This window comes from Daucus carota, chromosome 4 (assembly GCF_001625215.2).
Source record: "Daucus carota subsp. sativus chromosome 4, DH1 v3.0, whole genome shotgun sequence".
Lineage (NCBI taxonomy): Eukaryota > Viridiplantae > Streptophyta > Magnoliopsida > Apiales > Apiaceae > Daucus > Daucus carota.
In genome coordinates this window covers 49,198,555-49,482,607 of record NC_030384.2, presented here as the reverse complement: position 1 = coordinate 49,482,607, position 284,053 = coordinate 49,198,555, and the positions used below count along the sequence as shown (strand labels likewise).

General features: G+C 34.2%; 39 protein-coding genes, 3 long non-coding RNA genes and 2 other non-coding genes across 59 annotated transcripts; 22 read left to right on the top strand and 22 right to left on the bottom strand.

Moving 5' to 3' along the window:
* Positions 1-1,402: 1,402 nt before the first annotated feature.
* On the top strand, positions 1,403-3,593 carry LOC108216895 (GDSL esterase/lipase At2g04570). Its single transcript, XM_017389754.2, has 3 exons — positions 1,403-1,825; positions 2,079-2,568; positions 3,214-3,593. Exons 1-3 carry the CDS (start codon positions 1,448-1,450, stop codon positions 3,405-3,407), a joined length of 1,062 nt encoding a protein of 353 aa, XP_017245243.1. The 5' UTR covers positions 1,403-1,447; the 3' UTR covers positions 3,408-3,593.
* A 1,432-nt stretch (positions 3,594-5,025) lies between these two features.
* Positions 5,026-11,786, top strand: LOC108219197 (centromere/kinetochore protein zw10 homolog). The gene is made up of 14 exons (XM_017392511.2): positions 5,026-5,680; positions 6,183-6,320; positions 6,560-6,733; positions 7,862-8,023; positions 8,216-8,449; positions 8,522-8,668; positions 9,080-9,172; positions 9,363-9,458; positions 10,361-10,489; positions 10,585-10,662; positions 10,763-10,918; positions 10,992-11,142; positions 11,241-11,323; positions 11,448-11,786. Exons 1-14 carry the CDS (start codon positions 5,117-5,119, stop codon positions 11,532-11,534), a joined length of 2,292 nt encoding a protein of 763 aa, XP_017248000.1. The 5' UTR covers positions 5,026-5,116; the 3' UTR covers positions 11,535-11,786.
* A 598-nt stretch (positions 11,787-12,384) lies between these two features.
* On the bottom strand, positions 12,385-16,583 carry LOC108216185 (zinc finger CCCH domain-containing protein 3). Its single transcript, XM_017388877.2, has 7 exons — positions 16,383-16,583; positions 15,838-16,031; positions 15,618-15,671; positions 15,173-15,289; positions 14,672-14,920; positions 13,124-13,363; positions 12,385-13,010 (listed from the first exon to the last, which is right to left on the bottom strand). Exons 1-7 carry the CDS (start codon positions 16,450-16,452, stop codon positions 12,675-12,677), a joined length of 1,260 nt encoding a protein of 419 aa, XP_017244366.1. The 5' UTR covers positions 16,453-16,583; the 3' UTR covers positions 12,385-12,674.
* Positions 16,584-22,264: 5,681 nt separating this feature from the next.
* LOC108219209 (E3 ubiquitin-protein ligase COP1) lies at positions 22,265-31,748 on the bottom strand. Its single transcript, XM_017392528.2, has 13 exons — positions 31,359-31,748; positions 29,833-29,910; positions 28,342-28,497; positions 27,770-28,126; positions 27,376-27,533; positions 27,229-27,294; positions 25,323-25,401; positions 24,657-24,812; positions 24,422-24,520; positions 23,915-24,019; positions 22,957-23,136; positions 22,724-22,834; positions 22,265-22,639 (listed from the first exon to the last, which is right to left on the bottom strand). The coding sequence occupies exons 1-13, from the start codon at positions 31,653-31,655 to the stop codon at positions 22,469-22,471; spliced, it is 2,013 nt and encodes a 670-aa protein (XP_017248017.1). The 5' UTR covers positions 31,656-31,748; the 3' UTR covers positions 22,265-22,468.
* Positions 31,749-35,430: 3,682 nt separating this feature from the next.
* On the top strand, positions 35,431-41,449 carry LOC108219469 (uncharacterized). 2 transcript variants are annotated; one of them, XR_001806588.2, is made up of 4 exons: positions 35,431-37,212; positions 37,708-37,787; positions 40,893-41,087; positions 41,220-41,449. XR_001806588.2 is itself a non-coding variant. In XM_017392939.2 (2 exons), exon 1 carries the CDS (start codon positions 35,492-35,494, stop codon positions 37,175-37,177), a length of 1,686 nt encoding a protein of 561 aa, XP_017248428.1. In that variant the 5' UTR covers positions 35,431-35,491; the 3' UTR covers positions 37,178-37,212; positions 37,708-38,053. The 2 variants fall into 2 exon arrangements, 1 of the variants encoding a protein (XP_017248428.1); XM_017392939.2 differs by lacking the exons at positions 40,893-41,087; positions 41,220-41,449 and having other exon boundaries at positions 37,708-38,053.
* Positions 40,789-42,942, bottom strand: LOC108217532 (clathrin coat assembly protein AP180). Its single transcript, XM_017390359.2, has one exon. The coding sequence runs from the start codon at positions 42,940-42,942 to the stop codon at positions 40,789-40,791; it is 2,154 nt and encodes a 717-aa protein (XP_017245848.1).
* Positions 42,943-51,661: 8,719 nt separating this feature from the next.
* Positions 51,662-54,217, bottom strand: LOC108215584 (glucan endo-1,3-beta-glucosidase 12). The gene is made up of 3 exons (XM_017388086.2): positions 53,990-54,217; positions 52,585-53,898; positions 51,662-51,937 (listed from the first exon to the last, which is right to left on the bottom strand). The coding sequence occupies exons 1-3, from the start codon at positions 54,048-54,050 to the stop codon at positions 51,903-51,905; spliced, it is 1,410 nt and encodes a 469-aa protein (XP_017243575.1). The 5' UTR covers positions 54,051-54,217; the 3' UTR covers positions 51,662-51,902.
* Positions 54,218-57,528: 3,311 nt separating this feature from the next.
* Positions 57,529-65,889, bottom strand: LOC108217531 (retrovirus-related Pol polyprotein from transposon TNT 1-94). Its single transcript, XM_064092317.1, has 9 exons — positions 65,441-65,889; positions 64,627-64,768; positions 64,238-64,534; positions 63,998-64,145; positions 62,573-63,514; positions 62,216-62,451; positions 62,060-62,133; positions 61,119-61,226; positions 57,529-60,076 (listed from the first exon to the last, which is right to left on the bottom strand). Exons 1-9 carry the CDS (start codon positions 65,497-65,499, stop codon positions 57,544-57,546), a joined length of 4,539 nt encoding a protein of 1,512 aa, XP_063948387.1. The 5' UTR covers positions 65,500-65,889; the 3' UTR covers positions 57,529-57,543.
* Positions 65,890-70,024: 4,135 nt separating this feature from the next.
* Positions 70,025-70,108, bottom strand: TRNAL-CAA (transfer RNA leucine (anticodon CAA)). The gene has a single exon. It is a non-coding gene; the product is annotated as a tRNA-Leu (tRNA).
* Positions 70,109-72,520: 2,412 nt separating this feature from the next.
* LOC108216630 (uncharacterized) lies at positions 72,521-74,276 on the bottom strand. Its single transcript, XR_010291609.1, has 3 exons — positions 74,150-74,276; positions 72,924-73,130; positions 72,521-72,840 (listed from the first exon to the last, which is right to left on the bottom strand). It is a non-coding gene; the product is annotated as an uncharacterized LOC108216630 (transcript).
* Positions 74,277-79,559: 5,283 nt separating this feature from the next.
* Positions 79,560-85,001, bottom strand: LOC135152324 (uncharacterized). The gene has a single exon (XM_064092231.1). It carries the CDS (start codon positions 84,999-85,001, stop codon positions 79,560-79,562), a length of 5,442 nt encoding a protein of 1,813 aa, XP_063948301.1.
* A 2,296-nt stretch (positions 85,002-87,297) lies between these two features.
* LOC108215748 (pyrophosphate--fructose 6-phosphate 1-phosphotransferase subunit beta) lies at positions 87,298-92,764 on the top strand. Its single transcript, XM_017388309.2, has 16 exons — positions 87,298-87,640; positions 87,881-88,039; positions 88,142-88,263; positions 88,482-88,535; positions 88,677-88,783; positions 88,872-88,977; positions 89,445-89,508; positions 90,012-90,100; positions 90,368-90,499; positions 90,600-90,770; positions 90,868-90,983; positions 91,076-91,187; positions 91,333-91,417; positions 91,948-91,992; positions 92,179-92,247; positions 92,326-92,764. The coding sequence occupies exons 1-16, from the start codon at positions 87,436-87,438 to the stop codon at positions 92,400-92,402; spliced, it is 1,713 nt and encodes a 570-aa protein (XP_017243798.1). The 5' UTR covers positions 87,298-87,435; the 3' UTR covers positions 92,403-92,764.
* Positions 92,765-93,380: 616 nt separating this feature from the next.
* LOC108217530 (putative F-box protein At3g16210) lies at positions 93,381-94,430 on the bottom strand. Its single transcript, XM_017390357.1, has one exon. The coding sequence runs from the start codon at positions 94,428-94,430 to the stop codon at positions 93,381-93,383; it is 1,050 nt and encodes a 349-aa protein (XP_017245846.1).
* Positions 94,431-95,288: 858 nt separating this feature from the next.
* LOC108217738 (glycine-rich RNA-binding protein 4, mitochondrial) lies at positions 95,289-97,282 on the top strand. 2 transcript variants are annotated; one of them, XM_064091068.1, is made up of 5 exons: positions 95,289-95,501; positions 95,593-95,661; positions 96,179-96,285; positions 96,704-96,839; positions 97,043-97,282. In XM_064091068.1, the coding sequence occupies exons 1-4, from the start codon at positions 95,354-95,356 to the stop codon at positions 96,815-96,817; spliced, it is 438 nt and encodes a 145-aa protein (XP_063947138.1). In that variant the 5' UTR covers positions 95,289-95,353; the 3' UTR covers positions 96,818-96,839; positions 97,043-97,282. The 2 variants fall into 2 exon arrangements, with proteins under 2 accessions (XP_063947138.1, XP_017246107.2); XM_017390618.2 differs by having other exon boundaries at positions 95,291-95,501; positions 97,033-97,282.
* A 126-nt stretch (positions 97,283-97,408) lies between these two features.
* On the bottom strand, positions 97,409-97,956 carry LOC108218291 (uncharacterized). Its single transcript, XR_001806346.2, has 2 exons — positions 97,853-97,956; positions 97,409-97,716 (listed from the first exon to the last, which is right to left on the bottom strand). It is a non-coding gene; the product is annotated as an uncharacterized LOC108218291 (long non-coding RNA).
* A 682-nt stretch (positions 97,957-98,638) lies between these two features.
* On the top strand, positions 98,639-103,087 carry LOC108219548 (chromatin remodeling protein EBS-like). Of its 2 annotated transcripts, none has more exons than XM_017393048.2 (5): positions 98,639-98,842; positions 99,024-99,366; positions 99,449-99,517; positions 100,332-100,467; positions 102,739-103,087. In XM_017393048.2, the coding sequence occupies exons 1-5, from the start codon at positions 98,770-98,772 to the stop codon at positions 102,763-102,765; spliced, it is 648 nt and encodes a 215-aa protein (XP_017248537.1). In that variant the 5' UTR covers positions 98,639-98,769; the 3' UTR covers positions 102,766-103,087. The 2 variants fall into 2 exon arrangements, with proteins under 2 accessions (XP_017248537.1, XP_063948013.1); XM_064091943.1 differs by having other exon boundaries at positions 98,655-98,842; positions 100,332-100,456; positions 102,739-103,027.
* A 796-nt stretch (positions 103,088-103,883) lies between these two features.
* LOC108215545 (serine/threonine protein phosphatase 2A 59 kDa regulatory subunit B' gamma isoform) lies at positions 103,884-107,421 on the top strand. Its single transcript, XM_017388028.2, has 2 exons — positions 103,884-105,552; positions 106,547-107,421. Exons 1-2 carry the CDS (start codon positions 104,311-104,313, stop codon positions 106,931-106,933), a joined length of 1,629 nt encoding a protein of 542 aa, XP_017243517.1. The 5' UTR covers positions 103,884-104,310; the 3' UTR covers positions 106,934-107,421.
* Positions 107,422-107,586: 165 nt separating this feature from the next.
* Positions 107,587-110,289, bottom strand: LOC108216264 (uncharacterized). Its single transcript, XM_017388976.2, has 5 exons — positions 109,813-110,289; positions 109,227-109,348; positions 108,815-108,906; positions 108,035-108,121; positions 107,587-107,934 (listed from the first exon to the last, which is right to left on the bottom strand). Exons 1-5 carry the CDS (start codon positions 110,169-110,171, stop codon positions 107,827-107,829), a joined length of 768 nt encoding a protein of 255 aa, XP_017244465.1. The 5' UTR covers positions 110,172-110,289; the 3' UTR covers positions 107,587-107,826.
* Positions 110,290-111,238: 949 nt separating this feature from the next.
* Positions 111,239-112,360, top strand: LOC108217528 (F-box/LRR-repeat/kelch-repeat protein At2g27520). Its single transcript, XM_017390356.1, has one exon. It carries the CDS (start codon positions 111,239-111,241, stop codon positions 112,358-112,360), a length of 1,122 nt encoding a protein of 373 aa, XP_017245845.1.
* Positions 112,361-119,089: 6,729 nt separating this feature from the next.
* LOC108219038 (chitin elicitor receptor kinase 1) lies at positions 119,090-125,228 on the top strand. Its single transcript, XM_064091719.1, has 11 exons — positions 119,090-119,254; positions 119,519-119,552; positions 119,804-119,947; positions 120,833-121,026; positions 121,593-121,682; positions 122,595-122,688; positions 122,792-122,943; positions 123,144-123,235; positions 124,212-124,350; positions 124,520-124,618; positions 124,713-125,228. The coding sequence occupies exons 1-11, from the start codon at positions 119,240-119,242 to the stop codon at positions 124,875-124,877; spliced, it is 1,218 nt and encodes a 405-aa protein (XP_063947789.1). The 5' UTR covers positions 119,090-119,239; the 3' UTR covers positions 124,878-125,228.
* A 1,848-nt stretch (positions 125,229-127,076) lies between these two features.
* On the top strand, positions 127,077-130,206 carry LOC108215932 (ribonuclease 3-like protein 3). The gene is made up of 4 exons (XM_017388565.2): positions 127,077-127,263; positions 127,616-128,028; positions 128,841-128,987; positions 129,629-130,206. Exons 1-4 carry the CDS (start codon positions 127,092-127,094, stop codon positions 129,902-129,904), a joined length of 1,008 nt encoding a protein of 335 aa, XP_017244054.1. The 5' UTR covers positions 127,077-127,091; the 3' UTR covers positions 129,905-130,206.
* Positions 130,207-131,224: 1,018 nt separating this feature from the next.
* Positions 131,225-138,303, top strand: LOC108216159 (glycosyltransferase BC10). Its single transcript, XM_017388845.2, has 10 exons — positions 131,225-132,062; positions 132,181-132,297; positions 132,417-132,517; positions 133,469-133,540; positions 133,649-133,730; positions 133,876-133,956; positions 134,119-134,166; positions 134,307-134,366; positions 134,512-134,658; positions 137,716-138,303. Exons 1-10 carry the CDS (start codon positions 131,835-131,837, stop codon positions 137,896-137,898), a joined length of 1,119 nt encoding a protein of 372 aa, XP_017244334.1. The 5' UTR covers positions 131,225-131,834; the 3' UTR covers positions 137,899-138,303.
* A 1,326-nt stretch (positions 138,304-139,629) lies between these two features.
* LOC108217632 (fatty acid hydroperoxide lyase, chloroplastic) lies at positions 139,630-141,827 on the top strand. Its single transcript, XM_017390481.2, has 2 exons — positions 139,630-140,207; positions 140,486-141,827. Exons 1-2 carry the CDS (start codon positions 139,818-139,820, stop codon positions 141,533-141,535), a joined length of 1,440 nt encoding a protein of 479 aa, XP_017245970.1. The 5' UTR covers positions 139,630-139,817; the 3' UTR covers positions 141,536-141,827.
* Positions 141,828-142,526: 699 nt separating this feature from the next.
* On the bottom strand, positions 142,527-147,345 carry LOC108216584 (putative pentatricopeptide repeat-containing protein At1g10330). Of its 10 annotated transcripts, XR_010290821.1 has the most exons (6): positions 145,907-147,345; positions 145,548-145,616; positions 144,586-144,738; positions 144,321-144,431; positions 143,772-144,014; positions 142,527-143,046 (listed from the first exon to the last, which is right to left on the bottom strand). XR_010290821.1 is itself a non-coding variant. In XM_017389383.2 (5 exons), exons 1-4 carry the CDS (start codon positions 147,275-147,277, stop codon positions 144,349-144,351), a joined length of 1,632 nt encoding a protein of 543 aa, XP_017244872.1. In that variant the 5' UTR covers positions 147,278-147,343; the 3' UTR covers positions 143,443-144,014; positions 144,321-144,348. The 10 variants fall into 10 exon arrangements, 7 of the variants coding, with proteins under 7 accessions (XP_017244872.1, XP_017244871.1, XP_017244869.1 ...); XM_017389383.2 differs by lacking the exon at positions 142,527-143,046 and having other exon boundaries at positions 143,443-144,014; positions 144,321-144,387; positions 145,907-147,343; XM_017389382.2 differs by lacking the exon at positions 142,527-143,046 and having other exon boundaries at positions 143,443-144,009; positions 144,321-144,387; positions 145,907-147,343.
* Positions 147,346-153,175: 5,830 nt separating this feature from the next.
* LOC108218048 (mitogen-activated protein kinase kinase kinase 18) lies at positions 153,176-154,593 on the top strand. Its single transcript, XM_017390968.2, has one exon. The coding sequence runs from the start codon at positions 153,199-153,201 to the stop codon at positions 154,405-154,407; it is 1,209 nt and encodes a 402-aa protein (XP_017246457.1). The 5' UTR covers positions 153,176-153,198; the 3' UTR covers positions 154,408-154,593.
* On the bottom strand, positions 154,152-159,158 carry LOC108217527 (S-type anion channel SLAH1). Of its 3 annotated transcripts, none has more exons than XM_064091032.1 (3): positions 158,109-159,158; positions 157,138-157,459; positions 154,152-154,280 (listed from the first exon to the last, which is right to left on the bottom strand). In XM_064091032.1, exons 1-2 carry the CDS (start codon positions 158,973-158,975, stop codon positions 157,142-157,144), a joined length of 1,185 nt encoding a protein of 394 aa, XP_063947102.1. In that variant the 5' UTR covers positions 158,976-159,158; the 3' UTR covers positions 154,152-154,280; positions 157,138-157,141. The 3 variants fall into 3 exon arrangements, with proteins under 3 accessions (XP_063947102.1, XP_063947101.1, XP_017245844.1); XM_064091031.1 differs by lacking the exon at positions 154,152-154,280 and adding an exon at positions 155,888-156,100; XM_017390355.2 differs by lacking the exon at positions 154,152-154,280 and having other exon boundaries at positions 156,946-157,459.
* A 3,861-nt stretch (positions 159,159-163,019) lies between these two features.
* LOC108217825 (S-type anion channel SLAH4) lies at positions 163,020-165,060 on the bottom strand. The gene is made up of 2 exons (XM_017390714.2): positions 164,058-165,060; positions 163,020-163,454 (listed from the first exon to the last, which is right to left on the bottom strand). The coding sequence occupies exons 1-2, from the start codon at positions 164,955-164,957 to the stop codon at positions 163,161-163,163; spliced, it is 1,194 nt and encodes a 397-aa protein (XP_017246203.2). The 5' UTR covers positions 164,958-165,060; the 3' UTR covers positions 163,020-163,160.
* Positions 165,061-167,776: 2,716 nt separating this feature from the next.
* Positions 167,777-168,904, bottom strand: LOC108216847 (glycine-rich cell wall structural protein 1). Its single transcript, XM_064092230.1, has one exon. The coding sequence runs from the start codon at positions 168,902-168,904 to the stop codon at positions 167,777-167,779; it is 1,128 nt and encodes a 375-aa protein (XP_063948300.1).
* Positions 168,905-172,689: 3,785 nt separating this feature from the next.
* LOC108215640 (probable membrane metalloprotease ARASP2, chloroplastic) lies at positions 172,690-174,450 on the top strand. The gene has a single exon (XM_017388167.2). The coding sequence runs from the start codon at positions 172,861-172,863 to the stop codon at positions 174,172-174,174; it is 1,314 nt and encodes a 437-aa protein (XP_017243656.1). The 5' UTR covers positions 172,690-172,860; the 3' UTR covers positions 174,175-174,450.
* A 1,588-nt stretch (positions 174,451-176,038) lies between these two features.
* Positions 176,039-178,065, top strand: LOC108217866 (transcription factor MYB97). Its single transcript, XM_017390760.2, has 3 exons — positions 176,039-176,628; positions 176,712-177,543; positions 177,649-178,065. Exons 1-3 carry the CDS (start codon positions 176,308-176,310, stop codon positions 177,903-177,905), a joined length of 1,410 nt encoding a protein of 469 aa, XP_017246249.1. The 5' UTR covers positions 176,039-176,307; the 3' UTR covers positions 177,906-178,065.
* Positions 178,066-184,685: 6,620 nt separating this feature from the next.
* On the top strand, positions 184,686-185,660 carry LOC108218177 (uncharacterized). Its single transcript, XR_010291496.1, has 2 exons — positions 184,686-185,143; positions 185,357-185,660. It is a non-coding gene; the product is annotated as an uncharacterized LOC108218177 (long non-coding RNA).
* A 1,230-nt stretch (positions 185,661-186,890) lies between these two features.
* LOC108219583 (probable beta-1,3-galactosyltransferase 2) lies at positions 186,891-191,431 on the bottom strand. Its single transcript, XM_017393095.2, has 11 exons — positions 191,006-191,431; positions 190,095-190,191; positions 189,905-189,984; positions 189,605-189,819; positions 189,432-189,495; positions 188,993-189,065; positions 188,775-188,895; positions 188,441-188,528; positions 188,096-188,221; positions 187,874-187,983; positions 186,891-187,315 (listed from the first exon to the last, which is right to left on the bottom strand). Exons 1-11 carry the CDS (start codon positions 191,110-191,112, stop codon positions 187,167-187,169), a joined length of 1,230 nt encoding a protein of 409 aa, XP_017248584.1. The 5' UTR covers positions 191,113-191,431; the 3' UTR covers positions 186,891-187,166.
* Positions 191,432-192,394: 963 nt separating this feature from the next.
* LOC108218911 (uncharacterized) lies at positions 192,395-203,619 on the top strand. The gene is made up of 6 exons (XR_001806521.2): positions 192,395-193,337; positions 194,749-195,007; positions 196,066-198,948; positions 200,360-200,618; positions 201,677-201,768; positions 203,137-203,619. It is a non-coding gene; the product is annotated as an uncharacterized LOC108218911 (long non-coding RNA).
* An 11,411-nt stretch (positions 203,620-215,030) lies between these two features.
* LOC108218929 (glutamate receptor 3.4) lies at positions 215,031-225,866 on the top strand. The gene is made up of 14 exons (XM_017392104.2): positions 215,031-215,178; positions 215,272-215,336; positions 215,442-215,555; positions 216,146-216,259; positions 216,450-216,628; positions 217,007-217,097; positions 217,275-217,340; positions 217,481-217,576; positions 221,159-221,477; positions 222,096-223,435; positions 224,029-224,306; positions 224,399-224,430; positions 224,559-224,968; positions 225,116-225,866. The coding sequence occupies exons 2-14, from the start codon at positions 215,283-215,285 to the stop codon at positions 225,569-225,571; spliced, it is 3,549 nt and encodes a 1,182-aa protein (XP_017247593.2). The 5' UTR covers positions 215,031-215,178; positions 215,272-215,282; the 3' UTR covers positions 225,572-225,866.
* A 1,322-nt stretch (positions 225,867-227,188) lies between these two features.
* On the top strand, positions 227,189-229,135 carry LOC108216546 (uncharacterized). Its single transcript, XM_017389337.2, has 2 exons — positions 227,189-227,634; positions 228,804-229,135. The coding sequence occupies exons 1-2, from the start codon at positions 227,311-227,313 to the stop codon at positions 228,978-228,980; spliced, it is 501 nt and encodes a 166-aa protein (XP_017244826.1). The 5' UTR covers positions 227,189-227,310; the 3' UTR covers positions 228,981-229,135.
* A 9,965-nt stretch (positions 229,136-239,100) lies between these two features.
* LOC108216176 (syntaxin-132) lies at positions 239,101-245,393 on the top strand. Of its 2 annotated transcripts, none has more exons than XM_017388866.2 (13): positions 239,101-239,279; positions 240,966-241,082; positions 241,359-241,415; positions 242,990-243,038; positions 243,320-243,408; positions 243,480-243,553; positions 243,646-243,688; positions 243,782-243,842; positions 244,000-244,025; positions 244,112-244,189; positions 244,572-244,652; positions 244,742-244,807; positions 244,906-245,393. In XM_017388866.2, exons 1-13 carry the CDS (start codon positions 239,262-239,264, stop codon positions 245,074-245,076), a joined length of 930 nt encoding a protein of 309 aa, XP_017244355.1. In that variant the 5' UTR covers positions 239,101-239,261; the 3' UTR covers positions 245,077-245,393. The 2 variants fall into 2 exon arrangements, with proteins under 2 accessions (XP_017244355.1, XP_017244356.1); XM_017388867.2 differs by lacking the exon at positions 239,101-239,279 and adding an exon at positions 240,360-240,486.
* A 263-nt stretch (positions 245,394-245,656) lies between these two features.
* Positions 245,657-247,971, bottom strand: LOC108215541 (isocitrate lyase). The gene is made up of 3 exons (XM_017388022.2): positions 247,823-247,971; positions 246,059-247,661; positions 245,657-245,979 (listed from the first exon to the last, which is right to left on the bottom strand). The coding sequence occupies exons 1-3, from the start codon at positions 247,850-247,852 to the stop codon at positions 245,885-245,887; spliced, it is 1,728 nt and encodes a 575-aa protein (XP_017243511.1). The 5' UTR covers positions 247,853-247,971; the 3' UTR covers positions 245,657-245,884.
* A 2,527-nt stretch (positions 247,972-250,498) lies between these two features.
* On the bottom strand, positions 250,499-252,799 carry LOC108215543 (peroxidase 27). The gene is made up of 4 exons (XM_017388024.2): positions 252,534-252,799; positions 252,010-252,198; positions 251,755-251,926; positions 250,499-251,024 (listed from the first exon to the last, which is right to left on the bottom strand). Exons 1-4 carry the CDS (start codon positions 252,759-252,761, stop codon positions 250,618-250,620), a joined length of 996 nt encoding a protein of 331 aa, XP_017243513.1. The 5' UTR covers positions 252,762-252,799; the 3' UTR covers positions 250,499-250,617.
* A 1,872-nt stretch (positions 252,800-254,671) lies between these two features.
* LOC108215542 (peroxidase 27) lies at positions 254,672-256,042 on the top strand. The gene is made up of 4 exons (XM_017388023.2): positions 254,672-254,926; positions 255,011-255,199; positions 255,282-255,453; positions 255,547-256,042. The coding sequence occupies exons 1-4, from the start codon at positions 254,699-254,701 to the stop codon at positions 255,957-255,959; spliced, it is 1,002 nt and encodes a 333-aa protein (XP_017243512.1). The 5' UTR covers positions 254,672-254,698; the 3' UTR covers positions 255,960-256,042.
* Positions 256,043-261,996: 5,954 nt separating this feature from the next.
* On the bottom strand, positions 261,997-262,797 carry LOC108217526 (U1 small nuclear ribonucleoprotein C-like). The gene has a single exon (XM_017390354.1). It carries the CDS (start codon positions 262,795-262,797, stop codon positions 261,997-261,999), a length of 801 nt encoding a protein of 266 aa, XP_017245843.1.
* A 1,464-nt stretch (positions 262,798-264,261) lies between these two features.
* On the top strand, positions 264,262-265,339 carry LOC108217771 (peroxidase 27). Its single transcript, XM_064092229.1, is given in 5 exon segments — positions 264,262-264,360; positions 264,451-264,659; positions 264,739-264,830; positions 264,932-265,289; positions 265,291-265,339. Coding segments are annotated over 5 exon segments (807 nt in total).
* Positions 265,340-268,336: 2,997 nt separating this feature from the next.
* On the bottom strand, positions 268,337-268,906 carry LOC135152323 (actin cytoskeleton-regulatory complex protein PAN1-like). The gene has a single exon (XM_064092228.1). The coding sequence runs from the start codon at positions 268,904-268,906 to the stop codon at positions 268,337-268,339; it is 570 nt and encodes a 189-aa protein (XP_063948298.1).
* A 10,926-nt stretch (positions 268,907-279,832) lies between these two features.
* LOC108217525 (zinc finger protein STAMENLESS 1-like) lies at positions 279,833-280,393 on the bottom strand. The gene has a single exon (XM_017390353.1). The coding sequence runs from the start codon at positions 280,391-280,393 to the stop codon at positions 279,833-279,835; it is 561 nt and encodes a 186-aa protein (XP_017245842.1).
* A 1,662-nt stretch (positions 280,394-282,055) lies between these two features.
* On the bottom strand, positions 282,056-282,871 carry LOC108217524 (U1 small nuclear ribonucleoprotein C-like). Its single transcript, XM_017390352.2, has one exon. The coding sequence runs from the start codon at positions 282,869-282,871 to the stop codon at positions 282,056-282,058; it is 816 nt and encodes a 271-aa protein (XP_017245841.2).
* Between the last annotated feature and the right edge of the window lie 1,182 nt (positions 282,872-284,053).

Below are 284,053 nucleotides of genomic sequence, written 5' to 3'. Positions count from 1 at the left end.
AAGCTCAGATCTGAAAATAAGGGGTTGGAAATTGAGAGAAAAGAGCCTCCATTTTAATGGCTCAACAAGTTCGATATTGAAAAACGATATGCACCTTAATTATCATCTTCATGGATCCATATTACTATGGAGCATGGACCATGTCTTTTTGGCCCATTTCGTTTTTCTAACTACCTCAAACAAGAAGTCACAAAAAGTGTTGCCAGTCGTGTGTGGTTCAGAAGACTTATTTCACGGGGCTCTCTGGCTTGTTTTATTCCCAACATTGTTAAGAACATAGATCCTGTTATACTATGTTGTTCCACTTCAAATGTCCTAATCTGCACAGTTAATACTATGTGCTAATTAGCTCCCGTTTTGTGTGTGTTTCATACTTTTGTTCTACCATATATCAAGCTGAAAAGGAATATTAAGACACCGTCACACCAAATAATCGGTTTGATGATTAGTTGATAGTTCAGTGATGTGCTACCTTTTGCTCCATCCGAGAAGTTTTAATGGTTCAAAATACTCAAACCCAATCCCGACCAGTATTACTCACAGATATCCCGAACCCAACCTACTTATAACAATTGATTAATAATTATATCTTTTTAAAATAATAAATAAATAAGTGTTATTTCAATCATAATAAATTAATTTTATTATATCGAAGGAAAAATATTTATTAAATTTAATAATAGATAATACAAAAATACTATATATAATATTTTTGTAGCATATATACATAATTTTGGATAACCCGAATTCGACTCGAAACTTTTTTACCCGATTTTTCACGTTGATTTTGGATTAATTCGAACCCAAAAACCTCCTACCCAAATTCGTATTTTATGGTCGAATTCTTGTCAAGACATCGGGATATCGCCACCACCCCGGCTGATATTTAATATTTACTGAAATGAAAGCTCTTAAATCATATTTCAACCCATTGTCTTTCACATTCCTGGTTCCGTGCTCAGTCTCCTGTACTAGCCTACAAATTAAGCATATAATTATCCAAGATGTAGCAAGCCCTTGGAATAGTAAAGAATCACCTAACTTGAAGTTTAGGCCGCTGAATCAATCACTATTCAGGTAAAAGATCGTGAGAGCTTGTTAGCAAAGTAAGAACAGAGCACAGAAAACTATATTCAACTACCAAAACACAAAAGCATCATCGATTAGTTGCTACTCTTAAAAGATTGTAGCAAGGGGTATTAATTTCTCAAAGGCATGCACGTTCATAATGTAATGCACCACTCAGTAGACAGTCGAGCTAGCTAACCATATCTTAAACTATTGTCACCAGCACAAGCACTGGATTTTGGTTGCTATTTATTAGAACTCCCCACAAACAATTATTATTACGTACTAACAAATTAATTTTATCAGACTTAATAGTATCTATATATATGTGCAGAGCCAGTTTGCGAACATAGTTTCGTGGTTCATCCTTAAGAAGAAAATGGTATTCATACATAGAACATGGGTGCTTATGATATTAGCTGAATTTGTTATAATGCTAATGAGTAGAACTACTGAAGCCAAAGTTCCTGCAGTTATAGTATTCGGGGACTCATCCGTTGATGCTGGAAACAACAATCAGATTCCCACAGTTGCGAGAAGCAATTTTGTGCCTTATGGCCGCGACTTCCCTGGTGGAGTACCAACAGGGAGATTCTCAAATGGCAGGGTTCCGACTGATTTCATCTCTGAAGCTTTCGGCCTCAGGCCAATTGTGCCCGCGTACCTTGATCCTATGTACAATATATCGGATTTTGCTGTTGGAGTCACTTTTGCTTCTGCAGGAAGTGGTTATGACAATGCAACTTCTGATGTCCTGGTAAGCTCCTCATGCATGTTATAAATATCGATATTTTTTTGCCCAGTCATAGTAAATGCACATACTAAAACAGGGGCGGATCTAGTAAGAGGCACGGGGACACGTGTCCTCCTGCAATTTTGTTTGGCATTTTTTCACCATTCTAAATTATGAAAATGCCCCCACAAATCTAAAAATAGATAGATATTTTCTGAAAATTTACTTGGTGACCCTCCGAGGATCAGCCCCTGTACTAAAGCACTATTTTCCGCAGTCTGTGATTTCTTTGTCTAGGGAACTTGACTACTACAAGGAGTACCAGAGGAAACTGAAGGCCTATCTCGGTGAAGCCAAGGCAAAGATAGTAATAAAAGAAGCATTGTACCTGATGAGCTTAGGCACAAACGATTTCCTGGAGAACTACTACACAATGCCTGACCGGAGAAATCAATTCACTGTGGATCAATATCAGGTATTTCTAATTGGAATCGCTAGAAAATTCGTTACAGACCTGTACAAGCTGGGAGCTCGTAAAGTATCAGTCGGAGGTCTACCCCCAATGGGATGCATGCCACTAGAAAGAACAACAAATCTGTTTAATGGATATGAATGCATGGAGGAATACAACATGGTGGCTTTAAGTTTCAACAATAAGTTGAGTGGTCTGGTGAATAGGCTGAACAAGGAACTTAAAGGGATCCAAGTGGTGTTTTCAAATCCTTATCAAGTTTTCCTCGGATTGCTTAAGAAACCTTCCTCATATGGTAAACACTCCATTCTTTGCTCATTTGATCACTAATAATTTTTGTTCTGTTTTTTTGCTCGGCGGTAATAACAGAGAAAGTTTATTAAAACGGTGAATATAAACATTATTAGCTGATTATAAAGCTCCGAGGTCTAGTCATTTGATCAACGTCCATGCAGAGAAATGGTCCCCTTAACGTTAATGTAAAGTTGGCACACTCTCATGTAGAATACAGGATACAGCAATCATGGCCTTTTCATTTAACGTAACCACTCTGAATGAATGTGGCCGTGCAGGAAGCCAGGAATGACTTGTGATTTATTAGCTCAAACATTATTAAGATTAGCCGCCCCCAGCCAACCACATTTGATAATACACACACATCTCTCTCCCTCTCTCTTTCCCTCTCCCTCCCCCCCCCCCCCCCCCCCCCTCTCTCTCTCTCTCGATCTCTCCCTGTCTCTCTCATCTCTCTCTCTCCCCTCCTCCCTAGCTCTCTCTCTTCCTCCCTCTCTCTGTCTCTCTCTCTCTCTCCCTCTCTCCCCCCCCCCCCCCCTCTCTGGCTCTCTCAAATATCTCTCACACACACAGTGACACAGTACTTATAACAACTGCATGTGGAGGCCTGACAAAATACGCTATCATGTTGACACAAATATTACAGGTTTTGTAGAAGCCGAGACAGCATGTTGTGCCACAGGAATGTTTGAGATGGGATACGCATGTTCGAGACTCAGAGCACTATCGTGTGAAGATGCGGACAAATATATCTTCTGGGATGCCTTTCACCCTACTCAAAGAACAAGCCGCATCATCTCCGATCATCTCGTTAAGACCGTTCTCCACAAGTTTCTTTAGAACTCACCATGCATAGTATTTATTGATTTACCATTTTTCCGGGCCCAAAGTACCAGCTGCGGCTTGTCTGATTTTCAATGATTTTGTCAATGTATTTTCCATTATCTTCTTCATTTTGTCTAGTATTGTGTGACGAATTTCGGTGTACTTAATTTACAAGGGATAATATGTTATATTCCTAAATAATCTGCCTCTCCGCTTTATTTCCCTGTAATACCTTATTTCCTACACCAATAAGGTAGGGACACCGCAGTCTTGAGCGAAAATAAAATGACCTTATGTGCAATTTAATTCCTGACACAGCAGTTTTCTAATTTTTTTAATCTTCAAGAGAAATTTATAACCGCTTAATAATCAATGTTCTAAAAATTCGTGATTTAAAATATTAATTCTCGATTAATCTTCTGTAATGTTGCCGACCGATTCGATTTTTGAAATTCGATTATAAGAAAAAGTTTTTTTGATCTAAATATATATATAATAATTTATCAAAATTAAAATACTATATCTTTAAATATGAACAATTATAAAATTTATGATAGAGTAAATATATATTTGTTACTAAATAATTAATATAAAAATAATTAAATATTAAATAATATCTTAGTATTATAAAAATATCTGATTTTCACGCCGATTAATATTTCCGATTAATCGTTATTCCTAAATCGATAGCTTAGTCAGTCCACAGGACTGACTATGACACTTATAAGTTGCGAGGGATTCTGTTATATTTAGTTCGGGGAGAATTGATTGTATGTTTATTTCACAAATATTTAGTTAGGGGAAGAATTGATTATATACTGTATTTAGTTTGAGGGAAAATTGATTATATATTTATTTCATAAATAGGACGATTTTTTCTATACATCACATCGGAATGACTAATAAGTAATAACCACATTTGAAATTTGAGTATAAATTCGAAAAAACGGTCCAAATTCTTAACATTATTTCACTTATAATAGAATCAAATATATTGATCATTTGATTAACTTTATTTTTTAATTTATATTTTTAAAAAAATGCATACACTATTTGTGGACAAAATTTCTTTCAAATTTAAAGATTTATGTATATATAAATATACGTGTGTGTTCTAAAAGTCGGTGATTAATCACCGATTAATCCTTATTTCGTAGCTCGCCGAACTGATTAAATCTCCGATTAATCACCGATCAATCCGATTAATCTCTGATCAATTTAATTAATCCCCGATTAATCCTTGTTCCGTAATTTCACCGATTAAGTACGATTCCCGCTTTTTACAACACTTATTATATATATATATATATATATGTATATATATATATATATAATTTTTAGATATAAATATTAAGGAGGTGATTTTTATTTATTATTTAGCAAAAAGTTAAGAATTTCTTTTTTTTCCTGATAAGCACAACAAGAAATTTCCTTATCTTTTCAATTCTTTTTATAAACTCTTATTTTAAAAAAATAAAATTAGTCAAATAGCCATATAAAATTATATCTACTATGAATCAACAACCATATGATTATATATTTGTTTATTTTATTTATATATATGTTGCATGTTTGCTTATTATTGAATTATTATCTTTTCAGAATAATTATTTAGTCTTGCCCTAAATAAATAATTACTTTCACTCCTCTTATTATAATTTTCACTTCATCACAACTCCCTTGCGAAGTAGCCTCAGCCGTACGCTACCGCGTCGCCGGCGAGAATGGACGCTCCGTTCAAGTCAATCGACGTCCGAGATCTCCTCCCCTCTCACGATCTCGACGACTCATCTCCTCTCTCCGCGCCCGATCTCCGTCTCCTAATTGATCATCTCCAAGTCCGATCTCTCCACATCAAGTCCAAAGTCCAGAAATACATCCTTTCTCACCGCTCCGACTTTCTCGCGCTCTTCTCCCAGTGCTCCGCCGCTTTTTCCGGCGCCGAGCACCTCACCGGCGAGGTCTCCGATCTTATCGGACTGATTTCGGAGTCTCCGATTGATGTGGAGATTAAGGATGTGGTTGATCAAGTGAGTGAGAAGCGGAGGGAGGTGAGAGAGAAGAGGAAGGTGTTGGAGCTGGTGAGTGTGGTTGTGGAGGTGACTGAGAAGTTGAGGTTTGTTAAGGAGGAGATGCGTGGAGGGAGAGTTGTCGAGGCTGCAGAGGCGGTGAGGGAGTTAGAGAAGGCCTTAGGGATACGAGATGGAGATGGCGAGGCGGAAGGAGAGGAGGGAGAGCCTGTGGTTTACGGATTGTTGAGGAGTGAGTGGATGGATTGCTTTCAGGAGGTTTGTGCCATTTTTTATCAGAAACTACGTTGATAATGTCGATAATGTAGTTGTGATTTTGATAATTTGTGAAGTAATGCTGTTTTGGTAGAATTTGTGAAATGACAATTGCTTTGATTTAGTGGAATAATTAGACATATTTTCGCGTTTTAGATAATTTATTATTTGGATTTTAGTAACAAACTAGCGATACCTGATTGATTAGGTGTGATTATGTTTACAATGATATATTTGCCTTATTATGTACTGTGAGTTTCTGGTTTTGTTTATTATGTAATTTTGTTTGCAAGTGTAAATGCATTGTGAATTTTGGTAATCTATCAGAATTAGAGCTTGTGATTGTGTGGGTGTTGGTTTACTAAATGTGCTTAGAATTATACTGTTTGATTGCTTCGAGTATTCCTGTGATCATGTTTTACTTGATTTTATTTTGTTTCAGTAATTATATTGTGATTTTGGTTGAGTTTGATTGTTTTTTGAAGAATTGGACATCTGTTTGTAGATACAAGAGATACTTGCAAAGTTTATGGAGACAGCTGTGAGTTTTGACCAGCAAAATAATGCTCTTCGTGTGAAGTATCGCTCCTCTATAAACGAAAACAGCAGTGTTGAGCTCCATACAGTTCTGACGGCAATGGATGTGAGTTTAAGTTACATCTTTATTTTTCTGGTTTTTTTGGACTTTGGGTTGTGAAAAGAATATTGTGATACAATTATTTTTTCTTGTTTCTAGTTCAGTCTAGGACCTATATATGAAGACTTTAAACTCTTTTATATTAAATAACGAAGAGATTTTCTAAAATGAAATTGAGGTTGTGCCCATTAAATAAATAACCTTTTTTTAAATGTCAGTTTATGTAATTCTTTATCTTTCCTCAGGTTGTTGGCGTTATGGATTTTGGACTTGGAAAAATAGCGGACCTTATAATTAAATATGTCATCACTCAGGCTGTGAATCCTGAATCACATATTTCCTTTTCTGAAGAAATAAATCAAGACTCTGGACATATTGATGAGGTGGTTTTGAAGATGATCCCGTCTTTTGACCCTGAGGTAAATATCGTACATGACATGATCATTTTTCTTACTTTTTGTAATTTTGATGCATGTGCTTTCTTCTAGCATTATCAATTTAAATGATGTCATATTGTCATTAGTTGATGCTTTTTTTAAAACTGGTTAAGTGTATTGGGGGAGTGTATTTATATACAGTATATTTATTTTTAGTGTGGAGACATATGATGTGTTGAAGCTGGTAACCTTAAATATGGATATGGATTTGTAAATTTGTACCATCTATATTTTTGTAATGTTATTAATTTGTACCAGATGACTACAACACTAGTACATACAATTCCAAGTGACCAACTTAATGTTTAATCAGGTTTGGTGCAGAAGTGTGCCCTAACATGTGTTAATTGTGAACTAGCTAAAAATTAATGAATCATTTCTTTCTTATAGCACCCTTCACTCGGAAGGCCTTCTCTTTGTTTCTGGATTTACAAACTGTGTCTCTTATGACTGGGATACATTGGTTGATTGTTTTGCCATAAAATGTTGGATCTGACATGCACAAGTAAATTCTGAATTTTGGTTCCCAATATTGTCATATCATGTTTGGAAAAATGGAAGCGTTGTTTATGATTTGCCTCTCCATTCTTGAAATTCGGATCCAATGCTGTAAACATAATTAAACTTTGTATGCACATCAATCATAAATTTTGTAAAAGCAGCACTGAGACCCCTTTTTAAATCCTACTTAATATGTATCCTGATGAAAAATATTGTATGTTTGGTGAATGCCTGTGCTCTGCAGTTAGTACTACTATAGCAACAACAAAAACACCCAAAAGATTGTATAGTTTGGTAATATCTTTAGCTTCAGGATTATCTAGCTTGTTCCTCCTTAAAGGTATCCAAACACTAACTTTTGGACAAAGAAATTACTGTCATGATTGAGTCAGACACATAATCTAAGTGATTCACATCTTAGTGCTGTCATATTTCTGATGATTTAGTTTACCTATTAATCATATCTTAACAGTGTATTCCTGTACATTCAAGATATAAAGTTACAACTAACTACGAGAATTTGTACCGAGTAAAAGGTTTTTCTGTTTCAAGTGTAGTTTCTTTATATTTCAATCAAAAATTAACTAGCGATACCTATTCTATATGCAGTTAAAAGGCATTGATGGTCAGGCTATCTTTACAGGTAGTGTTCAGGTTGTAAAGTTTATCAGCAACTCCTTTTGCTTTAAAAACAGACATTGGATGCGGTGTTTTGGAAGATTGACTTGGCCAAGGATGTCAGAGTTAATTATATCAAATTTCTTGTCCAAGGTTTGTCTAGAATTTTTTTGCCATTTTTATACTAACTAGAAACATAAATGCTATTGAGATATTTAATTAATATAATCTATTTGTAATGGAAATTACTTTATTAGGTCTCATTTGAACAAGTAATATTTGATCTGTTTATTATTTTAAAAAATAAATGGTCATCCTAACATATATCTTTGTAATCGTTCATAGGTTGTTCCTGATGACCCATCCAAACTTGCAGACTTCCAGAATATCATACAACTCACAACTCAATTTGAGACTGACTTAAAGGATTTAATGTTCATCTCTTCATCTGATAACAAGGACGAAAGATTAAGTGAGTTTGCTGACAATGTTGAGGTTCATTTTGCATCTAGGAAGAAGGTTGAGATCTTAGCTAAAGCTAGAAGCTTACTTCTGCAGTCAGATTTCGTCCTTCCTCCGGTAAGCTTGCTACACTGTACTCTATATTTATAATAAAATGCATTAGTAACTGGAATATTATTTTCTGTACAGGGTTTTACCAGAGAGGCCACTTTATTGAAGAATGAACAAACTGATGAGAATTCCATTCGTTATGCTGATTTGCTTTTCTCGTCAGAGAGGTGCGTTGTATCTGGAGGAGCTGCTAAGCTGATGGCTTTAGTACATCAAACACTTAAGGTGAGCATACGTGTAAAATGTTTTTCTGTAAAGCATTATAAAAAATTATTTTTTAGATGCTGCTTAATAGCTACTACATATTTACATGTCATATTATGTATTGCAACATTGATTTTCAGAAATATAAATACTATATATACAAATTGAACGCCTACATGCAGTTGTATATAATAATCCTTTTGCTGTAATATTTGGCTATGAGTGTATTATCCCTTTCGGTTCTGTAACAAAACTGTACATGTTAACTGTATTAAGCAAATTTGTTGAAATGAACTTTTGCTGCACTCAAGTTCGACTACCGAGTGACGTTATCATCTTTCCACAAATTTTTTTTGTCACTTAACTTTATATAAGCAACCATTTTCCAGTGTTATGCTTTGAATATATATTTTTTAAATAGAAATCTTGCAGGATGTCTGCCTTTCATCCACGAGAGTGGGTTTGGAGTTCTACTATGCTGCTCGGGATGCTTTACTTCTTTATGAGGCTGTTATACCAGCTAAGGTTGGTTCGATACTAGTTTTCACATTTTAATGCAATAAACCACATCATATGTCGTTATTGATCACAAGAGTATTTCTACGTAGAACGTATCTTAGAAATATCTTCATCTGCAGAAGATATTTCATTCACCTAATCGTTTAATGTTTACTTACCATTGCAACCTTAATAATTTATATTTTGCGCTATGAAGCTAGGAAGGCAGCTTGATAGCATCAACCAGGCTGCTGTCCTCATACACAATGACTGTCTTTACTTGTCACGAGAAATTCTTGGACTTGCATACGAGGTATGTATGGCTATGCTCATATATTTAACTTCTGATAGTTTTTCAATCAAAAAATTTCGACATCAATTTTTGCGTCATAATTTATTTTGCATGCTATTAGTCAACATATTGTTAAGATCAATAGGGTGTAAAACTAATATTATAAAGCTGATTAACAGTTGCTGTTACTTTCCAATTAGAAGCACCATTTGACTTTTTGAAGTTAATTATCAAGCTCCTTGAATCAAAAAACAATGTGATGTGACTTGGGAGCATTTATCATGCAATTACTTGTACTTCATAAGTAATGCATTTAAGATTATTTAATAATAATATAGAGTCTTTTAGTTTGTGCATTGACTATAAACAAGCAAGCATGGGCCATTTTTTAAGGTTGTACAAAGCATTCATCACACTGTAAGAAAATTATTACTTCCTAATAAAGTATATGCAATTATGACATGTGTTTACTCATTTTAGTGAACCTCTAGCTTGAATCCCTTTATATCTTGACATACTAGATCTGGAACAAGTGTATAAATTTATGAAATCATTCCAGGGTTCTGTCTTCTGTTGCAAAAATTAGTGACCTCTATGATTGGCTGCCTTTTTATTAAAGAGGAAATCAAGTTAAGAGGGAGGAGTGACAAGGAAGAAGTTTCACTATCTGCCTCAATATTTTACATTCTTAAGAATAAAATTCTGGGAGAAATTGGTGAATAACTCTCCTTTTATGCCCTGAAAAACATATTAGCTATACTGTTCATTCTCTCTTTCTACCTCTTGTTTTATGAAACAGACCTTTAATGTGTATGTCCTAGTACTTTTTAATCTTTTTACAGATGAGGGGTGTTTAATGGACTTTCTTCTGCAATTTATTTGCATGCATCTCTTGCTCATACAAATTAATACTTATGTCTCAGTATCGATCGGGCTTCCCAAGCTTGCTCAAAGAACTCATTGTATTTGTTGATCTGGCCCCAAGATTCCAGCTGATGGCAGAAGATATACTGCATAGACAAGTTGAGCTTGTCATCAAAAACTTAAAAGAGGTACTCATAATAAGCATACGGAACATGATTTTATAAAGTTTTGAACCAGACATTGATGACCATCCATGAAAAATGAAATGTATTGGTTTATTTAGGCTGTTGATGGTGCTGACGGATTTCAAAATACCCACCAAATGAAAGAGTTCGAATCTGCAAAGTTCAGTATAGATCAGGTAGCTTCGAACCTTCGAGCTTGAATGTCATCATATATATATATATATATGTGCACTTATGGCTCATACCCACTGATGAGACTCGTGACCTTTTTTTCAGGTTGTTTTTATTCTTGAAAAAGTACATATAATTTGGGAGCCGCTGCTGCCGTTGACGTATAAGAGGTGCATGGCAATGGTCATGGAGGCAGGTCTTTCAAGAATTACAAAAGACATACTCCTTTTAGATGATATGGCAGCTGAAGAAACTTTACAAGTACATCTGATGAAACTTCTTGCTTGTAGTTGGAAATTATAGTCTTAAGCTAACATTTTTAATATCTTTCCAGCTTCAAAGGCTAATTTACTTACTTCTGGAGAGCCTTTCTTCTTTATTGGAGTCCTTGAATGCTATTACCGATACAAGGAAATTACCAGAAGGCTCAGTGCAATCAATCAATGAGCTTGTTCCTTCTCTACGTAAAATACGAAAACTTGCAGGTATATGCCCTTTTTGTTACCCTGGAAAGTGGAAGGTACATAATTCCTCCACATTACCCAGACAACTAATTTATCATTTCCTTATTACATTCTCATAGAATTACTGGACATGCCTTTGAGATCCATTACATCAGCCTGGGAATGTGGGGAGCTGTTCTTTTGTGGTTTTGTATCATCGGAGGTATAATTGATCCACCTTGTATATTTTACTTTTTTAAGTTGTCTGTGAAGCACCTTATTGCAATTTCCGATATACTCATATTATTATGTCTTCAATGGTACATTCCCATTTAAATCTTGTGCAGGTAATGGATTTCATCAAAGCAATATTCACCGATTCTCCTCTTAGAAAAGACTGCCTATGGAGAATAGAAAGTGCTGATTTTATGTAGTTTGAAGTTGCGAAATTAATTTGTAAGAGTGCAACCAACCAAAGAACATGTTGTAGTTTTAGTGATCAAGCCTTATTGGTTTTGTTTTTACTCGCCGTGTAACATATTATTCTGTATTAGTATTACTAGTAGTAGGGATTTTTTTTTCAGGTGTAACATATTGCCTATACTCGCTTTTGTGCGGAATTTCAAAGATGAAGCAACAAAAAGGGAAACAATTAAATTAATATTATTGTTTGATTATTCATTTAAGTTGGTAATGTCTCTCAATGCCATTTTGTTGGATACTTTGGTGTATTCATTTTATTCATTTAAGTTGGTAATGTCTCTCAATGCCATTTTGTTGGATACTTTGGTGTATTCATTTTCAACTTTCAAGGATAAAAGTACCCTATATATTTGTAGTACTCTCTGGAAGAAGGGATGCAGATCTAATTATGTAAAGAAAAAGTAAGAAAGAGTATCGAAGCATTAAAAAGTAGTTTTAAAAAGTTGATTATCATCAGATTAATCAATCGTTTTTGTAATTTCTCCTAAAAGTAGTTTTAGAAAGTTGATTATTATCAGATTAATCATCTTTGTAATTTCTCCTAAATTATTACTTCATTAGGTTAATATCCAGCTTAATATCAAAGATTGGTTATAATTCTTGCAAGTCGTGAATCATAATTAAACCACCCCATCCGCCCAAAAAAAAAAAAGAATTAAAAGCAATTTACCTATTTGACTAGATATTTAACAATATAAATTTCAAATATAGAAGTGACAACTATATGTAGTCGTTACAGGAACCCTGCTTTCCCTCCTAAATGAATTTAACTTTTAAAATTTACCACTAAAACAATTAATCTATTAAACTTACTACTAGTATATATGATCTTCAAAGGAAGAGGAATAACATTGTTGAAATTTAAATCAAAGTAAACATAATTTAAAAGCAACAGTACTTTTGAGTGTTATTCACTACATAGAAAAGCATCCGAAATCCCCTAGTTTTGATCCTTTGCAAGTAACTCCTAGTAACAATTACGCCCCCAAATAATTAATCAGGTAAAAGGGGGTACCGCGTATACCAAACTTCCGTTCACATACAAGTAACAGCTCAGTGTCGAACAAAAAAGTGGGGGTGGGGGGAGATTCTCAGTTTAAGGGAGCTTCTGGAACCTCTGCCTTCGCTGAGGGAGACCCGGCTTTCTCTGGAGAATCTTCACGGGTGTTAGCATTAGAGTTATTGTTGTTTGCAGCTTCTTGTTTACCTGACCAGTCGGGATGTTTTGGAGACTTCGAGGGAGATGACTCCAATGAATGAACCGTTGACGTATTTTTTTGGTAAGGAAAGTTCGTTGGATGTATAGACAAGGTAGGGAGGTTCATCCCATAATTATATGAATATCCCACCAAAGGATGATCAAATTTACAGGTCGGACCAAACTTGCAAAGTCCATACCTACTGTAATATAAGCATACAGCTTGCCCCTACAAAACAAAGGATATTAACAAGTGTTCCCAAATTAAAAAGATAATGATAATCTGGGACTAATTCTCACAGCAGCAAGACTAATTATGGAATATGTGTGAGTTTAACTTACAGGTCTTAAAGGAAGGCCAAGTGGGCCTAAAGAACTAGCTGTTAGTTGTGCAATCTTTTCTCTCGGGTGGTTGTACTTGCAATCCGATCCATATTTGCAGCTTCCCGTATTCATGAAGTATCGGCATTCTGGCTGATCAGGTCTCTCAGGCAGGCTAGAAACTCCTGCTGATGAAAGAGGTACGGCTCCACGGAATCCTGACTCGCCATAAAAATTGGATGGTGCAGGGCTCAAATTACTCTGATACACATAGAAGAAAATTACATTATAACAGCACGGGAAGGATTATAGTAGCTCTTTAAAACCATCACCCTGATGCAACACTCTACAACTAATTTGCAGAAAAAAGTTGATGTGCAGGACTCAAGCATCTCTCTAAACAACTGACAAATTTTATTTGTAAGTATCTAAACGATGAAATTAGTAATACATCGAAGCTAATTGATGTGCAGGACACATGCCTCTCTATTCATTAGCTGCCTCCAGAACACCAGACTAACAAGTAAAAACAAGATGAAAGATATAACATTTGTATAGTCGGGGAATATGTTGATGACTGCAACTCTTAAATCTGACCACATCATTGCAGCACATTTTGTGTAAATATAATCAATAAGTCAAACTAATTGTAAGTAAATCATTATTATATTAGCTGAAAATACATAATATTCTAGAGTTACTATTTTGCAAAGAAAACGATACTTTGGTACAACCTATTCAGGACAAATAGACAAGCAGGTCCTGTAGGATAATTATGTAAACTACTAAAGACACGACGTCACGATTCAGAAAAGCACCAGCAATGCAGTTTTCTGTTTACAGCATATGATAGTCATAGAGCATTAAATAGATCCAGATAATGTGACAAGTAAGTTGTGTAATTTGATAAACTAGCAACTTTATATTTTAGCTTTGTCCCCCTTGTCTATAAATCATATATAACCTATGTTACTTGGACTCTTCATTTTGTCTCGAGTACCCGTGTCGGACACTCGTCACTCGGACATGGGTATGGACACTCCGACACTTATTTTAAGCCAAAAACATGTAAAATTTCTAATTATTGCCGAGTCCGACACTCCGACACATATCCATGTTGGACACTTTTACCCGAGTCCAGGTAACTAAGTATATAACTTCTAAAGTTTACCAAATGGAGTGCAGCAGATAATAACCCCTTCATCACAAATCCATTTGCATAAACTGTAGACAAAAGAAGTGAAGGCTGATACTGAAGCTTATTCGAACAGCAGCCAAATAACCACAGATAGACAAGAAACGAATAATTTTATGTAAGTTAAACTTTAAGCTAAAAAGTACAAGGTGTTGTATATCTTACACCAGATCACAAAGAAGTTGAGCACAAAGACGATCAATCAAACAAGATAAATATCACCACCATTCGACTTACACAATTAGCCTAGAGAAGCTTTCTTTGAAAAACTCAGATAAACTTAAATGCCAAAAATTGCTAAGGGATAGCTAGTCATAGTAAAAAATAACAAAATCAAATTACCCTGTTAGTCAATACAAGTAACTCTTACTAACCATATAAGTATTCCATTCTGGTGCAGATGCCATGCTTTGAGAGGGTGGATATATGACTGGCATGTAGGTCTGGGACCCTGATCGAGGAGCAGATATGTATGTTGATTTCGGTGACGACCAGGAAGCAGTAGATCCATACACAGCAGGTCCAGTAGGTACTGCAGAATCAGGCTGAGGATGATGGAATTTACACCCGATTCCAAACTTGCAAGCTCCATTACGCATGTAATAGGGGCATGGATTCTCGTCCTGGACGATTCCAACAAGATATTTAGTATACAAAACTTCAGCTACAAAATTTACTGAGCAAGAGACTTTCTGTCCAGATACAAAATTTAAGAAGTCTCAGTTATGCTGCTGCTTTAAAAGTAGTTATTCACACTACAGCACTACTATTCTCATTAGTCAGGTAACTGGTTAAAATGGCTTCAAATATAACATTGCAAATAGAACAAAAACTAATAGTGATCAATTCTTAGTAAGAAATTTAGTGATAATCACCTGACGCATAGGAAGCCCCAAAGTATTCAGTACAAGTGGTCCTGCACCATGCCTATCCCGTGGATGATGATACTTGCATGATGCTCCATATTTGCAGGTACCTGTCTTCAGAAAGTACTGCAATGCACGGGAATAAATTAAACAATGGCAAAAAAAATTGCTCCTCTCAGCGAACAACATATGATACTGTATTAGCAAAGCCATAGTATGTTCTTAATTAATCTAATTTGATAACTTTATTATCGTAAACATCTGGAGTGAACTCTGCTGTAAAACCAATAGCTAATCATCTTAAAACTAAAATCTTTTTTAATCCCCTCCACTCTTTTTTTCCTGCGTTAAAAAAGAACCCACCCAAAAAGATAAAGAGAAATGAAAAGGGTATTGCATTTAATATTATAATAATATAATAAGACACCAGTCTCAGAGGGCCAAGATATATTACCCCACAATCAGGTTGTCCAACTCTCTGTGGCAGTTCAGTTCCATACTGACCAATCTGTAAATTAAATTGCATCACTAACAATAAAAATAGTAGACATAGAGAATCTTCTAAAACTGATAATGGACCACCAACATACTGCAAACTAAAATACAATTTTACACAATCTTTACTCTTCTACCTCTGCAGTCAAACTAAACATCTAATAAAAAAAGACCAATACCTGCAACCCTAAATTCGAAGGATGATTGAATCGACAATCAGCCCCGTAACCACACATTCCAGTTCTCAGGTAATATATGCAATCGGGTTCCCCCGGACGATCCGGATACATACTTGTATCATTACCACCACCACCACCACCACCTCCACCATCATCTTTCTCATCAGGCTGTATTCTCAGCCTCCTTAAACCCTCTGCAGTTACACACACAATATCACACACACACACATATATCAGAAAATCTCAGATACCCACATAACAAATTAGCTTCTTTGTGCAAGCAAAAGTTAAGCAACAACATAAATAGACTAAAACAGATTAAAAAAAACAAGAAAACAACAATCAAAAAAATAGTTGATCACATTCTAAAGATCACTGCTTTATATTCAAGCAGTTCTTGAACCCATCAAAAACTGATCTTTTCAGCTCTGATCACACACACACACACACATAAACACAAAAAACACAGACACATAAACACAGAAACACACACACATAAACACAAACCCACAAACATAAATATGTTGATAAGTATGAAAAACTACCTTGAATATGAGAGGGATTGGCAGAATTGGAGACACCAACATTCCTCTTAACCTGGCGATTATCAGGCATCGAAGCCCACCAAGAACCCAAAAATTAACTTCTTTTATGTGTGTGTTTTTAGTGCGTGTAAATAAAAAAAAAGAGGGGAGAAAAAGAGGTGAATATGGGTATATAATAATAATATAATAGAGAGAATTCAACCACCAAAGGAAACAGTAGAGAAATTTCTGGATTTATGTCCAAGAAAGTGAAAAAAATAAATCAAAAATCCAACAGTAAATAAAGAAGGATCTATCAAATCATAAGTATGGGGTTGTAAAAAAGGTGTTTATGATATTACCATAACTGAACTATTCTTCATCATCGTTTCATTAAACTACAGCAGCCCCTGTTTGTGTTTGTGTGTGTGTTTTGTGGGTGTTTTTGTGTGTGTAACAAGAATTGAGAACGAGAACATAAAATTTGTGATCGTGAACATGGAGATTAAAATTTATGTATTTATTTATTTTACGTCGTGCAGTTGAGGTTTGGATCTTCCGATCGTATATTTCCATGTTTTGTATATTTTGAGGCGAAAATTATATTAGACCCGTTAAGATTTGTGTATATTCTGAATCCATATTGGTTTCGAAATGTTAGTTTTTGTATATCTTTAATGATTATAGTTATAATTTAATTATAATAAATTTGAAATTTTATATTTTTATATATTATTTAATAAAATATATATTTAAGTTTTAAAATTTTATATATAATTGTGTACATATTTGTACACACAGATACTATATATGTAAATATGTATTTTTCATATAAAAATTTATTTAAAAATATATTTATTTCACGTATATGGAAAGAATTTATCGGATACTAAGTTGATTATGTATATTCGTGTTTGTTTTTTAAATTTTAAAATTAAAATACTAATTTTTCCTATCATCTTCTTTTTTTTTCTTTTTTTTGAAATTAACGGATCTATCCGAACTGAAAAAGTGAAGTTAGTACTGCTGTATTGATTTAACGTTTAATTGTTTGATTAATGTTATATTAAAAAATATGTCCCACTCGTGTACGAATAATTTAATTTCGTGTCGGAGGCTGTTGACAGAAATATCCTCACTTTGGCTTTTGGTGACGACTGACTTACCATGGTGATTTCATCATCTTGAATTCTTGATCAACTCCCTTGATAATAACATCTTGACCTATACGAGTTCCTTTGATTTTAGGTATTATATATTATATTTGCTATTGTTTTTATTAGTTACATATTTTTATATTTAATATAAATACAATAAAAAAAATTTGAGAAAAAATAGTAATTTTTTATTTCTAGTTGGTGGTCGTTCGAATGAATTTTTAGACTTGCGGATTTATCGACATTAGGCTCATAATATTTTCTGAGTATTTTATGAGTATGAGAGGTGATCCATACATTACATTAACTATTTTATGCTGATTATATTAAACGATATGTTTATTTCATTAGGTATGCAAACTAACATAAGTCGGAGGCGGCTTCTTCAATTTCACGGATGAAATTAAAGACATGGTACATCTTATACTAGATCTGTTTGTTTGTTTGTTTTATTTTTACTCTTTTTAAATGGTTAATTTTATTTTTTATTTTTGAATGGAGTATCAAATTTCAAGTACATTATCATTTTGTTAATTAAATAATTAAATAAAGATTGAACTTCAGTCGAGTGACTTTTAAGGACAAAAATTCACTCTGCAGGGCAAAAACAGTAAAAAGCCCAAATTTTTAAGGATTTCTCAAATAATTGACTGGACTGGTGTGTTCAAATTGACAAAAGTTTTTATTTCACAAATCTTGTCTGGGCTTTGGCCCACCTCAGTCCAGCTGCAAGTCCGCCCAGACAAAGCATGCTTCTGTTGCTGGGAGTTATGGGCCTTGCATGCATATATGCTAAAACTAAGAAAATAATGGATTTTTAATACCTACTACTTGGTTTTTCTAGAATCATCCTGGGCTAGCCCAGGCAGACGGGGTCCTTCTTTGAGTATTTAGGTTCGATAGGAAGTGAACATTTTTGGCCCAAAATACAATTTAGAATTTGGTCCAACTACATAATATTTGAATCAACAAGTATAGCTTTTGAAATTTAAAAAGCTAACTGCAAGTGGACGTGTTAAATTATTAATAATATTATATACAATTTATATTTATGATCCATCTTCAGTGATTTATATTCTAATATATATTTTTAAATTCTGAATTTATAACATGCATTTTACATATTAATGAGTTTTTTTATTAAATAAGTTAATAGTTGATATACAATTTATAAATTTAAATTATGATATAGTATAAATATTTTTTAATAATTTACATGTTGAATTTTTTTTATCACTTATAATACATTTTTCTAATATATATTTTCAAGTTACGCAAAAGTTAGGTGAGTACAAAATGTGTAATTCAAATGATTCTATCAAATAACTATATATTGTCAGTTCATTTGGTACTATCCGTAAATATGTTATTAATATCTTTTTTGGATATGTGTTATTCCAATATTCAGTTGATAGAAAATTCCGAATATTCAGTTATAAATAAATGATGTTTATTTGTTAATTAATTATAATAATGTGATAGTTGTAAATTGAATTGTTTGATATGTCATTATAATGCTTTTTAGATTACAATTTTGAATATTTCATGTGTTACAAAACGTTGGTTCGTCTTTGATTTTATAATCAAATTGTAATTGACAAGGGTTTGTCTCGGCCAAGTTCCAATACTTATTTTGTTAAATGTTTTGTCTTACTAAAACTATTTATTTGTCAAAAAATTATAAATAAAAATATTATATCAAAATTAATTATCAAATTAAGAGATAAATAATAAAACCTGAACAGAAGGGCAAAAATGGCTGACTTCCTTTTTCTGCTGGAGTTATGTAGTTAACATTCATAGAGTTAAAGAAGTGCATATGCATTATATTTGTATGAGAATGCAGGTGGTCCTCTGAAAGGAGAAATTTTAATGTGAATGACGTGGCATGACGTAGAACGACGATCCTTTTCATCATTACTTGAGAGTGGAGACTGAAGCACTGGCCACTGAATTTTGCACAGACGAAGGAGAATTTCAACTTGTAAAAATCAAATAATATTATACTAACCATGTTTGGCTGGTTCTTGTGGTGTTAGTATATCTTTCTTGAGTGGTGTGAGTGAGTTTGTCTGTGTATAGTTGTTCCAAATTGTTAGTCAACACAAATTAGCATTAGCACAAGAATTTAGGAGCTCAATTGTGCGAGTACTGCTGGTAAACATATATTAATGGTAAGTTATGATGCCTAAGCCTAACCTGAAAAAGGACCGATGAATATGGACAGTTATATCTGATTTAGACCTCACATGGGACTGCTGCCTTCTCCATATCTATACAAAAATACTTACATGCATGCATGTATTCCCCTCTCTCTCCCACTCTCTCTCTGCATCTCTCTCCTTCTCTCCCACAGTCCCACTCTCTCTCTTTCTCTCCCACACTCTCTCTCTGTCTCTCTCTCCCTCTCTCCCACTCTCTCTTTTTCTCTCCCACACTCTCTCTCTGTCTCTCTCCCTCTCCCACTCTCTCTATGCCTCTCTCCCTCTTTCCCTCCCTCTCTCTCTCTCTCTCCCACTCTCTCTCCTATTCTCCGTCTCTCCCACTCTCTCTGTATCAGGAGTACAATATATGATGATACTTGTTTGAAATGAAGTAAAATCCAGAGGAATAAGACATGGGCAATAAATGATGAGTTGAACTAGTAGCTAGGAAAGAGCAGGGGGTGGGGGAGCAGGCTGATTATTATGAATAATATGGTGTGTGTTGTATGTATGGAAAAGGAATAGCAGGGAGGGACAAAAGGAGTTGTCATATAAAGTGGAAGCTCTGAAACATCCATCCCATTTTAGCTAACTTCTGGGGTTTTGTTCTCTTCTTTCCCTTTCTTATTTATTGCCCTCCCTCCACCTTCACTGTTACTCTCTTTAACTCTATCAATTACTAGTACTCAGCTACTCGAGGAATCAGACCAAAGGGAGCTCCAACTTGAACCGAACATAAATTTATACTTAATATATTAGATAAATAAAAATTTCATGAGCGCGATTGGATAGTAAAGAGCGAGTTTATTCTCTGTTACATTCGGGTGAGCGAGAGTCGAACAATAGAAAGTACCAGAACAATGTTAAGCTGAAATCGGTTTTCTAATAATTTCTGATTTATTAAAAAAATTCCAATAAATTCTAAAAAAAATATTTTATCAATTTATTGATTATATTATGATTTGACTATAATACCCGATTCGTTGAGAATCTTTGATTAATTCTCAATAAATCATGAAATTAGGTTAATCAATTAGTTTCAATTTTCGATTTTTACGACCATACCCAAAACTAATCACTTTTAGAAGGAATATTGAGCAGGGAAAAGACAAAAAATGAAGTTGGGTCAATAAATATTTTCTTAATAAAACTGGTCAAGGGGGCTCAGTGCTTCCCTTTGGGCTTTGACAAGTAGCTAGTGGGAAGAAATTAATAAAGGGCAGAGCATATTTAAGTAGTACAAACTGCATCAATACAAAAGGGACCACTCCTGGACTGTTATTATACTCCTCTCTGCCCTAATAATGCATCAAACTTAAGAGCATCTCCAAGAGACTTTTTATTTAGGCTCCTAACTTGAGATTTGAGGAAGGAGAGGAAAAATGTTGCTCCAAGAGACTCTTAAGTGGCTCTTAAATCTTAAGAGCCTCTTATTTCTCTCTCCTCTCTCCTCAAAGTTAGCCACCACATGGCTCCTAACTTATTTTTTTACAATAAAAAAATCTTTCCCTCCAATTCATCTCCATCTTTCACTCTCTTTTGTTGTAGTGGAGCCCAATATATGAATAAAATATTAAATAGAGATGAGATGTAGAGAGTATTGTTGGAGTGTACACTCTTAACTTTGTTCTAAATTACTAAGAGTCATATTTTTTATATTATATTTAGGAGCCAACAAGGAGACTCTTGGAGATGCTCTAACCTCCAGTATTTTTGTCTCCATTTTTTCAATGCACCAAATGATAAAAGGAGTCTATTATTTTGTCTCCTTTTCCTCCCCGTGATCTTCTCTTTTTCTCAACAAACGATCATGGCCGTTGATCATAATGTTTTTTATATTCTTCCCACACAAAAAACATTCACAAAACATCAGTTTTCGAGTAGCCACTCCCTCTATTTATTTGACTCTTATTACACATCTCTCCCCAGAGACAACGACGCATCAGTGCATGTTTTCACTATAAATACGTGCACCCTCTTCGTCAATTTATCTCTGTATCAAATATGAAGCCGCTACTGTATCAGAAGCTTTGGTCAACCCTTGAAGACCTTTTTCCTGGAGCATGGCTAGCCATGGCTCTCCTTGTCATGCAACACGGGAAAATGTGATGCGGCCGTGGCGATATCTCTCCTGAGCTTTTTCTTCTTACATCTGTTCTTTCTTTCTGGTAACTTCACTGTGTGTGTTTGTGTTTTCTTGACCTTGCAAGTCCTCGTGCTGACTTTCCGGTTTCAAGATGATACATCTGACGATGGCCAGTGGAGCTTCTTCCTCATCTCTAACTTCTAGCGTTCTTCTTGATACTAGATTCTTAACCATTTGATGTATTAAAGATGATTTTACAAATTTGTAACTTTCATAGAAATAAATCGAAAGGAAATGTTGGTATAGATAGTAAATTTGTGTTTCTTGTAAAACTACATTTTCCTGCTCTACATTTTCATCATCTGCATTTCGACATGCACTTCGTTTCTCCTGTCTGTATGATTGTGTTTACACTTTTAGTCTAATCCACAAACCACTCAACATTAAACATGCATATACAGGGAGAGAAAATGTTAACAATTCTCATAAATTATTAAAATCACCTCGGCCTCACGGCCCTCAGTTCACTTTGCCTGCTCTTGTATATTTATGTACAATTCCATAGTGACTCAACCAAATGCTACAACAGAAAAGTGTTTATTCTCCAGTGTCTCTAAAAAATGATTTTACAAACAAATAAATAAAGAAAAAATTGTTGTTTCATTCTGCAAGAACGAGAACTTTGATTGTTCCTTGGCTATTGGCAGCTAGCAGTGTAGGACTGTCACTCTTCCAGCAGACTGAACTAATGAAGCATGATCCTGATTCTTCATCTGTATCGTCTATATCGGGTGAACCAAATCTGTGCCATGTCATAGGTCGAGAAATTGCCTGTAAATTTTAAGTTAAGTATGAGGTTTTAGATTATCCCTGTAAATTAGAACCACTTGCGCATGAATATCAAATATTGCTAACCTTGTGGTAAGCAAACACTTCATTAGTTTCACTCCCACAAGCTATGAATTCTTTATTTACAGAGAGGCCGACAAAATTCTTCTCATTTGTGTGGCCTTTGAAGGTACGGACCTAAAAAGTCAACCAATCAAGATGAAGATCTAGTTATAGAGAGAACATAAAGGCAGTATTATATATTATAATAGTACCTAAATATGAAATTAAGATAAATGGTAATAACTAAATTATCTTACAGGCAAATTCTCCTTCACATCCCAGATTCTTAAGGTGCTGTCAGTTGATGCAGAAGCAACCTCACTGGTGGACAAGAACTTAACATATGAAACAGTTTTCCTGTGCCCGTTGAACATATGAATCGGTTGGCTGGTGTTTCTAAGGTCATAATAATGGAGGTTATGGTCAGCAGATCCAACCTGCATTCCAGAAAAGGTATCAGAAAGAAGATGCTGTAAAGAACTAATGAAGATCCAAGGCTGAAAATTTGTTTGTGCAAATACTAATCAGACTGTATTGCCAACCAATGTGCTGGATGAGTATTCTAATGTGGATTTAAAAGCTAAGAGACCAAAAAAATGAAATATTCTTCAGAGTGCTTGCCTTATTCAAGAAAGCGCAAGAGATACTAGATAACAAGAATGTTAATACATGCAGCAACATGAACAGTATTACATCTGGTAATATTTTACTGTATAAATCTCTGATCAACACCAAGCTTGTAAAGCAGATATTATAAAGTCGAAAGTTTGCAGGCCTGCTAAATTATGGAGTGTGGTGGCACTTCGCATATGGGTCTCCAAAGCAAGCATGAAAGGAATTTCATTTGCAGAGGAAATGTTGAAACTTCACACTTTATTCAGCTCAAAAATTGAAATTTTCAATTGCACGGCAGTTGCTATGCAGTATAGTGACCCACAAGAATTTTTTTGACTTCTAAATACAAACAGGTTAGGACATACAAACATAAAAAGCATTACCCCACCTGGACCCGCCACTTCCTGCCCCATTCTTTATTCAAATCAACAGAAAGAAAATCCAAAAAACTAAATTTATTCTACTATGGATGTGAAATAAGAAATGGTGCAAAAAAAAAGGATGATGGTAACATGAAAGCTAAATTCAGATCTATATACACTTAGGTTAGACTAACATTAATATGAAATGAGAAATAAAGCAAAGATACAAATGAATTACCGCAACGTGAATGCTAGATCCAGGATTATACTTGACACAACATATGTTTGCCTTCATATCAATGTTGAGAACACTACTTTCCTGCTTTGTGCACCAAACTTTGACCTGTAATTGTTCAAAGTAATTATATGCAAAAGGTAGTGAGCAACTAGAAGATATATATGGAACCTCTAACCCAGGTGTCAAGTTTGGACTTGCAGCAAAAAAAATATCAGTATTTCAGTAATCAATTTCCAGTAGAAGGATAAATAGATTTTTTGATTTATTAAAGTGTGCAATTAGGCCAATAAAAACCCAAATAACAGTTGTGTGTATGAATTTGCATTTAATACTCTGCAAAATAATATAATTATAATTAGTTTAGATATAGCTAATAGAAAAATTTTAAGCGATGATTATATTTCAAGCTTAAAAGTAAATTCAGCTGCGCTTTGTATATCGATAAAACCTGTTGCACGCTGCTTAAAAAAGAAGGTAAAATTTTATTAGATGCGTGACAGTTTTTACCTTGCAATCATCACCCCCGGATACAAGCATTGATGGTTCTGTGCTAGAAAAATCAACACTCCATGCTCGTTTCTCATGCTCCTCATACTCTATCACACTCTGGACATTCCAATTTTTTATATACACAAAATAAACTTGTTAAAACTTATTAAAAGAAGAAAACTTTAAATCAACCAGAATAATAGACATAGCATTTAATATCAGAAGGTGGAATTATTATTGATCTTCAAAATACCTGTCTGGTGGCCATATCCCATACAGTTACTATTCCCTCATAATCACTACTAGCTAAATGGTTCTTCATACATTTGTTCCAACTTAAACAACTAAGTTTGAATTGTGTTGACATTTCTGCAACAGGTAAATGAACATCTGCAGGTTCATTTACAACCTGAAAAAGAAAAATCAGGTTCAACAATTAGACGTTTAGTTAAAGTGCCCCTTCCCCCTCTCTCTCCTTCATGAATATTTTAAAAATAAGGTTATATTTGTAATCTCTAAATTGTAAAATAGGCAGAAGTTTTTAGCCAACCAGATAGTCAATAAGGTGGCACCTATAGCCCTTGCAGCAAGACTTTTCTATCCACTTTAGCTTAAGACTAAATTTATGACTAATTACCACATAAAGAGATATATGGTATCATGGTGTATTTAATTTAGGGGATGATCATTCTTTATGTTTCTCGGGTATATATGGAGAACACGTTCAAATTTCATTCTTTCTTATATATTATTTATTATTAATTTGAAAACATATCGTGCATCAACTGGTGCCAATATCTTAACAAGCCTTTTACAAAGCATCTTTCACATGACACATCATTATGCAAACTCCTCATGATCAATGGCTAGATATAACATCTATGACAAATGCAAAAATAGATTGAGATCAAAAGCTCACCGAAGCAAAGTCGAAGACCTTTATAGACCTCGAGACTCCAGCAGTGGCAAACAGTTCATCATCGCGATCAAATTCTATACTGTGTTAACATCACATATATTATTAAAGTTCGACAAATCAATTGTTATTAAGGGAAAATTACATGCACATGTTGGCAAAACTAGTGACAGACAAAATCTGTAGTTTAGAAAACAATAATTCTAGTGTATGCTAGTTCCTCTGATACCAAATTACAAGAAAAAAATATTGCAGTGTATCATAAATATATACAATCACAGAAACAGGACAACAAACAAAGCATACCAGAATAGATAATATCAACTCCAGCAAAAAAGAAAGATCCAATTCACCCCTACAGTGGCATTTAATTATACAAGCCTGGCAAACAAACATATTTCAATCATATCCAATCTATGCAACTCAAGTCCAGTAGTAAAAGATTAAAATGTTTGACTAATATTTTGTCATAATCACCTTAAATAATGAGCTCGTTTGAGTGAGTTTAATATAATGACTATAGTGACTTAATGTGATAAGTGCGCAACTTAAATTGTCTGTTTGGATAATTTTATATTATAGGTGACTTGTGATTTATAATTTTATATTAAAGGTGACTTACGATTTATTAAAAATATATATGATAGGTTATTTATTTGAGTGATGAAATTGACTTCTATTAAAACTAATTATAAAAGTAAAATAAGTTGTTCGAAAAAGACATCCTACCAAATCCTGATTGTCAGTTTCTGGCTTATTTAACTTTAAGCCAATTTCTGTCTTATTACACAAACAAACATTATTTGGCCTAAAGTCGAAAATGGCTTAAAACCCGGACTTTAAGCTTGGCCAAACAGGCTCATTATATACAGATGATAGATATTAAGGGTTTAACAATGAATATCGAGTAACAAGTATAATACTTGAATTTTTTTTATATGTTTCATTGGCATACATGCTAGAAAGTAGAAAGCAGGGATACTTCATCTGGGTGAAGAACTGTGTAAGGGATACTTGGGGGTGCGGCGGGATACGCACGGGATAAGCCACGTGGCGTATCATTGGAGGCAGCGATGGGGATACGCGGGGGTGCGGGGATGGGGGTGCGGGAGTGGCACGAATCATAATTTACAGCAACTGTTTTTTTCAAAAAAAAAAAACACTTAAAATTAGTTGGTCAAAAGAAAGAAAAGAAAGGTCAAAACCTAATTAGACTAATTGAGTACTTGCACGAGATGGAAGTTATGATTATGCTCGATTGAATCACTTAAATTGCAATAGTTATTTATGTATTTCAATTGTCAAGACTTAAGGATGATTAATTTAGTTATTCCACTATTTTGTTCTACTTAAATACATCTTATGAATTATTTATATATGTGTGTGTGTGTGTGTGTGTGTGTGTGTGTAACATTTTTAATATTTTAATATTTGTCGTATCCCCCGCACCCGTATCCCCATATTTTGGAATTTGACGAATTCCCGTATCCACGTACCGCGCGCCCTCACCCCCGCACTCATGCTTCCTAGCATACATGCAAGTTCCTTTTAAACTTAATTTGGATCGCAAGAGAAAAAATTCTCACACATTTAATTTGTTAAAAACTATGTTCCATCTTAACATAATTGATAATCCAAAAAAAATGGAAAAAAAAAACGTAAGATTAAAACATGTTAGTTAATGGTTTCTTGCATCCTTTACAAGGTAACCTAATATGATAACTTCCTTCAAAGAAGAAAAGCTTTGATCTACAAGAGTTGATCACTACATCAATAAAAGGATGTCAGATATATTCCGGTGCAAGAAAACGTGCAACTATCAGTTACCAAAAAAGATGTTCAACTAACAAGGGCTAAATAGATAACAATGAAGCAGCTGGCGGGTAGACAAGGAAAATAATATACTCACCTCGAAACTATGTTGGCAGTGTGCATAAGGTCTCCATGTCTAAGTTCAGCAATCACTCTCATACGACTGTTTTGCAGTAAATTTAGTTATAAGTAAAAAGGATGGTACTAGCAGAAAAAACCAGAACTCTATAATTCATTATCGCACCTGTATCGTGTGAAGGTTGACAGAACAGACTGGAAATCTGAAAGACCGTCACTAAACCCCTCCCTCTGCATGACAGATGATTGACTTTCAACCTGGTCATCTACTTTGTCCACCAATTGGCGACGCTTTTGTAAGTAGCACTCTTGTAGTTCATTAAACTGCATTCAAGAATCAGAATTATGGTCAGTATGAATTTCAGCACCTTATTCAGCAAGCCTTTTACAACTCACTCCTAATCATGCAAAATACTACAACATAAACTAGTACCAACTTTACCCTTACTATTTCAACTAACCACATCACCCCCCCTCCCCTAAAAAAATAAAATAATAATAATAATAAATTAAATCATTATAGACTCATTGCTTAATAGCATTGTTTTGAGTAAAAAAACCTGCGACTGCACCCGCTTTTTTCGAACAACAGAGAGACCCGATGAACTCGTATGTTGTGGATTCGATATATTCATATTATCCTTTTTATGAGGTCCAAGCTTAACAGCTTGAGTTTTTCCAGCCACATTCTTGGACAGAAAATTCCATGTAGACATTCTTCCACGTGAATTTTGAGGGCTGGAGATGGAAGTACTAGTGTTCTTCTCAACTGATGAAGACCAAGATCTGACCATTGTATAATCATCAGTCAACATGTGTACTTCCGGTAAAGACCTGTTCCTTGTCCGGCATGAATTGATTCTTTCTCTCTCCACCACATTTATGTCCTCTTTTACAAACTGCATATCTTTTTGTATCTGGAAAGGAAAAAAAATAAATCATCTATATGAATGTTAACACAGATGGTTTTATCATAAAGGGATTTATTCCAGTAAGATATCAATAGGAGGAACTAACTGGAGATCAGCTACGCACCAAAAGATAACTTTTTCAAAAAAAACAATACATTAAAAACCATAAGGTCTAAATTTATTGCTAAACTTCCAGAAAAGTGTGCTGAATATCTACGAACCTCCTTGAGCTCATCCACTCTTTGTTTCCTCAAATATTGCAGCAAGTCCAGTAGTATTTGCATATTTCTCTCCGCTTCTTCTTGCTCCAGTATTCTCTTTCTCTCTGCAAGGAGCGATAACAGTGCATCTAGTTCCTTCACTGACACCTCACAACCCTGTCTAACAATCAGAAAAAAATTGTAATATATGACTCTTCCAAGAAAGTTAAATATTTGCTTTTGTGCAGTTAATCTGTATCTACAGAGTAAAAAGAACAAGAGCATAAATGACGAGCAAGAAGCAACATTTCTGTTATACAAACAGCAGTGCTTAACAATCTTCGATTGCATACATATTGTATGTCAGTACTCACTATAACTGCTTAAGTTGGGCAATGATTATAAAAAATAACAGCTTTGAGAAAACAAAACAAATTCACTCGATAAAATCGCCTTAATGCCCTTCACCATAACAATATAATGGCAGATACATTCCATAGTCACTTTTATTTACCATAAAATCCCAACACAAAACCTTTTGACTTCACTCTTAATTTCCTTGAGCCTCAGCCACCCTCACTTAGTCACTTGTTTACCCAAACAAATCATTTCTGTAATCCTAATTTGATTATAAAATCTAATTTAAGACCAGTTTGCGTATTATATGGTTTAAAATTTATTTGATCAAATAAATCATATCTGTAATCCTAATTTGATTATGAAATCTGATTTAAGACCAGTTTGCGTATTATATGGCTTAAAATTAATTACTTTCTCTATTCAACAATTCAAATGAGGATTTCATTTTTTTACCCAAAATGCATAGTCAAAACGTCTGATATGGAACAAATACAAACATACATGTTAGAGCATGACTGAAGATAAATTAAACACTTTCTTCATAACATAATATACAAAGAGAACATGTGACATCTAATATTACTACATTTCCAAATATGACTCTACATACCACAATATATGTTTCTCTACCATTATAAGTTTACCTTTGTCATAAACCATAACCACACAAGCATACATGAAGTTTATATCTAGCTGATAGTTCAAAAAAAAGACTTCAGTCTTTCTATTTCTTAATGTTAAGTTTTAAATGGACTGCTATGATACTCGATTGAAATTATGTTAGCTGGCCAAAAGAAACCATGAACCAGAATAGAAGAGCTTTCCCCACCCGTAAGTAAACTTTTCATAGTAGCCCTCATTAGACTTCACATCTAAAAATAGGAAGCATTACAACAACAATGGAATAACTGGGACTGGGAAAGACTGATAACGAAATTTAAAAAATCAAGTTTCATACTATTATACATGGTGCATAAGGATTGAAATAATACATCATATTAATAAGCATTATCTGAGATAATGCTTCATATATTTTAATGTAATAAATTACAGGGTTCATATTATTCGGAACAAAGGGAGTAAGAGCATCAGAAAGGAGCAGGTTTTGATAGAGAACTAGATATTTTACTGTGCTAAGAGAAGGAAACACACCTTCTGTAATGCCTGACGAAATTGTGCAGCAGAGGAGACAGTTTTTGAGATTTGACGAGTGGAAGCCTTCTTCAATAGCTACAATGTTGTACATATAAAAAATCTTACAACAAGTTTAAGGCAGGAATTTTGTTGAGGTTACAATATCACCTTTACTTAGTAATGTAAATCTTGTAACTATCTCAAGAGAACAGGTCAAGTCATAGGTTAAATATAGGAAAACTATAACTTGATCAAATTTAGCAATCAATATACATACATGAGTAAACAAATATATTAAGCTAAATCATATGGTAATAGTATATTTTGACTCAGTGGGTCCCAACCCTAAGACTTGTTTCAAGCTGTAGAGGGAGTTCCTTAAATAATCTTGTTTTACTTGTTAAAACCTTACATTTACTACCAAACTTTTGCTACGTCTCCAAATCAACACTCACAAGATCATCAAAATTAATTGTCTAAACTAGTAATGAGTAATCAGAAAAAGCACTAGCCAAAGCAAACATGTAACAAATTAAGGATGTACAACAAACAATGCCCTCATCTCAGCACAAAGAGATGTGAAATGCAAGGTTCATTAAGATAACGCAGCAAAATTAGTTTTGCTGCATAATTATAAGGTAAGGTTAATAAACAAATAATACCAATGAACTATCTTTTGTTAGTATGTCACACATCCCCCCCCCCCCCCCACACACACACACACAAAATAGCTACACCCTCGGCCTAATAAAACCTCTATCAAAATGAGATCCAAAAGTGAGCTCACTAAACTTGAGTGAGTTGCAGCAACTAGTAATGTCAATTTATTGTGTCCTGTCATATTTGTTTTACAAACTTTTCTTAAAATCAAGTATAAACTATTCATGGCATGAGCAAAGGTTGCTCATGGCCATAAGTCACGTACCCATCATCTTGTACAAGAAGTGACTCATAAATGTAGCTTCTCACGACATTAAGCTTTCCACAGACCGCATACTTAAAATACTTCCCATTCAAACTCAAAAATATTTCCAAATCAGTTTAGAATTTAACAATTTACTTGGTTTATTAGGTAAGTAACTAATCGTTAAACTTACCTAGCTCCAATACGCTTGTCTATACAATCAGAATTTACTTGGCAACAATTCAATTCATCAATCAACCTTCTCATTCATCGCTACACCATTATTCACATTTTGTTCTATTGTAACTTAAAACTTCCAATTAAACTCAATAATCTATTGCACAATAATACAGCACCTTTAAATATAAAATACCTAATTTCGACATATAACTTCTTAAACAGAATCACGTCTCCGAATTGTTACATCTACAACTCTACCTACAGTTCTCCAACATCAATCACTTCTTCCAGCTATTATATCTCAATCAGATTTCTCCATTCCTTATATTAATTATAATCTTAATCGCGCCAATCACAAACTACAATATATATATATACTTAATTCAACTGAATTCACTCATATAATTAACTCAATCAAACTGAAATTAATTGCGCAATTACTAAACAAAACAAAGCGAACCTTATCGAGCACGAAATTAGGAAAGAGCTGATTAGCAGAAAGGAAGTTGCCGCAAGAAGGACAATCATGCTTGTTCTCTAGATGCGTGACAATACAAGTATAACAGAAGCTGTGACCGCACGCGGTGACGAACGCGCCTTTCATCATCTGCATACATATCGGACATAGCAGCTCTTTATCCACTTCCACCGGAGATGCGTCGCCGTCGGCGGAATCTCCGGCAACCTCGGGGACGAAATCGGAGGTAGAGACGTTTAGCTCCGACTTTGTCGCCAGCGCCATATCCGATGTATACATACAGACTGATATGTACTGTACCTGGGCGGCTGTTTACTTTTGACAGATAAGCCGGTAGTTTTTCTCATACAAGTAACGGTCTGATAATTTAATATCGAATTTCACGGAGAGAAAAAAAGGGAATTTCAACATAAGGGCTCGGGTCGGGGCCTCGGCCCAATAATTACTAAATAATCATTTATTATAAAAACAAGAATCAGATAAATTATTAAATTTGTTTCATAAAAAGATAAATTATTAAATAAAAATTAATTAAATTATTATTTAAATAATCAGAAATTTAATCAGACCGCATTCAATTGAAGTTCGTGATCAAATTACGAACACAGACAAGCCTCTTTTATTTTAGTTGGAGTCAATGACTCAATGTGCATGAGTCTATGCTTTCGCAGTAAAAAACTTTACACTGTGTTTGTTATTGGTTATTCGAGTTTCAAAACTAATATTTGAGATGAGTAAAATCAAATATATAAATCTAGAGGAACAATACTCGAATCCAACCAGAAGGGATATCATGAAAAAGTCGAGAAAATTGAATCAAATTATAATAATTTTGTATTGAAACAAAATTATTCAATCCTTGGATTTAACTACCTACTGATCTTGTTCCATTCAAGCATATAATCCAGATACACCTCATCAGTGTTGTAGTCATTAATATTGAGGTAAACCCGAATTAAAAGACATATCAGAATGTGCACCAACATACAACGCATATTTACTCAAAAAAGAAAACATATAACGCAACTTTTTTAAGAAGGGCGCAATAAAATTTAAAATATTTAATATTATATATTTTGAATTTCATCCTAAACTTTTTTATCTTAAATAATATGACAAACAAACCACTAATTTTAGTTAAATAATTTATGTATATATAAGACATTTTTGTTAATTAATATGAGTTGAAATGTGGAATCAAATATTTTTAATTAAAATTTGAGGAAAAAAATACCTAACATCTTGAATTTAAAAATTATAGTAGATTATAAATTGTAAATATTAATTTTCATTCTTCATAAAAATTTGATCACCCAAATTATTGTCCCAACACCAATAAACACCTCAGTCCGGTGGCTCACTATAACCACAAATTCGATCAATATTATACTAGCTTATAACCCGTGCAAAGCACGGGCGGGGTTATAATATTTTCAGTTTTATCGTATATATTTTAACTTAAACAAATATTATTGTGAGAATAAAATTATAATTGAATAATATGATTAAATAAATTTTTTATTTTACAGATGATAAATTCTTAATAGTTAATTTCGTCAAATGACTAATTAAAAATTAGGTCGAACATATATATTTTACTGAGAATGTTAAAATACATTTTTTTTCATGTTATAATTTAAGGGGATCTATAAAATCAGATATAAATCAATTGATCAATCTTTTAATATTTCGTTATTGATAATTAATAATATAGTATGTAACATATTAACTTAAAAAGACACGTAAAACCAAATAACGACCCATCATACTAACCTTAATGTTTTGGTTTAATAGATAATAAAAAATATATTATCACATGTTATAAATTAAGGAGGTTCGTGCTGACTAACTGAACTTTTAATGTTTCGGATTTGATAGTATAATAGTACATTATAGATTTATAATATTACTTTTAATTAAAGTGAGTCATTAGTGTATTTGAAAATAATGTTAATGTATTTTGCTTGAAAAATATCACAGGTTATTTATTAAATTATATATAATAATATTATATTTTTTATATATGTAGCTTTTGTTAATTGTAAAAGATCCGTTTTTTAGATAGAAAATATAAAAAAAGATAACATATTATAATTCAAAAGAATAATTGGTATATAGATAGGCCCGAATTTTGGCCCAAGTACCAACTGACCAAACTTTCACTGTTTCGGTTTTAATAGTATAATATATAGATATATAATATCTTTTTTATATTAATGTTGCATGTGTTTTTTCTGGAAAATCGATTTTTTAGTTAAGATTCTAAAAAATATAATGTGTTTTAGTGCAGAAGAGTAGTTGCTAACTTGCTATATTGTCCAATATTATTTTTGGAAAATTGAGTTTTTTTAGTTAGAACATACAAAAAAAGATAATAGATCTAGTTAAAAAGATAATTAATTATATAAGGAGGCCTATAATTTGCCCAAGTACCGATCGACCAAACTTTTAATGTTTCGGCTTTAATAGTATAGTAAACTAATATTTTGGTGAGAATAAAATTATAATATATGTAGCCCGTATTAATTGTAGAAGATCCGGTTTTTTTGTTAGAATATATAAAAAAGATAATGTATTTTAGTTAAAAAGGTAATTATTATGTTTTTCGATGTTGTTTTAAATAATGGAGTTTTTTTAGTTAGAAAATATAAAAAAAGATAACATATTTTAGTTAAAAAGAATATTGGTATATATAGATAGGCACGTATTCTGGCTCAGGTACCGACTGACCAAACTTTTAATATTTAGGATTTTAATATTTCGGATTTAATAGTATAGTAAGTATAGATGCGTATATTTTTTTTGAGGTTTGACTTTAATTTTTGGTATAGTCAAATAGGTCTTGTGTCTGTTTTACGTTTTGATCTTATATTTGTTTTATGTTTTGATTTGTTTATATTTTTTTTTTTGAAACCCACTAATTTTGTTTGAAACCCGCTAATTATAAAAGTCCGTATAAAAGTCCGCGTACCGACCGATCAAATTTTTAATGTTTCGGCTTTAATAGTATAGTATTTTTTAAGGTTTGACTTTAGTTTTGGTATAGTCAAATAGGTTTTATATTTGTTTTATGTTTTGATCGTAGATTTGTTTTATATTTTGATTTGTTTATATTTTGTTTGAAGCCCACTAATTTTGTTTGAAACCCGCTAATTATAAAAGTCCGTATAAAAGCCCGCGTACTGACTGACCAAACTTTTAATGTTTCGGCTTTAATAGTACTAGCGTTTAATCCCGTGCAAAGCACGGGCGGGTATATGATTCATAATTTATTAATTATAATTTAATTCTTTACACCATTTTATTAGTATTTTAGTATTAATGAATTGGATTTTAGTTAAATTATATTAACCAACTCGTTATATCTTCTAACGGAAATTTAACTTTCACAATTTATTATCTATCTATAAATATTTTTCTATATTAATATGTGACAGTTTATTATTCAATTTAAATCAAAATTTTCATATTTCATATATCTTCATATGTTACGTAATGGTTCGTGTTTGTAATGAAATAGAATACGTAAGTGTTAAATTTCGAGTAGACGTTATAATTAAAAAGTAGCGTCTTTAATTATTTATATGTATTTTAGACAAAAGATATTCAAAATTGTATATTTATAATTAGTTATACGTTTATCTATAAGTAATTTTTAATATTAATATATGTTATTAACAGTAGTTTCATCTTTTTTTTTAACTAATTATAAATTATATTTAAAAAGATATTAATATACATAAGGAGTGTTTTTAGTATATGAAACTGTTTAATAGATATCTACTTGTAGACTTTTAGTTTTAGAGGAGAGTACCAAACCAAAATTTTGTACGACTACAAATTATACATATGTTGGTTTTTTATAGTATAGTATAGATTATGTAAAAATTAATTCGCAGTATTAATCTATTTACAGATTAAACATGATCGAAAACCCAGAACTCATAAAATATTTTAATAATATTAAATTTTGCTTTCAAAAAAAAATAATATTAAATTTTATATTTTAAATCAAATATCAGTGCTCTGTATAAAAACACACAAATCTAAACTTTCCCGTGACTCAACCCCAAAATTTGGCGCCTCTAAACAGTTCCTCTACCCTCTCCCACCAAATGCATTCCGCCGCCGCCTCACCGCCGACATTCTCGCCGGCCGAAACCCTAACGGAAATAACAACGCTCCTCTCTCCCCTCCTCACCTCATCTCTCTCCACAAAGCACTTCACATCTCGCTGGCAAGTCATCCGAACAAATCTCTCCTCTCTCTCCTCTCATCTCTCTCATCTCTCTAATCTCTCCCATAACTCTCTCCTCGACTCTCTCCTCTCCAACGTCCTCTCCACTCTCCGCCTCATCGAGACTCTCGCCACAAAGTGTACGGACGACGTGTTGACTGCTGGGAAGTTACTGACGCAGAGTGACCTCGATATCGCTATCGGTTCGATATCGAAGCATGTTGATGACCTGGACTTGTTAGTTAGGTCCGGTATGCTGCAACAATCGTCTGCAATTGTGTTAATTGAACCCGGAATTGGTGCCGGATTGGTAGAGCTAGGGTTTTATGTTCGCGACGTTTTCGCGAGGTTACAAATTGGGGGAATTGAGTTCAAAGATAAGGCTATGGACTCGTTGATTCAGGTTTTGAAAAAGGATGAGAAGGCGGGGAGTGTGGTTGCAAAAGAGGGGAATGTAAGGTATTTAGTTTGTTTGCTTGATTATAATGTGGATGATAGTTTACGCGAAAAGGTGGTTTTGGCTGTGGCGTTACTGGCGTCTGCTTGTGAAGAGTCGAGGAAATGTGTGTTTGAGGAAGGAGCTTTAGGTCCTTTGTTGAGGATTATTGAATCGAATTCGGTTTTGTTGAGTGAAAGAGCGGTGATGGCTGTTGAGGCAATTACTGTTGATCCGGATAATGCTTGGGCGGTTTTGGCTTATGGTGGTGTGTCAGTTTTGATTGATGTGTGTAGATATGGGTCTATTGTTGCACAGTCGCACGCTTTGGGGGCGATTACGAATGTTGCATTAATTGAGGAGATAAGGATTTGTTTGAGGGAAGAAGGTGGAGTGGGTTGCATAGTTACTTTGTTAAGTTCGGTGCCAGCAAAAGCTGCGAATTGTATATCAGTTTTGGCATCGGTGGATGAGGATTGTCGTGATTTGATATTGCAAGAGAAGGGGCTACAAGCTCTTTTGCATTTGCTAGATGAATTGTCTGATTTGGTTGTGTTAGAACATGTTTTACGCGCAATTTATTCTCTTTCATCTATGGATACCGTCAGGCTGTTATCGTTATCAAGTAGTTTTGTGATTCATCTGTCAGAATTTATAAAGAATGGGAATTTGGTTTTACAGCACCTTGCTGTTTCCTTATTGGCTGATTTGTCGATGATGAGTGAAAGGAATAAGCAAAATATTGCCGGATGTATGTGTTATTTGGTGAAATTTATGGAGACAGTAAAGCCGGGTGGATTGCAGGAGGTGGCGACACAGTCACTTGTTTTGCTGTTGACTGTGAAATCGAATCGAAAGTATTTGATCGGTGATGACGAGAGTGTGATGAGATTGGTTCAGATGTTGGATCCCAAGACTGAGTCAGTACCCAAGAAGTTTCCAGTGGCAGTGATATCGGCCATTATGGCCGGAGGGAGTAATGGTTGTAGAAAGAAGCTTGTGGCTTCCGGTGCTTGCAGATATCTACAAAATTTGGCAGAAATGGAGGTGGCCGGAGCCAAAAAACTATTGCAAAAATTATCTGGAAATAGGCTCAAGAGTATACTAAGCAGTACTTGGAGGGAATAGAATGCAAAATCACTAATCCCACTATTCCAAGAAAGGTAAAAAAAATTCGGATAATAGGATATAACAACAAAGCAAACTGTCTATAGGGAATTATTGGATCATAGAAGGCCATGCCTTAATGTTTAGGCTCTCTGTTGTAAATAAATCACACCGTGTTCAGTTGTTGCACATTTCCAACTGTTTTTTAGTTACTATGTAGTGCATTATCAGCTGAAGGAAAAAGATTTATTTCCTTTCGTCATTGTAAGTCATTTGCTGCAAGCAGCTTTAATCTGAAAACTTGTGGTAAGGTCTTCACTAGCAGAAATGACAAAGTAATTATGCTGCGATGAATGTTATGATATTGGACTGCCATGATCTCATATTTAAAGCTGCTTAACCTTATTACTTGGTTGTTGGTGCCTTAGCCTAACTGAAGTAATTTACTGATCTGAAAATTTGTGGAATCATAGTAATTATTTACTTTATGAATATATTCATAGTTGTTTGTCCTAATAGCCATGCCACTGAACTGCCTTTCCTTTTTGTAGGAATTCTCTTGGATTTTTCTTACTGTCAAGGAAGCTACTTTCCAAATGCAAGCAGCAAACTGCAAATAGACACACATGTGGTATACCCCATATTTACCTTTATACTAACTTGTGTAAATAGTATTCATCGTAAAAACAAAACAAAGACTTGTAGTCTGTTTTAATTGTTCAAAAGTTGGTAGGAAACGACATGGATGCGGTTTTTCGGGAGTATCCTTGGTTTTTTTGATAGGTTTTGTCAACCCGGAGTTGGTTGAATTTATTAATATGTAAGAAGGGTCTGATTTTGTTCTCGTTTTGTTTTAGTTTTTATCCTAATAAAATTAGGCCTTGTTTTACGGCAGTGTAAAAGCTGTGGTCGTTGCTACTGCTACCATATGCAGAAATATTGAATATTAACTTATTCCTGTTCTGGAGAAATTATTATACCTCTCTATTATTCCATTCAAGGTTCTGCACACACACAGTTTGTATTTCCTCTATTTATGGGCATAGAATATCAATATGGTATCTATCAAATGTATGAGAGAGATTTATATATAAATCTTTGAATGGCATACCCTGAGATATTGCAAGTTATAGGACACCTACAAGGAACTTGTCATCTACCAATATACTATAGGAGCTTATCTTTTCCGTTACTTAATTTTTGTTTTATTTCACTATTATCGAGAATTAGTGCCTGCAAACATCAGGTAAAGAGAATAGATACCAATTAATAGAACTCTTCGAATAATAGATTGGTGTATATTACTATATTAGAGAATTTGGAGACTGTCCTTGGGTCATGTCCCTTGGTGCTGGTAACAATCGAGTTGAATATTTTTTGATAAATCATGTTCATCTGTAAGATGACAGGCATGAGTCCCTTAATTACCTTAATAATACATGTTTGATATTCTTATGAATTATGCTACCATCTTTATACACCGAAGCAGTATTTTCATAAAAAGGGGAATGGTTTCAAGAAAAGATTTTATTATATAAAAATAGGGGGGAGTAGATCAAGAAGTAAGTGTAGTAGTAGAATATTGACTTGTAAGTTTTGAGTTTCGGGAACCTAAAGTTAGGGCCCTCGTGTTGTTTGCAACTCACAAGGATACTCTGTTAGAAAGGCATACACGAAACATATACGCAGATTTAGTGTAGTGGTGTTACTAGACTCTAAAGTATAGGGGTGTGACATTATAATAAAGATTGGGGAATGGGTTAGTTCCAAAATTCTGAACAGATGCTGGTTTGCAGCCAGCATTACTATGGGGAAGAGTGAAGATCAAAAGATGGCTCACACAAGTTCTGTGTTCACATTTGTGTGTGTATGAAGAACTATCTACGAAAGTCAGATATTATTAGTTACTACGAGTTTATGGTTTCGGAATTTGGTATGGAATAGGGCAGGGGACTTGTGGTGGTGTGTACTGGGTAGCAGATTGTGGAACTTTGAGAGCTCCTTGAATCTTAAAGTTATTTTTTTTTTCTTTGAAATGAATGTTCTTAAAATATCAGATTTTGTTGGAAATGAGTTAAACATACATACCAAGTTGATTTTTATTATCGATTTTTCTATGGTGTGCCCATGAGCACATGCTAAGCGCGGAAAATTTTGTGTTTAGATCATTTTGATTGGCTCCTCTCTCTTGATAATGGTGGACCCTCCTGCAAATACACCAACCACACCAATCAAAATCACCCAAATACAAAAATTTCCGCGCTTAGCATGTGCCCATGGGCACATACTAGACAAACCATTTTATTATTATATTTTTGTTGTATTTTCATCCATGTGTAGATTGGCAAATCCATAATTTCCTACCCCCACAGTCTTTTTCCTTACCTTGTAAAATACACCAAATAATGCCTACTTCATAGGTAACTGCAAATCCAAGCTTTAAAGTAAAAAAAATGCATCTCCCTTATACATCATGTTAACTTCATAGTTACATTTGCCACACTTGCTCCATCTTTCCTACCAACTTCATACTTCCTGCTCCAAACAACATAAATAGTTATAACAAGTTACTGTCTCTGTGCCTCATTGACCAACTTGGGTTCCAATTTCCAAGTAGTAATTTTATTATACTCTTGAATTGTTTATACTGCAGTATTGGTACGTGAAGCTATAGTTGAGATTGGTAGAGGACCCACACGGGACTCCTTCACATGCATTAGATTATCAGTTGATAGTTTATGGCCTATTTCACATGCAAAATAATCTTATCTTATCATCTGGACTATATCAATCCTGGTCTTGGATGATACATAGTAATTTCTTTGCATAATCATACATTCTAATCATAGAATTCAGGAACTTGTTAAATAATAGACTCAGCTCAGACTTGTTTCATATTTCAAAATTCTACTCGCACATGCTCTGATTTGCACTTTTAAAGAAAGAATCAATTCTACTTATTAATCTTATTCCTAGTTTTCCAGGCAAACAAACTGCTGGTTGCCTGGTTGCAAGTCCTCTGTTCATTTTTTTAATATCGTATTTTCGTAAATTATTTTAAACTTTCAGAAATCCTTGTCAAAGAAGGGAAGTCTGAGAAAAGAAAGCTTTAGAAGCTCCACGGTCATCGTATAATAGTTCTTATAATATTTTGCGTAGCTATATGCAACCTAAATTAGCAATTACATATATTAACTGTAGAATCTTATGAACAAGGCCGGAGACTAAATCAAATTAAAATATTTTGAACTCATGGTCTTGGTCAGTAAGCTAACAGATTCCAGTTTCCAATCTGAAGCAACGTTTATGAGGATGTTTAAAAATTTGAAATAAAGAAGAAGGTTCATTAGGAAGAGTTTTAAGTTAATATATGATTAATTTGATCTCAAAACCAATAATTGCTCCACTGCAACGTTCTTCCTTCTTATATTTGTCACTGAAATCAGAGGAGAATTAATCAAGTTTAAGAGAAAATGAGATAATGTAGAACGAAAACATATAGAAGAAAGGATTCTAGCAATTTAAGAACTAACCTAATAGAAACTAATATCAATGTTAAACTAGACCATAGATTATAGCATTAACAGAGGAAAAAAGTTAAAATTTTAAAATGTATCTCTATTGTTCGAAATCTAAGCCATGTGTTTTGCTATGATCTCATTTTGTTGCTGCAACCACGACTGTTGTTCATGCAACAAATTTTGTTGGTTAATGGACGCGTTGAACATTTGTTCAGTGGGCAGATCAGAGAAAGGGTCATTCTCATTTGGATTCTGAGCTGAAAATGTCGGGGCTGCTGCTTGAAATGTAGGCAGTGCATATGCTGGAGTTGTTTCTTGGAACATAGGCGCTGCTGAAATTGCATCATTGGTCTGAAAACCTGGCTCGAAATTTTCTAGACCAGCATCCGTAGTTGGATCTGCAATACTAGGTACAGTATCTAATCCGCTCAAGTCTTCCAGAAATGGATTGTAAGTAACTGTTGAAGTTGTTTCTGTTTGATTAGACATATTGTCTTCTGATGAAATGAAATCTGGCTGTTGCTGCGATTGTTGTGTTGCAGTGTCTGCTAGCACCTGCTGCCAACCCTGTCCTGAACTCGTATCTTGCCCGTTTATATGTTCGGGTTCTGTAAAGGGATCAAAATTGTTTGGTTTGTCAGGCTCTAAGTGTAATGTTGTCTGATTTTCTGGGTTGTTTGCATATTCTGGTGGGAATACTGCTGACTGATTATACAAATTATCCAGTGAAAAGTTAATATTTGGCATTTGTTGTATCGGTTGTGAGCTGGTTTCTGCTAGCACAAGCTCCCAGTTATCTGCTGAGCTTGTCTCTTGTTCTTTTTGTTCTTGTTGAGGAAATGCATTTCTATTTGATTCCTCGGGATCCAGCTGATGTAATGGTTGTTTCATGGCTTCTGCAAGCACGAGATCCCAACCGGAAGCTGAACTCTGATGTTGCTCGGATTCTGTTTTGTGTGTTTGCTCGGGCCAATCATCTAAACATAGGAAATCCGCCATTGCGTTTAATTCAGGTAATGAATGAGTTGAACCTGCATCGCTTGTTCTTAGTGTCTCGTCTTGTTGATTGTGATTATCAAATTGTCCAGTATTATAAGTCTCCAGGTCTATGGAAATCCCCTGTCTTGTTACTGTATCTGTGACATTCATCAGTTCCTCTAATGATGTACACTGTGATCCGAAATCAGAAACTCCCCCGGAATATCTACTCGTGGAGAATTCAGAGAGCTCAGACTCTCCACCATAGCTATCACAAGTTTCATGTCTCGAGGAGTTTGGCGTTGGAGGTGCTGGGAGAGCTAGCATTTCCGGAGTTTTCTCAACTGCTGGAAAAGCCGATTGGTCTTTCAAGAACTGCTGTAATGTTTCTATCAGCTCCTGAGATATTGTTTCAACGCTGGGGTATTCAGAAGTTCTGCCTACCCCTAAACTCTGACAATACGAATAGTATTCGATAAGCTCTTCATATTGTCTTGAGGCCTTAACACAAGCTTCGAAAGCATTGACACATAAATTGTACTGCAACTGAAAGAAGCCTTCGAGAAGAAGAGTGAGTCCATCAGAGATGTCTCTGTAAAGATCAAAACTCTCCTGCACAATCGCGTAAAGAGCTATCAAGACCAACCGGTGAGTCCTGGCTGCACCAGTCGGACTCGTAGCAATCGCTCTGTCAAGCAATCGCTGCCAGAATACGATCCTGTCAAGCAGCATTGGTGGCTTCATATCCCGGATAGCCTCATTCTGTCTCTGGTGTCTCCTATGCCCCCCATTCTCCGTATCCTTAAACGTGTATCGCCTCTGAAGCTTCCCGGTAAGGAAGCAGTCCAGCCTCTCGTCCAGATACAGAGCAAAAGCCTTCACAAATGCAGTATAATCTTTCGGGCTTGAGTTAGACTCATCGCGAAAGTTAGCAAGGCTAAGAATCTTCCCCCCTCGTCTCGTCGCATGGAGGACTTCTCTAGGAAAATAAGGATCGCCGTCTTGAAATATTCGGAGAACAAGCATCAATGATTTCAGCGCAACAATCCAATTCCTGGTGCGCCCGATCCTCTTGCCAATGGCTCTGGCACATGATTTCGCGTAACTTTTATCCGAAGAAACGAGATCAACAACTTCAACTACGTAACGTTCTTCCGTTGGGATATTCTCATGCGTCGTAGCTTTTAATATCGAAACCTCAAGGTTCGTGCTGCTAGCAACCTTTGCAAGACTAATGCTGGTCTGATCCTTTACTGCCCCAATAGCCTTTTTAAGCTTGCTCGGCATCACAGCAAATACTAGAATAATCGCGTATTGCAACGGAATTTATTAACGGGATTTTTTGTTGCAGCATGCGAAAATTGTTGGAGTGATGGTTAGAAGTTGGATTCGGTTATGATCGTGTTGGCTGCCAAAAGTTTCTATTTTGGGAAGAATATTTACAGTTATGATGATTGCAGAAAGTGCAGTTGGAGAATGAGGAAGAATTTTTTAGTTTTTGACGAAAAATGAGATTAAGGGCTTCTCCTTGAGTCTCTCGTTACCTCACAGAGGTGATGAAGACTCGCACCATTCTTTTAGCTAGTCCTTTAGTTTGGAAATTTTACTGTTTCTTCTTGTTCCTGTTTTATTATGTACGAGAAATTAAGATTATGGGCCTTGACAAAAGAAATTGGGCCAAAATCCGACCGTTAGCTAGTCCACCTCTTTGCAAACTATGCCAAATTTTTCCTCTTCTTTTCCCTGTTTCGTGCACAAAAATATGATATTGGGCTTCTAGAATAGAATATTTGGACTTAGAATAAATCTACTATCGTTCTAAAAGTTAATAAATAATAACTGGATTAATTGTGACTGTGGGTTGTTAAAAATTTTTTGCGATCACTTAACAAATGTTTTAAAACATGTATAATATATAGTTGCATAAGTTATTATTAAAATATTTTCTGAAAAAAATTGAACATTAAATTTTTATTTCAAAAAATGTTAAAATAATTAATATAAATCAATATACTTATATAAAGTAGAAGCGAGGGGCGTGTAGGTGGCGCCTCTCACATCGTTCCGTTCTATTTTTCTAATTTTTTGAAATTTTTAGATGAAAAAAATCAAAAATTAGAACTATCTTTTTTAGTTTCGGGTATATTTGAAGCAACTTTCGGAATCTGATTTTGTTTCAAATTATTTATGAAATATAGTAGCTTGAAAGTTTTAATCTGATTTTGTTTCAGATTATTTAATTATGGAAAAGACAGATTATTTATGGAATATAGTAGCTTGAAAATTTTAATCTGATTTTGTTCAGATTATTTAATTATGGGAAAGAGTAGCAAACAAGTCTCTCTGCACCTATAAATACCCGTATAGATCGTAGGGTTTTGGATCATCTAAACACAAACTCCTCTCTCAATACCACAAACCTACCTCTTTTTCATTCTATATTTCTAATTTTCTGGAATTTTTGGATGAAAAATATTAAAAATTAGAACTACCTTTTTTAGTTTCGGATATATTAGAAGCAAGTTTCAGAATCTGATTTTGTTTCAGATTATTTATGGAATATAGTAGCTTGAGAGTTTTAATCTGATTTTTTTCAAATTATTTAATTATGGGAAAGAGTAGCACACAAGTCTTTGTGCACCTATAAAGACCCCTATAGGTTGTAAGGTTTTGGATCATCTAAACACAACCTCCTCTCTCTCAATACCACAATCCCGCATTTCTCTGGTGATAGTTCTCTTTCTCGATTTTTAACTCGGTGGTGTCGTTCTTCTGCAACGATAAGTGAAGGCTGTTTATACGGTATTAAAAAAATAATGGTTGTTGCAAGCAAAGGTAGTTATAGACCGCTATGTGGGAGTCGACAAATCCAAACACGGGAGAAGAATATGATCTTAACATGATATTGATGGATGATATCGATAAATTAACTATTAGTGATGTATGTTTGTTGGTTATTCTTTTATAATATTTGTTTTGTTTATCGCACATGTTTGTTGTTGTTAATTTTTATATGATTTACTTTGTATGCAGAAAAATATTATTCATGCATTATAGACCGTTATAAAGGAAAATACTTATATGAAGGAGAAGCGAGTGGTGTGTAGATGGCGCCTCTCACATCGCTCTGTTCTATTTTTCTAATTTTCTGGAATTTTTGGATGAAAAATATCAAAAATTGCTCCAAGTGAAGGCTGTTTATATATATAGTATTAAAAAATAAAGGTTGTTACAAGTAAGGGTAGTTATACACCGCTATCTCACGGATTTAAGTTAGATATTTTTGTGCACAATCAATCCAAAAAAAAATTGGAGGAATGTGACAATGTAAGAACATGATTACTTTTCAAAAATAAAAACACAAATAAAATTAAGATTCGTCATTCTTTAAATTGTTAATTACGTGTAGAAATTTATTTTCATTTTTTTCACAATGAATTATAGTCCATTTTTGCAATTTTATATATTAGTCTTGGTATTATATCAATATTTTTATAATATAAACTTTATTTTATCCTATAAATATTAATTTTTAATCATTAATATACTTTTTATAGACATCCACGAAATTATTGCATTCTACAAATATTAATATTGAATCATTAATATAATCAATATACTTATATAAAGGAGAAGCGAGGGGCGTGTAGGTGGCGCCTCTCAGATAACTCCGTCCTGTTTTTCTAATTTTCTGGAATTTTTGGATGAAAAATATTAAAAATAAAATATTTTTTTGTTTCAAATTAGTTGATATGGTATATATCTTGACAATATACTTATATGGCGCCTCTCAGATAACTCCGTCCTGTTTTTCTAATTTTCTGGAATTTTTGGATGAAAAATATTAAAAATAAAATATTTTTTTGTTTCAAATTAGTTGATATGGTATATATCCTGACAATATACTTATATAAAGGAGAAGCGAGGGGCGTGTAGGTGGCGCCTCTCAGATAACTCCGTCCTGTTTTTCTAATTTTCTGGAATTTTTGGATGAAAAATATTAAAAATAAAATATTTTTTTGTTTCAAATTAGTTGATATGATATATATCTTGACATAAATTAATCTGATTCTGTTTCAAATTATTTATGGAATATAATAGCTCGCAAGTTTTTTAATCTGATTATGTTTCAGATTATTGGAATTTCTGGATGAAAAATATAGTAACTTGCAAGTTTTTTAATCTGATTTCGGATTATTTAATCATGGAAAAGAATAGCAAACAGGTCTCTCTGCACATGTAAATACCCATCGGTGGTGGTGCCAATGGCGATAAAGATGATTGATTGACAAGAGTAAGAGTTTGTCGGATGTGGGAGTCGACTGCTATCTCATGAATTTAAATTGATGTTTTTGTAAATAACCAATCCAAAGAAATTGGAGGAAGGATTTATTAATATACACTTGCATGGATTAGAATTCATACGTCCCGACATGATTAATGTTCGTATAATCTCCCATCGCTTCGTTTTATTTTTTTAATTTTTTGAAATTTTTGGATGAAAAATATTAAAAATTAGAATTACTTTTTTTAGTTTCAAATATATTAGAAGCAAGTTTCAGAATCTGATTTTGTTTCAGATTATTTATGAAATATAGTAGCTTGCAAGTTTTAATATGATTTTGTTTCTATATAAAGAAGAAGCAATAGAACTACCTTTTTTTAGTTTCGGATATATTAGAAGCAAGTTTCAGAATTTGATTTTGTATTATTTATAGAATATATTAGCTTGAAAGTTTTAATCTGATTTTGTTTCTATATAAAGAAGAAGCGATGGAACTGCTTTTTTTTAGTTTTTGATATATTAGAAGCAAGTTTCAGAATTTGATTTTGTTTCGGTGAAATAAAGTAGCTTGAAAGTTTTAATCTGATTTTGTTTCTATATAGAGGAGAAGCGAGGGGCGTGTAGGTGGCGCCTCTTACATCGCTCCGTTATATTTTTCTAATTTTCTGGAATTTTCGAATGAAAATTATCAAAAATTAGAACTACCTTTTTTAGTTTCAGATATTTCAGAATCTGATTTTGTTTCAGATCATCTATGGAATATAGCAGTTTGAAAGTTTTAATCTGATTTTGTTTCAGATTATTTAATTATAGGAAAGAGTAGCACACAAGTCTCCCTGCACCTATAAATACTCTTATAGGTTGTAGGGTTTTGGATTATCTAAACACAACCTAATCTCCGTCAATACCACAATCCTATCTCTCTCTGGTGATAGTTCTCTTGCTCGATTTCTAACTCGATGGTGCCGTTCTTCTACAACGATAAGTGAAGGCTGTTTATACGGTATTAAAAAAGAATTAAAGGTTGTTGCAAGCAAAGGCAGTTATAGACCGCTATGTGGGAGTCGACAAATCCAAACACGGGAGAAAATTATAGTCTTGACATGATATTGATGGATGATATCAATAAACTAACTATTACTGATGTATGTTTGTTGGTTATTCTTTTATAATATTTGTTTTGTTCATCGGACATGTTTGTTGTTGTTAATTTTTTTGCGATTTACTTTGCATACAGGAAAATATTATTCATGCATTATCTGTTTGTTCCATTCAAACAACTTTTAAGTGAAGGATGTTTATACAGTATTAAAAAATAAAGGTTGTTATACGTAACGGTAGTTATAGACCGCTATGTCACGGATTTATGTTAGATTTTTTTGTGCACAATCAATCCAAAAAAAATTGGAGGAAGGTGACAATGCAAGAACATAATTACTTTTAAAAAAAGAAACACAAATAAAATTAAGATTCGTCGTGCTTTAAATTGTTAATTACGTGTAATTTATTTTTTTTAGTTTTTCACCATGAATTATAGTCCAAATTTTGCAATTTTATACTAAAAAAATTAGTTTTTAATCACTAATACATTTTTTATAAACAACCACAAAATTATTGTACTCTACAAATATTAATATATAATGTTTACACCTATTAAAACTGGGGATGGTTTCGGAGTTGCATCTCAATATCTTTTTGACTTTTACGCACTTATGTTTTTGCAAGTTTACTGTATGTTTTATTGGTCAATCAATAAGTATATGACTAGATGTCATCAATCAGTTCTGTTAAAGAGCCGCATGCTTTTTACATGCAAGGCATGGTGTATATGTGTATGAAGTAGTGTTTGGAAATTAATGACAATGTTAGTGAAAAACATGATTACTTTTAAAAAAACACAACTAAAATTAAGATTCGTCATGCTTTAAATCGTTAATTATATGTAGAAATATATTTTCATTTTTCCACTCATGAATTATAGTCCAATTTTGTAATTTTATATATTAATATTAGTATTGCATCGAGATGTTTATAATATAAAATTTATTTTATTCTACAAATATTAATTTTAAATCATTAATATAACTTTTATAGACTGCCACACATTTATTTTATCTTACAAATATTAATTTTGAATCATTAATATAATTTTTTATAGGCCGCCGCAACGCGCGTTTTCTCAACTAGTTATATTTTAAAGGAATCTTAAATTTTTTGTCGAACCATCTCTAAAAAACGTTAGAAATTCAAAGAGACGAACTTAAAATAATAGATCTAACAAATGGAATATTATAATACTATTTTAAACATATACCATTAATATTTTGATTAATTTTTTAATTCTCGACTAGGCAATTAATTTGTAGATGCTGTATTTCTGAGTTATTTGATTCCCGTTTTTTACTGCCGAGATTAAACATATTAAACATGAATGCAAGGTTGCATCGTCTAAGATTACGAATGAGCCAGTAGGATGCAGCTTCCAAAGCCGACAAAGGTAAATGAGAGGGGAAAAACAAGGGGGTAGTAGCTAGAAACATGTGAAAAAGAAGAGGACAAATAAGTGATAGATGAATAATACAAGAGTGTGTCAGGCCTGCATGTGATTCAGTACATGAACAAAGTGGGAAGCACACAGAATCTCTTCTCTTCTCACCTCTCTTTCACATGCACGTATATTTCGTCTCTAATGGAGTATAGTTTTGATGAGCCCGTGTGTACGTGGTTTACATATGCGCATCTTGCCGTGTGTGTGTAAGAATTTGTGTCTGCATGCATGGGTGTGGACAAGATCCAGGTCGAGCTGAGTCTCTTGCTCCGTAAGATTTGTAGATTTGTAAAAAAATGTGTTTAGTACTGAATAGAGGGGTAAAAGAGTGTCAGAGTTGAATTGTATAATATTAAAACTGAAAAGTGAGTAATGCAGATATAAATATGGAAGTCATGTTACACGTACAGAATGAGAATGGTGGAAGATAAAAGGGTATGTCGTGTTCATAATGTAATGCTGCAGGAGGACTTGTTTTCAACCGGGGAGGAGTTAGAATGTATGTGATTCACAGTAGTAAACTAATAATAGTACTGGCTGCAAAATGTTTTTGACAAATCGGGGACAAATTTTGAGTTTTTTTAAAATATTGGATCAAGTCCTAAATTTCAAATTCAAAAATAAATTGAAATATAGGGACTCAGGGTCCTTTTCAAAAATTAGATCAAGTCCCCAACTTCAAACTTAATATACTGATTCATACATGTAAACCCCCAAAATATCGTGATTTATTGATGTAATTGATAACTCATGAACTAAAATCTCCGTACTACTCGGAAGTAAAGTTTTACAACTAACCTTGCATCCGAATTCTGTACCAATTCCATGAACATAGTGGTAGTATCATTATTTTTTTTTTCTTTCTTTCCCGTTGTCTAAGAATTTCTCAAGTATATGTGCCGAACAAGACCTATTCGAGTTATCGAAATTTCTCAGAATCATCCACTCTTCTTCTTATTTTTTGAAGTGTGACTCCTCCTTGTTTGGAAGTGAATGGTAAATGTAAGGAGCTGACACAGGTCAAACAAGTCTGATATACCAGAATTGCAAAACAACAGAAGAGACAGTACATGCACAGCTTGTCCTGATGCAAATGTAGATTGTGGTAAAAACTAAAAACCCAGAAAATGCCACACAACTCATTAATAATGCACTGCCATGCAGATGCAGCATCTTTTGATTTACTCCGTCACAGAATTAATAGTGAGAAACATACAGAATCTCTTCTGCTACGCACTTGCTGTGGCTCGGGGGTCCATCCACACACAGACATGAACATTTGAATACATGGTCCATCATCCATGTGTCCTTTAGTACTCATTCTAATTTGAAACTAGAGTAAATAAACGTAATGAACATTTTTGTAAGAAACCAGACTGAAGAACAGGGAATGAATATTTTTATTTTTAAAATTTAGAAAATTTGATATCTGGTGCTTCCTACAATGGACTAATTTAATCCAGGACAAATGTTGGAATGTCAGTAAATATGACATGATTCATTATTCATGCCAGTTTCTTACTAATCACATGGTTCATTGTATATTAATCTGAGTTATCAATAATAAAAAATTTAGCATGCATGTAATGTTTAAGCAGTGTAGTGGTTTTATAAGTTTTATTTTTATATAGTGGGAGCCTGGGAGGTGCAGTTAAATGCATGTGCATGGGCGGTCCTGGAAGGAACATGGGTGGTCTTTACCTTGATTATCACTCCCATTTCTTTGTACTTAAAATTAATCTATTATGACAGTTTTTAATTAAAAAATGAAAGACCATGCATGGGATATAAAAATTACTCTCCCGTCCCAGATTTTTTATGTTTTCTTTTGACACGTATTTTGAAACTCTTATAAAGTACAGTTTCAAAATGTTTTTTTTAAATCCTGAAAAAAAATTTGATATTTAAACTTTTATTCAAAAAAAATATATTAAAAAAATTATTATTGAACTATACTTTATAAGAGTCTCAAAATACGTGCAAACAGTGAACGTAAACATTTTAGGAGGACGGAAGGATTACTAATCAACTACTGGCAGGTGGTAGTAAGATATTGCAGAGTCCAAATAATTTAGGTGATTATCGTTGCGTACAAGGCATTTGTACTCTGTAAGATCCTGAGATGTCATCATATATAGCTTTGCCATGATGTTTTCTTTGACTGTAATAACATTTTACTATCATTATTCTGAATCAGGCTTTGCGTCGGTGACACTGAAAAGGTAGTAAATTTCACGATTACGTCTATTATTACAGCTCATTGAAGCGCAATTTCTGCAAACATTATTAAGCAGGAGTATCTGTATTAATTTACAACCCGATTTTACTGGTAGGTCCTTAGAGCAACTCCAAGGGAACACCTCCCTTACCTATAATGAGCCTTCGTGGACGAAAATAGGGGTTAGAAGTAAAAATTCTTCACTCCAACCATCCTCTCCTTACCTAAAATTTTTAGGTGAGAGAAAACAAAACCCCTTCTTTTGGGATAGAAAAGTGAGCCCCTATTTCTTCCAACTCATCTCTTCCTCTCTCATTTTCTTTATTTTTTATTTTCCCTCCTTTTTTTATCTACCCCACCATAGTATAAATTTTAATAAAATATTTTTTTTTCAAATATAAGGATGATTATAGGGAATACCATTGGAGTAAAACAAGTTTTTGCTTACTTATATTTTAGGTAATCATTATTTTATTATATTTTAGGGGTCGAAAATAAGTAACACCATTGGGGTTGCTCTTAGAAACATTTGTTAATTACTGGACTCCACTTTTACTGAGTGGAGTTGAATCCCAACAGGAGACTAGGAAAACATGGCTCATAATCCGTGCTAAAAAGATCAAGTGGATGCAGCAGCCTAGACTGCAGGCTCCGCCGCAGAATTTAATGTCCAACAATCTTAGGCACCTATGTAGTGCTTTTAAATGTTTTTGACTTTTTTATGAATATTTTAATGAATTAAAATATTGTATTTATTTTTTATAAAAATTATATATCAAATAGAATCTTAGAATTAGAATTGAAATTTTGTGTTGAGTATGACTTGATTTTTTTTATAATTTCGTACGTGTCAAAAATCAAACATAGCTGAAATGAAACGATAAAAGCGTTTATAACCTTCATATTAAAAGCATGATCATAAACAAAACAAAAAAAAGGCATGATCATAAACAAATTTTACAGAAACAGATCAACATATATATCAAATCTAGCCAGCTACTACATAGTGCTGCAACATAATACTTGAGGCTGCAGATGAGTTATGCACATTAAGTCATTAAGCTAATACATCTGACATTAAGCTAATACATCTGATTTCCTCCTAATCTATAAATCTAATCACCCCAAAAATTGACAACTATCATGATAATTAGTCTAACCATTCTTCCTCTTCATTCTTCTGAATAGTCAGTGACTCAGTATCCAGTCGGAAATTCACACTTTCCAAACCCTGCAAAACAAACCATAACAAATTTCACTTAGAATAATAATTTAATAAATCACAAAGACAAAACATATTTGCATATTATCACCAAGTGGTCTTATATTGGGAAGCCCAATAAGTCTAGGCCCTATGTTTACATGTCCCCATATATCACATGCTGCCCATCCCCATACTCAAAACAATTTTCCACCCTCCACTTTTAACACCTTTTCTTGTGGGACCCAACTCCAGTAATATCCCATTGGATTCCCGCGTAATTTTATCTCATTCTTTGCATTATTACACAACATGCACAGAATCCAAGATGTATTGAAACAACAGTGCAATCTCCCTACATTAGTCAATATCCCCTCACTCTGCCCTAGATCTGCTGCTCCACCCACAAGGCCACAATTATAAAATACTCCTATATTTTTCACTGGTTTAAGGCTTAATTTATGGCTCATAGTAGAAGTATAGAACATGTATCACATAAAATGAGAATCGAAACTATTTGATTGTACAACGAATTTAATTAAAATATCTTGAGAATATATTGAGATTTATTTTGATTTTTAAATAAATTAGTAAAAAAAATTAAATAAATATTTGATATATAAAACATTGAGAATTAAATACTACGAAAAACTAAAGAGTAAAAATGAGCTACTTACTGGGAGGTTGAGTGACAACATAGCCAGCACCACCAAAAAAGCACGTGCCACCCACGCGCCCTTTCTTCTGATAATAACTGTTAAACGCAAACGACGCATGCGCCTCCAGCGTGTTAGGATCGTAACACGTGGACCCCGGCTGAATCGGATGGCAATCAGCCCCGCCCTCACCACAAGCGTAATCTAGACCTCCCTGCAGCTTATCTTTCCCCGCGTCCTTATTCGCCACACACCACGTCTGCCCATTCACACTCACCGTCATGTTCCCCACCGGCGTCGACACTCTCCGGCCACCCGTCACCGGCGCCCGTCCGTCGCGGTAACTTTTTAGCCCCTCCACGGTAAAAGGCACGTCGTAAACTTTTTTTTCATCCGGGTAAAAAAGGCCGTAGTTCCTCTCGGATGTGGGCCCGAACTTTTGGTTCTCGTTAAATAAAGCGAACAGATAAACGGTTAGATCTGCTTTGGGCCTCAAGGGGGTCCCACCGCCCGTTAGTACACGTCGGACTAAGTTGCCGTTATAACTCGCGGCGTTCTCGACGCTCGCGCCGATTTCGCTGACGTCACCTTTCGACGGCCATCCCGTCTCCGTGACAATGATGTTGACGTCGTCGTATTTCAACGCCGACATTGCCGCGAAAACGGCGTCGATTTGGGCGTCGAAGAGGCTGAAGTAACGGAGGCCGTTTCCGGCGTCGACCATGCCGGGGTTTGGCCGGAAAAGCGCGTAGTCAAGGGGAATGACGTCGGAGTTCGCCTCGTAGGCGAAAAACGGGTAGGCATTGACCATAAGATCCGACCCGGTTTGTCGGAGAAAATCCAGCATGGGTCGGATAACCGACCCGATTAGTTCGGGTTTGAACGACCCGGATGAGGCCGGGTACGAGTTCTGCAAAGCGGAGAGAGCTATGGGAGAGGAGACTTTGATGACCCTGTGGAGATTAAATTTAACGAGGGCATTATGGACATTTTGCATGGCGGGTACTAAAAACCGGGTCGTTTTCTTCGGGTCAACAAAGACCTCATTTCCGACGGCGATGGCCTCGATTTGGGTAGACGGGTGGTAAGCGACGACGTTTTGTCTGACCCATGACGTGGCAAAGGCCTGAGACTTGGCTGCGGAAACGAGAAGCTCGTTGGGGAGGTCAATGGTGACTTTAATGTCGGTGTTGGAGAGTGACTTGAGCACAGTCGGGTCGGAGTCATAGACTTTGACCCGGGTGAGCCCGTGGGTTTTGAGGAGATTGGTTACTTTGGTTGCGGAGGGGAGGTTGTTTGCTATGCGCCCGTAGTTCACTCCTACTGATCCACCATCTGTAATAAAAAAAAATCGATTAAATCGAGAAAATTAATTTATTTACGTGAATATGATAATGTGTGCGTGAACATGTAATGCAAGATGTACCTGAGAATGTGGCTAGGGAGATGAGGAATGTGATGAAGATGGAGAAGATGGTGTGTTTCATGGTGAGTGTTGGGAGAGAGTGACCTGGGGAGACAGTAGTGGTTGTGGGGAGGGGGTGAGTTTTTTATATACGGAGAGAGAGAGAGAGAGAGAGATGAGTTTAGAGTAACGGGCCAGAAATTAAGTAGACTAATCCACGATACCTGAACAACTCAACTCAAGTGAGATGGAGTCGAGCCAAGGTCAAATGTTCACAACGGTTCATTCTGCGAGGTCCTGCGGCCTGCGGGCTTATTACGATTTTAAATTAAAAATCGCTTGTTAAAAATAAATTCGAAATTGATTTAAATTAGTTGGATATTTTTAAATAATTATTTTATGTTTAAAAATCAGTCAAATAAATAATTCATTCAATTAATTTTTAATAATTCAAAATATCATCTATAATATCTTACATAAAAATTTATTTAAAATCCCGCATTTAGAGCAAGTCCAACGGCTGCCTTATTTAGTGTCCTAAGTCATAATATAGGGCATTTGATGAAAAAACTTGATCCAACAATATCCTAGTGATGCCTTATATCACTAGGACAACTCATTCAAGCCCTATTTTTGAGGCACTCTCTCTCCTTGTCCTATCCCATATTTTATAATAAATTTTTTACCAACACTCTCTTTCTTTCTATTTTATATTATGTTTTAATGATGAAAGTGAACTTTTAATAATAAAATATTAAACATATAGTGAAAATAAGACACATTGTTGGAGTTGAAGTTAGTAGAACATGATCCGCATGTTACCCTTTTAAATTTCTCCAGATAAGCTCGAGATTGCCTTGTCCATTGTATTTCAATTCTCGACTGCGGTTGATTGATTACTGAGATCGTTATAAATTAGGATTAGTGAAGATGCAGTGAGGTCGGTAGACGCATTAGATAGTGAACAATGACAACAATAACGCGTACTCGAAATAATACATGTTCCAGAAAAACTCATCTACCGACTCGTAAATGTGAATTAATTTTTGATGATACGTTTCATCAATTGTCCACAGTCCACACCCTATGGCAAAATAATAATAATAATAATAATAAAAATTGTCCACACCCAGGCGGCCAGACCCAGTTAGGCAGTCACAATTTTCTCACAATAATAAACTCTGCTTTTTATTTGAAATTTTACAAATTTACAATTTGTCAACATTTTCCGCAATCAGTAATGTATCTATTCTAATTTCTACAGAAAATGATTTCAGAAAAGCTAACTACGAGGCAACAATATCTATTCAACTACAGCAACAAGATGTAGCCAAGTAGAGTATCTCGTTAATTTGCATTATAAACTTAACTTTGCCAAGGAAAAAACTATTTACAAGTTACAGATAAGAAATTTACAGGGAAACAAAAAATGAAAAAGGAAACTATATATAAATAAAAAGGATCGGAGCCTATAAAAGAGCTTACTACCTTACAGTTGAGAGTCTTTGTGTCAAAACAGTGCTTCAACTTGTGCAGTTATCTACTAATCTTGTGCTCTTGGGTCAAAAATGTGCCTCTGGTGATGCACTTCTCTTGTAAATGTGTTGTAAAACTTGTTCTATAGTCAGCATTTGAAGCCATGACAAATTGTGATAAAAAGTACTCACGTGCCTCTGCAGATGATTTCCATATCACCTCTGCTTCATATGGTGTGTGCTTCTTCCTTTACCTTTCTCACTAAAGGGAAAAAAAACATAAATTAGCTTTGCACCGAGTTCGATTGCTATGCAACATCATTGTCCAGACATATAAGTGCTAGTATTTGCTAAAGGATATGATCCAATAGTGTTTCAAAGAAAAATATAATATAGGAAATATGCTAGACTGTTGCATGCAGATACATCCTAAATTCTTGCTAGAAACTCAAGTACTTCGACTTATTTAAACAAAAAAATTAATACTCGCGATCCTTCGTTTTAAATGTGCACTCACAATAGAAGCAACTCCCTTCCACGATAGAGCAAATAGCACTCACAGTTATTATTACAACAAATATTATGTAGCAATATTTCTTTGGTGTGTGAAACCCTGCCACACGTACTCCAGAGTCCAGAAGTTTGAGTACCGTAACTCTGTAAGGATGTGAAAGAAGATTGAACACCCCACCACCGATGAATATAAATGTAAACCAGATAAATATATGTATATTGCTTTAGGACTCCAAGAAGATTGTATACTGTATTTTGTTATGTTCTTCTGAAGCTTGCGCATCAGCTATTTATTGAGGCTATTCACAACCTTCTTTCCGTCCTTTCAGCAACCGCCTCATCACGTTAGCCACTTATCCACTTATCACATAATGCTATCTATTTGTTTCAACGTAAACCTATTTTATAGGTTAATTCAAAATGCATGGCTTAGTCAAAGCCACAAACTAACATCTCCCACTTGGCTACTTAGCCAAGATTTTGAAATGTTTACACACATCATATTATACTCCCACTTTTCGTGCGATCTATCTCAAGTATTTCTTAACCCCATCAAACTAACATGTTTGATAAATGTCTCGGCTGGAATTGCTTTTGTCAAAGAATCCGCAAGCAGTAGTAGGAATATAAGTCACTTTGACCTCTTCCTTTTCCACTACTATATCATAAATATAATGATATTGTATTTCTATATGTTGTCCTTTCGAACTGTTTGCACCACTATAAATCAAATCAATTGCTGATGTATTATCACAATAAATCTCAATGGGCCCGTTCATTAAATTGAGATTTAAATCCAATAAGAAACGTCTTATCCAGACAGCATGAGTAGCAGCCATACTACAAGCTATATACTCAGCTTCTTGTGTGTATCTTGCAACACACCCTTGTTTCTTACTGCCCCAACATACAGCAGCTCCACCTAAAATAAACAGGTGACCAGAAGTCGACTTTCCATCATCTTTATCTCCTCCTAAATCAGCATCGGAGTAACCAATAATATCAAGCGCGTCCGCTCTATAAACCAACTTGTGATGCAATGTACCTTTCAAGTACTTCATAATCCTCTTAACAGCTTCCCAATGAGCTTGACTAGGATTACTTTGGTACCTGCTAACTAGACTAACCGGATATGCCAAATCAGGTCTTGTGCACAACATAGCATACATTAAGCTTCCAACTGCTTCTGCATATGGTTTGTCTAGTAATTCTTGTCCCTCTTCGAGATCCTTATTCTTTGTTAATCGTTTCCCCATTACTAATGGAGTTGGCGCCGGACTGCAATTCTGCATCCCAAGACGATTAAGCACTTTACGAAGATACCTTTCTTGATTTAGGCTCAATGTTCTATTTTTTCTATCTTTTATGATTTCAATTCCTAGAACATATGACGCCTCACCCATGTCTTTCATCTCAAATTCACTACCAAGTTCCAACTTGATTTTATTCAACATCTCTATGTCATTTCCAGCCAATAATATGTCATCCACATACAATGACAATATCGCAAATGAGCTCCCACTTTTCAAAGTGTAAACACATCTATCTAATTTGTTAGATATGAAACCAAGTTGAATCATAGTATTATTAAATTACATTATTCTTTTCAATTGAATCAAGTTCATCTCTCATGGCATTCAACCATAATGTGGATTCTGGTGATTTCATTGCTTCAGTAAATGTTTTAGGATCTATCGGGTCACCAATTTCCATGTCTACTGAGAAACAAGACGCCTCAATATTGTACACATAATAGTCATCCATCCATGCAGGCGGTTCTCTTGTTCTCTTAACACCAATGATACTATTTGGCTCATTTTCACCAATCGTGTTATCACGAGGCAACTCTTTTGTATCATGATCATCATCTATTATTGACAAAGGATTTTGTTCTTCTATAATATCCTCTTGTTCTTCAGAATTTTCCAAGAAAGTAGCATCTCTACTTTCTATCATTCCTTTTTCCTTGTTATAGAATACATAACCTTTAGATGGTTCCGAATAACCAATGAAGTTACACTTCAAAGTTCTGAAATCCAACTTGTCTCTATTTTGATAAGGGATCATTACATGTGCAATGCATCCCCATTTTCTCATTTCACTTAGATCTGGTTTTCTTCCAGTCCATATTTCATAAGGGGTTGACTCAACAGATTTTGTGGGAATTCTATTTAATGTATAATTTGTAGTAAGCAATGCATCTCCCCAAAATCTTTTTGTTAGTCCCGAATGAGACAACAAACATCTCACAACATTTAATAATGTTCTATTTTTTCTTTCTGCCACCCCATTTTGTTGTGGTGTAAATGACATAGTCTTATGTCTTATTATTCCGTGTTCTTGACAATAGTTGTCAAATTCTGTAGAATTGTATTCTCCCCCTCTATCAGTTCTTAAAACTTTAATGTCTTTTCCAAGTTGTTTTTCGACTTCTGTCTTATATCTCTTAAAGCATTCAAAAGCTTCAGATTTTCTCGATATAAGATACACATAACAATATTTTGAATAATCATCAATGAATGTTATATAATATTCTTTATTAGCATGAGTTTTGTAACTCAATGGACCACAAATGTCTGAATGTATCAGACCCAAGAGTTCTGTAGCTCTTTGTCCTTCTTTAAAAGGTTTTCTTGTTATTTTTCCTTTTATGCAATGTTCACAAGGTGATTTATTCACTTCCATTCTTGATAACAAATTTTCTTTTATTATTTGTTCCATTTTATTTATTCCTGGATGTCCCAATCTATAATGCCACATGTCATACATGCATATATTATAAGACAAAGAGTAATCGGAAATAGCATTCTTATTCATTTCATTATCGATTACAACTGGAAGCTTGAACAATTCATGATCAGGTTCAAGCCTTCCCATAGCAAACACATTCTTGTCCCTACCAATAGAAACTCTACCATTATAGAATCGGACCTCCAAGCCATTCTTTGTCAGTGCATGAACTGAAATCAAGTTTCTTCTCATTCCCGGAGCATACAACACATTCTTGAGTACCATGATACTGTTCCCGACATCCAATTTATAGGTGCCAATTCCAACCACTTCAAGATAAGTGTTGTTGCCCATGAAAACTCTCTTTTCCCCTTTTTTCAATTCAGTGAATTCAGTGAGCCCATCTTTGGTTTTGGAAATATGGTGGGTAGCACCAGAGTCAATCCACCAACCACTAACGTCGGTAGCAACATGTGCGGCGTTGCATTCAATCACTCCCACAAACTCATATTTTTGTGGGCCACCTTTTTCTGGGCGTTTGTCACCACCCTTGTTTCCTTGCTTTTGGGTACAATTAGCCTTAAAATGGCCATACTTCCCACAAGTGTAGCAAGCATCTTGTGGAACCTTCTTCTGCCACTTTTGTGGCTTGAAGTTCTTCCCTTTTGAGGGACCAATTCTGTTTTGATTTTTGTGGTGATTTTTTGGATACCCACGAGCAATGTTAGATTCATCTTCTTGCACAATATTCAGCTCTGGCTCTTTTCTGCTATTCACCAAATCTTGCTCCACGGCAAGTGCACTTGGAAGATCATCAACCTTATTAATTTTCCCACTGTGCCTTAGAGTTGTTGCAACCATGTCCAAAGAGCGAGGCAAACTGTTTAATATCCCATCAATCTGCATATTTTCTGAAAGTTCATTACCAGCAGCTGCCAAGTCCTTGGCCATCACAATCATTTTGTTGCAGTGATCAATAACATTTTCATTTTCCTTCATTTTGCAAGTGTTGTACCTGTGCAGAAGGAGCTGCACATTCACCTCAGAAGTGGTGTCATACTTTTCTTTGATTGCATCCCACATATCTTTTGCAGTAGTGTAGACCTCAAAAACTTTAATGAGATTATCATCCATAAACATCAGCATGAGGCTTTTGGCTTTCTTGTCACACAGCTTCCATGTGTCAAATTCTTTCTTTTCAGCATCAGTAGCTTCTTTTCCCAATTTTGGTGCAGCCTCTTCAATTGCACTCTCTAGATTGTCATGGATTAATCCATATCGAATTTTCCGGCTCCACATATCATAGTTGGTGCCATTGAGCCTCTCTGTTTTGGCCAGTTCCGATGCAATCAATTTGCTCGCCATTTCTTTGTATCTTAAAACCCTAGCTCTGATACCAATGAAAGAAGATTGAACACCCCACCACCGATGAATATAAATGTAAACCAGATAAATATATGTATATTGCTTTAGGACTCCAAGAAGATTGTATACTGTATTTTGTTATGTTCTTCTGAAGCTTGCGCATCAGCTATTTATTGAGGCTATTCACAACCTTCTTTCCGTCCTTTCAGCAACCGCCTCATCACGTTAGCCACTTATCCACTTATCACATAAAGCTATCTATTTGTTTCAACGTAAACCTATTTTATAGGTTAATTCAAAATGCATGGCTAAGTCAAAGCCACAAAACCAACTCATAAATTAGATTTCCTTTTAGTAATTCTATTGCCCTCTTCTAACAAGTTCATAGCTGATGACTGACGAGAGCACCAACAACTAAGACAGCATGGGAACTTAGATGAGGGAAGATATTGCATTTTAAAAGAGCTACTTTCATTAGAGAAACTATCTACTGTGGCTGCTGCTTAGAAGAGAGAACAAGCAACTCAAAAACTATCTAGTGTGGCTGCTGCTTAGAAGTAGTGCTATAAAAGAACTGCCCTTCCACGGAGCAATATTTAAATCCAACAGTTTTTTCATTGTTGTAAGTTTCCTAAATGTCTTTTATTATCTTTCACAAACTCTTGATATTCTCAACTTCAACTAGATTGCAACATACCAACTGACAGACTTGCTATGAGAAACGTAAATAATGTAACATAAATAATCATTTATGACTGCATATCCGCAACCAGATACATAACTGAAAATAGTTACAAAGTGTAAAACTTACGTAAAAGCAACATAATATATAAGGTTATCTTGCGATATAAAATCAAACAGTAAAAACTTACTTGAGAACTTACATAATTTTATAAAATTAAGTTTTTATAGCAAATTAAAATGTAAGAACTTCTTTTAAGGTAGAAGCAACAATATTCTACTGAGACACACAACTAAAACCAATTCCTTAAAGTGCGGAATGAGCAACATAAATAAAGCACCCTTTATCCATTAACTTTATATTACTGGGAAATACGATAACTTACAAATTCGGGGATTCCGATTCTTGTCCTCTCTGCCCAGAATCAGTTGGTTGAAATCTATGTGGCCGTTGAGCTAGTCTCTGAATTAACTCGAGCACATGATTATAGATACTGCAAAGAATTGATTTGCTACACATGTCAAATTGTGGAATCTATAACAACTCACATTATATTGAGAAGAAATAGACAAACAGATGCGAAGATAAATGACAAACTCCTATGAAATATAAGGGTATGCTTGTGGGCATCAGAACCTAGTGGTGTGGAAGCTTTCTGCACCGGGTGTATGGCCCTTTAAACTCTTATACATTAAGACCCATTTCTCGGATTATTTTCTGCCCAAATTAACTGCTGTTCCCACAATGCAAATATTCTCCTACAAACCACTTTATTGTAGAACTAAACCTTATTAAGCAACCAAGTTATGTGCTAATTGATTCTTATAATCAAGCAACATTAATGATTTCCATGCATCAGTTGACTATATCCAGCAGCAATCCAAGACATTAGACATATTATTGTAGGTGCTTCACACATTGACTTCTGGACATAGTGCATATATCAACTACATGCCAGGACAGATCTCCCCGTAGTCATGTAAGCAGGAGCCGAATAGTCAAATGAACTTGAGGAAACTTTTGACTTTTAATTGGAAATGACCATCTACAATAAACTGAACTTACTCAATGGTAGCATGTTTCACAGCTCAATATGGGAAACTCCGAATCTTGTAAATTTTGTATGAGTGGAAAACATACAGCTACCACATAGACATAATCAAAACTAGAGTATTTAAGAAAATAAACAGTTGATACTAACAAAAAGTCACAAAAATGTAATTAGAAACAAAAATGGAACACAAAAATTGGTCAAGAATGCTAGCTACATATGTATAGACATAATAAATGGTTTACGAAAGTTATGAATGCCACTGCTCTACCTACCTTAGTCGGTGACGATTGCAGGCTGCGAAGAATGCAACAAAACCGTTTAAGATGCTCCGAACAGCTCGAAAGATCTAGAACAGAAACAATTTTGATGCAATTAGAACCATTTTATTAAATGCTCACAATAAATAACAAAAAGGTAAAGACTATAACCTGAGAAAAAAGGTCATTCCATAAAGTGCGCCACAAGGAAACCTCTGCGTTCACCGTAGCATCAGCAGTTGAAGCTAGCTGGAAGATGCTACTGATAAAGAACCATATATCTCCAATCATAGCATATACATTGCTAAATATATATACAATAAGATTGCATATCCCGAGAACAAGGCGAAGAGGAGCGTATAATATTTCCCAAAGAATCCAGAATATAGGGTACAAAAAGGAAGCCACTGCAATTCATTCAAATCAGTTAATAATTATTCTTTTCAGTAAATAATTTCATAAAATCCTTAAACTGAAACATTCAGATATGAATAAAGTGTTTATAAGTATACTGGCAGAATTACGCACCAATATTCCATAAAAGTGACAGTATAAACCACAGAGGCAACAATACAGTCTCAGCAAGGCTCTCCAGTAAACCAAAAGAAGACTCCGCTGTAACCCATATAAGCGTGCAGAAGCTCTCTGCTACCTGTGCAAACGTATCCAAAAAAGGAACAAGAAACTCCCACAACACCACAATAGGTCCAGCCACTGGCTGCGTGAGAACACGGAAGAAAGATCTAATGGTTCGCGAAGTCTTCAACAACCACTCAATAGCCTTCTGTGAATTTTGCAAAAATAACATTGTACCCAAGTACTTGATTCTTGATACCATCTCCCACGTATCAATCCAATCTAAGAGAGGCCCACAAAAATGTGATGCCATGGCCTTGAGAACAGGGACATTTTTATATAGATCATAGAAACCAATCAGAACGGTGACAATAGATATGAGCACGTACAGAGCTCTTACTAGAGGACACATCCATGGACGATAAAACTTGCAAAATACTGGGTAAGACTGAAAAAAGATAACCCATGAAGGAAGACCTGACTCTAACAACGTAAGTAGTCGCAAATCAGAAGTGATTATCTCCTTCAATTTAAATGGAAGGTCATGGTCATTAAACCGAAATAATATTAGAACATCCCTGTACTGGGTATCCTCAATAGCTTCTTCACAATCACTTGCATAACGGACATGGGAAGGTATTGGTGATGAAAAATTTTCATCATCTTCTTCCGAATATGTATCCACTCTAGATCCAGAACCAAAGGAGCTCATGACCTTTCGTCTTTTGTAAGGCCCGTCCTCAGGAGGTGGTGTGCGCGGTGTAAAACCTGATCTCTCCACAGTTGTTGGATATACACTAAAACTGCTACAAGGTGAGCATGGTGTTTCATCCACCTCATCATCTACATTGGTGGTCTCTGCGAAAAAATCTTGAGCGTCGTAGAAGACATCTCCTGTGAAAATTTCAAACAGCTATATGTATTAGACGATCAACCAGAAGTGTAAATATCTACAGAAAATTATTCCTTTGAGACCATGACAATAAATGAAATCTTATAACATATGAAGTACATATACGTCTTCTATACAGATCATTTTAGACTACAAACTCTCGAACCATTGGAGAAATCAACGCAAACTGCCTATCAAACCACAAAAATCATGCATCTTCCACGACCCGGGCAGGTTGGAAAATTTTAATAAGCAAAAGTCAGAAGGAATATATATATATATATATATATATATATATTTTATTTACTTTACTTTTAATTACAAAGTGCAGTCATAAAAAATATACACAAATAGAACCATGACATTTTCACATTTTTTCTAGTTAAGAGTGTCTTCATAAACATCAGATGGCATTCTAAGACCATGAACCAATGAGTTTTTTACTTTCTAATTTCTACAATAAGGAAAAAAAATGAAAATACTACCTATCGCACACTCTAGATGCTCCTTCAAACAAGCCCTCTCAGTAGGAGTCCCTGAGAACCATGCAGATATGCATTTAGCAGCTTGCCCTATACTCTCGAATTCCCATCTTGACATGAACTTGGCCTCGATAGCCAAAGATGTATCTGTCTGCAAATTGCATGAAAATGTATAATGATAGGAAGTGGCAGAGGCAGATTATCCATGGGAAAAAAAAATGCATAAGCAATTTGATTAGTTACCTGAAGTTCATTTAGGTAGTTGATACCGCGAACATCAGACCATGCAACTTCAAAGACAATAAAACCATACAAGGTCCCATGCAACTTACTATTTAAAATTAATGAGGTCCTCAGTTTTTCCACAGGCAACAAGGCTCTTTTCTTAGATAAGGAAGCAGCGTCAATTACTGAGAACCACTTTTTTAAGTTTATGGATTTGCTGGTATTTATTTTAGATGTACCCTTCCCTTCAAACAAACCTCCAATATCTCTTCTCTCCTTCTTTTTCCTAGTGTTCGCAAAGGGGGACAACCTAGACTGGTGATACACAGAAGACTTACATAAGTACGCAAACATCAGAACAAATATATATATGAAAAAAAAATAGGGCGACTTTCTATGCTAACAACCTTTGTGACCATCAGTTGCCATATGTGCGCAGGACGGGAGACGAGGTCTTCCAACCAAGGGCGGTTGTCCACCAAGACATAGAATTTTTTACTTTCAGGAGCCAGGAAAAGGTTAAGATGTGAAAGATAGGACTGCAAGTCCCTGCAATCAACAATAGTTCGATTTCAGTGAAGTCCGCACTCAAAAAAAATAAATAAATTATGAAATCAAGATTCCCTCTGCATTTTCCCTCAGCAATGCAACCACTATTGTCAAAGATCTTAATCAAGAATATAGATACTGTAAAAGTGTATTCAAGTCATCATTGTTGAATACGAAAAGATACAGTGTCATATGCTGCCTCAGGACGTTACTGGTCTCATGGCAATCATCAAAAATCGAATTCAGTTAGTTAATTTGCATCTACAATCGATTGCACATTCGACCAAATTAATCAAATCACATCCTTAACAATATTTTTGATTTATATTTAAACATACAGATCATGCAGCATACTATACTATGGTGGCCACTGGCCTCTCTCATCTCACAAACAATCAGCTTCTTAATTTGCAAATTAAAGTATTTACAAACTCAATACATGATAGCTACTATTCACATATAAAATGAAAACAGAGGGAATTAATTTGAAAATTTCGAAGCAAAAGTCAAAGGCTACCCAATTTCAAACAATTGATATAGAGATTTCAAGCGAGAGAGAGGGAGGGAGAGGGAGAGGGAGAGGGAGAGGGAGAGGGAGAGGGGGAGGGAGAGGAGAGAGAGAGAGAGAGAGAGAGAGAGAGAGGGAGGGAGATAGAGAGGGAGGGAGGGTACCCAATTTGAAGAGTTGTCAAGGGAGAAACAGAGCAGCTGCTGCACTTTCCCGTAGACATATATGATATATGTATGTAAGTATAGTAATTGAGAGGAATGGATGGAGAAGAGATCACCGGCGAACTTCATAACAGTTGAGAAGGAGAGGAGAGAGAGAAGGCGGTGGCGGGGAGACACGTGGACGGCGGAGATGTGAAGAGAGAGAAAGAGATCAACGGACAGGAACAGCGGAAGACACGCGGATCGAAGCGAAACCTAAATACGGGCGCAGAAACAGAAGAGGAGTCATTAAGAAGACAGATAGAAGTAATAACTACACTTCAATCTCTTTCAATCTCTCTCTCTCTCTCAAATCTCTCTCGACCTCTCTATCTACAACTCGGCATTATATAGCTACGTGCGCGTTAGTAACGTGTGTTTATAGCATGACTTTCTCTCTCTTGCTTAAGCTGGAAGCTAATGAGAGCATCTCCAAGATACTCTTCATTTAGACTCTTAACTTGAGATTTGAGGAGGGAGAACCAAAATGTTGCTCCAAGAGACTCTTAAGTGGCTCTTAAATCTTAAGAGCCTCTTGTTTCTCTCTCCTCTCTCTTCAAAGTTAAGAGCCACCACATGGCTCCTAACTTATTTTTTCACAATAAAAAAATCCTTCCCTCCAATCAACCTCCATCTTTCTCTCTCTTTTGTTATAATGAAGCTCAATACATGAATAAAATATGAAATAGAGAAGAAATGTAGAGAGTATTGTTGGAGTTTACACTCTTAACTTTGTCTTAAATTACTAAGAGCCACATTTTTTATATTATATTTAGGAGTCAACAAGGAAGCTCTTGAGATGCTCTGAGTTCGAGTCTTTGAAAAGCACTCGTCAGCGTTTGTATTTCTTTCTGGATAGATCAACTCTGTTTTCTTCTCTTGTCTCTACTCCCTTTCGTAAAATCTCGATAGATTAATATTTAAATACTCTTATTATCAAATAAATATTACTGATAATAACTAATAAATATTGTTTATCACTAATAGTACTATTTAATATGATAAATTGATATACTTTTATACTTTTTATCCCAGATGAAGTCATTGATTTTATTCATACAAATTACAATTTAAACTACATTGATCCATAATCATCTAATTTTTTTAAATAAAATAACACGCAATTTTTGTTTAAAAAATAACGAAATATAGATCTAGTTTATCTAATTAGATACGAGTTTGGTTGAAAATGTTCATTTATTCAAGTATCCAAGTATGAGAAAGAATTAAACGGAGACATAATGAGAACTTATTGAGGATTATCACCAGTAATTAAATTCATAATTGAATTCATAATCTAGAAATTATAGGCGTTTCGAGACAATATAGGTTAGTGAAAGAAAAAATCTACCAGACTTTAAGATGCAGTAAAGTCTTATGGTATTATTATTAATGTCCATTAATGTTTGATGAAAGGTAATGGGGCATATGCTTTTTGGATGCGGAATAGTAATTTTATGTAATTAATAAATTTGATTTTTGTTTTAAGTCTATGAAATAAATTGTAGTCAGATCAGATGTTGTTGGTCGTCCAGAATAATAAAATTATATTTAATTCATATTCCTAAATTGAAATATGAGTATAAAATTATCATTTTTTGTTGAATCCAATTTTAAAATTTGGCTTTATAAAAATATATATTTAATGATAGTTATAAATTTATTACTAATATAATATCTAATAAATTGTAAATAACTTATAAATTCAGCTCAGCAGATAGAATAATATTTCAATTATATATAATATATAATTTTTTTTAACTTAAAGCAAGCTACTGTATTATATGAAGAACTCAAGTATAAGCTTAATTCACGTCGTTCATGAAAAATTTCTTAAAATGATACAGAAAAGTACTGTACAGATTACTAGATTGAGATTGCTAAATTAGATGCTCGTATAATTTGTTGCTCACTTGTCACGTAATAACTTAATTAAAATAGCAGAAGGATTTTGCATGTGAGAAAAGTTTGATTCTATTTGTAACAAATAAAATAAAGGGGTTAATTATCAAGTTGGTCATTGAAATTAGTTTAATGTATCAAGTTGGTCACTGAACTCAAAACGATATCAAAATAGTCACTGAAGTGATCATAAATATCGAACAAGTATCTTGAAATATATGTTCAAGCACTAAAAATATTATTTATAAAGTTTTACACATTATTTTTAAATGTTACCACAACCAACTAAAAGGTTATGACTTCTAGTATTTAAAATAATATATTTATATTTTATCAAGTTTATTTATTATTTATATTCTATTATATAGTTATTTCTTTGTTTTAATTAAAAATAAATAATAAATAAACTTGATAAAATCTAAATATATTATTATAAATATTAGAAGTCATGACCTTTTACTTGGTTTTGGTAACATTCAAAAATAATGTGTAAAACTTTATAAATAATATTTTTACTACTTGAACTAATATTTCAAGGTAGTTGTGTGATATTTATGGCCACTTCAGTGACCATTTTGATACCGTTTTAAATTCAGTGATCAACTTGATACATTAAGCCACTTCAGTAACTAATTTGATAATTAACCCTTTTAGGTATTGAAAAAAAAAGTTCGCATACGTTATGGGGAAGTATAATTTCTTCTTTTCACAGAAATTCTAATCTCAAATTAGTTGTTTCTAACTTTCTACGCGTGTTTTACATAAATAATTTAATTATTTAATTTTAAAATTTTATTCTGAATAATAATTTTTATTTAGAAAAGAAAATTTTGACAATTAATTAATGTGACGGTCTTTATTATGTATTTGAAATATATATAAAAAGAGAGTTTACTATTTAATTGAGATGTGAGAAAATAAATCTAGTGTGTGAATTTTTTTAAATTCTTGTTGCTAGCTGCTACACCGGACTAAAGCATACAGCGCTCCAATGTGTCAGTTGTGTAGTAAAAGTTAGTTAACGTCAAATTTAAAGTCGATTGTCGTGACATTAGCGTGTCCTGCATCAAGTGGGAAATGCATCTATTCCAATTTCCAAGGAACAATACTTTTCACACGTTCAATAAAACAAGTGCTATTTTTAAAATATTTTAAGATCATACGGTTTATTTGATGAAATAAATATAAATTCTAATTTATTTGAGTTTTGTTATCATTTCTTTAGTATGCTTTTATATATATTTTGATGTGATTTAATGTTGTAATTTTTAAAATTTGATTTAATGATAATGGAGTGTACAATATAGTAATCATGATTTTTATCTGCAAATATAAGATTAATCAGTGATACGATTGTTTCATATGTGTTCGACTTGATTATTCTTTTGAATACTGTATTATTTTTCATCATTTGATTTTTTTTTCAAGAAGAACAATTGTAGCTATTTACGCATACTAAAGCTTGTGATAAACGTCCACAAATTTCTCACAAAATTTATATGAACGATAATGAAATGACCGACTCAGTATTTCCACTCCTGATAAATAAATTTTTAGCTTAAATATATAACAAATCGACATAAATATTTCGATTTGTGAAAAACCGATCAAAGGGAACAAGATCCGCGTTGTTATCATAGAAGAAGATAAAAAGAAGACGACAGAAGAAAGTGGTTACACTTTCTTTCAACGAACTACAACACATGAGCACTGCCCTTGTGCTTCCATTTGCAGATAAAGTGGAAGGAGATTTGGACTTATCTCAACACTCAATCCAACCGGTCGTTGTTTTATCATCATGGGTAGGTCCCTGTTAATTTTGTAATCGGGGAATATTTTATTTTGGCATAGTCGAAAACCGTTACTGAAATTATTAGAAAATATATTAAAATAATGAAAACCGAAATGGAGAAGAATGGCACAGCGAATTAGTCTAGCTGGCCCGTGGATATGAAATCAGTTGAACATGGTGTCAGAAATCTACGTCAATTATTGTTTGATTGTTTTTGATTTTCTTCATTTGGCTTTGGATTTGCTATAAAAAATAAAAAAAAACATAACCTAACCCTTGTTAATTTTTCATTTTTCAAAATTAAGTCTAAAAATACTTACTTCGAGAAAAAAAGTCTAAAAATACTTATTAATATGTTCTTATGAAAGTCGAAATATGAGATAATCTCATCCAAGATCTTAGAAACAAAAATATATATATATATATCCTCGATCCCCTTGCCACTGTCTATTTTTTTTTGAGAAAAATAATACTCTCTCTGTCCCTTTCATTTTTTTACGTTATTTTTTAGTACGTTTTTCCATCCTCATTTCAAATATACTTCCATAATACGCTCATTTTAAGATAAGTCTCAAAATGCATGCAAACAATGTCCGTAAACTATTGAGAAGAACGGAGGGAGTAGCATTCTTGTCATTGAATCTCAACTCTTATTTATATTGGAGTGTTTGATTTATCTTATTTTTATTAAATAACTGAGTATACACTATTTTTTTTAATGTCTAATTAAAAAAATATCACACATTGACTCTTTGTAAAAGATGTTATGAAGATAATTAGAGGAGTAGTTTCAATACAAGGACCAGCGAAAGAGCATGAATATGTATAAAGCGTAATTAAAAATGTAAAATTGTCAGAAGTGGGATTTGAACCCACGCCCTCTCTCGAAGACCAGAACTTGAGTCTGGCGCCTTAGACCACTCGGCCATCCTGACTGATGAATAAATTCTTGTACTTTTTGTTTTTAACACTTGCTACTTGCTAGAATCTGACCAAAAAACAGAAATGCTAGTAATCATTTCGGTAGTTTGTGAATTATTTTGATCCGGTCTTTGTTCTATAATTTCAATTTTGAAATGTTTTCTGATCTCAAGCTTTCTGCTGTAGTTTGGGAGAACACGGCTTTATATAATTTGTTCCAAAAATAAATTAGGAAAAAAGAGTCACCATCACATAACAAGATTAGAATCGAATATCACAATGGCTCAAAGCAGAAGACCTTAACCAACCACCTTTTACATCTGAACAGAATGCTCAATTTTGCAAAGCACTATCAAACTAATACGGCGACAAACCAGAAAGAATCAAAATCATAGACCACCGGATATGTAAAAAAGAATGGAATATTTAGCTACATTTTTAACAAGGTGTCCCTGATTTCGGCATCTAATACCAGGATCAGATGTCGCCTTTGGGGTTCTTTTCCAATTTCCATCTAGATACCGACAGAGCACATACATTGTGCATGAAGTACGTGTAGGAAACTAGTCCATATCATCTGTTTCAGCACCATCAAACAGGAAAAAAAAATGGCAGTACAGACATCAACCAGACCCGAAGCAGCCTGTTGCTTCATAAGCCATTGGAATACGTTGTAAATAATATGTATAAATCCCGTCATTTTCTACTAAAAACCGACTCACTCAAGTTCTTGCAAATTTCAAAGAGTAATAGATACATAAATTGCCAGGAGGAAATGTTGCTAAAGAGGACTCTTTCACTCTAGTTAAATTTTTAGATGACTACATACCAGGTTTGAATGACAACAAAAACATGTAGTGGTATCTTGTTCCAAATATCCCACATAGCGCACTACAGGGTGACATTGATTGCTTCACTGGGAGAAATGGATGCACACAAGGGTACAATGATTTGTACACAGCTTAATGGACCAAATATGACATTTCACCCAGATGTAGTTCTATACTTTTGCTTCTGATTTTGCAGTCAGAAACAAAGATATGATAAAGCATGATATAATAGTCAGATACTAAGGAATGGTTTAAGTTTCTGTAACAGGCACTAACAGCCTCATATCTCACTATGCCGCAGCAACACATGCATCTGTACAATACTTTAAGGGAGAGGATTATCAACGGGGAAAATGGTGAATTGCGGCTATTTTAACAACAGGAAGAAGAGGATTATTGCTTTTCTTTTAACTATTATCAACAGAACAATGTTCTTGGCTTAGAAAAAGAGGTTTCTGGTTTTCCTTCACAAGCCACTTTCTTGAATAACTGTAATTGTGTAACTGTCTCACAGACACAACTATACGACTTTAAACTTAGTATAAACAGGATCAGTAACCTAATGGATTCACTGCAATAGGGTAAAGTAACTAAAAATGATAATTTAATTTTTAATACAAAAGATAATACGAACTTATTATACATCTTGTGTGATTTGTCACTACAGATTAGTTCATGTGCGTGTGGGTGTGAGGGAAGGAAGATGAAGAGGAAGGGCGAGGGAGCGAAGAGATGAGAGCTTAGTATAAGAATTTGTCCCCTATCATAACTCTACTTCTGAGTGGGATGTACTAGAAACATTTTGTTTGATTTGTACCACAATTGGATATGGATTTTTTGAGAATACTAATGTCTGGTCTGGTCAACAAAAACTGTAATATATTCCTTCATGGCTTTATATACAAGCCAATTATTCTATATTAGTACATATAAATATATACTATTTGCATATAAATATGTTTTATGTATTATTCTCACTAATCTCTAATTTTACAAGGGCAGTGCCATCTCCAATTTACAACCCCCTATTCTGGAGGTCTCTTCCTTTATTTATAGGTCTTCTCCCTGTGCCTTGCAAGTGGTCTTCTCTTGGGCCTTCGAGCTAATGGGCTTTACTTGAACTTTTGTTCCTCTTGGGCTTGTCCTTCGTTAAGTGGCCTTTTCCTAGGTTGGGGCCCAACAATACCAATAACTAATATTCTTAAAAGTACTTGTGCAACTAATTATCAGCAATAGGCAATAACATATGATTAGGTAGCAAGTCAAAAGCAATTCAAAAATGTAAAATCATACAATTAGCTATATAAATGTTTATTCATCCCCCACTTAGTTGCTAGGGATCCCAAGCCTTGTCTAAGTGACTATCTTCAGGTATGATTGTAAGGGTCTGATATCTGTACTTTAGACTTTCAACTTGTCAAGAACATGTAAACATACTGATCTCATTTGTTCATAACATTAGTACATAGTTTTATCATAATGTACCGGGTTTTTTCTCCACCCACACATTCCAAAAACAAAAAAGAAGTCGGCAATGATCAAGGCTTAATTCTCTGAACAATTTCAAAAACAAATTATTTTGAGAAAGTGCAAGAATGAGATAAAGAAATAACATTATGAATTATTTCAACCACGTGTCTTAGAACTAATAAGAAGCTACAAGAAAGTTTTTAGAACAAAGACAGCACCCAAGCAACACAAGAACTCTCTTTGCTCGATTTGATCAACAAAAGCCCTTCTAATCAGGTAACAAGGCACTTACTTCATATGAATTACATGGATTGCTGGGAAGAACCACTTGCGGAGATAGGGATATGATTTACAACAAGTGGTGCTCGTATAGCACTATGGTCTGCATCCTTTTGTTTCCGAGCTTTATACATTTCCTCTGTCTCAATCACAACCAATCTCTTAACCTAAGTGGAAATTAGAGTAACCATTGAGTTAATAAGTGTTCAGAAAAATTGTTTCAATCATGTATTATTAGAACTGAACAAACCTGTTGAAGCATTCCTCTAACAGTAGGAGTGTTCCATCGCATGACAGTGCGATTGCACTTCCTTAAACGTAATGCTTCCAAAGTACGTCTATGAAGCCGCCTGGTTCCAGGTATTCCCCTGACCAGAGTTATGTATAGGTTCGGACTCCATGCAATCGGAACACAAGCTTTATAAGCCTTGAAAGCATTCAGCATGTTTTCTAAAACCTAAAAATGACAGGAAATGTTTAAGAAGAATTTCCGTGTTAAAAAACCTTTACTAACCCCCTACACTCTTATTTGACCTCACAATAAAAAAAAAAAATCACAGTAAATTTTTTTTGACTAAGTGTGCTGGTATGGACCTTTGGGCTATCAAGGGTGAAGAATATCTAGAGCCATATCGATAATAGAGGCAGTGTTAAAAGTTGATTTCGCAGATATACACATCTGATTACTAGGGGTCAGTAAGTTCAAATAAAATATCAGGGAGCTGGCATAATAATTTTAAACTTAATAATCAAAAAAAATGTATGAGCCATTCATTCCACAAAACTCAAACAAGTATTCTAAGTAGGCGTCAGTGTCTAACAAGACTAAAAACCCAGCTTGGTTTTCACAAGAACCGGCTTGATTGTGCCCAAAATTATCTGTCTTGATAAAATTCTATTCCATTATGTTTACATACTAATATTCATTGAATTTCAGTAAATGTCAAAATGCCACATAGTCGACCGAGCACACTAGCACATCCCAAATTCACCACCCCGTGTGCAACACATCATACCCTCTACAAAAAAAAAGCGCTTAACTATCTTAGCATTTGTAAGAAAAAGCTTCCCCCCACAATAACTCACGTTGCCATATATATATAATCATTCAGAACAAAAACAGACCGAATCGAAATACGGAAGCACAGCTCTCTTCGACACCAACTTGGAACAGCTACCGCCACTTATTAAATCGATTATCGAAATACAGCAGCTTAACACGACTAATAAACCTTAAACACGAATACTACACAAACGGTATAGCACAATTACACAACCAAAACATCAATACAGTAAAACAACAACTATTATAAAATATCGGTTCTAAAATCTCAAAATACAGATAATAAATTTGCATTTTATACTAATTTCACTTTAATATTGATGCTCGAGTAATCAGACTTAAACACAGTTAATAACTATAGGCAGTAAATATATAGAATTAGATTTTTGAAGAGAGGTTGAGAAATTGCTTACAGAGAGATGGAGGATTCGAGCAGTTTGAAAATGGCGACGAGGGTTTTAGAAGACTAACGATGAAGACGACACTAGCTTGATCCAATTGAGGCCCAGATTTGTGAAAAGCGGTGTTGCTGTATGGCCCATTTAACATATCCCACTTGTTGGCCCAGTAATGCAACAGATCTAGCGGATCCTAAGATGGAGCCCAATAGGAAATTGAGCGAAACATTATTTTCAGGTAATATATTTAGATATTTGGACTCTATACTTTTCTTATATTTTATAAAATGTATAGTATTAATATTTTTATTCAAAAATAGATTAGAGATATAAATTTTATATATACAGTCAAAACTCTTAACTTACATATAGACAGTCGAAAAATATTTTAACAGTCATGTTTGACTACAATGAATGCTAATTTATAAATTATTCAAAAAAAAATATAATTCGTCCAAAAACTGAATAATTAGTTCAAATTCTCATTCTATCGACCTAAGCCTAGATAGCCTTGAATAATTAGGCTTTGTCTGTGGTTGAAAAACTTTTGTAGTTCAGATACCTTTTTCAAAAGTAGCATGTAATTACGAATAAGCTATATATTATATTAAATGGGTAAAATAATGCGGCACTGGCGGAAATATATAAATATTTGTCAAATAAAGGCATTACGAAACGACTCACGCCCCTGGTTTTGAAGACCAACTTAAAAAAAAAATATTAGAGCTATTTGCATTGTCTACTTCAGTTGCGTCAACATATTCAGGTGGCTGCCGAGGAACATGAAGCCTTTGGAATATACTTTTGTTCTGTCTTTTCGTCTCATGAATTTCATTGTTAAGGCTTATGTTTTCATAAAAAGATTTTTTTAAAAATAATGTCAGAACAATGTCTAGTATTTTTGACTCGCAAGAATTATTATTATTTTTTTTTTTGAAATTAACTGATTCATTTCATTCAAAACGAAATATCATAAGAAAGGGTAGGGCTGTAATTCGAGTCGAGCCGGGCGAGTTTCGAGCCGAGCCTAATTCGAGCCAACTTTAATCGAGCCGTCTCGATTAACTAATCGAGCCTAAATCTTTGGCCGAACTCGACTCGGTTAATTTCACGAGTCGAGTCGAGCCGGCTCATTTAGCTAAACGAGCCGGTTTTAACGAGCCGAGCGAGCCAGCTCGTATAATTTTACACTTAATCGAGCCCAAACCTCTACCCGAACTCGTCTCGTTTAATTTCACGAGTCGAGTCGAGCCGACTCGTTTAATTAAACGAGTCGAAACCTTTACCCGAACTCGGCTCGTTTAACGAGTCGAGCCGAGCCGAGCCCACTTAAACGAGTTCGAGCCGGGCGAGCTCGCGAGCCGCTCGACTCGAATTACAGCCCTAAGAAAGGGCCTCCAACAAACACGTAGGAGGAGACGTGAAAACATTATAGGAATTTGCTAAACAAGGGATTTTAGCCACGTCATGTGCTACCCTGTTTGCATTTTTCCGGATAAAACTAACTGAAATCTTAGGCAAACTCGTGAGAAGCTGCCGACAACTCTCAACAATATCACCAATCTCTAAATAATTCAGACTATGGCCTTGAATAGCTTTGATCGCAAGTTGAGAATCCGATTCCACTATGACTTCATCATTGTGGCAGTGCATATCTTTGAGCCATGACAGAGCTTCACGCACGCCTACCACTTCTGCTTCACTAACAGGAACCTCCCCCCAGAATCTACAGTTCTTCGCTTCTATAAAAGTACCTGTTGGAGCCAAAGTTCTGCCGGATGCCGAAGCCTGAGAGTGACCTGAAATAGAGAAGAATGCGAGGGATTGTCCCCCGATTCACCTCCGGCGTGAGAATAAGTTAGTGGCTCAAGGAAGGGGTTTTGTAGAACTGCAAGCGAGTATGTAAAAGTGTGTAAAGTTGTGAATGTCTATTACCCTCGATTTACCTTCTTTATATAGGGGGGAGATGAACCTGAGTTTTGTAACGTTCCCGCCCGATGCGGGAGGGAAGTTATGGCGAGTAAAGGAGGCGGGATTCTCTCGCCCCGACCGTTGCAATAGTAACGTTTAAGTTCAATGGGCCGGACCTGCTTTTGGGCCTTGACGAAATGGGCCAAGGCTTATAATCCAACATGTCCCCAGGCTTCGGTCGGGTTGTAAGCGTGGCCGAAGCCTAAATTGTCTTCGACCGACCGACAGGGGGAGGCTGTAGTGGGAGCTGATCAGTCGCTTCGGTCTGATTTCAAAATGCTCGGGCCGATGGACGCGTGGTGTCGTTTGGGGCGCCGGATGGCGTGACCTCGAGATACGCGCTAAATCTGGGCCGTGCATTCCAAGGGGTGCCATTAATAGGGCGCGCCTTTTCACAATTCGTTTATAAATACAAATCATTACCACCCGTTTCTTTTCATATTTCCAATACCCTCTTGTTCTCTTCTTAACTCTCCATTCTCTTCAAGCTTTTTGCTCTCAGGCGCTAGTTGTTAACCGGCGGTGGTTCTTTCTCCGGCTCCTTTCACCCGTTTTCTCCGCATCTCCTCTACAACAAGTAAGTTGTTCTCTCTTCTTTGTCAGTTATCATCCTTTATGTTTAGGAGGCTAGATGTTAGTGTACTGTGTTTTGTAACTTTTGTTGCTTTGCGCATTTTCTTTCCTGGTAGAAGTTGTCCCGCCGGCTTGCTGATTTTGGGAATCTTTTTTGTTTTTGTCATGTGCTTGCATTGTTCTGGTAGTCGTAGATCAGGATCGTAATAGGGGTTTTCCGGCGGTTTCTGAGTTTATAACCGGTGACTTGTCGCCGTCGTTTCCTCCACTCATTGTGTTATTTGTGCTTTAACTCTTTGTTGAACGTTTGAAGCCTGAGTTGGCTTTCTAGGGTTAGGTTAGTCGAGTCCTGTTGGCCCGACCCGATTCGGCCCTCTGTACTCGGGCTTCCCTCTTTTTCTTCTTTTTTCTTTCTTTCCGAGTACATGGCTCATATTTGCCTTCTCTCGTTTGCAGGCAAATGGATCGGTCGGACAACATAGTCGGGACTTCTTATTCGGCTGCGGATCACTTCAGTGATGCACTGAAGTTTCCTATGGCCAACTTTCCTTCCTTACTGACCGAAGCGGATCTAAAGTCGTTTCGGATAAAGTACCAGATACATCGGTCGTGGGATATTTACCCGGCCGTAGAGAGCGATTGCATCTACCAAACACCTGAGTCGGAAGAAGGACACAGGTGTGTCGGTATCTCCGAAAACGCCTTCAAGTGCGGCTTTCGGCTCCCGATGCTTCCCCTGCTGAAGAAACTTCTGAAGCAGACGGGGATCGCCTTAGGCCAATTGGACCCGAACGGATTTACGTACATAAATGTATTCCAGCATCGGTGTCTAATGGCTGGCGTGTCTCCTCGGCCAGCTCTCTTCTGGAATCATCATGATTTCAAGAAAAACGCCAAGAGCAATGGCTTTTATACCATCGGCCGCAAGACCGGCCGACCGAATTGGTGCGAAACCAACTCGAGCAACAAGGGTACCCACGAACGGTGGTTCTACTTGGGGGGTCACTCGATCCACAAGTTCTCTGTGTGGAGGGAGGTAGACCCTTCTATCATCACCACTCCCCCTTTGGCCGGTAAGGACCTGGAGGACTTTGAGAAATTGAACAAAGTCCAGGAGCCGAACCGGATTCTGCTGTCGACCAGTCGGGAGAAAGAGTGGCTCTTTACTCTTTGGGGTAGTGACGGTAGTCCTTCTATTTCTTCTATGCTTTTCCCTTGATTACTTGATTTATACCGGTTTATCGTTTTAACAATGTCTTTCTTGTGCAGTGTCTTCCCGAACCGAAGCCCTGAAGAGGAAGACGGCGAAGGCCATGGCGGCCAAGAAGGAGGCCGAGGCAAAGGCCCGGGGCGAAACAACAGTTGGTGCCATAGTCCAGGCGGATGTGGCTAAGGAGAAGAGTCCAGAGGTTGGTCGGGCGGATGGGACGACCGAGAAATCCTCCGAGGTCGTGGAGGTTCCGGCCCCCGAGGCTCCCAGGAAGAGGAATAGGCCGGACGGTTCGTCTGAGGTTCGGCCTTATGTTCCTGAATGGTCGGTCTTGTCGACCGATTCGATAGCGATCCTGGCTCCCGACCGGATCAAGGACGTTTCTGGAGATTTCTGCAGGTCCCAGATTCTTCCGGCCGATAGGGGAACCTACGAGTCGGCCACGGCGCTGCAAGCTTGTGAGCAGCTCATGTGCTTCCTTTCGTTGGTAAGTATATTGTTATTCTCTCCCCCTTTATTTTATAGGCTTCGGACGTGATTTTAACTTGTCTAGTTTTGTGCAGGCTTCTCCCTGGGCGGCGGCGGTGACTGATAAAGTCCAGGACATGCAGAAGCAGATGGCCGGGGTCAATGCCCTCACTATCAGGGCCAATCTTGCTGAAGACACCCTGGCGGCTTTAAAGACCGAGCTGGATGCCGCCCACCAGGATATAAAAGACCTTCGGGAATCGGAAGGTCGACTGAAGGGTCAGGTTGATACTCTGACAAGGAGGGTCCAGCGTCGGAACCTGGCCCTGAAAGCTGCTCGTCGAAGGGAGAAGAAGACGAAGAAGATTCTGGAGAAGACCGAGGATCGGTTCCTCGAGATCGGGTACGACGAGGCGGTTCGTCGGGCTCATAAGGAAGGCCTGGATCACAAGCTTCTTCTGGATGAAGGTGCTTCGGATCCGGTCGGCCGTGATGATCCGGACGAGCCTCTCGTCGTTTCTTCTGATCCCGAGACTGATTACTCGGAGTAGTTTTCGGTAGTTTGCTTGCCTTCGGGCTTTTATTTTGTAAAAACGTTCTGCCTTCGGGCTTTGTACAAATATTTCGCCTTCGGGCTTTTAATTAATTTTGCCTTCGGGCTTGCTTTCGATGCTTGGTTTATCTCCATACATGTATCTTTTTCCGATGTATGTTTTCGATAATGTTTAGATAATGCCGATGTATGTCTTTGACTTAAATCGTCTCCATACATGTTTTTATGTACGTCTCTGACCGAAGAGTCTCGATACATGTTTATTTTAAATGTTATGTATGTCTCCGACCGAAGGGTCTCGATACATGTTTATCATAATTTTCAAGTTGTATATCTTTAGCCTAGATGTCGGCTTCAGCACGATGCCTCTGGATTCCCCCAGTATTTGGAGATTGTTACTATGTTTAAGTTAGGAATTCGATCGGCCCCATTACAGATAGAAACAATCGTGCAAATATTAAGTCGAACCAAGGCCAACTCCTACGGTCCCGTAATTTTGATCAGGTTGCCCCGAGTTACGGGATCGGTTGGAGTGTTTAGCAAGTTGAAATTACTCAAAAAATTTGAAGTAGGAGCTTTTATTCATTGGAAGGGAAACAATTACATAATTGTAATGTAGTACTGAAAGTAAAATGTTCGGACGGGAAGCCTTACTGATAATATTTCCGGAGTTGGGAAGCATGCCAAGTGTTCTTAATGGGGCTTCCATCCGGAGTGGCAAGTTTGTACGTTCCCGGCCGAACTATCTCAACAACAGTGTATGGGCCCTCCCAGTTCGGCATAAGCTTGCCTTGCTTTGTTGGCATAGAAGTTGCCAGATCCCGGAGAACCATGTCCCCCACTCTGAAGGATCGCTTTCGGATTCCCGAATCATAATACTGAGATGCTTGCTGTTGATATCGGACGTTCCTCTGATGGGCGGCTTCTCTTTCTTCTTCTAGGAGATCCAGGTTTCCTCGGAGTCCATATTCATTAGTATCGGGGTTGAAGACCTGGGTTCGGTAAGATTCCAGGCCAACCTCAACCGGGACAAGCGAGTCGGTCCCGTAAGCTAACCGAAACGGGGTTTCTCCTGTCGAAGAGCGAGGAGTGGTTCGGTATGCCCACAGGACCCAAGGGAGCTCTTCGGCCCACAGTCCCTTAGCTTCTCCAAGGCGCTTCTTGATCCCGTGGAAGATGATCTTGTTTGCTGCCTCGATCGCCCCGTTTCCTTGGGGATGACCGACCGAGCTAAACCTCTGTTGAATGCCGAAGCTGGCCAAGAATTCCTTGAACTTTTTCCCGACAAACTGGGTGCCGTTATCGGACACACACACCATCGGTATTCCGAACCTCACGATTATCTGCTCCAGGAAGAATTTCTTGGCAGCCTGCTCGGTGATAGCTGAAAGTGGTCGGGCTTCGACCCACTTTGTCATGTAATCAATGGCCACTATGCAATATTTGGCTTGCCTGGTGCTGGTCGGTAGAATTCCGACTATGTCGATGGCCCACATGGAGAAAGGTATTGGGCTGAGGACCGAAGTCATTTCTTCCGGGGGTTGCTTTGGAACATTGCTGTGGATTTGACACTGTCGGCATTTCTTGGAATAGTTGGCTGCATCTTCTCTGAGGGTTGGCCAAAAGAATCCCTGTCGGAGTATCTTTAGGGCTAGGGATCGGCCGGCCAGGTGTTCGCCACAGATTCCTTCATGAACCGTCTCCAGGGCTAAAAGCTGTTCCTCTGGATTCAAGCATCGGAGCAGGGGCTGAGAGACTGATCGCCTAAAGAGTCGGCCCCCGATCAGTGTGTAGCTAGCTGCTCGGTACTTTATCTTTTGGGCTTCCTTCTTCTCTAAGGGCAAGAACCCCTTTTCTAAGTATGTTCTGATGGGGGTCATCCAATTTATGCCTTGATGAATTTCTAGGCAAGCTTTCTTGTCGACCGAAGGCGTTTTTACCTCCGTCAAGTATATGGACCCCGTCAAATTCTGTGTTTCGGCCGAGGCTAAGCGAGAGAGAGCATCGGCGCGTCCATTGTCCTCCCGACCGATGGCGCTTAATTCAAATGTTTCGAAAAACTGAGTTTGTTCCCGTACTTTAGCGGCGTAAGCCTTCGTTCGGGGCTCCTTCTGTTCATATTCCCCAGAAAAGTGCTTGACAACCAGCATGGAGTCGCTGAAAGCCCTCAAGTGCCTTACCTCTAGATTTTTGGCTAGACCCATTCCTGCCAAGAGGGCCTCGTACTCGGCCTCATTGTTGGTCAAAGGGAAAGTGAACCGGATGGCTTGACAAATCTCAAATCCATCGGGGCTAGAAAGGATCAATCCGGCCCCACATTTTGACCTGGCCACCGACCCATCCACAAACAACTTCCACTTTCCTGGAGTCCGAATGAGCTGTTCCTTCGGCTCCAAGTCCTTCGGTCCGGAAAAACGGCACTCCACCATGAAGTCAACCAAGGCTTGGGCTTTAATGGCTGTTCGGGGAACATACTCTAGGTCGTATTCCCCCAATTCTACAGACCAGGCGACGACTCTGCCCGAAGCCTCCGGTCGGCTGAGAATTTTCTTCAAAGGTTGGTCGGTGACCACTTGTATCGTTCGTCCTTGGAAATAGTGTCGCAATTTTCGGGAGGCCATGACCAGCCCATATGCGAACTTTTCGGCATTCGGGTATCGGGTTTCGGCGTCCCTCAGCATATGAGACACATAGAAGACCGGATGTTGGTTCTTCTCGTGCTCCTTCACTAAGACCGCCCCAAGGGTTCGGTCACTTACTGCCAAGTACAGCTGGAGGGTCTCCTTCGGATCGGGCCTCAGCAACAGAGGGGCTTTAACCAAATATTCCTTTATTTCTTCGAAGGCCTTTATGCAGTTCGGCCCCCACTCAAAATTCTTGGCTCCCTTCAAAACTTCGAAGAAGGGGAGCGCTTTTTCTGCCGACCGAGAGATGAACCTTCGGAGGGCTGCCAGTCGCCCCGTTAGCTTCTGAATGTCCCGAATGGTCTTCGGGGCTTCCATTTCTACCACTGCCTTTATCTTCTCGGGATTCGCCTCGATCCCCCTTGCGCTGACCATGTACCCTAGGAACTTGCCACTACAAACCCCGAAGGTGCACTTGGCGGGGTTGATCTTCATGTTGTTCCGTCTTAGAGTCTCGAAGCATTCCTTGAGGTCATCGGCGTGATCCTGAAACAAGGACTTCACTATCATATCGTCTACGTAACATTCCATGTTTCGGCCTATCTGATCGGCGAAGACTTTGTTCACCATCCTTTGGAAAGTGGCCCCCGCATTTTTCAGACCGAAGGGCATCTTGACGTAAGCATAGGTTCCCTTCGGGGTAATGAATGCTGTCTTAGGAATATCCTCGGCATCCATGGCGATCTGATGATACCCTGAGAATGCATCCAAAAAGCTGAGTATTTGATAGCCAGAGGTGGCATCTATCAGCTGATCGATGTTCGGCAAGGGGTAGTGATCCTTCGGGCAATTCTTGTTGAGGTCGGTATAATCGACACACATTCTCCACTTGTTGTTTGACTTTTTGACCACCACCACATTTGCCAACCATTCTGGATACTCGATTTCTTCGATGAACTTGGCCTCCAGTAATTTCTCAACTTCGGCCTCAATCACCTTCTGCCTCTCCACAGCGAAGTTCCTCTTCTTTTGCTTAACGGGCACAGCCTGTGGATGAACATTCAGCCTGTGCCGAGCGATCGACTCATCCAACCCAGGCATATCCTCGGGCCCCCAGGCAAAAACATCATGGTAGCGACGGACCATATCAATCACTTTTTCCTTCAACCCTGATTCCATATCTTTACCGATCCGAACCATTTTTCCCGAGCATCCTGCATATAATTCCACCTCTTCGGTTTCAGTGCCAGGTTCGGCTATCGGGTTTGAGAGATCATTTCCAAACTTCTCCAACTCAATGTGTAGGGCTTGGCCGCTGCCCCCAGGGCCATCTTCGGTTCGGCGCCGTTTGTTTCCTTCGGCGCCACCTAGATCCTTATCTTTCTCCAAGTCTTCCAGCATAATGATCCTAGCTGCCTTCTGATCACCTCTCATCTCGCCCACCCCCTTTTCGGTCGGGAACTTCAACTTAAGGTGGGGAATAGAGGCAATGGCTTCGAAAGCAGTGAGAACAGGCCTTCCCAAGATGGCATTGAAGGGACTCTCGACTCGGACCACATAGAACTTGACCTGTTTTTCCACAGTATAAGGGGATTTACCGAGCAATAAGGGCAAGTGGATCGTACCTTCAATCGGGACCGGCTGGTTGCCGAAACCATAGAGGGGTGCCTCGTAGCAGGTATCGATCTGCTTGCCTTCCAGGTTCATCTTCTGGTAGGTGTTGTAGTAGAGGACGTTAACAGAACTTCCCCCGTCCACCAGAACCTTCCAGATCTTGTTCTGGCCGATCACAGGATTTATGACCAGCGGATCCTCGTGTGGCAGCATAACATCTTCATAATCTTCTTGTGAAAACATTATAGGATACGACTGTTTGGTGGAGTTGATGCTATAGAGATTGTAGACTTGTCGGGCGTACTTCTTCTTAGCTGTTTTGCTACTTCGGTCCAGAATTGTTCCCCCGAAAATTGTTCGGACCTCACCTCTATACCTCTCACCTTCTTCGGGCGCCTTCCCTTTATCTTCTCTGGGACCCAACCGATCCCTCAGATCCTTAACATACTGGTTTAAATCGCCAGCCTTGACCATCCTTTCTATCAACTTCTTCAAGTGGTAGCATTCATCGGTATTATGCCCGTTGTCCCGATGATAGTCGCAATACTTATCAGAGTTCTTCTTGTAATCCGGGATCTTCATCTTCGGCGGTCGAACGAATCCTGGCTTCCCTTTAATTTCGTTAAGAATCTTGGAGACAGATGTATTCAGAGGAGTGAACACAGTGCTGTCTCTATCTCTCCTTCGTTCGGCCCCCCTATCCAGCTTTTCATCCCTTTCATCTCTCCTGCTTCGGCGGCCGTCATTTCTCTTTCCCCTGCCGTCCGAACGGGAACTGTACCGATCATCTTTCCGGTCGCCCTTGTGTCCCCCGATGGATTCCATCTTCCTTCTGATGCTTTCTCCCCGCAAATAGATGTCATTCAGCGATTTGGGGGGTATATCGTACAAAGATGATCGGAGCTTCTTACCCTTAACCGGATCCAGACCAGCCGTCAGGAACCCCGCAGCCTTCACCTTATCCAGATTAGTGACCATCCCAGCTTCTTCCTTGAACCTGGCCAAGTAATCGCCCAACTCCTCATTGGGCCTCTGTCGGCAATGAATAAGGGCTTCTGTATCCTTCTCTCTTCGGCACAAGTGGGAGTAGTGCCTCAAAAACTTGCGTTTCAATTGATCATAAGAACTGACCGACCTTGGTCGTAGGGATCGGTACCACATCGTAGCGGATCCCTTCAGGTAGGTCTTGAACATCTTGCATAGCATGATGTCACAATGCCCCATTCCAGTCATCAGGGACTCGTACTTGTCGCAGTGATCGATCGGGTCGCCCTTCCCGTTAAATTCATTCATCTTCGGGAACTGTCTACCCGGGGGCGGCCGATATTGCTCGATCTCCTCGACTATCACTGGCTCATGGGTCAACGTCTTGTCCCCAAACATGGCCTTCTCCATTCGGCGAAGTCGGTCCCTAACGTGGGGACCTTCCTCTCCTTCGGTATCCGAAGGTGTGACATGCCTGTGACGAGGCCCCCGGGAATGTGACTCGGAGTCCGAAGACCCGTCTTGGTCTTCCCGATTCCTCTTCTTATTTCCTTCGCCTTCCGGCACTCGATCTGCTTCGGCCTCCAAGGCCTCTCGGAGGGCTCTCTCTTGGAGCTCAATCTCTTCCCTTTGTAGCTGGAGGGCCTTCAGCCGGAGTTCGTCGGCTTCCCTCTTCTTGGCTAGTCGGGCAGCTTCTTGCTCTTTGGTCTTGGAAGACTGGGCTTTAGCAGCCTGCTCTTCTCGCCATTTCAACAGCATCTGCTGTTGTTCTTCGGGGGTGGGCAACAGCCCTTCGGGACTATTGCCAAAGTCGAAACCTGGGTTTGGGTTGGAGGTATTTCCAGTGGTCTGTTCGGTGGTGTTTGTCATGGTGTTGATTTATGAGAAATTCTACTTGCAGTTCCCACAGACGGCGCCAATGTTGGAGCCAAAGTTCTGCCGGATGCCGAAGCCTGAGAGTGACCTGAAATAGAGAAGAATGCGAGGGATTGTCCCCCGATTCACCTCCGGCGTGAGAATAAGTTAGTGGCTCAAGGAAGGGGTTTTGTAGAACTGCAAGCGAGTATGTAAAAGTGTGTAAAGTTGTGAATGTCTATTACCCTCGATTTACCTTCTTTATATAGGGGGGAGATGAACCTGAGTTTTGTAACGTTCCCGCCCGATGCGGGAGGGAAGTTATGGCGAGTAAAGGAGGCGGGATTCTCTCGCCCCGACCGTTGCAATAGTAACGTTTAAGTTCAATGGGCCGGACCTGCTTTTGGGCCTTGACGAAATGGGCCAAGGCTTATAATCCAACAGTACCTGTACTATCTCTCAGAACCATTCCAACCGCAAAGGTCTTCGTGCCTGGATAAACAGAGGCATCAACATTCACTTTAAATACTCCAGCTGCACGTAACTTCCACCTTGAAATCGTTGTTCGACTTGCATGTGTAACAGTTGCATTCTCTTGGGTACTACTCTCCTGTTTCTTCCTCGCTCGATTCCATTCCGAGAGCATACGAAAGCTGCTGTCCATAGCAAAACTCGGAGTAACTACCTTTCCCTCCCATACCTTCTTGTTCCTCTAGTGCCATATACCCCATAACACCACACATATTTTCACCTTTTCTTCATTTGTTGTCGTGCTAAGTTTCTGAATCAACCACTCTGGAGCAAACTCCGTTTGAGACCAGTCATACGTTAAGCCAATATGATTCCAACAGCCAACAGCAAAACTGCAATCATAAAATAGATGTAGCATATGTTCAATGTCAGTGGTACACATAGGACAAGTAATGGGAATTCTCACTCCTTTAGAACTCAGTCGTCTTCGAACTGGAACTGCATTTCGACAAAAACGCCATACAAAGACTTTAACTTTGGGGGGTAATTTAAGATGCCAGATATTTTTCCATCCTGTACAGTAAGGCACTGTCGTACTACCAAAGTGGGAATTATACCATAAGTGGTATGCATGTTTCGCAGTGTACAGACCATTTGTCGAATTTGCCCGCACCACTCTATCAGTCATCATACGTTGGGGAACAGGAACTTTTAGTATCTCATTTGCATCTTCTTTGAGAAAATTTCTTTGGATCAACTCTATATTCCATTTTTTCTTTGGATCAAATGTAAGTGATGAGTGACTAAATAATACAGATAAATTTTATATTATTTAGCACTCCTTCTGATTATGATTGAATAAATATTTAAATTAAACGAATGAGAGGAGATTTTGAATTCCAAACTCTTACTTAAATTGAACAATGATTTCAAAGTAATAAACAGATTCGAGATCTAATAAGTATCTACTTCCGCACAAATGATTCAGCGAAACTAGAAGAAAAACTTCTGCTCGAGTTCATGCACCGGATTACTTAACAATTGTTAGTAATTTATGTATTAGATTGTGACTTGTGAGTGATGTGAAACTGCACAATCAACATATTCTGGAAAAAGTAAAATCAAATTAAACAACATACGACGTCAATGATGAGATGACTGCAATGCCCTAATTATTTTTAATTACACTAATCAAATCATATATAGTGATCATGTGATCCCCATCCCCTATATAATAGTAATAACTCTATTTATTATATAAAATTCATGCATCATGGAGTGCTCCACCGAATTCCTTACCGGGTCTTTACTCTTTCATACTGTGGTCCTGTTTCTTTCTACTTAAATAAATGTGAACTTTTTTTTTTTGTTTATACACAAAATCATGACAGTAATTGGGATTATTGGATTTTAGACTCCTTTAAATGAAATTAATTTATTTTTCTATCAGACAAAACTGACATACTCCCTCTGTCCCATTTAATTGTATACGTTTCTTTTCAACCGCTCGACACGCATTTCAATACTCTTATAAAATATAGTTCTGTAACTTATTTTTGAGATTTTCTTTTTCTGAATAAAAATATAACATCGAAACTTTAATTCAGAAAAAAAAATTTAAAAAATAAATTACACAACTACATTTTACAGAAGCATTAAAGTCCGTGCCGCGTCCTCGCTCCCCAATGTATACTACTCAGGGGACGGAAGGAGTAGTTATTCTAGAATCATCTAGTTAAGTAATTGACAAACTATGTTCTAGATTAGTACTTGTACTACTGTGAACTCTGTGTGTCTTAATACAAAACCTGAACAGAAATTGGTTTCGGAAAGTGCCCGCCAGGTGCGGGCTCTGAAATTACCACACTACCCTTTCATCTTAACGAACTCTCCTTTTTAAAAGCACTTTGATCAAACGATCAAATGTTCTCACATTTTTTACACATTCAAACTTCACTGTCGCGTTCTTCTCAAGCTGATGACTTCGAACGGAAATGTCCACGCCGCCCTCGCCGCCGGAAAATTATTCTCCGCCGCTCCCACGCCGTCCCCCTGGCGCGGTGTCTCCGGCTTTAGTGAAGTACAAAGTAGTAGGCTCAAGTTATCTCTTCCGCTTCCTTCTGTACTCAAAGATCATTTTAGAGTTGTTGATGGTCCGCCTAGCTCTGCCGCTGGAAATCCAGGTTTAAATAATTATAACTCGTACGATGCACGGATTATACAAGATTTATTTTGACTCGCAATTTATTTAGACAAGAGAAAAAAAATACTTATAAAGAATCGTAAATTATGTGACAAAAAGACAAACGCGTCTCCAAATTGTAGTTACTTGAGCGCGAGCCTAATTGTGAAACAGAAATGAAATTCAGGTTTTAAATGCAACTAATAAAGTGGATCATAATTTGGTTAGTGTGATATTGCAGATGAAATTAAAAACCTTTTTCCAAATTTGTTTGGCCAATCGTCGGTAATGCTCTTACCTGGAGGAAGTTCAAGTGAAGACAACAAGAGTTTGAGGATTGGTGTTGTTCTCTCGGGAGGACAAGCACCGGGTGGACACACTGTGATTTCCGGAATTTTTGGTAATTTAAATGCTCAAATTTTGCTATTTTTCCTGTTTGTCTACACTAACATGCTCTAGCTTATGTCAATTTTATTTGTTTTTGGTTGTTGTCGTTTGTAAGATTATTTACAGGAACGCGCTAAGGGTAGCAAAATGTACGGTTTCAAGGGTGGTCCGGCTGGGATAATGAAGTTTAAATATGTTGAACTGACTTCAGATGTTATTAATACTTATAGAAATCAGGTGAGGCTTTGTGAATTGTTTATTTCAAACATATCTGCATCGTATATTTCTTTCAAGTCGTTATTCTTCTTGTTCTTAGGTTCTTAGAGGACAATTAAAAAAACTTCAAATTGTGTTGTGAATATGAAAAGGCGTTGATAACAGTGAGATCATTGTTTAATTACAGGGCTCCTTTGATAAGTGATGTTTGTAATTGACAATTAGTCCTTTGTTGGCAGGGAGGCTTTGATATGATCTGCAGTGGCAGGGATAAGATCGAAACTCCAGAACAGGTTCTACTTCTTGCATTACTGAGGACCATAGTGTTATCATATGACTGATAAATATTATACTGTCCTGTCAGCATATTATATATCAAATTTAATATTAGAATTCTGATTTAGCAACTAAGATTATACGTAATTGTGTTTTAGCTTAAGCAAGCTGCAGACACAGTTCAAAAACTTGATCTGGATGGTCTTGTAGTTATAGGTGGGGATGATTCAAATACAAATGCTTGCATTCTTGCTGAATATTTTAGGTAAACATTGCTTTTGAAATATGTTATTTGTCTCAAATAATCTAATTGTTGAACTAATAGTTGATTTATAATCTAAATAATTGACAAGGGTTCAAAATCTTAAAACTCGAGTCATCGGATGCCCCAAGACAATTGATGGTGACTTAAAGTGCAAAGAAGTTCCAATAAGTTTTGGATTTGATACTGCAACCAAGGTGACTACTTTCTTCTAAGATGGGCCATATTTCACTGATATTGATTGGGCATCTCCAATTACTACTTCAAACTTTATATTTCTTCACTTCCAGTTTTATAAATGAAGTAATCATCTCCACTCATCCATTACTTTATCTTTATATATATTATATATAGTAGTTTACTGTACTGCTCTATATATGAAGTTGTATTGTACATATAAAGCAGAAGTTTGTACTGTAATCAAAGTTTATATCTCCAGAGTAGTATATAAAGTAGCATTTGAAGTAATGGTTGGAGATGGAATCAAGATATAAAATGAAAAAGGTGAAAAATGAAGATGAAGTTGTTTTATATATAAAATTGTGATTGGAGATGGCCTGGAACATATCAGATACTAGTAGGCAGTATAAGAACTTCATATATGTCATACTAATTAAGCAAGTGTGATATTAACTACAAACATTGATTGTCTCTGCCCGTGCAGATATATGCAGAACTGATTGGAAATATTATGGTAGATGCTCGCTCAACTGGAAAATACTATCATTGTAAGCTCCCCTGTGTTTTTTTTGGATTTAGTTCTAAAATATATGCTATGGTTTTGTTTGCCCACTTCTAATTATCTCTCAACAGCTAAGAAAGTGATTATACACAAAAGTCATTGATTAGGCCTAGATTCTAGAAAGAGTTCTATTTAGACTAAGATGCATCACTCTCAATTTTATCATGATCTGTATGAGAGAACGTTAAAGAATCGCCAGGCTCTATAATTGCAAAATTGTCTTGAAAAGAATAAAAGGACCGTGTCAACTTAGATTCAGTATGTAATTTACCTTTTTCTGTCTCTCGTATGTAACATGTAGCAAGTCAGACTATTTACAAAACCACTGACCCCCCATTTGAACCTAACTGTTTTTGCTGACACCTCTTCTAAATTAAATCAAACATGTGTGTAATGTTCCACTTTATTATATTGATGTCCAATACATTTTGGACATACGACTACTCCGTGTTTCTATAGCTCGCTGATTAAGCTGTGGTCTCCTGGCAGTTGTGAGACTTATGGGCCGTGCAGCTTCTCATATTACGTTGGAATGTGCATTGCAGACTCATCCAAATATTACAATTATTGGAGAAGAGGTACAATTTGCTTCAATATGTAACTTTATGTTGTCATTAATTATACCTATATAAGGAATTGAAGGAAATCATCTGTGTTATAACTTATATTTGTTTGAAACATTGGATTAGTAATATGTTGGCAAATTTCTCCTGATGCATTTAAAGTTTCTCATCATTCACAATAGAATTCCGTCTTAGCTGCTTTTTTTAAGAAATGCCACTAGCAAAACTCCAGTTTACTTCAACCTGTTGCAGACTACTGACATGTTTTTTTATCTGCTGCAGGTTGCTGCCCAGAATCTTACATTAAAAAATGTCATGGGTTATATTACCGACATAATCTGTAAACGTGCAGAACTTGGTTATAATTATGGTGTCATACTTATACCTGAAGGTCTTATTGATTTCATTCCAGAGGTATCAAATTGACTCGTCTCTTTCATTGCGTGAATGGTCTTTCATCTGGGCGTTATTTGGATGTGAAAAGGAAGTTCTGGTCCATTTCTCAACTTTGTAGGTTCAACAACTTATTTCAGAGCTTAATGAAATCCTAGCCCGTGATACCGTGGATAAAGAAGGTGTTTGGAAAAAGAAACTTAGAAGCCAATCTTGCCAGCTGTTTGAAATTTTGCCTCAAGACATTCAGAACCAACTACTCCTCAAGAGAGATCCACATGGAAATGTACAGGTATAAATTCTGTTTGTTTATTGTATATTTTGCATTTGATTATCAGCGAGAGTCTAACCTTCATCATCTACATTTCATGTATCCTTACATTCTATAGGTTTCCAAGATTGAAACAGAAAAGATGCTCATCCAAATGATAGAGACTGAACTGGAGAAGAGACGGCAAGAAGGTTTATACAACAAAACTTTTATAGGCCAACCTCACTTTTTCGGGTATTGACATGTCCTCCAGTGGCTAATTGAGATTTTATCTATATTGCAACCCTTTTTTTGTCATGTTAATTATTTATAACTTCCGGTTGCAGTTATGAGGGTAGATGTGGGTTGCCTTCCAATTTTGATTCTAATTACTGTTATGCATTGGGTTATGGTGCTGCAGCTCTTCTTCAGTTTGGGAAGACTGGATTGATTTCCTCGGTAGTTATTCCTACTCTCTTCACATATACTAGTATTTACAATTTACCTATGTGACTCTCTTCACATATATTATTAAGCTTTAAATATAGGCAATTTTTAATGTCAGACACCCATGTGACTTTCTGACAAATAAAATGTCCTCTAGGTTGCTAATCTGGGTGCTCCAGTGGAGAAGTGGACTGTAGGTGGGACGGCATTGACATCTCTTATGGATGTGGAAAGAAGACACGGTATTAATCTTTTCTTTCTTACACTGTGGTAACCAAGATGCAATATCTTGCTATCATGAAACATATCTTGATCCACTTATGCAACGATTTTACACTTGGGACTCCGTGGATATTTGAATATGGCATGAAACTAGTATTCTTCAATCTTCACTGCTATTCCATGTTTACTTGTCACTCGTAGCTTTAAGGACTTGACAAACAAAATAAAATTGTAACTAATTAAAGGGCCAGTGATAATGTCCTGCTGCTAGCTGTGTTGTATGACTGAATCAGTTAACCAAACTCAAGTCTTTTAGCATATTTTATACTAGAAATGCTACAATTCCGCAATGAATCTTAAGTCACATCCCCAAGAACAGCTTATTGTTGGTGCTTTCTTTAGAAAGTTTGCCGATACATAGGAAAATGAAAAGTGTTAAACTGGGAGTAGATTAGTCGAACATTCCAGGTCAAACGTTTACTCTTTTTGATCAGACACCTCTTTGTGTTCTTACTCTACAACAAGCTTATACCTTCTGGCTTCTTTGCAGGAAAGTTCAAGCCCGTTATTAAGAAGGCAATGGTAGAACTCGAAGGTAAAATACAAGTATATGTTTTAGTCTATGAAATGTAGGTGCAGAATGTTTTGGAACTTTAGGTTTCTGCAGGCATGCAGCAGTACTAGTAGTACATGAACAAACCATACAGCACACACAAGCACGTACACGTTTTTGTCAATTGACAAATCAAAACCTCAGCCTCACTATCTGATGTCATACTAGGAGCTCCTTTCAAGAAACTTGCATCCATGCGAGATATATTGGCTCTGACAAACAGATATATCAGTCCAGGTATCTTCTGAAATGGCCAATTGTTCGCTTGCACATGACACTATCGACTTCCCTTAACTAAATTTACAATGCTGACAGGTCCTATTCAGTTTGTTGGTCCAACATCAAATATCCTCAATGAAACACTGACACTGGAGCTCGGAGCTCAGGCCTAATAGCTGCTTTTAGAGAAAATCGCAATTTATTGGGAATAATGCTGATCAACGATCAAGAAGAAGCCAACTACAACAAATGCAAATAAGTCCAGGATTTCTTCCCATTGTAATATAATAATAGCTAAAAATAATGAGGGCGCAGCTAAGAATTAAGATCCCTCCCTTGTATATAGAATTATAGATCACGAGAGCTCTTCTAGTTTTGTTTTTGTACCGACAAAATCTAGTAAGCTTGTATCGTGCCTGTTTGGTTAGCAGAAGCTAGAGCTGCTTCTCTATGAGCCCTTCTGCTTTTCCTGATCAGATTGTGTAAATAAGTAAGAAGCTTTTTTTCGAAACAGAGAATGCTAACTTTTCTCTCAGGATTTCTGCTTCTTTTCCAAACATTTTATTAACTTATTTATTTCTCACTTCGATTCTTTTCCAAACATTTTATTAACTTATTTATTTCTCACTTCGATTCCACTTCTTTAATTTAAGTAACAAGTCACTTCTTTTAAGTTTACCCAAATGGCCTCGTAAAAGAGCTTCTTTTCTTCTTCTTTTTTTTGTAAATTAAATTAACATAGTCACGAAAATTTCATTTTGTCAGAAGAAACTGCTAATTCTTTTTCCAAATTATCCGATATGTATTAACATACAGTTAATAAAAATCGATAATAAATCTCGAAATGAACATAAATGAAACTTACACGTGAGTTTTCACACTTCTAAAGCATAATACATATCAATACCCTTCGTTCGTTAATAAGCGATACTCGGTGGAATATCAAAAATGTTTTATTAAAAATTTTAATATAATTTATTAAATTATATTTTATAAGAATCTTGAAATACAACCCTTTTTCCAACACCACAGAATCCAACTAAAATAAAGATACAGATTTTTCGTAATTGATTATTATAATTTGAATGAATCGAATATTTGAAGGTGCAAAAAAGAAGGAAAACACTAAATCCCAAGCATACACAAGAAATCTATTCAATACTACCACCAGAGTATGTAGGTGACGAGAGGTCAAATTCAGAAGAATGCCTCGATCGTCTGTGTTTCCACGGTAGCCGCATGCACCAAACAGATCTGAGTTTGCGATGCTCATCTCTCAAATGCCTAGTTGATGTTTTCATCCCCTCCAAGATGATCAGGCTAGGTGTGTAACTATAGCGATGCAGCCGTTCGTGACACCCACTAAATACAATCTCGCCGCTATAGTTAAAACACTTGGGGATCGTCAAAATAAAAGTAGTTCTGACATCAATCGTGTACATCTTACTCCAAACACCACGTCCCTCGTTGAATTGGTACAGGTCCAGGCTATTTCCTCCGGGGAGTGAATACTCTATTCGGGTGAGGCAATCATTCAAACTGCAGAGACTGTAACGTTTGCCAGCAAGGCATGTAACTCCAAGCCACGTAAACTTGTTAGTTCTGGCCTCGAATTTGAGTATTCCAGGGCTCCCGAAAAACTCCGTCCAGTAAGGAATGCCCTTCACAATGACCGCGGGAAACTCATGTGTTGGGTAAGGAATTTGGTAGGATCCTACGTCGATCCAACGATTTGTTTTAGTCGAATAGACAAGAGCTGACGAAGAATGAAAGTTAGCTACTAATTTAAAATTTTCTGTAGCTGAGTCCCAACAAAAGCCAAAAAAGCTAAACCTGCTATGTTTCGGGAGTGGAATTTGCTTGTAGACATGCAAAATCGGGTTCCATAATATGAAGTGATTGCGCGACTGAGAGATACCGCAGACTAAGCCAGTGACGGATCCAACCAAGCCATCGAAAGATGCGGGGACATCTTCGATGTGCGATTCGGTTAAAGTAGTGCCCGAGAGGATCCCTATACCACCGGGACACGTTCGAATGAGATAATCTTCCTTGCGATAAATATGAGATTTGACGAAATTGGGGTGAGAAATATGAGCCAACCATGATTTACAGACGAATCTAAATCGTGCAAGTGATGCAGCGGGTAGTCGAGTCAATATCTCTTGGAGGATTATGTGTTCGGGAAGAGCAGGAGACATGGTTAATTGCTAAGGAAAAATCAAACGCAGGGTTTTTGCAATATGCCGCACGTCAGAGCAGAGACAGTGATTTCTATACAGTGGAATTACTGGAGGATCTATATAGGCCTTGTTTGTTTCCACGACTTTGTAGTTACACAAGTTACTGCCTACTGGAACCAGGTTACGATGTTAGGGTTCATGTATAAATAGAAAAGGGTTTTTTATATTTAACTGCATCAAAATATTCTTACTCAATAAAAAAATTTTTAACTTTTATTTGATATAAATTTTATAAAAAATGATTATGTTTACATATGATTTTTTTAACATATTGACATATAATATTATTAAACAGTTTCAAATATTAAAAACACTCATGAATCATGATAATACATCATCTTATAATATTTCATAAAAAAATTTATAAAGATGTTACAAAAAAATTTGTAAATATATAATTTTGAATGTGTTTTTTAACAAGAACCTTCCTATAACTCTTTTTAAATCTAACGAATCATTACGAAGCCTTTTCTAACTCTAATTTGTTACTACATGAATAATATCTTTTTTCATACACATGAAGACATACGAAATATGAAAATTTTGATTTAAAATTAATTGAATAATAAATTATCACATATTAATAACAGAATAATATTTATAAATAGATAACAAATTATAAAAGCTAAATTTTCATGAGAAAATGTAATCCGTTTGTTAATATAATTTAATTAAAACTCAATTCGTTAATATTAAAATACTAAAATATGATGTTAAAAAGTTAAATTATAAATAATAAATTACGAAGTTTCACTGTTCAAGACCAGCAGAGTACCAGTAAAAAACTTAAAACGGATAAAATGGGAGGGAGCTCTGTTTTTTTAATTTCGACGGAGCAACAGCAACCTACAGAAACTGAGAAACACATCAGTAAACTTGAGATGAATAACACTATAATGTTAATGGGCAGAAGAATAAGAGCAATGGCAGCAGTTCAAAATAAACCCCAGTATTTATTTTCAACTAGCTTCTGCCGATCTTTTTCATCTTCTTCATCCCCTCCACCCACCAACAAGCTTTTTGTTGCTGGTCGGCTCTTTATTCCTTTCCTCTGTATGTTTAAATTATATATATTTATCAATTTTAATTATTTTTGTGTGTGTTCTGGTTGGTTTATTAGGCTTGTCATGGTCTGTGGATGAGAAATCACTGAAGGACGCCTTTTCTTCTTTCGGTGAGGTTACTGAAGGTATGAATTCTTTTGTTAAATCACTTTTTACTAATCGGGTCTCCATGTGTTTGATCAAATGTCTGACTCATGTTTTTTGTGGAGTCGGTATTAATGGGAGTATGGGACTCATATTTGGTGAAAATTATTTAGAAGTGTATTGAACTGAATACCTTAATTTTGGTAAATGTGATCAATAATATTATTTTTGTTTTTACTTGGGTAGTTGCTACAGTTTTCTTATGAACAAGGAAGGTTAGTTGGGGATTCGATGTGTTTGTTTTTGGATGTCATAGGTTTTTTTTTGTTTATGTTAGTAGTTCCCATATTCTTTTTCTGGTACAAGAGAGTTTAGTCGGGATTCAAACCTATGACCTTGTTATGGTAATGGAGGGAAAGGGGCTTGGTGTCACTAGACTATCTATGAGTATACTTATTGTCTTTGTTTTTCAATGTTATAGTTGAAGGATTATGAGCTGAATTTGATTTTCTCAGACATTTATATTGTTGTTCTGTATTCTGTTGATGAGTTTTATAGTAAGGATAATGTATGATAAAGATACTGGAAGGTCGAGAGGTTTTGGTTTTGTATATTTCTCGAATGGAGATGAAGCTGGATCTGCAAAAGATGCAATGGATGGAAAGGTTAGTAAGGAGCTTATTCTAGCTTGTAATTTTGGTTGTACGATACACTGTTAGGTTGTGTTCACTTGGAGTGAATGGAATTGAGGGAGAATGAAATGAATTTTGTACTCTAAAATGGTGTTGATAAAAAAAATGTATATAATTTTCATTCCTTCAATCATTCCAACCTTATTATTTTAACTATAACTCTAACCCACATGTTTTGGAAGGAATGCTCATTCCATTTCAACATCATGTTTCTTCACAATCTTTCTCACAAAAAAATTAACTACATTTATGTTTTGTCACAATTATCTCATACTTTCTTCTTTCTTTTTAAAACTTCTATATAATTTTTCATTCCATTCTCCCCTCATTCCATTCCATGAAGTGAACACACCCTTAGTGTATGTTATATATCTGAAAAAGATGCTTGCAGGCATATTTAGGACGACCTTTAAGGATCAGCTATGCGCTTGAAAAGGTTCGTGGTGGACCTGTGGTAGTACCGCGCCTTGCTAACAGTGGAATTGCTAATGCTGGGAAGAACTGATTCACGTACTGTTAATTATGAGGTGACCAAATTTGAGTTTGCAAGATTATTTGTATTGGACTATTGGTCGAATATGTTCTTAAGTATCGGATTAAAGTTATATTGGCATCATAAAAACTAGTTGAAATGCCGCTTTATTAAAAGCTAGTGATTTGCAACCTTAACAATGATCAAATCTTTTGGCTTATGGAACTGAGCTTCCCTGATGGTTTCAGCAAATCCCAGCTTAATTTGCGTGGCAGCTTTGTTTGGAGAAGGAAGCATATTTGGCATTGCTGTTGTGCATCATTGAAGGCTCGAAGCTTTCTGCTGTGACAGATACCCAGCAAGTATGCCTTTCAACTTGGATATAGGAAGTTTATTACGCCGGCTTGATACTCTCGTAAATTATACGAAAACCTTTTTCCTTGTAAGACAAAGTTGTTGGGAAATTTAATTGGTATTATGACTAATTTTATGATATCATGGGTTTGTAAATTGAAATCAATTCCATTATTCATGTTGGCATCTCTAGTGATAAATCAAACACCGAGAGTCTAATACTGAGAGGAATGAAATTGTCCGAAAGTGGAACTAACAAAAGAGCATGTATCAGCAAAGATTTCTCCCAATAAACAGAAAACCTTTATCTGTGCCAACGAATACAAGAGGCTCACTCAGAAGATTATTAGAATTCTTGTCATCCCCGGGTGATGTGATCCAGGGGGAACCTCTTATCTATCGCTGCTATACTGCATTAATCTTCATATGTCTGAGCTTTTCTTAGCATCCTAATTCCTAAGTGAAGTGACTTGTACTTGGATAATTACTTTGTTTTTTGAATTCTCCGCATATGTTACTGCCTTGAACTTGTCCACCAATGTTCGACCCTTCAAATCCATGAGACTCCTGATCTTTACCTTAAAACACCACACCATTAGCAAAATCCACACAAACCGGGCATTAACCATCAAATTATGAAAACAATATCACAATACAAACATAGAAACAAATTAAATAGAGTAACAGGATGATCAAGTTTAACGAATTCGATACCGAAACTCGACAGATAAATCATCATCGCCGTCAACTAGATGATGTTCGCAGTAATCAATATCCTTGCTCAGAGTATTCCGAGTAATACCAGAAAATCACATGATTTTGAATGTTTTTACAGTTTATAAAAAGGTTCAACAAACATAGTCTATATCATGAGATTGATTAAAAATTTTAGATAACAATAAAGTCTCATTGGTGTTGAATATTTTACATATTATTTTTATTTTTAATAATATCAGATATGAATTATAATTTAAGATAAATAAATATCTAGGGTTGAGAATGTATTAGGAGAAATATTGGACAAATTTAAAAATACAGATAATAAAAAAATGATAACTTTTTGATTAAAAGAATAGTAATTTTGATGAAACAAACATGGAAACTACAAATTAAATGTGACAGCTGTGAGTGATCAGTTTTCATTCAATCCATTAACTATCTTAGATCAGTTCAATTACTCCCTCCGTCCCATTTTAACTGTTTTTGACTTTTTTGCACGTATTTTTAGATGCTAAAAAAGTCACATCTAAACATAATAATTTTTTATAAAATTTATATCAAATAAAAGTTTAGAACTTAAACTTTTATTTGATATAAGAATTGAATTATTTTATTAAGTGTAGATATTGTTTTTTTACATGTCAATATACGTGCTAGAAAGTCAAACATCAGTTAAAATGGGACAGAGGGAGTAATATTTACAGAATTAATGTATGTATAATCCAATACCGTTTACGGCGTTTAACTAGTTTGATTAATCGGAAATATTATTGTGACCTTTACGTGGGCCTTCATCATGTGCGCGACTCTCCACTCCAATAAAACTGTACCCTCTCCCCCAATTATTTAGGGTTTCACTCCAGAGTCCAGTCCAGCTCCACCATTTTCAATCTCTCTCCCTCTCTCAACTGATGGCAAAGACAAAACCAGGCAAAAAAGACCTCGACACGTACGCAATCAAAGGCACCAACAAAGTCGTCCGACGTAAGCACCACGACCTCCCTCTCCCTCCCTCTCCCTCCTTCCCTCTCCCTCTCCCTCCCGCTCCCTCTCCCCCCCTCCCCCCCCCCCTCTCTCTCTCTCTCTCTCCCTCTCCCTCTCTCTTCCTTTTATTTTTCAATTCAATTAATGTTCAATTATGCAATTATGTCATATCTTCTCGCAGCTGGAGACTGCGTGTTGCTCCGCCCCTCAGATTCCGACAAGGCTCCCTATGTGGCGCGAGTAGAGAAGCTGGAGGCCGATCACCGCAGCAACGTCAAAGTCAGGGTTCGTTGGTACTACCGCCCCGAGGAATCTCAAGGCGGTCGCCGTCAATTCCATGGAGCAAAAGAGCTGTTTTTATCGGACCACTACGATGTGCAAAGTGCGCATACGATAGAAGGGAAGTGCATTGTGCATTCTTTCAAGAATTATACTAAGCTTGAGAATGTAGGGACTGAGGATTACTTTTGTCGGTTTGAATACAAGGCTTCTACTGGGGGTTTTATTCCCGATCGTGTTGCTGTGTGAGTTGATTTGCTCCAAATAAGTTTATGTTATGCGACATTGAATTGTGGGAATGTTAATAATCGTTGATTTGTTTTGTAGGTATTGCAAGTGTGAAATGCCATACAATCCGGATGATCTCATGGTACAATGCGAAGGCTGCAAAGACTGGTATACACTTCCATTTTACTTATAGTCTGATGTTATCTGTAATGCAGTAAACTTGTATATCTGTGTGAAAGGATACTAAGGGAAATGAACAAGATTAAAATTCCCCACCATTTTGTTGGTATATTTATACTTGAAGATCATTGCAATTATTAGCACACTGCGCATAGTACACTTTCCGTTTTTATTTACTGACTTTATATACCTGAAGTACACTTTCCGCTTTTAGTTATTGACTTTATATACCTGATATAGAACAAGACTATATTACTTTTCATCATAGACTTGAGCATGGTTGCAGCCGATAAAATTTTGGTGATAGGCATCTTGCAATGAAAGCGCTACATAATGACTTACAAATGCATGCGAGGAAAATTTTCGTATTGGCCCTTCCTCTGGTCCATAGCTTGACTAATTTGTGGATGGCTAAACTACTTCTTTAGCTCTGGGAAGTCGATTTGTTATGATGTATATATTCAATGCGATCTAATTTGATCCTATTCTGATCTTTATATGAACGTCAGAACACGGCCAGAGGTTATTTACCTCATATGCTAGTTACTGTTAGTTGCTACATTAGAAATAATAATGACGGGAGTAAATGATCATGTGTTCGTATGCACACAAGTATGAATTGCTCACAATGCCAGCATGCCTACTAGCTCCATTTACACAACACAACGCTACATAACTACATTAACATACTATAACTACATTATACATACTTATATAGATAGCTTAAGGCATAAGTTCTATCAATACTGTTAATACTTGATAGTTGTGTTTCAAGAAATTGCTGATCTACCTCAGTTTTCAGGTTCCATCCTTCTTGTATGGGCATGACCATTGAAGAAGCAAGAAAGTTGGAACAATTCATTTGTGCGGATTGTGCATCTGAAGAGGATTCCAAAAGATCCTTGAACTCATTGCCACTATCAAATGGTGAGGCTAAGGTGAGGATGTCTTAAAATCTCATTGTTCGATTAAATATATCAGCGTTGCAGGATTGTGATAAAAAATATATGCGGAGATACCTATGAAGTATTTATCACATATTGATCGGTGGATTTAGCTCCTCGGTTTTCAGCAAGGAAAAGTAGAATCTAATAAGAAAAAATTGAATATATTATATAAATCTCTCTTCTTAACATTAGGTATTTACATCCTGTCATTTTTGTGCACGAAATATGGTGATTACTCTCTTAGGGTATACATTCGAGAAACTTAACAAAATTGTTTTTTGGCAATAAACTTTTAAAAGCCCGCAATTATATTTATGTGAAGAGAGTTGCATATATGATCTTAAAAGCATAACTTGAAATAGAGGAAGTTCATCTAACCATCATGGGTGCAGGGGGTAGGGCTGTCAAAAAAATCCGAAAAATCCGATATCCATCCGAAAAATCTGTTACCGTATCCGGGAAAAAGCGGATACGGATATGGATATAGGCGTATCCGTATCCGAATATATATATATATAATATATATATATATATATAAAATATATATAACATTTATAAATAATTATTATATATTTTTTTTTTTTTTGTGTATAAATTTTGAACAGAAATTAATATTTAGAATAAAAAAGAAATATTACCTTAAAAACAAAAAGAAAATAAAAGAAACATTACCGTAAAAACAAAAAGCAAATAGAAGGATGTACATACACGATACACACGGTCGAGGGTCGACTTGTTCTAAAATACCTAACCTGATCTTAACCCGCCGCAGCCATGCTCTTCTTTTGTTCTAACCCTAAATCCTTCTCTCAGATCTTACAATCGATTCGATTAGTTCTTATAAGTTCTTACGAGGTATATGATTATTTATTTTCCTAATCTGATTTCATTCTTGTTTCTTAATCTAACAATCCATGATTTGTGTCTTGTTTGATTGGGTTGCAGATTTGATCTAACTGTAGTCGAGTTTTTCAAATCATTCACCTTAGTTAAATAGTTAAATAATGGAACAAGGTGTTGTATTTCATGTGTCCAGATTTCAGCCAAGCATTGTTAGGGATCTGCTCACTTGTTCTGTTTGTAACTTTGTTTGCATATCAGGTCGCAGTCATAAGTAAAGTGAAACTATAGTTGAGAATGTGTATTTGATTTTTGGTAGTATTTGAAAAAACAGATCCGGATATTATCCGTATCCGAATAATATCTGGCGGATACGGAGACGGATATTTTTATTCTAAAATTCGAGGATACGGATACGGATTCGGATACGGTTTTTAGTTGGCGGATTCAGATACGGATATGGATACATCCGTATCCGTTTTATCCGTTTGACACCCCTAGTAGGGGGTTAGCCAGGTGGGAAGTACTTTAATTACTTAAACTCAAACACCATAGAGCACCCTATTTACATTGAACTTGTACTTAACGTCAAAATAAGATACCATAACTTGTATAAAAATAAATCAGAATAGAGTCATACAAGTTTCTAAGAGATCCATTTTTTCATAAAAAAGCAAATCGGCATGGGTTGGATAAGTTGATGAGAATTATTAGCCGTTACATGCCGTACAATGCAGAGCTTAAGCAAACTGACCTCATCATTACAGTTGCAAAGAATGTTGTACACTTCAGTTCTATCAAAAAAATCTCCATTACAGTTTTTTTTGGCTGATTCAAATTTCGGTCAAATTCTCAAATTATAATAAATATATAGTAGATGATCAAGTACTTGCTAGTCTGCTACACTTTGTTTGTCACTAGTACTACTATACTAGTCAATGGTGCAGTACAGTCCAGGGTTATCACCTCTTGTATGCTCCTAAGCCCTTGCTTATCTGGTATGCCTAATTGCTAGATATGTATGGCATGTCTTTGTACATGCTCACATCATAATTCATATCATACTTCTGCTGTCAACATTTACTCGGCTCCTCTGATTATCTTGCAGAATCGGTTAATTTATTTTTTATGCTTGTGTACTCTAATGTGATTATTACTTATTAGAATGCTCATATAATGTTAAGTATTCGAATGAATACAATGGTTGATACGCCATATCAGTAGTTTACATGCATCCGAATTTCCTCGTGGAAATTGCAAATGCACATTTTTTTGTATTGTAAAGGTATCTTCGCCACCCAAGTAATTTTGGTCCCAAATATCAGTACTCGAAGTTGTTGCAAATTTGCAATTATATATTGTTGAAATTTCAACAGTACAATGCCACCCTCTGATGTTGCCTTCCATTTGACAAAATCTTAGGTGGAACCCAAGCGCAGGAAGAGATGACTGAGTGTGATACTTAATCTGAAGTCTCATTTCCTAGCTGCATTAGCTCCATTGCTGCTGTTGTGTAGTTGATTTGTATAGCGCAGAGAAGAGGTAGCATGCTGGACTGGGACATGACACTAAATTTCACTTAGACTGAAACTATCTGTGTACCAATTGGAGATTTTCCTTTCCTGTGGTAGTAGTTATGTGTTATTATTTTTTTTAAAAAAATTCCTTCTCTAAATTAAGGGAAAAGAGTAAACAAGCAGTTGCGGAACCACCTGATTGCCATAGCTGGATGCTTGAAAATTTGAATCATTATGTCAGTTTCTTTGTCTAACATTTCAATTTCGTATCAGCGGGTGACAATAAGGATAGAACTACCATAAAAAAATATTATAAACAACATTAACAAACAATTTTTCTCAAAAAAAACATTAACAAACATTTTAACAACATCTATATTATTTTGGCCTAGTATAATTTTATTTTATTTTTTTGACAGAAGGCCTAGTATAAATTATAAACAGCTCTTTCAGATAAAAGTTGTGCAAATCTGGTTAATAATCTTTATAGATTACCTGGTACTACTTTTCAAAAAAAGAATTGTCACGTATAAAATATGATATAAATCAAAATTCTTGTCGCATTAAGAAATTAACAAAAAAAACAATGTCTTGTGTAATACAATAAAAAATTTTGTCCTATTAAGAAATTAGCGGGTTGATTAGTTCTCGAAAAGAGTTTTATCAAAGCATTATCATATTTATTTACCTTAGTGTTCTAAAATTCTTTGATATATTAAAAAGTTCTGATTAATTCTTATAAAAAAAATTCACCAATTACATTATTTTTTAATTAAAAATATCAAATTTATTTAAATATAATTCCAAAAATCTCTTATAAATAATCAGAAGGTCAAACGGATAAGTTTCGATTTCTGATTTTACGATCACATAAATACCTCGATTTTCGATTTCGCAAATGCGTAGTGTGTGACTGTATGTCACGCTACTGTAAAAGTGATATTTTTAATCACTTTATTCATCTGAAAGTAAGTATATCATGTATAGTGTATACAGTGTCCAACGCCTGCTAAATTAATTTACTTGTTACCAATTCAAATACACCACTTTGTTCTTTTTCTTTTTCATTAATTAAAATAAATTTATTTCATGTTCTTACAAGATTGCATCCCAACCTAAGTAGGGTTTCTTTAAAATCATTCTTTCTGCTTTCCCCAAAAAATCATTGTTTCTCATCACTTTTCTCTTTCAGATCTTCGTGACGTCATCAATGTAAGTTCTTCTATTCTTTACTCAAGATCAATCCATACTTTGGTTGGTGAAAATTTGAAGTTTTGAGGCTTAAATCAACCAATTTGAGATTCTTGATACTGGGTTTAGTATTGTGTTTTTTTTATCAAGATTTTGGTGTTTTTGATCAAGATTTGTGTGTATAATTGGAGGGTTGTCTTGTTTTGGCTTGAAAATGTGTAAAATTTGATTTACATGTTAAAGGTGGAAGCTTTTTGTTGTATAGAATTTGGGTTTCTTAGCTGATATGTTTAAGCAGATATTAGGTAAACTTCCTCGGAAGACATCGTCAAAATCTTCGCGTAGTAATTTGAGCAATGAGGGTGTGTTTAATTCTGTGAGCTTGGCTGGTGGTGTTAGTAATAGTTCTCAGAGTAATTCTGGTTCTAGGAAGGCGGTTAATTCGGGGTCGGGAGGTTCTCGTCCTAGTAATGGAACACATGTTCAAGAACCAATGAGTACTAGTGTTAAATCAGAGCAAGGAAAGAAGGTAGGTCTGATGGGTTCACAAGCTGATCAAAGGAGGGAAAATGTGGTTTATGAAGCTTTGCCTAGCTTTAAGGATGTTCCGAACTCTGAAAAGCACAATCTTTTTGTAAAGAAGTTGAGTATGTGCTGTATTGTGTTTGATTTTACTGATCCCTCGAAAAATCTAAAAGAAAAGGATATTAAGCGACAAACTTTGCTTGAGCTTGTTGACTACATTTCATCAGTGACGTCTAAGTTCAATGAGATTACAATGCAGGAAATCACAAAAATGATTGCTGTGAATTTGTTTCGAGCCTTGCCAAATCATGACAATAAAGTACTGGATGTGTATGACCCAGAGGATGACGAACCGACTTTGGAGCCGTCATGGCCTCATCTCCAAATTGTGTACGAATTTCTTTTGAGATTTATTGCTTCCCCGGAGACTGATGCAAAACTGGCTAAAAGATACATTGACCAATCTTTTATTTTGAGAATACTTGACCTCTTTGACTCAGACGATCAAAGAGAGAGGGAATACTTAAAGACAATCCTTCACCGCATATATGGAAAGTTCATGGTGCATCGTCCATTTATTAGGAAATCCATTAATAATGTATTCTTTAATTTTATATTTGAGACAGGCCACCATAATGGTATCGCTGAATTGCTTGAAATCTTGGGTAGTATTATTAATGGTTTTGCATTGCCTTTGAAGGAAGAACACAAGCTATTCCTTGTCCGTGCACTGATTCCCCTTCACAAACCCAAAAGTATATCAGTGTATCACCAACAACTTTCGTATTGCATTGCCCAATTTGTTGAGAAAGACTGTAAGCTGGCTGATCCAGTGATCCGAGGTCTGTTGAAGTATTGGCCAATAACTAATAGTTCAAAAGAGGTTATGTTCCTTGGCGAGCTAGAAGAAGTTCTCGAAGCTACCCAAGCTGCCGAATTTCAAAAGGTCATGGTTCCATTGTTACGTCAGATTGGTCGTTGCCTCAACAGCTCACACTTTCAGGTAATTTCGGCAAATAAATATGTGCTAATTTGATGCTACAGGGAACTACTGGTTCATCACTTCTTTAATTGACCAATGGTGATGTTTAAATGTGCAAGCTATTCTACCAGACTTATGTCTAAGCCACTCAAATATGTACCATGTACTACATATAAGACATACTGGAGAGTTCTTCTGACTATTATTATGGAGAATAGCGGTCATGTCTAAATGTGATATAGGCTAAGTTTCAAAAATTAGCTTCTGATTTTTTGGCAATCTTGAATTGTTGTACAGTCATTAATTTTTTTTTTATGGTACAAAAGGAGATCTGGCACTATACTTAAACTAGGTAACAATGAATGAACAGTGCCATATTTGTGCCTGAGGTTATTGTATCCTGTCAAACATAGGCACTGTAAATCAACTTGCTATGTGTTTGGGAGATGTATAATTGATGATTATCTTATTCCTTGAGAGTCTTGCATACCATGAATCAGAGGTAGAATGATGCGAGACAAATTCAAGAAAAGACTGAAATTAATGATCGATATAAAAGTTTAGAAGGACATCAAAGCCCCATTTAGATTCTGGAGTTGGTTATTTTGTTTTCTAATTATATTTCTCTTTTGTTTGGAGCAGTTAAACATATTTAGGTATCAGATCCATTTTTGGAATTATTACGGCATATTTCCTTAGAAGTAGCATTCATATTTTATAAACTATGTAAGGAGAGAATTGTTGGAATAGTTTAAATGTGATCATGAAGCATGGATTTGTTTGAGCTTGGCATTTAAACTATGAATCTGATCTAATAATCTTACAAGCAGAAGGATTGGAAACAGACTATCGACACGGTTAATTTGTGGTCTTTTCTTTCCCTTTATTAAGAGTTCACTTATGATCTTTATTTTTAGTATAGTTTATTCTGAGCAATAAGTGGTGTTTTCCTCTTTGCTTGTACTTTATTATAAATTTCATAGTGATTGTCTAACATCTCATTTACTTGTTGCAGGTAGCTGAGCGTGCATTATTCCTATGGAATAATGATCATATACGGACTCTGATTACCCAGAATCGGAGGGTTATACTACCCATAATCATCCCGGCCTTGGAAAGCAACACCAGGAGTCACTGGAATCAAGCTGTTCAAAGCTTAACCCTTAATGTGAAGAAAGTCTTTTCAGATGCAGATCAGGCTCTTTTTGATGACTGCCTATCCAAGTTCGAAGAATATCAAATCAAGGAAAAAGAAACATTAAGCAAAAGGTTATCCACCTGGAAGCGGCTGGAAGATGTCGCCGCATCCAAGGCTGGGAGCAACGGGGGTTTGCTCGACTCAAGTTTTGCTTCTGTCGCAATATCTGCTAGCACAAATTGTCAGACTGCCGCAGGTAGTTGAAGATGACTTTCATGAGCACTCAAGTTGTCATCATCATCAACCTGTTGATGATCGTACAAAAGGCGACATGTCACGCCCACTTTCCTAAAAAATCTGGTCTCCGCTCTGCTGGCTATAGATGACAGATGGTGGGATTCTGCGGATATTAAGGTTATGTCCATTTCTTGTTCTTTGCGCTGGGTCTCGGGTATTCCCTCGACTGTTGTCAGCCATGGAGGTGTGTGTATCAAGCGTCAATTGATTCTCGGAGATGGTATTTTGAAATTTGTCTCCTCAGTGTTATTTGTGTGGATGAAGCATGGGAGGGTTACTCCGTACTAGCATTGTTGATCATGTTTTTCCTTTCTACTGCAAAATTCATGTTTAATTTAACCAATATATGCAGCATTATTAGCTGCTAATTGATCGGTTGTAACCCGTAAGTGTAAGACACAACTTTGCCGGAGTAATGCTATCGAATAATAACATCAAAACATATTTCATTTTCAGTTTGAGTTGTAGTTTGTCCGATGGAGAAGTAGATGTAATATTTCAACAATGTCGGGAAAATGATCTTTAATATCACATTTAGAACATTAGTTGTCAGGGAAATGATCTTTAATATCACATTTAGAATATTAGGAATTGCTACGAGATGATATTTGAGGCCTGAATGCAAAAACAAGACTGATTAATAATTCAATTATCATACAAGTGCTTGAACAACAACAAATCTTACAGAGCAAGATAGAGATTTCACCAATCGATACCAGATCCGTTCTGACAGATTTTAACAGTGAATCAGTTTCCATTATTACTCTTCAACTCACAGCCATCTGACTCCACAGCTGTTTATATACATAGATTTCAGTATTTTACATACAATACCACAATTACTGCTTAATCCGAAGATTTTAGCTTGAGGATTTTGCGCCCATTTGTTTTGAGAGCTCCTTTAGTAGAGGATTGTTTTTTACGTCTTGTTCCTTCTCAAAATGCCATTTTTTTGACATGCCTTCCGCCTGAAATCAAAAGTTTAAATGCTTTTAAGTCTAACAAGTATACATGGAAGTTGAGCAAATTTAAAATATAAACAGGAACTGAAATTATGATTTCACACACCCAAGTTCGTAATGGGATTACTCGCTCCTTGATCATTTCAAATCTTGGATTCACAAGTTCTCTTCCTTTTATCCGAAGGTCATCACTCTGTAATCATTTAATATGTCACATAACAATTTTCGGCAAACAAAATGTCACAAAACAATACAGTACATCTCATCAAATCCAAGTACTAAATTTCATTAACACTATCTTACTATGGCAATGTAAATTTAGTGTCCAGACTGTAGCAGATGTAATGACGGAATCAGAGTGGAGAAATATACCCTAAATGCAGGAGTCAATTCTAAAGCCAATAAAAACAACTCAATGATTCAAGGCAATTGTTTCGCTCAAGGCATTTTCATCTTCAAAGTTTTGAAGGCATGCGTTGAAAGCTTCATTCCACTGCATTAGCCTAATTTTACACTGAGATTCAGAACCTAAGGACCAAGACAGAAGTAATTTATGAAAATACACTCTGCAGGTTTGAATATTGATTTTGCGGCTAAATCCTAGCCAACATGCTAAGTATCAAGCTGAGTATATTTATAGAAAATATGTTATTAAATAACTAAATCTTGGATAAACTTCCTCTTCTCACTATGGACACTTAAGAAATACATCAGGGATTCAGGGTGGTAGTGTCGTCATGTGTGTACATGCTGATGAGTCATATACTGATTTATATAATTATATCCACTTTCATGTGCGCAGAAAATTGTAACAGAACAGAGCCTCTTTATAATAAAGAGAGATACTTAATACTAATTAATAAAAGCAAAACTAATTAACACTTACACCACGCAGTTCAAGCTTGGAGGCTGCGAGTCCAAACATTAAAGTGGCACCACCAAACACGATAGCTGTAGCAGCAGCAAATGCCTTTGCAACTATATGTAATTACATAAAAATAACCTGATGTTAGGTCGCTCAAAAATTCACAATAAAACATTTAATTGAAACTCACTTCAGTGGATATAGATATATAACGAATTACCCTCTTCACTTTCCCCGAGTCAAGACCAGACATTTTAATTTGATTAAATCTCCATATGACTACTGAGCAAACACCATCAGTAATGGGCACTGATAGTCTTATGCATACCTAACTAACTAACAATTCACATAAACCAGATACCTAATCAACCAAAATATTCATATTAACCGATCAAATTGTACTAATATCTAACAGAATAATGTCGACACCTACTTTCTGAAAATCCTGCAGCGGCAGCCTTCAACTTCTCAGGGTTAACGGGAACATACTTATCTTGACGAGAATCATTTGCAGTGGAGGCTACAAAGGAGTTCTCTGCATTGGGCAACTGCCACCTGCATATAATACCCTATCAAAACATGAATAATCAATCAAGCTAAAACAATCAAACAAAATTTCACGTTAACATCACCTATCATTTTATTTGCAATGAAATTCTGCGGTGCTAAACCAGTTAACCACATCAGAAAAAATAACAGTAACAATCAACAAGCAATTAGTTTAGTACAACCGAAGCCTCATCTTCTACAGAAGAAACATCTGATGGAAGCAGCAAAATTCCAATCCTAAAATTCTATTTTATAGTCAATAGTTTTATTGTTTATATTTATTGTAATCATACATAGTTATTCTAATATTCATCAAACACACACACACACAGAGGGGGGGGGGAGAGGGAGAGAGAGGGGAGAGAGAGAGAGAAGGGGAGGGAGGGAGAGAGAGAGAGAGAGAGAGAGAAGGGGGAGGGAGAGAGAGAGAGAGAGAGAGAGAGAGAGAGAGAGAGAGAGAGAGAGAGAACCTTTTAGGGCCAAAAGTGACTTGGGGCAGAGAAACATAAGATTTAAGGGGATTAATCGCATCACGGGACACAGAGTTAAAACTCTTTGGATCATAAGGAAGAGCCCACTTGGTAGCTGAGAGAGAATCAGAAGAAGATTCAGTCGGTGGCCGGAACAATTTAGACGGCAAAGAATGCCTAAGAATCTCCGGCAAAATATCAGCCGACTCCGACGATTCTACTTGTAATTCCTTAACAAATGAATCATACGAGGTAATCTTCTTGTTCTTGTCAACTAAACGGCTCACAGCTTGTTTGGATTCTTGAAAAAAATAAGCAGCTTCTTTGCCCGCTAATCTCCCCCCTGCCAGGAAACTCATGTCTTTCACAGTTCGCAAGTTAAAACTCTTGTAGTACTATGTTGTTTATAATAGTTCGGTCTACCGATATTTTTTTACTGTATAAATTTTGTTTAGAGTCTCGCCGAAGAAAAAATATGACTTTTAACTTTTTTGCTAAATAGTAAAAAATATGACTTTAGGTGTAACTTGTGAATAAAGATTGGACAACCTTAAAATATAGAAGAATATTTAAAGTACTCGTAGGATAATATATTTTACGACCAGAGTCATTGACTACACGAAATAATCAAATCTACGCTGATAGAATCTGTTTACAGAGCCTTAGCTAAAAAGGAAAATATCAAAAGTATCATTCACTTATTTAAATTGTTTTAAAATCATCATTAAACATGAACATGATTCAAATGAGTCATTCATTTAAAAAATTTGTATTAAAAATATCATTCGATCGTTAGTTGAAATTCTGAAAATATTATATATTGAGTTTCGCATATTTTTTATGAATGATTTACATCCAAATATTAAATTTTGAGTTCTAGTATTTCAGACAATATTTTTAGATTTTTAAAAATTTATTTACAATTTATTTTTATTTACGTTCATAATGCAGACACTATATATAGATCCTCCGCTAGTCCGGTAATACAATGCACTCTTCAGTCTTTGACGTGCGAAAGTGATTTGAACATCAACATCATTCTCGATTTATTAGAAAAATTTTAATTAATTTAAAAAAAGTACCGATTATATTTTTATTTGACGAAAAAAAAATTGATCTATCCAAAAAAATTCCCATATATTCCTATGACTTGAATCGATAACTCTATCCATTCACGCCGATGCAGTCAATGACGGGATACATGGTAGAAAAAGTCTAAAAGATTTTCTTGAACAGTCACGCTGGAGAGTAATTTTGGTAATAATCATATTCTAGGCAGCAAAAAGCGTGTATATATTATCGACATGCTAAACTAATTTTGGTAATGGTGATAATTTAGACACTATATATAGATCCTCCAGTAATTCCACAGTATACAAATCACTTTGTCTCTGCTCTGCGTTTGATTTTTCTTTAGCAATTAACTATGTCTCCTTCTCTTCCCGAACACATAATCCTCGAAGAGATATTGACTCGACTACCCGCTGCATCACTTGCACGATTTAAATTCGTCTCTAAATCATGGATGGCTCTTTTTTCTCACCCCAATTTCGTCAAATCTCATATTAATCGCAAGGAAGATTATCTCATTCGAACATGTCCCGGTGGTATAGGGATCCTCTCGCGCACTACTTTAACCGAATCGCACATCGAAGATGTCCCCGCATCTTTCGATGGCTTGGTTGGATCCGTCACTGGCTTAGTCTGCGGCGTCTCTGAGTCGCGCAATTGCTTCATATTATGGAACCCGATTTTGCATGTCTACAAGCAAATTCCACTCCCGAAACATAGCAAGTATAGCTTGTTTGGCTTTTGTTGGGACTCCGCGACAGAAGATTTTAAATTAGTAGCCAAGAAATTTGATTCTTCGTCGGCTGTTGTCTATTCGACTAAAACAAATCGTTGGATCAACATCAGAGCCTTCCGAATTCCTTATGCAGGAGATGAGTTTCCCGCGGTCATTGTGAAGGGCAATCCTTATTGGACGGGGTATTTCAGGAGCCCCGGAATACTCAAATTCGAGGCCAGAACTAACAGGTTTACGTGCCTTGGACTTACATGCGTTGCTGGTAAGCGTTACAGTCTCTGCAGTGTGAATGATTGCCTCGCCCGAATAGAGTATTCACTCACCCGGGGAAATTGCCTGGAGCTGTACCAATTCAACGACGGACGTGGTGTTTGGAGTAAGATGTACACGATAAATATCAAAACTACGTATATTTTTACGATCCCCAAGTGTTTTAACTATAGCGGCGAGATTGTATTCAGTGGATGTCACGAATGGTGTGATACCAAGTTAAATGAGGTTGAGAGTCTTGAATATGAGTTCGGGTATGAGTTGGGACCTTCTCGGCTGCATCGCTATAGTTACACACCTAGCCTGATCATCCTGGACGGGATGAAAACATCAACTAGGCATTTGAGAGATAAGCATCGGAAACTCAGATCTGTATGGTGCATGCGGCTACCGAGGAAATACAGACGATCGAGGCATTTTTCTGTATATGACATCTCGTTACCTACATACTGTGGTGGTAATGTTGAATAGATTTCTTGTGTGTGCTAGAAATTCGTTACCTATATACTAATGTAAATAAATTACGAAATTACTTTCTCTCAACCAATTTTTTATATTTTATTTTTGAAATTTCTGATCTAATATTTTATATTTCAAAATATATCAAATATAAAAAAATTAATATAAGAATAGACTGCCGTGACTATTTTTCTCGATTACACTCGCTTTACATATTAAGCGGTCTCACTGTTATCCTAACTTTTTTTTTGTTGCTTAATATACTACTCCCTCTCTGTCCCATTTAATTCCATACGTTTCTTTTTCACTGCTCGACACGCACTTCAATGATCTTGTAAAACATAGTTCTATAACTTAATTTTAAAATTTTTCTTTTCTGAATAAAAAATAACATTCAAACTTTTATACAGAAAAGAAAAATTTTAAAAATAAGTTATAGAACTATACTTTACGAGAGCATTAAAGTCCGTGTCGCGTCCCCGTCCCCCAAGCGGACGGAGGGAGTACTATTACAGTAATAGAGACCAACTGGATACCGTAATTCATAAGAACTTGAAAGCATCACAAGCTTACAACCAAACCAAGTACTCAGACATGGAAGAATGATATTATTAATTCAGAATAATCAAATAATCATACATCTAAGTATATTCATCTTCTATACAAAATCTTCATGACCCTACAATCAAGTAACTAACGTGTGCAACTCAGCATTATGAAAGAAAAACAATAATAATAAAAAATAAAAAAAACAACCCAACATGATAGTTGAAGCAGCTAGATGTATATCCATATCATATGGCTTTGCTAAGCTATCATCGCTTGTTGTGCAACGGATTGGGTCCGGTGGGAACCTTTCTCTTCTCCGCCTCAAAAGTACCTGCAGCGATCGGAGCTTTCACATTAGGCCGAAACACATGTTTCTCCGCTGCAGTTCTCCTGCTGACACGGGAGTCTTGTGCAATAGGGACAGTAACACGTTCCCCTCTGGTAGCCGGGCTCGGAAACGGCTGCCCGAGCCTGATGCCGGAAACTCTAGTTGATGCAGTACATAAGAGAACGAAAACGAAGAGAGACAAGTGAAACCTATTCATATCTTTTTGGCTTTGTTCTTGAGTATTCGAATGTGGCGAGACGGAGTTATGTTGTAAGAAAGTCGTGACAGGTATATATAATGGGATGGCTGGTTGGTCCATGATCTAAATTTTGTCAAATATAGAAATGGTCAATGCTTGCGTGAGAGTTGAATTTCGGTAATCATAATTAAATAGAAATATAGGATGTTGATTATTCAATTCGGGAAAATATGTAGTTGGTTAAACGTGTGATAAGTAGGGTACGATTACGGTTGTGGAATTTATGGGACGGTGACCTTGCCTAAGCTTATAACTAAAGCTTCCATACTTGCGTTTCTGAATCACTCGTAATTGCATATTTCATTGCTTTCACACTTATGTTGTGTTTCGTTGGGATGAATGAAATGGAATGGAATGCGTAAAAATAAATGAAAATAATAGAATGTAGGAGAAATAACTTTGAAGAAAATGGAATACAAATTTTATATGATAAGATTTGGGTAGAAAATAGATATGATAAAGAATGAAGCATTCCTTCACAAAATGGAGGATTTGAGCTCTAAATAAGGATGATTGGAATAGAATGGTAGAAGGAATGAAATTACTATACATTCAACTAGATTATAATCCAAATCTCATTCCATTCCTTCTATTTTCATCCCAACCAAACACAACATTAATATTCGTATGTGAAATCATAACATAATTAATGGCCGACGTGGTGTAGTTTTCGATATTGCGAAGAATTTTCTGAGTTTATAATGATTAGATTTTTGAATATAAATAAGTGCAAATACAGAGAACTAGATGTATAAGTTTTACTCGCTAGCTGTAAACTGGAAGCACACCTTCAGAGTCCAGACTCAACGCTCTATTCCGTACATTTAAACATAAAGTATTCTATTTTCTGTGCAGTAACGTCACTAGATAGCCATGCGGCCCATGCCACACAATAATAAGAGAAATAAACTGAATCTTGTGGTGCAAGTGTGTATAGTAAACTCATAATACTACTCGTAAACACAGAAAGAAAAGTCAAAGTTACAGTCGTACACGATAATACCATGTTACTGATGAACTGTACAATCACCAGAATAGGGTAATGTATCTTAAATCTGTTTGTCCCATATTTAAGCCGCAACATAAAATCAGAATTCGGTTTATAATCAAAAATAAGTCAAAATCTGATTTAAAGTCAGTTTGAGACATTTTTTTCATTACTTATTTGACTCTTCGCCCTTTTATAAAGTAAGAACTGTGATATAAAAGTTACAAAAATTTCTTTCCGTTTTAAAATATACATCATTTAACTTTTTGACATATACTTTTAAGTTATCTTCATTATTATAATTATTATCTTTAAATAATTTCTTTTCTAAAATATGATTAATATTATATTTCGGAAACAAAGATAAATATAATAATTTTAGTTATGTGATAAAAAAAATTTAAATATGTGTGAAAAAAATTAAACGACCTACATTGTGAAACAAATATTCATTATCAGTGTGGGTGAAACCAATTTTAGAGAAAAAAATGAGTTCACTTTTTTTTGAGTATGTAGTTCTTTTTCAAGTTACATAATTATTTATAAGCCATGTCATAAGAATGGGAACAGAATAAGTTCTAACTTCCGACATGTTTGTTACTCCTAAGAGAGATCACAGATGGAGATGAAGACCTTAATTTAAGTTTTGAGCCACACCCAAACCATGTGTTTCCTTTCTCATTTATATTAGATACGAGATCTGGATATTTCACTTAACATTGTTTCCCTTATGTTTGGGCCTCTACCATCGCACTACATGAATCAAAGGTGCTCCCGTCGTATAAACTATAAAGTCGTCTTGCAAGTTACAACTAATATAAAAGTCGTCTTGACTTTCCCCTTCGCGCCTAACATCAACTCAACTCCATTACCCATGAGCCATGATGCATTCATGTCTACACAAGGCACCGATAATTGCGAGTCTTCCACTGGTCAATGTAAATTACATCTGATTTTTGGCAGATTAATTCAAGATAATTCGTCTTCCATTTAATTTTATGATTTACGTCAGCATGATATCTTATACCAACAGATAGTATACATTTGGTGTAGACACGGAGACCAAAAAAAATGTAAAAAATGAGTAAATTTGGATGAAAAGTTGGTAAAGTGGCGGGACCCATTTGTATTTAATTATAGATTTGTGATAGTGGAGGAAAGTAGTAGCTGTAATAGTGTTTATATTATTATAAAATGAAGATAGTGGAAGAAAGTAGTTGGTGTAATAGTGTTTTACATTATTAAAGTTGCTATTTTATGAATGTATAAAAAAGATGGGACATCTCAAAAAGGAAACTGTATAGAAATGACCGGGACGGAAGGAGTAGAAATTGTTTACTCTCTTTGTCTTGAAATATAAGTCGTTTGACTTTTTGACACATGCTTTTAGGTCTTTTGACCGCATAGTTAAAATCATTATTTTTGATTTTTTTTTTGAATATAAATATATGATTAATATTATAATTCAAAAAAAAATTAATAATAATAATTTTAACTACGACTTAGAATTGTGTGCCAAAAAGTCAAGCGATCTATATTTCAAAACGGAATAAGTAAATATCAACAAAATTAAAACCTTGTATAGTTGTATTAGAGTAATATATGAAACAGGACATGTTTAGCGCGTCTTATTTGGTGAAAAAACAAGAATTTGTCAGTACGAGACTCTAAATTAATTGAATTTAATTAGCTGAATAGTTGAAAGTAAATAAGAATGTTCGAGGATAACCGGAAAGAAGAAGAATGTTCGATGAACTTTTCAACAAATCAAACTTTTCTGACACTCTGTACAGTTTAAATAGAAGTTTGGCTGTGTGACAAATATTGTCCCTCTCATTTTTTTTACGGTTATTATTTTGGAATGTCCCTCTCATTTCTTTACGTTATTACTTATTATAAATAATAAGTTTTTCTCATCATTACACCCACTATCTTCCGCTACTATCTCATATTTAACAATAAAAACTACTCCTATTACACCCATTACTTTCCTCCACTATCTCAAATCTATTATTAAATATTAGTAGACCATTACTTTATCCATTTTTCATCTAACTTTACTTATTTTTCATACATTGTTTTTGTCTCCGTATCCTCCACTATCTCAAATCTATTATTAAATATTAGTAGGCCATTATTTTACCCATTTTTCATCTAACTTTACTTATTTTTCATACATTGTTTTTGTCTCCGTATCCCCTTTCAATGTAAACAATTGAAGGGGACGGAGGGGTAAACAACGAAACAGAAGTTGGCTCCGAACGTATAATAGACGTTGTTCAACATCGTAAGTACGGGCCTACTGGGCCTCTAGGGATTGAACAACTAAACATGACTGGTTGGATTCCAGCAGTATCGATGGGCTGAAATGAAACGAGAAGCATTAATGAGACAATTACCCGAAAATGAAGGCTCCATATAATACTAATTTTTATAATTAATATAAAAAATCATCAGAATATATGGCTCGGATATGATTTATTAATGTTGAATAATTTCCTGTTTGAATTTTGGAAGAAAAATCTATAATTACATTATATTTGGGTCTGAATTTTTTATAAAATGAAGTGTAGATTTTAACATGTTAAATAATGTTTTTTTTATCAAAAAAAACGTTCGAAAATGAAAGCTAGATAAATATCCTCCAAAAAATTAGACGCCGTGTTGTTAGAAAGTGAATACCCTGGAAAACGGTCGACTTTCTGCCACTCACCGCGTCACTGACAGGTAAGCGCTAGATACATCCGTGTCTACTTAATCCCATGATTTCTGGTGCGACACGCTAAAGGCTAAACCAAGTAAATTCCACGAACACGTTTCTGAAAAGTAAAACTCTCTGATCAAGAATTAAATTTTTACACGAGATTCACTAAAATTATTCACATGCTCATCCCTTACCATTATAAATGTTTTTTCTTAAAAAAAATATCTATATATTAAGAAAAAAGATTGGCTAGATATAATTTCATCTTGTATATCATTAATTAATATATTGAGAAATGAGAATAAAGGAGATTTTCAGAAAAATCACATTAAATACATGGATTTAGTGTATTGAGAAGTAAGAATGAAATGGAGTTTCAAAAAAGTCAAAATATAAAAATAAATTTATGTTGGAAGAAGAGAGTAACATATACTTAATTTAAATATTTTCCATAAAAAGAACATGTATATCGAGACGGAGGATCAATACCGAGACGAAGGGAGTATAATAAAAGAATACTCCCTCCGTCCCGATGAATAATATACATTGAGATTTGACACGGAGACCAAGAAAAAGTGTAAGAAATGAGTAAAGTTAGATGGAAAGTGGGTGAAGTGGTGGGTCCCACTTATTTTTAATAATAGATTTGAGATAGTGGAGGAAAGCAGTGGGTGTAATAGTATTTTTATTATTATAGAATGAAGATAGTGGAAGAAGGTAGTGGGTGTAATAGTATTTTATATTATAAAAAGTTGCTATTTTGGGAATGTATAGAAATGATGGGACATCCAAAAAAGGAAACGGAATACAATTGACTGGGACGGAGGGAGTACATCACTAGACTAATATTTTTATGATAATTAATATTAAAGTTGATTATGAGGGAAAAATATTTTACATATAAACTTTTTTACGTTAAAAAAATCTAAAATTATGATGCATTTCAAAATCATCAAAAAAGTAGTATTTCTGTTTCAAATCATATACTACTATCTAATTTTGATTTTTCTCTGATCAAACTACCCACATTTTAACTAAAGTTCGCATTTATTATATAATAAAAAATTATAAATATATTGTTAAAATGTAAATTATTTGTTTTAGAATATATATTTTCAGATTTTCAGAAATTTATTAAATAATTCAGATAACAAAGTAAAATTATGAAAAATTAATTTGGAACAGAGTCCAGTAGTTTGACAGAGTATAAAAAGACTGCGCCAGCTACGAAACAAACAACACGCCAACTAAACTTACCGTTTAATTAAGTCATTTAAATATTTAATACAGTACCTTAACCGCCACCGCCTCCATTATTACACAACTCAGTTTAACAAACCCCCAAACCTGCGAACCAGTCAACGCTTCAAACCTCCAAGTCAACTCTCATATCTCTCGAACTCCCCCAATCTCACCATTCCCAATGCAACCTAGGGTTTAATCCTCCACCATGTTCTTCAACCTCAAGCTCTGCTTCTTGATACTCGCTTCACTATACAGTCACGCATACTCGCAGTGCGCAACAGGCTGTGACTTAGCTCTGGGCTCTTACTATGTCTGGGACCAGAACAATCTCACCTTCATATCAGAAATCTCGAGCAAATCAATAGACGAAATTATAAGCTACAACAAGGAGGAGATTCCGAACAAGGATAGTATTAAATCTACGATACGAATTGATTTACCTTTCAGTTGTGAGTGTATTGATAAGCAATTTTTAGGCCATGTTTTTCGATATAAGGTTCGGAGTGGTGATACTTATGATAAAATTGCGAAAACTTATTATTCGAATTTGACTGATAGTAATTGGGTGCAGAAGTTTAATTCGTTTAATCCGAATAATATTCCGGATACTAGTTCTGTTAATGTTACCGTTAATTGCTCTTGTGGGGATAGTAAGGTTTCGAAAGAGTATGGATTGTTTGTGACGTATCCGCTCCGTCCTGAGGATAGTTTGGAGTCTATTGTGAGGGACTTGAATTTTAGTGCGGGGACGGATGGTGCGGATTTGTTGAGGAGGTATAATCCGGGTGCTGATTTTAGTGCGGGGACTGGAATCGTGTATGTTCCTGGCAGAGGTGAGTTTTCTGTTTCCATAAGCTTGAATTTCGTCGTAGATAGAATTGAGTATTTGACATCACTTAGATATGTAGTGTATGTACTAAAAAGTCATTTGGTTGTAATTAGTTTATATGGATGCTATTTGATTCCTTAGAAGTTGGTATTCTAATCTTTGTAAATACTGATAGTTATATGGATATATTGTAAGTGCAGCTTAATTAATTTTACATTTGCTTAGTTCTGCTACAGCATGTCTTTCTAAAGTTGCCCTTCTTTTGCAGATAAAGATGGGAATTTCGTACCCTTCAAATCCAGGTAGCATATCTATGCTTCTGATTTCAGAGTGCTAATGCCTAATAAATTGTAACTTGATTTAGCACGGTAAATTTTCTTTGTTAATTAACATCTGACTCTGATTCTGTTTTGTTCGTTTTTCTTTTTGCAGTAAAGGAGGTCTAACATTTTAAGCTGGCTGATTTAACTTTGTTCATTCATGTGTGAGATTTAAGAAAATAGCATGGAGTCTTAATTATGTTTGAGCTTATGTTTTGATTTTACGGAACCAGGGCTTTCAACTGGAGGCATAGCTGGAATTGCTGTAGCGGTTGTAGCAGGATTGCTTTTACTAGTGGGTTATTTTGGATTTTACAGAAAGAAGAAGGTTGAGAAATTCAGACTCTCGACAGCAAGTGAAGATCCTTCTAGTCGTGGTATTCTCAAAATTTTCTGTTATTTTTTCTTCCACTTGTGTTTGTATATTGACCTAAAAAACGGCTGCTTAATGAATATGACACTGGAAGTCTGGAATTTACCCGATATATAGTATTGTTGTAAGAATTTAGACAATCAAGATAATGAACTGGTAATTTTAGAGAAGAAGAGTTCTTGGGCAGACAGGGGCTCGGTATATTAGGAATCACTAGGTTCCGGTGACCACCTTGTAATATTTTTTGCAAGAGGAACAATTTCAGTAAGTTGGGTCACATCAATTACAATGTCTCTAGTAACATTTAGGTTGCAGTATACAGTTAGGTATTTATCAATTTGTCACTACATAAATGAGAGGTCTTGGAGACGCCAGGTGGCTTTGTTGTGGAAGGTATTTTTCTGCAAAATTTCTGAGGATCTTACATTCCTGATTTTTCAGGTGGATTCCAAATTTAGTGAGAAGTCTGTACAGTTTCACTTATAAATTGGATTGGCATATGATTACCCCCCCCACCCCCACCCCAAAGTTATTATCAACTTTCTCTGTATACATATGATGCTTTTCTGCATTATAGACTACGTTCATAGCAAGCATATGGCTTGATTTTTTTTTGCACGCAGGTATATGGCTTGATTGTATATGTTCATCTCGCTAGTAGCAAGTGTATTAGTGTATCAATGGCTATTTTGACCAATATTTTTTACTTTGCTCAAGTCCTCGTGTCTGTATATGATAGTTTAACTTCTTGCCAATTCTTTTCACATCCCAATCAGTTTTCTGTAATGCAGGTTTAGCATTTTATTTGTGTGTTTATATCCTTGTAAGTGCAACTTGTCCAGTAATTTACAAGCAGCTGTAGTCTGATTTTACCTTCTGCTGATTGTAGACCATGGTGGCACTTTGCTTAAAGATGAAGAGTCCTCAGTCGTGGCTACTCCACGCCTGACGGGCATAACTGTAGATAAATCTGTGGAGTTCTCGTTGGATGAGCTAGCTAAGGCTACAAATGACTTCAATATTAGCTTTAAGATTGGACAAGGTGGCTTTGGCGCCGTTTACTACGCTGAACTAAGGGGCGAGGTTTGTAACCTGCAGCTGTAGTTTATATATCATTAAGACCTGCCACTTATTTAGACTCCATTGGAACTTATCATTGGTCATAGTTAAGTGCTACTCACATGAGCTATATTTGTCTTCCAAAATGATCTGCTACTTTATTGTTGTTATTACCTTAAAAAGTTTTTTAATTGGTATTTTATATATATATATATATATTCTGACTTTAAATGATGTAAATATAAGTTTTCTCTGCATAGGCCACTTGTACTCGGAGTTTAAACCTGTAGGGTCAGATTTAAGGGGGGTGCTGATGTTGATATTGGAAAGGTGCCATGCTCTATAATTATATATTTATGCATAATGGTGTGATTTATGTATCTATCGCTAAAATCTATAGACAAGTGTGTTCATCTTGAGCTTGAGAAGGCTGCTTAGGAGCTCAAGTGGGTTGATCTTGTGTTCGATGCCTTGTTTTCGTTAAGCTGATATATTGGAAGATTTGCAATTGCAAGTAGATCTTTTTTTTGGTAGGTATATATATTCAATTCTAGTTTTTATTTGGAACGCTAATAGTGGTATTAGTGCAGAAAGCCGCAATTAAGAAGATGGATATGCAAGCATCCAAAGAATTTCTTGCTGAATTAAAGGTTTTAACGAATGTTCATCATCTTAACTTGGTAATGTCCCTCTTCATATTTTTCCTTGTAGCTTCTGATTTTTGTGTTTCCTCTGTAGCTATATATGCTGTGCTGCCTTTGTATATATCTACTGCAGCAAAACACATGTAATATCCTTTATTTCTAGAGACACAATTTATTGGACTGACATAAATAAATGTGTGCAAGTTTGGCAATGTGTGATCTGAATGAAGGATACATTGCTGTGGGCATATTCCTGAAGAACATTTTTGGCCAACTCAAAAGTTACAAGACCAGAAACTTATTAGCAAAAAAATGATTCAGACCGGTCATTATTGTAGTATAATTAGTTATAGATCATCTCGATGTCTTTGGAGTACTTTTATTTCCTTTTACTTCTATTATAACAGACCACTTCATTATGAATTTATGATATATGAAATGATAGATGTAATTGATGTTGTAAACGATTGAAGTTTAGTGCATTGACATGACTGTAAGTCTGTAATTGAATCAACATATAGCACACTTAACCTTAAGGGGAGGACAACTGGTCTTGTGAATTTTACACACTGAGGTTATTGATTTAAACCAATTCTTATGCCCAGGGCCCTAAACGATCAAAAGGAATTATGTCAAATAATCTTAATTTCTTGTAATTGTTTACATATTAAATCTTGGCTCCGATTTCTCACTATTAATTCACAGTAGATAGTTACATCACCCTCTTCGTCTTACCTTTTATCTCTGTAAATTGTACTATTTAAGCTTGACATAATCTTAATTTATTGTAATTGTTTACAGATTACATCTTGGCTCCCGATTTCTCACTATTAATTGACAGTAGATAGTTACATCACCCTCTTCGTCCTACCTTTTATCTCTGTTAATTGTACTATTAAAGCAGCAGCGTATAGTTCTTTGACACCCGTATAACGATATATTACGCAGGTTCGCTTAATCGGCTACTGTGTCGAAGATTCCCTTTTCCTAGTCTATGAATACATCGAGAATGGAAATTTAAGTGAACATTTGAGAGGCTCAGGTAATGAAATGTCTACAGAATGTAGTTCGTGTACTATTATTACCTCCAGATATATGTTATATGCATCCAACTCTTCTCTTTCCCACCTTCTCCAAAATTTCAGGAAGACCTCCACTTTCATGGTCTACCAGGGTGCAAGTTGCTCTAGATTCAGCTAGAGGACTAGAATATATCCATGAACATACCGTTCCTGTTTATATCCATCGGGACATCAAATCAGCAAATATTCTGATAGATAAAAACTATCGTGGAAAGGTTGGAACAGTGCTTGTGTTTGCTTTCTTTATTATGAATATGAACAGATTGTAAATTAAAATCTTTAAAGCTCACATAAATAATTGATGCCCATCAATTTCGTATCAACCATCTAAACTCTTTACGCTATTCTGCTACTTCTCATCTCAGTGTCATGGCAAAATGTGTGATGTTCATGGTAGTGAAATACTTACTTGCAGGTGGCAGATTTTGGATTGACGAAACTAACGGAAGTTGGGAGTACATCATTGCCCACACGTCTTGTTGGTACATTTGGATACATGCCACCAGAGTAATATGTTTTTCTTTTTTCTACTGATTCTGCATAAATTAATGTTAGTAGGATTGCTGGTGAAAGTATTCGTTTGCAAGTATTTATCAGTTGAGAGATTTCAGGAAATATGTTATGCTGATATTTGCAATGAAACCTCTTTTTCAAAACCAAGAAACTTTGATATAGAACTAGAACTGGTAGAACCGACCTCACTATATCTATCATATTATTTTTGGCCTGGCCTGGCAATTAGCTGAAATCATACAGTAAACATAGTTAGAATGGGCAAATGATAGAATTTATATCTATCATATTATTTCTCTTTTATATTTATGTTTGTTGGATACGTTTAGTCACTTGGTAAAATTTATGCGCACAACTATAGTTCCGATTCTCTTTTTGATGAATATGACTTCCTTAAATAAAAATTCTCTGATATTTTGTTAAGACTTGGAAGTGCAATTATGGAGGTTTCATTGATAGCCTAGTGGCAATGTTCCCCTTCGGATCTAAGGTCATGGGTTTGAATTCCCACTATTGGTTTTAATGCATATAGAAAGTACAACATTGCTGTGAAGTGGGCCAGGTCCTCAATAAATCTTCCCTTTACGTTAGACCGTTGTTTGATTTGCTATCAGAAGAATCGTTTTTGTTTTTATGTTGCTTCATACTTTTAGTTTACTTCGGAAAAACTGGCCCATATCAAGCCCTATTACTCACCAGCTCATTGTTTTATCTGGATTTCTCTCTTTTCTGCTTTTGCCTCGTTACTTTGCTCCTTCCAAATTTTCTCAACAAAGTAAGATTTGTCAGGGTTAAGGAAATAGTGACATTATTTTTTATTGTTTTTGGTTCATTTCGATAAAGTTCTTAGTCAGAAACAGTTTGAAAATTTGAATTTTGAAGTTTAAGTTTGTAGTATAAGATCTTTTTCTAGCTTTAACTCCTTACTGATATTGATTAATAATTAATACCTGACATTTCATGAGCGCAGATATGCCCAGTACGGTGATGTCTCTCCTAAAGTTGATGTCTATGCTTTTGGGGTTGTTCTTTATGAACTTATTTCAGCCAAAGATGCGATAGTTAGAGTAAATAATTCTGCTGCTGAGTCGAAAGGGCTTGTTGGAATGGCAAGTTTTTTCCTTCTATTTAGCTTCATATAGAGTCATTGTATGAGGGTCCTGGACAAAAACTTTTCTGGAGCAATTTAAGAGGACAAACTTGCTGTCTGGACCTAGTTATGTCATTAGCTGCCGGTAGTTTATAAGCTAATATTAATTTGCTTCCAATACTTTTCAGTTTGAGGAAGCTTTTAATGAGCCGGATCCAGTAGAAGGCCTCAGCAAACTGGTGGACCCTAGACTTGGAGATGACCATCCTATAGACTCTGTGCGCAAGGTAAGCAGAATGATTTGTATAACAGCCTTTTATCCCATTTCTTCTTGATCTCTTTGCAGTCTTATTAATTCGTGTCTGTCCTTTTGGTTGGCAGTTGGCTCAGCTAGCACGAGCTTGCACACTTGAAAATCCCCAGTTGCGGCCAAGCATGAGATCTATTGTTGTAGCTCTGATGACCCTCTCGTCCTCGACAGGGGACTGGGATGTTGGTTCATTTTTCGAAAACCATGATATGGTCAACCTAATGTCTGGAAGGTGATTCTTTAAAGTGACTCACTGCTGATCAAATTGGAGCCTTCTCCTCAAACTTTGAGGCACCAGGCATGGAGTTGCTCAGATTCTTCATGTATTATTGTTTGTAAATTGTTGTATACACAATTATTAGATACGATTTGAGTGTGCATTTTCACTAGTCACCTCTCCATATCTTTGTTAGTCATTTTTTATTTTTTTTATTAGGAGGTGGAAAGAGAAGACTATATTCAAAAGCTGCATTAGAGTAGGAAATTCTCGTAGCAAGAGGATTCAAAATAATCAAATAGGCAATTTTACTAGTGGGTGTACAAACTGTTTGAAGAGTGGTGTTATACATGATGGTTTTTTTTATAAACAGGACTGTTTATAATTTGTCATTAATTAATAGTCATTGATTTTTATTAAACAACTGAGAAGTTTAACCCTCTGTAATAATTCGTGTCTAACCAAAATTTGCATAGATTTTATTTGGTTAAATATATTTTTTTGTAGATTATATTATTTAACATATTTCGGGCTTAGATATTTTGTAAGATTTTTTTAATCTTATATTTATTTTATGATTTTATGTGTCTTTTCAAGTACTTTTGGATATCAAGTTTAGAGTTATTATTTTCATTTTATCATTTAAATGTGCAGGATGTATGATGAATTTTCTTGGACGAAATAAATCTTTATGCAAAATATACTTTTATACGTGAGTACAAAAGAAATAAAAAATTCATATAGACACATATAAACTCAAGTCTTTAATTGAATTGTGCCATTTTTATACATATCTTTTTTATCATAACAAATGAATATTTTTATTCATTTATCTGTTACAATTCACAATATATATAACAAATAGTACTGTACTATAAACCGAGTAAAGCCGGTGTTCTAAAAATCCCCGATTTAACCGATAAATCCCCGATTAATCCCCTGCAAGGTCGGCTACCGATCCGATTTTTGAAATCCGATTAATCCTTATATATATTTCATAATCGAAGTATATGTGATAAATTATTAAAATTAAAATACTATATTACTTTAAATATGAATAATTATATAGTTTATAAATATAGTAAACATATTAGTTACTCCATCCATCCCATTTTAAGTGTCCACTTTGCCAAAAAAAAGATTCCCAAAATATGTGTCATGCTCTTTAACCCATGCAATTTTTTACCAGTTCCAATATAGTATTAAATACAACTAACTAGTTCCAATGAAGAAAGGTCAAATACACACTAGGAGTGGTGCTATACGTAATTAATATTTATAAAAACCAAGGTGAATAGGTGTGTGAAGACGATGATAAAAACATTACATTAATTGTTTCTTAAGATGTGTGAAATTTGCAAAGTGGACACTTAAAATGGGATGGCAGGAGTACTAAATAACTAATATAATAATAACTAAATATTAAATAATATTTTAATATTAAAATAAACCCGATTTTAACTCCGATTAATCCTTCCGATTAATCCCCGATTTCCGATTAATCCTTGAATCGGTAGCTCAACCGTCCGATTCCCGATTTCTGTAACACTGAGTAAAGCTGTGAAATAAACAGATCAGAAATATAAAGAAGTTGATACGCAGAGGTAGGGGTGCCCGCGGGTCGGGTTGGGCGGATTATAGGTTAAACCCTAACCCAACCCATTTAGTTCGGTTTTTTTAATTTTTAACCCAACTAAAGTTCGGTTTAAATTTCATCGGGTTGGGTCGGTTAGGATTTATTTCGGTTTGGGTCGGTTTGGGTTGGGTAGAATAGGTTACTAGAAAATAAGTGTGAGGTAAGGTCACTTAGTTTTGTAATTTCACAATTTTTTCGAGACAAGTTGAGCTCATTATCGAGTTTGTTTGCCAATAGCTTAGCTCTTATTAAGCGGAACTCATGATTCGTTCAAAATAGAAATTGTTTCACGCATTTATTATAAATTTAAGTAATATGTGATATATTTTTAGTTTAGATTGAAAGACACCTAAAATTATTTTAGTAAAAACAAATAAAATATATGAAAATTAAATAAAATATGCGGGTCGGGTTAGAATGGGCGGGTTATAAGCAAAACCCTAACCCAACCCATTTAAATCGGTTTTAATAATTTTCAACCCAATCAAAATTCGGGTTAAATATTTTCGGGTTAGTTTAGGGTCGGGTTGGGTCGGTTTGATCGGTTTGGGTGGGTTTTGATAACCCATGGGCACCCCTACGCAGAGGCAGACAGAGATGAAATATTGCATAGGAGAAAGAAATTATTTACCCCAATATAATAATAAAATAATAGGTGGCAGACTATCTCATCGCAGTGCAAAGGCGGCGATGGCGTCGTCGCCGTCGTGGTTACAATCGTTCGTCTCTCCCGGTCTAATAGCCCTCTCTAAACGCCTCCGCATTCACGGTATATATTTATTTCCTACTTTTGTCACTTCAATTATACTCAATTTTAGCCCCCGATTTTTTCGCTTCAATTTGATTTAACCTAGCTGTTCAATATGTATACATACAATACAATTGATGCTCACAAGTAGAAACTCAATAAATTAATAATCTGGATTAATGAATAATATTCTCCCGTGCTAAAGTATTTATTTATCGAGATTTAAGTGTATATATGTAGACGTTGTAGTTTGTGGAAAATTGAAGATCTGTAGGTTTAAGAGCTAGCTATGATTTGTATTGTTTTTCGATAGCATCGGATAATTTAATCGCTCAATGCTAGACTATTGAATTGTTGATGTCTGTTTATGTAGGTTTACCATTGGTTAATGTATTCAATGACATGATTAGTAAAGATGATTTGAGAAGTCCGATAGTGGTGGAGGACGATGATGCCAGTTGTAGTATGGAGTCGTTACCGAGTCTTGAAGAAGTGGAAAAGATTATAGGGTATAGTTTTAAGAACCAAAGCTTATTGCAGCAAGCCTTTACACACCAGTCGTATCAACATAAGTGTGAATCGTATGAGCGGCTTGAGTTTGTTGGTGACTCTGTGCTTAACCTTTTGATCACTCGACAGCAGTTTAACATGTATCCAAATCTTCCTCCGGGGATGTTGTCTCCACTTCGTTCTGCTAATGTTGACACAGAGAAGCTAGCACGTGTGGCAATTAAGTATGATTTACTTAAGTATTTACGGCATAATAATCGCAAACTCAGTCAACAAGTAAGTGACTACTGTGTTGTAACTCTTTTTTTTTTTTTTTTTGAAATATCATTTTATGCTTGATTGGGCATTGGTAGTTACTGTTCGGATGAACTTGACAGTAATACTTACCTGAATTGTTGTAACATTTGTTGTTTAACAAGGATTTCACAAACGATTTCTCTTCCAAGATGGCAAATGATTATAACATGTTGGTATTTCAATGTGGCCTTAACGTTAGTGAAAACTGGGATATGTGGTGAGACTGGGATTCTGAAATAGCCAGAGCTAGAACATTAGATCTCTAATTTTGGAGGTTGGCTAGGGCTAAAATTCAAATATTTACTAATTTTTAACAAAAAATCATGTCTTATATATAAAACAAATTCTATATTGATTTTCGAGGGCTAGCCGGGGATTTAGCTTAAGCTAAACCTCCCACCCACCCCCCACCCCTTTCCACCCTTGTGTGTATATTCTTTTGTTTTAGTTTATAGTATTAAGCATATTCACATTTTTCAGATATGTCAATGCTCTTGGAACTCTTAAGTTGTGAATAATGATCTGGAAATAGGAAAATGAGGTGCAAGTAGAATAGGATATTCAGCTTAAGCACATTTCTCTAATAAATCTGCTTAGTCAAGAAAATAAGAATGTATAAAATATGTTATGCACTTCGGACAACTCATCATCTATGTGTTTTAAATATCAAACATCCTCAAAGAAAGTGTAGTCCTCTGAGTGTTTCAGCTTGCCTTTTCTTCTGTGCTCCATGATATATATCTTAGCATCTGATTATTTTTTTCTTTTAATTAATAGATAAAATTGTACAGGCCAAAGGTTTTCATAAGGCTCTTTCAAAGTATCCTTTTCATTCCTATGGACTAATTGATCCTCCAAAGGTACTAGCTGATATTGTTGAATCCACGATAGGTGCCGTATACATCGACAGCAACTCTTCAATGGATATCACATGGGAGGTAAATCCCTGACGTCTCAAGCCTTTTTCCCCCCTCCCCTTTTTCATTTATAGATATCTGACTGGGGATGGAGCTTCTATATGAGTAGATCAATTATTTAAGAGTACAGAATGAACTTTCAGAGGCTATATGGACCCTCTCATATTCATCAGTTTGAATATTGATGTCCGGGGTTGTACATGCACTTCGCTCCAATTGAGAAGCTGTTTGTGTGTTGCCTAACTTATTCAGGATGAAGTCGGGGCTATTACTGCCAATTGGATGCTGTAAGCCAAACTTCAATAAAGGCTCTCCTATGTAGAATTATATATATATGGAATTTATGTAAAGTAAAAATATAAAAAATGTTTAAGTCGACTATTTAGGTTAATATTTTGAATTTGTTTTACAGTTGACGTTTTAGATCTATAAAAAAATAGGCTTATCTTGTTATCTTGAAATATTTGTATTGATTTATCTTAAAATAAGTGCTATTATAGACTACAGATACCGAAGTCAGACATTTGTGTGTGCATCGCCAGATTCTTGCGATTTAGCAATTTGCAGCTTTATATGTTTAATATTTTGCAACTGTTTATTAAAAATGTTGATCCATATATGATATATCAATTTTTAGACATTAATCTTCCTTCTTTGTATAGGTTGCCAAGGATTTGCTCCAGCCCATGATTACTCCAGAAATGATACAGGAAAATCCCATAAAGAAGCTTCAGGAGATCTGCCAGAAACAAAGACTAAAGGTACGGTTTAAAGATCTATGGTTAAAGAAAGGGACTTTTGAAGTCTACGTTGACGATCAGCTAAGAGGAAAGGGCGAGTACAGAGCCAAGAAAGAGATTGCTTTGAACAGAGCAGCAAATGATGCATACAATGACATTGCAAGGAGTATTTGCATTGAAAATGAGACTGGAAAGTAACATTTCCGGGAACTTCTAAGAATCAGCTAAAGTCAAGTAGGTTGATGTATCGAAAAAATATCTACCAGAGTTGGTATAGGCAGAAATTAATAATGAGACTTTGGTGATGTCCCAAGAATTATATTTGGGTGAGATTTTTCTTTTTGGAGAAATGTTGAATTTGCCGAAAATTGCATAGCGATCCTTCAAACATATGCAATCATATTATCCTTCAAAAGTTATGTAGCAAATAGCAATACATTCTTAATATGTAAGACAACAGCTTGTTAATGGCTAATCAGTTTATGAACACAAGTTGTATATCTGTTTTTGCACTCTGATTTTTTTTTTTTTTTTTTAAGGATTGAGTTTGTTCTGGTGTCTCCAGTTTCTCATCGAGCTGAGTCCCGAAATGATCTCGCATAAACAAAAAAGAAGCGACATGTACAGGGTGTATTGATATAAACATAATATCAATAATAAATAATTTTTAAAAGAATATATTCAGATTTCAAGAATTGAAATAAATCGCAACATATTTGAATTTCATATAATAATCAGTGGATTCATCCGGATTTTATTAAAGTCTTAAATAATATTATCAATTGAGCAAAATATAATAAATTATAAGAACTTTCGGCATTACTGAATACCGAGTCCTTAAGTAACAGCGATTTTTTTATCATCCATGTGAGCAGCACATGTTATTGCGTTCTAATGATAACTGATTAAACGTTTAAATATTTGAATTTTTGACAGAGACTTTTAAGTGCTTTGACCGGATAGCTAAAGTATAATTTTTAAAATTTATTTTTTTAAATAATGATACGTAATCAAAATTTTAATTCACAAAAAAATTCAATTAAAAATAATATTTTTTATTATCCGATTAACTCATCTAAAAATATGTGCTCAAGTCAAAAATGTCATAAAAAAACCGATGGAGTAAAATAATAAAAGAGGGAGTATAATTGTATAAAGCAACTCCGAATAAATATTTTATAGAGTATTACCTACTCGACTAACAAGATAGGATAGAAAATTATACCAATAAAGTTATATGTAAAAGTAGGGTCCAGGTCCACAGCATTCATATGCTGTGGAGCTGTTAAAAAACATACAGGTTTCTGATTGTTGGATGCATATCCAGCGGTCAGGATTAAAACAAAGTTTTAATATGTCCAGCCCGCTGGACGGGGAAACCGCTAAAAAATCGCTGGACATATTAAGATTTTGTTTTAATCCTGACCGCTGGATATGCATGCAACGGCCAGGAACCTGTATGTTTTTTAACAGCTCCACAGCATATGAATGCTGTGGACCTGAACCCGTAAAAGTAATAAAGAAATGCAGTAAAGAAATAAGAACATGTAGTCGCCAGGTGCAGAAACATCAAAAAGCAAAGCACACGAAAAACAAGAATCATCTGAAATCATACAAAATGCTTTTCACATGAAACAGACAAGACAACCCACAAGTCATAACCAACGTGTAATACTCACACTGGTCTGTCCATTTCCTACAATTCTTTCAATCTTTCTGCTGATCACAACTCACGCAGGACAAGTGTTTGATTAAATGCCGCATCGAAATCATAAAATTCGTTCTCAAAATCTAACCTTGTACTTTCACTAAATTGCCCTTCCTATGCATGTCACAACATTTTCCTAGTAATCTTGGAGCACCCCATCGAACATATATAGTGAAAAAAATTTGGACAGAAATATTACATAAAACTCTCAGTTTCAGAATCTTGGTTGGAACATCCAGATTAAGACATCTTTAATTTGTCCGTCTTTTTATGTTATTTTGTTGAATGTTAGGACATATCTGTATGTGTGCTCTTGGAACTTCATTTTAGTTGAAGGGAATTGTTAGCACAAGGACAATTTATGTGTTTTCTAGGTCAGAGAATTGTTAGCTAGATTGGTTTGGTTTGTAGTACAGAGGCATGAACATGAAGAAAAGAGCAGCTCATTCTTCTTCTGCTTCACTTGCTCGGCTACGCATAAAATTCGGGTCAAGGTTCTTGATAGCAATCTTTGCTCTGCTCTGCTTTTGCTCCATGTTTGGCTTGCATCAGTTTACTAGTCGTCTCCAAGGCACACCCAAGATAGCTTTTATGTTCCTTGTTCGCGAAAATCTGCCTCTAGATTTTCTCTGGCATAGTTTCTTTAAGGTTCACATCTCCACCTCTACATGTGTGTGTATGTAGTTCCACATCTATATGTTGTTGCTTTTATTGCTTGACCAATATATTATAGTTGTGATGTTAATGGGATTTGACGACCTTGCAGAATGCAGATGCTGCAAAGTTTTCAATCTATATACATTCCAAGCCTGGTTTTGTGTTTGACGAATCTACTACCGTTTCTGAATTCTTTTATAATCGACAGCTGAGTAGGAGCATCCAGGTGATTGATTCGTGGACACAGAATAATGCTCTTGATAATGTGTTCTGATATGTTAAACCGATTAGACTCTAGCAAAGCTAGGTGTTCTTTAATCACTAGTTTCCTCATCACTTCTATAGGTGGGCTGGGGAAAACCTACTATGATAGAAGCAGAGAGATTGTTACTGGAAGAAGCTCTTGCAGATTCAGACAACCAGAGATTTGTTCTATTGTCAGACAGGTTGCTTTGATATACTTTTTTCCCCTTATGATTCTTTAACTAACTGCAAATTTCCACAAACAATATGTTTGTTCAACTTTTTTCTTGGCAGATTTCCAAATTTTTTCTGTACTGGTTTTCAATAAAAATTAATTTGTCCTTCAATTAATTTTTGCAGAAATGCAGCATATTAATAACTCAACATCACTAGAAGTACAAAGCTAAAACAATAAATTACTGCCATAAAAAGTCCTTTAATTAGAACTTAAAATTTTATACGTCGACTCCAAGCTTCATTTAGCTTTGCATCAGTAACAACGTAGAAAGTTTCCATTCTTCGATAGAGTTTGCTTAGGAAACTATAGTGGTTGATCCCTTTCTGGCTAGTAGTTTACAGATGTCAAAAATAAAATAAAATTGGGTACTATTCATATATGGCCCCTGCTTCAAAGATATTGTCCCCTTTTCAGTGATTTTCTTCCTGTTGTTGAGAGTATCTTTGCACAGAAGGAGTATATTTTACATCAAAAGTATATATAACTAGAAATAATATTATTAGAAATATTCTATAATACGTATCTTAAACTTTTCACTATTAATAGCTCATGATAAATTGTATGATATACAATGATTCGGTCTGTTACTATCAAGGTATTAACGGAGTAATTCTTTTTTTGGGACTAATATTATGGGAATTCCTAGTCTAATATCTGATGAACTAATGTTGCACACAGCATTAGTAATGTATTCAATATATTTTGTAAATATTCATTAGAACAACTTGTAATTCTGACTTCATAAGTGTTAACTTGATAAGAAATCATGGACCAGATTTGATGAATAATCACCTAAAGAATCCTTACTATGATCCAGTCACATTCCTATATGTTCTTGGTTGTATTAGGAATATTTAATTTATTAGAGTTCACATAAATCTTTAAGTGTTGCTTGGTTTCTTTTGCATTTTTGCAGCTGTGTACCTTTGCACAATTTCAGTTACGTGTACAACTATCTCATATCTTCTCCAAAAAGCTATGTAGAAAGGTATTTAAGAATCTTAAATAAAATTTCGCAAACAAAATTGTGCTGTTATTTATCACTTACTTTCTATAATTTAGTGGATTTATACAAATCTTTTATTGTGTTTTACAGTTTCGTTGATCTAAGTGAGCCACGTTACAGCATAAAAATGTTTCCTATAATAACAGAGGAGAAATGGCGGAAAGGATCCCAGGTCCATATAGATTCTTATTACCAGTATCACCAGATAATGTTTGCTTTTCTGCAACATGCTTTGTTTCAATTCCTCTGTTGTCGTGGTTATTCCGCCTCCCCCCTCATATTGCAATCTTATATAACACTTATTGATGTATATCCAGTGGGTTGCATTACTAAGAAGACACGCAGAGCTGATTGTACATGATTATACTGTTTTCCCTGTCTTCAAGAAGTTTTGCAAGGTTAGCCATGCGAGCTCCTTGTTTTAGTTTATTGTAGTTTGCATCATGTTTACATAGCTCAAGTTTGTAGATAGTGCCCAGGTTAAAAATTGTCAAAGCTGTCTAAACGATTTATGTTTTATCATGCGATAATAACCTGTTTACCATTTTTTCACCTTTCAGCGACGACCTCCTCTAGACATCGCTAAAGCAAAACTGACAAATGCATCAGTATGTGAAGTTTATTTCTTAATTTTCAGTTTTTACAGAGACTAAGAGATATCCTGATATTTACCTTGAGTTTTGCACCCCTCTAGTTTTCATAATGGCTGTTAACTGTTTCAAGTGTCTTTTGTTTGGGATGAAAATAGCTAGTTCAGACGGAGCATAATTGTATTCCAGATGAACATTATGTGCAGACATTATTTATGGTGAGCTATGTTCAGATTTTCATCCATTTTGTATTCATTTAGTTATTCCTTTAAGCTACACACTTTAGTTGTATGGTTAAGAATCTATTCTCTCGCACAAATTTATTTAGTTAACACTTCCTGTTTCTCATTCTTTTGGTCTAAGTTAAAAGCGCTTGAGGATGAAATCTTCCGCAGAACGTTGACGTATTCCTTGTGGAATCATTCTACTAATAGAACAGACCCAACTGGTTGGCATCCTGTTACATTTGATTATGAGAATGCTGAGCAACAATATATTGAAAAAATTAAGGTAATTTACTATCCTCAACTTGCCCTAGTAGGCTTCTAAGAATATTCTTAAATCATACTAGTCCTGTAAATTTATTTTAATGACCGAGAAACCTTTTTAATGTTTATCATGCATCTTGTGGTGGACCCATAATTTTATTATTGACGGTAATGGCAACACAAAAAAAAAGTATTAATGGTAATCAAAAGATACTGTTTATTCTTATTTTTCTGTTTGTGTGTCTATAGATAATACTATTTTAGTGAATTTCTTTGAAATGTTTTGTGATATATGTTGTAAGATACATCATACTAGTATAAATTATTAAAAGAAGATATGAAATAAAAATACTCTACAGTATGCAAAGATTTTAATGCGTCACTTAGTTATGAAGAATAGTCCAACGTTAACAGAAGCAAATGAATTTGGCACCTGGGTGGGTCCCTCTCTGCTGATGCATCTACTGTAGTATATTAACATGTATATTCTGACAATGGTTTGTGATTACTAGGATGGATACCTGCTCTTTATTACTGTTCATAATAGCTCAGATGTAAGATCATGAAATTACTCCTAGAGTGGGCTGAATAGGTGTATTATGGCTTACTATAACTATTTTTTACTTTTACCAACTATTATAGTTGACTGTTTTAAATCTGCAAGTGTTTAAGACAATGACTTACTGTTTTTGATAAAGCAGTGAAGTGAATTACATCAAGCATGTATATAATGACAAAACCAATAAGATGCAGTAAAAGTAAATGAGGCACAAGACGTTTTAGTTCGACCCTTAGTTCTAATGGTCTACATCCTGGTCCCTTACCAACTTGGTAAGATAATATATTATTACTGAACAATTCAACAAAATAATAATATATCTCCCTTTAACCCAGTCACTGAAAGTAGCATACTGTAAACCCTTGTAACTTGAGCTGGCTGTAATTAGCTCAACACCGACTTCCCCTTGCAATTCGTTCCCTGAACCTCTGAATTCCTTGAGATTCACTCGTTGAATTCCTTTGTTCCTTGAACCCCTTGCAATGCAGAACCAATGCCACTTAGCTACCCGCCCCCTTGTTCTATATCTAGAATTCTTGCTTACTTTTAGTAACCCACAAATACAATCTTTTAAATACAAAGAGAAGAATGGTTGCAACTCAATCTATATCCTCTAAAGACAATATATAAACAGTAGACAATCAAGCCCGGTTTAGAGAAATTGTATGCTTTTCAAATATGTGAGTTGTTATCTTTTTGAAAAGCCATTAGCCGTATATATACTAACACATACAACGGCTCAAATTTGAGTTTAAAAATATAAATATATATTTTATGAACGTTAAACTCAAATTAGGTTGCATTAGTATAGGAGTTTAACTGTGAAAAACGTTTAGAAAGCTGACTCCTGTAAATGTGGGATAAGAAAAGAATGAGTGAGAAATTTTTGTGTCCCCTTGTATGTCCCCTCTCTGCTATTGGCCAGTTCCTTACTTTGCACGTGAATTATAGTTTCTCTCTTTATTTTTTCTCTGATAGTTTTTCACCGTTAAACTTTTTCAAATTTATATAACCTACATTTTTATTATTAAAATATAAAATATGTGTATTAAAAATATAAATTATAATTTCATCCCACAAATAATAACGAGGCCCCCTTCATGCACACTAATTTTATAATTAAAATGAGCCTTCTAAATAAAATTAGTCAATTTGATATTTAATAATAAATTAATGTTTTTTTAATTATTTCAATGATATTAAAAATATAAATGATATGTGGCTAAAATAAAAAATATAAATGATATAATTCTAATCATTTATATTTTTTAATTCTAATTTTAGCTAAAAATATTAGTGTGCATGCAAGGGGGTCTTGTTATTATTTGTAGGATGAAATCAGTTTATATATTTTATATACATACTTGTTACTTTTCTAGTTTAAAAAATACAACATTTGGGTATATATTATTATACTAAAATAAATCTTATATTCAACATGCTTTTTTATAAAAAATAAATAAAATTAAACTATATAAAATATATTTCAATAATAAAAATGTAGGTTATATAAATTTGAAAAAGTTTAACGGTGAAAAACTATCAGAAAGAATAAAAAAAATTATAATTCACGTGCAGAGTAAGGAACTTACCAATAGAAAAGAGGGGACATACAAGGGGACACAAAAAGGAAACAGAGGATCCAGACTCGAGAAATTTTAAAACCGTTTGAACTAGTCTCAACCAACTCCTAGATTTTAGGAAAACATCTTGAGTATATTTAACTGAGCTTGAACTTGTACTATAGATATATAATCATCAGAAAATTAACATTTAGAAATCCTAAGCCAGCTAGATAACTTGTCGTTGAATTCTGGGTAGACTTCGATGTCTGTTAGACTCTGTAAGAGCATGTTGTTTTTACATAACAGCTTACTGTTATGTTGAATAAAACATTTCCTGCAGAACTGAGTTAGTACTTATTAACTGCAGGCTATTATCAACATCAAGAATAATATCAAGCTAAATAACGAAGTTGCTTGCTATAAAGTGTGATCATCAAAACTTGAGATTTACAAATCATGCATATCTAGAATTTTGGTGCTAACAGGAGTTACCTTAGATTTGCAATTGCATGAAGAAACTGTTGGGTTTTAACTTGAATAATTCAACAGTTCAAGTCAAGTGGTCCAGTAAAGAATACTACAGTCACTGCATCTTTTCTCATGGCAAATTTACAGGTTAATTTATTAATCACTACAAAATAGTATGAAATAGAAGTGAAATGTAAATAAAACACCAAACATATAGCAGAGGATAGCCAATAATGGTTACTATAAATTTCATGAGAATAAAGCCTTATGGCCTCAGAGGTTGTCCTATTATCTGTTCTTCTTGTTGATTCAAATGCTTACAACTAAATTGTGATCAAATGCTTCAAGAGAATGTCCTATTGTTTGTTTTTCTTGTTTTTTAAAGTGCCTGCAATCAGTCTGTCCAATATATATACATATTTTATGTTATCCCAGATCTGTTTCTGGTTAATGATATTGTTTATCAATCTCCTGATCTCATCAACAGGATATCAAGAACATTGTGTACGAATCTGAACATCGGACAGAGCAGTGCTACACTAATTCGATGCAAACTCCTTGTTATTTATTTGCAAGGAAGTTCACACCAGGTGCAGCCCTCCGCCTATTAACTGATGGAGTGGTCGGCCCCTATGATCCAACTATATTGTTAAAGCATAGACAAAAATAGCTCAGGTGCCGTGTGATTATGATGTACAGGTACGAATTCCATGAGGCAGAGATGTCCATTTCTGGTTGAGCAGAAAGCAAAACAAGCCCCCCTTTGCATAGCGAGTTGGTTTTATGCTTTTGTTGCGTTGCGGCAAGGTTATTACTGACTAGGGGACAGTTTTTGCTGAAGTGAGCTGTGAATTTTGTTGTTACAACTCACAACAAAAATTAGTTTATGAGTTTAATTGTTTGTGTACAAGGCACGATTAAGAGGGGATAATACTTTTTGTAAATGGGTTGTAAATTTGGTTAGATTATTACTTTATAGAAGTTTAGCTTCTGAAATTGCTAATACAACTTATGTATTACTACATTAAAAATAAGATAAGACATATATGTCATATATGTATGCTATTTTAAATAATTACAAGAGTTGATTTGGATAATAATATAATTATTGCAATCTTTAATGTCTCCCTCAATCTTTTAGTTGCCTTTCTGGGGAGGGATTAGGTTAACCAGCAATCAGCATCTTCCAGAAAATATAAAGTTAGGTGTCGTATTTGGTTAGCCAAAATCATGATTTGGGATAACCTAATAATATTTTTATGAATACAGAAGCAGTTTTTATATTTACAGATTTATTATTGTTTTGGTTTTTATTAAAACTGACTTGCGTTCAGCATTCTCTGTCCCTTTTCTCTATTCATAAACATGAATATTTATGCAGGTGACCAATTTATAGTTATAATTCTTAGCTCTGAAAATTTATCGTTTATTGCTGGAAAAACGTGGATCAGACTGTTTCTTTATTTAAATTTACTTGACCCCGTCTACTTTTTGTTTTAACATTTCTGTCGACACAGGCTGTATTTCTAAATTGTCTGCATATCTTTTCGTTTCTGCACGTTATTTTATAATTGCAGAATATCATAATAATTAGCTGACTTTTCATAATCATCTCTGTAATTATCTTTCTGCATATTAACAATGCACCACTGGATCCATAATCCATTTGCAGATTATACCACCGTCGTAATCAAATATTCAACTCTAGCTTGTAAATCACAATTGAAAGGGATTAAAAGTTGAAAGAATAATATTTATCAATGACTCAAAATTAGCTGAACTTGTAATAACAAAATATTAATATTTGTGAACAAAACGGGATAATAATAAAGAATATATTTTCTCGGCCTGAATGAGTCTTGATTGTCCTTTCTCTCAGCCGTCCCCTAGTATATGTTTTCTATATTGGCATGTTTTTTGTTAATAAATCTAAAATCGTTTAATTAAATAAATAAATTTATCAACTTGAGAGCCTCCTTGATTTACAGTGGCGTCAAAAACACTACAAACTATAACTTAGAAGACCCTCCCTCTCGTAGTCCCAAGTGGCATCATTATATCATTATATCTAAGAATGCGTCGTTAATAGGTTATTCTCGTTTCTTCATACTACTTGTTATATATTTCAAATATTTTATAAATTAAAATTTCATAATTTTAAAATTTCCATTTTATATAAAATTCAGATATAAAGTTTTAATTCTAGAAATATAAAAAAATTAAATTATATTTCATAAAAATTTTAATTTACAAACACCTACCTTTTTTTTTTGAGTGAATATACAAACACCTACCTGGAAACTGGGGAGCAAGGAAGAGTACATCGTTACACATCAACATTACCTAGCGTATAAAAGACGATAATCACCACCTTAAAAGCCGCCCTCAACTTTCGAACGTATAAATTTTCTTATATATACTGAACCCTCCCCCTTCAACTATGTAAAACACAGACAAATTAAGCTTCCCTAGGCTGCAGCTTACTTCTCTATTCGGGATATACCGGATATATTTGGTTTGATTTATCCAGCATTTCAGCAATATATATTACAAATACATATCACATCAACTATAGACACTAATACAATCATGTCAGCTAGCGATAAAACACCGCGACTGCCAGGTCAGCTGCCCGTCCGTACAATTCCCGGCAGCTACGGGTGGCCGGTGTGGGGGCCATTTGTGGACCGTTTAGACTATTTCTGGTTCGAGGGAGCTGACACATTTTTTAGGAAGAGGATGGACAAGAACAAGAGCAGCGTGTTTCGAACCAATATTCCTCCCGCATTCCCGTTTTTCACCTCTATTAATCCGAATATAATTGCTGTGCTTGATGTGAAATCGTTCTCGCACTTGTTTGATATGGAGCTTGTGGAGAAGAAAGACGTACTCGCCGGAGATTACATGCCGAGTACGAGTCTGACGGGAGATATACGTACCTGTATATATCTTGATACTACTGAGCCCCGACATGCTCAGGTATGTTACTCTTTCCGTCTCATTTTATTTAAACGAAATAGTCGAGACTTCGAGTATCAGTAGATTCCAGCATGCATGATGTATGTATTACTATCAACCTTACTATAATTGACAATACTTGTATACGTGACGATATATTTTCTAAAAGTTGGTGATTAACCTCTGAACTGATTAAATTTTTGATTAATTCCTAATCAATTCAAGTAATTTTTGATTTCGCGTTTCACTGATTAAGTCTGATTTCCGCTTTTTATAATACTGTTTGATCATACTTGCAGCTGAAGAACTACATTCTAGACATCCTAAAACGGAGCAGAAGGACATGGATCCCCAGTCTCACCGCAAACCTAGACACCATGTGGAACTCCATCGACTCCGACATCTCGAAATCAAAATCCGGCGACACGGCCTTCGACGTGCCCTTAAAAAAGTTCCTCTTCAGCTTCCTAGCTCGAGCCCTAACCGGAGCCGACTCATCAAAATCACCTGAAATATCCGAAAAAGGATACTCCTGGCTCGAACGCTGGCTCCTCATCCAACTCGTCCCCACCATCAAGCTCGGCCTCTGTCAGCCCTTCGAAGAAATCTTTCTTCACTCGTTCGTCTACCCTTCTTTTCTCGTCACTGGCGGCTACGACAAAGTCGCTGAGTTTGTTAAAAAAGAAGGCTCGGAAGTGCTGAACCGCGGCACGACTGAGTTCGGACTCAGTGCACAGGACTCGCTTCATAACCTCATGTATGTGCTAGGGTTTAACGCATTCGGCGGACTCCTAGCTTTTCTCCCCACGATTTTAAAAATTCTCGGAAACGACAAAACAGGGTTGCAGGAGAAACTTGCGAAAGAAGTAAGAGATACATGCAAGGCCGACTCACTGAGTTTCGACTCGGTGACGCAACTCGACCTGGTCAACTCGTTCGTCTTCGAAGCTCTCCGGCTCAACCCGCCCGTTCCTCTCCAGTTCGCTAGGGCGAGAAAGGATTTTACACTGAGTTCGCATGACTCGGGATTTGAAGTGAAGAAAGGGGAGGTGCTCTGTGGGTACCAGCCTCTCGTAATGAGAGATGGGAACGTGTTTGATGAACCGGAGAAGTTTGTTGCGGATCGGTTTACGAAAGACAAGGGGACCGAGTTACTGAGTTACGTGTTCTGGTCGAACGGGTCACAGACCGGGTCACCGAGTGCGGATAACAAGCAGTGTCCTGCGAAAGATTATGTGCCTGTGACGGCGGCTTTGTTCGTGGCTCATTTGTTTCAGAGGTATGATTCGATCACGCTTGACTCTTCTGGGTCAAAGATCACAGCACTCGAAAAGGCTAAGCATGCATAATGTCTACGCCCGAGGTTCGAGCGCTGGCTCGGGTTCGAGATCAAATGTAATTTGGTGCACGTGGATGGGATATTTATTTACTGGCAATTTTATTAAGAATCAAACATACGTTACTGATTTGTTTGGGGTAGGTAACATGCGAACTTTAATAGTAATTTGTTTAGATGGTGTTTTGTGTTTTATGTCATTATGTGTTTGGTCCGATCTGAATAGAATCTCAAATGTTTGTAAATTACTGTATGTTTATAAATGTTGTGAATAATTTACGAAAAAGCAGGTATTGTCGATGAAATGTGTGCATTTCAGAGAAATGGATGATAAATACTGGTTTAAAAGTCAGCATAGATATCATTTGAACGTATCTTTCTTGAGCTTAGTTAATTAAGATGATTAAGAAAGAAAATTTTAAATTAATCGAACTACGATAACGACTTTTTGAGTGTATTGCCGCATAATAGTCGCAGACTGCATCACATAAGTCATCATGCGTCTCGGTAATAGACGGAACTCGAAATCAAAATTCAAAGCAAATTAAAGTTCTATAAGCATAAAACATTTGGTTTGAGTTCGGCTTTTAAACAATTGAAACTCGATCTAATTGTCTATAATTCCTCTGCTAGAAGTTAAACTTGATTAATGTATTTATTTATAATTATTTTACAAATATTTATATTCATTGCAACTTGTATATATATGACCAAGTACATGCATTCTCTAGTTCACCGAGCAGAAATTCATGAGATTTCTTCGGGCTAAAATTACAATTTGGTTCGTCGTCTGGTAATTTTTTCTTTGGCAGGAGAATATAATTTATGATCATATATCCTAACATATATTTAACATTTATTAAAAAAATTATTTTAATAAAAATAAAAACAACAATAATATATAAACAGATAAAATATAAGTTACTATAATATTTTAACATTTTATAAGATGTATTTAAAGTAAAAATATACATTTAAATGAAATATTTTAAAGCCATCATATATATAAACAAAAATATAAATATATAATTAATAAATTTAAACAATAACAAAAAGTAGTAATAACCCCTGCATGTATTTTTAATCTTCGTTCCAATTGGCAATACATCTTTACCGTGGTAACAGTCACGGTGAAAACCAACAAACCGTAAATTTAGATCAGCGTAAAACCAAACCCTAATTCAGCATTATCAATTGAACTTGGAACAAGATTAAATGGCATCCGAGATCCCCAACGATTTGATACAAAAAGTCCAGGCCTTGCTCCGAAAAGAATCCGGACTATCCACATACGATCCTCACGACCCGTCCATTCATCCCCTTCCCTCACTCGACGCCTCCATTTCCGAGCTCGACAAGTCTACGCCGCCCGAGATTCCGAGGTGCACAAAATGCAACGCCAAGTTTCTGAGAGGGACCAAGTCATTGATTTGTATTTACTGTGGCAGTAAAAAACAAGACGATGATTTACCCGGCCCCATTTCTTTTAATTCCTCTTCTGGCTGTCGATGGTTACTTAACTCCCTAGACTTGGATGAATCAGTAAGTACACATAAATACGTGCATCAGATTTTATTTATAATATTTATTAAAGTTTGCATGTGTGTTTCGAATTTATGTATAATGCATGCATGCACGAGAATTCGAGATAAACCTAGTGCCAAGAGAGGTCTAGAGTTAGATTAGAATCCATTTATTCTATACATGATCTTATCTTCGCGATGGACATACAATAACAAATCATTTTGTTTCTAGTACCAGAAGAGGTCTAGACTTAGATTAGAATCCACTTATCCTATATCATCTTCCCTTTACGAACACACACTAACAAACCATCATTTAGTTAGCTAGTGAAATACTATGAAATTACTATGATTTTGTACCATCAATCAAAATCTTCCATCTAACTAAAAAGTATTCTGTTAGTAATATGCCCGTACTAAAATGACCCTACACATATACATGTGTTTTTTTACTGAATTCTTTTAGTTTTGTGGCATTTGTTTGTTTTGATTATTTGAATAATTTGGTAAATGAAAAGGTGAAATACTGTTATGCAGCAAAGTGTTGGGTCGCTCAATGAAAGTTTTGAAGTGAACAAACATCACAAGCCACCAAAGCATGATAATTCTTTACGTAAACTTTTAGATTTTCGCATCTCATTGCTGGAAGAGTCTGAAAAGCCTAAAACAAGGGTTGCAAACAAGGCTTTGGAACAGAACAGATCTTTGAATTTAACTGGAGCTTACCTGGGGAATATCTTTTCAAAATCCCCGAGTATGATAGTATATGATGCAGTTGTACCAGCAGAACCGGTTACAGAACAGATTGGGAGCAGTCAAAGTAAAGCCTTCGTCGTAGGTGAAGAGAAACTTGCTTCATCATCAAAAATATCCTTAGGTGACTCTGTAGTCACGACGTCTGAAACTTATGACTCGAAGGTGTCTCAGCAGGATGAGAATTTGAGTGGTTCCTCGCCTGGTGACACTGCACTAAAACATTCTGATGTTGCTAAAGATGTTGATGACAATCAGTTGCAGGCCAACAATACTAGTGAACCTAGTGATAGCACTATTGATAGACACGAAGATTCAGTTGATAATTGAATAGTTTTTACTTTATCAGACATAACTTATATATACTCAAGATTGTTCTGCATTGCATTGGAAGAAAGAGATGCCACATATTGGTTATGATGAGCAGAGCCAGATCACAGATGATAAGTGTTGAATTATAGCCATAGCTTACAAGACACTGAATTCAGTAGCTTCTCATAATCAACATGTATTCTAACTCACCTGATAATGAAGAACGATGCTGTAGCAATCAAACGCAAATCTGCACCAGGTGTGTGGTCTTTTCCTCCTATACATGAAAAGATACATGTGTGTTGAGATGTCTTCTGTTGTCTGTCATGAGATAGCTATTCAGTAAAGTAAATTAAGTTTAAGGCTCACTGTTTCCCTAAGAATGATCAAGAGCCCATATCTTTGGACACTTCAAGCTTTATAAATTACTCCTGTAATAGAAGGAATAGTAGTATTTTGTCTTGGAAATTATTACCTGTTGTCCTTTGTTCCATGTCATTGTCTTCAAATCATGATTATAATTGCCTGTTGTCGGATGAATGAAGCAGTGACGCAGAGACTTGTTACTTGACTGTGGTTTCTTAAACACATTAATCTGATACTCTTGGAGGCTGATCTCTAATAATCCCTACTCATGAAACGTTAATACCAAAATTAAGATTGCAACAGAGATATTATTGCAGCAGTCATGTAAGCTTTCAAAGATATATGATATGTGAAATAATTAAGAACAATCCAAATTAATAAGTCACACTATTCTCTCCTCTCATGCTTTTTTATTGTTAATGATTTGTTATACATACAGATCTACTTGATTTTTGCAGGTTGATGCAAAGCAAGATGCCAAAGAAAATTTTACCGTTGTAAACAAAGCCTTGTATATATAAACAGAAGATGATCCTGGAGTTAGAAAGCAAACGACACAGTGGTAGTAATATTACAAATATATGATATCTCTTACTAGGTGGTCGAGACCAATCCCTTTGCACCCTTAAAGGTTAGATGCTTTTAGCTAAATATCTCAACACAGTGCTTACAGATCGTTACAGAAAATTAGTAGTGGTAACTATTATATTGTATCTATTCTTTTCAATCAATACAATTCTTTATGCAAATACATTAAAGCAGACGATAACAGAAACAAGTTTGAGTGCCGAAGACAGATGAAACTACTATCAAAATGTTTTTGATCTGCAGGATTTTGGAGTTTGATATATTATGACAGTTTATCATGCTAGATATCTGCAGACAGCAGTAGGAGATATTAATCGTTCTGAAAACTTTTTGTTATTATAGATTGTACTAAAATTATAATGTAATATCAAGAAACGAAGAAATCTGGAATGATTTACCTACACTGCTCCTCCGATGACCTGTATATATACATGGCAGTCAAAAAGGAAACATTCCAGTTTCTAGCAGGGAGCGGACATCTACCTGCATAACAAGGTCATCTCTTTGTATAGTAGTAAAGCTCCATCTAAATTCTGCATAAGGGTTGATATCCTGAAACATAGTTATGTCAAAGATGGTCTGTGTCTCCATAGCAGTTCAAGAGTGGAAAGCAAAAGGGAAATTACAACAGACTATCTGCATTTATTGGACAATATACAAACCATTATGTACTGCAAACCAAATTTGTCTCATTTACAATCTGTATAGAAACTGCACTTTCTAGTTTCTCCCTCATGCAGTCATATATGTTATGCCATATTATAGTTTTAAAATCTGTTACTTAATCTCTAGATCAAGTCAATCATGCTATAAGCAGGAACTTTTTCTATTCCTGCATTTACCATGGCTTTCCTTAATTCAGCGGCATTGTCCCACCTATCAGCTTCCGCATATATACTCGACAAAAGTACATATCGTCCACAATGCAGTGGTTGCAATTCCATAACTCTTTTTGCAACTTCATTACCATATTCGATGGCTCCATGCACTTTGCAAGCACCCATTAAAGCTCCCAGTACAGATGCATCTGCCTCAAAAGGCATTCTTCTAATAAATTCTTGTGCTTCTGTCAGGAGCCCAGCTCTGCCAAGAAGATCTACTACACATCCGTAGTGCTCCATTCTTGGAACGATTCTAGACACACGTGACATTGACTCAAACAATTCTAAACCTAGCTCCACAAGATTAGCACGAGCACAAGCAACAAGGACAGCAACAAAAGTGACCTCATTGGGCTTCACTCCTTTACTTTTCATCTTCTCAAACATATCTAATGCATGGTTCTCCATACTATTCATAGCCAAAGACGAAATCAGTGCATTCCAAGCACACACTTGTTTATCTACCATATTGTCAAAAACTCTTACAGCATACACCAAGCACCCCAATTTTCCATAGAGTGCTATCATCGCCGTCCCCATGAACACAGTCAATTCCCTCTCATTCTTGATCATATAAGCATGAATTTGCTTTCCATAATACAAACCACCTCCACCTAGCAAATTAGCACACGAGGATAGCACACTAACAAACGTAGCTTCATTCGGTTTCACATAAAACTCCCTCACATCTCCATGCACCATCATCATCCTAAAAAACACAATCGCCTCGTAAAAACACTCATTTCTTCCATACCCATTAACAACACTCGTCCAAGAAACAACATCTCTCACAGGCATCCTTTGAAACACCAAAACAGCCGACCCCATTTCCCCATTCTTGCACAAAGCATCCAGCATCGCATTATACGAAACAACACACGGTTCAGGCATTTCATCAAACACCTTCCGCGCATCACCAAGATTCCCATTTTCTGCAAACAAACACAAAAAAGACGTCTCAACAAACGGGTCTTTCAACACCCCACGTCTAATCACTTGACTATAAAGTGATCCAGGGAACAAGAGATGTAACTTCGACGAGCGCAAAAGAGATGCCGCTTTGACAAGTGAAGGGTAAGTGTGACTATTTGGTGGAACTCGATGGACGAGCATGTGTTTGTGTAAAACTAATGAGTTGTGAGGATCTGTGTGGAGGTAAGCTCTAATGAGAGTGTTGTAAAGAAGTGTGCAAATCCATTTAAATGCATTGGTGTTTGGATTGAAGAGGAGGAGATTGTTGGTGATTAGAAAAGAATGTATTTGTTTGATTTGTTTAGAGTGTTTGATATGCTTTTGGAGGAGTTGCAGTGATATTTCAGCTGGGTGAGGCATGCTCAGACATGCAGATATCAGCGAGTCATGCAGCTCACTACGATTTTTATTTCCGCTTATAAATTGAAAAATACTCAGAAAAATATGAATATTTTTCTTTTAAAAATAAAGATTTAGTTCTGGAGAATAATGTATAAAACTTTTTTTTTTGAAAGTAAGAGAATAATGTATAAAATTTTTCTTTTTCAGAAATGAGCTCTTTTTCTTCTTTTTTTTGAAATAACAAACATGAAACATCTGTTTAATATTTATTTATATGTAAAAAATATAGAAAAATAAATTAAAAACTTAATTTTAAAGCTGGAAGTTGCCCAAACAATCCCATGATCCACAGTCTAGATTGATCAATTTCTTTGATCATCCCACTGTATCTTCAAATGATCGATTTATTTACGTTGGAATTTTGTTTTACACTTTATTTTACATATCATATTTATCATTTATTATACGGTGACAAATTACAAATTACTTGCTGTTGGTTGATGTTTCGTTCGCTTTTCTTGGGCCAATAGGTAGTATTCTTTTGATGCTTCGGCCCAGTCTTTGTCATATTATATTCTTCTTTAGCTTGAACATTGGGCTGTGTACGGACTGGGTAACCTATCAGGCCCTTGAAACCTTAAAAAATTTAGGCCCGCAAAGTGAAAATTATTGGGCTGATGCTGCGTAAAATTATTTTCCGAAACAATATATTATAATTTTATTAAATATATATAAATATATATTTATTTAAGAAGTGTTCCATACAAAACATCTGTCCATACAAAACATCTGTATATAAATCGCAGATGTTGTGAACGAGTGAGAATCGGCTATATGTGAAGGCGGCTCAACGATTCATCACTAAATGGTGGTCCTCAAATCATTGGCTCATCTATATTCAAAATTTCGACTTTCAAAATAAAGGTGTACTCTACCCAATTCTTAACATGTTTCTGTGATTATTTGTTTTATTAGTGTATATAATTTCGTATGTTTTAGAGTTTTGTCGTAAGATCTCGGATTTTCTTACTTTTTGTTTTATGTTCTGGAGGTGTGTTTTTGTTTTAATTTTGTCTTTTGATTTATCCAGAAGATGAGATAGTTGGTGAGTTTCCGTCAAACTTATTTTGTATATTATGTGTAAGATATGTTGTTTTTTAACAATTTATTCAGAGTCGCAAGTTCGTTTGCAATTGTGTTTTGAGCTTGTAGGAGTTAGAGTGTATATCGTTATTGTAATGACTATGACGAGATTATGGTTATTTCCATGTCGGTGATGAGATGATTATATCTTTTGGTGTGATTTTGAAAATAGAATATTATTGATAATTTCTTGCATGATTATATGTTTTTTTCTTGTAAAATTAGTAAGTTTCTTGCCATCTTTATTTTATTAAATTGACTTTATTAGTAGTAAATGTTGATTTAATTTTGCCTATTTTAAATGGCTAGTTGACTTTGTTTGATTGTTACTAACTTTCGAATTTTGTTTTCTGAGTTATTGCTAATTAATATATACTCTAAATGCTTTAATCCTCGCTGATTAGAGTTTTATGCAATTTGTTAACTGATGTATAATTACTTGCAAGTCTTGATTATGGCTTTTATTTGTACCATTTATGGGTGGCCATGATTGGTGGCGTAGATTATTGGCCTGGTATACGGCAATTTGGTGCCATTTTGTTGGCTCGTTTTTATATTTAAGTTTTAAAATTTTAGATATATTTTTGAAAATTAGAATTTTATATTTTAGCTTTTATATTTTAATTCTTATATTACTAATTATATTCTTAGTATTTGTTTAGTTTGTTATATATCTGGCCAAAGGGTCTCCCTTTGGTTAGATATATATTTTCTGTTTTAGTATTTATTTTATTTATCACTTTTTTTTCACAAATTATTTTATTTATCTTTCATTGATTTTACCATCTTTTGATAAACTATTTTATATTTTATTGTAATAATTAAATTTATAATTTTCTTGTTATTAATGAATTGTATTATTTCAGGGATGAGGTGGAAGTAGCGTGGATTTGGAGCTTGGGACGTTTTATTTCAGACAATAAGTTTTATTGTCTAAACTTCCGGAGACATTTTCTTGTCTTTCGGTTAGATAATAAACTTTTTGAATGAAAGAAACTCTTCGGAGTATTGGCGTATTCTCGATACGAGCAAGTGCATTTCTGTCAAAAAAAAAAAAGTGTTTAGTATTATGTTTTTAACAAAATTAAATGCTTTTTAACAGAAAATAACATATTTTTAAATAATTTTACACAAAAAATTATTATTTCTGAAATAAGTTATTTCCACAAAACAGGGTCCCACTTAGCATGGCTTTTAATAAATAATAAATACATGAGTTGATAAATAAATAAGGCACTCCATATTCAATTTTCATGCGACAATTGCCCAATCACGACGCAAAGGCAAACTTCATGTATAAAAGTATAAACCCAAGACTCCATAATCCATATCAATTTCATAAATATTCACCGTAAAATTAAGTCCTTAATTAACTAAACGGTGTAGTGTTAATTACACTCTTGAGTTGGTAATATTAGGGCTGAGCAAAAAACCGAAAAAAAACCGATCCGGAACCGAAACCGGTCAAAACCGGTAAAAACCGAGCCGAGAAAAACCGATCCGAAACCGAAACCGAAAATTAAAAAACCGAACCGAGTTCATGGGTTCGGTTCCGGTTATTGGTTAAAACCGAACCGGAAAAAACCGAACCGAACCGATTATTTAAATAATAATAATAATAATAATAATAATAATATATAATTTATAATATGCTCTTCCTTTCTCAAACACTTTCAATAACTTATTTTGTTATACTGCAGATGGCTTCTTCAGTGCTATTAGTTAATACTTAATATAAATGTTTTTCAAAAAGTTGCAAACCAAACATAATATAATATTTTGCGAGAGTTTAGTTATAAGGTGAAACCTACTCATGCATAACTTCTCTTCTGTGAAAATTTATTAACTTAGTCCACTGAAATACGTTTTTCTCCTCTCAGTGTTAAAATTCTTACTTAACTCATGCTCAACTCTAGTGGTGTATATGTAATAATAACCAATGAAATATGGCGAATTGCTGCTAAGCTAGAGACTATTCTGTGATACTGCCTTGAATTAATTTATGATCTTACAGCATCCACAAGGCAATTTAGACTCTCACTGTTAGAAATTTGAACTAGAATATACTCCTATTATTTATGCTAAACTACTCTTGTATTAATTATTATTTTTTATTAATTATTATGTATGAATTTCGTACATTAATTTATCTTGTTTGTATATTGCTTTTATATTTGATATTTACCGGTTTTGTAACCGAAACCGAGCCGATTATAACCGAACCGGGATTTTTAAACCGAAACCGAATCCGAAACCGAACCGGCGGTTGCGGTTTTCGATTTTAAAAACCGAAGATATATGGTTCCGGTTCCGGTTTTGTCCAAAAACCGAGCCGAACCGGCCCATGCTCTCCCCTAGGTAATATTATGACTTGTCGGTCAGACCAAATGATCTTATACTCCACGATCTCCACATTGTCCCGAAGACCAGAAGGAGAAGAAGCCACGCCTAACAATGTGAACATTGTAACCATTTCACTTTAAATAACTGAAAAAAAGGACATCCGCGATGTATGCTAATTAATTAAGCAATGAATTTGTAACACTTTATGCATAAAAGCCGGCCCCTCGGAAAAAGCCCCTTCTGTACATCTGATTAAATAATTTAATTATGTTGTCATATCATAAAAATATTTATAAATTATATGGGCCAGTAATCTTTAACCAAGATAATAGTTTTATTTTTCAATGATTTTGACAAATATTAAAATAATTGCAACATAAGTTATTTGTGTATTTTTGATTTTTTTTGCTATATCACGTGTTGCTTCTCCTGATAACAAAAATGTATAAATAATTTATGTGTATTTTATTATCATTGCATATTTAAACCTTGATACAGTTGCAAGTTAAGCTTCACTCCCGCAGTATTATATTTACTGTTTGAAACATGAGTAATGATAGGTTCAGCCCATTTACTCAATCTTGTTAAAAAGTTATTATAAAATTTATTCTGATCTGACATATTTATTTGGCCATTTGCTTTTTAATTCGATTAGTTTATTCATTATTTAATATTCACCAATTGCTATTAATGATCGTTTGTTTGAGTAAAGAAAATAAAGAAGGTACGTGGTTCAATTCTAACCTGAATTTAATCCAAATGCATAGGTCTAGGAACCCCCATTTAATCCAATTGTATCTGTTTATACAGAACTGAAGCCGAAGATCGAATATAAACAACCGATCAACATATTCTAACACTCCGTTTATTCCAAAGGATATTAATAAACGAGCAAATTCTATATTATATAAAATTATTTCCTAATATGATATTTTTAGGATCTTACTGTAGAGTATCATCTATTTATATTCCAAAAATAATTAATTTTATTTTAGGGAATATCATCTAAATCATATTTCTTCTAGGAAACTTATGAAACAACTATGTTTATTTACTTAAAGTTTTATTTGATAGACATAGTTATTGTATGGAAGAAGAAATTAAAGAAATAAATTACTCATCCTGTGCATCTTAATATTTTTTGGTTTGATATTTTTATTTTTATATTAAGAATTCCCTTTGACCAAGATACACTACAGCAGTAGTATCATATATTTACTTTTCGAAGCATGAGAATAAATGGATAGAGTCTATTTACTCGATCTTGTTATAGTGAATTTATTATACAATTCATTCAGCTGACATATTTATATTTTGCCTTTTAATTCCATTATTACTCGCTAGTTAATATTTCACCCATTGTTATCAATGACCTGATGAAAAAAATAAAGAAGGTGCGTGAACCCATTTCAGCAAATATGGAGTACATGTTTATCTACTTAAATTTTAGTTAGTTTAATGTCCCAGACATATGAAAAGTTTATAAATAAGCATATGAAAAGTTTGATTAAGAAAATGAGATAGATTAGTAGTTGACCATCTAGTTCCAAATGCACAAATAACAAATCTTCCTACTCCCTTTTGACTTGTGGGAGTTCTGGTTCATGGTACTCATATTTAGAGTTCAAACAGCATGTATATCCAAAGTTTAGGACTAGAATTCTGGTGTCTGACCATGTGTTTAACTCTATCTATTCACACTTATGTTTCAAAATGCGTACCAAAAACGGGAATAATAAAGTTCAGCCAGTATAGTGGTTCAACTTATCTATTACTCCTTCATAAAAGTCGTAAGACTCCAAGTTTTGTAATATCTTTTTCAAAGTCTTTGCTCATGATACTATTGCAGCTAGCAAATCCAAAACAAAGTATCCAACTAGAAGGGTTTGGGAATTTAGCAATTTGCATTAAAACTAATCTAAAATGTCTTCCCTATCCAACTTCTATCCGAACTGCACTAAAATCACGATAATTTCTTTGATTTTTCAAAACAGGAAAACTAATAACTTACTCACTTAATATTATATATAACAAAAAAAATGTCTTATAGTTGTGAAAACCGAAAATCATAACTAATCAGTTGACCTCTCGATTCAGGATTTATTAGAGATTTATCAATAATTTTTCGATAAATCAGAGATTTTTTAGTTAAATGAGAATGTGATCGATAAATTGGTAAAAGTTTTTTAAAAAATTTGATAAGAACTTCTTAAATAAATCAAATTTTTTAGAATCATAGCGAAAAATATGTAAAATATGCCTTTCTGTTGGCCATTTCCACACCACACCCTTCATCCATTTTTGCCAATTCTTCACGTGCCGTTTTGCCAAGCCATCTTTTCATCTCCAAATCATATTTCAGCTTATTCTACAACTCTCGTTGAAGTAATTGTCAACTATAGTCTGTAGATAGAGACCTTGAGGAGAGAGAGTAAAAGCAAAGAGGCCACCTAATGACTTCCTACCCAACAATGCAAACATTAGCATTTCAGAACCTCCCCTTATATAAACTCTACTATCATGCTCAAACATCAAGCATCAAATTTTCCCATTCATTCTGTCCTCATTTCCCACTAAAAATGGATTGGATCAGAGGCAATACCATTGGCCGCGGATCCTCTGCCACCGTCTCTGTCGCGACTTCTTGTCAGTCCGGAAACATTTTTGCCGCTAAATCTGTCGAATTTTCACAATCCGAGATGCTGCAAAGGGAGCAAGTATTTCTGTGCACATTGAGAAGTCCTCGGATTGTTGAATACATGGGCTATGACATTACTATGGAAAACAACAAGCTCATGTACAATCTCATGATAGAGTACGCCCCGGCTGGCATGCTAAACGATGCAATTCGAGATCAACGTGGAGGGCTTCACGAATCCAGGATTTTTCAGTACACACGTGAAATTGTACAAGGCCTAGAGTACCTTCATTCAAGTGGCGTAGTGCATTGTGACATCAAGAGCCGCAACATATTAATAACCGAAAGTGGAGCCAAGATTGCTGACTTTGGCTGTGCCAGGTGGACTAATCCCAAGGCCTCGGCTGCCACGCCGATTGCTGGCACGCCAATGTTCATGGCCCCGGAAGTGGCACGCGGGGAAGAACAGGGGTGTCCGGCTGATATATGGGCACTTGGTTGTACAATTATAGAAATGGCCACAGGGATGTCACCGTGGCCTAATGTCAACTCCGATCCCCTCTCAATTCTTTACAGGATCGCTTATTCAGGAGAATCACCAAATTTTCCAGAATTCCTCTCTACAAAAGCAAAAGATTTTCTTAGCAAATGTCTGCAAACAGATCCAAAATCGCGGTGGACAGCTAAACAGCTCATCAACCACCCATTTATTCAAGAATTCGAATTAACCCAAAAACAAAATCAAAAGTCCATCACAAATTCTCCAACCAGCATTCTTGATCACGGGGTCTGGACATTTACAGAAGAGTCTGAATCAATTAACAGCATTGTCGAAACAAAATCAGCCTCTTTATCGCGAAGAATCAGAGGGCTGTGGCTAAATTCAAGAGCACCGAACTGGGAATGGGAGGAAACGTGGATCACAGTTAGAGAAAATGTTGAAAGTGTGAAACAAGACAAGAATGTGACATGTACAAGAATGGTTGGTGATGATTTGGAGCTGCAAAGTCGCTGTAAATTTTGAAAATCTTGGGTGAAAAAATTGTTAGTTGTAGAAATTGTAGTTACGTCTTGTTGGCTTGCACATGTACAGATAATAGTTGCAACTACTAGCTTGCAGTGGTTACAATATTAAGATCTAACTTTTTTGAATGAAAACGTGGTTAAGCTAAACAATAGAAAATATATATATGCGTTTTATGTGCTTTCATAATAAAAAATTTCAAGACTAATTAATAATTAAAATGTCCTAATGTCACATTGGTTTCTGACTGCTCGGTCGTGATACAAGCCATCAGATGATCGGAGTAAGAACTCCAAGAGATCACAGTTTGGGAGGATTATTGAAAATTGTTGGAAGCATATTTGATAACTGAACAAAATTTCTTTATATCATGTTAAAAAGTCCGCAAATATGGTTGTCCACCAGTTTGCTAGAAAATTATAAAATCATTCGGATCGTAATTTTGATAGTGATTTAATTTCGATTTCGGTTAAAAATTGATTCCGGTTGAATTTGATTAATTAATAAAAATTTAGTTCTTCGCCAAAAAAATGTCCAAAATAGATAAGAATTATTCTTTATTTGTAATTTTTCTTTCTTGTTCATCAATTAAAGTTCACCATTTATTCGGTCATAATATATAACTTACATATCATTAAAATTTGTTTTATTTCTTAAAAAATTTAACTTGTCATCTACTATAATAACTTAGGGGCTGTTTGGGGTTAAGAAGCAAGCGTTTCTTTTGAGTAGAAGCCAAGAAGGGAAGCTGGGCCTGTGGGCTTCAGAAGTGGAAAAGCAGAAGTAAGGAGTTGGTGCTTTTTCTTTGGCTTCTCACTTTCTTTCTCTTCTTCCTGTTTCTCTCTGTTCTTATCTCTTTTCCTTCATTTATTATTATTATTTTCATTTTAATTTATTATTTCGATTGTAAAGTTTTTTATTTAGAATAAAAAATGTCTGTCTTATTTTTAACAATATTTTGATGACCACAACATTTTCACAAAAAAAAAAACAGCGTTCTAAAAATTAATTCAAAAATTCTGATCAATTTCTAAAAATATATATCAATTTCTTAATTATACTTTAATTTGGCTGAAAATAATTTACACTCTTTTAAAAATAATATTATAATACACCAAACACGGCAGTACTTCTAAGTCAAATCATCCAAACACTAAAAAAAACTTATAAGTTTAAGTAGCCAAACACTTAACAACTTAAAATTTTTACTTCTGCTTCTCATTTCTACTCCATTTTTTTATTTTAAGCAAGAAGTCACTTCTTTTAAGTTTATCCAAACGGCCTCTTAATATAGACAATGTTTTGAGACAATACAACAAAAAAAGAGGACCAGAAAAAATGGAGTTTTGTAGTATATATGAAACTCAGCTAATAATCATTTTAATATTATAAATAATTCATTTCTCATCCTATGTTGATTTTATATAATAATTCATTATTTTAAATAAAAAAAAACTGCGAGCTAATGGGCCTTCACTAGCTGATTGATCATCAAGTCGGAAAATCGTAGCAGTTGAGTCAAAACTGGGCTACAGTAAACCCAGACAGAAAAGAAGTTATTGTATGGGCCATAGTAAACCCAGGACTTGAATCTGAAAATTAATGTTACAGTTTGAGTTCCAGAATCCAGGCCCAACTAAGCATTATTTATGAATTATGGCTGTTTACCCGGTCCATCGTGTATTGGTGCCAACTGTCAAAGAACCATGAAGCAGATAAAGATATAAAAAAAAAAAAGATATACTCTTTATTATTTTTTTATTTTTTATTTTTATTATTAATGAATAAATAGGAGAATGAATTTTTTATTGTAAAAATTAGTTAGGGGTTGTGAAGACTCTTTTAAGATAAGGGTGAAAATGTTCTTAATTTCCGTGTTTTAAAATATAGATAGTTTGACGTTAGAGCAAGTCCAATGCTAGATGCTACTCCCTCTGTCCCATTTAATTGTATACGTTTCTTTTCAACTGCTCGACACGCATTTCAATGCTCTTATATAATATAGTTCCGTAACTTATTTTTGAAATTTTCTTTTTCTGAATAAAAATATAACATCCAAACTTTAATTCAAAAAAAGAAAATTTTAAAAATAAATTACACAACTACACTTTACAGGAGCATTAAAGTCCGTGCCGCGTCCCCGTCCCCCAATGTATACTACTCAGGGGGACGGAGGGAGTATATATCTATTGCTATTGCTATAATATAACATCAAAAAGTGTTTTTTGGTGCTAAAATAAAATTTGCACTCCAATGCTAAGTTCTATAAGCACTTTCAATTTTAACCAACTCATTAACTTTTACCTAACTTTCATAAATAAAATATAGAACCAAGGATGTGGCAACATCGATGGATCTATCCTTGGTTTCAAATATAGAACCAAGGATGCATCTATGCATGGATGCATCCAAATATAGCACATCTTTGGAGTTGAGTTTTTTTACTTTTGATACTATAATATAGCAATAGAATCAAATATAGCATTGCATTGGAGTTGCTCTTATAAACGGTACGTTTAGGTCGTTTGATGGTATAGCAAAAAAGAATTATTTTTCAAATAAAAATATATGATTAATGTTTTAATTTAAAGAAGAATAAAAGTAACGATTTTAATTATGTGGCCACTTAATCATGCAGAGTCTCTCGGAGATGCTCTGACTACACATAAGACACATTCAATTAAATTAACGAGTACTAATCTATTAGAGATCCATGGTTAGGAAGCACACCTGCTTAGTAACCATCAACGGAAATAGATGACTGTAAACCCAAATTTAGTGATTCGTTTGATGAGCTAGAAGTAGTAGGAATAAGATCATCTCGTGGTCTAAAAACCATATCCGCGTTGATTGCACTGAACACCATTAAGACAAGTATAACAAGAACGGAAGACGCAGATAGGATGATCATCAGCATGTAAGCTATGAAGCTTTTTACTTCATGCGCGTACTCAGCAGAAGATAGTGCCAGAATCGTTATAGGAAAAGAGTAAGCCCACCATGCCACGCTGAACTTCCTCATCGATTTCTTGAATAAGTTCGGCCTGCATATCTGGTTTTTGCCATGCATCAACAAATATCAGAAAATGAATGGATAGATAGAAGCTGTAATATGTGCGGATTTAGATCAAAATTATTTTTTTGATATTTTTTCACCGTTCTAAATTTTACAATATTATGGAAATGTCTCAGAAAATTTGGAAACATATAGATATTTTCCAAAAATTGGCTTGATGCCACCTAAAATTTCAATCCTAGATTCACCCATGCCATGTACACATGCATAACATATATCTAAAAGATAAGATGACAAGTGACTTGATTTTATTCAATAACTAGTTTGTCTCATCTTAAAGTATCAGAGAAGGGTCTAACACGATCTTATACAGAGACGATTGTAAAATTAGGTATATTTATTATTCCACAGACGATATTGTCAAAAGCCTTAATCAAGACCAAAATGTTTATGTTCGAGTCTGCAAGGTTTGCAAAAGCACACTTGCATACTTCTACTGAAGTTGTCTTTTAATCCCTCCGTCAACATTGATGTTTACGCTGAAAACTGATCAAAATTAAGCGATAGCTAAGTTTTAACTAATCCTTTTGAATATATTAACCTGATGTGCCGTGATTAAGCTGCCACTTCTACACATTATTATAACCATAAATACTAAACCATCACTATTTTAGTCAATTCTCACCAGGGAAACGAAGAGAAACAACGAAAGAAAGAACAGCATTTTCGAAAAATAGTCAAATTTCCCAGCGATGGAGATCCAAGTCAAGCTTGCCATGCTTGGGGCCGCAATGAACAAAAAGAACACAGGCCGAAGCATCGCAGGAAGGCCATCACTCCCTGCTAATCGTTGATAAAGCGTAACAAAGAGTACTAAATAATGTACCATCCCCAGAGAAAATATACAAATTGCACTCTCTGTCCATCCCATCTCCGCAGCTGCTCTAGCTCCCACCAAATTACCAATCACTGATAATTGGCTAGCTGGATTCGCCACTGTCGACAAAAACTGCTTACCTTCGGTAAACCACTGACCGTAAATCTTGACATCTAAGGCCACTATAGGTACCACAAATACCCACCAAAGTAGGAGATAATACGTAGTGTTGGGGGCGAAAAATGGGACTGTTTGGAGCAATAACAGCCATGATATCCAGGGTGCGAATAAGTAGTTCACGCCAACGTGATTCAAAAACTCCGAATTCACACTGTCGAAGAAGTAGAAACATTTCAGAATATAGAGGATCGAAAACGATACTAATGTGAGCAATGCTAGGGACCAGAGGAGGACGAAGGCTGCAGAAGGGAGCATGTTGAGCATGCGCCGATAAATGTGTGCGTCGGTGGGTGGTTCGCTCAGGTTCTTCCAGAGTAAGGCCTGGCCGCAAATAGAAAGGGTGATTCTGAAGTAACCAGCGTGAAATTTTGTTAATATGGGCAACATTGAACTGAAGATTGTTTTGGGATTAATGCTAGCTTGTATATTGGCTGGGACTGTGGGTGATTCAGTGATAACTAGCTGAATATTGGGTTGAGATTCCATGACATGCATTTCAGGAGGTTTGTGTTTGGCTTTTCGGGTGATTTATGTGGAGAATATCGAACTCAACGTATGTACAAGATATATATAAACATTGGACAATATGAATGTATCGTAAAATTTACTAATGACGATTGACAGATCTTCGAAACTGGAATACAGTTCATATATACGTGATTAAAAATTAGCAAGTGGGAGAGATTACTGAACAAATAATTTTGTACTACCTTGTTAAACCAGCAGCCAGCCATATAGATTGTTTCATTATGCAAAGAGTTGCAGGTGCATTAATTACAATACAAGCATCGCACCAAAAATCGAACTTATAAGCACATTTAGGGCAAACCCATCTAAAGATCCAAATTTGAGGCAGATTACCCCAAATTCTCCTCCAGTGATCCAGAAAGTGATCCAAATTTGAATCAGTGAATAGTAATTTGGATCAGTACTATTCATTGATCCAAATTTGGGTCACCTACTTTATTATAAAATAATGATTTTGTTATTTTGTTTATCGGACTTAAAATTATATTGTGATTATTAATATTTAATTAATAATAGTTTATAATTAATAATTAATAAAATTAATGTTTTAGTAAAACTTAGAATAATAGGAAAGTAAATTTCTTTGAAATTAAAAAAAAAAGAGTACATTACATGCATAAAATAAAAGGTACATAAAATGCATAAAATACAATTACAATACCGGGAAATGACTAGAAAACTGTACAATAAATATAAATTTTGATTTAGTCGAACAGATTATTTCCGTTTCCTCCGAGATAATCCAAACATTATATATAGCTATCATGTCATTTTGAGATCCTTGAGTTTCATCTCTTCATGTTCTTAATTTTGAGATACTTTGATCGATGTTAAAAAATAATTAAATTATTTAATTAAATATAATATAAGTAGTTAATAATGATTAAAAATTAAATTTGATATTATATAGTTTAATTTTAATATAAAATTCATGTAATATTTTGGATCAGAATTTGGATTACGCTGCTGGAGTTGATCAGATATTTTGATCAAAAATTTAGATTTTTGGATCACAACTGCTGGAGATGGCCTTAGAGCTCGTTAAGGCATACTTATGACTTATTATAAGTGCTCAGTTTGAATAATTTTATATTATACATGGTTTATGAGTTATTCAAATATATATAATAATAATAAATTAATTTTTTCTTTATTTTAGTGTTGAAATTGATTTATATTGATCATTAATAAAATAATCTGATTAAAAAAAATACATCCTACTAACTTTTAATTTTAAGTATTTTTAAATTAACTAACTTTAACTCGACTTTTAACTTATTACACAACCAACCACGGTTTAAAATTATAATATATACAAATTAATACAATCTTAATCAAAGTACACCCAAAGAATCGTTCTTTCGACACAGAGTATATTCAGAGGAGAAGAAGGATCGAGAATTACCAGATTTACAAAAACCATTTTCATCAAATAATTAACTTGGGCCTGAAAGTTACATGAATTAAGTCTACCTGGTTAATAATATATTGAGTGCCTCATATATTAATTTGATCAATTAACATTATATAATTATAAAATACAATCACAAAACAACTAGTATGTGTTGATAATATTTATTAAGGCCCATTTGCACATGTTAGGTATATTTCATTATCATTTTCCCATAGACTAACTTTTACAAATATAATGAAAATGAAATCACAATTATATATATATTTCATAAAATTTGTCTTTTTGTTTGATTCCCTAACTCGCAAAACTATCAATATCATAATTACATTTATATTTTAACGAAGTTTGTTTTTATTACATGGGTCCAAAACCTGAAAATAATATTAAAAACAGCCAGGAGTAATTTTCTAGGTTGAAAACAAATTTAGGCTACTGGGCTATGATTTAAAAGTCAAGAATACTAAAATGCGGACACAATGTCATTTTCGGCTTAATGTAAAACAGGCATGCATCTCATCTCGTAGTTGACACACATAATTAAGAGGGGTGTATTGGATTGGGATTTTAAAACATTTTTTTGCATTCATGAAATCCGAAGGTATTCGATTGGGATTGTTTGAAATCCATTAAAATCTTGAGGTATTCAATTGGGATTTTAAACTATGCTACAAAATCTAGTGGTATTCAATTGGGATTTTAAATTATGCTTTAAAATCCGATGGTATTCAATTGGGATTGTTTAAAATCCATTAAAATCTGATGGTATTCAAATGCTGATAGATTTTTTTTCATTTCATAAAATGATGGATTTTGTGGCATTCTTCAGTGTATTTTAAGTTTTTTGAAATCCCACCAAATTCAATGGGATTTTGAAGCATTGTACCTAAATCCTATCAATTCTGCGACATTACATCAAGAATCCGCAAAAAATCAAAATCTCATACAATCCATTAAAATACATAGACTAAAAACAATGCATTAAAATCCCAATCGAATACACCCCCGTAAGAGTGGTCCAAATTATGCAGGATCGTGATGTACATAAATGTCCGGACAAAACTTCAGATAACAATATATTACTCCCTCCGTCTCATTTTAATTGTCACATTTCTATTTTTGTTGGTCAAATTAACTAAGTTTTGACCAAACTCACTCATTATTTTAATAAACTGAAAATTACATCTTAAAATAGATTAAAAATTATTTCCGTTGATATATTTTTTTTATTTTATCAATCGATAAAATATCAATAAATTTCAGTCAAACTTTATTAAATTTGACCGGCACAAAACCAAATGGGACGGAGGGAGTATTTTAATTTTCCCGGTTCTATTCAAGGCAGGCGAATTTCAAAACTTGCGGTGGATTTAGGCACGAAAATGACAAATATGTCAAGCTCGGTCGACTTAATTCTGTTGTGGAAGAATGAGACGTGCAGCACAAAAGGATATTCAGACAGAAAGTGCATCGGATTTAAGGACGGAACTGATCAGGCTTTAAAACTTTGTAAACGACGTGTATAGAAAGAAATACAACAGTAACTTATCGAAGGTAAAACCACTTTAAAATTTTCTAATATTAATAATAATAAGATACTGAACACGAATAGATTGTATATTTTTTTGTAGGATTATATATATTAGTTTTAATTAATATTCATACTTTAAAATTATATTTTATTATGAATATTGATGTAGCAGTGAATAGAAATAGTGAAAAATACAAGGAATTGAATACTTTTCGAGAGTAGTTTTTTGGGAAGAAACCCTATTTTGATTTTTTAAAATATAATATTATTAAAAATTATTATGATATTAGAAGTTATTTTACTATAATGATATTACCTGTATTCATGCTCTGTAATTTAAAAATAATATATATTTGAGAGATGTGAGGCTTGAAGTAAATATGGAATTACTTTGAAGTAAGGTAAGCATATTTTATTATTATATAAATCATTTTTCTTAACTAAAATTGTTAGGTAAGAAATGTGACGAAAATTGTTAGGTAAGAAATGTACTGATGGAAGTATATATATATATATATATATTTTGGAAAATGCTTGGTGCACGTAATTGTGTATAAAAACATGTACATAATGACATGTGGCAGATTTTAATTGGATGGCCCTGCATTTACACCAATCATCCCAATTAAAATTCACCACATCCACATCATTATGTACAAATTTTCTGTACACAATTATGTGCACTTAGCACTACTCATATATTTTATATGATTAATTAAAGCTATATAGATGATATAACTATAGATACGAAAATATGAGTCGAAGTCTCGAAGATGGTCTGTATATAATCAACGATATAGCGTCTCAGTCTTGGAGGGGTGAAATTTTGCCCAGGGGACTGGGGAGAGAGACTGAAATGATTAAAATTCCACAATTAGTTAAATTATAAATTTGTAAGTTAAATCGTCACAGTTAATTAAGTTAATTTGTAATATTATTTCTTATTTTTGTTTCTTCTGTAATAACTGGAACCAGATTGATATATAAACTGAAACAAGAATTTTGAATAGCTGAAATTAAACCAATAACTTGATTATTAATACGACTTTTCAATTAAAAGAACCAAAAATAGATAAATTAAAATTTTGATTTATCTTAAAACCAGCCGAATCACTCTACTGTTATAATCAAGAAATAAATTTCATATTTTCCAGATTAATTAAAAGTGTTAATAGTTAAAGAAAATATTGATCGATCTTTTACACGAAAACTACAGTTCATCTGTCGAGGACCTGGAAGTAGTTAAAATCAAATCAGCAGATGGTCTCGAATTCAAAGCTTGGGACGACAAATCAGTATGGATTGCGGTGAACACCATTAGCACAAGAGTAACGAGGACTGATATGACGGAGAGAATGACCATTAGCAAGTGAGCTTCGCTGCTTTTCACCTCCTGTGCGTACTCAGTTGAGCATAGTGCCAAGACTGTTAAGGGGAAAGAGTAAGCCCACCATGCCACATTGAACCTCTTCATCGATTTCTTGAATAGTTTTGGTCTACACACCTGTTTACAACCATTAAAACATAAAACAATTAATAAACTGCAAATATTGTTACTTTTTCGAAAGTTAAGAAAAGTGCCGAATAGCTAGCTAGCCTTTTCAATGCATGTCATGCAATCTCTGAAACACTTTAAATTTATAAACTAGATATTGACTTTTCTCGTAGTGTATTGTGAAGGGAAAATTACATGTAACCAAATTCAAGTTGTTGTAAAAAAATAAATATAAATATAAAAATGGGTCAACTTCACTGGATTTATGGTCCAACACCATAGGTTTGGCTGCCATGAAAATGATGGGCACAGTTGCATTGATACATGAACCAACTTATATGCATGAAAAAGATAGTTTTGCATGAATTTTCTACATAATATATTTCAACGTCAAGGACTTTCTGTTCCTAACATAATCTCTTCGAAGTGTTGCAAGCACACTTGAACACTTCTACGTAATGCTTCCTTTGTCTCCCTCGACATCTATTGATCTTTGTATGAAAGCGATAACTAACGTAACATAACCCTACCGCTTTTATTTCTGTTCAAAAATTTGAAGAAAAAAAATAAAAAAGAGGATAGGATTAAGTGATTAAAGTCAAGTTTTCTCACCAGGGACATGAAGAGAAACAATGAGAGAAAGAAGAGCATCTTCGAAGCATTATCATAACTCCCGGAGATCGATATCCAGGCTAAACTTGCCATGCTTGGAGCCGCGAAGAACAGAAAGAAAACTGGTCGGAGCATCGCGGGGAGGCGATCACTCCCGGCCAATCTCTGATAGAGTGTAACAAAGAGTACTAAATAATGTACCATCCCGAAAGAGAACATACAGATTGCGCTCTCTTTGCATCCCATCAAAGCGGCTGCCCTAGCTCCAACTAGGTTACCAATCACTGATAATTGAGAAGCTGGATTCGCCACTGTTGATAAAAAATTCTTTCCTTTTGTAAACCATTGGCCATAGAGCTTAACATCCAAAACGAGGATCGGTAACACGAAGATCCACCACAGCAGTTGATAAAACAAAGTGTTGGGAGTGAAAAACGGCGCAGACTGAAGCAACAACAAGCATGATATCCACGGTGCGAATAGGTAGTTCACTCCAACGTGATTCAAGAACTCATCCTTCACACTCGCGAAGTTGAGGAAACATTTTAACGTGTAAAGAAATGAGAGGGAGAGGAGCGTCAGCAAAGCGAGTGACCAGAGAAGGATGAAGGCCGTGGAAGGTAGCATGCCTAGCATGCGCCTATAAGCGTGCGCATTATCCGGGGGGTGCCCTAGAGTCTTCCACAGCAAGGCTTGGCTGCAAAGTGCGAGACTAATTCTAAAGTATCCCGCATGAAATTTAGTTAACATCGGCAAAGCCATGTTTTTAATCGATTTTTCGATGCCGACGCTGTCTTGGGTTGTTTGAGTAGAGATTATCGATGAGTCATTATCGATAACAAGTTCGATTTGAGGCAGAGCTTCTTTGTGATGCAATTCGAGACAAATTTTTTGCTTCATCTTATATTTGAGTTATGGTGGAGGGTTCACTGAGTAGGTATACTATATATAGAGGGGCGAGGGCAGAATGAAAAAATTTATAGGTGGGGATTTAAGTAGCTTCTTTGAACCTAACTTGAAAATTTGTAGGTGCAGAATGGAATTTCTAGTAAAATTATTAGATAAAGGCGTCTTAGGTGGCTGGCCTATATGGACTGATCGACCATGCTGTATGGTGCTTGACTATGAGGTCTGATCTTTACAGCTAATTGTAGTGGGCGAGTGGACCCATGGAGACTAGGATTAATCTGTTTTGGATTACTAGGCTTATAGATTGTACGAACCTTTACAATTTGGCACCACCGTCATCATTGTCATGGAGACAATCGTGCATGCGTCCGGGACACAAATTTTGTTAGGTATATAGAGTACATGTATGGAATATCCAACACTATTGTTCTATAAATTGAGAACTGTCTCCTAATTATTAAAACTATATTAAGATTATATAAAACTTAACATTTATTTCTATCAGAGGATTTGCAATTGCATGTATGTATCCGTCCCGAGTGAAATAGGGTGGTAGAACATATGTTATGCGCGTATATATTGAGTCTATTTGTCCCGACTTAAATCGGGACTTAAAACAGTTAAAATTATTAGGCAGATATTTTAAACTTCCAATTTATCATATTAAGTCAGTCTAAGTGATAATTCACGATTTACTCAGTGAAACGACCCAATTTGTCCAGTGATGCACTTACTGTTCCACATTGGCGTAGTGAAGAAGGACCTCAATAGTCAATAGTCTGAACTACAAAGGCAAGTTGCCTCTAGATAGGTACCTTCAAGTTTGTGGAATCCACTTCAGTATCCAGCAAGCTCATTCCCTTTTCTTCAATTAAACTAGTTTTCTTATCCTTCTATTTCTACTTCTGATCCCTTTTTCAAGTCTTGACGTCAAGATTAGATTTGGTTTATCTGTAATCACCACTAGAAAAACCAGTTTACCCAGAATGGACGCGCATGTTATAATGCATTTGTGATTATAATGGGCTGCCACCATATCCCATTGTCCCACATAATCTAATATTGTAAGTGCACTTTAGGCCAAGTTGAATCATGTAGGGACTGATCGTGTTTTGCAAGTGGGTGGGGGATATATAGCAGCACTTCTAGATTTTAATGTCCGGATTTCGAGCAGACAAACGTGTGTTAATTAGACTTCTTTTTTGTCTTTTGATAAGCACAAGCTAGTTTATAAAACAAACATGTTGCTAATGGATGTCTGATGAAGAATATGCATGTATCTCGCGCCCATTTGGCTGGATTTTTAATTTATAAATTACTTTTATGCTAAACGACTTGTAAGTTATCTATAATAAAGTCAAACTATCAATAATACTGATGATAAAAATCGGATACACTCATAATGAATTCCTGTATTTTATTGACTCCAAACTTTTGATTAGCATTTCCTATTGGAAGTAAATATTTTCAAATGACATATTCCCTCGGTCCGAGCTCCATACAAACGTTGGACACTGAAGTCAAGAAAGTTGAGACAATTAATTTTTATTCATATTTAATAAATTTTAAAATATAAAGAATTGGACAAGATATTTTCACAAAAGATTTGATCGGAAAAAGGAGCGTATTATTTAATTTGCTGCACACCAGTTTACTAAAACGTTGCATTTCACTATTTAAATTTCTTAGCAAGGCAGAAAGCATAGCAAAAAAGATGATATTAAAAAAAAGTCTCTCAAACTTGCATGTAGGCCTGGGGCAACCAGACTCATAATCCGTTGGGCTAGTCTGGCAGGTCTTGAGCTCGTAACAAGGGCCTCCATTACCGACTCATCAGTCCAAAATTTGTTCAGTGCCCAGTGACAAGACTACGATGATTTGGATAAACTTCAACATTCAGCCCATAAATATAGTTGGGTCAATGCAATGATGTACAGCAGCAATATTCTGGGTTCTTGAAGCAGCCCACATCCAAGTTTTGATCCTTTACAAATCAAGTTATATTCATACAGAGGAAAATTTATAATTAAAAACTGAGATCTCTTTTGCCTGAATAGTGTCGGTGTGTAGGGTTGATGAAGTATTTATGATGTACTCACTGGCCTCTTATTTATTGAAAATAAATGTATATGCCCCATGATTTTGAAATGACTATGCTTCAAACACCATCATTTGAAACCTAACTATGCTCAGATATTGGTCATTATTTGAAACCTATCTATTGGTCATTGTTTAACTGATTCCACATGCAGTCAACTGGTATGCTGCTGTATTTCACTTCCCTTCTATTCCGGATAGAGCAGTACTGTACATACATATACACAGAATTGAATATAAAAATTTACATAAATATGTCGGAATTACTACTATTAACCTGAATACATGATTTATACTCGATTACGTGCATCAAACTTGTCCATTTTAGATAACAGCATCAAGCCCAAAAAGAGATAAAATAAGCAAAGTGAACAATAGGGAGTATAAGTTTCCCCTTCTGTTTGCTGTTCACAGATCACAGTAGCCATGCATGTCATTCTAGTTATAAACAAGCTCAGCTTCAATCGGTAGACATTGATTGTCAACTAAAATCGAAATAGAAAAAGGTCAGAATATGCATGCATGATGACCTCAATCTCATGAGCCATTAGGCAAAAGCACAATAATTCCATTTATAATTTCTTAGAAACAATGGTACAGACATTAACACTTTAATGTGGAGTACCCAACACAAACTTTATGTAATCAAATTGAGCAAGAGCAGCATGATATGTATTTAACAAAAAGACAGATGTTATTTTGTGGTGATTCAGCTAGTGTTTGCCTCCACCACCACCACTGCCGGATCCAGAACCAACTCCAACTCCTTGGCCAGAACCACCTCCAACTCCAACACCTACTCCAATGCCGATTCCAATGCCAACTCCTCCTCCAGCTCCATGACCTCCACCAATTCCATGGCCTCCGCCAAGTCCTCCTCCACCACCTCCAATGCCACCTCCATGGCCTGATCCACCACCTAGTCCTCCTCCACCGCCTCCACCACCACCTCCTCCTCCTCCTCCGCCACCACCTCCTGCAGCTCCTCCCACACCACCACCTACACCTCCACCAGCTCCGAATCCTCCACCGTGGCCAGAACCACCTCCAACTCCTCCTCCTCCACCTGATCCTCCACCACCACCCCCACCAACTCCAGCTCCACCTCCTGCACCACCACCAACACCTCCTCCTGCTCCAAACCCTCCACCATGACCAGAACCTCCTCCAATTCCACCTCCTCCTCCTGAGCCTCCTCCACCTCCACCACCAACTCCAACTCCCCCTCCTGCGCCACCACCAACACCCCCTCCAGCTCCAAAACCTCCACCATGTCCCGAACCACCACCAATACCACCTCCTCCTCCAGACCCTCCACCACCACCACCTCCAACTCCCACTCCACCTCCTGCACCACCACCAACACCTCCTCCAGCTCCAAATCCTCCACCATGACCTGATCCTCCTCCAACACCACCCCCTCCTCCAGAACCTCCTCCACCACCTCCACCAAGACCACCACCACCTCCAACACCTCCTCCTACACCACCTCCAGCACCAAATCCACCACCTTGACCCGAACCTCCTCCAACGCCACCACCTCCACCAGCACCTCCCCCTCCACCACCACCTAAACCTCCTCCTCCTCCAAGTCCTCCACCGCCACCTCCTCCAAGCCCTCCACCGCCACCACCACCTAAACCACCTCCTCTACCTCCATACCTCCCTCCTCGCCCACCATTACCATACCTTCCACGTCCCCCACACCCTCTCCTCCCTCTACAATCATCATCCCATCTTGTCTCATCAAGCTTCTTCTCACCAAAAGCCACTAAACTCAACTCAAAAACAATACTCAAAACCAAAACAGCACATAGCCATTTACGTGAAAAATAGGCCATGTTGAAATATCTTTGCACATGCAACTGTGATCACTGATCACCTTGAGTCTTACTTGCTTGTTTTCAGTACTAGTAAAGCACCACTTATATAGTGAGCCTTGTCCACTTGGCAGAGCAATTATTTTGGAGGAAAGTCTTGGGAGGATTCAGTCCCACAACGTATCATAAATAGAGGGTTAATTAAGGCGCGTTTGAGCCGTTGGGGATATAGCGGGAACATTAACTCCAAACCCTAAATAACCGGCGACTTTTTTTTAGTTCAGTCGTCAACAACTCAACATACATGCAAGTGGCCCATACATACTTTGATTTGGATCAGATATTATAACATGGTAGCTTTTCAATTATTGAATTCGGACTATATATATTTATTTATATATTAGGATTCATCTTCAAAAAATTTTGAGGGCCAGGTTCAAACTTAAATCATAATTATTCTTGTGTAAAAAAGAACTTTACAATTTTGAAACAAAAACCTATTTGATGGAAATTTTATATTTCAATAATATTTATTAGATTTTTTTATTTGTAAAATAAGTTACTTCGGAGAAAAGAATATATTTACATGGAAAAGCGTAGATTTTTCTTAAAAACAAAAAAACTCAAACAATTCCAATATTGAAGGATAAGATATGGAGGGATGAGAAAAAGTGAGTTGCCGGAACTACTAAGATTGATCAGGTTGTTATGTCGCGCTTTCAAGCCACGTTAATGTATATGAAAATGGCAGTTGTGTTCTCTTTCTAAGCACCATCTTTAGATTGTCATTTTGCTGTATTAAGTTTTAGTTGATGCAATGCACTTGTAAGTTTACAACTTTTCGTTTGGCCAATTGCACTTTCTTGCAAACCTAAAGATGCTGCATTCTCTTATTACAATTAAAAAAATATTAATTTATATGCTTAAGTAATTGATGCAATTCAAAATAATCTGTTAAAACTCTAAAATTAACTGGACTAGATCTCTAGGTTGACACGGTGGGGGTTATGGGTGCCGTTGACTCAGACTCCGGCACCTTGGTCAAATGGCGAGAACTTTAATTACGAGGGTTTATCAGCCTTTATTATGTACAACAACTTTGTTGTAGTTCTTGTGAATTTACATGTCAAAGTGCTGTCGGTAAATTGCGCTTTCTTATCCTTAATTGCTCATCATCTATCGTTCCATCTATATATAATACGTGTGGATAAGATTACTTCTGTTTTGTTAGTATGTGCTCGTAAATTCATTAAAGGGATTTTCTATCAAGGTGGACTAATATGACATTATTATTTTTAATCACAAGAAGAAAATTTTAAAAAATTATATTTATAAGTGTACGATTAAAACACGAAAAAATGTCAAACGGCTATTATATTCTAACGGGAGTATTATGGAATATTTTTTTTTTCTCGAAAGAGATTTGTATCGTGGGACGGAGGGAGTAAAATTTAATAGGACTTGATTATGACTATTACATTTTAAGTAATATATTTTTTTTCTTAGATTCTTAGTTAATTTGAATTTTTACCGTATTTTAAAGTATAAAATAATAATAAATCAGTTATTTATTTTTTAAAATATTCATTTCTAATTAAAATTATAAACAATGATTTTTTATCAAGAAATTAATATTGAAAAAGAAATTCCTGAGTTATTTTTTTCTATACACTTAAAATAAATGAAAAAATCTGGGAATGACCGGAAATTTGGGAAGTAATCCAAGTCAAATAGGCTCAAAATAACATCAATGAATCGAAGGCAAAAAGTTAAATTAACACCAAAATCATATTTGACAGGATATATTTCATAAGACAAAAATATTAACACTCTTAGGCCCAATACATTTTTTTTTTGAAAGAATAGGCCCAATACACTTATTTTCTCTCAAATTGTCTTTAATTTGAGTGGCGTAAAATCAATCCGCCATATGGGCCAAAAAGCTCTAGAAGTCCATGTGATTTTTTTTTCCATGGGAATATGTCATTCGAGTAACCTTCAAGATAATGATCAGAAGAGTTTGAGGCCCAAATATTTTGGAGGTTGGCCCAAAACCTTTTTGAAACGGACTACTCCATAAAACCACTTATTGTCATAGTTAGGGCTGAGCATTCGGTCGGTTCGGTCCAGAACCGAACCGAACCGAAAGAACCGAAAACCGAATTAGGAAATTTTTCCGGACCGAACCGGACCGAAATTATTTAATGGACCGAACCGGAACCGAACCGAAATTATTCGGTTCGGTTCGGTTCTTTCCAAAAGAACCGAATTTTTTCAAAGAATGAAAATCCAGGTTGAAATGCCAGGCAATCAGCGTCGGATTTAGTATCGGAGGGGGTAAACTATTTTACAGCCAAGGGAGTGAAGTGCTTGAGGGCAAGAGCCAATGAGGTTTTGAGATTTGGAATAGTTTTTTGAATAAAATGGTCGGTGGAGTGAGGAGAATGATTGAAGATGACGCAGCCGAGGGGTGGAAAGAGAGCCATAACGAGTCGTAGAAAGGGAGGTGCAGACTGCAGAGATATCACGGAGACAAGTTAAGATTGAGGGGAGGAGTCAGAGACTAGGGTTTTGGTTTGTGCGGCTGTATCTGAACTGAAGAAAGTCCGAAGGAAATAACATATATAATATTTAATATATTAATATAAAAAGTTCGGTCTATTCGGTGCAGAACCGAATTTTGTTTGAAAGGACCGGACCGAACCGAATTTTAATTCGGTCCGGACCGAAGAACCGAAAAAACCGAAATTTCGAAAAAATTGGAACCGAACCGGACCGAATTTATACGGTTCGGTTCGGTTTTTCGGTTCCGGTTCGGTTTTGCTCCCCCTAGTCATAGTCCTGGATAAATTAGCAGTACAAAACATGAGTATTTGTGTAGGCCTAGGGCTGTAATTCGAGCCGAGCCGGACGAGTTTCGAGCCGAGCCTAATTCGAGCCAACTTTAATCGAGCCGAGCCGAGCCGGCTCGATTAACTAATCGAGCCTAAATCTTTGGCCGAACTCGACTCGGTTAATTTCACGAGTCGAGTCGAGCCGGCTCGTTTAGCTAAACGAGCCGGTTTTAACGAGCCGAGCGAGCCAGCTCGTATAATTTTACACTTAATCGAGCCCAAACCTCTACCCGAACTCGGCTCGTTTAATTTCACGAGTCGAGTCGAGCCGGCTCGTTTAATTAAACGAGCCGAAACCTTTACCCGAACTCGGCTCGTTTAACGAGTCGAGTCGAGCCGATTTAAACGAGTTCGAGCCGGGCGAGCTCGCGAGCCGCCCGACTCGAATTACAGCCCTATGTAGGCCTAATTTTCAAATTTTATCATTTTCTGTTCAGAACTTATGCTAGTACTAGTTTAGCTAAAACCAGAAAGCACAAGATGAGTATAGGACTCTTCATTTTGTGTAGTTCAAAAGTAACTTATGGGCTAAAAATTATCAATATCAAAATATTTGGGTAAAGAATATTAATAACAATTTATAAAAGATGTAAAAAATTTCGATCTTAATTACTAGATTTTGAGTGTTAAATATATTAATAAAATACATAATATTCTTTTATATAACATAATATTGATTTGTGGATTTACAAATACATTACAACTAATATTATTTAAATAGATAATAATTCTGAATGAAATATATTATCCGAAGTTGAGAAAAAATTATAGGTGGAATTTTTTCATTAACATGAATTTAACTATTGACTGGATTTACCAGAGTAAAACAATCAATCTAAACAACACAATAAGATAAGTACAAAATAATGAAAATATCTATTTAGGAAATTGATTTCTATGCATACGAAAAGATTAAAACATCAGAGTATCTCTGGATCGCTTCCTCTCCACATACCATAAATATGAATTATCCAAATCCCTCCTAACTCTTGTTCCCTCCACCTCCACCTCCTCAATTCTAAACCCCAAAAGCTCTCATTTTGATCCCAAAAAACACAAAAGAAATCTCAAATTGTACATAAAATGATTATATCATCCCCTCCAACTTCATTTAATCTGGCCAAGACTCCAAATTCAAGAACACCCATTTGCCCAAAACGCCTATATTCTTCGCATTTTTCATTTTCTTGGTCTTCAAATTTCAAGAACCAATCTTTTTGCTACAAGAATCAAAACCCACATCAGAAAAGGCTAAAGTTCAAATCTTGCGCTATACCCGGGTATGATTTCAGTGGGTTTGATGGGGTTCAGCCTGTTGTGGAAGCAGCTGCTGTGTTAACTGCTATAATTGTGGTTCATGAAAGTGGTCATTTCTTGGCAGCTATAGTTCAGGGTATTCGTGTAAGTAAATTTGCTGTTGGGTTTGGTCCAATTTTAGCTAAATTTAATGCAAATAATGTAGAGTATTCACTTAGGGCTTTTCCACTTGGTGGTTTTGTGGGGTTTCCAGATAATGATCCTGATAGTGATATTCCTGTGGATGATGTTGATTTGCTTAAAAATAGGCCTATATTTGATAGGATTGTTGTTGTTTCGGCTGGTGTGATTGCTAATGTTGTGTTTGCTTATTTGATTATTTTGATGCAAATATTGTCTGTTGGATTGCCTGTTCAAGATAATTTTCCGGGGGTGCTTGTGCCCGAGGTTAGACCACTCTCAGCCGCATTTCGAGCTGGGTTGCTCCCTGGTGATGTGATTCTGGGGGTAAATGGTGTTGAATTGTCGAAGCAAGGTCCTAGTTTAGTTTCTGAGGTTGTTAATATAATCAAGAAAAATCCGAAAGCTGATGTGATGCTTAAGATTAAGAGAAGTAACCAAAATATTGATATTACTGTTTCCCCTGATGAGATTTCTGATGGCACGGGTCGAATTGGGGTTCAGTTATCACCGAATGTTAGGTTCTCTAATGTTAGGCCGAAGGATGTTATAGAAGCTTTTAAGTACACGGGGCGTGAGTTCTTTGGCTTGACGTTTAATGTCTTGGATAGCCTGAAACAGACTTTCTTTAATTTCTCCCAAACTGCAAGCAAAGTTTCCGGTCCTGTTGCTATTATAGCAGTGGGAGCAGAAGTTGCAAAGTCAAGCTCAAATGGGCTTTACCAATTTGCTGCTATTTTAAATCTTAATCTTGCAGTTATAAATCTTCTACCTCTGCCAGCTTTAGATGGGGGCTCTTTGGCTTTGATACTTGTAGAAGCAGTTAGAGGTGGGAAGAAACTCCCCTCAGAAGTAGAGCAAGGGATAATGTCTTCAGGATTTATGCTTGTTACAGTTCTTGGTCTGTTCCTAATAGTAAGAGACACATTAAACCTTGATTTCATCAAAGACTTGCGATGATTGTCAGAAACACTCTAAATCTTCACCCTCATCGTTGACGCAATACTGAATACGATCAGGGATTTGAAAACCGCTTTGGGTATAGGTTAGTCATGCTAGCCTCTAACGGTACATGGAAGAGATGAATTCAGCTTGTGGTTTCTGCTCAGCATGGGCTCTGATTTATCTTAAGATATTATCTGGCAGATATATGTAGCAATAGAATTCAACATGGATGTTATTTGTTGTCTATAGAAATTATTCTATTGTGGTTCTCCCGAGACAGGTTTTGAATTATGCTTTATTGTCCACAATATGATACTTAGAAAGATGCATAGGGTTTTCTTTCTTTTCTGTTATCGTGAGACAACTAATTTGCATATTACAGAAACTTTGAAAGAAGAAACATACCCTTTTTCTTTCAAATAACAATAAATTTTACATTGCCTTTCAAGCTAAGTAGTGTCATTTAGATACTCTATGCACTCTCCAAACATTTGTGTGTCGTGCAATTGTTTAAGCATACAAAACTGAAGTTATACTGTGCATAACTCTTGTTTACATAGTTCATCTGTTCATGTAGTTTACCTGTATAGTACATCCCAATATTAAGTGTGCATTTCATAAGATTGAGTGTAACGTAGAAACTTTTTTTAGTTAAGGCATTACATTGTTCTTTCAATTGTGTTGATGCTTTGCTCAGATCTCATCAATTTTATTATTATTTTTTTATCAAAATTGTGGTGTAATCTTCTTGTTAAGAGGCATATTCTTGCACTCTCTCTAGCCATTTGTAACTCTCACTTTTTTACTTGCTTTGAGAGCTTGGACAATATTTCTGTTGTCAATAGTTTGTAGCATTCTATGCATACTCGTGTAATTATTGGATTCCACTATAAACTAACAATCTCTTGTCTCAGAAGCAGTGAAAATTTATAATTGGTCTCGATCAAGTAAACTCTTGTCCTTAAAAGCACCGAAAAATTAGCTGCAATAATTGGTAATGTTGTATTGAAAAATTAGTTGTACAAATAAAAATATTATAAAATATAATTGATGATATGGTATTAACATTCAGATTAACATACATCCTCAAGTATAACTATACACCCTATATCAATGACCGAAGAGCTTGATAACTATAATTAATTATTGCTTAGATTTAACAATAAACTATAACGTAAAAGAGTTATTTCTGTGAATATGAGTGTTAATATTATAAACTTAACATTCATATTTTCTTTTTTCAAAAAAAAAAAACATTCATATTTTCTGTTAAATTAACTTGCAATCTTAAGTGATTTCGAACATACTTTTCAATTATAAAATACAATGGTAACTTATGTTTATGCAAAATCAAGATTGTAAGTTCTGTTATTACCTAAAACATGGATATATCGCTATTATTATATTTATTCTACTCAACTAAAATTATAATCATTTATTTTTTTTTATTTTTTTGAAATGTTTCATTCAATATTTTTTATTTCATAATTTATCTAAAATTTTATAATATAAAAATGAAATATTTCTCTACTTTTCTCTCATATACTTATTTTATATATTAAAAATTATCTCATCACTCTCCTCATCACTTTCCTTACTTTTTATATTTTTATTTTATTTATTTTAATAATTTTCGTAAACAACTGAACATTTGGATGAGACCAATTACGTAACATTTCTAAAACGTTCTAAATATGAATCTCTCTTTACTACTTAAAATCGGGCGAGATTGAGATGTAAAGAAAGAGAGGAGGGAGTATGAATGTGAAAGGAGTGAGCAAAGAAGCCGGGGGATGGAAAACGTAGCATGCAGCACAAAATCCGGGGCGATATGTATGCTTAAGCCTATAAATTCTTCCAACCCCTTCCCCTATTTTTCATCTCACCTCTAATAACATTATTTTCTCCTTCTCTTCCTTTCTCTCTTTTTCTTCCTTTTTTTCTCTTTCAATCATCTTTTTCATTCCTACTCTTTCTTTCTTTGTTTGATTATACTTCTCTAGCTTCACTTAATTACTTCATTTCACACCTCACAAGGCATCCAAGCCAAAGACTTGTAGCTTAGTTCCTTACCTTCTTTTTCTCATAAGCAAATCAGTTGAAATATTCAGACACACATAAACAGACACAAATATAGAAAGATAATAGATGGTTTCACACGGTGGGAGGGGGGGAATAAGCAACAACAGCGGAGAGGGAGGAGGACTACATATGGTGTTGAAGAAAGGGCCGTGGACAGCAGCTGAGGATGCTGTGTTGTTGGAGTATGTGAAGAGGCATGGAGAAGGGAACTGGAATGCTGTGCAGAAGAATACCTCCTTGCAGAGGTGTGGGAAGAGTTGTCGTCTTCGATGGGCTAACCATTTAAGGCCTTTTCTCAAGAAAGGTCCCTTTACTCCTGAGGAAGAAAAGACCATCATTGATCTTCATGCCAAGATTGGCAACAAATGGGCTCGCATGGCCACTCAGGTAATTTTTTCATCAATGCTATGCATGCCAATCATGATAATATGTTAACTATAAATAGTAATCTACTTATCTTCTCCACGCAGCTGCCTGGGAGAACAGACAACGAGATCAAAAACTACTGGAACACAAGGCTTAAGAGACGTCAGAGAGCTGGTTTACCGGTTTACCCTGTGGAGTTACTCCAACAATACAACCACCGCCACCACCTTAAGACGCTTCAAAACATTCCACTTTCTCCATCATGCTCTTTCGCTTCTATCATATCTGCAGCAGCTGCTGCTTCCTCATCCACCTCTCATCAAAATCAGTACTGCTGCCAAAACCAAAGCTCTGTCAATTTTATGAAAAATTGCACTCCACTTGATCTTCTTGATTACACTCCATACCGTGATAACATGAATCCTAGCAACTCCTTTTCATTACCTCGACAAGTTATCAACAATGGTATGACCAGTGGTAATGGTTTTTCATACCAGAATGGGCAGCTCTTTCATCAGGCCCTTTCGGGGAAATCTCTATCCTTTGATAATCTTGGCCTTAATTCCGGTCCTGATCCAGTATCTTCCAGTGCTACTAATATTGATCCTGTAGGATTATTTGGTATGGGCACAGGTAATAACGAGCTCTCTTCAATCCAAAATACAGTCCAAACTTCTAATAATTCAGTGTACACTGGAAGTGATGATGTGATGGGAGTAGCCTCAAGTGAGGGCGACGAAGAATATGATAAGGTTGCAAGAGGCAACAGTGGCTTGCTAGGAGATCTACTTGAAGAGTCTCAAACTATCAAGCGTCACAAAGATAATTCAGAGAAGAACATTAAGGCCGCAGATGATCAAGTATCAGCAGATACTTTTTTCAAGGATGTCAATACGAATGGCCTCAGCAACAGTACTGGATCAGCTTTTATTTCTGGTAATTCTACCATTATTAAGTAGTAATTTTAGTTTCATTTTGACTGTGTTACATGTTTACATTTAAATGTTTTTGTTAATTAATTATATGCATATTTGGTATTAGGAATGAACGATAAAAAGGATGAGGCAATAGAGGAGATGAACATCATGGACGAGGATCTCTTGCGTTTACTGGACTGCCCTTCTCCGGTGTGTATTCCAGATTGGTACGACGTTGGTAGCAGTAATAACAGCAACTACTCGAGTAGAGAACCATCAAACGTTACAATTGCTCATGTACCCAACATTAAACCAGATGACGATGATGATTGGGATGAGGATATTTGCTGCTGGACCAACATGCCTCGTGTTCTTTCTTAGCTCGAATTATTGTCAAATCGATTGTGCTTTACTATAGATGTTGTGCAATACTTTATTTTGTGCCGGTGTTTGTAACAGTACTGTATTAGTTGCTTTCGTAGCCTGTTGTATCAGCCAGTTCTTAGCATTATTAATTTGAATTGCAGTTGGTTTGTATAAATTCTAATATGTTTTTATATATAGTGTGTGACTAATGAGGCAAATTGTCAAGAAAAAATAATCATATCTGAATACAGAAGTTCATTACAAGAAAACACTTCTAAAAGCAACTGAACTTGCAATAAGGACCTCAATGATTCAAACTTGAGTTGGACATAATTAAACAACAATCTTGAAATCATGACGAAACTCTTGTGCAGTATTGTATTCGGTGCAATTAAATTCAGTGTTCTAACATACTCAAGTTTTAGTGAGGAACTATGCAAACTAACTGGCTAGTTATCTTTCCTCTGCATGAAAGATAGATAAAAGATCATGAGTTTTGGCAAATAATTTGTTATCCTTCCGTAGATGATGATTTACAATGAAGACACTGCAGACCAAAAGGAAGGGATGGGTCAGTGGTCACCGGTCACCACTTGTCAACTCTGTCCGGTGGTTAAAATCAGACGATATGCAGTGTAGCAACTTGTCAAAATTCTAAATTCGTCTATAACTAAACTTCCATTATTTTCGATACAAAAATGATCATGTTCAAGTATTTTATATTCACCAAAACATACCTACAAATAAATTGATCATGCATATCAAATATTAAACACCAAAAATCAGTTGCAGAATGAACTTTTACCCAAACAAATTACAACAAATAAGGTTTTTTCTTGTTTACGTTGAATTAAGATTCCTAATTTAAATTTAGATCCAAGACTTTGTGATATATTTTTTGTTATTTAACTGATATGTAAATTCTCATTAGAAAAACTTGTATGTAACGCATTTGAGAATATCTGATACAAATTTCTTGAGTAATAAATAAGTGAACCACAAATTGATTTGAATATTATTTGTTTGTAATGTATTATATCATAATGTCTTAATTTTATATACTACAATATAATAGATTATACATAAGTGAATTAAACATAATTTTTTAATTATTCTAAATTGTTTGAATTATTTTCAAAAGATTAACTATGATTTATTTGGTGATATAAAATTTACTTAAATAATAATATGAAATTTGAAATTATATATTTTTTATAAAAAAATTCATTATCCTCATGAACACCATGATCAATCCAAGTTTGTAACCTAGCACCTTACTCAACCTGCAGTGAGCGAGAATATGCGTATTAATACGTTTGAACACTTCATCATGTTTACTTTAAATGATCAATTTCTCATAGACCGTCACACAATAAACGTAGGTAGGACATACTTTGTCCGAAATCTCGCAAAAGTATTTTCTCTTTTCAATTTGCTGAGATTAGAACATGTTTTCCGGTAACTATTTTCATGGGACAAAATGATTACATCAAATTGTGGGTTTTTGGCTAACTATACACGCGGTTTATAAATATTTTTCGGATATTATTATTATAAAAATTTATAAATAGATTACTATACTTTCAACAATATTTATCATAATTTAAAACGATTTAGTTACCAAACTATTGTAAATCTATGGACTATGGATATATTGTATTTGTCATGCAATTAGTTTAAAACTCTAAATCATTTTAAAATAGCAAAAGACCATAAGATGATACATTCTTAAAATGCTAGTCCAATGAAATTCTGCACTACACATATTTATATGTAAGACACATTATATATGTGTTTTCTTTTTCTTTTGAAAGAATTACAGGACGTGTTTGTTTCCGGCTTAAAAGCTGTGCTTCTAGTTTCTAGTTTATAAGTTAGAAGCATTTATTTGTACCGTTTGTGTAAAAAGTTAAGAAACACTTAAAAAAAAGCTAGGAATGCTAATTTTGTTTCAAAATTTCTGCTTATTTCCCAAACACTAATCACTTATAAGTCTTACTTATAACTTTTGCTCCACTTTTTTATTTTAAGCAAGAAACTCACCCAAACGGCATCATTGTATGCCATCATTCTTGAAAATTTTGCTCCACTTTTTTATTTTAAGCAAGAAGCTCACCCAAACGGCATCATTATATGCCATCATTCTTGAACACCTTATTTATATTATGATTGTTGATTATAAACTTGATCACCAATTAATTGCACTATTTTCTGATGAATATCTTACTATCTTTTGTAAACTTAATACAAAACACCAATTAACAAAACAAATTAATTATATGGACAAATCATTAGAATCTGGGAAAATAGAAATCACACATTACAACCATCCTCAATTCTCGGCCTAGTTTTGGTGAACACCGAGAGAAAGCTGCAACTTGTAACTTGAATGAGAAGAAGAGTTAGTAATCATGTCCCACCACGTTCCATCCGAGTTACGATCTTTAAACTATAAAGTGATTGAATGACTATCACATCATCATTGTTATTACGTTTATTATCAATATTAAAATTATTATTAATAATTATCTTACTAAATATATAACATATACATTATTCATATGCACAACTTGTGACCCACTTTCATGCGTAATTCCACTTGATACAAAATGTGAAGGGGAATGTGTTTTTCCCGGTCCTTCAAACAATAATAGCTCTGTGTTTTTGGACTGTTTTTCGATATGTATTTAAGAAATGAATAATTTTTTAATATAATAAATAATAAATAATTTAATTAATAAATTTTTTATAATAATGCAGCTCAAATTATTGTGAAATTTATATCCTTGCTTTTATGTATTATAAGCAAATTAGTGTGTCGTTCATGTATATATATCAAATATGTCTGGTTTGAGCCCATTTCAGTAAATTTATAATAATAAGTTAGAGTATGATTTATGTTGTAATAATGTGCATGTTAAGTTATCTTTTAGATAATTTTATTTTATAAATTATTAAAAATATAGTAACAAAAATAAATTTGACAGATATATTATTTGGATGATTAAGGTGACTTTTAAAAAATTATAAAAATAAAATAATCAATTTTTGATTTATTTTTAATATTAAAATTATTTATTATTTATTACACAAATACATATTTTTCATAATAAATTCAAAAACTAATATATAAACAATCATGTCCTGTTATACACTAATCTAATCCAAGTCCACAAGTCACGAGTATCAAACTATCAAAGCCTGAATGAGGCAAGAAATGTAGTCCTCATGACCTCTATTCCTTGACACAAAATGTTCTTTTGCATAAGTCATTTGGAGAAATTAACACCACCCTATCCTAAACACAATTGGTAGATTTGTTTTAGGATATTAATTTTTATAAAAATAATAAAAATTGATATTGAATTTGGAGTAATCTTAAATAATTAATAATATAAAAAATTATAAAATATCTCTAGTTTGCAATATCTCATGTTCATTCACAACATTCACTATCTAATCTGATATTATCATGAGCCGTTATTATTATTAATTTAAAGGGAAATCAATTATTTATATATATTTACATATATAAATATAGATCATTTTATACTAATTTGTTGTGTCAAATCATTACGTTTTAACGAAATTAACTTTATTGATCAATAACAAAGCTACAAAATATAGTCTACAAATTATATAAACATGTTTATAATTTTACCTCAGCCTTAAAAATTATTAGTGCTCACTGCTCCTAAAAATAGTAAACACTTGTTCGTTAGGAGTCTATGGATGCAATAATGCTGTAGTGCATTGAATATATGTAACAATTGATATTCTTTATGTAAATTGAGGTTCAAATAATAAGATCAGGGATGTGATAATATGATAAAAATATGAGATATTAATGTGGTTAATTAAATAATTTTATAGTAATTCAAAATATGTTAAAATTTAACATTATTTAAGTATAAATAAATCAAAATATAAAAAAGATTAAAAATATATATAATCACATGTTATTAATAAATTTATTTATCAACATTTGTTACATATTTAGAATTTTGAAAATTTGAAAATATCCGGTGCATTATTGTTAAGACAAGAAAAGAAAGTGCATTCCATGAATATGATGACTTCATCGCAGGATCCGCCTACCTTCAACCTGCACTCTTGTTAACTTTATCAATTTTTGGTGACGCTAATATTTTAATATTTTCCCGTATTTCAAATTGCAAAATTTATGTGACGTGCCCACTTTCCTTTTCTTATCTTATCAGCAAAGCCCCGGTCTAATTTAAGTCACAAATTATTTTCAGTTACAAAAGCATATAAGTGTAAAGAAGAAGCACAAGAGAAATAGGAAGTCGAATCAGGTGTTCACATCCTCTAGGCATGGCATGTTCGAAGTTGGAACATATATTAGGTATTTCGGTAATTGTTATTTTAAATTTATATAATAATGATTTGAAAATAACACTCTAATATTGTGTCATCTTTGTTTGAATGGACAAGACAATTACATTAAATTTTTTAATATAAAAAAAGTTTATTATGATTAGCTTATTGATTTATTTTAACAGATTATAATATCTACTTCTACAAAATATTAAATTTTCATGAATATTAATCAAAATAATAATTAAATTATGAATTCATAATTAAATTTTAGATATATACGATAAAAATTTGGATATTATAATATCTTTAAACAGATGTCCTAAAAAATCAAATTACTATTAATTTTCAATTTAAGTTTTTTTTGGCAGTAATTTCATCTGATTATGAAAAAGGCCCACGGAAGAATAATCGAGAAGGCCCACAAAGACTATACTGCTGGTCCCAATATAATGGGCCGAACCATATTACGTTATTAAATTTGTACGGAGGAATAATCCGGAAGGCCCACAAAGGCTATACTGCTGGTCCCAAAATAATGGGCCGAACCATATTAAGTTACTCTATTAAATTTGTAATGAATGCTTTCACGGGCCTTGCAAACAAAATTTTCGTCCCTTTTTGGCTGCAAGCATCAGCTTGCTAAGCCTTCTCGTATACCACACTACCACAGTAGAGATTTTACCGGGGAGAGATTTTCCGGAGAGAGAAAATGAGAGAGAAAAGGGAGTTACAGGAGAAAGGAGGAAGACGGTGTATAATTTGTTTGAGTTATATGCATTTAACTGATTTACTAAAAAAAATCCCGGGTCAAAGCCCGGTCTAACTGGCCTGGCCCAGACCTGTAATTAGAAAAGTCTGGTCGAGATATTTTAAAAAAAGCCTGGGTTTTTTAAGGACCGGTCTTGGGCCTATCAGGCCGGTCTTTTTGTTCAGCTCTACTACCACTACAGTAACACTGTAACAGCAACACCCGGGGAAGGGACATAGAAAGTAGAAATGCTTAGTAATCCGAAATACAGGTAATTTGATTTTTTAATAGTAAATTTTTAATTCTTTAATTGTACTATAAAAATAATTATTTTAAAAATTCTTTTTCTAGTCATAATATTAATTATATATTTTATTTAGAAATGAAAATTTTAAATACATGATGAAAAGACTCAGAAGTATGTCAAAAAATCAAACGAGACGAATGTATTTCAAAACAGCCGGAGTAATTGCCACTCGCCAATTTGCCATACACTAACTAGCTAGAACTTCCGTCAAAAAAAAAAAAAAATAGCTAGAACTGTATGGACCATACAAGAGTTATGCATGTATCCATAATTCAGATTGTCTACTCATGAGGTCAAAGAAAATATTTTCTCATCACCAAACCGCCTTGTGGTGAAAATTTTCAACTTAAATTGAAATAGTGACTGTTATAGCCATTGATATTCCTCTAAAGTGAGTTCAAGGACCTGGAGAGAAGCTTCATGAAGCCAGAGTGAAGTTTCCAACCTGTGCACCACACCCTCAAGAAGCTGGAGAGAAGCTTCGTGAAACCGGAGGTGAAGTAAAAATTTCCAGCTTGAGCACCAGACCGGAGCTTCATAATTTTCGACACAAGATATTTGATATTTGGAATATTTATTCAAATGGTTAATGCATTCATCAAGAACTGATTAACTGGTACGACAACGTACAGTAATTTGGTTATCACGTCTAGAGGCATTGTTGACACCAAGGGCCCATCACTTGTTCAATTAGACACATTGCTTAGCATCTACCGCCCTCAGTTATCCGCTTGGTCGAGTGTTCAAATTTTAGTAGGCAAAATCGAGCGAATCGAATCCAACGTAATCTGAACCGAGATTAATTGATTCGGCTCGTTTAACTTACTCGAGTCAAAATTTCTGCCCGAAGCAAGTCGTTCAAGCTGGCTCGTTTAATTTTACACTTTATCAAGTCCAAACTTTGCCCAAAGCCAGCTCGTTTAGTTTCACAAGTCTGATCCAGCCAGTTTGTTTAATTAAATGGGTATGAAATCTTATTTTAGCTCAATTCATATATGAGTTCGAGCTGGATCGAATCCTATTAAACGAGTTTGAGTTTGAGCTGATCGCGAGAAGCTCGACTCAAGTTATAGCCTACTCGGAATACAAGTCATAAACTATTCGAATTAAAATAGTAGTATTAGTGGAACCCGACTACAGTAGTGTTATTTAGCAAAACGTTTTTCCGAAGACTAAATTGGGCAAAACAGCCAAGGACCTAGTTAACATCACTACAAAAGAAACGTAACGTAACTGGTACTAGACAGTCTTGGACAACTCTCATATAGTCATATACGACCAATCTCGTAGTTAAAAAAATTGTAAACTATGAAAAGAAGCGCCAAATAGAAGCAGTTGATTCGAATGGTAAATAAAAGAGGCAGGAAGAAACAGAAGTAAACCAAACATCCTCTGCTACTTCTACCCATCCCCATTGAATGCAGTATATTTAAAGCTCCAGTTTTGTCCCTCTGAGTCTCCTTAAATTAATATTCTCAACTCCTTTTGTTAATGGGTAGTTGAAAATATTTATTGCTTACTTGATTCTTCTCTTTGCTTGTAGTATTTCATTCTTTTCATCACTCCCCATTTCTTCACATCTCCTTCTCTTCTTCTTCACCTCTCCTTTTCTCTCACTTTCATTCCTCATTTTTTTGACAATTTTTGCATTTTGCATGTTGATTTATATTCATATGTTATAGTGTGTGTAGGAGTAGCAAAACGGGATATTGGTCCGGTTCAATAAGAAAGTCGTGTTCAAAATATTCGGGACTTTGCTTTCTGATTGAGCCGTGCCAATATCACGTGTCGTTCCTCCCGAATCTTTACTTGCAACATTTTTTGTAATTATTGTGAAAAGGTAGAAATTGTGTAGAGGTAATTTTGGTAACTTTGGTGCGATTCAAACTTTACCATGATTACTCCATATAGAGCTTTTCAATTGTTTGCCTTTCTCGTTGTTAGGTCTTTTTCGTAAATGATTTATCATGTGGATTTGTATATGCAGAATGTGAATGTGATTGCTATTGTACTTGTTATTTTCATTCCTGAATGATTGTGAACTACTAACAGATTCTTATTCATATGTAGCTAAAATTGTGTAGGTTGGTTTCTCAACTGGCCAAGAAGCTGAAGTGTTTCAATGAGAATGGTGTTATAGACTATGGGCCTGGGATGATCTGGGTTGGGCTGTACTGTGATTTATGTAAGAAAAAGTTAATAAAGTAGCTAAGTGAGCCCGCAAGAGCTGGGCCTTGTATGTTGCCTCTTACTTTTCTTTTTTCTTTTTGAAGATTGTTGCTTTGTTCTTCATTCTTCGTAGTTTAGTTCATACTGTGTAATTTATTCCATGTTTTTTAACCATGGCTTGAATTTATCAGCGTAAATTCGAGTATGTTTAAAGTACGGCAACTTGTTAATTTTATATTATTAAATTTTATTATATTTGATAAATTTTAAAATGTTAAAGATTGGATTTTATATCCAAAAAGAAGGTGCACAAGAAATGGTGAGGCCGGGAGTATATAAGTTACCAGCTTTATAAATTTTCGAATTTTAATGACACGAAAATATCCGCGATGAAGGTGAAAATCTAATTTATACTTCAATTCACAATTTCACAATGATACGATATAAACTCATTAATATTAATATTTGGAATCCAAAATTGTATTTTTCTCTTTTTTTTAGTGTAAAATAGTTTGTATGGCAATGCGAACCTTATTCAAAAACCTATCTACCATAATTTCATCAACTTTCGGGCCTACTCAATGACCTATCCTATATTATCTAGAAATATGCTTTCCTTTTATTACAAGTAGTTGAAACATCAAGCTTATATTCTGAATTTATGAAGCCACCGCACTCGAAGTAGCTCAAGCTCAACTATCAAACCATGCTCACATAATAGTTTGGTGAGGGGAAAAAATAGTTGGACAAACTGCTCTTGTCCATGACCTCCTAGAAAGCATCTTAAAATTTTAATATGCCCGTATATGTACCACATTTCGCATCCGGACTACCTGGTCTCATACATAAATCGGGTCTCGAATCAGAACTAGTTGGAATCGTACTTAAATTCGGATATTGCTAATTAAACCCGAGGGCTGAATTGAAATGGATTCGGGACCTAGATTAGTCCGATTCGTACTCAATCGGAAATAAGTTGCTCTGAAAGCACTTTAAGTGCCTGTTTGGTAATACCCACTTCTGGCTTTTTTCGATAAGAAGTCGGACTTCAAATTTTCTTAATCCGTTTGTATAAAAAATCAAAAGCATTTATAAAAAGTTGAGAATGCTAGATTTTGTTTCAGAACTTTTATTTATTTCCCAAACATTTTTATCATTTATAAGTCTTAATACGCGCCCAAGTGATATATCTTTCATTTTTCGGACCGGGCGAATAAAAAACTTTGATTAATGAATGCTCACCTATGACCTATCTATCACACAATCACGTATGTGTAAAGAATAAAGTGGATGCTTTTTTATTCTTTTTCCTTGGTATTACTTGTCCACTTGAAGTTTGTAAAGTTATACTTCACAAGTCTCATCTGTATTACAGTTGGGGGAGTGTGACCAATTTCAAAATTCATATATACTGGGAAATTTATTGTAAATGGAAGAACCAAAAGAACAAAATTTATTTATTATGAGCTCAGTAACCATTGATGTGACTTACAATATGGTCCTCCAAGCAGTGTAAAAAAAATGGTGGTGACCACCACTTGCTTGCACTTCAAAATGCTTCACTCAATTTTTCTCCCCAAAAATGGAGAAAACCGGCTTAGCAAGGGCGCTCTGCCTCTTTTTCTCTCCCGTCTCCCCTCCCCCGTGTATAATCTTTACAAGTGTAACCGAAAACTAGCACCAGGAGTGCTTAGTCGTGTGATCCGTGTTCTTAAAATGCTGCCTTCCACACAGCATTCTCACCTTCGCCACATCGTCTATGAACTTCCTTAATCCTATCTACTGACCGGCATATTCCAGAGCATGTCCAGTCGAATGAGGCCACACACACATTTCCCGCTTGTGCCTTCCATTCACAGTCTGCAAACCACATAACATGATGCAACTTGTTTATTACAGATATTATTTAAGAAGGTAGATGAAAACTGATTGTATAATTATTGCTATGGTGCACTTTAAATGTGATAGATTTAATAATGCTGGTACGATAACCTACTTCTATGAACATATGGGCTTGTAGTTGTCGATTTACTGATGCACAGAAGTGGAAGAAACAATAAGTGAGTAGGGCACATAAGGTGCAATATCCTTACAGATTCTCCAATTAAAACAGCCGGTAGTGTAGTTGTCAATGTTATAAATGAGTATTCGCATAGTGGCCAAGAGACAATGTGTCCCATATGGGAATCTCCATCACTAAACTTATAACTAAATGGAGAGCCCTTGTTCTCTCCAGCCAGATTACTTTACAGTTGTACTTGGGACTCTCATTAAAAGTCCGCTGTCCTAGAAGACTGACTATCGTATTAGTACTCCGTTACTTGGTACATTTTTTTGCATGTATAATACAATGATGAAACTGAAAATCATGTCGATGATGAGGTTATGATAAAACAATGGAATTGAAGTTTAAGTTACCAGGTGGAGTCCCACAACAAAGTCTTCGATCATCGATATGGTCCACATCGAGCCCAATAAACCAAGCTCCCATAGAAACATCCTCATTGGCATACTTGTGTAGCACATGCCTGAGATAAGTTTGAACATGGTGAGTGTCAGAAGCTGATTAAGTCAGACTCAGCCAAGTGTTAAAGGCTAAATAACGGACTTATGATATTTAAATGAAAAACAAAACTTAACTGATTTACTGAAATATAAGTAGCTAAATCTTTTGAAACTGCATATAATTGCCCTGTTGCATGTCGGAAATACTTGTTTCCTGTCTCCCCAAATTTCCAGTATTCGGGTTCATGGTATCTCACTCCCCTGTATCATATAAAGGATGACATTAATTAAAAGATGCAGTAAAACTTAACATTTTAATCGTTAGATGTATTTTATTTACCTTTTATAGTTAAGATTACTGGAATCTACTATATTAGGATTAATAATTTGATTTTGATATTAGAACAGCACCTTTTACTCGTATACTTGTATAAGAAAATAAGGAAAATCTAAGGATGTATAGCTTACAAATAGACTTACTTTTGGGCAAGGACTGGACCAGACTTCATGCATCCAATATATATTCTGGGCTTTTTCCGGTGTCTTATTAATGTTTCTCCTAGTGTTGCTGCACAAGATAATGAAATGAAGCTAAAGTTAGAGGATATAACAAGTTACAAAAATCAGATTCAAAAATTAGGCTAAAAGATGCTTGTGAACATTATAATTCGTTTCATTTTTGAAAAGGAAATGGAGTGCAGCATAATATTTTATTTTGAACATTTCCTCCGGCTCCTTATCAACAAATTAATCAAGTGGATTTGTGCCTGACAAGTCAGGACAAGAATTGAGTCTTAAAAATAATTATAATTACCTATATTTACATGGACATCGTCATCAACCTTGATATAGAATTCTGCATCCCACGAAGAAACGGCTGTAGCAAAATATTTCTTTGTTTTGGCTGACAATTCAAGGTACCCCTCGACATGATCCTGCACATTTGGAATTATAAGCAAGAAATGATGAAAACATAAGCACTGAGTAGTACAGAAAAAGAAAATAATAATACATACGGCTACAAAACCTTACCAGCCTTAAAAAATCTCCGTGCTTTCTGTCCTCTGCTTCGATGGCTCTGTCTAGTATACCCCCCACTGTGGCACTGAAAATATAGCTGGTTAATAATTTTAATCTCTTACACAGAAAACAATGGATGGTATGATTGGAAATGTAATCTGCATACATAACATATATACAGGGCTATCTGACGTGCTGATTTGTTGTCCTGATATTCACTTAGCGGTAAATATTAATTAAATTTATTGATCTAAGATTTAACTTTCACAGAATGGTAATTTATGATGCTAGCAGTACATTAATGATAGAACAGTATATAGAAATATCCCACTACAGCACATTAGGCCCCAAAATTAATAGTTTCATCTTGTTTTAAACCATACTGCAATCAAACGTTGTACTCCAACAAGTGTGCACATGTTGAGACAGGCACCAAATGTATGCTACTCACCTATGGCCAATGACAAAACGAATGATAATGCCTTTCTCTTCCTCCAATTTTTTTCGTTTTTCACCTACAATTGATTCACCAAAGAAAATTTGTAAGGTATTATTCGAGCACGTAAATAAGATCATTATAATAAACTGGCTACAAGGAATATAAAGAGGGTATTAGTCATGAACCTTGCGGCATCCATGTAGCACGAATCGAATCTCTTCTTTTCCTGCTGCTAAAAGCAGTATTAATTCCTACTACCATAAGATATTTTCTTCTACCAGACGACTGATCAGTCTTGTTAAAGTCTTCTGATATAGGAGAACCACTTAAAATAGACTCCTGTGCAGCTCTGGCCGCAGCTAGTTCCACTTCTAAATTTGATATAGTTTTGTCCAGTGTCCTACCAGTGAAGTAGTCAAATAAGTCATTTGGTTTTTAATTGCAATCTTCAATTAACATATGTACTTAAGAAAACAAGAACTCACTGTATGGCACTTGGACTCCTAGTCCTAGCAACTTCCCCCAGTATATCTTCAATTTCTCCCTTTACATATTTTTCCTGCAACTGCAGAAAATCACCCACAACCCAGTCAGATTACAAATAAGGTAATCAATATAGCACGGTCATGGATAATTATAGCAAAGAAAAGCCGAAAACGTGGTGTAGCTACTCACTGCCTTCGGATCACAACCCTCTGCAACTAAGTTCAGGCTGTCAGATTCTACTGCAGTAGTCCTTGCGAGACCTTTAAATTCAGGCACCGTCCACATTCTGCATCAATCATTAACCTTTAGTCAAACTATCATTTACCAATATATCACACATTCACACCATGTCAATCATCATAGAATAACCTCAAATCATGCAATATTCTAAACATAATATCAAATAGGAAAAAGATCATGATCATAATTAGTGACTTTAACAAATATCAACTATATAATAAATAAACAAAAATAAAAACCTATGGCATGGATACTATATTATAAAGGAAAGAGAAAGAGAAAGAGGGAGAAACAAAGAAAATCAACATACAATCATATGTTACTTGAAGTATTAGCAAAGAACAGTCTGGGACAAATTTGCCAGGAAATTTATTGTCAAGCATAGTGTTCTAATAGTTGACCATCTAAAACTGTAATTATGTAAATATTCAAGTGTAAACGTATGTATCAGAAATCTAACATTGATCTTTCTTCCCCCATCAGCAAGTAACTGGTCAGACTTATGACATTGACTTTAAAAAAATATATGGTAGATATAAAAAGATGAATATCCAAGAAAAGATATGCCTTGGACTAGTGGTACAAAAACTTCAAGCGCCATTAACATCATGTATCAAATTTTATGATTACAGAAAATCCTTCGATATAGATCTTATAACTTATAACTATATGCTTGCAATATTTTCATAGAGAGAGGGAGAGGGAGGGAGGGAGGGAGGGGGGGGGAGAGAGAGAGAGAGAGAGGGAGGGAGAGGGAGAGGGAGGGAGGGAGAGGGAGAGGGAGAGAGGGAGAGAGAGAGGGAGGGAGGGAGGGAGAGAGAGAGAGAGAGAGAGAGAGAGAGAGAGAGAGAGAGAGAGACCTATTGGTGAAGAACAATCCAGCGCAGAAGCTTCCAAGACAAAGCAAGAGAGTCCATTTCTGAGATATAACGCTGTTTCTTGAACTCTGCTCTCTGTTCTTTAACATTTTCTCTGATATCCCCCTACTTCAACCCAATCACATATATGTCTATATCTTCATACCATACAAATAAAAACTCGCTAGTACAACCAAATAAATGACACCCACAAGCTCAAACTCCCATGATTTACCAAAACCAATGAAAACAAGAAAGGTGGCCTGAAGAACAAGAAAAGAAAGCAAGGAATAAAACCAAAGAAGATAAAAAAGTATACCACTGCCTCTAGTTACAATCACAGAATTTATTCCTCTATGATCTTTAAATTGTTCCGGGCTCAATTTCTCTCTCACTAGACTTTGCAGGGAAGAGAAGTCCAGCACAAGTGAGAGAAGACACCCCAACTGCCCTTGCTCTTTATACTACTTTTACAGTTTACCAAACGGGCCCTTATTCATATTAAAAACTCTTTCTTGATTTCTTGGTGTAACTGTAACATATGTTTGGCTCTGACAGAAGTACCCTTCATCGGTTTTTATATTATTTATATTCATTTATTTTTGCTATTTATTTGTGGTGTAACAGTAACTGTAAGAAATGTTTGTTTGGGCAGTTTGAGTTGGAAGCTGGGCGTTATGACAGCGGCAATCACATGCAAATGTACGAATCTAGGCATGGCCATCAAGTTTTGACATGTGACACGTTGTGAAACTTGAGCTTTTATGTCGTGCGATTAATAATTGAAACTGCTCTCGACTTATGGAAAAAAATTACTTTGAAATTTGAAATTTTTTGCCAACGTATAAGAATATTTGTAGAGTTTAGAAAATTTTGTAAAATATTTAAGTTTTCATAAATATAATTTTTTTTTTTGAAGAAGTTTTCATAAATAAAATTATAATTGTTGGTTGAACACATTTTTTTCAGGTCGTAAACCGTTATAGTTAAAGTTTTTTGGGCACCATATTTTCTATATAAAAAAATACAACTTGGATACTTTTTAAAAATAACCCCAGAATTTATTATGATAATTATTACTCCCTCCATCCCATTTTATGTGACCTCATTTTCTTTTTGGGACGTCCCAAAAAGAATGAACCTAGAATACTTACTATTTTTGAACACTACTTTTTACTATTACACCCACTAACTCTATATTTTATACTCTCTTGTTATTAAATAAACACTATTACACCCACTATTTTTCTCCACTATCCCAAATCTATTATTAAATATTGATAGGTCCCACCACTTTACACACTTTTCAATTACATTTACTACTTTTTTCTTAATCTCCGTGAAAGTCAAACCCATTCATATAAAATGGGTATAAAAATGATGTAATGACCTGAATTTTTAAAATCTATTTATTATCATGAAAGTGATTTTCTAAAGGAAGGGAATGAGATTTAATATTTTATTCCATTTCAATTTTCAAAATGTTATATTTAAACTCCGGGTTATTGTGTTATTGGTATATAATTGTTTCTTCAAAATTGAGTTTCATATATTATTTTGAAAAATTCTAAATGATTATTATGTGATTATATTATCGAGAGTCAGTGTATTTTATTTCTATTGGATTGTTGAGCTGTGTTATCGATTTGCATTTGTTATGGATTTTATACTGATTTAATTATATAAAATGGTGTATTGCATATAAAATCATTTTTTTTTTATCGCTTTATGATTTCATTAAATATTTTTAGAGATTTATAAAATTCATAAAACAATATTTTGATAATTCTTCAGCTCTAAATGATTTTCCGTATAGATTCAAGTGGGGTCTTTCTATTTATTTCAAAAATGATCTAAAAATCATGAAAATCATATTTTATTAGTTTTTAAATATTTTAAGATTTTTAAAACTCTTTCGGTATTTATCTGGATCATTTTATCTGTGAGTTGTTCGTTAATTTGTTCGGAACCAGGCTAGCCAGAAGGGGACACGCGTTATGTTTTTAACTAAACTACGATACGTGTCTGGTTCCTACACTTTCAGTATATAAAACTTTTATTTTTTTTTTATTGTTAATCTCTCCACCTCACCTCATCTCTCTCAATCTCTCGCTCTTCTCTCTCTCTGAAATCTCTCTCCCGTAATCTCTCTCTCGGATTTCCTCTCCCTCGCACAATCTCCTCTTACTCGATCTCTCTCCACTCTCACTTTCCGACGCCGCCATTTACCGCCCCAGTCGCCGCTGGTTCCTCGTTTTCCGGCCGCCCCTGCTTCCAGTCGCCGCGCTGCTCCGACCCCGGGCACCACCGGCTTCAATCTCTCCCTCTTCCTCCGGTTTCTCTCCTATTTTTCTCCCCTTTTCCTGCTAGTTTTCTTCTGTTTTGGGGCTACTGTATATTGTATGTATATGTGTGCGATTGGTGTGTGTATAATCTGGTCTGTGTGTGTATACCAGCGTGTATATGTTTTCGGGTGTGTGGGTCAACTGTGTGTGTTGACCGAGTAGGCACTGATGTGAGTCGTGTGCGTGTGCTGCGTGTATATGTTTTTGGTGTGGGGCCGAGTTTGTTAATTGATTATACGTGGCTGTGTAAATTGTTGTGTGGCTCGAGTCATAAAACTGATTTTGACACTCTTTTGGTTATTATTTCGGTTGTTGGTTCGTTGGGTTGAGTATTGATTGTTGGATAGTAGTTATAAAGTAAGTTATTTGGATTGATTACAGGTTTTGTTGGGATTTGTTGTGTCGATATGATATCGACTGGTAGTCCGATAAATAGAGGAGGTGCTGCCCGATTTTTTAAATAAAATTTAGATTTTAAAATTATACGGGAGCGTATCCTATAATTATCGGACTATTAATCGAATTTACATAGTTACTGATTTGTGATATTTCTATAAAATCTATAAATAATATTTATGTGATTTGGTAGTAATAGCAGTACTACATAGTATTATTATTGATGTTAATGTGTGAAACTGTGTTTACTTGGTAATTTTTAAGATGTCGAATATTAATAAATATTAGTATTATTCTTTATTATTATTATTACTTTCACTAGTAATAATGATAGTAAATAATAATATTAATAATATAAATATGCGATATCTTAAATAGTTATAACGCTATGCTTATTTAATTCAACTTGTATATATTTGAATATTTGAATTGAAGAGTATCCCAAATTGAGTATTATGGTAAGTGGTAAGTAAATGTATGGAAATATGTGATACCTGCTAAGTGCTACGTGTTAAATGTTAAAGTGTTATTCTTGATAGTATAATGTATTAATATTGAATTACTTTCCGTTTTAAAGATAAGCTGTTAGTTTCTTTCAATCATTATGTGTTTAGGTGCCGCATGTCTGGGCGGATTATTTATCATTATGTGCTAGGTGCCGCATGTCGGGGCGGGTACTTTTCTTATGTGATTTACTGCATGTCGAGGCAGATTTTCTTTATATTAGTATTTTATTTAGTTTAAAGAGCTTGATTTGATTGATTTGAAAACAGGGGGATAGTCCTATTTACGAATAGGTCATGCCGAATTTTCTGTAGAAATATTAACTTAAGTTACGCGTTCTCGTGTTAAATAATATTCTGAGTTGGTTGTAAGTTATAAAACTATAACGTGTGCTACTTGTTATGTGCTATACAATGTGCCATGTATATATATCACGAAAGGGTAGAAATAGGATACTCGTTTCGGAAGGATACTAAAATAGTATCTTTTTGCTTATAATAGGATCGAGCATTGAGAGCGTGCTACCAAGCAAAGGCAGGAAAAGGTGAGAGTTGTATAGCGGTTCAGTAGTTACAGATTGTTCGAGACAAATAGAACCAGACGTTGGGGATCAAGATTAAAGTTAGATAAGATTTCGTATCAGGCTGCAGCAACCGCATGAGCGACATAGCAAAGAATCAGGAATAGTTGATGGTGATGTCTTGAGAAAGCAGAATAAGATAAGGATGTTAGCTAAGAGTGTATAAGCTAAGGACCAAAGGCAAGTATTCCATTTCTGTCTTATATATTTGAAAGTACAAGTATCCCTATCCTCACTTATCATTCAAGTGATACTTTCTTCAAATCCTACTATGCAAGTATCTTGAAACCTTCTTTTAGATATATTACAAGTACTCTGGAACTTTGTTGATATATTGCAAGTACCCCTGATCATACTCTTGATGGTTCAGATTACATATATGGATAATGTAGAGCAAGAATGCATGTCTTTATCAAATGATTCAAATATTAAATGTTTTAAGTACGTATTCCCCAGTTTCTATGGATTTTAATATCTTTTAAATTGTTTTAGGGGAATAGTAACTTGTGAATATCTATCCCGGATGAAATTCAAATTCTGAAAATGTTTAGTGATTATCATTGCTAAACCTGTGATATAATTCTTTGAGACATGGTATTGATTCATGAATATCATGTAATGGTTTTGAAAATGGGATGGATACAAATCAAATTGGAAACTGGAAATGGATCAGATATTCTTTTGGAGCTGCGTAAGAGGTCCGTTATTCGGTAACGGCCCAGCATGGTGGCGTAAGAGGCTAGTGTGGTTGTGTACACTGTGAAACCACCTAGTCCAGCGTCTAAAGACCTAGCTAGTCTTTAGGTTCCGGAACATTATTTCGTGATGGCCGACTAGAGCCGTCCGGTGTTGATAGACTGATCAGCTATCTTCACCTGTTAGCGTCCAATATATCTGATATTCGTTTTAAGATAAAAAAAAAAACCTATTATAGCATGCTAGTGATAAAATTTTGAAACTAAAACTTATGATTATCACATTTTTGAGCATGCTAATAAAAGTTGATTTCCAGTTTTCTTATATCAAATGATGGTGACTGCTTTATACTCAAAGCATGCATGATTGCTATACTCTTGCTCTTATAAACAATTTTACGATCATATATCTTGTTTATTCCTATTGGTACTGCCGAGCATTTGATAACTTACCCTTGCAAACTATCTTCATACAACTGTTTTACTACTAGAACTTGCTGAGTATTTTAGCTCATTCTTGCTTTTCAATTCTAAACCTTTCAGCTAAGGCTAGAGATGGATTATCAGATTAGGCTGCGTATGAGAGTGATGCTAAGCTGCAAGGATTCTAAGTGGTTAAGTACATCAGAGATCAGGTTGTTTGTTTTCTGATTTCAATACTGTAACCTGGATGCGATCCTGTTTTTAGGGGGTTAAAGTGTTTCCTTTTAAACCTTTTATTAATGCTTTCAGGTTTTAAATTATTTGGTTTTCAGAAATATAGTTTTTCAAAAGTGTTTTAAAAGGTTCAAAAGTGTCTTTCTTCAAAACCTTATATAGAAAAGAAAAAAAAAAAAAACCTCAGGGTTTTGAAATGTTTGTTATTACTTTCTTTCAAAAAAAAAAATAAAAAAAAAAAATTACAGATTTTAAATTGTTTTTCTTTTAGTGGCACCAAATCCAGACCCCCGGATTTGCGGGCTGTCACAGTTGGTATCAGAGCTACAGGTTATAAGTTATTGAAATCAGAATGTAGGTTGTATTAGGATTGTGTTTAGTGGGACCTCAACTAGAGATAAGTCAAGACTATTTGGTATAGTCTTTGTTGATAGAATTGAGGTAGATATTGGAGCATTGATTTCAAGTAATCATTTGGGATATCCTAGTTTCTAATTCGAGAACTAGTGAGTTGGATTTCAGGGACATGATGGAACCTTTAGTTTTCAATCTTTTTGAACTTGAGTTTGACTTTTTGAGTAACCAGAGGCAGCTAGACTTGTGTATTGACCTATCTAGTCTTGAGTGTTCCTTGTCATCTCTACCACTTTTTGAGTATTTGTTCGAGGGTCATCTATTATTCTTATGAAGTCATATAGAAGGAATATGAGATTTGATGGATCATTGTGAGAGGCCAGGTGTATAGTTCTTTATTTGAAAATTATATAGAAAGAGTGGTAGACTACTCGATATAGTATTATGAGTAGGTTACAACCTCAATGCTCTACACTGCTGATTGTGCAAAGTTGGATATGACTTCTGAAAGTACCAAGCTCGACAGGTGTTCTACCTAACGTGGATATGGGTGACGGGATCTACGAAGGTGAATATAAGTTAATAATATATATCGTAGAATCGAAACGAGTTATCAGAAAAATCGATCGAGAAGACATATGTGATAGCCTTGGCAATACCATCCTCAATATTGATTTTATTGAGCATTTTCACAGTTAGTGAATTGTTTTAATATCTCTTCTATAAAGACATTCATGAAGTCCCTTTGTCAAAAATTTGTATCTTTGGAAGCTATTCGATTTCAACTCTTAAGGTTCATATTAAAGATTCATTTCTTAAAAGTCAATCATTGTTGGTTGATTTTAAAATTTTCATATTTTCCACTCTAACTGAGATGAACAACCCTACTATAGGGGGCACAAGGACTATCTGTCTGTGTGATAGAAGTTTGATGGGACGCCATCACTTGTGTGTGTTGTGATTACAAGAAGGCTGATAACCTTTAGTAGTGTCTAATATGGGCACGCAACACTAAGTTCGTTGGATCATATTGATCTCTCAGTCACTCGTTTATTCAGATGAAACCTATTTTGAAAACATTTTTGTTTTATGGCCAAATTCTCAAAGAATTATTCCGGAAAGTTAATTCTGCATTTGCGAAAATTTTAAGATTCCTATACCCTTAAAGTTGAGGGTATGCCAAGGTTAATCAATAGTGGATGACGATACGATATTGCGAAGCGTGTATGTTTTAGTTCTCTTCGCGGATTCTGAGGACAGAATCCTTATAAGGGGGGTTGAATGTAATATCCTAGATTTTTAATTCAGATATGATTATTATAGGTCTAATTTGTTTATATATTATGGTTGTCTTTAATTGAATATTGTGTGATGGTCTATATATGTTTCGTGGATTAGTAGATTACGTGTCCTCCTTCTTTCTTTGATTCCGAGGACGGAATCCTTATAAGGAGGGTAGATTGTAATGACCTGAATTTTTAAAATCTATTTATTATCATGAAAGTGATTTTCTAAAGGAAGGGAATGAGATTTAATATTTTATTCCATTTCAATTTTCAAAATGTTATATTTAAACTCCGGGTTATTGTGTTATTGGTATATAATTGTTTCTTCAAAATTGAGTTTCATATATTATTTTGAAAAATTCTAAATGATTATTATGTGATTATATTATCGAGAGTCAGTGTATTTTATTTCTATTGGATTGTTGAGCTGTGTTATCGATTTGCATTTGTTATGGATTTTATACTGATTTAATTATATAAAATGGTGTATTGCATATAAAATCATTTTTTTTTTATCGCTTTATGATTTCATTAAATATTTTTAGAGATTTATAAAATTCATAAAACAATATTTTGATAATTCTTCAGCTCTAAATGATTTTCCGTATAGATTCAAGTGGGGTCTTTCTATTTATTTCAAAAATGATCTAAAAATCATGAAAATCATATTTTATTAGTTTTTAAATATTTTAAGATTTTTAAAACTCTTTCGGTATTTATCTGGATCATTTTATCTGTGAGTTGTTCGTTAATTTGTTCGGAACCAGGCTAGCCAGAAGGGGACACGCGTTATGTTTTTAACTAAACTACGATACGTGTCTGGTTCCTACACTTTCAGTATATAAAACTTTTATTTTTTTTTTATTGTTAATCTCTCCACCTCACCTCATCTCTCTCAATCTCTCGCTCTTCTCTCTCTCTGAAATCTCTCTCCCGTAATCTCTCTCTCGGATTTCCTCTCCCTCGCACAATCTCCTCTTACTCGATCTCTCTCCACTCTCACTTTCCGACGCCGCCATTTACCGCCCCAGTCGCCGCTGGTTCCTCGTTTTCCGGCCGCCCCTGCTTCCAGTCGCCGCGCTGCTCCGACCCCGGGCACCACCGGCTTCAATCTCTCCCTCTTCCTCCGGTTTCTCTCCTATTTTTCTCCCCTTTTCCTGCTAGTTTTCTTCTGTTTTGGGGCTACTGTATATTGTATGTATATGTGTGCGATTGGTGTGTGTATAATCTGGTCTGTGTGTGTATACCAGCGTGTATATGTTTTCGGGTGTGTGGGTCAACTGTGTGTGTTGACCGAGTAGGCACTGATGTGAGTCGTGTGCGTGTGCTGCGTGTATATGTTTTTGGTGTGGGGCCGAGTTTGTTAATTGATTATACGTGGCTGTGTAAATTGTTGTGTGGCTCGAGTCATAAAACTGATTTTGACACTCTTTTGGTTATTATTTCGGTTGTTGGTTCGTTGGGTTGAGTATTGATTGTTGGATAGTAGTTATAAAGTAAGTTATTTGGATTGATTACAGGTTTTGTTGGGATTTGTTGTGTCGATATGATATCGACTGGTAGTCCGATAAATAGAGGAGGTGCTGCCCGATTTTTTAAATAAAATTTAGATTTTAAAATTATACGGGAGCGTATCCTATAATTATCGGACTATTAATCGAATTTACATAGTTACTGATTTGTGATATTTCTATAAAATCTATAAATAATATTTATGTGATTTGGTAGTAATAGCAGTACTACATAGTATTATTATTGATGTTAATGTGTGAAACTGTGTTTACTTGGTAATTTTTAAGATGTCGAATATTAATAAATATTAGTATTATTCTTTATTATTATTATTACTTTCACTAGTAATAATGATAGTAAATAATAATATTAATAATATAAATATGCGATATCTTAAATAGTTATAACGCTATGCTTATTTAATTCAACTTGTATATATTTGAATATTTGAATTGAAGAGTATCCCAAATTGAGTATTATGGTAAGTGGTAAGTAAATGTATGGAAATATGTGATACCTGCTAAGTGCTACGTGTTAAATGTTAAAGTGTTATTCTTGATAGTATAATGTATTAATATTGAATTACTTTCCGTTTTAAAGATAAGCTGTTAGTTTCTTTCAATCATTATGTGTTTAGGTGCCGCATGTCTGGGCGGATTATTTATCATTATGTGCTAGGTGCCGCATGTCGGGGCGGGTACTTTTCTTATGTGATTTACTGCATGTCGAGGCAGATTTTCTTTATATTAGTATTTTATTTAGTTTAAAGAGCTTGATTTGATTGATTTGAAAACAGGGGGATAGTCCTATTTACGAATAGGTCATGCCGAATTTTCTGTAGAAATATTAACTTAAGTTACGCGTTCTCGTGTTAAATAATATTCTGAGTTGGTTGTAAGTTATAAAACTATAACGTGTGCTACTTGTTATGTGCTATACAATGTGCCATGTATATATATCACGAAAGGGTAGAAATAGGATACTCGTTTCGGAAGGATACTAAAATAGTATCTTTTTGCTTATAATAGGATCGAGCATTGAGAGCGTGCTACCAAGCAAAGGCAGGAAAAGGTGAGAGTTGTATAGCGGTTCAGTAGTTACAGATTGTTCGAGACAAATAGAACCAGACGTTGGGGATCAAGATTAAAGTTAGATAAGATTTCGTATCAGGCTGCAGCAACCGCATGAGCGACATAGCAAAGAATCAGGAATAGTTGATGGTGATGTCTTGAGAAAGCAGAATAAGATAAGGATGTTAGCTAAGAGTGTATAAGCTAAGGACCAAAGGCAAGTATTCCATTTCTGTCTTATATATTTGAAAGTACAAGTATCCCTATCCTCACTTATCATTCAAGTGATACTTTCTTCAAATCCTACTATGCAAGTATCTTGAAACCTTCTTTTAGATATATTACAAGTACTCTGGAACTTTGTTGATATATTGCAAGTACCCCTGATCATACTCTTGATGGTTCAGATTACATATATGGATAATGTAGAGCAAGAATGCATGTCTTTATCAAATGATTCAAATATTAAATGTTTTAAGTACGTATTCCCCAGTTTCTATGGATTTTAATATCTTTTAAATTGTTTTAGGGGAATAGTAACTTGTGAATATCTATCCCGGATGAAATTCAAATTCTGAAAATGTTTAGTGATTATCATTGCTAAACCTGTGATATAATTCTTTGAGACATGGTATTGATTCATGAATATCATGTAATGGTTTTGAAAATGGGATGGATACAAATCAAATTGGAAACTGGAAATGGATCAGATATTCTTTTGGAGCTGCGTAAGAGGTCCGTTATTCGGTAACGGCCCAGCATGGTGGCGTAAGAGGCTAGTGTGGTTGTGTACACTGTGAAACCACCTAGTCCAGCGTCTAAAGACCTAGCTAGTCTTTAGGTTCCGGAACATTATTTCGTGATGGCCGACTAGAGCCGTCCGGTGTTGATAGACTGATCAGCTATCTTCACCTGTTAGCGTCCAATATATCTGATATTCGTTTTAAGATAAAAAAAAAAACCTATTATAGCATGCTAGTGATAAAATTTTGAAACTAAAACTTATGATTATCACATTTTTGAGCATGCTAATAAAAGTTGATTTCCAGTTTTCTTATATCAAATGATGGTGACTGCTTTATACTCAAAGCATGCATGATTGTTATACTCTTGCTCTTATAAACAATTTTACGATCATATATCTTGTTTATTCCTATTGGTACTGCCGAGCATTTGATAACTTACCCTTGCAAACTATCTTCATACAACTGTTTTACTACTAGAACTTGCTGAGTATTTTAGCTCATTCTTGCTTTTCAATTCTAAACCTTTCAGCTAAGGCTAGAGATGGATTATCAGATTAGGCTGCGTATGAGAGTGATGCTAAGCTGCAAGGATTCTAAGTGGTTAAGTACATCAGAGATCAGGTTGTTTGTTTTCTGATTTCAATACTGTAACCTGGATGCGATCCTGTTTTTAGGGGGTTAAAGTGTTTCCTTTTAAACCTTTTATTAATGCTTTCAGGTTTTAAATTATTTGGTTTTCAGAAATATAGTTTTTCAAAAGTGTTTTAAAAGGTTCAAAAGTGTCTTTCTTCAAAACCTTATATAGAAAAGAAAAAAAAAAAAAACCTCAGGGTTTTGAAATGTTTGTTATTACTTTCTTTCAAAAAAAAAAAAAAAAAAAAAAAATTACAGATTTTAAATTGTTTTTCTTTTAGTGGCACCAAATCCAGACCCCCGGATTTGCGGGCTGTCACAAATGATCTTTGAATTCAAGATTGAAGTTTTGTTCGACATTTTAACTAGTATTAAAAATTTAACTATCTGTTTTGACATTAAACTATTTAAACGTGGTACCATACACAAAGAAAGTGATATTAATATGCAATTAATTACTGTCGTACCTCCAAAACACTTGAGACTTTAAACATCATAGCGAAATTATGGGAGTAGTACTATATATGCGCCATCATAAATCCCATACAAGAATATCTTTACGTGCCATTAGTTTCATTTCATGGATGGTCCAAGGGTCTGTCAATATTGTTTTTACAGCGTCACTGCAGCTCTGGAGATACTGTTTGACTCACAATTGCGATACGATTAGGAACATGTGCGTGTGCCCGCATATATTCCTAATCGTATTGCAATTGTGAGTAAGCTTAGAGATAATAGTAATATTATAAATTACGTATAAATTTCTACAGTTCCCCCTGCAGTTTAAGTTTTAAATTTCAGATATATGTGAGAAGCCTAGAGATAATAGTAATATTATTAAGAAAGTTGTTAATTAAATGCAATTTTAAAAATACACCATACTACCCGCAATCAAGCATGATAATCTATGTTATAAATTTAGCGTGGAAGAAATGAATCTCAAAAATTACATAGATTCATTCTTTCTACGCTAAATTTATAACATAGATTATCGTGCTTAGGAGCTCCTAGCACCTCTTCAAAAACTTAGGAGCTCTATTTGCTTCCTCAACAATGAGGAGCACACTCTCCCTCTTAACTATATTTATATTATTTTTCCTATGTTCAAAGTACTCAGCATGCATGATACAGTTTGTAGGTATGCGTATTTTAACAACAGATATAGATAGAGAGCGTGTGTAGGGAATTATATTGTTGGATATATTGTGTAATTTTACCTCTTAAATAGTTAAGAATTGATTGTTTTTATTATTTTTTGAGAAAATTTAAGGAGTTTGTTGGAGTTGCTCTGAGTATATATCTTTGAATGTATTTGTTAATTAGATTCTCTTTAGACTAACATTTATAATTCAACAGGGGCTAAAAAAAATTATATTGACATCAATAATTCAGCGGGGGCTGGAAAAAAAATTTACACTGTTTTTTCGAGGTTAGGGGGGGCTCTAGCATCCCCTAGCCCCCCTCTGGTTCCGCCACTGACTGCCGGAGTACGTACTCGCACCATCTCATTATGTACGTATGCACAATATCTCAAAAATGTAAATCTCCAGACGCTCAGGGGTACAGTGACAGCAAAAGGTTTAAAAATCCGAAATTGCAGTCTTTGCATGTGAGTGAGTGTGAGACTATGTTAACGTACATATAATTGTTCTTTTTTCCCACAATTTTCTATTATATCGCCAGAAAGCCTGTACTCTATTCGCTAAGTACGCACTACGCAGTATGTCTCCTCTTAATTTCGTTTGCACGTAGACAGTAGACTCGCATATGCATGTATTAGTATTTATATACGCGCACATTATTATATTTATTCAAAAGGAGTATGTTTTTTTATATTAACACTGGGTTATTATAGAATGAGGTTATGTTACTCATCCATGGAACACGGTTGGTCATTGCTTCAGTTTATTCATTTGACATACAGCAATTGGCAACGGCTAGAGTACTTACTATATATCTTTAATTGGTTGTAAGAAGTCTACTCTTATGAAATTTGTTTATTGCACTTAAATTGTAGCAATTATTTGAGTTGTTCTATTGTATTATTTGCAAAAACAAAGTCGGTTTCAAAATGAATAAAGAATCTAAAATTTATAAATGGAACGTAAAAGTATAGTTACAATAAAAAGCGGACAATCAGGTGTAAGTTATATTTTGAGTGTCTGTTTAGAGTGATGTTCTAAAACTGTGTATGTTTGAAAAAATATTGATAAAAAAATGATGTCAGGCAACTATTTGCATATTTTCATTTTTTTTTCTTAAAAATATATTACTGCTGCAGCAATACAATACTGAACGGAGCCTTTCTCGCTGTCAAATCATTGTTTCTTAGGTTCAAAACATTTAGTTGTGTAAATTACTTATTGTTGCCATTTGTTTTTAAAAAGTATTCGGCTGCCTTGTTCGAAATTTGGTTTGCGAGATTACGGTGGCAGTGGAAATTAGTTTGAAGAAAAATTAGTGATTGTCTTCTTTATAACTAAAACTTTATTTTTATTGAGCACGATTCATAATTTAGTGGTTAAGAATTTATTCTCTGTTGAGCCAGATGCGGGTTCGATTATAACTCACTTTGACAATTATCATAAAATACATACATGGTTACAAAACAGTTATAGCTAGACTAGAAAATATGAAATGAGATTTAGTTTTTTTAAAAAAAGAAAGGTTAACTAAAACCTGACTTTTTTATTCCTTAAAATTTCAGAATCTGATGGAAATGAAATATTATTTGATATTATTTTCTAATTAAAATAAAATAAATATTGCTTGACATTGTTTTCTAATTAAAAAATAATTTTTATTTATACTCGTTTCAGGAAAAAAAACTACTTTAAAAGATACCAAACCACCGCATAATTATCCAATAAAAAAATTAACTTAAGTAATTTGTTTTAGGAAATACATGAAAGACTGCTTATAAGATCAAGGGGAGCAATGTGCGATCACGTGCCCACAGCAAGGCGGCAACTGAGGAGAGAAGAACCGGCACGTGTTCAGATCTAACGAACTTAAACGTGGCGGCAAGTTATTGGAAGATGACGCCAGAGACACCTTAGGTTGTCATTTCAAGTAACAGCCTCCATTCTGTCTAACGTGGGTGTTCGGATAAAATGTCCTCACTAGCTGGAGGGTACACCTCACGAGCTTCGCTGACACGTGTCATCATCTTCTCATACTTTGCTTTTACTACTTCTGCTTATCCATCACCTAAACGTTTGAACAAGAATTCATGGTTTCGGGAATAAAATTGTTATTTGTCAAGGGTGATAATGTCTTTTCATTTTGTTAATCAAGTTCTACAAAATCCGGAAAGTTCAAGTGGAAGTTGTAGTTTAGATTAAAGGAGTTAAAGTGTTGAAAAAAATAAATCACATTATACATTAATTAAAGCTTTATTCGAGTCGGCAGACTTGAAATGGACAGGTCGACTGAACTAAATGGGATTAAACTAATTTAGTTTGTTACTTGCGTTAAATCATTACAGAACGTCAGAATTATTTAGTCGGAAAAAAGTACAATTAGAACTAGTAATAATGTCAGAGGTGATGTAAAATTAAACTATAATATAATGTATTTAATCTATTTGAGAATTAAATATTTTGGACCATTTATTTTATTTAATTTAAATAATATTTTTATAATTATTTTAGATGTTAATTTAATATTATACTAATAATATACATGTAATTGTATAAATAGAATGAAATAAAAATTTCTTATACTCATGGTTAATATAAATCTGGAGTTTGGGTCACTTGAGTATACTAATAATTTAAGCATCACTTAAGTATTTATTATAAATACATACCACCCTTTTTTTATACAAGAAATCTTTATTTTGTAAAATTATTTTATCCAGTCATGCCCATTACTAAAAGTAGACTACACTACGTCATTTATAATCCTAATGTATATTTAGAAATAAAGTAAAGACCCTGACAAAAAAAAAAGAAATAAAGTAAAGACTTTATGTCCTAAACCTAGCTATCAATTATAACTCGGCGAAACTTTAGTGCAAGAATGTAGCAGCTTAACATTTTCCTTAATCTGTCGTTCATTTGTATAGTGTTTCCTCTCTTTTTGAATTTAACTACGTGCAAACCCAAATACAATTGTGCCCAAAAAGTTGAAGCAAGTAGGGCACATCCTTCGCATAATTCAAATTCTTTTAGTAGCATCAAAACGAAAAATATGACACTGATGTGTTATATATGAATAGCGTGTCACATCCTTAGAGCATCTCCAACCATACAAAACCCTTGACTAAAAAATAAGTTGCCATTCCAAAATTAAAAAATATAGCCAACGTCCTGAAAAATAGCACTCCAACCACGTGAACCTGTTGTCTATAATTTTAGCTAATCTCTTATGGATGGCTAAATTTGTCGAACCTCTACAGGTCTGTAAGAAATTTGTAGGAAAATTGCACATCATTTATTACCATATTAAATTAATATATTCTATTTTAACAATCTAAAATATTAATAATATACTATTTTTAAATTATAACCAACCAATATAGCCAATATCATTGAAGCAAAATGTATTACAGGTTCAGCAAATTTTACATAATGTCTTACAGGTCCAATTTAGCGAACGATTATAGTCAACACCGTTGGAGATGCTCTTATTTCCTAAATAATTTATTGGATCTGCTATAGGCACTCTGACAATATAATTATCTGGAATAGACATTTCATGTTGCATAGTTGTGTCAAATAATTTGTGTTAATTACAAATTATACACTTTTAATTTGCACCGTGAGAGTAATATGAAAAGTAATTACTTTAGAGTTAAATAGCACGAATAATACTGTATACAGAACTGTTAAGGACACGCGGTAATGCATATACCAACAAAATTTAAGTGTGATTGTGAAATGACTTTAGATTAAGTTGGACAGGGAACAGTTAATTGCAAATTGCAGGAGTCCACTTCATACACAGTAAGATAAAATATATTCAACATTCATATTTTGACAATTAATTTATTATCAACTTGACTACTTTGAGCACTCAGGTCTGCATCTCAACTTGGCATATAACTGTCTCCGCAAAAATTAAATGCCGACTTACAATGAGTGTAATATAAACGGATATTTTTAACCTGTGTTCATGTCTAGGTTTACGTTAATAACCATTTTTTAAATATTTAATTAGTTTTTAGTGATTACATGTTGTTAATAATGATGACTCCTGTATGCATAAAATTATTTATCAATAAAATATTTATCTAAATAAAAAATATTTGTTAATTTGTACTCATGTTCATACATTACAAAGATTAAAATAATATAGTAACGGAAGATACTTAATTAGTATTTTACTATTTTGAATTAGTATTTTGAAAGCAATGGATACCAAATTGAGTAAGTTAGGTTTAAGGGATTGACAAAAAAATTAAAGTGGGTATTTTCTCCTGCACTTCCACAAACATATATATAATCAACCTTTTGTCTATGGAGAATTACTAGTATATTATTAAAAGCAAAATTTAATATCTAACGATTTTGTTGACTTGTTATTTTTTATTTGACCGCTTCTTTTCAAAGAAATATGGACAGGAAATGAACCCTCCATAGTTTCAAATAATTTATATTTAATTTGATACACACATTTAGGAGCATGATCACTTTTTTTTTAGCCAATATGAATTTGACTTGAATTAGTTGTTACTAGTAGTAGCACAGAAACAGATTTGCTTCAATGAGACGATGCATACATGAGCGGATCTAGGAAGAGGTACGAGAGACACGTGCTCTTTAAAATTTTAATAATATATATTTTAAATTTTACAAAATTATAGAAATGCCTTCCAAAATTCGAAAATATATAAATATTTTTCGAAAATTTGTTTGGTGCCTTCTAAAATTTTGTGTCTATATCCTATCCCTGGATGCATGTATAATGTATTTACATAACTTTTTGGCATTTCGACAAAGACAAAACCGTGTACTAAATTATACTACTTTGTTATATAACATTGGCCATTGGATAAGAAAGAGCACCTGATGGTCGGTTTGAAGTGAACTACATGGTTTAATGTCATCATACTGAAAAAGGTTAGTTTAACTAGATTCACTCGAGAATCAAAAAATACTTTTAATTCACTAGGTAAAGTGCAGATGAATGTGGAAAGAGAATCTATATTGTTAATCCGAACTCTAATCTCAAGAGACTAGAAAACCTCACCACCATAATCCTTGGAATATAAGTAAAGGGGAACGAATAATAGGATTATTATGTATGTTGATCTGGTCAAAGCTGAAAAGGCGAGGATACCGAAAGCTTGTTTGTAGTACTGTATTTGTTAACAATATAAATATGTTGTGTATAAGTGTTTAAATTAAGCCTTTTGGGATACTTTGCTTGCTCGTAGCTGTTGGGAATGGGGTTCACTTTAGTGCACCACAATTTTCTTTGAAAGCTTAAGCAATATGCTTGCTGCAAAGCTGCCAATGCACCGTACCAAACTGTTCGCTGGAGTTTCAAGTCGGATACATCTCATCGGAAAGGAACTTCTTTTGCACTTCTATTATGGTCCGCATAGTTGATATCATTTCTCTTGGTGTACCATCTTATATAGAAATGTAATCTTTAAAGAAAATATTTTTATCATAAAAAGTTAATTATCTAGATACTGTTTGGGGTTGCTGTTGCAGACAGCAACAGCAGCTTTTTGCTGAAAAGCAGGTGAAAAAATGTTTGGTAAATCTACAAGCAGCTGCAGCTTTTAGCTGAAAAGTTGCTTTTAGAAAAAACAGGTCTTCCCATGCTTTTGGAAAAAGCTGCTTTCAGCTTTTGCAAGATGCTGGTACAAATTTCACTATCAAACCTCACCACAAAAAATATTTTTTTTATATTATAACTTAAAATAAGCAAATATCAAAAAAATTACCAAACAGTTATCTAATTTCTACAACAGCACTTTTTTTATCAACATTTTTTCTGACCGCACAACGATTTTTAACAGCACTCCCAAACAGACCCTAGCTCAAAAGAATATGTAAGTTGTTCATGAAAATTCAGATGATAAAACATATATTCAAAAAGGATAAAAATACTTGAATAAGTCTAATTCTAAGGAAATCTTGTCGGTTATACATCATAAAAAATTAAGATCGAGGTTTTAAATTAAAACAACACATCAAACACAATATATACAAATAAAATATTAAAATTTGGAATCTAACTCACAACAGATGAAAAATACATAATCTCGAACTCTTAGTCAATAGTCAATACATAAATATAGACGTTGATTCTGTAAAATAATAAACTTCCGTTTAAAGATATATCACAAACAATGCCAAGCTGTAACGTGCTTTGCAAAACCCATTAGTTTAGCAGGAGATAGAATATAGGTAATATTGGCAAATAATAAAGTATCTAAATAATTATTTTGAATTATTTAACATTTTCTTAAACAAAAACATGTTAAGAATCACCTAATTATTCGATAAGGTGTGAGAGAACTGCTCTAAAATCTTGTATTATTTCACAAACATTTCGCTTTGTTGGAGAAAAGGAAAAATTGTTAGATTATACATCTTGATATATCGCATATATATTCGAGATCAATTTAAAATATATATAAAAAGATAGAAAGTAAATGCCTTGCGAGATAAATAGATTGAAAACAGTATGGCATGGAGGACAAAGTGGGCAGAGAATAGAGTTATTGTTTTTGTTTTAAATGTTTGTAATTTATTTCATTTTTGTATGATTCGAAAATGATAGAAGATCCAATTATTTATCAGAGTCAAGTTTTGAGAGCCAATCGGAAGAAGGTGGTTGGCCGGCATTTCACGTTTGGTGATCACTTTTTAGTTTGCTGATCAGTCCTTTTTTTTTTTCTTCCTTTCAAATCTTTATAGTCGAATATATCAGACTCAATCTTTTGCGATTACTTAATATAAAATCATATTTAACTTTTTTTTTCTAAATAATATTATCGATTAGTGCCATCTACTTTAGAAAAAAACTGAAAATTTAAAATTAAGAATGAGTCGCTATCTATGCTATCAACCAATCTCCTTCTCTACGTCGGTCATTGTTGGTGAACTTGCTTTAATCATTGTCAAATATAAAACTATAATATAACAGGTCCCCCAAAAAAAGAAATTGTAAAAATAATATTATAATATTTTTTTGTTTTCCCCAGTTATATCAAAGTATATTAAATATAAAGTGATTAAAATTGTAATAGATTTTGAGGAGTTCGACTTAAGTTTTAAATCCCAAATACATTTCTCACAAAACCATCACCTTTTCAAAGCAACGCCATCTGCACATGCGCATTTCATTCGGCCTACATACATTAAAGAGGCCCAGTAAAAGTATGACAGTGCTTAAGGGGGCCAATATGGCTTGGGCTTCTGCTGCCGACTGATTTACAAATACATTGATTTTTTTTTTTATCAGTCCATGTCCAACACAACTCGGTTTATAATACAACTAAATAATTATATATTATTCAGTTATAGATGTAAAATACGGAAAGGATGCGAAGCAGTCGTCCGATTAATTGAATAATCGATAATTAACTGAAATTAATTTAATTTAATTTTAAATAATATATCATTATTGTCATATATAATAAATTTATAGTCTTATAAAATTAAGATATCAAAAATTTATATATCACAAAAATATTACGTATTATATGTTTAGCAAAAATCATTAGAAAAATTATATACATATTTTTAAGTTATCATAAAAAAATTTGTATCTTTTTATTTTTAGTTTTTGGTTAAATTTAAAATTTCCAACTTTTTAAAAAAGATAAAAAAATAATTTTTGTAATTGACCGACTTTTTTCCGACTTTCAACCGATTATATTTTGACCCATTAATTCGCTTTTTGACAGATGTTTTCAGAAAAATGATTTTCGACCTGATTAACGGTTAATCAAGAGGGTACTTTTCCGAACAGCGATTAATCTATGTATATTATAAATCCTGAACAGTGCCACGTCATCAATGCCACATATTTCAAAAAAAAAGTCCACCTCAATGCCACATATTTTAGATTTTGCCATGTCATTATAATTTCCCTTATTTATTTAAGCGTATCAGAATAATCAATCACATATCCTTGAATTCTTAAAATTGAGCGTAATCAATGACTGACAGTTATATTAAATTTTGAATGGTAATGCAATAACTACATTCCATAATCATAGCATTTTTTAAATGTTAGATTTGTACGGAACTAATTAAAATTGAAGAAGATAATTATATTAAATATACTGCCACAATTGTTAAGCTTATCATGTATCATATAACTAGCTTTAATTATATTAACTTATATATAAATATATGAAGTGCTTAAAAATTGAAATTGAAATTTATAATTATATTTTTATTTAATATTTAATATCCGGAAGTCGTCTAAAATTTAGCTATGTTACAAATATGTTGCTTTTTAATTTTCGGAATAATATATATTACATTTTCTAACATAGTGATATAAGTATTATAAAAAGTATTTTTATAAAAATATTACGTCATTAATTAGTATGTATTTAGCATTTTATGTAGGTCAACTTAATCATAGTAGATGTGTATTACTTAGAGACAGCAATCGGGTCGATCGAAAAGGGTTTCGCAAATTCCAAAATCGAATCCAAACTATATTATAAATCATGAACAATGCCAAATCATCAATGTCACATATTTCAAAAAAAAAAGTCCAAGTCAATGGCATCTATTTTAAATTTTGTCATGTCATATAATATTCCATATTTATTTTAGACCAATCAGATGTCCTAAGATTTCTAAAATTGCGCGTAATCAATGGGTCAGTCGAAACGGGTTTCACAAATACCAAAATCGAACCCAAATTATATTATAAATCCTAAACAGTGCCAAATCATCAATGCCACATATTTCAAAAAAAAGTCCACGACAAAAACACCTATTTTAAATTTTGACGTGTCATATCATATTCCATATTTATTTTAGACCAATCACATGTCCTAAAAATCCTAAAATTGGGCGTAATCAATGACTAACAATTATATTAAATTTTGAATGGTAATGCAATAACTACATTCCATGTATCATAGCATTTTTTGAATTTTGAATTTGTACACAACTAATGAAAATTGAAGAAGATAATTATATTGAATATACTGTCACAATTTTTAAGCTTATCATGTATCATATAACTAAGCGTTAATTATATCTATGTATATCTATGTATCTATGTATATTATAAATCCTGAACAGTGCCACGTCATCAATGCCACATATTTCAAAAAAAAGTCCACCTCAATGCCACATATTTTAGATTTTGCCATGTCATTATAATTTCCCTTATTTATTTAAGCGTATCAGAATAATCAATCACATATCTTTGAATTTTTAAAATTGAGCGTGATCAATGACTGACAGTTATATTAAATTTTGAATGGTAATGCAATAACTACATTCCATAATCATAGCATTTTTTAAATGTTAGATTTGTACGGAACTAATTAAAATTGAAGAAGATAATTATATTAAATATACTGCCACAATTGTTAAGCTTATCATGTATCATATAACTAGCTTTAATTATATTAACTTATATATAAATATATGAAGTGCTTAAAAATTGAAATTGAAATTTATAATTATATTTTTATTTAATATTTAATATCCGGAAGTCGTCTAAAATTTAGCTATGTTACAAATATGTTGCTTTTTAATTTTCGGAATAATATATATTACATTTTCTAACATAGTGATATAAGTATTATAAAAAGTATTTTTATAAAAATATTACGTCATTAATTAGTATGTATTTAGCATTTTATGTAGGTCAACTTAATCATAGTAGATGTGTATTACTTAGAGACAGCAATCGGGTCGATCGAAAAGGGTTTCGCAAATTCCAAAATCGAATCCAAACTATATTATAAATCATGAACAATGCCAAATCATCAATGTCACATATTTCAAAAAAAAAGTCCAAATCAATGGCATCTATTTTAAATTTTGCCATGTCATATAATATTCCATATTTATTTTAGACCAATCAGATATCCTAAGATTCCTAAAATTGCGCGTAATCAATGGGTCAGTCGAAACGGGTTTCACAAATACCAAAATCGAACCCAAATTATATTATAAATCCTAAACAGTGCCAAATCATCAATGCCACATATTTCAAAAAAAAGTCCACGACAAAAACACCTATTTTAAATTTTGACGTGTCATATCATATTCCATATTTATTTTAGACCAATCACATGTCCTAAAAATCCTAAAATTGGGCGTAATCAATGACTAACAATTATATTAAATTTTGAATGATAATGCAATAACTACATTCCATGTATCATAGCATTTTTTGAATTTTGAATTTGTACACAACTAATGAAAATTGAAGAAGATAATTATATTGAATATACTGTCACAATTTTTAAGCTTATCATGTATCATATAACTAAGCGTTAATTATATTAATTTATATATAAATAAAGTGTTTAAAAATTAAAATTAAAATTTATAATTATATTTTTATTTAATATTTAATATCCGGGAGTCGTCTAATATTTAGCTATGTCACAAATATATCAATTTTTAATTTTGGGAATAATATATATTAAAGTTTCTAACATAGTGATATAGATATTATAAAAAGTATTTTTATAAATTTTAATATTACATCATTAGTAGTACGTATTAAACATTTTATGTAGGTCACGCCTTGATCATAATAGATATATATCACTGTTACAGATAGCAATCGGGTCGGTCGAAATTGGTTTCGCAAATACCAAAATTAAACCCAAACTTGAAAATTTTAGGAATCTTAAACCTGAACTTGAAGGATATTACACGAGTAATTATTATTTATTCAACAAATAATATTAAATATATATAAAATATTAAATATAAATATCTTAATTTTGTTTTAATTTTATTATATATTAAATAATAAATATATTATAAAAGATATTATGTATGTATGTATGTATATGTGTGTGTGTGTGTATATATATATATATATATATATATATATTCGAGTTCGGGTTCGAAATGAGTTCCGGGTTTTCAGGTCGGGTTCGAATCAAACCCGATCCTGGCTCGAAAATTATTCGGGTTTAAAAACAAATTTTTATCCGAAACCCTATAATTTGGGTTTGGTGAAACACAATCCGCTCGGTACGAGTTAGACTTGGGTCGGGTAGAATTGTGACTGCCCAATACCTCATGAAACAAGAATGCAGTATAACTATCATTATAGTGGATAATCATTCAAATCTATTTATTCGATTTGACGTATAATTTTGATGTTCTTATTAACATAATGTTTTGTTTGATATATAATTTTAGTTTAATATTGTTTGACATATGATTTCACTTGAATTTTCTTGATATATAATAAACTTAAGTATAAGAGAGTTATGTCTAATATAATTTTTTTCTTCCTACTTTATACTTTATTTGAAAATTCAAATATAATTATTTATTAAATGTATTTGTGAAATAATAATAACAAAATTCAATAAAAATTTGAAGCTCGTGCGCGGAGCGCGGGCAAAAACACTAGTGAATGATTAACTTTCAAAACACTCCTATGCATAATATAATATAATTTATTTTCAATTTTATATGTATTTCTATGTTAAAATATCATTTAGAAAAATTTCAAAATATTATTGTTACGCAATATTCAATTTTTATAAATTATTTTAATCCATCCCCACCTTCTTTTTTGAGTAAAATCCAGCCCAGTTAGACGAAGATTACATATCGCAAAAAGAGTTGGTATAAAATATTTTATTTTTATAAATAGCAGACCGAAAATATTGGACTGATTTAGTAATAATTAATTTAATTCGTTAGAACGCGGAATCTTCACGCGGCCGGGGGAGTAATTGATAATTTGATATACTCCCTCCGTCCCTTTTTATCTGTCCATTTTGAAAAAAAATACACATACCAAGGAATAATTGATTGTATAAACTTTTTCATTAAATACCTCTAATTAATATCTTGAAAATGATGGAATACCCCTACTTTATGTCTTGAAAACATGAATTCAACCAAGTTTTAATTAAGTCAAACCTTGAAAATTGAAATTATGGAGATATATTTGAAAAATTATCATTAAATTAGTTTTGAAAGTATAAATGGACAGATAAATAGGGACAAATTTCTACTTCCAAAGTGGACAGATAAAGTTTTGAAAGTATAAATGGACAGATAAATAGGGACCAATTTATACTTCCAAAGTGGACAGATAAATAGGGACGGAGGGAGTAGGGTACTAGTAGTATGTATTACGGGAGTAAAAAAGAAGTGGATCGGGTCGGGTCCCAATCAGAACAAGTTTTATTTTCCCTTTGAAATCGATCAGTACATCGAGTAGAGAAGATCACCACTCTAATCACACTTCTGGGTATGATTTTAATCTTATTATTAGTCTAATCACTATTGATTCTATTTTATTTATTTTCATAATGAATTTTTGTATATATGTTTAAAATTTTAGGGCTCGGTGTAATGTCTTCAGCTCAAGATCCATTTTATATTGTCAAAGAGGAAATTCAAGATTCTGTGAGTGCCCAATTGATGAAAATTGATAAATAGATGAGATTTTGTTGTATTTTTGACGGGATTGTTTAATTGTTTTGATATGATGATTTTATAATTGTTTGTTAGATTGAGAAGCTGCAATCTAGTTTTCACAAATGGGAAGATTTGAGATTGGATGGTGATGAGCGTGCTCATCTTACTAAAGAGATTCTTGCGGGTTGCGAGAGTATTCAGTGGCAGGTGATGTGATTACACGTTTGTTTACGTGTTTTTCTGTATTTGCTATTTTCGTTGTTGTGAGTTTAATTATGATGTTTTACTGCCTAATGGTGCACTCTTGAATCAATGATTGATACAGTTAGAATCTTCGATGTTTGGGCGTGTTCTACTGGTGGTGGATCAGTAAAGTTCTGCTCGTAGGAGAATTGGGATTGAATTTATCGCATATGCATGTACATATTTAAAAGGATAAATTAGTTGTTAGCCTATTTGATCATTGTGTGTACATCGGCTGTTTTGTAATTAACCAAGCAGTAATTTGCCTCTTGGCATGTTAATGGGTTTGGTTAGTAATTAGACTTTAAAGCAGCGTCTGCTGTAAGCAGAGTGAATTACATATCAAAAGCGTTAATTGTATTGTTGGTTGTTTTGCACACCTTTGTAGATTTTCGTACGATTTAAAGGTTTGTTTTGCAATTCCAGCATGCTACGTTCTTATGGATGAATGTTTTTTTTTATATAGCTTGATAAGATAAGCTTTTGCATCTATTTATGCTTTTGGCAACAGATTATGCCTGTCAAAACTGAAACCTTGTTTTTCTGATAGAAAGGTGGTTGAGTTGGAGAAAACAATTTCTGTAGCAGCTAGGGATCCTTCTTGGTATGGACTCACTGAAGTTGAACTTGAAAAACGAAGGAGGTGGACCAGCACTGCTCGTACTCAGGTTTCCCTTATTATTTTTTTTAATATTATGTTCAAACATGATAATATTCTGATCAGAAACAAGTATGTGGCTTTAAATTTTTTGTTCCTTTCTTTTAAACCCTGCTCATTCATCTGCTTTTATTTACCTATTATATTATTGATTTATGATTTATTATCACATACCTGAAGGATATAACTGTTTAATTCAGGTGAGCAATGTTAAGAATGCGGTAGTGGCAGGAAGGGACAACTTGAATGCGAGTGCCACACGTCGTGAACTCATGAGGCTTCCAGATTCTAATCAGTCAGATAGATCCAATCAGTATATTGCTAGAAACAACGATGATTTCATATCATCGGAGTCGGACAGACAGTTGCTTCTCATAAAGTAGAGCTTTATTTCTGCTTCCGTCTTAACGTGTATTAGCTAGTATTTTTACTTTAATCACTAGATTGAGCACCATCATGTCATTAATTTGAGCTATTATTATCATCAGTAAAGATATAGCTGATAAAGAAACCTAGACATTACTGGGGGATACTTTTTGTTACATCTTATAGATCTTATAGATTTGGAATGGAGGAAGTGTTTTCACAATATATTTAATATATTACAAGCAAACATATAAACTTAATTTGGATCTGAACATGGTATCTTAAACTCGAGTATAGTGCATCTTTTGTTGCATATAATTGCAGTAATTAGTTTAGACTTTTGTTGTTATATAGGATCTATTGTATTTATTATTGCGGGTGCTTATTGTAGGCAACAGGATGAAGAATTGGACGAGCTTAGCGCAAGTGTGGAAAGAATTGGAGGTGTTGGGCTTACAATACATGAAGAACTCCTTTCACAGGTTTGTGTTCTCACTCTGAAAATCAATCGTTTTTAATAACTTTAGTAGAAGCTATGTTTGATCCTCGTTCACACATAAAATTCAGTAGTATTATAAAATCTGAATGGCGTTGTTGAAGTGTTGCTGTATTGCTATTACTCCCCTAAATTTTAAGTGTAAACCATTATGGTGCCGCAGGAGAGAATACTGGATGAATTGGGGACCGAGATGGATAGTACATCAAATCGTCTTGATTTTGTTCAGGTAAGCATTTATTTGCTATTAGTTGAAATTCGGAAGCTTCAACTACATGCTGTATTTATCATTTAGAAATCTATTCAACACAAAATAAGCTGTTTTATTTGAGGCTGATTGATTTCTCCCTTTACATATTCGAAATGCAGAAAAAAGTGGCTATGGTTATGAAGAAGACTAGTGTGAAAGGACAGATCATGATGATATTCTTCCTAATTGTTTTGTTCATAATTTTATTTGTTTTGGTATTCTTAACTTAAAAGTAGAGGATGAAACTGTGACAGTGTGCCATTTTTAAACCAGTTAAAATAAAACATAATAGCGAAAACTGAAAGGACTTGTCACTACACAAGGTGATGTTAGGTTTAGATCTCTCAGTTTTGGAATTGATTGACGATCTTGAAGTTGCTTAAACTTTGTTGCTAACTCTCTGCCATCTCTATAAAAACATGCAGTTTAGATACTGGTTTCATTATGTTTCATTTTGATTGTGAAATTCTTTTAGGAAAATCAGCTTTCCGATTGCCATTTCATTTTCTATAAATAATGGTATCTGTGACTTGTTTAACCACTTGATAATATATGTAGTCGTTCTCAACTGGCAAGTCACAGAACACAATTAAAATCACAAAATCACACGGCATTTTTCAGATATGATCTGGACCACCAAAAACGTCACAAATCATATTTAATGATGAATGAAAAACGAGCAGCATGAGCGAGTCCATAAAAGAATAAGCACGCAAAGACCCAATCCATAAAAAAAGCAGCAGCAGAATGACCTGCAAGAACATTAAAGAATAAGCGCCGGAAAGACGCTGTAACAGTTTCACACCATAATCATCGGGACAAAAGGTGGGAACCCGGGATATGCACAGGTTTGAGACCAATCTTTTTTTGATAAAATCTTCTGTGACTATCTCTTCAATTCGGATAAGCGTCCAGAGCGGGTGAGATTTGAACCCGATGACCCTTTGGATCAAAATATAGGCCGTTTTCACTGGATGGGCTCTTTGGATCAAACAAGGTCTCATTTCTATTGGAACAAATTAAATTTTTGACAAAATTGATTCGATTTTGGTCCATTGAACACAAGAAATGATCATAACAGAAGCAAAGTAGCGATGTGACACAGCTCTTACACTCCCATTAAAATTTCGGCAAAATTAATTTTCGTCCTTTGAACACAAGAAATTGATTTTTCCGGGCCCTTCCACGGTGGAGTTGTTGGGCCTCAACCCAGAAGAGAAGTCCAACCCGGAATCAAATCCCGTAAGGAAAGGCCCATAAAACCAGCACAGGGAAGGCACGTGACTAGAGGCAGTATAAAAGCTGAATCAAGGCAAGAGGCCAGCTGGCCAGGGGTTGGCAACTTGTATATGCTCTAGACCAACAGGAGTCGTCACATTGTAAACTTTGCTCTCAACTTAAGATTGCATTTCCATCTCAGGGTCTCTGCTATGGGTAAACATATCGTTACACTGTAGTAGTATTTACACGTATCTTTTCATGTCTCGGCTCCTCCGTAATTCCTGAGTTTCTCTTTCGGTCCCAAATTATTTGTCCACTTTTTATGTAAATAAAAGCTTGATATTGCTGGTTGCATGATCAATTGGGGGTTTGTCTCGATTGAGTTGCTTTCTAAGTATTAATGAAATCTGCTTTAAATTTGGAAAAAAAAAAAGAAAGAGCTTGATATTGCAGTTAATGCAACTTAATATGAGCGCAAAAAACAAAGTGCAAGTAATTTGGGACGGATGGAGTACTATGTTAATTAGGTTTTTTAAGTTGCTGTGGCTATGAATTTTTTTGAATGTGAAATGTTTTGGTTGTTTAACTGATTTGTGTGATTATTTTACTGTGGTTTTTTCAAAATTTCCGAGTTGTAGAAATTATTTTCAAAAATACGGTGTAACCTCATTTACAACCTTGTTTGCAATACCAGTAACTTGAAAATCAACTGTGTTGCAACTTAAGTTGCAATTTCGACTGTATTTTTGAAAATAAATTTGAAACATGGGTATTCTTACAAATTTCCCTTTAGTCAGGGCTTTACTGTGGGAATAAGAAATCAGTTTATGTTTTTCATCTCACTCGGAACTTGCAAATATGATTTTCTCGTTTTGCCAGGATAATTTTATTTTGCCGGTGAAGAGTATCGAAGTGGAAGATCTCATGATCTGGATGGTGAGTGTTTTGTGTTCTAGCTTGAAAAAAATTATCAGGTCTTACTTTTTCTTGCTCAAAACTTTATCAGCACGAGTTGTCCTAACTAATTATCATCTCAGCAGGATGTTATTCTGCTGCATTGCTCTAGTTCTGAGCTTCTTTTTTAGTTGTATAGAAGTTTCTGACAATATAAAGGTCTTCGAGAGGACTGTGTATTTCTCTTAGCCATTATCCCTGTCGAGTAAAAGAAAAAGAATAGGTTCATAATTCTTATGCTAATGTATATGGTTCCAGTTCCCGCATCTTGGAATCTGCTTTCTGAATAGGTAACCTGTAGAGTGAAATAGTGAATGAGTGATTCTTTGATCGAGAGCTGGTTTTTTGTGTGCCCTTGTTACTTTTGGCTCTATTGGTCTGGTCCAGTAAGTGTTCGAATATAAAATATTAGTATTCTCAAAGAGGGCCAGATATTTCCAGTGGCAAGAGTTTATTACAGCACACAAATTGTAATCATCTAGAACAATACACATGTAAAATTCTACTACTGTACAATATTTTTCCAACTAAGATCCACATATTTATCAGATTTTATTCCGTGATTCTTGCAGGTTTTTTGAAGTGTGTGATTGTTCGACATATTTATATATTCTTTATTATTTTTACTATTATTATTATAATAATCATTATTATTAACCATGTGTTTCTCACCAGAAAGTGAGATCCTCACACACTGCCTGTCCCATCAAAGCTAAAAATGGCAGACCATTTACATTGCCATTGGTATCCAATCCTTTCCCATTCCCTTTAACCTGCTCCCATTCACTCTTTCCCACCTCACATTCCTTGCCAAAACTATATTTTACTTGAAGAGTTGTAGTAAATAAATTCCCATACTTAAAATAATTTCAATTAAATAATATGAAACATTACATGACTTAAGTCTCACTTACATGACATTAAGACATATCTAACACAAGATTATATAAAAACCAAACTGCAGCAGTACTAGGCTGCTAGTGATGTCTGATTCTTAACCCACTTGTCAAGACTGTTCTCTCTTTTCTAAGTTATATTCTGGAGGATAGAATAGATACAATGCTTGTATGTATATGTCTATGTAAAGGGTACTTAGAACAGTTCAAGTTTCCATCTTTGGATGAGTTCAGCTGTTCAGGTAGTCTCATTAACCCCCACCATCTCTATCTCTTGATATTTTATTTTTTCAGTCACTTTCCATTCATTTATTAGGATAATCTAATTTTGACTTCTTGGTTTTACTTCATTTACTTACATATATCATGTTCTTGAAATAGGGACTGCTCTCTTTCTTTTTGTTATGAATGAAACAAGCATGTACTTGTGTTTTTGCTGATGGGAACTTGTTTTATTAATGGATACTTGGGAATTTTGTGCTGTTGAGAGCAAATTCTTTATTATTCTATATAAAAATAAATTCTTCCTCGATTAGATTATTGTATTGTTTAACTTATAGTGGTACTTAAAAAGCTTCATAGTCTAGGTCTCATCTTTGGTTTTGAGTTAGAACATATAGGACTATGGTTGATTTGGTCTCTTTTGAACACAAGGTTATGTTGTTACCAGCTTCATGCCTGCTCTTGTAGACAGTTGTCTAATTTATCAAAGCAATGCTGATCTGAACTAAAGAATCAAGGTATCAGTTGCTGGTTTTTGCAAAGATGGATGGCCATGTCCTTGCAAGGGCAGCGGTGTTCACAATGATTCTTTGTATGGGGGTGCCAGTTAAAGTTGTGGGTAGAAATGTTTCTTCGTCGAAACAGGCTGTGATCAATATTGGAGCTCTGTTTACTGTAAATTCAGTGATTGGTAGGTCGGTGAAACCAGCAATTAAAGCTGCTGTAGATGATGTGAACTCTGATTCAAGCATTCTTCAAGGAAAGCACCTGAACCTGATTATGAGCGATACTAACTGCAGTGGGTTTCTAGGCACTGTTGAAGGTAATTTCATTAGCAATCTCTAATAATGAGCAATTATGCTAAACTGGCTTCATATGCCAAGTACTAATACTAATTCTATAGGCAACATGATTGCATCTAATTTATCTATAGTAAGAGCTTGATCTAGTGACTTGATTAATTTGCTGTGTATAAGCATCACTTTGTAATCATTTTGTAATGCAGGTCAAAGTTTGATATAATAATCTGTGTTCTGTAAAAATAAAATTGGAAGGTTACGTAATCATATTTCAAGCCTGAGGTTAACTGTGGAATCAAAATAAACAAAAGCCAATATGTCGTAGATTGTGTTTATAATATTTGCATCCTTGCTCACTTGCACCAAGTATAAAAAGAAGTTGAGAAGGCCACCAGCGGGTCTAGGACTAGAGTGATTTTAATCTCAAAATAAGAAAATTTTGCCACATATTAGTTATACCTCCTACTAATCTGTGAAACTTTTCTTTTCTACATCAAATGACTTAAAAATGACCTTCTAGACACATGTATTATACAAAGTTTGTCACTGTTTGGTATGTTTTTACTGATAACCAGTGCATTGTTTCATGATTAAGGATGAGGGTTGATATAAATATTTATTTCACATTTTTGCTTATGCAGCTTTGCAGCTGATGGTAAATGATGTAGTTGCTGCAATTGGTCCACAGTCATCTGGAATAGCTCATATTATATCACATGTCGTGAATGAACTTCATGTACCTCTTCTATCATTTGGAGCCACTGACCCCACTCTTTCTGCCTTACAATTTCCATATTTCCTTCGTACTACGCAGAGTGATTATTTTCAGATGCAGGCAATAGCTGATTTGGTTGAATATTATAAATGGAGAGAAGTAATAGCCATCTTTGTTGATGACGATTATGGTAGGAACGGAATCTCTGCACTTGGTGACGCACTAGCAAAGAATCGTGCGTCGATCGCTTACAAGGCCGCCTTTACGCCAGGAGCCCCGATAAGTGACATCAATGATTTATTAGTTGGAGTGAATCTGATGGAGTCTAGGGTGTATGTCGTACATGTAAATCCTGACTCCGGTCTTAGAGTATTTGACGTAGCAAATCATCTTGGGATGATGACCAGTGGCTATGTTTGGATTGCTACAGATTGGCTTTCTTCTGTTATGGATTCATCAGGAACAATGGATCCTGATGAAATGGATCTTTTACAGGGAGTTGTCGTGCTTCGCCATCACACTCCGGATTCCAATTCTAAAAAGAAGTTTTCATCTAGGTGGAACCAAATTAAAGATAAGGAAACTTCTAGCTTTAACCCTTATGCACTGTATGCTTATGATTCTGTTTGGTTACTTTCCCGTGCTCTTGATGTTCTGCTTAGTGAAGGTGAAAATATATCTTTTTCCTATGACCCCAAGTTAAAAGAAACAAAAGGAAGCACTCTACATTTGTCAACACTTCGTAGCTTTGATCAGGGTGATAAACTACTTCGCATACTTACAACAATGAACTTCACAGGTCTAAGTGGTCAAATTGAATTTGATCAAGACCGGAATTTGATTCATCCAGCATATGAAATTCTTAACATTGGTGGCACAGGTTCACGCAGAATAGGTTACTGGTCAAATCAATCTCATCTTTCTGTCACAGCTCCTGGAAGTTCATATATGAAGCCTTTAAACAATTCCGCTAAAGATCAAAAACTATATGATGTAATATGGCCTGGTGAGACTGTTAAAGTTCCTAAGGGTTGGGTCTTCCCAAACAATGGTAAAGCTTTGCAAATTGCAGTTCCTTATCGAGTAACATACAAAGAATTCGGTACAAGAGACAAAGGTCCTATTGGAGTCAGAGGATACTGTATTGACGTCTTTGAAGCTGCAGTGGACCTGTTGCCTTATCCTGTTCCTCGCACATACATACTATATGGAGATGGTCAAAGAAACCCTAGCTTCAGTGATCTTGTTCTTGATGTTTCTCAACATGTGAGTGTCTAACTTTTTACGGTTTTAGTCTGAGAAAAACAAAGTAGTTAAGTGGTCTTGCTCAGTTGATGTAAAGAGTAACCACAATCCTTAAAACCAGCAAAGAGGAAAAGCTAATTTTTTTTGAAAACACCGAACACGTTGAGCGCTTCTATCCGAATTACTGCATATTTTGATCTAAATTATTTCCATTTGAACAAATAAAACTGCAGTTGATGAAAAGGCGTATAGAGTCATAATGATATTAACCCTTATTTACAGGCTGAGTATCCTTTTCCAACTTCTGTGGTCTTTTGTATTATTTTCTTTTGCCTAGGTTGCTCGCATGATTTTTTGTCTCCGGCTAGTTCTTAATATATGATATATGTAAGGATGCATGCATCTGCCCATTCCCCAGACTCTGTTGTTACTGGAGTCACGTACGTTGGCTACAATTTTTACAGCATGATTATATTCATCTTTACTTATTTCTGTCTGCTCATCACAAATTAGTACTCCGTTGTTCTCTAATTTGATTGGTATTCTTTTTTCATACTATTCGTGTGATTATCCTATTTAATTTTGCGGTAATGAATATATGTTTCACTTTCCAGAAATATGATGCAGCTGTCGGAGATGTTACCATTGTCACAAATAGGACAAGGATCGTGGACTTCACACAGCCTTTTATGGAATCTGGACTTGTCGTAGTTGTTCCAGTCAATAAAGTAAAATCTTCTGCTTGGGCTTTCCTTAAACCATTTAGTTGGGAAATGTGGAGTGTCACAGGTGCTTTCTTTCTTTTTGTTGGAGCTGTTGTTTGGATTCTTGAGCATCGCGAGAATCATGAGTTCCGTGGCACTCCCCGACAACAACTCATTACAGTCTTTTGGTTAGTAATGTCATGATTAAATATTAATCTACACTGGACACTTCATGACAACTACTTTGCTCAGCTTACTAATTTGACATTTAATCTTTCAGGTTTAGTTTCTCCACTATGTTTTTTGCTCATAGTAAGTAGCTCAAGCCAACTCTGATCATCTGTCTTTCTGTATTTTCCTCCATCTCAATGAATGTTTGAGATGCTGGAAATTTTCATGCTTAATGTATCTAATTTCTTCTTTGCTTTGACCCAACTTAGGAGAGAACACCGTCAGCACTATGGGGCGCATGGTGCTTATTTTATGGCTATTTGTAGTGTTGATTATCAATTCGAGCTACACAGCTAGTTTGACATCAATCCTCACAGTGCAGCAGTTATCGTCACAGATTGAAGGGATAGACAGTTTAGCCAAGAGCAATGTACCAATTGGAGTTCAAGATGGATCATTTGCATTAAATTATTTGATTGACGAGCTTCAGATAGCTGCGTCGAGGATAAAAATTATGAAAACTCAGGATGATTATATTGATGAGCTTCGTAAAGGTCCAAAAGGTGGGGGTGTTGCTGCTATTGTCGACGAGCTTCCTTACGTTGAGCTCTTCTTGTCTAATGTGAACTGTGAATTCAGGATAGTAGGACAGGAATTTACAAGAAGCGGATGGGGATTTGTAAGTGCTCTTTATCTTCCATCTTAATAAATGAGAATATGAGATTATAATCTAAGTATCTAACTTTATGAACTAGAGTTGGAATGTTTTAATGCTGTGGTACTTGTTAATTGTTTTGAAGTTCAGAGTTACATTTCCTTCTCTCAGGCATTCCAGAGGGACTCTCCTCTTGCAGTCGACTTATCGACTGCAATTCTTCAACTATCAGAAAATGGCGATCTGCAAAGAATCCACGACAAATGGCTGTCAAAAAACTCTTGCTCTGCACAAGGCAATCAAGTTGACGACAGCCGGCTCTCTCTAACCAGCTTCTGGGGGCTATTCCTCATCTGTGGTGTGGCCTGCTTTATTTCTCTTACCGTATTTTTCTTTAGAGTTTACTTTCAGTATCGTAGATATATCCCAGAAGACGAGGAGAACGGATTTGAGGACCCTGAATCTGTAAGCAGTGATAAACGGCCCTCTCGGGGTACTAGCTTTAAAAAGTTTGTGGATACGAAAGAAATAGAGATCAAGGATAAGCTTAAGCGTAAGGGTAGTGAGAGCAAAAGCAAGCAACAAATCAGCCAAATTGCAGACGGGCAACTCAGCTCACCTTCCTGAAATTTTTTTGGATGCTCCTGCATTTGTATATGAATATGATCAACACAAGTGTCACAGATTTATAATTCTTATAACTAATATACATAGGATTATATGGCAAAAGTTTAGTAGCCAGCATTGTGGGAGCTAGAGTATAACTCTACATTTTGAGTTTCTTCAACTGCCAATTGCAGAATGTATCAATATTTCCATTAGGGCAGGTCCTAAATGTGCTTTTGAGTCATGTCTCTCTTCACTCTGCTGTTTAACACAAAACACAAGTGATGAAAATATTTGAACTGGAATTAGCTGATTATTCTCTAATTATTTTCAGCTTGGTTACTCAAATGCCTTTCCTCTGTCCAGATGCGCAATAAGCGGGGAAAGGGAATATGAACATCTATGTGTGACGGACGACGGTACAGAAGTCAGAAAATAGTGACTTGTATAATGTTCAGCTTGTAATTGATTATTTAATTTATTTTATAATATTTTCAGTTAGCCATATTAGCAGAGATGAAACTTTTACAAAATACAAATTCACAATTTTGAAACCTGTACCAATGTTTAGATCTTATTTTAAAAAAATTATCTATTCTGAATGAAATATTTTTTTCCAAAATAAATAAATATAAACACACACACGAAATATTTAAGTATTCCACGGGTAGATACTTTTAAAAATATAACACGAAATCTTAAAAAATACTCTCTATATCCCATTTAATTCTATACATTTTTGGCACAAACTTAGAAAATATATAAACATAAAATTTTTAAAAAAATTTCCTCCCCGTCCCATTTTATCCTACCCATTCATCATACACTTTAATATTTTTAAATTTTTTTTAAAATAAAATTTTATAATTTATTTTTAAAATTAAATTTTTGCTCAGAAAAAATAAAATTAAAAATAATTTATAAAACTAGAGTGAAAATATGGACTAAAGTAAGGTTAAAAATGGGGTGGGGAAAATGGGGAACCCGCACCAACCCGCCCCGAATGGGGTAGATCTGCCCCGCTAATATGGGGAATGGGGCAGTGACGGGGAATGATTTTCTGCCCCGCCAAAATATGGGGCAAGTATGGTATTTGTTGAATCCCCGCAGGGATTACCTGCCCCGCCCCGCATATATTTGATATATATAAATAATTATGTTTAATATAATATATTTATTATATTCAATATTATTATTTTATAATACACAAAACTATAATTTTACAATGTATAACATGTCTCTTTGATTTCTATTATATTTAATTTTTTGCTTTTAATATACATGTCTCGTATATTTTTATTAAATTCTGAAGAAAAAATTACTAAATTTTAAAGTAATTATTTAAAATGTAATATTATAGTAGTGGTGCGGGGCGGGGCGAAATTATATTAAATCCCCGGTGGGGCGGGGATGGGGATTAAAAATAAATCCCCGCAGGTAATGGGGCGGGGATGGGGCGGGAAAAATATATATGGGGCGGGGCTGAGAAATGAATTCCCCGCCCCGAATCCGCCCCATTTTTAACCCTAGACTAAAGTTTATCAGAGACTCAGAGGAGTTATTCTATAAATCTAAAAAAAAAAAAAGAAAAAAAGCAATATAAAGCTGGAAGCCTCAAAACCCACGTGTGTCCAATTACAACACGATCTCAAAATCTCATTACACTTCACATCAATAAAACATCCCAAGATCCCCATCTCACAACCGCCTCAAAACTCCCCTTCTCTTACAAAACATACCCCCAACAACAACGTTAAAAAATGGGCAGCCTCACAAAACTCATAGACGCAGTACTCTTCCTCTTCTTCCTCGTAATCGCGGTGGCTGCTCCTGTTCTCGACTTCCAGACATGTCTGCCTCGGGATCTGTACCCCGATGCTCTCGTCAATCTCAAGAAATGGTATGCTGACATATACGGTGATTATCTTGTGGCAGAGAAGCCCCACTTCTTTGTGGGGATTGTTTGGGTGGAGCTTTTGTTTCAGTGGCCTCTTTCTATTGCTGCTCTTTATGGGATTCTTGGTGGGAAATCGTGGGTCAGGACTGTTTCGTTGATGTATGGATCTTCTACTCTTACTGCCATGGTAAAACCCTTCTTTCCTCTTGATTTTGTTGTGTTGTGAAAGATTTTTGGATGTGTGTTTGTGTGTGTGTGTTTTGGTGGTTTTTTGTGTTTGGTGAGATTTAAGATTGTGTGGGGGATTTTGAGGTTGGGATGATTGTGTAAGTTGTGGGTTATTGTGGATACTTGTGGTGATTGGTAGTTTGCTGATAAATGTGGAATTTTTGTTGATGTGATGTGGTAATTTTGAGATGTTATTATATTGTTTTTGTTGTGGCATCGAATGGGAGGGAATTATAGGAAGAAGAAGGGAATTGGAATCATATTTGGCATGAAAGGAAATAGAAAAGGGGATAGGGATGCTGTAGGTTAATATATGGAACTAAGAAGTATTTAAAAGGCTTTCATTCACTTTGTTCCCGTCTATAGTTTTGTTGTGCAAGTGTGGGGATAAATTCTGATGCACGTATATGTTGAAAATGATCGGCAGTTGTATATGCAAACAATACATTGTGCATTTGTACCGGTTGTGTTTGCACTTTATATCATATTCGGGGGTTTTGTGTGTGTTGTGGGGGGGTAGTTTGTATCCAGATTGTTTTATTAGGAGTTAAGCCTAATAATTGTGAAATGAGCAATATGATGTATCCTCTTGGATGAAGAGAAAAGGAAAAATGAAACTATGACACACCATATGCTCTCTCCTTCAGGAAAGGGTCCAATTGCTTTTGGATTTTTAATTTCACCTACCTAACTCAGATGCCTTTTTAAATAAGGTTGACTTGAACATTTTCATGTAACTATCTATTCTACTCTTATGTCGTGGTTGTTCTTCGAGCAGTAACAGAACTATTTATGAGCTTATGACAACATTTTGATACGTCCCAGTGCTATTGGCCGCGCAAGTATAACTTGTAAAGTCAGCATGGCTACGACACAATGCTTGCGTCACCTTTACCCACTATAAAATGACATTGGCCTAATTGTGCATTTGAGTCATCTGACTGAAGATATTTGAACTGGAATTAGTGGATCATTCTCCTTTTATATTTAGCTTGGTCATTCAAATGCCTCTACCTGTTTTCTGGATGTACAATAAAATGGGGGAAAGAGAAAAACATTTATGTTTGATAGTACAGAACCAAATGAATCTTATTGTCAACTTGTAATTGATTTTTTTAATATCTTCAGGTAGCTATATTAGCAGAGATGAGAAATTCAGGAAAGGCATCAGAAAAGCTCTTCATGTTGTACTACCCTTTTCTGGGTTTTGCTCTTTTAGCAATCTTGCGTGGCCTGTTGCCACATTCTGGAAGGACTACCACACTCGGCAAGAGACCTTTATTTAACAGGAAAAAGAGGGCTTGAAATCTTTGTACTGCACCAGTTAGCTGCTAACTGCTTTTGCTCATGAGTGTCAGTTTTTTAGAGATTTTTCTGGTTCTGTAATTTAGACAAATTAGATACTTAAATGTGCTAGTGAAGTTCTCTTTCTTGGCAAGATGTTCAATATTTGAGGTTCATTTGGGGTTATTCCTTTCAGCCTTATATTGATAAGTGAATGCTGTTGGACAGGAGAAACATTACTTTTCGTTATTTAGCAAAAAAAGAGAGAAAGAAACATTACTTTTCGCAATTTAGCAAAAATAAAACAAAATTACTTTTCGTTGATGCAACCCAATTTTTACCGTCCCACAGGTCATATTGGATTCGCATTTGGGTCAGGTTTTAGTCCCTTTCAGTGTAGAGGATGAACGCCGACTCGAACAGTGAAAAAAATCATTTTCATCAACATCCAGAGAAATATTTATCTCAAAAGGAAAATAAAGAAAATAAAGAGAATGACGGTGATTACTTGTTTGGTTTAGTGATATTTATCCCAAAAGAAAAATAAAGAGAAAAATAAAGAGAATGACGGTGATTACTTGTTTGGTTTAGTGATTTTGATCGGGAAACGGAAAGAATGATTTTCCATATATCTTACTTTTCATTAAAAGAATCAAATATATATTATTTTTATATATAATATATATTCATATTTTTATAAAATAAATATCGTTTATTATTTATATAAGTCATGAAACATGTCGCCATATTAATACCAAAATTCAACTTTTACTCTTTTAGTATAAATAATAACAACAGCTCCATCACTCCATTTATTTTAGTACTAAGAGCAATTCCAAGAGTGCCTCAAATTAATGTTTTAAATCAAAATTTAAGCCATTTGAAGCAAATGAGTGCTCCAACAATGTACTAGTGGTGCCTTAAACCACTGGGACATCTCTCAAATGCCTTATTTTTTAGGCACAAGTATGCATGCCCTAAATCATTTCTACCAATAAAAAATTGAGTAGTGCTAGGTGCACATAATTGTGTACAGAAAATTTGTACATAATGATGTGGCAAGTGATGTGGTGGGTTTTAATTGGGGTGGTTGGTGTAAATGCAGGGGGGCCATCCAATTAAAACCCGCCATATGTCATTATGTACATGTTTTTGTACACAATTATGTGCACCAAGCATTTTCCTAAAAAATTAGTTTTCTCTCATTTCAAGACATCTCTCTCCTCTCTCCTTTTCATTTCCCTCCAACAATAGTTCAAATATATTACTATTTTTGTAATAAGGCACAATAATAAAGGGTTAATTATCAAGTTGGTCATTGAAGTGGGCTTAATGTATCAAGTTGGTCACTGAACTCAAAACGGTATCAAGATGGTCACTGAAGTGGCCATAAATATCAAACAAGTACCTTGAAGTATGAGTTCAAATAATAAAAATATTATTTATAAAATTTTACACATTATTTTTAAATGTTACCACAACCAACTATAATGTTATGACTTCTAGTATTTAAAATAATATATTTATATTTTATCAAGTTAATTTATTATTTATATTTTATTATATAGTTATTTTCTTTGTTTTATTTAAAAATAAATAATAAATAAACTTGATAAAATCTAAATATATTATCATAAATATTAGAAGTCATAACCTTTTACTTGGTTTTGATAACATTCAAAAATAATGTGTAAAACTTTATAAATAATATTTTTATTGCTTGAATTCATATTTTAAGGTACTTGTTTGATATTTATGGCAATTTCAGTGACCATCTTGATACCGTTTTGAGTTCAATGACCAACTTGATAGATGACCAATTAGATAATTAATCCCAATAATAAAGCATATTGTTGGAGTTGGTATATTAAAATGATGTCTTAAATCATTAGGAAATTATTTTTTATTATATTTATAAGACAATTGCTAGGATATTGTTAGACTTGCTCTAAGAACATGTTATAAAGGATACATCCTCTCAATGCCGCTATAGTTCTTTCAGTAGTGCGGTTGATGAGGTTGGTTACTCTGGAATGCATTTTGGCAAGCCGTGTGAATGCACTCTGAAATGCATTTTAGGAGGGAACATGAATGCAGAAGAATCATCCACCAACAACTGAACGATACTGCCAGTAAAGACCCACTAGGTTCTTCTGCGCCAAATGCAAGTCCATCCAGAAGTACTGCAAGTCCTGATGGAAAAATGCGCGGACAATGTATGAAGCATTCGGATTACTGCAACTTTCTGGCTACGGAAAATGTTACACACTTGTTTAATTAATGACATTCCCACCGAAGAGAACCTCCTACTCCCTTCCACTTCCCGTGTATGGAATCTGAGGCTTTATGTAGAATATGGAGGTCTATAATTTAGTTATCAGCCTGCAACAAGGAGTAATAGCTAATGTGGAATTTGCTTCACTCTGGTACAAGAATTTATGTATAGATTGTTGTTCGTTAACTACTATGGAAGTAGTTCTTTTATAGACATTTACATAATGAAGTCTAGTTACAATCTTCAATGCATCCTAGGTCTCTGTATATGTGCACTGATCCGATGATTTAGAACTAACTAAGATAGCCGAATTCATTTTTGTCAAGGAAAATGCTAGTTATCCAAAAAATTGTTCCCAATTTTTTTTTATAATGTTTGATTGTTTTTACCCGTATTAATACTAACGGAACTCATGTATGCACATAAATTATTCAATTAAAATCAGTCATTTGTGCGGACGAAATCAAACAGACTTCGGTGACATTGGAATTCAAAATGATACAGCAGCCGTTACTATAGTACCCATAGCTAGGTAGGCTGGGCCGCTGGGATAATCCATACATGATCTTTCTAATCATGACCTGATTATTGTTATAGGAATGTCCCGATAGTTTTTCCTTATTCACCAGTTGACCCTATGGTACCTGAATTCTTTTTCAATTAGACCCTTGAGGGAAAGACGATTAAAATTCTAATTACCTTCTGTGGGGTTCAATTATAACTTGTGGAGTCCTGTATTCGTAAGAGTAAGAATAGCTACGGAGCTGTTGCTATACTTTAGTGTGAAAATGTGATTTTTCGTACTAAAATAACGACTATGTTTCGAATGATGGGTTTGAATTTTGATATAATTGTCAAATTTAACTTTTTCTTCAGTTATCTTAGACCTCGTTATTATCCATTATCTTTTGTTTCCCATTATTATCCATTTATCTTTTGTTTTATATTATAAACAAAGATTCATTCTGGCGTGCAAACACTACTGATTACTTTCAAATTAAGTGAAGATTTTGATTGGTGAATACTTTTATGCAGGAATGGATCATCATTAATGGAATTGTATCTTACCCAAGTCTAATGGTGTGTTATATCTTATTATATCTATATTGTAGAACAAAAACTAAAATTAAACACTCCAATATTGGTGTTTAATATCTTATATTAAAATAGAAAAATGATATATTATTGTGCTCAATATTTAGAACAAATTATAGTATTGTTGTATTCTGACACAAGATATTAGACACTTTGAAGTGGTGAATTTAAATCTTTGTTCTAGAAGAAGATATAACGCACCACTCGACTAATCCAAGTTCATTGGTGTGCTATATCTTGTTCAATATTTATATTATAGAACAAAAACTAAAATTAACCATTCTAATGGTGTTTAATATCTTGTGCTAAAATAGAACAATGCTATATTTTGTTCTATATTTAGAACAAATTATAGTATTGTTGCATTCTAGCACAAAATATTAGACACTTAGAGGTGAATTTTATTCTTTATTCTATTCGAGATATAAGAAGAAGATATTACAAACCATTGCACCTACCCAAATCCAATTATGTGCTATATCTTGAACAAAAACTAATATTAACCACTCCAATGTGTTTAATATATATTGTGCTAAAATAGAACAAATGCTATATTTTTTTTTCATATTAAAAAAATTATAATATTGTTGTATTCTAGCACAATATATTAGACATCTCGAAGTGGTGAATTTTAGTCTTTGTTTTATTATAGATATAGAAGAAGATATAACACACCATTGGATTTACCCAAGTCCAATGATGCGTTATATCTTATTCTATATCTATATTATAAAACAAAAACTAAAATTAACCACTCCAATGTGTTTAATATATTGTGCTAAAATAAAACAATACTATATTTTCTTCTATATTAAGAAAAATTATAATATTGTTGTATTCTAGCACAAGATATTAGACATTTTGAAGTGGTGAATTTTAGTCTTTGTTCTATTATAGATATTGAAGAAGATATAACACACCATTGGATTTACCCAGATCCAATGATGCACTATATCTTGTTCTATATCTATATTATAGAACAAAAACTAAAATTAACCATTCCAATGATGTTTAATATCTTGTGCTAAAATAGAACAATACTATATTTTGTTCTATGTTTAAAACAAATTATAGCATTGTTGTATTCTAGCACAACATATTAGACACTTTGAAGTAGTGAATTTTAGTCTTTGTCATATCATAGATATAGAAGAAGATATATAACACACCATTGGATTTACCCAAGTTCAATGATGCGCTATATCTTGTTCTATATTTATATTATAGAACAAAAATTAAAATTAACCACTCCAAGTGTTTAATATATTGTGCTAAAATAGAACAATACTATATTTTATTCTATATTAAGAAAAATTATAATATTGTTGTATTCTATCACAAGATATTAGACATTTTGAAGTGGTGAATTTTAGTCTTTGTTCTATTATAGATATAGAAGAAGATATAACACACCATTGGATTTATCCAGATCCAATGATGCACTATATCTTGTTCTATATCTATATTATAGAACAAAAATTAAAATTAACCATTCCAATAATGTTTAATATCTTGTGCTAAAATAGAACAATACGATATTTTGTTCTATGTCTAAAACAAATTATAGCATTGTTGGATTCTAGGACAACATATTAGACACTTTGAAGTAGTGAATTTTAGTCTTTGTTCTATCATAGATATAGAAGAGAATATAACACACCATTGGATTTACCCAGATCCAATGATGCGCTATATCTTGTTCTATATCTATATTATAGAACAAAAACTAAAATTAAACATTCCAATGATGTTTAATATCTTGTGCTAAAATAGAACAATACTATATTTTGTTCTATGTTTAAAACAAATTATAGCATTGTTGTATTCTAGCACAACATATTAGACACTTTGAAGTAGTGAATTTTAGGCTTTGTTCTATCATAGATATAGAAGAAGATATAACACACCATTGGATTTACCCAAGTCCAATGATGCACTATATCTTGTTCTATATCTATATTATAGAACAAAAATTAAAATTTACCACTCCAAGTGTTTAATATATTGTGCTAAAATAGAACAATGCTATATTTTATTCTATATTAAGAAAAATTATAATATTGTTGTATTCTATCACAAGATATTAGACATTTTGAAGTGGTGAATTTTAGTATTTGTTCTATTACAGATATAGAAGAAGATATAGCACACCATTGGATTTACACAGATCCAATGATGCGCTATATCTTGTTCTATATCTATATTACAGAACAAAAACTAAAATTAACCATTCCAATGATGTTTAATATCTTGTGCTAAAATAGAACAATACTATATTTTGTTCTATATTTAAAACAAATTTTGGACGAAGTCATAAATCATAATTGCTAAAGAGAGAAATTGATAAAAAGGTCCTTGAAAGTACTTGTCCCTGATCAAATTGATCAATTTTAACTAAAATTTACATATATTATATAATTATAAAAAATTTAGAAGATTATATGAATAAAAAACATATACAATCCATTTTAAAAATTTAATTTTTAGATTTTTGAAATTTTAAATTTTAGACGAGATTTGATAAAACTGACTCATCAAAATTAAAAATAGACAAATAATATGAAATAGAATGAGTTTAAATATAAATAAAAAAGAAAAAAAATCAGAAAAATGAGAAGGATACGGGCTCCAAATTAATCCCGATCACAGTTCCACCGGAAGCTTCAGATGCAAAGTCATTTTACCAATAATTGGTTCCATCAGCACCGTCACATCTCTACAAAATCAGTGATCTCAACCATACTCGCTCTTCCGTCATCCATCGTGCAAGTCCAACAATTGCTTCCTGAATAAATAAATGTGATGTTTTTCAGTAAGCCTCAAAAAATTATTCTTACACATTTTATTTGACGAATGCTTTTCACACAATAAAAAACTCAAAAGCAATATTTTCAAATATGGAAATTTGCATCTAAAAGTTTGATCAGCCGTCGTTTTTAATTTTTCATTTGCAAAATTTATATAGAAGGGCACAAGAAGATGACAAAATAATTTAAACATTTATCTGAATATCAGTCGAGTCTCCATCGGGAAATCCTTCACATTCCTTCGGGTCATCTTAATATTCGTTTAGCCCGGTAAATAAAATGTTAGCAGAATGAGAAAACAAAATGGCAGAGGAACTGGAATGAGAGGTATTGCAGATTGAAAATGTTATTCTGCATTTGTGTATAGGGCAAAGAAAGAGAGATGCTTTTGACTCTTGTGCTGATAAGGTATATATAGCCCAGATCTTGGGGGGAAATTTATTGCTAAAAAAACGATAAGTATAATATCTCATGATATCATATCTCTTGATATCTCGAGAAATTAATGAGAGGATAATATCTTCGCTGCATCCAAATCCAAAGATTGCTGCGCGTAAACGCTGCATCAAAAAATACGTTTTCGAAAAATAAGAAATTAAAGTTGCAAAGGATTTCACCTATCAATTGATTAAAAAATAATTCCACTTAAGACATATTTCAACTATAATCCCATTTGATATGATATCGTATATGCAATATCTGTTACAGATTACAAATCTTTATATCTGACTTTAATTTTTTAAAAGGATATCTTAATTGCATATCTTTAAGGCTTAATGACCTTTTAGCCCTCGAAGTATGGGTGGAAGTTCTGATGCGGTTTCGAAGTTTAAAAACGTACCTTTCGATCCTCAAAGTATCTTTGTCGTACCTTTTAGCCCTTTTTAAAAATACCGGTATGAATCGGGGGATAAACTTGACAATTCATATTCAGGGTAAAGTTTGGGCGTGCCTTTTAACTCTTAAAGTATACATATCGTTCGTTTTAACCCCTAAAGAATACATTAAAATACATTAGATGTTCCTTTTAACTCTTAATGTTTAATGCCCCTTTTAACCCTCACGTGTGAAATGTCAACTTTGTCTACCCCGTTATATACCGGTATACGCCATAAGGGTTAAAAGGTACGATAAAAATACTTTGAGTATCGAAAGGTACGTTTTTAAATTATGAGGCCGCATCAGAACTTCCACCCAAACTTTAAGAACTAAAAGGTCATTAAGCCTATCTTTAAATAATACACCTTTCGTGCTATTCAATTATTATTAAAAGTATAGTTTCAGAACCGGTTGGATAGCTCAGAGATTTAGAACTTATCTTCTTTCATCTCAAATCCTGCTGCTCGATGAGGTGGAGGAGTATGTAATATAACCAAATGTTTTTAAATTTACAAAACAGTTAAACAGATGTTATTAATATGATCAAAATATCATGTAAAACATTTACATTCTTTATATATTGCCAAGAATTTGATAAATAAATTATAAATTTTAAATCTTTGTAGTTGATTCTCTCAAAAATGCGTAGTTGATATTAATTTTGAAACAGATTGTCACGGATTCAAAATATCATCTTGTTCACTGAATGTCATCATAGGTTATCATGACAATAATTTTTATAATTATTCAAAATTTCATAATTTTTTACTGGATTTCAAAATGTATAAAAAATAAAAGAAATATGCTAAAATTCAGTAATTAATAAAATACAGAAAATTCCAGCAAAATATCACCAAGCTTTAATAATCTATTCTATAAAAATACTAATTTAATAACACAAGATTTTAAAATATAATTTTAAATTTTAATTAAACATTTTAATATTATGTGGTTTGGTTCGAGAACCGTATATAATTGGAATGAAGAACCGGGTTAGTGTTACTTGTGATTAAGGTATCATTTCTCATATAACGCGTTTGGTTGAATTATGGAATAAATATTTTTGATTTTAAATTATTTTGAATAATTAATTTTAATTAATTTGTAATAACTTTTTATAAATCTTTTTATAAATCTTTGAGCTACGGATTTGGTCTTGTATTAATAATATACATCTAATTATATAAATATAGATGAAATGTAAAGAATTTTTTTTAATTCTTTATAGTTATATATGAAACCCACCTTATTACTTTGAATATGAGAAACTCATATCTCAGGTTTTCGAGATATGAAATTTCAAAATATCTTTTTCTCAACCAAACACATACTCCCTCCTTCCCATTTTAATTGTCCACTTAGCCAAAATCACACATATTAAGAAATCATAAATATAACTCATTTTGTCTACTATCATTGCACGGATTACACAAAAAAAGATAAAACTCATCTGCCATATTAATTACTTACTGAATACAATGTTAGACTTGTTCACATATACTCCAGCTTCACAGCCAGCTTTACGTACTGCCGTAGGAAATTTATGGGGATTGTGCATATGGGGAGTAATAGTCAATTCTTGAAACTACAATATTTGCTTTGAATGAAGAACTGGACTAATATTATGGGGATTTTTTTTTTGCTAAGTGGACAATTAAAATGGGAAGGAGGGAGTATGAATTTGGAATACAGAAAATCCATATTTTATATCGGAAGAGTTCGAACCCTGACAAAACTGTTTGATTAACCCACCACATATTTAATTGGAATTTTAAATAATAATTTATAATTTAAGAAAATTCGAACTAAAGACCTAAAAATACTTGTGAATTGTCAGACATGAGTTATTTACTTTCGTCGAGTTCAAAATCAAATTTACAAAACTCAGAAAGTGTTTTTGCAAGCATACGAAGCCCAATAACTCATCACGGATCAACCAAAAATTGCTACCGAATTGCTGATATTAAGTTATTTACTTGTAAAGAGTCCAATTTTTTTCATCCAATCCACATTGATGTGACATAACAAGCGTGAAAAAGATATCAGAGAACCAACACTAACTTGAATATATTGAATTGAGATTTTCAAACATTTTTTTGCATTTATGAAATTCGAGAGTATTTGATTGAGATAGTTTGAAATACACTAAAATCTTAAGGTATTCAATTGAGATTTTAAATTGTGCTACAAAATTTGGTGGTATTCAATTGAGATTTTAAATTATGTTTTAAAATTCAATGGTATTCAATTGAGATTGTTTAAAATTTATTAAAATCTGATGGTATTCAAATGCTGGTGGATTTTTTTGGATTTCATAAAATAATGGATTTTATGGCATTTTTCAGTGTATTTTAAGTTTTTTGAAATCTCATCAAAATCAATGGGATTTTGAAACATTGTGCTCAAATCCTATCAACTCTGCTACATTTTAACAAGAATTCGCACGAAATCAAAATCACATACAATCCATTAAAATCCATAGATTAAAAACAATTTATTAAAATCTCAATCGAATACACCCGGTAAAATCATGAAATTTAGCATAACTATTGTATTTCATATAATATTTTGTGTACAAAACTATATGTTATGCTCGTATTTGGCATAAATTTTTAGAAAAATAATATTTTATTAATAAATTCATTAAACCATTAGAGTCAAAAATACTAAATTATAATAAATCATTTGATTAAATAAATGTGAAGGACATCTATAATATGTTATTTAAATCAAAATGTTAAAAGTTTTGATCCACTAACGGACGATCACTTTCTTGGTCGATTAATGAGTCTTATACTATTTTATAGAATTAAATAATTTATTTTAGAAAAATGCATAAAAATATATTTTTTCTGAAAATAAAGAATTTATTTTTAAAAATGAACTTTTAAGAACTATTAAATATTTAATATCAAATAATATTATATCTGAAACAAATTTTTATCTCTGATATATAACAAAAAAAATACGGGCTAAACAGGCCCATAATTAGATCGAATTGTGTCCACTCCGGTACAGCTGGCAAAACATAGTAAAACAATTTTAGTATTGTTTTCGCTGGCCAAACACGTCTTAAAAACAAAACAAACATAACAACCGGTTGTGTGCTGTAATGAAGTTTCAATTACAGCTTACATAAACCCCCGTTAACATTCCTAGTACAGACATCTACTTACATTATTTTCATATATTCTCCCCCCCCCCCCCTCCCTCTCTCTCTCTCTCTCTCTCTCTCTCTCTCTCAAGATGAACGATCTTCTTACAGTAAGTTTCCGTTACAGCTACCTTAATCAGTATCTATACGTTAAATTCATGTCTTGCTTAACGAATATTTTCATGGGTTTATGTTTTTGATTTGAATTTGTTTGATAATGTGCTGATATGTGCTTGTTTAGGTAGTGATTAATATTGCGAAATTAGTTAGAATTTGATTATATCTTACGGCGAAATCAATTAGTGTTTAGAAGCGACTTTTTACGCATAATTGGTAATTTGATCCCGGAGGGATCTGAAACAAAGTAAAGTAGATTGGAGATAGAGGTTTATTGTTGCTTACACATTTTGTATCTGTACTCTAGATTTAAATTTCATGTTTTAAAGTCTCTAATACAAAATTTTAAAGTGAATTGTAGTATGTGTACCCACTACCCGCACTTTGATTGACATACCACTTGCAATACTTTTGAAAATACAATTTGCAATGTAGGAGTTGACATTTGGTTACATTGATGAATATTTGATCTGTATCAACTATGTAGCTTTTAGAGCAAGTCCAACGGTGTGTAGGAGCTTCCATATAAATTATATTAAAAAAATAGTATTATGGTGATTTAGGACGTACTTTTTGAATATCAGCTGCAACAACATTCCTTTTTGTTGTTCCTTATTATTAAAATAAAAATATATCTGAATTACAATCTGAGGGAAGGGGAATAGAGAGAGCGGAGACAAGTACAGAAAAGAAGTGAAATGAATTTGTTATTGGATAAATATGAAATAAGGAATGTGTAGTGGTTTGTTAAGAATAAGGAATGCGATGGATGTCCCGGTACTTTAAGGAACAGCCGGGACACTATTGGAGTACTAGTGCCAAGTCCCCTGAACTTTATCTCAGGCCATCATTTAGCTAAGGTGCTGGACTTGCTACCTCCTAGTGCGTTCTTTAGAATTGTAGTAGGACAAGTATTATAATGACCAATGTATGGATAGACAATGTCATTCACTTCAATTTTTAAATGAAGAATGTAAAGGGGCTTTTCTGTTTTTGTTAAGTATTGGTATTGTTTCCTCTAATGTTTGTGGTGTATAATTGTGAGTTGGTTAATTAACTTCTTGTTGAACTAGGTCGAGGTCTTTGGTGTTTAGCTTCATTGTTGTCACAAAGCTCGATTAGTCGTTTGAGAGGGTCCACTAGAGAGGTCGACTTGCGACCTGTTGATAAGTCCGTCGATGGGCGTCGATTTAGGATTAGGTATTTGCATTTAGCTTTCTTGTTGTTTGAATAGTCGGTTGACTGGTGCAGTATCCTGTTCAAATTGAAAAATATAATAAAATAAGAGTATATTCAAAAATTTATAACAGCAGCAACAACAAAGTGCAAATGCTGATTTCAATTTTCTTCTTCTCGCTTTTGCTTGTACTCTCCATTGAATAGAACGATATATGTCTGTGTGTGTGTGTTAAAGTATGTATATACAGATTAAAATTGAGATATATACATGTATGTATGTTTTTATGTATGTATAATCTGTGTACATATATGTAAAGTCAGCATATATTTATGTATATGGAACTGAAAAAAGGAAATTTACATAATTGATTATACTTTATTTAATGACTATTCAATGAGCTGGACATCCGTCGACTTACTGTTGTGACAACCATACTTAGCTTATTTGGAGTTAAGGTTTTTTGGGTTTTAGAATTTGACATACTGTTGTCCTCTTTCAGGATTCTTTTGTTAGCAATGGCAGAGATAATCCTTCCAGAGAAACCACCGATATCGAGATGGGCACTCGTCTTCCAGCGAGTAACTCTGATATGGGAATGGAAGCATTCAACACACAGGTACTTTTAGAGTTTTTTTGGGCTTATATTAAGTATTAACTGTAGATATTAGTTAAATTGCAATACAATGATAGTGTTGCACAAATGAGGGTGGGAATGATGACTTGACGAGTTGAGCTGGTGGAGTAAAAGAACCTCTAGAAACTTTAAAGTGCATTTATGACGAGGATCAAGTGGGAAAATTTTCTTGTTCCTGCAATATTAAAAGTGCGGTTTTATGCCTTATTGAGAATACTTGCTCTAATATATATAAATCTATTTTGGGCATTGTCGCAGGTACATGAAGTGGATAAGCTTGTGGATAAGGTTGCTGGTTTACTTCAGAAACTCAAGGTATCTGCATTTATTATATTGTATCCTTTTATGTTGTAGAAAAATAATAGTACAGTGATTTTGACAAGAGGCGTCACATATTAATGGTTTATTACAGTTGTAGAGAATGATTTAACACAAAAACAGTATGTCATTCTTCTTTGAGAACACTTTTATTTCTTTAGACAACAGTCCGGTTCAGCAACATTGTGAACTACAAGCAGCTAAAAAATTAAAAATATTCTAGATCTAGTCCTTTTGGGGCATGTGAGGGGATAAGCGATACTAGTAAAGACGTAGAGTATAAAAGGGAAGAAGATTTATTTTGAATAAATAAAGTTTCCACACTGTTTCAACGTGCTATCTGCATATTAGCCATGGGATCTGTTTTGAAAGAAAAAAAATTAAGAACTAGCATGGGCAAAAACAAGAAGATGAGGACATTTTACGGAAAAGATGTTAAGCAACTTTACAGACATGATACATACATCACTTTTGTAGATATCTATATATTTATCTTTTAAGTCAAGTTCTGATTGCAATATATTGGTTCCATTTGCTCCAGTGAGGCAGGTATATGTGACAGGCTGTAGTGTTAGACCTTCAGCTACCTGTTAAGATATCTTTTAGTATTGTAGTTCTTAATATTTTCCCCAACAATTGGTTAACACTTCTTACTGCTTTACTCCAAATTACAAATGTTTATCGAATCAAGTGCAAGTGATCAAGTTCTCCTTGTCCACTACACCCAGCATGCAGTCTGTGTTTTATTGTGTAATTTTATAATCACGATGGTTTAAGGTATCCTACCCCTGGTTGTGGTTATCAGAAGTCATTGTCTCATTTAGAATCTTCTTATAGAAGTTAAAAGTAGATATACTAATACTGAAATATATCTCACCTTCTAATAAACCAACGTGTACTTGTACCAGCAGACTTAAAATCTGATTGAAACCTGAAATTATCATGAGATGAAAGAAGGAATCTTATTACGGAAAGGAAGTTAGAACACACAGGCTGCAGTTCTGGTCCAAAATTACAAGGCCTGTCATCAAGAATATCATTATGCCTTTTACAAAAATTTTCAAGTTAAATTTTCATTTATAATATTAGCAGTAGAGATAGCAAGCTTTGAGGTTGATTCTTCATCTTGACCAATCACTTGGTGCCTGTTGTCCTGTCTGATGATAGAACAAATGCGAAAGAACATACTTCCAGTTTAAGAAAAAAGCGCTGGACATGAGAACTAATCGGCAAAGCTACTAATTGTCCATAAAAATGATGGATAAGGATACTTTCTGCAAGGCCACAAGATCATTATCCAATTTGATGCTCACATGAGATCAATTATTGTGGTTTTATATATCAAAGATTTACCAGTTTACTTGCACCTAGTTGTCTGTATATCTTTTGATTTTAGGGAAGTTGTATATAACTAGTTCATAAATCTCTAAAGGGAAGTTGTAAATGTTTTTGCCTGTACAACTGCTGAATAAATATAGCAGGCATATTCATTGACATACAGTAAAAGACAGTCAAATTCTGTCTTCATGATGCAATTGTCTCATATTTGCAATTTTTTTTTATGTTTTCAGGATGCAAATGAGGAGTCAAAGTCTGTCACTAAAGCATCTTCCATGAAAGGTAATATGCTCAATCTCATTTCACAAATTAGTATTATGTAAAGTCAAAACTTGCAATTTGTGAACTGGATTGTGTTTTGGATGATCTGACAAAGATTTACCTACTTATAGTCCTACCATTAAAGGAAATTTTATAGGCACGGTGTAATTTAGTTTCAGTGACTGGCATTGCAACTCCTAAGAAAACCCTTATTTCCATAAGTTGTTCATTGAGCCAAGGAGAGACAGTTATATCTAATTGGTCCACCATCCATAACCAATGTATTTGAATTCTGTACACAGCAATCAGGAAGCGAATGGAAAAAGATGTTGATGAAGTAGGAAAAATTGCAAGGAATGTAAAAGCAAAAATCGAAGCATTAAATAAAGAGGTATAGGAATACTTGACTGTTTCTTGCTCACAATTTCTTAGAACTGCAATTTCACATGTCTTTCTTTTCAGAACTTAGCCAATCGGAAAAATCCGGGTTGCGGAAAGGGTACAGGGGTTGATCGTTCAAGGACAAACATGACAAAGTATGCTACTTATTCAGTTATAAATCGCATTTAAGATTATTATGCATTAGTGTCATGGACTCACTTAAGTTATCATTCTATTTATACTTCAGTGCTTTGACGAAGAAATTTAGAGATCTAATGACAGAGTTTCAGGTATATTTCCACATGCCTAATTATATAGATAATAACTACATCCCCTTGTCAATAGTCATTGTAACATACGAATACGAATGCTTTTTGTTTCAGACTTTGAGACAAAGGATTGATGATGAATACCGCGAGGTTGTGGAGAGAAGAGTAGTAACAGGTTCTATAATTTCAGATTGCTGGCTATCAGAATATATAATTGTTTTCCGATTTACTGCTGTTATGATATTGATATGTGCTCCCAGAGTCTCAGAGTTTCAGACTGTAACTACAGTTCTTACTCATTTTCTCTTTGTTTGGTTTTCTTTATGTTGTAGTTACCGGAACCAGGCCAGATGAAGAGGTTAGCTTTACACTGAAAATAAATATTTGATTATAATGCATTTAAAAGTGTGACCTAATCTAACAGTTGTTTTTATGATTTCACAGACAATTAGTCACCTTATAGAAACTGGTAATAGTGAACAAATTTTTCAGAATGCTATGCAAGAAATGGGACGAGGACAGGTACCATCTTAAGTTTTAATTCAAATAACAGAGTTTGTGATCTTGATTGTATTTACTGCCTACATACCTATATTATCAAAGTTGTCTCATTTACACATAAAATAATGAAATTAGTAGTTGAGACAGTAAGCGGGTATCAGAACTATAGTTTATTATTTCGTTTTTTAAAGTATTTTTGATGCATATGTTCGTCAGATTTCTCAACCATGGAAATGCCAGTTATTATTGTTTATTGGTACATATAACTCGAGCACACAAGTGAAAGATATATATATCACTTTCATATATATAAGGGGGTGTGGGGTTCCTAATATTTATTCTATCCATCATTCATCATCTCTGTGGTCTGAATATAACTTATATCTTGGGGAGTGGGTCTCAGGTGCTAAATACAGTACAAGAAATCCAGGAGAGACACGACGCTGTAAGGGAAATTGAGAAAAAGCTTCTTGATCTGCATCAGGTACTTGTGCATCCAGAAATACAACATATATCCGTAAGCTATTTTTATGCATAAAGAATAAAACACCTCTTCAATTCGATATATGCCAGATTTACCTTGATATGGCGGTCTTGGTTCAGGCTCAGGGAGATCTTTTAGATAACATTGAAACCCAGGTTTGCTTCTCCCAAGTTCTTTCTTCATATAAACCTACTAATTATAGCAGGGTAACATACCTTTCTTTGGGTTCTGCGTTAATGAGAATATTGTTCAGGTCTCAAATGCCGTCGACCATGTCCAGTCAGGGACAACTGCACTTAAGAAAGCAAAGTCACTGCAGAAGAACTCTCGAAAATGGATGTGCATTGCCATTATTATTCTTTTAATAATAATCACTATTATAGTTGTTGGGGTTCTCAAACCTTGGAAGAAAAATGGTGCTTGAGTCTTCAGTCCCCCCTTAAGTCCCTGTACCCTTGTACTGTCCACATAGTGATGGAAATTTTAAAATGGTTTGATATCTGAAAGCATGGCCTTGAGTTTTCCCTTCGACTGCATATTCGACTGACCTTTTTTCAATTAACCCCCGCCCCCCCCCCCCGCGTAAATTGTGATTGCTTTGTTGGTTTTGTGACTGAATGTTTAAACAGAAAAAAAAAATGCATTATTGTTGATATAAATGAGCTTTGTAAAAAAGCATATTTTCAGCTACTGGATATTTCAGTAGTATATTGTGGTATATAGCTTTCCATTTACTTTGTTTTTTGGTTTCTAAACTAAGATACAGCTTGTCAGCTCCCCCTATGAAGAAGGCAAGGCTCAAGTTATGTAGCATGTACTGTATATCTTCATTTCTGCTTTCGCTACTTGCTAGGGAACAAATGCATTGTTGTTGATATAAATTCCTGATGTTAATCATCAAGTTCCCGGGGCTTGATTCGATTTTGCAAGTTTGATGATTATTACATTACATACCAAAAGAAAACTATTATAAAAGCTTTCATAGGTTAACTAAGAACAGAGCATGAACCAAATAACAATATTAATAAACCAAATAGCTTCTTTCTTTTACAAGGCTTCAGAGAGCTACATCAGCAACCACATGCCTGCAAAGTTTGTGTGGATCATAAAATGCGAAACTACACAATGACCATTATTTCCTAAAAAACTTATTATAATTATTATTACAAAATCAAAGGACAGTATATAAGATTCCAAGCTCCCACTGCCTTCTGCCAGCATCACTATGCTTCTTACATTCTTGATTTTGCATTCACCATAGCGCCGTCGCCCATGTTGGTAGCCCCTGGCCTAGTCCATGTCTGCCCAAACTGATCCTCAGTCACTCCTGCAATAACAATTTACATTGATGAAATGATGTGATAGAGACTCCATTCATGTAATAAATCTGTCTACTAGTTAGTTACCTTTGCCCATGGCAGCAGTTGAAGTGATGCCTCCCTGCACAGTCCTGAGAACTTTGTCGTAGTAATTAGCGCCAGACCATTTCTGATGAGCCAGAGTATCGACGCCATTGTTCCTTTCCTCCCTCTGTATCTTCTCGACATAAGCCAGCATGCCCCTTCTGGCAAAATCCTTGGCAAAGGTGTCCACAATCAGAGCGTCCGCGTGGAAACCAGCCAGGGTGATGAACTGCCAACAATAGCCCAGCTTGGCAATCCTGGGAATGAAATCCATCATTTGCTGGTCGGTCATACCAGATGCATCCCAGTTGAAAGAAGGGGACAAGTTATAGGCCAGCATGGTTTCAGGTGTCACGGATTTCACTCCTTGTGCAAACTTCGTGCACTCAACCAAGTCAGGGCTCGAGGTTTCCATCCAGATAATGTCACAGTGAGGCGCAAAAGCCCAACCGCGAACAATGGCTGCCATCACAGAACCCTGAAACCTATAAAACCCTTCTCTTGTTCTAGGTAAATCCCAGTCCCAGAAGAGATTCTCAAGTCCCAACCTCTCAGCAATCTCCCGGCCTTGATAATTCGACAAACACTTCTCATAACCAGAGCAACTCATCCATTCACTCATTCTCCTCCTCTTCTCACCCTCCCCAACATTCAAATTCTTGATCGCATCCACCACACAATCCGAAAACGTCTTCAACTGAGCCATCGACAACCACTTATCCTCAATAGCCTGAAGCTCAGGCCCCGTCTTCCCAGCAGCCATTGCCTCTGCCAACACTGTGGCCAAGCCTTTTCCCCTCAGATTCGGATTAGTCACACCCAAAATAAACTGATGATCCCTCGTGTCAATATTCGACTGGATCAAAGTTGCCGCCACAGCATCAGTCCTCGCCACCAAAACCGTCTCCGTCCCCATCACATCAAACTGCAACCGCGCTGCCACCAGCCTATTTATATGCTCACTCACCGCCACAAGAACCTTCCCAGCCATGTGCCCACATTTCTTAGTCACCGATGACTGATCTTCAATATGAACCCCAGCCGCACCACGCTCAACAAACAGCTTGCACAGCTTGACAGTAGCCGTGGCCCCACCAAACCCCGTATCACCATCCGCAATAATCGGCTTCAAATAATCAACAAAAGGAGTCCTCGCACGCTCCTCGCGGCTCATACTCATCCGAGCCTCTCTCTGCTTCCTATCATGATACTGCTGCGCAAAGAAAAGATGCTCCACCTTGTTAGGCACCGTGTCATAAGGATAATCCGCGAGGTCAGGCCCGGGCTCGTTCGTCGACGTGTGAGTCGACGAGCACTGCCAGCCCGAGACGTAAATCGTGTCGAGGTGCTTAGCCATCATGGTCACTTGGACAGGGTCAAGCGCGCCGAAGGTCCTCGAGGACGTGCCATTGGCTTGGTGAGTCTTCAGAGTCCTCCAGAGCTTCTTGGCGAGCTCATCGGAGGCGTAGCTTTGCTTGAGGTGGCCGCGGAGCGAAACGACGTCGCGGGCCGAGTAGGGGCGGTGCGTGAGCTTGAATCTCTCGGAGTTCCACCATGCTTGCACATCAGCTACTTCTGCTTCGAACCTCCCTTCTTCCTCCACAATCTGTAATAAAAAAAACATTAATTGCATTTTTGCATGTAACAAAATATAATAAAACCAGAATAATACATAAACTATGAGTAGCTCAATTGGTAAAGCTATATATCGGTTGTCCCAAAGGTCTTGGGTTCGAAACTACAGAAACTATAAAGAAATATGTTTACCATCGAAGGGCTAGAGAAAGATGCAGCCATGGCTAAAACTCCGTTCTTTTCTATATACTGTATAAGAATTGAAATGAACTGTGAATGTAGAATGGAAAAGTTTGTGAGGAGAAGCCTCAATATATAAGGCCATGGGATGAGATCATGAGAGTGGCAGGATAAGAAAGATAATGCATAAATACGAAAGATCCAAATCCCAAGAAATTTCTGCTGAATTTCCTGATGATCACTTGGATAACAAGTTGATGTCAAAAATAAAATTTCTTTAATATACAATATAGATTATTCCGAACTTAAAATTTTGGGTCGAACACGATTTCTTATAGTCTTATCGGTATGCAGAGAGTCCCCATAATATTTTTTAAGCTGGTGGGAGTTCAAAAGAATACCCTCGCCATACTGTGATGCAAGAATAACCGGTGAGCTATAGGATGGCGGCCGGCGGGGCAGTTACAACTTACAAGTCCGTTTATTTATATTAGTTTTTAAGTTTAAAAAATATAAATATGAAAATATATAGTAATTTTTTCTGCAAAATTGAAATTTATTTCTCTCTAATTTAAAAAATATTACTCATTCTGTTCTCCTAGATTGTCTAGGGTCTTCACACACGTTTTAACCTCCCGTAATTTCATAAATTATTTTGTATTTTTATTTTGAATAAAATTAATATTTAAATACAAATATTATATTGTAAATTTGTGAAAAAATGAGAAGGACGGAGGGATAACGTCATTTAAATACTCAAATTACAAAAATAATATTAGAACATACTCCCTCCGTCTCTAAATACTTTTCCTGTTTGTACTTTTCACATTTGCCAATACACACTTTTGATCGTTAATATCTTTCATTTTGTAATAGCATTAAATATAAAAACTTCACTGTATTAAATTACTTGTGAACACGAATCTAACAAGATCACTCATGACTATATTTAGTTTTATAGATTAGATGTAAATTAGTAATTTGTCTCATGTTATGAACAGTACCGACATCAGAAACAAGAAAAGAAAAAAAGAAACGGAGGGAGTACATTTTAACTGAAAATGAGTTCTAATTTTAATAAATAATTTTACTAACAGGCCCATACTATGCAAACAAGTGGCTTATCTATACACCAACACCTGTAAACGGTGAGGGCCTGATTTGGAGTCACCGGCTCCAGAATTTCGCCGGCGGCCTTTCCTTCTCATCCATATAATTTCTATAAACAGCCTTAGTCAAATTAATCGGAGTAACATATGTCTTGTTTCTCTGTCTATGAGTGACTGTGTAAATGAAATTTCATTGATTCATATATCGGGAATCTGTAATATTCCAGTTATGCTGAGTATATATAGAAAAATTTAGTACATATTTTCTAATATATATTTAGAATTTAATTTGTATTACATATTGACAGCGTTTTATTTCTGCATGTACTTACGTGCCTTTGAAGAATTCTGTAGACAAAATTGCGTCTTTCTGGTTTGTTGCACAAAACGCCAATTTGCAATCCCGAGAAACTGCAGAGTGATAATCTTATCCCTGTAGCTTAAATTTGATTACCCCATCATATCCTTTTCGAAGTTTTGAAATATCAGTGTAAACTTTGGTTACAACTTTGAGGTTTACTCTGATTTCTAATATGATTAAATTAATGAAAATTTTATAAGCATATGAAATTTAATCTCATAAAAAAATTTGGGTAATTAAGAAAACAAATTCAAAAAAATTGTGATATATAAAGATCCTTTGACTTAACTTAAAAGAATTGTTTATAATTTATAAATGACAAGTTAATTATAGGTGAAATTTTATGGATTTGGATAACTTTCTTGGTATTATTGAGTATAATAAATATTAATATCACTTTCAAAATTATTATAGACCATCTTTCAAAATTGTCTTCTATATTTTATAAAATCAAATTTCAAAAATAAAAATAAGTTATTAAGTAAAGATAATATTTTAAATTTCTCAGTTTATACATCGAAAATTGATTTATAATTTATTTTATACAAACTATATGAATAAGCTGATCGTAACTTGGACAAGAAGCTGGGCTTAAAAATCGATCCAAACAAACCCATAAAAATCAACTTCATATAATCCATCTATCTCATCGATCCGAGAATGCACATTGTACAAATTTTGTCCGGATGAGCATTAATCCCGACCCCTGATCCGACCCGCCTGATATAATTTACTCAAACACTTTTGATAATTTTAAGTTAAATTCACTTATCATTTATAATCTTTTATTTATTTATAGTAATAAATTAATTTTTTTTGAACTAAACCAAAGTGGCCAGTATCTATTTATAGCCTAATTAACCTCCTATCCCATATTAAATTAGTTAATTTTGAATAAATAATTTAAGATTCACTTAATTCTGTTAATTGTTCTTTAAAATTTTCTTCTACTTTTTAAAATATAATATTAATTTCTATTTAGAGAAAAATTAAAAAAATGAATGATGAAACTATCGGGTCAAATGAATCTTAGCATATGTATCTAATTAAAATCAATTGACTCAACCAATTTGCCTAAAAAGTACATGATCATTTTTGGAAAAGATATATAAATATTAATGTATTAGGATTGAAAATAAATTAAAGCGATATGTCTTTCTTGTCCATTGGCGATGAGAGTAAGCCAGCAATATTTTTTGTAGTAGTTGAATACATAAATTAATTGTCAAGCAAAGTATACTAAACAATAAGCATTCGTGAGGTTTAAACAATTACATGTGATATGAAATAAACATGAAACAGATATACAGTATAACCTTCAATCATCAACAGTTTTATTAATTAACAAAAGCACAGCTTTTCCTGATTTCACCAGCCGCCCCAGTGAGAACTCCAATGTTACCCATCTTCACCATAGAAACACCAAAATCTTTAAAGAAAGTGTATCCTTGTGTTGTGGCCTGGAGTTTCACATAATCTCGGGTTTCTTTGTCATCCAGAAGTGCAGCATCAGAGTTAAATAGTCCTCTCCTCTTAGCTACAAGGGTGTAGTATTCTTCATCAAATGTTTTAAAGCTTCCTGGATCCATCTCCACCAGTGTATTGACATCCGACGGCTTGCATTTCTTCTTTAGATTAACTGCGTATTCTGAATCTAGTGACGGGTCCATGTCACCTTTGCCAGTGAAATTATATAGCCGGCCGGTAAAGCTGGAACAGTGAGAAGTTCCGATGGTGTGCCCTCCTGGCAACAATTTTATCAAATATATATATCAGTGTTCTAAAAATCGCCGAGTCGGCCGAGTACTCATTCCGAGTACTCGTTTTTAACCCCTCGCCCGATCCGAGTTCCGAGTAATCGGGTTCAAAACCGATTTATTAAAAAATCGGTCAGAACTCGGTTTGACTCCGAGTACTCGAGGTCAAATCCGAGTTTGACTTATCAATTTTTTATTATTTTATTTGAAAATTATTTCAAAAGAGACTAAACGTAAATTTATATATGTTTTGGTCTTTTTTTGCAAAGTATTGACATTAATTAGAAAGTATATGTGTTTTATCATTAAAACTTGTGAATGATTATTATGTCAAAAACAATCGAACAAGTAACTTTTATTTGAACTTCATTATTTCAAGTGTGTTATTAAAATATTAATAATATCAGACAGTTTTATTATTAATCAGTATATAACTATATATATGAGAGAAAAAATTAATTAAAAAAATACCCGATTAGTTATCCGATAACTCATTCCGAGTACTCTTCCGAGTTCCGAGTACTCATTTTTCCGGAACCAAACCGAGTTGGACCGATTTCCGATTTTTACAACCTTGATATATATATATATATATATATATATATATATATATATATATATATATATATATATATATATATATATATATATTAGTAGTGGTTTAGAGAGAATTGATAATTAACTGTTTTAAAGCAAAAATATGGATTGTTCAAGTACCTGACAAAACAACCAAGTCTTTTACATTCAAACCCTTGGAGGCAAATGATGATTTGAGCTGAGAGATGTCGAAAAAGGGAGGTGGTAAATTAGTCAGTGTGTCTAGCATGATCGATACTCTTCCATCTCTTCTTCCTAACGGGACCTTCCAGTATGGTACTGGTCCCTTGAGCTGCATTCAAAATAAACATATGTAAATATATGCTTATAATAAATTATAACATGTGTAAAATACGTGTTCTTCATATACTATACCATTGATACTGCATCTCGAGCAACTAAAGCTAGTATATCAGCACAAGAAACCACACCGGGACATTTAGATTCCACTGCAGTTTTGACTCCATCAATAACCTGATATCCTCGGAGGCTGAGGTTAGGAGGTGCATCTTTCTCCGCCAAGTTGTCTTTTGTAGAGTTTAGTAGGATTGAACCATCACAACCCTGCATCACAAAAAAGTCTCGTTAGCAGATTAATTATAATTAATAGAGTATATGTATTTGAGGATGCATGTACTCTCTCTGTCCCATTTTAACTGATGTTTGACTTTTTAACACGTATATTGAGGTGTAAAAAACTAATATCTACACTTGATGAAAAATTTCAATTCTTACATCAAATAAAAGTTTAGATTCTAAACTTTTATTTGATATAAATTTTATAAAAAATAATTATGTTTAGATGTGATTTTCTTAACACTTTAAAATACGTGTAAAAAAGTCAAAAGCAGTTAAAATGGGACGGAGGAAGTATATAATTATAAGAACGCCGAACATACCCTAACAAAACAATCGTGGAAATGCATTCTGAGTAAAGGAGCTGCAAGAGTTGGCGCTCGAGAAATGAACTTAGCCGTGGCTTGCTTCACGATTTTTTCAACTGACGGGCATGTCTTCTCGTAGTAACCAACTTTCAGGCCTTGCGCATCAGCAAGGTTGAGAACAGCACAAACAAATAATATCGTAAGTTGCATCAAAACCAGAACGCTCTTTCTAAGCTGAGCCATTAAGCTTACAAGAGAAGTCAGAATGATTGTTGGTTCTGTTATATGGAAAGTTGACAACAGGTTTCAGGTATTTATATCAGCTCAAGTCCTTGACTTCTTCAAGGAATACCCGTCACCTAGTTGGTGGTTAGTTATTTTAGTCATCAAGACACTAACTAATTACAATCATCTACTATTAATTTAATCAAATAGTTTTATTTTAGGGTTGACATTCAAACAGAGGTTATCCAGATTTATATCTCTAGAGATATCAAAATGCTAGTTGCTTTTGATATATCTATATGGTAGATGATTAAATTCGTTCCGGCTATTATAATGGCCCCTACGCTCTCATGACCACGCACAAAACAGTTAAAAAGGGTAAAAATATATAACTCATTCCGGTTTTCAATTTATTGGTTGTTTCGGCAAAAAAAAAAGTGCCCTCTCTCTTGCTGAATATAAAGGATACACGAGGCTTAATTATTTAGAATAGTTTATTCATTTATAAATTAAAACATATTGAATTTGGAAATATTATATATTTTTTAAATTAAGTATTTACTGTAATTTTTAAAAGGAAGTCGATAAGTGTGATAAAATTGAGTTGAAGAGCGTTATATATAATGCCTATATGGCCAACTCAACTACTGTACTCAATCTTATTAGCCGTCAACGATTTTGGGCAGGAGAAAATAATTAAACAACACAGATTCCAAATTCCCTTAAAAATGTTATATTACATATAGGAACTTGTTGAACTCAGTTATATATTCACTTGAAATGGCAGGTAATGTAGATAATTCTATGTATATATAATAACATAAGTGATACAGGATGCAACATGCCACACGTAATGACGCAGTACTACCTGGAAAGCACGAAGAGACATATATACATGCACAGAAGTTAAGTTAAATATAATGGTGGTTTTTGTTTGCAAGAAGCAAAAAACTGCTTCTGCCTTCTACTTTTTTTCACCCGTTTGTGTAAAAAAATAAAAAGCACTATTTCACATTTTTACTCCATTTTTTTACTATAAGCAAAAAGTCATTTTTTTAAAGTTAATACTCCATCTATTATATGACATAACTGATTTAATACACTTTATATTTATGAAATGGAAAAATATATTAAATACGCAAAGGTTTAATAAAATTTCAAGTTAACTGTCACTTCAAGAAAAATGATTATTTTCTACCGTAAAAAACTCATAAAAATATCTGTATTCAATCGTTTAGAGTCGAACAAAGGTAGTAATTTCGATAGGTTACGAGGCAGTCATCTGCGTTACGTATCTTAGATTAGTTATGTTCTCCGGCTCGTTGACGGCTAATAAAATTGAGTACAGCAATTGAGTTGGCTAATTATATACAAGAGGTTATATAGCACTCTTCGAATCTATCCTACAAAACTAATTGACTTCCTTTTAAAAATAAGTGTAAATCCTTAATTTATTTTATAAATATTTGTACGATACAATACGGTTCAACTTATAAATAATTATTAAGCCCATAAGCTGGAGAGAGAATATATATTTGTTGCTGTAACAACACAGAAATGTAAAATCGGAATGAGTTATATTCTTTTTTCCCATTTTCAACTATTTTATGCGTGGTCATGAGGAGAGCGCAGGAACCATTAAAATAGCCGGAATGAATTTCAATCATATACCAGACAGATATATTTAAAGCAACTAGCATGCATTTTGATATTTCCAGAGATATAAGTTTGGATAACCCTCTGTTTGAATGTCAACCCTAGAATAAAATTATTTGATCAGATAGCAGATGATTGTAATTAGTTAGTGTATTCATGGCTTAAATAACTAACCACCAACTAGGATGACGAGTATTCCTTGAAGAAGTCAAGAACTTGAGCTGATATAAATACCTGAAATGTGTTGTCAACTTTCCATAACAGAACTTACAATCATTCTGAGTTGTCTTGTAAGCTTAATGGCTCAGCTTAGAAAGAGGGTTCTGGTTTTCATGCAACTTACGATATTGTTTGTTTGTGCCGTTCTCAACCTTGCTGATGCGCAAGGCCTGAAAGTTGGTTACTACGAAAAGACATGCCCGTCGGTTGAAAAAATCGTGAAGCAAGCCACGGCTAAGTTCATGTCTCGAGCGCCAACTCTCGCAGCTCCTTTACTCAGAATGCATTTCCACGATTGTTTTGTTAGGGTATGTTTGGCGTTCTTATAATTATATACATGCATTCTAAAATACATGTTAATAATCTGCTAATGAGACTTTTTTGTGATGCAGGGCTGTGATGGTTCAATCCTACTAAACTCGACAAAAGACAACTTGTCAGAGAAAGATGCACCTCCTAACCTCAGCCTTCGAGGATATCAGGTTATTGATGGAGTCAAAACTGCAGTGGAATCAAAATGCCCCGGTGTGGTTTCTTGTGCTGATATACTAGCTTTAGTTGCTCGAGATGCAGTGTCAATGGTAGTATATGAAGAAGAACACATATTTATACATGTGCTATATATTATAAGCATATATTTACATATGTTTATTTTGAATGCAGCTCAAAGGACCAGTACCATACTGGAAGGTCCCCCTGGGAAGAAGAGATGGAAGAGTATCGATCATGCAAGATACATTTACTAATTTACCACCTCCCTTTTTTAACATCTCTCAACTCAAATCATCATTTGCCTCCAAGGGCTTGAATGTAAAAGACTTGGTTGTTTTGTCAGGTACTTGACAATCCATATTTTTGCTTGAAAACAGTTATTAAATACTTCTCTCTAAAACACTAATAAATATTTATCTGATAATATTGTTGCCAGGAGGGCACACCATCGGAACCTCTCACTGTTCCAGCTTTACCGGCCGGCTATATAATTTCACCGGCAAAGGTGACATGGACCCCTCACTAGATTCAGAATATGCAGTTAATTTAAAGAAGAAATGTAAGCCGTCGGATGTCAATACACTGGTGGAGATGGATCCAGGAAGCTTTAAAACATTTGATGAAGAATACTACACACTTGTAGCTAAGAGGAGAGGACTGTTTAATTCTGATGCTGCACTTCTGGACGACAAAGAAACCGGAGATTATGTTAAACTCCAGGCCACAACACAAGGATACACTTTCTTTAAAGATTTTGGTGTTTCTATGGTGAAGATGGGTAACATTGGAGTTCTTACTGGGGAGGCTGGTGAAATCAGGAAAAGCTGTGCTTTTGTTAATTATTATTAACTGATAAAGGGACACTAAGTCTCCAGTTAAATGTAATTGTTGATGACCCAAGGTTATATCTATTTTCACTTTTATTTGCATCATGTAATTGTTGATAACCGAAGGTTATATCATGTAATACTATCTTTATGTTTTCGAATTGAACACTGAATAATGAAAGTTGGATGAATGCTTAATTGGAAATCAATTTAATTTGCAGCACTGATGTTTCACTCATTCTGAGTCTGCCATATGTCAACAATGAGATGCGACATATATATGATTGTGGCATTATTCTGGCAATGTGAAATATAGTGGTAAAAGAGGCAACAAATTTGTTATAGATACGAGAATTAATGGGAAAGCTTCAAGTAAATGCAAAATTGATATTGGTGGAAATTTTTGTGGAAGAGCTAAAATTTCACAAAAACTAAACAGTTTTTTGAGTGATTATTCACTCATGACTACTGACAAAATATGTTCTTTCCACCTAATTGAGTAGTGAGTAGTATCCTCCATGTATTGCAGTATATTTGGATGATTAGTCATGAAAAAATATGTTCTTTCTGACAAACTAAGTAGTGAGTAGTATGAGCCATATATTGACAATGTATTTTTAAACAGCGATCATGTAGTTTTTAATTTATTTGTCAATACTTTTACCAATATTCATAATTCAAATGATCTGTTTACTTCGTTATATCTTACATAAACCTCTATCTTTCATCAATGTGAAAATAAAGTCAACATTTGAAACAATATAATAATATTAAACATGCATGTTACATAATATTATTAATCATATATGAAACTTATATAAGAATTTGAACCTGAATTCATACAAATAATAAGAGACACTTATATACTATCATAATTTTGATTAAAAATCGACCTTATATTTGGAAGAGATTCATTTTGATTGAAGTGTTGAAAATCAAACTGCTCAAAATGACTGAAACCACCACTTTAGACCATAATCGCCCGGTAAAAACTGATCTTGTCTAGAAAAGTGTTAAAATTGACATTTTTTGATTATATATATACGTATACGACAAAACACACACATATATATACAAACATGTATATATTCAACATTTTTGGCGAAACCTCCTAAATGACTGGTTTTGTTTGTTTGAATAAATATGACTATTAATTTTTGTTCCTTTAATTTCGACAACAGTTAACTTATAAGAAAATAAAATTTGAATATTTTAAAATGCATAGTCGTAATTAGATATTTAATTGAATAAATTCGATCAAGAAATTAAGAGAAATATTCAATTTTTGTGAAATTCTGATCACAAATTTAGTTTTTTGTAAAAATTTGAATTTTGAACTAAAAAAAATAGTCAAAAAAGGATAAAGTCAAAAAATTTCTATTGAAATTAGATGGTAAAACATATTTATCGGTTGAATTTAAATAAATTCTATAAATTTTATAATTTTGACGAGACTATTTTTGACCATAATCAAATTTATCAAAAAACATCTATGTTTGACGTGTTGTTTTGAAAATAATTAATTTCAACTAATATTTATCCGTCAAATAACACAACTTGACAAAAAAACATCAAAAAAGAGAGTTTATGTGTTCTTTCTCTAATTATCTTATACTTTTTTTTAGCACCAAAGTTTATTTATATACTCACCTGCCTACTTCCTTCACCATTTGAGATCATCTGTACGTGCAAGCTGATCAAGTTTCAAAATGCCACCGTCTTCTTGGTGGGGTGGTGGATGATTTCAAACACATTTTTAATTTTAAGATCAATATTTTTTTTGAGATAACAATTCAATTTTTTTCTTTTCATATTTTTTCAAGTTAACTGCGTGAAAAAATTTGATAACATAATTTTGTCACATATGATAATGAAAGGATAATATATCTGTTTAATTTATATAATATTAGAGATTTATATGTATGACCACGACATCTTAGTTAGTTGAACAAAATTTATATTGTAAAAACTCAATATTTAGAAACTTCTCAGATTTTCTTTTTATTTTTGTAACTATTTAAATTTTTATAGGCCCTCCTTATATCTGTTAATTCACGAGGAACCGGAACAAGATCCACTAATTCCTCGTTTTTGTGATATTTGTCAAAATTTTTTTATCCTCTTTGGTCACAAATATATATACATATATATATTTAATATTATAATGAAAAATTTTAATAGACACACATATATATTGTTAGGTATATACTATATAAAAATTATATAAAATTTAAACTTTTTTATGGAGGACTTATGATTTAAATTTAAAATTTTTCTAAAAAAACAAATTAATCGATGAAATGTTTGACTTAATCAAATATACTCGATCTAATTAATCAATTGTATGTACAAAATTAAATATATTACGTCGTAGTGTATAATTTTATTTTTCTTAAAAAGTACTCCCTCCGTCCCATTTTAACTGCTTTTGACTTTTTTACACGTATTTTAAGATGTTAAAAAAATTACATCTAAACATGATTATTTTTTTTCTAAAATTTATATCAAATAAAAATTTAGAATCTAAACTTTTATTTGATATAAGAATTGAAATTTTTTATTGAGTGTAGATATTGTTTTTTTACACCTCAATATACGTGTTAAAAAGTCAAACATCGGTTAAATGGGACAGAGGGAGTATGATTTTGTTTTTTTTAAAAGTTGTATATACATTAATCGATTCAACCAAATATATTCAATCAAATTAATCATATTTTCTCAGGTGAATATACAATCAGATATATAATATAAAAAAATCTATATAGGTAACATAAGTAAATTGGTGATTATTAAATAATATATATAATTTAGGATTATATATTAGTATTGTTTTATATTAGATTCATCTCAATTTAAATCAAAATAATCTCTTGCAGGCTTATACTTCTATTCAATAAAATAAAATATATATTATTATTAGTGAGATCTATATTATATATGTGTGCGGGTGCTTTGCAGAAATAATAAACTATACTATATCAATTTTGTTCACTAATATTAATCGGGGACGGGGGACGGGGAAACGGGGAAGGGGGAGGGGGATTTAACAAACATGATAGAGACATAAAATAATTACAAGCTGGAGTACTAATCCTAGAGCTTAAGATCTAGGTCCAATGCATTCTCTTCTTGGTCCTCGCTGTCAAGCACTATAGGATGAGTGCTGCTTGATCCAACAGGAGGAGCAGTAGGAGCAACAGAAGGTCCTAATAAATTGGGAACTTCGAAGAGCCTGGGAGTTCCTATGGCAGGAGTCTGGAGAGGGGCTGGTGGAGGAGCCAGAGAGGCAGTTACAAGATTATTGCCAGGGACCCGTCCAAAAGAAATGAGAAAAGCTGATGCAGGTGGAGCGGGAGTGCCGGATGGAAGAGGAGATACGGAAGAGTAGGATGATCCCATCATTGTCCCAGGTGGATTTTGACGGTGGGTTTGAGCCCTCCTCCTCCTTTTTGCCGGCCGCCCCTCCCTGTGGGCATTTTGGTGTCCCAACACCGCCATGAGGGAGGGGAAGACTTGGCTGCAACGTTGACAAGCATAGGTTCCATCCCTTCGTGGAGTGCAAATAGAGGAAGTCGACATTGTTTGGCAAATGAGAAGAGTTGGCTAAAATATATGAATTTTGCTAAGATCTATTAGTTTGATGGCAGATAATAGACCTTAGTTATCTTTAAATAGACGGTATATGTGATATCTGTTTTGAAACGTCTTTCTTAACAAAATCCCAGAGATATGAGTTTGGACATATTCATTTATTAATTCGTACTTATTGTTCAACTATCAACTAATTGTGAATTCATTTATAATTTCAAATGAATGGGTATATCATCATATTTATTTGATAATGACAAAAATGAAGCCTCATCGTAGGAAAATTACATAACTGACAAAAGTAACGCTCATGTAAACTTATCACAAGGGCTACCACCTTCAAAATAATAATTTCAGAACACGTTTTATATTGGGTATTCCTTATATTTAAGTAGGCCTCATTTATTTGATAGCGCTCTAGCCACAATCAACAATTAACCACCATATTAAATTAAACTTTTGACCACCATCTTCAAAATCAATCTCATACTTTTTAGTTTGGGTTGGCCCCGTATTATTTGATACAACTCTTTACCATAGTTAACAATCAACCACAGTTAACAATCAACCTTAATTATGTCATCCTCCCGGTGAAAGTAAAAAATTGTATCTTGCATGATTTGGCTATAAATATGGATTAAAAATAACATGATTCTATTATAATATATATAATTATATGATATTTAATATTAATAATTTGGATGAGTATGCATGTGATATTTCATATATTTAGTGTTTAACTATGTAATTACAATCTTAACAAATCATTTTTTATAAAAAATTGATTAGTAATGATAGTGTTCTATGTTATTCGTTTTCTGTGGAGTGCAACCTTAAGTAATACTATGGGATTTGGGCCTCTATATATTTATTATCACAAAATCGCTGTGTTAATTATTCAAAATTTATTTTAACTAAAAGACGTATAATATTTGAATATAAATATGTATATTTGAAATGAAATTAGTTATCTAAATATGTTAAACAAATAGTATAAATTATCTTGGTATGATAATTTTTTTTTAATACTTATTAAACTCCATGGATATTAATATAAAATCAAATCAACATACTATATTTTATACTTTTTATACAATAATATACTATTAAAGTCAAATTATAAAAATTTTGGTGTCTTATTTGCCCAATATATGTGTTTTTTTTACTGATTTATGTTATTTATCTAATTCGTTTATAACACATTCAAATACTTTAAATTAAAAATATTTGCTGGTATAGTTACTTTATATATGTGATAATCACGAATTTAGTAATGGGTCAACTCTAAAATATTTCATGGATTTATTGTCGGTTAGTTTTTGAAAAAAATAATTGAAAATGATCTTGCTAAACAAGTAAATTACTATTTGTTATATATATAACATTATTATTATTTATATATTTATAATCATAATTTTATATTAACATGACTAAATCATATATAATTGAAATCAAATGAGTTGGAACAATTCACTATACTAATTTATTTAATTTGTTGACCACTTCTAATCAAAAAAAAGTTCAAGAACACACTGAATTATTTTTATATACTGACGTGTCCAAATATTATAAAATTATATATTTGGCCGTTTTATTATACTCTGATACCTCTTATTTTATTACATATTTTAACTAATATTTTCAATTATCACTAAAATACTTATTTTTAAATATGTAATGATGGATCTAATAAAGAGTCAACTCTGAAATATTTGTGGGTTGTTAGTTTTTGGAAGAAAAAAATTGATTATAGAGTAACTATACAGCAATGTTATTACTTGTTACATAAAACATTAATCATATATATACTCATAATTTTTTTATTTATATGACTAAATCATAGAACTTATCCTATATAAAATTTAAGAAAAGTATATCATATTTGAAAAAATAACAAGTTATTGGAACAATTTAATGTAGTAATTTAATTTATTGACTACTTCTAATATTAAAAATATTGAACACATTAAATTATTTATATTATACTGACATATCCAAAAATTAAAAAAATGGGTCTATTTGGACTGATGTACTAGTCTTTGACCTTTTTAATTTATTAAATATTCTAACTAATATTTTAAATTATCATTAAAATGAATTTAAAAATATTCATTAAGATATGTAAGGGGCTTATTTTTGTTACCAATTTAATTAATCTATTGAAGAAAAATATATTAACACAAACACATGTTTTAATTATTTCAAAATTCGTTTTAACTAGAACACATATAATATTTTAATATAAATATTGTATATTTGACATAAAATTAAATGTTAAAATATATTGAACAAAAAAAATTACTCCATTAAGCTAGTATGATAATAAGAGTAAACACATGTAAAATTAACTTCATAGATATTCATATAAAATCCAATCAAACATAACCAAATGTAGCAAACAAATCTAAAAAACAAGCAGCGCAGAACAAACTTTAACCAATACTAAAAAAACAAGAATGCAGTCTCTACTCCTAGAGCTTAAGATCCAAATCCAGGGCATTCTCTTCTTCAACCTCGGACTCCCTGTCCTGCTCTATAGCAGGACCGCTGTTTGGTCCCCGGCCAACAGGCCCAGCCGGTGCAGCAGGATGCCTGCTTGAGCCCTCATCTGGACGATCAGCAGGTGCACCAGCCGGCCCCAAAAAATCAGGCACTCCAAAAAACATCCCACTCCCGATTGTTGCAGGGCCCTGATGAGAGGCTGGTGGAGGAAAATTTTGGGATGCCGGTGCAGAAAGAGAACCACTAGGAGGGACCGGTGTAAGAGTAAAATACTGAGAGGCCGGTCTAAGGTGAGGATAGCTAGGGACCGGTGGAAGAGGAGCCAGAGCCCCTGATGCAGGAGGATAGCTGGGAAAAGCATAATCCTCTTTTCTCGGCCTCTTAGCCTGACTCCAATTGATGCCGAGGGAGGATGTTCCTGGCCCCTTTGTGGTGGACTGCACTGAAAATGGATTGACCACTGATGATGCAGTCTTGGAAAGCGGATTGGCACCCTGAGTTTCGGCCCGCTTTTTAGCTGCGCGCTCCGCTTTATGGGCATTCTGGTGACCGCCCATGGCCATCGGGGTGGGGAAGACCATAGGGCATATGCGACATGGATAGGTCCTTGCATTTGCTGGTGCTATAGGCTCATTATTAATCGGCTGTGCATTAATCAAGGGGGATGATGCGGAATTGAGCCCCGTGTTATCATTGGAAGTGAGGGTATTAGTCTGTTTGCTCTCACTAATGGTGGTGGAAGAGGAGGAGGAGGAGGAAGACTTAGACATTTTCAATTAAGGTGGAGATAATATTTGGCTGCTATGAGTTTGGCTATGTGTTTCCCTGGTGATCTTCATCGTCTTATGTGCCTATAAATACACAATTTCATGAATGTGTGGGGTCCCAAATCGCACAATTTTTTTTAAAAATCTCTCAACTACTACTAATGTAATTAATTAGATATTATATTTTAATATTATGACAAATCTATGTACATTAATATTCAATGTTAATTTATTGAAAATTATACATAAACAAATCTAAATGACTAATTCTATGTATACAAGGTCCTCTCAACTACTACTAATGTAATTAATTAGATATTATATTTTAATATTATGACAAATCTATGTACATTAATATTCAATGTTTATTTATTGAAGATTATACATAAACAAATCTAAATGACTAATGCTATGTATACAAGGTCCTCTCAACTACTACTAATGTAATTAATTAGATATTATATTTTAATATTATGACAAATCTATGTACATTAATATTCAATGTTAATTTATTGAAAAAACAAATCTAAATGACTAATGCTATGTATACAAGGTCTTCCCAATTATTTTTCCAACGTAACAGGTCCATGGGTGATCTATATGCACATAGTCCATTATTATATATAGGGTCCATTATTATTAACTTTGAGTATCAAAGCATATAACCAAATCTATGAATTTAATACCTGATATTTTTAAATCCACTCTTCAAAATTGTGTACGTAATTTGTTCTTCATTTTGAAACTCCGACATAAGATAATTAAATATATCAAAAGATTACTATTAGATATGCCAAATTTCAATTCATTTTTACTAATTTTTGTTCATCCACGCATTTACTTATTAAACAAGTCAAATACCAGTTTATGTAGTAATTTCTGTTTATGCGTATAGTTTTTTCTCTTTCTTTTGAACGATTTTTAGCAAACAATTACTAGAATTTGTAATAGGATCATTTGTTTTCAAAAGCTACGATAAATAAATTTTGTTAATAAAATTAATAAATATTATTCTATTTTTATTGAATTTTTTTTAATAAATATTTGAAAGATTTCTACCTATGCAATTTAAGAAATGAAAATACCAATATTTTCTATATAATCTAAGAAGAATTATGTTATAAATCAATCTAAAATTTATCATCCTTTTACCGTAATTAATATAAATGGGACTCACAATTAGTCAAAAAAAATTCACTAGCACATTCTGAATAATACCCCAAAACATAACAGGATGCCTGTTTTAATTTATGGAATATATCTTTGACATGTAAAGCATATTTTTTGTGTTACATTAATTTTTTGAAAAAAAATCATTTTTTATCTCTTTAGTTATCTTATTTATTAGTTATCAATATTTCGTTTATATTTATTAAAATCCAGCGCTAATATTCTAATTTCAAACAAATCTTAGAAACAATTCTTGTTTAAAGCATAAGCTGAAGAACATGTGTGGATGCGGAGAAGATGAAAATCGTGAAGCAAACCACAGCTAAGTTCATGTCTCGAGCGCCCACTCTCGCAGCTCCTTCACTCAGAATGCATTTCCACGATTGTTTTGTTAGGGTCTGTTTGGTGTTCTTATAATTATATACATGCATCCTCAAATACATATATTAATAATTAATCTGCTAATGAGACTCTTTTGTGATGCAGGGTTGTGATGGTTCCATCCTACTAAACTCTACCAAAGACAACTTGGCAGAAAAAAATGCACCTCCTAACCTAAGCCTCCGAGGATATCAGGTTATTGATGCCGTCAAAACCGCAGTGGAATCTAAATGCCCCGGTGTGGTTTCTTGTGCTGATATACTAGCTTTAGTTGCTCGGGATGCAGTATCAATGGTAGTATATGAACAACACATATATTTTATACATGTTATAATCCATGATAAGCATATATTTACATATGTTTATTTTGAATGCAGCTGAAAGGACATTTACTAATTTACCACCTCCCTTTTTTGACATCTCTCAACTCAAATCATCATTTGCCTCCAAGGGTTTGAATGTAAAAGACTTGGTTGTTTTGTCAGGTACTTGAAAACAATCCATTTTCTTTTCTTTAAATTAGTTAACAATCATTTCTCTCTAGCTAAAACACTAATAAATATTTACTTAATAAAATTGTTGCCAGGAGGGCACACCATCGGAACTTCTCACTGTTCCAGCTTTAGCGGCAGGCTATATAATTTCACAGGCAAAGGTGACATGGACCCCTCACTAGATTCAGAATATGCAGTTAATTTAAAGAAGAAATGCAAGCCGTCGGATGTCAATACACTGGTGGAGATGGATCCAGGAAGCTTTAAAACATTTGATGAAGAATACTACACACTTGTAGCTAAGAGGAGAGGACTATTTAATTCTGATGCTGCACTTCTGGATGACAAAGAAACCCGAGATTATGTTAAACTCCAGGCCACAACACAAGGATACACTTTCTTTAAAGATTTTGGTGTTTCTATGGTGAAGATGGGTAACATTGGAGTTCTTAGGGGAGGCTGGTGAAATCAGGAAAAGCTGTTCTTTTGTTAATTATTAGTAACTGATAATTAAAGAGACACTCAAAGTCTCAAGTTAAATGTAATTGTTGATGACTGAAGGTTACATCTGTTTTCACTTTTATTTGCATCATGTAATAATTTTTTAGGCGCCTCACAACTTTTCTGGTCTGGTTAAAAAATTTCAAAAAAAAAATAAAAAAATGCTTATCATCATCATCATAGCATCTCTCATGAATACAATTCATGTCATAATAAGATTATAGACAATTCCTATTGCTCCCTCCAACTATTCGTCTTTTTAGATAATCTTTTATTTTTATATTTGTTGAACTCCTAAATTTTCTTAAAATATTGCACATCATTTCTGACCATCAAATGATCAATGTGAAGAACCCGTCCTCTTCTTTTTAAAGAATAAACTCTTCCGGTTCTGTTGAATTATTAGAGTGCTCTTGTTTTACACTTTACTTTATAATTTTTTTTTGAGTAAAACTTTACTTTATAATTAGTTTATATGTTCAGCTACTACAAAGTATTATTTTTAGCTTACTTTCACCATCAATGTGGAAGAATTACTTTTTGGCTTATTATATATATTTGTATGATATATAAATTATACATTGAATTGATCGATCATACCAGTATCATAGTTATGTTTCAGAATTGAAACTGAATAATGAAAATTGGGATGAATGCTTGATTAGAAATCAATTTAATTTGCAGCACTGATGCTTCACTCATTTTCATGAGTCTGCCATATGTCAACAATGAGATACGACATGATTTTGTGGCACTATTCTGGTAATGTGAAATATAGTGATAAAAGTGGCAACAACAGAATTGTTATGAATACGAGAATTAACGGGAAAGCTTCAAGTATGTGCAAAACTAACATTTTGGATTATTAATGTGTTGGAGCCCTTGCCCCTGAATTATGTGCTATGTGCCATCTGAGCAGAGGATCTTAATTTTGGATCTGACGAGAAATATTCAATTTTTTTTTTGTGAAATTTCGATCCCAAATTTAAATTTTTTTGTCAAATTTTGAATTAAAAATCAGAAAAGCATAATTAGAAAAATTCCTATGGAAATTAGACTATAAAAAAATATGTAGTCTTATTTAATGGTTAAATTAAAATAAATTCAACAAATTTTATAATTTTGATGAGACTATTTTCGATCATAATCAAATTTATTAAAAACATTTGTATTTGACGGTTTGAAGATAATTAATTTCAAGTAGTTCAAATAAACCAATTTGACAAAGAAACATCAAACGAGAGAGTCTACAGTGTTCTTTCTCTGTTTATCCTACTTTTCACACCTAAATTTATTTATATACTCACCTGCCGCTGTCTTGTTGGTGGAGTACTGGTGGATGCAGTCTGGATAATTTCAAACACATTTTGAAATTGGAGGCGAAGCATATTGGATTTGAAGTACAAAAACTTTCCTTCCTACTCGGAGGAGCGGTATACCAAAAAAAGAAACCCTTATTCGGATTCGAATCGATAACTTAAAGCCTTTTTCTTAATTTAAGGGTGAGCGGATATACTTGAATGAGTTATGCATATGCCTTTTGACACAAAGTTTTCAGTCGAGCGCGAAAGGCTTGGTTCCTACCTCGCTGCACCGATGGAAGCCTTTCAACCTCTTTATGTTATGTATGCTTTTTGAATATTTAGGCAGGCTCATTTCCTTTCATTCATTTAAGCGATGGAATCCGTAGAAAATTCATATATATCACTGAAATCTTTAGAAATCTATGTATTCCTTATAAGCTGCATGCTATCCGAGAGAGAGAGAGCAATGGGAAGTTCAGTCAAAACATTTTTAATTTTAAGATCAACATTTTTTTCGAGATTACAATTCAAATTTTTTTTTCTTATTTTTCAAGTTAACTGCTTGAATAAATTTTATAATTTAGTTTTCTCATATATGATAATGAGTATCATTCAACCCCGCTTAAAATTTAATTTGATCTTTTAACTTATGTCATATATAATAATGAAAGGATAATGTATTTATTTATTCACTGTTAGAGATTCATATATACAAGCACCACATTTTAGTTGGACAAAATTTTATATTGTAAAAATTCGAAATTTAGAAACTTAATTATCAATTTTTTTAACCTTTTGTAGCTATTTTAATTTTTATAGGTTCTTCTTATATCTTTTTATGGTTAGAGAGATTATTGTTAATTAACATAGGCCTTGACTATAGTTTATGAGCTTGATGGTTCAGAAGAACTGGAAAAGTAATATATATATTTAGTATTATAATTAAAACAAATTTAACAAACACACACCCATATTTTGTTTGTTAGTTATATATCATATAATAATTATAGAAAAATTTAGACTTTTTATTGAGGACTTATATTTTAAATTTTAAAATTGTTCTAAAAAAACTTTATTATTAATGAAATGTTTGATTTGACTAAATATACCGGATCAAATTAATCAATCATATACACGAGAGATTAAAATATATTACGATATAATAAGTTAGTGTATATATTACATTTTTCTTAAAAAATATGATTTTATTTTATTTTGAAAGATGTATATCCATCAATCGATTTGATCAAATATATTCAATCAAATTAATCATATTTTCACTGATGAATATACAATCGGATATATAATCGGGAAATAATCTAAACATTAACATAAGTAAATTGTTAATTGATCAACAATTGGTGATTATTAAATAATATATATAATTTAGGATTATATATTAATATTGTTTTATATTAGCAGCTTCATTTCATTTTAAATCAAAATAATCTCGTGACTTAAACTTCTATTTAATAAAATACAACACACACACAGATATATATATATATTAGAAATGAGATCATACATGGATATATATATATATATATATATATATATATATATATATTAATTATATGTTTTGCAGAAAGATAAATTATACCATCAATTTTGTTAACAGGAAGGGAGAAAGGGGAACGGGGATTTAACAAACATGATAGAGACATAAAACTATTACAAGCGGCAATACTAGCCCTAGAGCTTAAGATCTAGGTCTAGTGCATTCTCTTCTTCATCCTCATTGTCGTTATCAAGCACTATAGGATGACTGCTGCTTGATCCAAGCGGGGGAGCAGCGGGTGCAACAGAAGACCCTAATAAGTCGGGAACTTGAAAGAGTCTGTTACTTCCAATGGTAGGAGTCTGCAGAGGGGCTGGTGGAGAAGGAGCTGGAGAGGCAGTTACAAGATGATGATACCCCGGGACCGGTCCAAAAGAAATGAGAACTGCTGATGCAGGCGGAATTGGAGGCGGAACTGGAGTGGCTGATGGAAGACGAGATAAAAAAGAGTGAGATGATCCCACTATTGTCCCTGGCGGATTAGTCGCGGATAGCCGAGAAAAAGGGTTGACCGATCCACTTCGGGTCATGGATAAAGGATTTTGATGGTGGGTTTCAGCCCTCCTCTGCCGTTTTGCCGGCCGCCCCTCCCTGTGGGCATTTTGGTGTCCCAACACCGCCATGAGGGAGGAGAAGACTTGGTTGCAACGTTGACAAGCATAGGTCCCATCCCTTCGTGGTGTGCAAATGGAGGAAGTCGACATTGTTTGGCAAATGAGAAGAGTTGGCTAAAATATATGAATTCCGCTAAGATCTATTAGTTTGAGATCTATTAGTTTGATGGCAGATAATGGACCAGAGATATCTTTAAATAAATAGAGGGTATGTGATATCTGTTTTGAAACGTCTTTCTTAACAAAATCTCAGAGATATATTATCATATGAGTTTGGATAGATTCATTTATTCATTCTTGCTTATTGTTCAACTATCAACTAATTGTGAATTCATCTATAATTTCAAATGAATGGGTATATCATCGTATTTATTTGATAATGACAAAAATGAAGGCTCACTGTAGAAAATTTGCATAAGTGACAAAAGTAACGCTCATGTAAACTTGTCACAAGAGCTACCACCTTCAAAATAATAATTTCAAAGTACGTTTTATTTTGGGTATTCCTTAATTATATTTGAGTAGGCCTCATTTATTTGATAGCGCTCTAGCCACAATTAACAGTTAACCACCATATTAAATTAAACTTTTGACCATCATCTTCAAAAACAATCTCATACACTTTTTGGTTTTGGGCTGCCCTGTATTATTTGTTACATTGTTATAACCATAGTTAACAATCAACCTTATGTCATCTGCGGGGAGGGAGATGTCCCGCAAATGGATTATTGAAACAATTCACTATACTAATTTATTCATTTTATTGACCACTTCTAATAAAGAAAAAGTTCAAGAACACATTAAATTATTTTCATATACTGAAATATCCAAATATTAAAAAATTATATATTTGGTCGATTTATTATATTCTCATACCTCTTTATTTTATTACATATTTTAACTAATATTTTCAATTGTCACTAAAATTTTTGTTGATACGTTTTATTTTTAAATATGTGATGATGGATCTAATAAAGGGTCAACTCTGAAATATTTTTGGATTGTTAGTTTTTGGAAGAAAAAAATGATTATGGATTAACTAAACAACAATGTTATTACTTATTACATACAACATTAATCATATATATACTCATACTTTTTTATTTATATGACTAAATCAGAGAATTTATCCTATATATAATTTAAGAAAAGTATATCATATTTAAAAAAAAACGAGTTATCGGAACAAATTAGTGTAGTAATTTAATTTATTGATTACTTCAATTATATAAAAAAGGTTGAAAGACACATTAAATTATATATATTATACTGACATACCCAAATATTAAAAAAAATTGGTCTATTTGGACTGATGTACTAGTATTGGGCGTCTTTAATTTATTAAATATTCTAACTAATATTTTAAATTATCATTATAATAAATTTAAAAATATTCATCAAAATATGTAAGGGGCTTGATATTTGTTAGAAATTTAATTAATCTATGGAAGAAAAATATGTTAACGCAATCACATGTGTTAATTATTTCAAAAAATGTTTTAAATAGAACACATGTAATATTTTAATTTAAATATGTATATTTGACATAAAATTAAATGTTAAAATATATTGAACAAAGTTAATTACCCATTAAGCTGGTATGGTAATAAGAGTAAACACATGTAAAATCAACTTCATCGATATTCATATAAAATCCAATCAACATAACCAGATGTAGCAATCAAATCTAAAAAACAAGCAGCCCAGAACAAACTTTAACCAATACTAAAAAACAAGAATGCAGTCTCTTTCCCTAGAGTTTAAGATCCAAATCCAGGGCATTCTCTTCTTCAACCTCGGACTCCTTGTCCTGCTCTATAGCAGGACTGCTGTTTGGTCCACCGACAGCTGGCCCAGCCGGTGCAGCAGGACGCCTGCTTGAGCCCTCATCTGGACGATCAGTAGGTGCAACAGCCGGCCCGAAAAAATCAGACACTCCAAAAAACATCCCACTCCCGATTGTTGCAGGGCCCTGCTGAGAGGCTGGTGGAGGAAAATTTAGGGATGGCGGTGCAGAAAGAGTCGAAGGGGTTGAAAGAGAACCACTAGGAGGGACAGGTGTAAGAGTAAAATACTGAGAGGCTGGTCCAAGGGGAGGATAGCCAGAGACCGGTGGAAGAGGAGCCAGAGCCCCTGATGCAGGAGGATAGCTGGGAAAAGCATACTCCTCTTTTCTCGGCCTCTTGGCCTGACTCAAATTGATGCCGAGGGAGGATGTTCCTGGCCCCTTTGTGGTGGACTGCACTGAAAATGGATTGACCACTGATGATGCAGTCTTGGAAAGCGGATTGGCACCCTGAGTTTCAGCCCGCTTTTTAGCTGCGCGCTCCGCTTTGTGGGCATTCTGGTGGCCGCCCATGGCCGTCGGGGTGGAGAAGACCATAGGGCACATGCGACATGGATAGGTCCTTGCATTGGCCGGTGCTATAGGCTCATTATTAATCGGCTGTGCATTAATCAAAGGCGAGGATGCGGAATTGGGCTCAGTGTTATCATTGGAAGCGGGGGTATTAGCCAGTTTGCTCTCAGTAACATTGGTGGAAGAGGAGGAGGAGGAAGACTTAGACATTTTCAATTAAGGTAGAGATAATATTTGGCTGCTATGAGTTTGTCTCTGTGTTTCACTGATAATCTTCATCGCCTTATGTGCATATAAATACACAATTTCATAAATGTGTGGGGTCCCAAATCGCATAAAAAAATTTGAAATCTCTCAACTACTACTAATGTAATTAATTAATTCAGATATTATATTTTAATATTATGACAAATCTATGTATATACATATTCAATGTTAATTTATTGAAAATTATACATAACAAATCTAAATGACTAATGCTATGTATCCAAGATCTTCCTAATTATTTTTCCAACGTGACAGGTCCATGGGTGATGTATATGCATATAGAGTCCATTATTATCATGTATGCATATAGGGTCCCTTATTATTAGTTTTGAGTATCAAAGCATATAACCAAATCTATGAATTTAAAATCTGATATTTTTAAATCTACTCTTCAAAATTGTGCACTTAATTTGTTCTTCATTTTGAAACTCCGACATAAGATAATTAAATATATCAAAAGATTACGATTAGATATGCCAAATTTCAGTTCTTTTTTACTAATTTTTAATTGTTCGTCCACGCATTTACTTATTTTTCTAATAAATATCTTAATGAGCTTTCAATGAGTTTTTCATAAACACTTATTACGTATCAATTTATTTAAAGCTTTAAAAACAACAAGAAATATTTTTCTATATAACGAAAGGAATGTTATAGTCAATATCCATAGGATAATTCTATACATATAAAACCGAGATAAATATAATTATACATATTATTATAATCTCAAAACAATAATTATTCATCAAAACAGTCCGATATTATATCATTGTTTTTTTCTAAATTAATTAAAATACCGCTCATAGTTAGTCAAAATAATTTCACTAGGACATTCAACAGAATGCGGATTTTTACTATAAATATTGAAGACCCCTGTCATTCTTTATAATTTTCAAGATTTTTTTAAAAATTTGATTTTGTTAACGGATATAAGAGAAAATATTAAAATTATATTGAAATTAGTACATAATATTATTCAAATAAATCAAAAATATATATTACACAAGTCAAATACCAGTTTATGGTAATTTTATTGACCCATGTAGTTTTTTCTCTTTCTTTTGAACCATTTTTTTAACAAACAATTACTAGAATTTGTAATCGGATCATTTGTTTTCAAAAGCTACGAAGAATTACAACTCACAACAACAAATAAATTTATGGATCCAACTGAAAGAAAATAATTAGTGGAAACATAAAATTATTAGTTTCAATTTGAGGTGATTGATACAAACATTTTGGGACCGAAAATTTGTTTTGTAATATATATATTTAAGTTTAAAAAAAAATTAATTTCACATATTTTTAAATTAATAATAATAGTTATGCGCATTATAATTTAAACAGAATTAGCCCATCTTTATTTTAAAGATAAAAAACTACACGGTTTTAAAATCAAAAAACTATATAAATATAAAAAATGATGGATCACATCTAGCAAATTTGAATTGAATGTAATTATTATTAAATCTGCCATTAAAGCATATGAAAATTACAAAATCACTAATAAATATTATTCAAAATAGTATCAACTATATATCTAGTAATATCAAGAAATTATTTATCTAAACGCTACCCTGACACACATCTTTTTTCCCACCTATATATAGTGAACCTTTCATCTCCATCACATGGCAAGATGCCTCCTCTCATTTTCTATCTCTTCCCATAATTTATTACTCCCGAACTTCCCCTTCAGGCTCCCAAATGTGTAGCAAAAAAAAATAAACCCTTAGGGCTGGCAAGGAAAATAAGAGTTCCTTGCCGTTGCTGCACAAAAACGTTGAACAACAAAAATGCAAACAAAAAATCGAATCTTCTTACTTTGACATGACCACTGTTGATTTGATGAATGTAGGTCCATCTTCTGCAGCTGAAAAGACTGTGGAATTTATGGCTCCTCCTCCGCCGCCAGCCCCTTCTGCTCCGCCTCAATCTGCCTCCGTAGCTCCTTCAGGGACTCTTTCGCCCTCAATCAAAAACACTAAGTTTTTTGGTGTGCAGGACTTCTTCGGGCCAGCCCCTTCTGTTGACAAGGTTGAAAGTGAACAAGAAGAGGAGAAAGATCAAGATCTTGATCTTGATCTTAAGCTCTAGAAATCAGTCTGTTCAGTTTGTTTTCTACATTTTAATTGTTATTAGCATATCGTATGAATATCCATTGCCGTTTTCTAGTATCAACAGTTTTTCCAAAGGGCCAATCTAAGTCTTATTATATTCAGCTATATATGGATATTTATGCAGTATTTTGGATTAACTATCTAACTCTGGTTATTAGACCAAATTTGCATATTAAAGAACAAATATGCATGATTGAGAAAAGATATAAAGTAGTATAATATAATCAGGGATCTGCATGTAGTGTTCAGTATTCCTGTAAGGATGCAAATCGATACATGTTTATAACGTCTCTTGTTAATATCTTACGGTTTCTTAAAGATAAACATATAGATTATTTTATTAAAAAATAATTATAAGTATCTGACTAATACTAAATGAATGTAAATATAAACTCAAGTATGTGTGTCCATAAGTTATCCTCTCTCATAATAATAGTCTTCACTACAGGAAAAACTGTCATTTTTTTAAAACTGTATCATTAAAAAGTATATTTGATATACATATATTTTTCAGTTTTCAAAAAAATATAATAAATAATATTTTATTTACGATGAAATTTGATTAATTTGACTATTAAAAAATCAAAAAAAAATTATAATTTTGATATCGAGGGAGTAATAGGTGTCCTACCCTCATTTTTCTTCATTCATTGACTTCTTGACATTTTTTTCACATAGATTTCTTAAACGTCCCACTTATTTGATGGATTAAAAATAAAAATATATTAAGCTAAATAATAGATAAATGTGTAGTATATCCATTTCAAATACATATCTAGCTAATTATGTGACGATGAAAACTAAAAAAAGTAACTACATATACAAGTTTCGCATCCCTTGATTATTTCATGGCTTGCATATTCAAATTTTCTTTTCAAAAGAATGTACTCATCAATAACCTTGTATGCCTATTAAGGGACAAACTTTTTAAAGAGTTTAGTGAGATTGAACCACCAAAATACTCTATCACTAATCGTCTCATGCAACAATCGATATATAATTAACGTGTTCTGATAAGATATTTATATATTTGTTCTGTACAAAACAATCATATATTCTTCAGTAGTCACCTCCAATTAATATTTCAAAAAATATAGTTATTATAAATCGTCTTTACTTCTTCTGATAAACCTGGGATGAGAGTCATGTTTAAGCGGGGCAACAAGCAGAGATTGTCACTAACCAAAATCAAAAGCTTGTTTCATATTATATATATTTGTCACATTATATAAATTTATTATATAAATTCTCAAAACATCAAACTATTATCCAAAAATAAATATGAAGGAAAAAGGAGATGGGCTTAATTTTTGGCTTCCCACAAAAACAAAGGAAATTGAGGATGGCAGTTATCCACTAGCATGTACTATTACTACAAGAGTCTTACAAGATTCAATCAAGGACGTGTTGGATAGTTTGGCACAAGCTTCTCATCCTAGATATGATTTCGCCTCCTGGATTGCATGCCATTATCAACTACCTGTTTTGGTTTGGTAGATTGCATGCGCTTTAGATTAATTTATAGGAGGCGCCGTTCCTTCCGATTCGGATGGAGATGCCGAATCTTCTTCTCTAGTACAGCTATCCTATGAGATCGCTTGCACAAGCTTTGGATTACACAAGATCGGCCATAGAATCGAAGAAAAGAATGGGGACATAGCGAGAGAGTTGAAAACCTGATGAAGCGAGATGAAGCAGGGCCTAGCGATAGGGCTAAGAAGAAACTGAATACTGATGAGCAGTGCATCAAAGTCACGCTGCCAGACGGTACTACCTTCTACAGCAACTAGCAATTACAGAAGGAGGCCTCGGCCATCTTCATCTTTCTGAAAGAAAGGTAGTTTACTGGCTCGAGCCTATGTGAGAAGAGGGGAAGGTACATAGTAACTATACCAGGAAATAACTCGTGAAAAAGGTGGCTTTTTACGCGTATTTTCATCAAGGAAGCAGAATCAACGGCCTTTGAAGAAAGATGACTAAGATATTGAATTGGAAGTTGGACAAAAGCCCAAAGCCCAAGGAAGAGAAAAGGGGCAGGGACACTAAGCGTCCAACGACTTGAACTTGAGGATCACAAAGAACTAAAAAAGGTGCTAACGGCAGTGGGACTCCTGCGGGTAATGAAAAGCTTAAAAAATGAAGCCCATTTCTTTGAAATGCCACGAGAGTTAACTAAATATATATCACTTCTTTCTGTAACACTAGTAAATATTTTTCTTGATAAAATTGTTCCCAGGAGGGCACACCATCGGAACTTCTCACTGTTCCAGCTTTACCGGCCGGCTATATAATTTCACTGGCAAAGGTGACATGGACCCGTCGCTAGATTCAGAATATGCAGTTAATTTAAAGAAGAAATGCTAGCGGTCGGATGTCAATACACTGGTGGAGATGGATCCAGGAAGCTTTAAAACATTTGATGAAGAATACTACACACTTGTAGCTAAGAGGAGAGGACTATTTAACTCTGATGCTGCACTTCTGGATGACAAAGAAACCCGAGATTATGTCAAACTCCAGGCTACAACACAAGGATACACTTTCTTTAAAGATTTTGGTGTTTCTATGGTGAAGATGGGTAACATTGGAGTTCTTACTGGGGAGGCTGGTGAATTATTAGTAACTGATAAAGAGACACTCAAAGTCTCCAGTTAAATGTAATTGTTGATGACTGAAGGTTATATCTGTTTTCACTTTTATTTGCATCATGTAATAATTGTTTACGCGCCTCACAACTTTTCTGGTCTGGTTAAAAAATTCCAAAAATAAAAATAAAAAAAGGCTTATCATCATAGCATCTCCCATGAATACAATTCATTTCATAATAAGATTATAGACAATTCCTATTGCTCCGTCCAACTAGCTATTCGTCTCTTTAGATAATCTTTTACTTTATTTTATTTTATTTGTTGAACTCCTAAAGTTTCTTAATATATTGCACATCATTTCTTACTAGCTACATCAAAATAGTATAATATACTTATAATAATATAATATTATAAATTATAACTAATCATTATGAGTAAATTTTATATAATCATTATTTTATATTTTTTAATCAACATTCAATTAGATCCGCTTTTCATAGATAAACTTGGGATTTGCGATCTCAGGTAATCGGTTTTCTGACCATCAAATGAAATGTGAATAACTCGTACTCTTCTTTTTTAAAGAATAACTCTTCCGGTTCTGTTGAATTATCAGAGTGCTCTTGTTTAGTACACTTTACTTTATAATTAGTACTACAAAGTATTATTTTTATCTTACCCTCACCATCAATGTGGAAGAATTACTTTTTGGTTTAATATATATTTGTATCATATATAAATTATACATTGAATTGATCATACGAGTATGACAGTAATGTTTCAGAATTGGAACTGAATAATGAAAGTTGGGATGAATGCTTGATTAGAAATCAATTTAATTTGCAGCACTGATGCTTCACTCATTTTCATGAGTCTGCCATGTGTCAACAATGAGATACGACATGATTTCGTGGCACTATTCTCCAGTAATGTGAAATACAGTGATAAGAGTAGCAACAACAGAATTGTTATGAATACGATAATTAACGGGAAAGCTTCAAGTATATGCCAAACTGAGATTTTGGATTAACGGGAAAGCTTCAAGTATATGCCAAACTGAGATTTTGGATCATTGTTTTGGAGCCTTGCCCCTGAATTATGTGCTATGTGCCATTTGAGCCGAGGATCTTAACTTTGGATCATGTTTTGGATCTGAGGAGAAATATTCAATTTTTTTTGTGAAATTTCGATCCCAAATTTAATTATTTTTTTGCCAAATTTTGAATTAAAAATCAGAAAAGTATAATTCGAAAAATTCCTATCGAAATTAGACTATAAAAAATATGTAGTCCTATTTATTGGTTGAATTTAAATAAATTCAACAAATTTTATAATTTTAATGAGACTATTTTTTTATCATAATCAAATTTATCAAAAACATTTGTATTTGACGGTTTGAAGATAATTAATTTCAAGTAGTTCAAATAAACCAATTTGACAAAAAAACATCAAATGAGAGAGTTCCGCAGTGTTCTTTCTCTGTTTATCCTACTTTTTTTCACACCTAAATTTATTTATATACTCACCTGCCGCTGTCTTGTTGGTGGAGTACTGGTGGATGCAGTCTGGATAATTTCAAACACATTTTGAAATTGGAGGCGAAGCATATTGGATTTGAAGTACAAAAACTTTCCTTCCTACTCGGAGGAGCGGTATACCAAAAAAAGAAACCCTTATTCGGATTCGAATCGATTACTTAAAGCCTTTTTCTTAATTTAAGGGTGAGTACGCCTTTTGACACAAAATTTTCAGTCGAGCGCGAAAGGCTTGGTTCCTACTTCCTACCTCGCTGCACCATGGAAGCCTTTCAACCTCTTTTATGTTATGTATGCTTTTTGAATATTTAGGCAGGCTCATTTCCTTTCATTCATTTAAGCGATGGAATCCGTAGAAAATTCATATATATCACTGAAAACTTTAGAAATCTATGTCTTCCTTATAAGCTGCATGCTATCCGAGAGAGAGTGCAATGGGAAGTTCAGTCAAAACATTTTTAATTTTAAGATCAACATTTTTTTCGAGATCACAATTCAAATTTTTTTTCCTTATTTTTCAAGTTAAATGCTTGAATAAATTTTATAATTTAGTTTTCTCATATATGATAATGAGTATCATTCAACCCCGCTTAAAATTTAATTTGATCTTTTAACTTATGTCATATATAATAATGAAAGGATAATGTATTTATTTATTCACTCTTAGAGATTCATATATACAAGCACCACATTTTAGTTGGACAAAATTTTATATTGTAAAAATTCGAAATTTAGAAACTTAATTATCAAAATTTTTTTAACCTTTTGTAGCTATTTAAATTTTTTTATAGGTTCTTCTTATATTTTTTTATGGTTGAGAGATTATTATTGATTAACATAGGCCTTGGCTATAGTTAATGAGCTTGATGGTTCAGAGGAACTGGAAGAGTAATATATATATTTAGTATTATAATTAAACAAATTTAACAAACACACACTTATGTTTGTTAGTTATATATCATAAAATAATTATAGAAAAATTTAGACTTTTTATTGAGGACTTATATTTTAAATTTTAAAATTGTTCTAAAACAACTATATGATTAATGAAATGCTTGATTTGACTAAATATACCGGATCAAATTAATCAATCATATACACGAGAGATTAAAATATATTATGATATAATATGTTAGTGTATATATTTCATTTTTCTCAAAAAATATGATTTTATTTTATTTTGTTTTATTTTAAAAGATGTATATCCATCAATCGATTTGACCAAATATATTCAATCAAATTAATCATATTTTCACTAATGAATATACAATCGGATATATAATCGGGAAATAGTCTAAACATGTAACATAAGTAAATTGTTAATTGATCAACAATTGGTGATTATTAAATAATATATATTTTAGGATTATATATTAATATTATTTTATATTAGCAGCTTCATTTTATCTTAAATCAAAATAATCTCGTGACTTAAACTTCTATTTAATAAAATACAACACAGATATATATATATTAGAAATGAGATCATACATGGATATATATATATATATATATATATATATATATATATATATATATATATATATATGTATGTATATGTATATGAGTTAAGTTCTATGAAGTACATAAAAACATTTGGAGTACAAATCATAAATTTTTAGTTTAATCATAAATAATATCTCCGCTTATCCAGATTTATATATAATTTATCATTTATATGCAGTATTAAACATAATTATCAATTAATCATTAATATCTTTCAACTTTAACAAGTATTAAGATTGTTGTTCTGCTTATAAGTTATATTGCAGAACATAAAGTCATACGATTTATAAAAGTAACTGTTCTACCTTTTGATTACAATCTTTATGTTGTAGAACATAATCCGCAGGTTGTCAGATGTTTACAATTATTGTAGAACAAAAAAAATTAAGATTCAAATGATTATATTTTATCAATTTTGTACTCCAATATTTTTTGTACTCCATAGAAGTTGACTATATATACATATATATATATATATATATATATATATATATATATATATATATATATGTGTGTGTGTGTGTGTTTTTTGCAGAAAGATAAATTATATCATCAATTTTGTTAACGGGAAGGGAGAACGGGGGACGGGATTTAACAAACATGATAGAGACATAAAACTATTACAAGCGGCAATACTAGCCCTAGAGCTTAAGATCCAGGTCCAGTGCATTCTCTTCTTCATCCTCATTGTCGCTATCAAGCACTATAGGATGACTGCTGCTTGATCCAAGCGGGGGAGCAGCGGGTGCAACAAAAGACCCTAATAAGTCGGGAACTTGAAAGAGTCTGTTACTTCCAATGGTAGGAGTCTGCAGAGGGGCTGGTGGAGAAGGAGCTGGAGAGGCCGTTACAAGATGATGATACCCAGGGACCGGTCCAAAAGAAATGAGAACTGGCGGAACTGGAGGCGGAACTGGAGTGGCTGATGGAAGACGAGATAAAAAAGAGTGAGATGATCCCACCATTGTCCCTGGCGGATTAGTCGCGGACAGCCCAGAAAAAAGGTTGACCGATCCACTTCGGGTCATGTATAAAGGATTTTGATGGTGGGTTTCAGCCGTCCTCTGCCTTTTCGCCGGCCGCCCCTCTCTGTGGGCATTTTGGTGTCCCAACACCGCCATGAGGGAGGGGAAGACTTGGTTGCAACGTTGACAAGCATAGGTCCCATCCCTTCGTGGTGTGCAAATGGAGGAAGTCGACATTGTTTGAAAAATGAGAAGAGTTGGCTAAAATATATGAATTCTGCTAAGATCTATTAGTTTGAGATCTATTAGTTTGATGGCAGATAATGGACCAGAGATATCTTTAAATAGAGGGTATGTGATATCTGTTTTGAAACGTCTTTCTTAACAAAATCTCTGAGATATATTATCATATGAGTTTGGATAGATTCATTTATTCATTCTTGCTTATTGTTCAACTATCAACTAATTGTGATTTCATCTATAATTTCAAATGAATGGGTATATCATCGTATTTATTTGATAATGACAAAAATGAAGGCTCACTGTAGAAAATTTGCATAACTGACAAAAGTAACGCTCATGTAAACTTGTCACCAGAGCTATCACCTTCAAAATAATAATTTCAAAGTACGTTTTATTTTGGGTATTCCTTAATTATATTTGAGTAGGCCCCATTTATTTGATAGCGCTCTAGCCACAATTAACAGTTAACCACCATATTAAATTAAACTTTTGACCATCATCTTCAAAAACAATCTCATACACTTTTTGATTTTGGGTTGGCCCCATATTATTTGATACATTGTTATAACCACAGTTAACAATCAACCTTAATTATGTCATCTGCTGGGAAGATGTCCCGCAGATGGGTTATTGGAACAATTCATTATACTAATTTATTTAATTTATTGACCACTTCTAATAAAGAAAAAGGTCAAGAACACAATAAATTATTTTTATATACTGAAATATCCAAATATTAAAAAATTATATATTTGGCCGATTTATTATATCCTCATACATCTTTATTTTATTACATATTTTAACTAATATTTTCAATTGTCACTAAAATTTTTGTTGATACGTTCTTATTTTTAAATATGTGATGATGGATCTAATAAAGGGTCAACTTAAATATTTTTGGATTGTTAGTTTTTGGAAGAAAAAAATTGATTATGGATTAACTAAACAACAATGTTATTACTTGTTACATACAACATTAATCATATATATACTCATAATTTTTCATTTATATGACTAAATCAGAGAATTTATCCTATATATAATTTAAGAAAAGTATATCATATTTGAAACAAAACGAGTTATCAGAACAATTTAGTGTAGTAATTTAATTTATTGATTACTTCTAATATATAAAGAAGGTTCAAAGACACATTAAATTATATATATTATACTGACATACCCAAATATTAAAAAGAATTGGTCTATTTGGATTGATGTACTAGTATTGGGCCTCTTTAATTTATTAAATATTCTAACTAATATTTTAAATTATCATTAAAATAAATTTAAAAATATTCATCAAAATATGTAAGGGGCTTGATTTTTGTTAGAAATTTAATTAATCTATTGAAGAAAAATATGTTAACACAAACACATGTGTTAATTATTTCAAAAAATGTTTTAAATAGAACACATGTAATATTTTAATTTAAATATGTATGTTTGACATAAAATTAAATGTTAAAATATATTGAACAAAGTTAATTACCCATTAAGCTGGTATGGTAATAAGAGAAAACACATGTAAAATCAACTTCATCGATATTCATATAAAATCCAATCAACACAACCAAATGTAGCAAACAAATCTAAAAAACAAGCAGTCCAGAACAAACTTTAAGCAATACTAAAAAATCAAGAATGCAGTCTCTTTCCCTAGAGCTTAAGATCCAAATCCAGGGCATTCTCTTCTTCAACCTCGGACTCCCTGTCCTGCTCTATAGCAGGACCGCTGTTTGATCCCCCGACAACAGGCCCAGCCGGTGCAGCAGGATGCCTGCTTGAGCCCTCATCTGGACGATCAGTAGGTGCAACAGCCGGCCCGAAAAAATCAGGCACTCCAAAAAACATCCCACTCCCGATTGTTGCAGGGCCCTGCTGAGAGGCTGGTGGAGGAAAATTTTGGGATGCCGGTGCAGAAAGAGTCAAAGGGGTTGAAAGAGAACCACTAGGAGGGACCGGTGTAAGAGTAAAATACTGAGAGGCCGATCTAAGGGGAGGATAGCTAGGGACCGGTGGAAGAGGAGCCAGAGCCCCAGATGCAGGAGGATAGCCAGGAAAAGCATACTCCTCTTTTCTGGGCCTCTTGGCCTGACTCCAATTGATGCCGAGGGAGGATGTTCCTGGCCCCTTTGTGGTGGACTGCACTGAAAATGGATTGACCACTGATGATGCAGTCTTGGAAAGCGAATTGGCACGCTGAGTTTCAGCCTGCTTTTTAGCTGCGCGCTCCGCTTTGTGGGCATTCTGGTGGCCGCCCATGGCCGTCGGGGTGGAGAAGACCATAGGGCACATGCGACATGGATAGGTCCTTGCATTGGCCGGTGCTATAGGCTCATTATTAATCGGCTGTGCATTAATCAAAGGGGAGGATGCGGAATTGGGCTCAGTGTTATCATTGGAAGCGGGGGTATTAGCCAGTTTGCTCTCAGTAACATTGGTGGAAGAGGAGGAGGAGGAAGACTTAGACATTTTCAATTAAGGTAGAGATAATATTTGGCTGCTATGAGTTTGTCTCTGTGTTTCACTGATAATCTTCATCGCCTTATGTGCATATAAATACACAATTTCATAAATATGTGGGGTCCCAAATCGCATAAAAAAAATTTGAAATCTCTCAACTACTACTAATGTAATTAATTAATTCAGATATTATATTTTAATATTATGACAAATCTATGTATATACATATTCAATGTTAATTTATTGAAAATTATACATAACAAATTTAAATGACTAATGCTATGTATCCAAGATCTTCCTAATTATTTTTCTAACGTGACAGGTCCATGGGTGATCTATATCATGTATGCATATAGGCTCCCTTATTATTAGTTTTGAGTATCAAAGGATATAACCAAATCTATGAATTTAAAATCTGATATTTTTAAACTCTTCAAAATTGTGCACGTAATTTGTTCTTCATTTTGAAACTCCGACATAATATAATTAAACATATCAAAAGATTACGATTAGATATGCCAAATTTCAGTTCATTTTTACTAATTTTTAATTGTTCGTCCATGCATTTACTTATTTTTCTAATAAATATCTTAATGAGCTTTCAATGAGTTTTTCATGAACACTTATTACGTATCAATTTTTTTAAAGCTTTAAAAACAACAAGAAATATTTTTCTATATAACGAAAGGAATGTTATAGTCAATATCCATAGGATAATTCTATACATATGAAACCGAGATAAATATAATTATACATATTATTATAATCTCAAAACAATAATTATTCATCAAAACAGTCTGACATTATATCATTGTTTTTTTCTAAATTAATTAAAATATCGCTCATAGTTATTCAAAATAATTTCACTAGGACATTCAACAGAATGCATATTTTTACTAAAAATATTGAAGACCCCTGTCATTCTTTATAAGTTTCAAGATTTTTTTTAAAATTTGATTTTGTTAACGGATATAAGAGAAAATATTAAAATTATATTGAAATTAGTACATAATATTATTCAAATAAATCAAAAATATATATTACACAAGTCAAATACCAGTTTATGGTAATTTTATTTACCCATGTAGTTTTTTCTCTTTCTTTTGAACGATTTTTTTAACAAACAATTACTAGAATTTGTAATCGGATCATTTGTTTTCAAAAGCTACGAAGAATTACAACTCACAACAA

Coding starts and splice junctions, on each gene's coding strand:
- LOC108219038 (XM_064091719.1), top strand. Junction 121,683..122,594: donor ATGTTCATCATCTTAACTTG/GTAATGTCCCTC, acceptor TATATTACGCAG/GTTCGCTTAATCGGCTACTG. Junction 124,351..124,519: donor CGAAAGGGCTTGTTGGAATG/GCAAGTTTTTTC, acceptor AATACTTTTCAG/TTTGAGGAAGCTTTTAATGA.
- LOC108217866 (XM_017390760.2), top strand. CDS start 176,308: ATGGTTTCACACGGTGGGAGGGGGGGAATAAGCAACAACAGCGGAGAG. Junction 176,629..176,711: donor GGGCTCGCATGGCCACTCAG/GTAATTTTTTCA, acceptor TTCTCCACGCAG/CTGCCTGGGAGAACAGACAA. Junction 177,544..177,648: donor TGGATCAGCTTTTATTTCTG/GTAATTCTACCA, acceptor ATTTGGTATTAG/GAATGAACGATAAAAAGGAT.
- LOC108215584 (XM_017388086.2), bottom strand. CDS start 54,050: ATGAAACACACCATCTTCTCCATCTTCATCACATTCCTCATCTCCCTA. Junction 53,899..53,989: donor CTCCCTAGCCACATTCTCAG/GTACATCTTGCA, acceptor TTTTTATTACAG/ATGGTGGATCAGTAGGAGTG. Junction 51,938..52,584: donor TGTTGTCACTCAACCTCCCA/GTAAGTAGCTCA, acceptor TTTGTTTTGCAG/GGTTTGGAAAGTGTGAATTT.
- LOC108216546 (XM_017389337.2), top strand. CDS start 227,311: ATGGGCAGCCTCACAAAACTCATAGACGCAGTACTCTTCCTCTTCTTC. Junction 227,635..228,803: donor CTTCTACTCTTACTGCCATG/GTAAAACCCTTC, acceptor TAATATCTTCAG/GTAGCTATATTAGCAGAGAT.
- LOC108217527 (XM_064091032.1), bottom strand. CDS start 158,975: ATGCATGTCATGGAATCTCAACCCAATATTCAGCTAGTTATCACTGAA. Junction 157,460..158,108: donor TGTTTCTCTTCGTTTCCCTG/GTGAGAATTGAC, acceptor GGCAAAAACCAG/ATATGCAGGCCGAACTTATT.
- LOC108215640 (XM_017388167.2), top strand. CDS start 172,861: ATGATTATATCATCCCCTCCAACTTCATTTAATCTGGCCAAGACTCCA.
- LOC108217825 (XM_017390714.2), bottom strand. CDS start 164,957: ATGAAGCAAAAAATTTGTCTCGAATTGCATCACAAAGAAGCTCTGCCT. Junction 163,455..164,057: donor TGTTTCTCTTCATGTCCCTG/GTGAGAAAACTT, acceptor GGTTGTAAACAG/GTGTGTAGACCAAAACTATT.
- LOC108215541 (XM_017388022.2), bottom strand. CDS start 247,852: ATGGCTGCATCTTTCTCTAGCCCTTCGATG. Junction 247,662..247,822: donor CTTTCTCTAGCCCTTCGATG/GTAAACATATTT, acceptor TTTTTATTACAG/ATTGTGGAGGAAGAAGGGAG. Junction 245,980..246,058: donor AACTGCTGCCATGGGCAAAG/GTAACTAACTAG, acceptor TTGTTATTGCAG/GAGTGACTGAGGATCAGTTT.
- LOC108216159 (XM_017388845.2), top strand. CDS start 131,835: ATGAACATGAAGAAAAGAGCAGCTCATTCTTCTTCTGCTTCACTTGCT. Junction 132,518..133,468: donor TTTGTTCTATTGTCAGACAG/GTTGCTTTGATA, acceptor GCATTTTTGCAG/CTGTGTACCTTTGCACAATT. Junction 134,167..134,306: donor CAAAACTGACAAATGCATCA/GTATGTGAAGTT, acceptor GGATGAAAATAG/CTAGTTCAGACGGAGCATAA.
- LOC108216584 (XM_017389380.2), bottom strand. CDS start 147,277: ATGCCTCACCCAGCTGAAATATCACTGCAACTCCTCCAAAAGCATATC. Junction 144,739..145,547: donor GAGATGACCTTGTTATGCAG/GTAGATGTCCGC, acceptor TTTCATGAGTAG/GGATTATTAGAGATCAGCCT. Junction 144,432..144,585: donor CATGGAACAAAGGACAACAG/GTAATAATTTCC, acceptor ATCTCATGACAG/ACAACAGAAGACATCTCAAC.
- LOC108218048 (XM_017390968.2), top strand. CDS start 153,199: ATGACTTCCTACCCAACAATGCAAACATTAGCATTTCAGAACCTCCCC.
- LOC108217526 (XM_017390354.1), bottom strand. CDS start 262,797: ATGTCTAAGTCTTCCTCCTCCTCCTCCTCTTCCACCACCATTAGTGAG.
- LOC108216176 (XM_017388866.2), top strand. Junction 243,039..243,319: donor TAAAGCATCTTCCATGAAAG/GTAATATGCTCA, acceptor TTCTGTACACAG/CAATCAGGAAGCGAATGGAA. Junction 243,554..243,645: donor TCAAGGACAAACATGACAAA/GTATGCTACTTA, acceptor TTTATACTTCAG/TGCTTTGACGAAGAAATTTA.
- LOC108219469 (XM_017392939.2), top strand. CDS start 35,492: ATGCATTCCGCCGCCGCCTCACCGCCGACATTCTCGCCGGCCGAAACC.
- LOC108219583 (XM_017393095.2), bottom strand. CDS start 191,112: ATGTTAAAGAACAGAGAGCAGAGTTCAAGAAACAGCGTTATATCTCAG. Junction 188,896..188,992: donor ACGGAGATTTTTTAAGGCTG/GTAAGGTTTTGT, acceptor CCAAATGTGCAG/GATCATGTCGAGGGGTACCT. Junction 188,222..188,440: donor GGTCCAGTCCTTGCCCAAAA/GTAAGTCTATTT, acceptor TATATGATACAG/GGGAGTGAGATACCATGAAC.
- LOC108215545 (XM_017388028.2), top strand. CDS start 104,311: ATGTTTAAGCAGATATTAGGTAAACTTCCTCGGAAGACATCGTCAAAA. Junction 105,553..106,546: donor TCAACAGCTCACACTTTCAG/GTAATTTCGGCA, acceptor TACTTGTTGCAG/GTAGCTGAGCGTGCATTATT.
- LOC108215748 (XM_017388309.2), top strand. CDS start 87,436: ATGACTTCGAACGGAAATGTCCACGCCGCCCTCGCCGCCGGAAAATTA. Junction 87,641..87,880: donor CTCTGCCGCTGGAAATCCAG/GTTTAAATAATT, acceptor GTGATATTGCAG/ATGAAATTAAAAACCTTTTT. Junction 88,040..88,141: donor TGTGATTTCCGGAATTTTTG/GTAATTTAAATG, acceptor GTCGTTTGTAAG/ATTATTTACAGGAACGCGCT.
- LOC108216185 (XM_017388877.2), bottom strand. CDS start 16,452: ATGCCTGATAATCGCCAGGTTAAGAGGAATGTTGGTGTCTCCAATTCT. Junction 14,921..15,172: donor TGGGGCTTCCTATGCGTCAG/GTGATTATCACT, acceptor GGAATCGTCCAG/GACGAGAATCCATGCCCCTA. Junction 13,364..14,671: donor CAGAATGGAATACTTATATG/GTTAGTAAGAGT, acceptor TATGTGTATCAG/AGTAATTTGAGCCCTGCACC.
- LOC108217525 (XM_017390353.1), bottom strand. CDS start 280,393: ATGTCGACTTCCTCCATTTGCACACCACGAAGGGATGGGACCTATGCT.
- LOC108217738 (XM_064091068.1), top strand. CDS start 95,354: ATGAATAACACTATAATGTTAATGGGCAGAAGAATAAGAGCAATGGCA. Junction 95,662..96,178: donor TTTCGGTGAGGTTACTGAAG/GTATGAATTCTT, acceptor TGAGTTTTATAG/TAAGGATAATGTATGATAAA. Junction 96,286..96,703: donor AAGATGCAATGGATGGAAAG/GTTAGTAAGGAG, acceptor AGATGCTTGCAG/GCATATTTAGGACGACCTTT.
- LOC108215932 (XM_017388565.2), top strand. CDS start 127,092: ATGAAATATTGCATAGGAGAAAGAAATTATTTACCCCAATATAATAAT. Junction 127,264..127,615: donor TAAACGCCTCCGCATTCACG/GTATATATTTAT, acceptor CTGTTTATGTAG/GTTTACCATTGGTTAATGTA. Junction 128,029..128,840: donor ATCGCAAACTCAGTCAACAA/GTAAGTGACTAC, acceptor AAAATTGTACAG/GCCAAAGGTTTTCATAAGGC.
- LOC108217531 (XM_064092317.1), bottom strand. CDS start 65,499: ATGTCTACGGGAAAGTGCAGCAGCTGCTCTGTTTCTCCCTTGACAACT. Junction 64,535..64,626: donor GGCAACTGATGGTCACAAAG/GTTGTTAGCATA, acceptor GTGTATCACCAG/TCTAGGTTGTCCCCCTTTGC. Junction 64,146..64,237: donor ACTACCTAAATGAACTTCAG/GTAACTAATCAA, acceptor TGCAATTTGCAG/ACAGATACATCTTTGGCTAT.
- LOC108215543 (XM_017388024.2), bottom strand. CDS start 252,761: ATGGCTCAGCTTAGAAAGAGCGTTCTGGTTTTGATGCAACTTACGATA. Junction 251,927..252,009: donor CTCGAGATGCAGTATCAATG/GTATAGTATATG, acceptor TTTTGAATGCAG/CTCAAGGGACCAGTACCATA. Junction 251,025..251,754: donor AGACTTGGTTGTTTTGTCAG/GTACTTGAACAA, acceptor AATTGTTGCCAG/GAGGGCACACCATCGGAACT.
- LOC108215542 (XM_017388023.2), top strand. CDS start 254,699: ATGGCTCAGCTTAGAAAGAGGGTTCTGGTTTTCATGCAACTTACGATA. Junction 254,927..255,010: donor TCCACGATTGTTTTGTTAGG/GTATGTTTGGCG, acceptor TTTGTGATGCAG/GGCTGTGATGGTTCAATCCT. Junction 255,200..255,281: donor CTCGAGATGCAGTGTCAATG/GTAGTATATGAA, acceptor TTTTGAATGCAG/CTCAAAGGACCAGTACCATA.
- LOC108219209 (XM_017392528.2), bottom strand. CDS start 31,655: ATGTATACATCGGATATGGCGCTGGCGACAAAGTCGGAGCTAAACGTC. Junction 28,498..29,832: donor TTCGTCAGGCATTACAGAAG/GTGTGTTTCCTT, acceptor ATTGTTAGACAG/GGTTGTGAGGTGTCAGTGAA. Junction 24,813..25,322: donor AGGTCTTCGACTTTGCTTCG/GTGAGCTTTTGA, acceptor TTTCTTTTTCAG/GTTGTAAATGAACCTGCAGA.
- LOC108219548 (XM_064091943.1), top strand. CDS start 98,770: ATGGCAAAGACAAAACCAGGCAAAAAAGACCTCGACACGTACGCAATC. Junction 99,518..100,331: donor TGCGAAGGCTGCAAAGACTG/GTATACACTTCC, acceptor CTCAGTTTTCAG/GTTCCATCCTTCTTGTATGG. Junction 100,457..102,738: donor CTCATTGCCACTATCAAATG/GTGAGGCTAAGG, acceptor ACAAAATCTTAG/GTGGAACCCAAGCGCAGGAA.
- LOC108218929 (XM_017392104.2), top strand. CDS start 215,283: ATGTCTTCAGCTCAAGATCCATTTTATATTGTCAAAGAGGAAATTCAA. Junction 217,098..217,274: donor ATGAAGAACTCCTTTCACAG/GTTTGTGTTCTC, acceptor ATGGTGCCGCAG/GAGAGAATACTGGATGAATT. Junction 224,307..224,398: donor CAACTCATTACAGTCTTTTG/GTTAGTAATGTC, acceptor TTAATCTTTCAG/GTTTAGTTTCTCCACTATGT.
- LOC108216895 (XM_017389754.2), top strand. CDS start 1,448: ATGGTATTCATACATAGAACATGGGTGCTTATGATATTAGCTGAATTT. Junction 1,826..2,078: donor ATGCAACTTCTGATGTCCTG/GTAAGCTCCTCA, acceptor TATTTTCCGCAG/TCTGTGATTTCTTTGTCTAG. Junction 2,569..3,213: donor TAAGAAACCTTCCTCATATG/GTAAACACTCCA, acceptor CAAATATTACAG/GTTTTGTAGAAGCCGAGACA.
- LOC108217524 (XM_017390352.2), bottom strand. CDS start 282,871: ATGTCTAAGTCTTCCTCCTCCTCCTCTTCCACCAATGTTACTGAGAGC.
- LOC108217532 (XM_017390359.2), bottom strand. CDS start 42,942: ATGCCGAGCAAGCTTAAAAAGGCTATTGGGGCAGTAAAGGATCAGACC.
- LOC135152324 (XM_064092231.1), bottom strand. CDS start 85,001: ATGACAAACACCACCGAACAGACCACTGGAAATACCTCCAACCCAAAC.
- LOC108216264 (XM_017388976.2), bottom strand. CDS start 110,171: ATGAGTTTCCTGGCAGGGGGGAGATTAGCGGGCAAAGAAGCTGCTTAT. Junction 108,907..109,226: donor CGCTGCAGGATTTTCAGAAA/GTAGGTGTCGAC, acceptor AATTACATATAG/TTGCAAAGGCATTTGCTGCT. Junction 107,935..108,034: donor TAATCCCATTACGAACTTGG/GTGTGTGAAATC, acceptor TTTTGATTTCAG/GCGGAAGGCATGTCAAAAAA.
- LOC108217632 (XM_017390481.2), top strand. CDS start 139,818: ATGTCAGCTAGCGATAAAACACCGCGACTGCCAGGTCAGCTGCCCGTC. Junction 140,208..140,485: donor CTGAGCCCCGACATGCTCAG/GTATGTTACTCT, acceptor TCATACTTGCAG/CTGAAGAACTACATTCTAGA.
- LOC108217530 (XM_017390357.1), bottom strand. CDS start 94,430: ATGTCTCCTGCTCTTCCCGAACACATAATCCTCCAAGAGATATTGACT.
- LOC108216847 (XM_064092230.1), bottom strand. CDS start 168,904: ATGGCCTATTTTTCACGTAAATGGCTATGTGCTGTTTTGGTTTTGAGT.
- LOC108217528 (XM_017390356.1), top strand. CDS start 111,239: ATGTCTCCTTCTCTTCCCGAACACATAATCCTCGAAGAGATATTGACT.
- LOC135152323 (XM_064092228.1), bottom strand. CDS start 268,906: ATGTCGACTTCCTCCATTTGCACACCACGAAGGGATGGGACCTATGCT.
- LOC108219197 (XM_017392511.2), top strand. CDS start 5,117: ATGGACGCTCCGTTCAAGTCAATCGACGTCCGAGATCTCCTCCCCTCT. Junction 8,024..8,215: donor TATCAAATTTCTTGTCCAAG/GTTTGTCTAGAA, acceptor AATCGTTCATAG/GTTGTTCCTGATGACCCATC. Junction 10,490..10,584: donor TCATCAAAAACTTAAAAGAG/GTACTCATAATA, acceptor TGGTTTATTTAG/GCTGTTGATGGTGCTGACGG.